The sequence below is a fragment of the Chiloscyllium plagiosum genome, unplaced genomic scaffold, assembly GCF_037043375.1.
Source record: "Chiloscyllium plagiosum isolate Xiang-an unplaced genomic scaffold, Cpla_swu_hap1 HiC_scaffold_5, whole genome shotgun sequence".
Lineage (NCBI taxonomy): Eukaryota > Metazoa > Chordata > Chondrichthyes > Orectolobiformes > Hemiscylliidae > Chiloscyllium > Chiloscyllium plagiosum.
The window spans coordinates 40,604,529-40,892,886 of NW_028270143.1; the positions used below are offsets into that span (position 1 = coordinate 40,604,529).

A 288,358-nucleotide genomic window follows, 5' to 3' on the forward strand; every position below is an offset into this window, starting at 1 on the left:
CCTCCTGGTTGTCTTTCCTTTATAATGTTCAGCAATCTTGGTGCTGTGCGATGGTGGGGATTTAGATTTAATAGATCGGGAATTAATTAGAAACCTGCGAGTACAGTGTACGCAGGAAATAGATTTCAACAACTTTGAAGAAAACTCAAAGTTGGAGACGAGCAGTAATTTGTGAGGATCACGCTGGAAATTAAAGAGTCTCATGATAATAAAATGAGAGTGGGTGTTTGGAAGTTAAATCAACGACTGCATATACGGCTGAGGAAATCGCTTTTTTTTTTATTTCACAGAGTGGATAAAACCGATGAGAATCGGGACGGAGATTGACCAAGTTAAAAATCACACCACACCGGGTTATAGTCCAATAGGTTTATTTCGAATCGCGAGCTTTCGAAGCGCTGCTTCTCCATCAGGTGGTTGTCCACCTCAGTCCAATAACCAGTACCTCCAAATCGAGGTTGGGGAAAACTGTCTGTGTGTGAAGACGGTTTGGAAGTGAGAACGTAGACAAAGACAGGGCAGAAAGCAAAGAGGAGATTGATGAACTCAATATCGAAAGCGGATCCCATGAGCTCCTCCCACCCAAAATACAGTGAGGCTAAAGCTCGGTTACAAATCTGCAGTGTATCATTTTTAGTTTTTTTTTATCTCCCCGAACGAGATACATCAAAACAGATCACATTTTACGAACTAAAACTGTGGTGTTTGAGTGAAAGTGGCTCGGGTCACACCGCGTGGTACATAATAAAGACAATTTGAAAGTATTTGCTTCTGGCTAGTGAGAACAGAGCAATCGCCTCCTCCAGATGAGTAACACTTAGCGATTCTGAACTTAAACAGACTACCTTCCAGCCAGAAACCACCTCCGTATGTATCCAATCGATCCCTGTTCCTGGTGTCCAAACTGTGGCGCTATGGTCTTTACTGGGAGATGGTACTTTTGCAGAAAATGAAATCGTTTTTATTGTCAAATTGGACCTGATTATAACAGAGAAAAGCCGACCACAGGGAGACAGGAAGAAAAAAATCTCTCGACAAATCAAGTTGGCTAGTACTGAATCTGAAAAGCAGGAAAACCAATGCTCGTTTTTTCAAAAAAAAAGAATTTAAAAAGCCACATAGTTCCTCATCAGATGTAAGCGAGCCCAGCTCTCCGGAAGCAACACAGAAGGTGAAAGTTGTCACCCACGGTATCCTTTGGATGGGGAGGGCGGTGAGGTAGGAGCGGAATCCGAGCTCGATCGCGCGCTCACCTGTGCGGGAGCGCGCCTGGCTCCCATTTGAGCCCTGTGCATGTGCGCGCGCGTGCAGCCTCGCTGGCGCGCACAGCCCCGGAGTTTGGAAGGGAACAGGAGCGGGAGCGGGAGCGGGAGTGGGAGTAGCGGCGCTTGGCCAAGTGACCGCTCCGCCCTCAGCTCCAGCTGTGAGTCCTCGCGCCACTGCAGCGCCTGTCAGAGCGTCGGGGCCAGCTGCAAACTCTGTAACAGGCGCTCGCTCATGTCAGTCCCACCGCTCAGCGTCCCTTTGACTAACCACCCCCTCCCTGAAACCCAAAAGAGAAATTATCCCCATTCCGAAGAGGGGGAACAAAAACTTTGTCTGGTTCCTCGTCCCGCAGAAAACAACATCATTTTTTATTGGCGATGGCACTGAAAGCACTCGCGGGGTATTGCATTTTCTGGACTCTGCTGTTATCCCTTCGCGATGTCTCCTGTCAGCTAGGTAAGAGATTTTTAAATGGCATTAAAATGACAATCAGTAATGAATGTGTTGACAGTATTTAAATTGTTTGGATGTAATACTTTGTTGATTTGTTTTGAGGAAAATATGAGGCCATCTGTCCTTTGTCACTTTTATTCAAGTTAACCAGGCTCTGATTATTGTGCCTTTTTTTTGGTGGTAGTGGGGGCGGGTGGAGTGTGGTTCGGGGGAGAATAATAAAAAAAAACCAAATATTTGGGGAATTGCAACCGGTTTGAGATCCACCAAGCAGCTTACATCCCAATGTCTCCCTTACGATCCGTTCAATCTTCGAAATCTTGTTATTCTCAATGAGACACGTGCATGCTGTGTTTTCTCGGGTAATTGAAATATTTCCCAAATTCTGTCTGCTCGGTGTTAGTTGTAGTTTCAAAGATAGTCATCCTGATAATAAAATCGGTTTTAATAAAGGCCGTTTACACCGAGCAAAACATTTAAATTTAATTCGAAACATGAGAATGTGGCATTGGAAACAAATTATTTGTGTGTAAGCGTTTTGTTTTCCTTTAAAATTCCCTTGGCTTGCACTAGCACTTTAAACAAGTTATTCTTTTCTGAATCGTTCTGTTCCATCCGATCTTTGGGTCTCATGTTTGAATGTAAAAAAATGCATTTTTATTTAAATAATTATCTTCGTTGTATCGAAGAATATCTTCACTTTTTAAAGTTTTAAATATTGCAGCTTTTAATCGTGTAGAAATTAGTGTCAATTCAAAATGATGATATGATCAGACAATAATCCAGTCAAAAGCGAGATATTTAAGATTTTCTTTTAGAATGTTGGTAAGTTACGTAAATGTTATTTATCTCTATGGTCCTGTCGATCAAGAAGAATTGATAATACAAAGTGCAGAAAATGAGCAACGATGTTTCTCCATGTACGGTGTTACTAACTTCTAGAGCGTTGTTGTCTGCATTTTTTTTATATATGTTTCACGCCATCGTTTTGGGTTCAGCGGTGATGTAGGTTGTAGAGATCTTACTGCTGTGAAGCTTCAGTGTTGTGCTCTGAGCAGTTTTCTTTTGCATTCTGCATTGAAACAGTTCATTGTTGTTAAAAGGAGTTCACTTCTGGTTTGTAAAATGGACAAGTCTTGAGTGGTCAGAGCAGGTCTGAGGAGTTTTGGAACTGAGAATTTCTTGGTCATTTATCATCACCCCATCTGGTTTATGTGTAAGCATTCCAGGGCTAAACAGAATTCCCCAGCTTTCACTTACAACTGAAAACAATCCAGGAAAGTTTTGTATCATTCAAGAGAGGCTTACATTTGTCACATTGCTTTCATTTGATAGGCACAGTCAAAGCTTACCTTTTTTAAAAAACACTTTAAAACAGCTTTACATATAATGAGGAAGGAAATAATGTTGACGTAGTACAAATCGGTGTAATAACTGCAAATGATAGGCGGTAGCAATGAAAATGGCGAAAGCCTTAATGTGTGTCAGTTATATTGATGGTCTATCTTCTACAACTGCAGTAATTTCAGATATCAACACATATTGGATTGCCTTTCCTCGCCAGAGGGCATTGCTTAAGTCAACTTACTTTGAACACAGCGAAGTGTCTCTTGAGCTCCCTTAGGGTTAGTATTGCAGGGTAGTATCAGTAGCACATTGGATATTCTTTCAGATGTGCTCTAACAATTTGGCAGTAATACAGATTTCTTATGTCTCATTTCATTGTGTTTTTTTTGCTTTTGTTCTGATTTTCATTTTCCATTATGGTCAACATTATAATTATATAGGATTTAGTTTCCTTTTATCCATATTGTACGATACACATTTAAGCTGGGGTTCATTTTGTCTGTGTTTTCTATCGGACTTTGGTAATCCTATGCAACAGATCAGCCATTGCCTTTGCAGTTGAAAATAGTAACCTTGCAGTAGTTCCCAGAAACAGGGAGTTGTATTATTTTCTCTTAAACAAAACTGATAGTGCTTACTATTAGCTGAAAAAGAGGCACATTTTATTTGAAGAAATTGCATTTCCTCAACACACTTCAGCATATTAGTTACTATTAAAGGATTGATTGACCAATACCTTGATTGAAAAAAATCTCAATGGTAAATTCTGCAGTGTTTCGACAGGTATTTTAATGGGAACATTAACAAATGGACTGTAATAGATATAAATTGTGATGGTGATTTACTCCTATTGAATTGGTATATTTTCCCTGTTTGTGTGTCAAATTTCCACATTTTGGGTCTCGCCTGTTGGAATTTATATTTTTGATTTTTTTTGCCAGTGAGAATAAATGACTTTTCAAATCTATTCATCTCCAATTAGCCTACTTTGATACATTGTTAGTGTTATACTTACTTTGACAACTAATGTCTTAAAAATAAAGTCTTGAATTTCCATTATAACTTTTTTATTTCAATGAAGCCATATATATATTATATATGTCGTCATTGTGGCGTCTTCACATACAGTGTAATGTATTCTCAGTTGTTAAAAAAGTGCAAGAATTTGTTATAAGTGACCTTATCAGGTTGCTTTCACGTTCCTAGATATATTAATACATGAAAACATCTTTTGTAGTACATCTAGAGGTGTAATCCTTTCATTTTTCATATGCTATATATAATGCATATTTAAAATTGTTATTGAATTCCTTTGCTACCAAATATGTACAGTGTGTATGATTGTGTGGAAAAAACATAACTATAATTTATTTATTTTGGCCAGACTTTGGCTGAAAGTATTTAAAAGCTGGACTGATAAAGGCAAATCGAGGTTTGAGTATACAGCTGATACATATCACCTCAGAGATGAATAGGATTGGGTGGAGGAAGTAAGAGTTAACATACTTTAATACATTCAGAAAACATTACGCTATTTCAGCTTAATGCTTAAGTGACAAATGTCCAAAGAGAGAGAACAAAGTTTTCTTAGCAATAAAAAAACTGTCCAGTGTACTTTAAGACAAGTTGTTCAGTACTTCACTGTGAAAAGCTGACTTTTTATAGATTTCACAGCCACTTAACAGTTCCTGTGTTAAAAGAGATTTCCTGGAAAGATGATGGGAGGGCCAAAGTTAGTTTCACAGCTTAAAATGAATGAGAATTTTAGTATTTTAGAACATGGGGGATGAAGAATTGAATTTTTACCGAGTTGCATAAGCACATTTTGTTGAATGAATGATAAGTTTGTTTTTCTGGAGGAAATTTGATTTACCTTGACATTCCTGACCCCATGTCTTTTCCCCAGTCCTTTCCGAGGGTTGGAAATTACTATTATGAAACAAAAATGCAGGCCTACCCAATTGAGATGAGATTCCTCATTTTAACTGGAGATTTCTTTCCACACACCACTTTTAACTGATGGTGTGATGTTTTGGAAATGCTGCTGTCTGGATTTCAGAGTTTGTGTGAAAATGGAAAGCTTGCTGAGGAGTCATGAGCATTTTGAGAAGTAAGTTAATTTATTATAACGTGTTTAAATGTCAGGAATTGGTACAGTATTATAATGTAGATGTCTTTTTAACACAATAAATCATTATAGGGAATTTTCCTGCAAAGATAATGTGAACCTTACCTTGACCAGTATTGATTGTATAATCATTCACAGGTATTGCAGTATTTTTCCACTGGAGCAAAAAAAGACATTGAACCATGTAGAAAAATACAATCTCTGCTGTTGGGTTTCATTGAATTGGCAGATCTGGCTTTTTATAAGGAGATCCTACTGTTGAAAATGGAAGAAATGGTTTAAATTTGATTCTGTTCAATTAATTGTTCGCTTTGTTATCAATATTAACAATAAATCATTGCACACATGAAATAACAATAAAATAAACCAAGTCATAGAGATATCCAGCATGGAAACAGACCCTATGGTCCAACCTGTCCATGTCGACCACATATCCTATATAAATCTAGTCCTGTTTGCCAACATTTGGCCCATATCCCTCTAAACCATTCCTATCCATGAACTCATCAGATGCCTTTTAAATGTTGTAATTGTACCAGCATAAACCACTTCCTCTGGCAATTCATCCCATACATGTAACATGCTCTGTGTAAAAATGTTGACCCTTAGGCTTCTCTAAAATCTTTCCCCCTCACCTTAAACCTATGCCCTCTAGTTTTGGACTCACCCACCCTGGGGAAAAGACCTTGTCTATCAACTTACCCATGCCTGTCATGATTTTAACAACCTCTCTAAGTTCTCCCTCAGACTCTGATGCTCCAGGGAAAATAGCCTCTCCCTATAACTCAAACCTCCAACCCTGGCAACATGCTTGTAAATCTTTTCTGAACCTTTTCAAGTTTCACTGCATCCTTCCTATAGCAGGGAGACCAGAATTGCAAGCAGTACTTGAATAGTGGCCTTACCAATGTCCTGTGCAGCTGTAACATGACCTCCAAACTCCTATACTCAATGCACTAACCAATAAAGGCAAGCATACCAAACATCGTCATCACTATCCTACCTACCTGTGATTCAATCTTCAATGAACTATAAACCTGCACTACAAGGTCTTATTGTTCAGCAACGCTCCCACGACCTTACCATTAAGTATGTAAATCCTGCTCTGATTTCCCTTTCCAAACTATAGCACGTCCCATTGATCTAAATTAAACTCCATCTGCTGCTAATCAGTCAATTGGCCCATCTGATCAAGATCCCATTGTACTCAGAGGTAACCTCCTTTGCTATCCACTGCACCTCCAATTTTGGTGTCATCTGCAAACTTACTAACTATACCTCCTATATTCACATCCAAATCATTTACATAAATGACAAAAAGCGGTGGACTCATCAACGATCCTTGTGGCACACCACTGATCATAGGCCTCTCGACTGAGAAGCAGCCCCCCACCCCCACCCTCTGTCTTCTATGTATGAGGCAGTCTTGTATCCAAATAGCTAGTTCTCCCTGTATTTCCTGTGATCTAACCTTGCTAACTCAGTCTTGCATGAGGAATCTTGTTGAATGTCTTACCGAAGTCCCTATAGATCACATCCACTACTCCGCCCTCATCAATCATCTGTGTTACTTCTTCAAAAGAACTCAATCAACTTAGTGAGACATGATATCCCATGCACAAAGCCATGTTAACTATCCCTAATCAATCCTTGTCTTTCCAATTGCTTGTAAATCCTGTTGGCCCTCCGGTCCCTCTTAAATCTTTCCCCTCTCATCTTTTCCTCGGGATTCCCTCCAACAACTTGCACACCACTGATGTCAGGCTTACTGGTCTATAGTTCCCTGGCTTCTCCTTACCAGCTTTCTTAAATAATGGCACCTGTAAGTCAACCTCCAGTCTTCCAGTGCCTCACCTGTAGCTATTGATGATAGAAATATCTCAGCAAGAGGCCCAGCAATCTCTTCCCTGGCTTCCTACAGAGTTCTAGGGTACACCTGATCAATTCCTGGGAATTTATCCATCTTTATACATTTTAAGGCATACAGCACCTCCTCCTCTGGTGTAATATGGACACTTTTCAAGATGTTGCTATTTATTTCCCCACATTCTCTAACTTTCATACCCTTCTCCACAGTAAACACTGCAAAGTACTCATTTAATATCTCCCCCATCTCCTGTAGTTCCAAACATAGGCCGTCTTGCTGATCTTTAGGAGACCTGTGATGTGTGGAGTGCCACAAGGATCGGTGCTGGGTCCTCTACTTTTTGTCATTTTCATAAATGATTTGGATGCGAGCATAAGAGGTACAGTTAGTAAGTTTGCAGATGACACCAAAATTGGAAGTTTAGTGGTCAGCGAAGAGGGTCATCTCGGATTACAACAGGATCTTGACCAGATGGGCCAATGGGGTGAGAAGTGGCAGATGGAGTTTAATTCAGATAAATGTGAGGTGCTGCATTTTGGGAAAGCAAATCTTAGCAGGACTTGTACACTTCATGGTAAGGTCCTAGAGAGTATCGCTGAACAAAGATACCTTGGAGTGCAGGTTCATAGCTTCTTGAAAGTGGAGTCGCAGGTAGATAGTATAGTGAAGAAGGCATTTGGTATGCTTTCTTTTATTGGTCAGAGTATTGAGTGCAGGAGTGGGAGGTCATGTTGCGGCTGTACAGGACATTGGTTAGGCCACTGTTGAAATATTGTGTGCAATTCTAGTCTCCTTCCTATCGGAAAGATGTTGTGAAAATTGAAAGGGTTCAGAAAAGATTTACTAGGATGTTGCCAGGGTTGGAGGATCTGAGATTATAGGGAGAGGCTGAACAGGCTGAGGCTGTTTTCCTTGGAGCATAGGAGGCTGAGGGGCGACCTTAGAGATTTACAAAATCATGAGGGGCATGGATGGGGTAAATAGACAGTCTTTTCCCTGGGGTGAGCGAGTCCAGAACTAGAGGGCATAGGTTTAGGGTGAGAGAGGAAAGATATAAAAGAGACCTACGGGGCAACATTTTCACGCAGAGGGTGGTACATGTATGGAATGAGCTGCCAAAGGAAGTGGTGGAGGCTGGTTCAATTGCAACATTTAAGAGGCATTTGGATGGGTATATGAATAGGAAGAGTTTGGAGGGATATGGGCCGGGTGCTGGCAGGTGGGACTAGATTGGGTTGAGATATTTGGTCGGCATGGACGGGTTCGACCGAAGGATCTGTTTCCATGCTGTACATCTCTACGACTCTCCCTACTTGCCCTATTGTCCTCAATGTATTTGTAGATTGGGCATAGTATGGATTCACAAATGGGAAAACACGTTTTGACAAACCTCGTAAGAGATTTTACGAGAATGTGTCGTGGCGTAATTGGATTTCCAAAGACTTTTGATGAGGTCCCCATTAGGAGGTTGGCTCGCACAAATAAAGCATTGGGGGATGGAATAACAGGCAGAAAACAGTAGGAATAAATTAGGTTATTCTCATGTTAGGACACAATGCCTAGTTGGGTACTGCAAGGAGTAGTACTTGCGTGCCTCATCTGTTTGCAGTCTAATGTTCACAATGATTTGGATGTGGGGAGTCATATGCAATAATATTTTCAAATTTGTAGATAATACAAATTTAAGCAAGTGTTTTGAAGAAGTGTGAAGTAGCTTTAGGAGGATTTGGACAGGCTTACTGAGTGGGCATGAACATGATAGATGGCATATGATGTGGAACAATGTGAGGTTATCCAGTCCAGTCGGAGGAACAGTTGTGCTGAGCACCTCTTAAATGGTAAGAAGTTGGAAAATGTAGATGTACAAAGGGACATAGGTGTCCACATCAATAAGTCACTGAAGGCCAACAAGCAAGTGCAGGAAGCAATGAGGAAGCCTAATGCAATGTTGGCCTTTTATTGTGAAAGGATTTCAGTACAGGAGTAATGCTTGAATTATTTTGAAGCTTGGTTAGATTGCATTTGGAATATTGTGTGCGGTTTTGGTCTCTTTTCTCTAAAAAGGATATTATTCTCATATTCTCATCCAGGGAGTACAATGAGGGTTCACCAGACTTGTTTCCAGGATGGCAAAATTGTCTTGTGAAGAGGGATTGGCCAAACCAAGCCTGTATTCTCTAGAATTTTGAAGAATGAGAGGTGATCTCATTCAAAACTGCAGAGTATTTAAAGGATAGATGGAGGTAAGGTGTCTGCCATGGCTGGAGAATTGAGAACCAGGGCTACAGTTTTAAAATAAGGCTTGCCATTGACGATGGGGATTTTTCTTTTTAACTAAGTGTTCGAAATCTGGAATTATTTTTCACAGAATGCTCAGTCCTTAAGTAAGTTTAAAGTATAGATTGATAAATTTCTGATTGCAAATTGCAGAAAGAGTTATGGGGATAGTGTGGCTCAAAGCCATTGAACTGTTCAATCAGCCATGATCATATTAAATGGCAGATTAGTATAAATGGAATTAATGGCCAAGTCCTGTTCCTAAGTTATATAAATACAATACCATTTAGTCAATTTCAAAATGCACATCAAGACAAAATTCTATTTACTGCGCAACACCATTGCTTTGCAGTTAACAGAAAAGAGAATTTTTTCTTTGCTATCCAGTCATTAGATTTGACTTAACTGATTCTTCCCGTTCATGTCCTTTGAATTATTAAGTTGTTTATCTTGAATATTAACAAAACTAATAGCTTAGATTTTCTTAGCTTCTGCAGGTTTCTGACTAAATAGTCCTGTTCTGTAAGTTATACAAACTACATTCTTTCACTGTCGTAACTTATTACCATAACTGCTCTGAACAATCATCTTTTCTGGGAGCAATAGATTTGCTTCCAACCTCTGTCATGCCTTATTTGAACTGAACCAAAAGCTTCTAACTTAAATGAAAAATTTGAAAACACTTACTAACCTAGATTCTACCAAATGTGATGGTTTAATATTTTCTCTTTCTGATCGTAAATGTCCAAAATGACTGACCTAATTTGGGGGTGGCACGGTGGTACAGTGGTTAGCACTGCTGCCTCACAGCGCCAGAGACCCGGGTTCAATTCCCGACTCAGGCGACTGACTGACTGTGTGGAGTTTGCACATTCTCCCCGTGTCTGCGTTGGTTTCCTCCGGGTGCTCCGGTTTCCTCCCACAGTCTAAAGATGTGCAGGGTAGGTGAATTGGCCATGCTAAATTGTCCGTAGTGTTAGGTGAAGGGATAAAAGTAGGGGTATGGGTGGGTTGTGCTTCGGTGAGTTGGTGTGGACTTGTTGGGCCGTACGGCGTGTTTCCACACTGTAAGTAATCTAATCTAATCTAATCTAAAGTAATCTAATCTAATCTAATTAATTTTTAAATGCTTTCTCAAAAATAAACCAAAACCTATCTGCTACTAGTTTGAAATCCAAACTATTAACAAAAAAATGTATATGAATTATACTTCTTTCATCATACCTGGCTATTTGATTGAAATCATGCCTCGTGGTCAGGTGTAATAGCAAGGTTGTTAATAGTCTGATTCAACATTGAATAGATGTTAGAAGGGATGGAATTAGTAGTTAGGGAATAGAGTTTGTGTATTTGTTTCGAGAAAATTTTTGTTTTGTCAAACAATTTGTCAGATAATCTAGTGACCATGGAGGAGTGTGAGAGGTGGTCAAAATAAGTTGGTTGTCAGTTTACACATAAAATTCTGTACTTTGTTTGCAGATGATAATGCTGCTGGACAATATATGGATGAGATGTAGGAGATGCCCAGGATAGATCCTTACGAGAAACCACAGGTTTTGGGGCAGGAGTGTAAAGAAAAGGCATTGTGAGTGCTGCTCATTGACCATTAAGTAATAATGGAGTCCGATGAGCACCGTCCAACCCAACTGGTTGGAAATGGAGAGGTGTTGGAGGAGGATGGTATGGTAAACCATACCAATGGCAGCAGACAGAACAAGAATGATAAGGAGGGAAATTGTGCCTTTCTCACATGTACATAGACCATCATTTATAATCCTGACAATTTATTGACCCGTATTGGAGCATGAAAATTGCATATTGAGGGGGATACAGTTTAGAAAGGTTAGGTAAGAAGGTGAAAATTTGGCAAATTATGCATAATATGGGAAAATGTGAAGCTGTTGGGAACCAAAGAACAATGCTATTTAAATGGAGGAAAAACTGCAGACAGCTGCATGTAAAGGGACTTGGAGGTGCTTGTGAAAGAAACACAGGAAACTAGCACGTGGTGCAATAGGTGATCAGGAAATCTAATGAAACGGCCCTTATTTTAAGATAATTGGAGTATAAGAGTAAGCATGTCTGGCTGTAACTGTACAAGGTGCTGGTGGGACCACATCTAGAGAGTAGTGAGAGAACTTTGGTCATCTTACTTAAAGAAAGATATCATTTTCGTTAGAGACATTTTAGAAAAAGTTCATGAGGATGCCCCCTGGTATGGAAGGGATTGTCTTGTGAACAAAGGCAAAACAGGTTGGGCCTCTACTCATTAGAATTTAGAAGAATGTGAGGCAAACTCATTGAAACATATCCGATTTTCAAGGGTCTTGACAGGGTAAATGCTGAGAGTGTGTTCTTCATCATGGGGAGTCTGGGACCAGAGAGCATAGTCTCAGAGCAATGACGAATCCAATTTAAGACTGACATGAGGAGGAACTCCTCCTCTGGGGGTTGAGAGCCTTTGGAACTCTTTTCACCACAGAGAACTGTGGGCCAGAATCCTTGCATATATTTAAGGATGAAATTTTTGATCAGTACAGAAATCAAGGGTTATGGAGAAAGAGAGCAGGAAAGTGAATGTGAGGAGTGTCAGATCAACCATGATTCTGTTTAATGATGGAGCAGGATCAAACTGCTGAGTGGCCTACTCCTGTTCCATTTAAATTTAAATCTTGGAAAAATTAGCACTACCTTGAGAGGTGGAAACACATTCTAGTACTTTAGAAAACAAAAGGAGGTTGTTAGTAGGGGTGAGAGTGGGTGTGTAGTTTTCAAGGACGATGGGGATGAAAGATTTTTGTTTGAGGAGCTGGACCATGATGACCGATTTGTTGGAGGTAGATAGACATTGCCTGAAGAAAGCAAACTATTCATTATAATGAATGAACATGGTGAGCAGTGAGGAAAGTTGGGTGATCCATTGTTTATCGGGAATATGGTGTCATGAGCAGGTGTTTGGTCTCCAAGAAAGAGAACCAAGAACAAAGAAAATTTACAGCCCAGGAACAGGCCCTTTGGCCCTCCAAGCCTGAGCCGATCCAAATCCACTATCTAAACCTATCGCCCAACTCCTAAGCATCTGTATCCCTTTGCTCCCCAACTACTCATGAATCTGCCCAGATGCATCTTAAATAAATCTACCAAGCCTGTCTCTACTACCTCTGCTGGCAACACGTTCCTGGCACCTACCACCCTCTGTGTAAAGTACTTCCCCCGTGTATCCCCTTAAACTTTTCACCTCTCATCTTGAATGCATGATCTCTCATTATTTAATCCCTCACCCTGGGAAAAAGCTTATTTCTATCTACCCTGTCTATACCCTTAATGATTTTGTAGACCTCAATCAGGTCCCCCCTCAATCTCCTTTTTTGTAATGAAAACAATCTTAACCCACGCAACCTGTCTTCATAGCTAGCACCTTCCATACCAGGCAACATCCTCGTAAACCTTCGCTACACCCTCTCCAAGGGGTCCACAGCCCTTTGGGAATGTGGCGACCAGAACTGTACACAGTATTCTAAATGCTGCCGAACCAAAGTCTTGTACAATTTTAACATGAACTGTCAGCTCTTATACTCAATACCCCATCCGATGAAGGCAAGCATACCATATGCCGCCTTGACCACTTTATCCACCTGTGCAGCCACCTTTAGGGTACAATCGACCTGAACTCCCAGATCTCTCTGCTCATCAACTTTTCCCAATGCTGTTCCATTAACAGTATAGTTGGCTCTAGAATTAGACTTCCCAAAATGCATCACCTCACATTTGCCTGGATTGAACTCCATCTGCCACTTCTCTGCCCAACTCTCCAGCCTATCTATATTCTCCTGTATTCTTTGACAGTTCCAATGTTTTCTGCTACTCTATCAATCTTCATGTCATCTTCAAACTTACTGATCAGACCAACAATGGCCTCTTCCAGATCATTTATGTATATTACAAACAATAGTGGCCCCAGCGCTGATCCGTGTGAAACGCCACTAGTCACTTTTCTTCGTTTCGAGAAACTCCCTTTAACTACTACTCTCCATTTCCTGTTGCTCAACCAATTCTTTATCCATCCAGCTAGAACACCCTGCACACCCTCTGATTTCACTTTCTTCATTAATTTACCATGGGGAACCTTATCAAAGGTCTTACTAAAGTCCATGTATAAGACATCTACAGCTCTTCCTTCATCTATCAACTTAGTCACTTCCTCAAAGAACTCTTAAGTTGATAAGGCATGATTTACCCTGCACAAAACTATGTTACCTATCACTGATAATCCCATTCTTTTCCAGATATAAATAGAATTTATCCCTCAGTACCTTCTCCAGCAACTTTCCCACTACTGACGTCAGGCTCACTGGTCTATAATTACCTGGAATATCCCTACTACCCTTCTTGTACAGGGGGAACAACATGAGCAAACCTCCAGTCTTCTGGCACCTCACCTGTATTTAAGGATGCCACAAAGATATCTGTCAGAGCCCAAGCTATTTCCTCTCTCGCCTCCCTCAGCAACCTGGGATAGATCCAATCTGATCCTAGGGATTTGTCCACCTTAATATCCTTTAATCTCCCCAACACATCTTCCCTCCTTATGTCAACGTGATCCAGAGTAAACAAAGTTCTACCTCTAATCTCAGCAATCTTCACCTCCCGTTCCTCAGTGGACACTGATGCAAAGTAATCATTGAGAATCTCACCCATTTTCTCAGGTTCGACACACGACCTTCCTTCCCTATCTTCTAGTGGATGAACCCTTTCTCTAGTTACCCTCTCGCTTCTTATATAAGAATAAAAGGCCTTGGGATTCTCCTTAATTTTGCTCGCTAAATTTATTTCATGACTCCTTTTAACCCGCTTGATTCTTCCTCTAAGATTGGTCCTACTCTCCCGATGTTCCTCCAAGGCCCATTCTGTTCTTAGCTGCCTGGACTTTATGTACCCTTCCCTTTTCCTCTTGGCTAATCCCGCAATTTCTCCTATCATCCACAGTTCATGAATCTTGCCTTTCCTATCCCTTGTTTTCAAAGTGACATGCCTATTCTGCATGATCTTCAACCTATCTTTGAAAGCTTCCCATATATCAAATGTGGACTTCCCTTCAAATAGCTGTATCCAATCCATATTTCCGAGCTCCTGCCTAATTTTGATACAATTGGTCTTGGCCCAGTTTAATACTCATCCCTTAGGACCACCCTCATCTTTGTCTACAAGTATTCTAAAACTTACAGCATTGTGGTCACTATTCCTAAAGAAATCCCCCACTGCAACTTCTACCACCTTGTCTAGCTCATTCCCTAACATCAGGTCCAATATAATCCCTTCCCTTATCGGACTATTGACATACTGCTCGAGAAAACTTTCCTGGATGCTCCTTCCAAATTCCATCCAGACCTCTGACACTGTGTATCCCAGTCAATGTTGGGAAAATTAAGATCTTCCATCACCACCACCCTGTTGCCTCTACATCTTTCCATAATCTGTTTACCTATTTGTTCTTCTACATCACGCTCACTGTTGGGAGGCCTGTAATACAGCCCCAACAATGTAACTGCACCCTTCTTATTTCTCAGCTCCACCCATAATGCCTCATTGCTCAAGTATTCCATAGTGTCCTCCTTTAGCACAGTTATGATATCATCCCTGACCAGCAATGCAAATCCTCACCCCCTCCTTTACTTCCCTCCCTGTCCTGTCTGAAGCATCTATATCCTGGAACATTTAGTTGCCAATCATGCCCTTCTTTGAATCAAGTCTTTGTGAGGTCAATCATGTTATACTCCCAGGCACCAATCCAAGCCCTAAGTTCATCTGCATTACACACTATACTCCTTGCATTAAAATACATACACTTCAGGCTGTCAGTTCTTTTGCGTTCATCTGCTCTCTGCCTACTCTTCCCTTGGTAATGCTAACTTCATGATCCTTACTGTCTCCAGTTTCCATCTCACTGTCTAGTAGTCTTCTCTTCTGGTTTCCAGCCCCCTGCCCCATTAGGTTAAAACCTCCCCAACAGGGGTAGCAAAAACTCTCCCAAGGACACTTGTTCCAGTCTGGTTCAGGTGTAGACCATCCAATTTGTAATAGTCCCACCTTCCTCAGAAACGGTCCCAATGTCCCACAAATCTGAACCCCTCCCTCCTACACCATCCCTCAAGCCGTGTGTTCATCCTGCCTATTCTTTAATTTCTACCCTAGCTAACACGTGGCACTGATAGCAATCCCGAGATCACTGCCTTTGAGGTCCTCCTCTTTAACTTCTCTCCTCACTCCCTGAATTCTGCTTTCAGGACCTCATCTCATGGACAAAATAAGCTTGGACAGAGGATAGCAGGGAGAAAGGAGATAAACTAGATAATACCTTTCAGGGCCAAGGCAATCAGGATCTATACAAAAATGTCTGGCTTGGTGCCCAAATGGTAGAGATGTTGGCAGAGTTAGTTAACTAGATTATCTCAATCTCCATGACGCAATAGTTCATGAGCTCCTTTTCCACATTATTGGAGGATAGAGTGGAGAGAAAAAAGAGAGAAGGCTTTAAGAAGATGGTTTGCAATAGAAAAAGAACCTGGGAATTATTGTTGTGTTCTGTGTTCATGCAGATGAGAACAAGACCTGACAGTGCTTTATGTGATTCAGCCAGATCTGGCAGCCAATGACTAAACCATTTTGTGGTCATATCCACTCAGGTCTGTTGGACTTGAGGAAGTGGAGAAGAGGACTTTGAGGTAATAGACAGAATGAGAGAGAGTACTGATTTCAGTCAAATCTTTAATATATGGAAGTGACCTGTTTAGCAAATCAGTAGCTTAGAAATATCATGGAGAACAGAGGACCAAAGTCTGGACAGTTGTAAGTTTGAAAGTGCATGCCAATAGCTGGACACAGAACAAAGTAGCATTAGGATGTGGAAGGGGGCTTCAGATAGAAATTGATAAAGGAAGTGACCAAAGATGGTCCCATATTTGATAAATACATTTGGAGTTACATTCAACTTTAACTTAGATTTGGCCATAATGCAATAAACAATCACTGAGTTCTGAAATTTCGCAATTAAGTCTACTACCTCATCTTGGGGCGCTGTTATGATTGACTATGTTGGGACTCTCAATTTTCTAACCTTCAGTGGTACCCGATTGAGGATACAAGTCAAGCGTATCTAACTTGATCATTTATTACATTTTTTACAACGTTCTGTTACTCCTGAACTGATACTCCACCACTGAACCCTCTAACATTCATGAAAGCTTAAAATATACAATAGACTTTCCCTTATTAGAAGGTGTTTATTCCCATATTTCTGACTCTATGACACATTCAGCAAATTTATAAAATTACTTTGTGCATCTGGTTCTTTGTATGTCTTTATGATTAAAGAAACTTTTTCTTAGTTATTTCAATGTAACTAAAAATGCGAGGCATTGCAGTGATATTCATCCTTGTGGAAACTTGTTATTCAATTATCGTTTTCTTTGCTGTGGCCAACTGTTGTGTGTGTAAAGGCAAGTCTTGATCTTTGCCTAATTCATTAGAACAGAATGATGCAAGAGTTCTTTTGTGAGCTGCAAGGTGCATTTAATGAAACTCGCAGACAACATATAAAGTCTAAATCAATACTTCTGTTAATTTGTATAGGTCCCAAGCAGCTGACATTAATAGATCTTGGTGTTCTGATTTGTTTTTATGTACCTATGAGATAACAGTGCTCATAGCCTTTCAGGCCCAAGAAGTTTAAACAGAATGAAAAAGTGATATAACCTGAGAGAACTACCTAAACATATGGAGATAACTATGAGATGATTTGGAAGGCTTGTGGAATGAATGTGCCTTCTGCCCTGCATTAGAGCACAGAACAACTAAATATCTGAACAGATATATCACGTTATACAAGTATGTAACAAATGAGCAAATAATGATAAAGTTCTTATTAATCCAAATCACACATAAAATTTATGTTTTGGACATGAGTTAAAATAGAAGATCACCCATGACTTCAATGAATAATTTATCAGGTTCAAGAAACCAAATAGCCTATTCTTCTATTTCTAAATTGGAAGATCAAAATAAAGTGTGCTCTTGCTCATTATTCTTTGATTTTGAAGTGTGTGCCTATGACTGATGGAAAATATTTTCACACTTGTGTAAGATTCTTTCAAAGGAAAAACATTTTTGTGATCAAGTATTTAACATCTACTCCTGTCCCTTTTCTGTTATCATTAATTTATCCTTAAATATCCCGTGAATATCGTTAAAAAAATCCAAATTTAAGTGAGCGAGCAATCAACAAAACAATTCTGTCATAAGGAAACGCTAACCTGCAATATGATGAAATTCTTTATTGCATAACGTTATTTTTCATACATTCTATCCTGAGATTTTGTCCAATGATAATATTGGCAGTCAGACTGTAATTGACACAAAACCCATGAACCACTTCTGGTCCCAAATTCTAAAGGATAACATTACAAGACATCTAAACCAGATGTACTATCATGAATAAAAACAGAAAAAAAATATTGAGTCCAGTGACTCCTCTTCAGAAAGATTCTGAACTGTTAACTCTGCTTTCTGTCTACAGATGGTGAAAGATCTGCATTTCGCCCACAGTTTGTTTTTGGTACAGATTTCTAGCACCCACCATTCTTTCTTTTATCATAGTGTGGTGAGTGCTAAGGTCCACCAATTGGTATTTCTGTGTAATAAATCCATTGCTGCCAAAATGCCACACGATGAGAAAAAGCCTTTATTTGATCACTAAAATGTTTCAATTGACTGCTAAGCATGAAGACTGTGCTTCACTTATGTCACTGGTTAAATATATGGGAGCAGGCACTCCAATCTTCCTTTGCCATTTTATAGGCTTTCACAACTCCCAATTCACCCATCAAGGACTGGTAGATTTCAGCCCAGTGTTGCAATGGCCATATTGTCATGTTCAATTATTTTAATGAAGGGTTGAATGTTGACCAGGGCATGGACAGAATTGAAATCTTTTTTTCAGTCAGAGCTTTTAAGAGAAACCTTAGTAAATTAGAGTTTATAGACGAGGTGCATGAAAGTTTTTCGTTGTTTGAAGAACATAATTGAACCATTTTGAGTGGTCTAGATTTCAATTTCATATATTTCAATATTTCAAAATCTGAAAACATCGTAGAAACAGTTGTAAATACAAGAGCTGCACAAGAGGCATGGGTTGAGCTTGAATTGGAGGGGCACCAATATCCTGGCAGGGAGATTTTGCTAGTGCTATTTGGGAGGCTTTAAACTAGTCGAGCAGGGGAAAGGCACCTGAAGCAATAGGGGGGATGAGAGATCGAAGCTGATGCAGAAGCTGAAGAGAGCAAATTAAATAGACATGGCAAAGAACGAGGGAAGACTGATGAATTAAAATGGATTTATTTCAATACAAGAGGCTTAACATGTAAGGTGGATGAAGTCAGAGCATGGCTGGGAGCATGGGACTGTGATAGCATAGCTGTTACAGAAGTCTAGATCAGAGTGGTGCTGGAAAAGCACAGCAAGTCAGGCAACATCCGACAAGCAGGGAAATCAATGTTTCGGGCAAAAGCCCTTCTTCATGAAGAGCTTTTGCACGAAACGTCCATTTCCCTGCTCCTCGAATGCTGCCTGACCTGCGCTTTTCCAGCAACACATTTCCATCTCTGATCTCCAGCATTGCTGCCTGACCTGCTGTGCTTTTCCAGCAACACATTTCCATATTCTGATCTAAACTCTGGTTTCCAGCATCTGCATTCCTCACCTTTGCCTAGCTATTACAAAGACAAGTCTGAAGCTGGGACAGGACTAGTAGTTGAATGTTCCCGGATATACAGGATGGAAGGGGGCGCAGAAGAGAATGGCAAATGGTGTTTTTGATTGGGGAAAACATCACGGCAGTACTTAGGATATTCCTGGGGGATCATACAGTGAACTGTATGGATAGAACTGAGAAAGTAGCCCCCCCTCCAATATACAGGAGGAAATGGAGGAGCAAATATGTAGGAATATCACAGATAGCTATAAGAATAATAGGGTTGCAATAATCAGGGAGTTTACCTTTCCAAACAGACTGGGACTGCCACTGTATTAAGGACTTGGATGGAGAGGAATTTAAGTGTATTGAAGAAAACTTTCACAGTCAATATGTAGATAGCCCTACAAGAAAGAGTGCAAAACTCAACCTCCTCTTAGGAATTAAGGCAGGACAAGTGACTGAAGTGTTAGTAGGGGAACACTTTGGGACCAGAAACCATAATTCTATTAATTTTAAAATAGTTATGGAAAAGGATAGGTCTGATCCATAAGTTAAAATTTTAAATTGGGACAAGGCCAATTTTGATGGTGTTGGTAGGAACTTTCAAAAGTTAGTTGGGGAGGCTGTTTGCAGGTAAATAGACCCGTGTCAAATGAGAGGCTTTCAAAGTTGAGATAACAAGAGTTCAGAGACAGCATGTTCCTGCTAGTGTGAAGGGCAAGGCTGGCAGGCGTAGGGGACACTGGATTACTAGAGATAACCTTATCTCCCAAAAGTGAACTAGAATGGCAAGTGATCCTATAAGTATATTAAAGGCAAAAAAGTAACTCAGGAGAAAATAGGACTCCTTAAAGATTGCTGAGGCCACCTGTGTATAAAAGTTGGGTAAGATCCTAAGTGAATATTTTTCATCAATATTTGTTGTGGAGAAAGACGTAGAAGCTAGGGAACCCAGGAAAATAAATATTGATGTCTTGGAAAGAGTCCATTTTACAGAAGAGATGGTGCTGGAGGTATTAAAATGGATAAAGTGTATCTCAGGACCTGATGAAGTGTATCTCAGAACTTTGTGGAAGCTCGGGAAGAAATTGCGGGGACCCTTGCAGAGATATGTGTTTCAACTATAGCCATTGGTGAGGTGCTAGAAGACTGGAGGGTGGCTAATGTGTCATTACTTAAGAAAGGCTGCAACGAAAGGCAGGAAACTATGGACTGGAGAGGCTGATGTCAGTGGTGGGTAAATTGTTAGAAGGGATTCTGAGAGACCAGTTGTACATGCATTTGGAAAGGCAAGGACTGATTAGGGATAGTCACCATGGCTTTGTGCGTGGGAAATTGTGTCTGTCAAACTTGATTATGTTTTTTTTTTAAGGATGTAACCAAGTAGATTGGTGAAGGCAGAGCACTCGATGTCTATGTGGAGTTTAGTAAGCCCTTTAATAAGGTTCTACATGGTTTACTGGTTAGAAAGGTTAGGTCACAGGGGATCCAGGGAGAGCTAGCCAATTGGATATAAAATTGGCCTGATGGTTGGAAACAGGGTGGAGGTGGAGAGTTGTTTTTCAGACTGGAGACCATTGACCAGCAGTGTGCTACAGAGATCAGTGCTGGGTCCATTGTTGTTTGTTATTTATCTGATGTCTTTGGATGAGAATAAGAGGCATGGTTAGTAAATTTGCAAATGTCACCAAAATTGGTGGTATAATGAACACCGAAGAAGGTAATCTAAGAGTTCAATGAGATCTGAGGGCTGTGGAATGGCAAATAGAGTTTAATTTAGATAAATGTGATGTGTTGAATTTTGGTAAGTCAAACCAGGGCAGGACTTACACAATTAATGGTGGGGCTTTGGGGAGTGTTGTCAAATAGAGAGATTGAGGAGTGCAGGTACATAATTCCTTGAAAGTGGTGTTACAAATAGTCAAGTTAATGAAGAAGGCATTTTCGCATGCTTGCTTTCATCAGTCAAAGCATTAAATACAGGAATTGGGATGTCATGTTATGGCTGAACAAGACATTGGTGAGGCCACGTTTGGAGGACTGAAAGTTCTTGGTGCCCTGCTGTAGGAAGGAAGCTATTAAACTGGAAAGAATGCAAAAAAAACATTTTGTGACTTGGTTTGAGTTATAAGGAGAGGCAGGATAGGCTTCATTCCCTGAAGCGTAGAAATCTGAGGGGTGACCTTCTAGAGGTTTATAAAATTATGAGGGGTATGGCTAAGGTGAATAGCCAAGGTCTTTTCTCCAGGATAGGGGAATCCAAAACTAGAGGGCATAAGTTTAAGGAGAGGGGAAAAATTTAAAAGGGATTTGGGCAACTCTTATCATACAGAGAGCAACGCATGTATGGAACGAACTGCCAGAGGAAGTGGTAGAGGTGAGTACAGTTACAATGTTTAAAAGACTTTTGGCCAGGTACATGGGTAGGAACGGTTCAAGGGGATATGGGCTAAATGCAGGCAAATAGAATTAGTTGACTTTTGAAACCTGATTGGCATGGACATGTTAGCCAAATGGTATGTTTCTGTGCTGTATGACCATAACCTTATCTTTTTTTCATCTGTTGAGCCTCCATTTAATCATTGAGAATAACATAACGAAAGCTGTTTGTTTGAGTTCTAAAATATGAACTGATCGTGATTGGAGATAAATCAAGTTTATCAAAGTCTTATTGACAACTTGAGCTCATTGACATTTAAAAAAAAGTAATCTGCTCTGTATTCCCCTGTTAGGACTTCTTAAGAATCATGTCTAAGTCTGTTGCCATTATCATGTAGTGAATGAAATAAGATGACAGTAAGCTTAAAACAATTCCCTGTACGAAGTTAAAAATCACACAACACCAGGTTATCAGACTATAACCTGGTGTTGTGTGATTTTTAACTTTGTACACCCCAGTCCAACACCAGCATCTCCAAATCATCCCCTGTACAATGAACATTGATCAACTAGCTATTATATTTCATAATTTCTAAACCGAGGTTGGTTGTTATTAAATCCTGAAATGTTCACAACAGGAAGACCGCTCTCTAAGATCTCTGTGAAAAGATTTGCTATTCCGATAATATTGATTGAATTTTGTGATTCTTACAAATGTCTCTATTACTCTGTTGCTGCTGGGGAGAGAGGAACCATGGAGAAGGAAAATAACAAGCTCATTCATAAGCTAAGCAAAGCAACATTAACCTGAGTAATACACTTTGATATCCTGGCTGAATTTTACCAATAAAAGCACCAGCAGGGATCTAACATATATCATTTGCTAAAACTGTCAACTTTCTCAGTGGTAGAGGATGGCAAAACATGTGGAAATTGATATTTCAGGCTTTGTTTAAAAATCTCTGTGAAAGCACAAAGCAAAACACGTTCCACCTTACTGAAGTACCATCAAAAAGAATCCTGCTTTACTGTTAAATTGATCACAGAGAAATAAGAATTTTACCATTCAGTTAGTTTGTGACTGATCTATATCTCAGTTCCATTTACTTGCTGTAGTGATTGGAATGAGGTTGACCAGGTGTATCTGTTTGAGTACGATTGGGGCTGATTACCTGGGACAATCAGGGAGTCCTGGCTGACTGATATAAACAGATATCAGACGCACTGTGTGACATAGTGGTGGTGCCGCTATCCCTGTATCAGGAGGCCTGGGTTCAAGTCTCATCTGCTCTTCAGATGTGTGATAGTAGTTCTGAACAGATGGAACAGAAGTTCTAGGAATTTTCCTCACTTTAGGGACTGGCTCTGAGGTAGCTGGTCAGAGTCCATGTATTCTACATGTGCAAATAAAGGGTGACTTTGTGACAGGATGCTGGTCTGTGTGGAGTTATTTCACTTGTTTATATTCTTTGCCTCATAAATAACAAAAAGCTCTGCATCTCAGTCTTGATAATCTGAAGTGACTCAGCATCCAGAGTCTTTTTCAGCTTTTGACAATATTTTATGTAAAAGAAACTGTGCTTCTATTTTCATTCTTACCATCCTGACACTTGTGTCCCCTTGAATTGAATTTCCCTTCAGAATAAATAGTTGCTCTGGGTGACATTAGTTTTGCTTGCTGTCTGTACACACTGTATTCAACACCCACAAATGAAGCTGCATTAGAGCATTATTTCAATGAGTCACCACACACTGCAGTACAGAGGAACTATTCAGAGCAGAGGAAAATCACCTATACAGTGTATTCAAAAAGAATGGGTACCCAATGAACACAGTCTATTGAGTTCTCAGCAACAAACCACAAAAAAGCAGACAAAACAAGTCCAGAAACCTTAGCCATTCTCCCCTACATCAAAGACAAGTTGGAAATGACTGCCAGAGTACTCAGACCTCTTGGAATCATGGGAGCTCACAAACCCACCAGCACACTAAAACAAAGGCTAATGAACTTGAAAGACCCTATACCAGACAGCAAGTAAAACTAATATCATTTACAAAATACCTTGTTAGAACTGTAACAACCACTAAAATGGACAAATAGGCAGAAAACTAGTCACCAGGATACATGAACATCACCTAGCCACAAAAAGACATGACCCACTCTCACTAGTATCGTTACATAGAGATGAGGAAGGATACCACTTCGACTGGGACAATACATCCATCCTAATACAAGCCACACAGACACACACACACTAATTCCTAGAAGCATGGCATTCCAACTGGAACTCTATCAACAAACACATTGACTTGGATCCCATTTAACAACCCTGAGAAAAGAACAGGAAATGATGTAACCACAGGAAATGACACCACGAACCCAAGGAAACCTATAAATAGAAAGTGGGCCATGCCTCCAGTGCTACATCTGGAGGCTCTCTCGTCATGTTACCTAGTATGGTGATGAAGCATCTGAAAACAAACCTTCCAGCTCAGTGAGCAAACCTACACCTAGAACCTCAACCTGAGCTACAAATCTTCTCAAAAACTCACAAATAGTTGCTCTGTATTTGATTTGATTCATTATTGTCACATGTACTAAGATACAGTGAAAAGTATTGTTTCTTGTGCTATTCAGGCAAATTGTACCTTCCACAAGTACATCAGGGTACAAGAACAGAATGCAAAAAAGTGTTGCAGCTACAGAGATAGAATTGATATTTCTCAGCACTAATATGAAAGGGCTGTTCAAAAGCGTTATAACAGCAGGGAAGAAACTGTTCTTGAATCTGTGGTATGTGTTTTCAAACATTGATATCTTCAGCCTGATGGAAGAGGGTAGAAGAGAGTATAACCAGAGTGGAGGGGTCCTTGATTATCTTGGCTGCCTTTCTGAGGCAGCGGGAAGTATCGATGGAGTTAATGGATGGAAGGCTGGTTTGTCTGCTAGACTGGGCCGTCTTATCCGTTGAATAGTTTTTATAAATGTAAACCATTTAGTAGAAATATTTAAAAATTAAGAAACAGGGTTTTGTTCAAGGCCTCAAAAATTAAGCTGATTGTGTATTACACCACATTTGATTTTTCTGTCCATTTGGTTCGAGCTGTGAAATCCAGGATTTCCATATTTAGCAAATCACACTTAAAGAGGGAGACAGTAAAGACTATGGTATTACTAGAAATATTATATTAAAGTGTGGGCATGGAATGGTCACAGAACATGATCTGACTTGACAGCCTAATTGGCTTAAGTGAAATTTACAAGGGGCCTAATACCTCTCACCTTTTCATCATTTCAGCTCAAATTGGAATGTAAAAGGTGATTGGTAGCATGCTCAGTTCTAGGTGGAATAAACAAATAAATAAATCTAAAATTCATACATCAGAAGGTGTAGAATCTATATGAGTAAAAAGGGGAAGAAGAGATTGGTAGGACTAGTTATGTGCCCCATGCCAGCAGCTATAAAGTGGGGCAGAGAATCAATCAGGAGATAATGAGAACATTCTAAAAAGGCAGTGCACCAATCATGGGTGGCTCTAGCCTTCATGTAGATTTGGATAGTCAGATTGACAGAGGTCGTCAAGAGGAAGAGTTCATTAGTGTCATTGGGTTAGTTTCCTAGAACAATCCAACTGGCAATCAGGCTATTTTGGATCTGGTGGTGCGTAATGAGGCAGCTTTAACAAATTATCAAAGTGAAGATCCCAAAGGAAACAGTGACCATAAAGTAGTAGAATTTAGCACTTACTTTGTGAGGGAGGAATTTGAGTCAGCAACAAATGTGCTAAATTTAAATAGGGAAATTACAAGGAAATGAAGGCAGAGGTGGCTGGAGAGGAGTGGGAAAGGAGTTTAGCAGCAAAGGTGATGAGGAAATTGGCATTCCAGTGAGAAAGAGCTTCGTATAAAGGGAATAAGCCAACTATGATTAATCAGGGAAGTTAAGGATAGCAGTACATTGAAAAAAATATATACCACTATTCTTTGCCAAATTGTAAGATAGAGGATTGGAAAGACCTTTTTTTTAAGAAAAGGGAAGAAAAAAACTTTGAGGGTAACCTGCAAGTAATATCAATGTGGATAACAAGAGCAGCTTTAAACAAGCAAAAATGAAGAGAGAGGCTAAAGTTAACATCGGGCCTCTTTAGAGAATGAGACTGGGGATTAATAATGGGAAACCAGGAAATGACAGAAATTGAACAAATACTTTGCATCAGTCTTCACAGCAGGAGATACTAATAGCATTCCACAATTACTAAATAATCCCTGGGCCAAAGTGAGAGGAAACAATTAATATAACTATCACTAAAGAAAAAGTGCCAGAGAAATAAATTCTGTTGAAGATAATTCCCTTGGACCTGATGCACCCTAGGATATTGAAAGTAGATCTGCAGAGCTAGTGGAAGCACTGGTAGAAAACTTTGAAGAATCCTGAGATTCTGGAAATTTTTAGAAAATTGAAAACTTGCCAATGTATCACATTATTTTATAAAGGGAAGGAGAGGAGAACAGATTACTCCAGGCCAGTTAACTTAATGTCTGTTGTCAGAACATGCTAGAGTCTATGGTAAAGGATGTGAGAGCAGAGCATTTAGATGAAGATGCTATGATCAAGCTGAGTTAGTTTGGCTGCACAAAAGGGAAGTCATATCTGACAAATTTGAGTGTTTTAAGGAGGTAGCAAGCAGGCAGATAAAGGAAAAGCAGTTGATCTACGTTATGCTTAGATCAAAGCCTATGGTGTTGGAAATAGTGCATTACTATGGATAGAGAATTGCCTACTTTATAGAAGAAAATACTCTTTTGAGGGAGGCATTTTCAGGAAGACAACCTGGAATTAGTGGGGTATAGTGCGATGCCTTTACAGTATAGTAATGACTTGTTTAAGGAAAGTGTATATGCTCCAACCAAGTTTGCAGATAATACAAAAGCAGATGAGAAGGCAAGTGGTGAAAATAACAGAGGGATATGGGCAGATTAAGCAAATGGAACAAAACATGGCAAATGAAATATAATGTGGGAAGATGAGAGGTTAGGTACTTTTAACAGGAGGAATAGAGGAGCTGAATATTATTTAATTGAAGAAAAGCTATAGCACAGAAGGATAGGAGAATCCTCATGCATAAATCACAAAAACACGCGCATACAAGTTCAGCAGGTAATAGGGAAGGTAAATGTAATGTTGGCCTTTATGTAAGAGGGAATGGTGTATAAAAATAGGGAGGTCTTGCTAAAACACTATAAGGCACTAGTCAGACCACAGCTGGAATACTGTGAACAGTTTTGGGTCCTCTACCTAAGGAATGATTTACTGGCGGTGGAGGCAGTCCAGAGAAAGTTCATTAGGCTGGTCCTGGGTATGGGAGTCGAAAGGTGTGGTGCTGGAAAAGCACAGTAGGTCAGGCAGCATCTGAGGAGCAAGAGAATCTACATTTCAGGCATAAGCCCTTCATGAGGATAGTGGGGGAGGAGGGGGGCTGAGAGATAAATAGGAGAGTGGGTGGAGGTGATCGAGGTAAGTAAGAGGGAAGGGTGGAGCAGATAAGTGGGAAGGAAGATGTACAGGTAGGACAGTGCCTAGTTGGAGGATTGGATCTGGGATGAGGTGGGGGGAGGAGAGATTAGGAAGCTAGTGAAGTTGATGTTGAAGTGTCCCGAAGTGAAAGATGAGACGATCTTCCTCCAGTCATTAGGTGGCTTGGATTTGGCAGTGGAGGAGGCCCAGGACTTGCATGTCCTTGGTGGACTGGGCGGGGAGTTGAAATGGTCGGCCACAGGGTGGTGGGGTTGTTTGGTGCATGTGACCCCATCACACTAGTGTCCTCATCTCCTCTCTTTCCCCACCTCATCCCAGATTCAACCCTCTAACTTGATACCACCCTCTTGAACAGTCCTACCTGTCCATCTTCTTTCCCACCTATCTGCTTCACCCTCCCCTCCGACCTATCACTATCACACACACATCTACCTATCACCTTCCCAGCTATCTTCCCCACTCCCCCAACCCCACCCTCCTATTATTTCTAAGCCTCCTTCCACAACCCGCCCCCCCCCAACCTTCCTGATGAAGGGCTTATTCCCAAAACGTTGACTCCTGTTCCTCAGATGTTAACTGACCTGCTGTGCTTTTCCACCGCTGCACTTTTTGACTCTAATTTCCAGCTTCTGCAGTCCTCACGTTCTTCTGGATTGGGTGTGGTAGGGGGGTGGGGGAGGCGCATGTCTTACGAGGAGGGGTTGAGCAGGTGTTGGGCCAGTGCTCATTCAAGTTTTAAAGAATGAGAGGCAAACTTTATGAAACTTACAAAATTCACCGTGGACATGACAGGGTAGATACTGCTGTGGACTAGAATCACAAGCAACAATCCATCCCTCCCCAGTGAGCTCAATGAATTCTGTGCTCGTTTTGATCAGAAGGCCAGTTAAATGATGTGACCTGCCCTGAGAGCCTCGGGTACCCCTGTACCCACAGTCACCGCTGCAGACATCAGATTGACCTTTTTTGAGTGAACCCATGGGAAGTGACTGGATGGAGTCCCCAGCCATGCACTTAGATCCTGTGCAGACCAACTGGTGGGATACTCACAGATATCTTTAACCTCTGCTGATTCCTGATGTGAGTTTCCCACCTGTTCAAGAAGACCACAATCATCCCGGTGCAAAAGAAAAATCAGGCAACAGGTCTTAATGACTACAGCTTGCTGGCTCTGACATCCATCATTATTAAGTGTTTCAAGAGATTAGTAATGACACACATCAATTCCAGTCTCCTAGACTGCCTTGATCTGCTACAATTTGCCTATTATCGCAACAGGTTCATGGCAGGGGCCTCTCCCTGGCCCTACGCTCATCGCTGGAACATCTGGATAACAAGGACACTTACCTCAGACTCTCACTTATTGGCTCTAACTCTGCCTTTGACACCATTAATTCCAGCCAGTCCAAACTCCGGGACCCAGACCTCTGCTCCCCCACTCTGCAATTGGATCCTCCACTTCCTCATCCACAGACCACAATCAGTAAGGATTGGAGACAACACTTCCCCCACAATAATCCTCAAAACCAGTGCCTCACAGGACTGCATACTCAGCCCTTTATTATACATGTTCTGTACTCACAACTGTGCAGCCAAATTCTGTACTCACTCCATTTGCTGATAACACCACCATAGTGGGTCGGATCTTAAACCATGATAAGTCATAGTATAGGAAAGAGAGAGCTTGGTGGCATGATGTAAAGGTGACAATCTCTCCCTCCAATGTCAGCAAAATGAAAGAGCTGGTTATCGACTTCAGGAAGCAGAGTGGAATACACAACTCTCTGTATCAATGGTGCAGAGGTGAAGGTGGACAACAGCTTCAAGTTCCTAGGAGGAAATATCACCAACAATCTGTCCTGGTCAAACTACATTGATACAATGATCAAGAAAGCACTCCAATGCCTCTACTTCCTCCAGAAGGCTATGGAAATTTGGCATGTCCACAATGATTGTTAGCAATTTTTATAGGATGCTTTCTACGCTGGATCTATTGGAATGAATCACAACTTGGTCTGGCAACTTCAGTACCCAAGATCACAAGTAATTATTGAAAGTTGTGAATGCAGTCCAGTCCATCACACAAACCAGCCTTCCATCAATTGACTTTATCTACATATCCTACTGCCTTGGAAAATCAACCAATATGATCAAAGACTCCTCCCATCCTAGTTATACTCTCTTCCACCCTCTTCCATTGGGCAGAAGGTACAAATGTTTAAACCATGTACCAGCAGAACAGATTCAAGAACAGCTTCTTCCCTGTTGTTGTCAGACTTGTGAATGGACCTCTCACATTAGAGTGGCTCTTCCCCTGTACTTTTCTCTGTAGCTGTAACACTATATTCTGCATTCTGTTCTATTACCCTGATTACTTATGTATGATATGATTGCCTGTATAGCCTACAAAACAATACTTTTCACTGTATTGTCGTACATGTGACAATAATAAACCAAATCAAATAAAAATTCAGAAAGGTGGTTTTGGGGGAAGAGTTTGGGATCAAAATGCACAATCATAGAATAAGGGGTCAGCCATTTTAGATGGAAAAAGTGAGGAATTTCTTCTCTTAGAGGGTAATGAATCTGTGAAATTCTTTAGCATAGAGCTCTAGTGAGGGTAGGTGGTTAAATAATTTCAAGACCAAGATAGAAAGATTCTTAAGCAGTAAGAGAATTGAGGGCTACAGATAAAAGGGAAGTGGAGTTGTGGATAATCAGATCAAGTGTAATCTCATTAAATGGTATAGTAGACTGAATGGCTTGTATGGCCAATTTCTGCTTCCATGTCTTGTCTGACGGTCGATTTGCAGGTATCTTGCAATGCAACTCACATTGCAAAAAAACATATTTTTACTATTTTCCACATGAAAAATAACATAGAACAGTACAGGCCTTTCGGCCCTCTATGTTGCACTGACCTGTGGAACTAATCTGAAGGCTATGTATTATGGTAATACCTTCAAGGACGGTTAGGTTCCAGAGCACTCTGCCATGATCCTTTGTTGAAGTGGAGTCCATAGCTTGCTTAAACAGGGGATGTTGACGGGGTCAGTTTTAACACTAAAAAATGGTTGCACGTTGCCTATTCAGGAATGCTGCTCATTCAACTAGAAACCGACACAGACTGACAGCTGGGTGGGGAACCTGTTAAGGCAAATAAATCATATTGCATATAATTTATTTAGATAAATGGAAGTTTCACTTCACAGCGTGTGTGGAAATCCAGATTTTTGGCTTTTTCACTCAAATGTTTGTCGCCCACAACCCCCAATAAAATGGCTATGTCAGTATCGGGCTGTGGTTTCTTCAATGAGGGGCCTATTAAATGATCAGGGAACACAGCATAATAGAATAAGCCTCAGCCAAAAATACTTTTGTGGGAATAAATAAAATGTTTTTGTTTCATTCAGTTTTACAATTTTATTATAATTCAGAAGAAATTCAGTCCAGAGACTAAGTCTTTGGCCAATAGGGCAATGCAGTTTGGCAGTCTTCTTTTGTTTATTAAAACCAATTTTGTGTAATTGTTGCATAAGGAGAAGGAAAACAAACAAAAATAAAGAATTTAATATGATAACAGAAACAATCTTCCATTTAAAAAGAGGCCATTGAGAAAAAGCCTTGTCTGTGATCATAAGTGTAGGTGAAGGACCAAGAGGTTGCTGGCGTATGTTGGTGGTTGACCTTTTTTTCTAAGTAAATTGATTTGGAGAAAAGGCTTACCACCAAAGCATTAGAGCTGATGATTTGAAGTATTTCCGTAAACTAATTTAAAAAAAAATCAATCTGTGATGAATTTTGTATGGATTTTGAAGGAGTTACCCAAAACATTGGAAATTTAATGTAATAATCGTTTCAGGTGAAATGGCAGTATTTGCAGCTGAGTTTCTAGATGTGATAAAGGAGTTTAGCACTACAATGCCTTTCTAATTTACCATTTTTTTCCTGAAGGGCAAGGCAGAAGTCTGAATGAAAGATAATTGGTTAGATTAAAGGAACAATAGTTTGCTGTCAGAAGTTTCTTTCTTCCTCTTTTTTTTCTTTTACCTTTATTAGAAGAAAATTTTATGATGTGTATTCATTATATGCACGATACATATTACCCTCAAATTATTTTTCTTAAACAGAAATAGAAACCTCAAGTGAAAAGGTAATTATCTAAAATGACACCATCAATTCGCTCATCGTAGTTATCTTTCACAATATTCTGTATTAGATGACACATTGGCTGCACACTTGACTTTGTCTTTACTGCTAATAGCATTAAAAGATTCAAGGACCTTCTTAAATTTGGCTTCAATGTTTGGCTTCATTGTGTTCAGATCAAAAGTCCCAAACATCTGGTCAGAATCTGATGACTTAACCCTGGTGAATGGAGTGAGGTAATTGGTTGGGAGACTTGTGTGTTTCAACTGTATGCCATAATATCAATGTGAAGATAGCTCATTTGTGTTTTGTCAACCTTTTAAGTAATGCTAGTTTAACCATTTGACATCTACAAAATCTAGTAGTCTTAAAATATTTATCTCTCCAGTTATGTCCAAGTGTTTTTTGTATAAAGTCATTGATCATTTGGGCATGGTTGTTTCTTTGCAGTATTCATTATCTTTCTCTAAGGCTTTTGCATCATGAAATACTTCACCTATATCACATCTTTATATTTTCTGCCTCTTTACCCTTCCACAAGTTTAATAACTCTTCTGTTTATATCTTTCATTAGTCCTGATTAAACATCAACATGCTGAAATGTTAACACTCTACAGATGCTGCCTGACCTGCTGGGTTTTCTCATAATTTCAGATTTCTAACATTTGAAATGAGGAACTGTAAAGAAATGTATGATGAGAGTTATAGAGTCCTAGAGGTGTACAGCACAGAAACAGACCCTTCAGTCCATATCGTCATTTATATCCTAACCTAATCTAGTCCCATTTGCCAGCACTTGGTCCAGATCCCTCTAAACTCTTCCTATCCACCGAGATACCTTTTAAGTGCTGTAATTATATCAGCCTCCACTTCCTCTGGCAGCTCATTCCATGCACTCACCACTCTGCATGAAAAAGTTGCCCCTTGGTTCCCTTTTATACCTTACCCCTCTCACCCTAACCCTACGCCCTCTAGTTTTGCAGGCCAGTTGAATTGGCCATGCTAAATTGCCCATAGTGTTAGATGCATTAGTCAGAGAGAAATGGGTCTGGGTGGGTTACACTTTGGAGGGTTGGTGTGGATTTGTTGGGCCAAAGAGCTTGTTTACACACTGTAGGGAATCTAATCTAATTGATCTAATCTAGTTCTGAACTCCCCACACTAGGGAAAAGACCTTGTCTATTTACCTTATCCATGCCCTTCATTTTATAACCTGCTAGAAGGTAAACCCCCAGCCCCCAATGCTCCAGGGAAAACAGCTCCAGCCTATTCAGCCTCTCCCTGCAGCTCAAATCCTTCAACCTTGGCAACATACTTGTAAATCTTTTCTGAACCCTTTCAAGTTTCGCAATATCCTTCTGGCAAAGAACTAAATATACTGGGGCTTGTAACAATAAACTTTTGAATTTCTACAAGTTTTTGACGTTAACTTTGAAAGAACCTGAGAAAAAGACAGCTCCAGCAGAAATTGAGAGAGGAGGTGGAAGGAGATGATGCTCCTGCTGTATGATTAGGTGGCCTCCCTCCTGCTACCCTTCTAAAAGTGGACATTTACCCACCCCCCCCAACCACCCCAAAAGTCTATAACATTAGATCAAGATCAGCATCGATGCTGGAAGTCAGAGTCCTGCCCCAGGGGAAAGCTTTCTAATGTTTCCTTTCTACTTTCCCATGATGCTGTGAAAGGTTTGACAACGGCAGCTAGTTCCCCTTTTGGGACATCCAGCAGCTGTGGGGTATCTACATGAATTGCACACACTCTGATCCATATGTATTCTTGTCATCATTTGGTTTTAAATGAACTGGAAGCCTCTCACCCTGCAATTAAGGGATTTTCCATGTGAAAGTCCTATTTTTAATCAGTTTTACACCAGAGGCGAGTTTCTGACCTGAAAATGAACTCTCCCTTATTCTTGTGGTGAAGGTTCAGCCAATTGTCTTTGCTTCCTGTCTCATTGCACTTCTTTTCTGGCCTTTTTCACATCTCTCATGTTAGTTACATCATTGTGGCGGCTGTGTCACTCAACTGCTGAAGCCCTAATTCTCTCTTTGAATGTTCCTGCTTCTCTACTTCTCTCTCCTATTATAAGATATTCCTGAAAACTAGTTTCTCCTGATCTCCTCACGTGCCAAAATGTTAAATGGTGTTTGATAATGGTCCTGTGTATTACCTTGGTATAGAAATGTGCTCTTTAAAATATCAAATACTTGTGGTTACAGAACAATTTTAATGTAGTAAAACATGCCAATGCAATACATAGAACCATTATCAAACATCATTTATTAATGAATCACATAATTTAAAAAAGCGCATATACTGAAAATTTTAAATAAAAAAATAATGAAGCCACCGGTAATTTATATGGTTATTACCCTAACATCCTACTGTTACTTAGGGCGGCACAGTGGTTAGCACTGCTGCCTCACGGTGCCAGAGACCCGGGTTTAATTCCCGCCTCAGGCGACTCTCTGTGTGGAGTTTGCACATTCTCCCCGTGTCTGCCTGGGTTTCCTCCGGGTGCTCCGGTTTCCTCCCACAATCCAAAAAAAAATGTGCAGGTTAAGTGAATTGGCCATGCTAAATTGCCCATAGTGTTAGGTGAAGGGGTAAATGTAGGGGAATGGGTCTGGATGGGTTGCGCTTTGGCAGGTCGGTGTGGACTTGTTGGGCCGATGGGCCTGTTTCCACACTGCAAGTAATCTAACCTAACTTTGGCAAAAGGTAAAGTTAACATCAGAGAGGGAATGGGAAAAACAGCCATTTCCCTGTAAGTTGTGGCAGGAAATTGACGATAAGTTCTATCTAAATCCACCCATCTAGAATAATACTGAATAGTCAAGTTAGGGGTATTAGGTGCATTCCATGTTTCAATCTTATTTGACAGAAATTGGCACAAACAAGACCACGTTCTCCTCTGAACTATCTTTGCTAATTGCAAAAGGTATTTATACAAAACAGCAGTAGTTGAGGTAAATTTTGAATTGTCTCCTTAAAACCCAATTTTAAGTGGGGAAAAAAGTAGTTATTATTAAATGTACAAGTGCTTATCTTGTGATTTTAGTTAGTTCCATTCTCCCTACAAAACCATACCCAAAGCTTTGTCACAATGTCATCTTTTCCCATACTTGTACTATCACTTCCGTTTTCATCAATGAACCAGCCAGGACTGCCGCCTCTTCCTGATCAGATTTTCTACTTGTTGGTTCTGTTAATAGATTAGTAAATCAGACACTTGGATTTATGATCTGGAAATATCAGTTGAAATCCTACCACATAGCTTGAGAATTTAAATTCTTTTTTTTTTAATAAAACCTGGAATAAAATGTAGTACCAATGACTACATTGGTACCAGATTGTGTAGAAATCCATTTGGTTCAATAATAACCTTTCAGGAAAAACATCTGCTGTCGTTCTGTGACCAGGCCTACTCAGAGAAACTTTCCATTCATAAACAGATTGAGCTCCAGAGGGCGCTGTATTGAATTGTTTTGCAAAAGAAGCAAAATGTGAGTTGGGAAAACAAACATTCATTCACACATGGAGCAGTCAATGAATGGAATACACTTCCTGGAAGTATGGTAGAGACAGATTCAATTGTAGCATTCAAATGATGATAATTTAAGTAGAACCAATATGCAGGTTTACAAAAAAGAGGCAGGAGATTGGAGTTAAGTTAAAATGCTCAGGGAACCAATGCAGATAAGTTGGACTGATTGGCCTCCTTTTGCACTGTAACAATTATGATTCTGAGATCTGTAGCAATGTGATTGATTCTTAAATTCTCTTCAAAATACCTTCTGTTCAAAATATCTAGTAAGCTAGTTTTATCAAAAAGAAGCTACCTGTTATAGACTTAGGCATTGGACATGGCATAGTTAACCCTGCGAACTCCACCACAGTACAATGTGTGGACTCTTAGTAAAGTTGGAAGTGCCATTAAGCAGCAGCTTTACAGCAATGCTTTCAAGAAAATGTCTGTAGCTAATGTTTCACACTCTGCAAAAACATAGGTGGGATCGACCAATGTAATTGGAAACACAGTAGTATACGGATGCTTGTTGTTTCTCATCTCTATTAATGAAATCTAAGCTGGCTGAATTTTCTGATTACTTAATGGTGATTGCTCGTGTTTGCAAAATATCTTAATCACAAATTTATTTTTCAGATAGAAATCTGGAGAGTTTCATTAACCTTAATTTGTCCAATAAATGAACTGGAGTCTTTTCCCTTTTGTTAGCCTAATCTGTCTCAAATTCTTCACAGATCTGGACTGTGGTCAGCGATGAGGTGATACATGCACTGCGAACTACAAAGAAAGCTGTCCATAAGGATCTCTGAGACTCTGGTGTGAATGACCCCTTTCCTCACATTAATTCAAATCTGGTGCTGAATAAAGGGACCTTGAGGCACCAGCAAGAGTGATGTCATTAAGCAGCCAATCACACTGAAGGATTGTCACTTCCAGGAAACCTAACAAAAAGTTTTTTTTTAAATATAAATTTCACAGAGAAGGAGATAATAGTTCAGTGTATAGATGTTAGAAGATGAAATAACATGAACGGTTTTCATCATTTTAAAGTCTCTGAAATTTGCATTTATTACTCATTAGGAAAGTTGTATTAGATACTTTTTTCAGGGCATCAGATTGTTCAATAGCAGTTTGGTTTAGAATACTGGTAGAAAAACCCAGGTATGCCTTTTTAACAAGGATTATCATTTTCCAAAGTTTTTAACATTTAACATTATTCTGTAAAAGGAAACAGTGTCCATTTAGCAGTCCTGAAGGTTCCTCTTTGAGATGACTTCAACTGTTCACCATCTGGTGGAGCAGGATACCATAGACAGCGCCTTCTAGATTTCTGCGTTTAAATCTGCATATGCACATGCCACAAATACAGGAAAGTTTCACAGGTGGAATAACAGCAAAACGTTACTTGTGTTGGCAATCACAAAATCTGGGTCATTATTTTATATTTCCATAATAACATCCTGTAAGTCCCAATTGCTCTGGTTGCTGTGGAACATTTTGAGAATGTCACTTCAGCAGCTCTTGTAATAAAAATAATACAGGTTTGATCACTGGGTCATTGACAGTAGAGATTGAAGCATGTTTTCATTAACTTTTCATAATTAATTAAACACCATTGCTTGAATATGCCTTCTGGTACTACATAACCTATAGATAGGTGTGTTAACATTCTGTCTGACATTTCAGGAGGATATGAACCCAGTGGTTTAATTTGTTCTGAAAAATTAAATCAGATGACATAATTCATTCATTCAGGCAAGTGAGACTGGTACAGTCTAGTTTTTAAGAAAGTGTACATTGAGCTTGCTGTGCTACCAGCTCATGCTATTATTTTGGAAAGATTTCTGAATAAGAATCACAAATGTAAATGCTTAAAACTGCTTGATAAAACAATGCTTGTCAGACTTGTCCATGTCCAAGTTTCTTGTGAACAAAAGGAAAAAGTTCTGTTCGAATGTATCCAATGTCATTTTCCAATTAACACTTTTTGTGGTTTCAAAGATTTTTTAATGTACTTATGCACATTTAATGTCTAGTACAGTATCTTGCAAGTTTTTTCAAAATGTTAGAATGTTTAGGGAAAAAACATTCTGACAGAATTCTTGAAAAGGAGGGTGGAGAAGAAACTCTGCCCATTGGTCCTTATTTGCTCAGGTTGAAGGCAGAGACTTCTAAATATTCTTGCATGAGTAACTGTATACTTGAAGCTAATTTCCCAAATTGATATGCTTCTGCAGTTTTTATTTAACAATGTTGGTGAATTTCTTATTTAATGTTTGCATTAGGGAGATAAATGTACTGACTAAACCAGTTTCAGCTCCGTGGAGTTAGTTTATGGACAACTAATAAACGATTGTCTTAAATTATCAAAGAGAGACTTGAGGATCAGGAAGAGATCAGGAAGATTATGGCCTGAATTTTCCGAGATTGGAGGATTCTGTTGCTTAGCCAAACTGGCACTGCAGTCCTGAATTCGGATGTCCCACCCTGTGTCTGGCACTGACTGCTTCTGCTGCTGGAGATTGAAGGCAGTTGGTGTTAGTGTTGGTCTTTGCACAGAGAGGGGGAAGATTTAAAAGAGACCTGAGGGGCAGCTTTTTCTGCAGAGGGTGGTGGGTGTATGGAATAACCTGCCAGAGGAGGTGGTGAAGGCTGGTACAATTATGCCATTTAAAAGGCATCTGGATGGGTACATGGATAGGAAGGGTTTAGAGAGATTTGGACTAAATGTTTGCAAATGGGGTTAGATTAATTTCCGATATCTGGTTAGCGTGGGCAAGTTAGAGCAAAGGGCTTGTTTCTGTGCTGTACATCTCTATGACTCTATGTATGATTCTTTGAGGCAATGGCATGATTAAAAGTGGTGCTACTTCCACTTGGAAGTGTTTTTTTTTAATTATCCAGGTAGCCAAAACAGAATCTGTGGGCTTTATGGATTTGAGAAAAAGGTTTAAACCTACCAGAGTTCTTTTTTGAAGAGGTCAGGAGCTAATTTAGTGAGATTTACAAATTTCCAACAAAGGATTGGAGCAATTTAAACGGAGTTTAAGAGCGGGCCTGTGGTCTTGTTATGGACATGACTGTCTTGACCCCTCGTGTCAGGTGGGGGGTGGGAGTGAGTGTGCTAGGTAATATGAAGAATGGACTATGTGACAAACAAAGTGCTGGGATGGCAGATCTGTGTCATACAGATCTGAGAGCAGAAGCAATGTATGGCCAGAGCAGGGGAACATATAAAGGAATTAGAGGGTGGTACAACATAAAACAGGAGAACATAACCAACCAAGCCTTACATTGATATAGGAGTGTATTGATTGTGCGGGCTATATTTGGACATGACAGAGAACCGAGGAACCAGTGCAGAAGACAGCAAAATTTGATACCACTGCCTGTCAATCCCCATGTCCTACAAGTAAAGTGGCTCTGAACATTTTTGCTACCAGCTTTCTAGGACTTATCCAGAGAATTCTGCAAAAATTCATAATCAGCCACGCACAGCAGTATCAAAACAGTGACAGATGCCCTCTGCTAGAGACAGGGAGCACATTAACTTCCTGAAGCATTGCAGGTGAAGAGGGCCAGGATTTTATCAAATTAGTGTGTTTTCTTCAAGTATACAGGGCTATTGACTGCATCCACATCACCATAAGGACTCCGAGTCATCACCCTGATACCTCCGTAAACAGACACTCCTTAAATTCCCTGAATGTGCAGACATTGTGTAACCTCACTAAGGCATTTCTGATCCATGTGCATGATACCTTGGAAGCTGACTGATCTATCCTGAGGGATTTACAACTCTTTCAGCTTTTTCAGACACCAACAGAGGACCATGGTTGTCCTCTGTGGATGAAGAGTGCCCCTTAAGGAGGTGTTTAATAACCCCTTTATGGCACTGCATAGAAAGTCCAAATGGTGCTATGACACAGGCACATGCTGATCTACAAGAAAATAGAACAGGCTGTTGGCATCTTAAAGGTGTATTTTAGGAGCTTTGTCTGTTCAGGAGCTCCAGAATAGTTGTCTTACACTACTGTATGGTGCAGTGGAGGGCACTAAAGCCAGACAGGGTAGAAGCCAGAGTTGTACATCTGAGGAGGAAGATAACAATGAGGAAGATGGGAAACTGAAGGTGGAGGCCCAGCTCCTGCTGATGGATTTGACATGGAGGAGGAAGAAGACAGTGGCAGTAGGCGAGCAGTTGAGGACCATCAATTACATCACAAACAGTTCCACATAATAAACTTTGAACATGAAAGCTGCCCATGGAAAATGCCCTTCCCCACTAAGTGAGGAAACAATAGCATGTATAGAAAGCTGGTGCCATCCACATGGCTGGAAGTATGAGGATCATAATCCTTGACATCAACAGTCTGCACAAATACACTGTGAGAAGTTCTTCACTGGCTGAGCCATTCAGATATGTTGGAAGCTGTCAATGAGCCAGTGAAAATTGCACTGTGCATAAGTGCTAGTAGGAAACTGGAGCTTACACACATGGTCTTCTGAGATTATTTGTATATGCTAGCAGTCTTGCAGCTACTAATGATGTTTAAGGTAATGTCACGTATGTTAGAGCCACACCTTCAACTATCTTCTATTTTATCTGTCCAGTAGCAGGAATATGTGACATGCTCAACACAATACTGCCAAACACCACTGTTCCTGTTGAAATCACAACTTATGCCTTCTGCAAGACAAAGGTTTTAAACGTAATGAGGAAACCACACAATTGTGCTTTCCTTCATTTTACAAGGTGTCTTGATATGTGGCTAACCCATAAGTGGATGATACATGTGCCCCTGACAAATTGGATTTGATCTCCCCTTAAGGCCAATCATTGGTTAAGAAATATTGCAAGGAGCATATCTTTATTCCCAATCCTTTGTCTACTTGAAGGTTGAGAAAATGAAATAGCTATCCACCACCGGATGTGCATGGGCAGAGCTTGCTCTTATTTTTTTTTCTAAATTGGACGTCAGTATGACTCTACAAATACATTAAGGACACAAGAGTAACAAGAGAGAGAATGGGGCCCATTGGAGATCAGCAAGGCTGCCTATGTGTGGAACTGCAGGAGATGGGGTAGATATTAAATGAGTATTTTACATCAGTGTTTACTGTGGAAAAGGATATGAAAAATTGAGAACAAGGATAAATAAATAGCGACATCTTGAAAAATATCCATATTGCAGAGGAGGTGGCAGTGGATGTCTTAAAATGGATAAAGATGAATAAATCCCCAGGACCTGATCAGGTGTATCCTAGAGCTCTGTGCGATGCTAAGGAAATGATTGCTGCACCCCTTGCTGAGATATTTGTATCATTGATAGCCACACGTGAGTTGTCGAAAGGTTGGCTAACATGGTGCCAATATTTAAGAAAGATGGTAAGGACAAGCCAGGGAACTATAGACCAGTGTGGCTGACATCAGTAGTGGGGAGGTTGTTGGATGGAATACTGCGGTACAGGATTTACATGTATTTAGAAAGGCATGGACTAATTAGGGGTAGTCAACATAGCTTTGTGCATGTGAGGTCATGTCTCACTAACTTGATTGAGTTTTTTGAGGAACTAGCATAGAGGAGTGATGAGGACAGAGTGGTGGACACCACCTATATGGACTCCAGCAAGGCGCTCAATAAGGTTCCTCATGGTAGACTAGTTAACAAGGTTAGGTCTCATGGAATACAGGGAGAATCAGCCATTTAGATACAGAACTGGCTGAAAGATAGAAGACAGAGGGTGGTGGTGGAGTGCCACAAGGATCGGTGCTGGGTCCACTACTTTTCATTATTTATATAAATGATTTGGATGTGAGCATAAGAGGTATAGTTAGTAAGTTTGCAGATGACATCAAAATTGGAGCTGTAGTGGACAAGGAAGAATGTTACCTCAGACTTCAACAGGATCTTGATCAGATGGGCCAATGGGCTGAGAAGTGGCAGATGGAGTTTAATTTAAATGCAAGGTGCTGCATTTTGGGAAAGCAAATCTTAGCAGGACTTATACACTTAATGGTAAGGTCCTAGAGTGTGTTGCTGAACAAAGAGACCTTGGAGTGCAGGTTCATAACACCTTGAAAGTGGAGTCGCATGTAGGTAGGATAGTGAAGAAGGCTTTCCTTTATTGGTCAGAATATTGAGTACAGGAGTTTGGAGGTCATGTTGCGGCTGTACAGGACATTGGTTAGGCCACTGTTGGAATACTGCGTGCAATTCTGGTCTCCCTCCAATCGGAAGGATGTTGTGAAACCCGAAAGGGTTCAGAAAAGATTTACAAGGATGTTGCCAGGGTTGGAGGATTTGAGCTATAGGGAGAGGCTGAACAGGCTGAGACTGTTTTCCCTGGAGTTAGAGACTGAGGGGTGACCTTTATAGGGGTTTATAAAATCATGAGGGATATGGATAGGATAAATAGACAAAATCTTTTCCCTGGGATAGGGGAGTCCAGAACTAGAGGGCATAGGTTTAGGGTGAGAGGGGAAAGATATATAAGAGACTTAAGGAGCAATGTTTTCACGCAGAAGGTGGTACATGTATGGAATGAGCTGCCAGAGGAAGTGGTGGAGGCTGGTATAATTGCAACATTTAAAAGGCATCTGGATGGGTATATGAATAGGAAAGGTTTGGAGGGATATGGGCCGGGTGCTGGCAAGTCGGACTAGATTGGGTTGGGAAATCTGGCTGGCATTGAGGAGTTGGACCGAAGGGTCTGTTTCCGTGCTGTACATCTCTATGACTCTAAGTGAAACCGCGGTAAACCCATCAATGTTCAAAGTTCCCCATGCTCTAGAATGCTCCTACGAACTGCCCTCGTCTCACTTCAGAGGTGATGGAAGGAGGTTTATCTGCTGCATGCTCCATAGCATTGAGGACCATCTGTCATGCAGGGGTCTGTCAGACTGCGGCTTTGCATTTCTGCAGATGCATTCATTGTCACTGGGACAAGTAGAGCAGGCAAAGTTTCTGGCAGAAGGGCTAGAAAGTTAGACAAAGATGGAGGTGCTGAGATGGTCTCAAGACTTTTAAACTCCTTAATAACCTCCACAGATAGAGATTAGCCATCAGGTGGGTTTGCTGGCACTGGAAAAGACAATATGTACAAGTTGTCCTGCAGTATGTTGCTATCTGAATTCGATTATTTGTTATCATTTCCTACTCTTGTGTTGTCCAAAGCTTCTTGCTTTAACTCATAAAATGTTCCAGTTTACCTCATTTTAAGATGTCTGAAACATTTGAACACTGCTACGAGTGGTAGTCTCCATTAATTGTGAGCAATTTTGGGCCCCATACCTCAGGAAGGATGTACTGGCCCTGGGTCCAGAGGAGGTTCACGAAGATGATCCCAGGAATGAAAGGCTTAACACATGAGGAATGTTTAAGGACTCTGAGACCATAGTCTATGGACTTTAGAAGGATGAGGGAGGATCTAATTGAAACTTTCAGAATACTGAATGGCCTGGACAGAGTGGACATTGGGAAGGTGCTTCCATTGGCAGGGATGATGAGGACCTAAGGGTACAGCCTTAGAGTAAGGGGTAGACCCTTCAGAATGGAGATAAGGGGAAATGTCTTCAGCCAGAGAGTGGTGAATCTTTGGAATTCATTGCCACAGAAGGCTGTGGAGGCCAGGTCCTTGAATGTGTTTAAAACAGAAGTAGATAAATTCTTGATTGCCAAGGGGATCAAAAGTTATGGGGAAAAAATGGGAACACTGGGTTGAGAAACATATCAGCCACGATTGAATGGCAGAGCAGACTCAATGAGCCAAATAGCCTAATTTCTGCTCCTATGTCTTATGGTCTTATAATGCTGCCAAGCTATAAAATGCTGTCTGTAGGACACATTAATGATGTGGCATATATATTTTAGTGCCATTGTAATGCATAGTATCTCAGCCTTACATCTTAAGGACTGCTGGATTGTATCAAACTGCACACTCCCTGACTGTTCATAACAAGTACAAATGAACATATGAAACTACTTGTGCTTGCAAAACTCAAGACACAGAATCACTTCGAATGCTGGATACTGCGGTTGGATGTCACTTACTGAACAATCCTGAGTGGGCTAATAAAATAAAAACTTAAACTAACACTCCAGCATGCTTACAATCAGGCTTCCAGTGCTTGCTACGCACAGGGTCCTATTAGAAATACAAAACCTGTCTAGGCAATGTGCTTCTTTCAATTACATATCAGTTCAGAGGATGCCTTTGATTCATTCCATATGAAAGTGGCTCAAAGAATCAGAGCCCACTTGCCAAAAAAGTGGCATTTTTTTCTGGTGGATATAAATTGTTTCTTCAGAAATTTAATGTTTTCATGTCTGTGCTGCTGATTGCAAAGTAACAAGTCTTGTTTCAGCTTTACAAAATAATATTTTAGTTACAAAATACATCCATTAAATATCTGGTCAAAATGATGAGTTTCTTTTGGCTGGTTTGTAATAAAGAATCCAATAACAATGAGTGTGTTAGGAAGAATTAATCACTTTAAATCTGAAATTTGTGTGAATATGTGTCAAATTAAAAGAGGAAACTTCCAATTATTTGAAATGATTAATCTGAAATTTTCAGCCATGATAAACTGCATTTTTATATTGTTATTGACCATGACTTTTTGTGTAGCTATTTCCCACAAAAGAACAAGTTGATTAAGTTACCTCACACTGTAGACCGAATATTGAAGATGAAAGTTAATATAAATTTATTTACTGGATAGTGAGCTAGAATTGTCTTTTTCATTTTTTGAAACCTTAACTGTTAGCATAAAAATCTCTTTTCTCATTTCTGTAGAGATGTTGAATGAAACAGGTTTTGTAGTCCTAGTAATATTTGTCGTCTGGGTCCACAGTGTAAAAATGTTAATAAATCTTCACATTTGGCGCTCCCATTCAAAGGCCACAAGGATGGCAGATGTAGGAAATGAAAATGTCACACTGGCACAGCAGGGATTGCTTTTCTAATGCTGGAGTTAAAGCACATTATAAGGATAGAACAGATGGAGGTTTACAAGGTATCTGGGCCATATATATCCATGAGTACTTGATAAAGATGCTGACTGCAAAAATGAAAGCATGTTCCAATTATCATGCTGATATTCTTCAAAAATGTAGTTTTGTAGTTTGTTCAAAAAACAGTAAAGTAACTCTTGTGTATTTTATAGCGAAGATCAATCAATTGATTTCCAATATATTTATACTTTTTAAAAAGTTAACAGCAAAAACTTTATTGAAAAGGTTCGATGAATGAATGGCAATTACTTCACGACCTCAATCAAACTTGGATGGAACGTCATAGCATCTGTTAATTTTAATGAAGTAATTATAAAATTTAGATGAGCAATTTAATTATGAGCAGTTCATTAATACTTTATATTTTAATACCACAAATATTAGTATCTAAAATATAGAGAATGAACTTTGTGAAACAGTTTTGCTTTCATCTTTTGCTTATTTCATCAACAACAATTTGTATTTATATAGCACCTATAATGTAATAAAACATCAAAAACCATTCAGAAGAGTACTATAAAATAAAGCATGACGGGAACTGAGATATTTCTATGAACAAGAGCTTTGGCAATGCCGAGAGATTAAGGACCATCTTAAAGAAGAAAGTGAGATGAAGAGGCAGAAAGGTGTACAAAGGTTATTCCACAGTAAAGGCCCAGCTTCCAGCAGTGGAGTGATTAAAGTAGGGCATGCAGAAGATGCCAGAATTAGGGTAGATCTTTTGGCCTTGGTGTAACTTGAAGACGGAAATTTACAACTTTGTCAGCAAGCTCATCAAAAACAGTCACCTCTAGCAAAGGGAGCAGGTGAAGGAACAGGTGAGGGCATCTGTTGAGGACCCACATCTACAGGGATCGCTGTTGTTTTTATAAAGACAGTGGAGCCACCGAGTAAGATCATTGGAATCTCTCCTGGGGTACAGTGACCTAAATAAGATGGATGATTAAACTTAAATTGAAGGGGACTAATATACTGGCAGGGAGATTTGCTAAAGCTGCTCAGGAGGATTCAAACTAATAAGGGGGATGAGGTGGGCGGGGTACAGTGGGGAAAGACAGGGTGAGGAATGAGAGCAGCCTGAGACTGATATAATTGAGAAAAGGAGTAAGTCAAACAGTCAAGACAAGCAGGAACAATGCAGAGAATGAGGTAGGACTGATAAATTTAAACTGCATTTATTTCAGTGCAAGAGGCCTAATAGGCAAGGCATATGAACTCGGCATGGTTAGTCACATGGGACTGGGATATCAGAGCAATTACAGAGATGTGGCTCAGGGTATAGATGCTATTGGAATGTTAGAAAGGGGAGCAAGAGAGGAGGTGGAGTAGCGCTGTTGATTTTGGATATCATCACTGCTGTACTCTGTGAGAATATTCCTGTTATTTGCGTGGAACTGAGAAATAAGAAAGTAATCATCACCTTTTTGGGATTGTACTATAGACCCCCCCCCTCCCCCCAACAATCAGCAGGAAATTGAGAAACAAAGTTGTAAGGAGATCTCAGTTAACTGACAATAATATGGTGGTTATAAACAAAGAACAAAGAAAATTTACAGCCCAGGAACACGCCCTTCAGCCCTTCAAGCCTGAGCCGATCCAAATTTACTGTCTATCTAAACCTGTCAGTCAATTCCTAAGCATTTGTATCCCTCTGCTCCCCACCTACTCCTGCATCTGTCCAGCCGCATCTTAAATTAATCTACCATGTCTGCCTCTACAACCCCTGCTGGCAACGCGTTCCAAACGCCCACCACCCTCTGTGTGAAGTACTTGCCCCGTGCATCCCCCTTAAACTTTCCACTTCTCACCTTGGAAGCATGACCTCTCGTTATTGAATCCTTCACCCTGGGAAAAAGCTTGTCTATACCCTTCATGATTTTGTAAACCTCAATCAGATCCCCCCTCAATCTCCTTTTTTCTAGTGAAAATAAACCTAATCTACTCAACCTCTCTTCATAGCTAGCACCTTCTATACCAAGCAACATCCTCATAAACCTTCTCTGCACTCTCTCTAATGCGTCCACATCCTTTTGGGAATGTGGCGGCCAGAACTGTATACAGTATTCTAAATGCAGCCGAACCAATGTCTTGTACAATTTTAACATGACTTGCCAGCTCTTATACTCAATACCCTTCCAATGAAGGCAAGCATACTATATGCCTTCTTGACCACTCTATCCACCTGTGCAGCAACCTTCAGGGTACAATGGACCTGCACTCCCAGACCTCTCTGCCCATCAACTTTTCCCAAGGCTCTTCCATTCATTGTATAATTCGCTCTAGAATTAGACTTGCCTTAAATGCATCGCCTCACATTTGTCTGGATTGAAAGCCATCTGCCACTTTTCCGCCCAACTCTTCAGTCTGTCTATATCCTCCTGTATTCTTTGACAGTCCCTTACGCTTTCTGCTACTCCATCAATCTTTGTGTCATCTGCAATGGCTGGGGATTTTAATTTTCCAAATTTTGACTGGGACTGCCACAGTGTGTTAGGGCTTGGATGAAGAGGAATTTAAGTGTGCACAAGAAAATGTTTTGATTCAGTATGTGGATTACCGACTAGAGAAGGTGCAAAACTTAACTTACTCTTGGGAAATAAGGCAGGGCAGGTGACTGAGGTGTCAGTGGGGGAGCCATGTTAGTTGGAAAATAGTGATAGAAAAGGATAAACTGGATCTAAAGGTTGAAGCTCTAAATTGGAGGAAGGCCAATTTTGATAGTATTAGGCAAGAACTTTCAAGAGCTGATTGGGGGCGGATGTTTGCAGGTAAAGGGACGGCTGGAAAATGGGAAGCCTTCAAAAATGAGATTAAAAGAGTCCAGAGACAGTATGTTCCTGTTAGGATGAAAGGCAAGGCTGGTAGGTGTAGGGAATGCTGGATGACTAGAAAAGTTGGTTCAGAAAAAGAAGAAATCATATGTGAGGTATAGATAGCAGAGATAGAGTAAATCCCTAGAAGAGCATAAAGGCAGTAGAAGCATAGTTCAGAGGGAAATCAGGAGGGCAAACGGGAGACGTGAGATAGATTTGGCAAATAGGGATAAGGAGAATCCAAAGTGCTTTAAGAATAAGGTAACTAGGGAGAAAATAGGGCCCATAAAGTATCAACAAGACTGCCTACGTTTCGAACCACAGGAAAAGGGGAGATAATAAATGATTATTTTGCATCAGTGTTTACTGTGAAGAAGGATATGAAAGATATGGAATGTGGAGGACAAATAATGACATCTTGAAAATGTCCATATTACAGAGGAGGTGGTTCTGGATGTCTTAAAACGCAAAAAGGTGGAAAAATCCCTGGGACCTGATCAGGTATACCCTAGAACTCTGTGGGAAGCTAAGTAAGTGATTTCTGGGCCCCTTGCTGAGATATTTCTATCAGCAAATTTTGAGAAGATTTGTAGCTCAGGTTGAGGTTTTGGATGTAGGTTTGCTCGTTGAGCTGAAAGGTTCATTTCCAGACGTTTTGTTACCTTACTAGGTAACATCTTCAGTGGACATCACATGAATCAATGCTGAAACTTCCTGCTTTCTATTTATATGTTTGGGTTTCTTTGGGTTGGTGATGTCATTTCCTGTGGTGATGTTTTTTTCTGTGGTGAAGTCACTTCCTGTTCCTTTTCTCAGGGGGTGGTAGATGGGGGTCTAACTCAATGTGTTTGTTGATAGAGTTTCAGTTGGAATGCCATGCTTCTAGGAATTATCGTGTGTGCAAATGAGAACTCTATCAACAAACACATCGAGTTTGACCCCATCTACCACCTTTTGAGAAAAGGAACAGGAAGTAACTTCACCACAGGAAATGACATCACCAACCCAAAGAAACCCAAACATGTAAATAGAAAGTAGGCATTTTCAGCATTGTTTTGTATGAGGTCCACTGAAGATGTTACCTAGTAAGGTAACAAAACATCTGGAAATGAACCTTTCAGCTCAACGAGCAAACCTACACCCAAAAGAGATATTTGTATGACTGATAGCCACAGATGAGGTGCTGGAAGACTGGAGGTTGGCTAACGCACCACTATTTAAGGAAGGTGGTAAGGAAAAGCTAGAGAACTATAGACTGGTAAGCGTGACACTGGTGGTGGGCAAGTTGTTGGACGGAGTCCTGAGGGACACGATTTAAATGTATCTGGAAAAACAATGACTGATTATGAATAGTCAACATAGCTTTGTGCATGGGAAATCATGTCTCACTAACTTGATTGAGGTTTTGAAGAAGTATCTAAGAGGATTGATGAGGGCAAAGCAATTGATGTGATCTATTTGGACTTAAGTAAGTTGTTCGACAAGGTTCCTCATGGTAGACTGGTTAGCAAGGTTAGATCCCATATAATACAGTGAGCACCAGCAATTTGGGTACAGAACTGACTTGAAGGTAGAAGACAGAGGGTAGTGGCAGAGGGTTGTTTTTCAGACAGGAGGCCTGAGACCAGCAGTGTGCCACAAGGATCAGTGCTGGATCCACTGCTTTTTGTCATTTATGTAAACAATTTGGATGTGAACATAGGAGGTATGGTTAGTAGATTTGCAGATGACACCAAAATTGGAGGTATAGTGGGCAGCAAAGAAGGTTACCTTTGAGTATGATGGGATTTTGATAAGATGTGCCGATGGGCCAAGGAGTGGCAGATGGAGTTTAATTTATATAAATATGAGGTGCTACATTTTGGAAAGGTAAATTGGAGCAGGATTTATACACTTAATGGTAAGGTCCTGCAGACTGTTGCTGAACAAAGAGACTTTGGAGTACAAGTTCATAATTCCTTGAATGTGGACTTACTGGTAGATAGGTGAGAGAAGAAGGTGTTTGGTATGTTTGCCTTTATTGATTGGTGCATTGAGTATAGGAGTTGGGAGATCATGTTGCAGCTGTACAGGACATTACTTTGACCACATTTAGAGTATTGTGTGCAATTCTGGTCTCCCTCCTATCGGAAGAACGTTGTGAAACCTGAAAGGGTTCAGAAAAGATTTACAAGGATATTGCTAGTGTTGGAAGGCTTGAGCTATCGGGAGAGTCCAAGTATGCTGGGGCTAGTTTCCCTGGTGCGTCAGATGCTGAGGAGTGACCTTATAGAGTTTTATAAAATCATGAGGGGCATAGATAGGGTAAATAGGCAAGGTCTTTTTCCCAGGGTGTGGAAGTCTGAAACTAGAAAACATAGAGTTAAGGTGAGAGGGGAAGAATATGAAAAGGACCTAAGAGGCAACATTTTCACGCAGAAGATGTCATTTGTATGGAATGAGCTGCCAGATGAAGAATTGGGGAGGTACAGTTACAACAATTTAAAAGGCATCTGGATGGGTATATGAATGGGAAGGGTTTAGAGGGATATGGGTCAAATGCTGGCAAATGGGACTAGATTTATGTAGGCTATCTGCTTGGCATGGAGTTGGACTAAAGGGTCTGTTTCTGTGCTATGTATTTCTTTGACTCTAACACCAAATAATGTCACCCACTGAAGGACAACCTGGCCTCAGAAGGACTGGGTGGCAGTACGATCCCAGTGGACATCAAGGTCACAGTTGTCCTGGATTTCTATGGCAGTGGTTTAATTGAAAGAACAATTGAGGACCTGTGATAATTCCCAATCCTCAATCTGTTAACGCAAGCAGGGTGTAATTGAAGCCATTTTCTCCAGGCCACAGGTCTTCATGTCCTTCCCCGGTGATGAGAGTCAAGCAGTCCGTGCAGTGGGATCCTCTATGGTTGTTGGCTTCTCACAGGTGCAGGCACTGTTGACTGTACCTAGATTGTTTTGAGTGCTCTCTATTTGCCAACCTCTAGAGTTTGCCAATGGAAAAGGTTTCCATGCTGTCACTATTCAAATTACGTGAGAACATTGCCAAATTCTGGAGGTCTACACTGGAACCCTGGAAAGTGCTATAATTCTTATATGGGAATACTCTGGTTTCTGCTGTATTCCAAGGTTCTCGGGGCCACATAGGAATTGTTGCTGGGAGACTAGCGTACCTCTTCGAAATATGGTTGATGACACTTTTAAAAAATCCTCCAGTCTTGTACAGAATGAAGATACAGCACTGGTCACACTTGCACCTGGGTTCCAGGGCTGGAGGGTAGCAGATCTCCTCAAGAGGCCTCCTCAAGTGGAGGTTTCAACGTCTGACCAATCTTGGTGGGTCATTGCAACACAGAACAGAAAATGTGTCCAAATTATTGTCATGCAGTGTCCTTCACGCCTTGAACTGATAAAGGGAGGATATTATGAATACAGATGAAGTGTGGGAATGGCAACAGTCTTCTGAGGATGAAGACCAGGCACGGAATTAGTGCTGACTAGGATCCGAATCAGGACTAGGAGGACCACCCAAGATAGTACAATAGAGCAATGCATTATCAAACACAAGAAACCAGAGAGAATTTCATTGAAACCCACTTTCAGGATGAATGACCTGAATTTGAATTTTTTAAAATTGTTTAACCCTGTTGCTAATACAGCAAATAACCCCTGCTTAATGCAAAGGATATTTGGACCTTATTGTTTTTGTAGTCCTAGACCTACTGTACTGCTGAATAAGGGTCTCAATATCTTTGTAACGATGATAGCCAGCATGTTAAGAGGAACCCTGAGGAGTTTTCTTTTGCCCCTTTCATCGTTGACAAGTTCCCAATATTTCAGAGTGTGCATAGACTGCTAGATTTCCCTGAAATAAAATTATAGAGTCATACATTAAGGAAACATACTTCGGTCCAACTTGTCCGTGCTGACCAGATATCCTAAATTGATCCCGTCCCATTCACCAGCATTTGACCTAGATCCATCTAAACTCTTCCTAATCGTGTACCCATCCAGATGCCTTTTTATGTGTTGTAATTCTACCTGCCTCCAGCATCTGCTTTTGGCAGCTCATTTCATACACACTCATGAAAAGTGTTGCCCCTTAGCTCTCTCATTAAATCTTTCCCCCTCACCTTCTACTTATGATTTGGAGATGCCGGTATTGGACTGGGGTGTACAAAGTTAAAAATCATACAACACCAGGTTATAGTCCAACAGGTTTAATTGGAAGCACGCTAGCTTTCGGAGCGACGGAGTGATAGTGGAGGGCTCAATCATAACACTGAATTTATAGCAAAAATTTACAGTGTGATGTAACTGAAATTATACATTGAAAATTTGATTGTCTGTTAAGCCTTTCATCTGTTAGAATACAGTGATAGTTTCACTTCTTTCATGTGTAAATCACAAAACTTTTTTTTTAAAGTTGCATTCTCGGATTAGCTGTTAACAATGGTGATAGCTAGACAATATGTTGAAGGTATTGGCCCCCTGTGTTCTCTGTCTATGCCATGATGCTTAGAATGATTCTCATGTAGGCAACTTCTACTGCCTTCCAAAGGTACACAAAACCAACACAGCGGGACGTCCCATCGTGTCGGGCAATGGGACCCTATGTGAGAATCTCTCAGGCTATGTGGAATGCATCTTGAAACCTATTGTACAGGGGATCTCCAGCTTCTGTCGCGACACTACGGATTTCTTACAGAAACTCAGCACCCACAGACCAGTCGAACTGGGAACATTCCTCATCACAATGGACATTCCGCACTCTACACCAGCATCCCCCACAATGATGGCATCGCGGCAACGGCCTCAGTACTCAACACCAACAACTGCCAATCTCCTAGCACCATCCTACAACTCATCCACTTCATCCTTGACCACAACATTGTCACCTTTAACAACCAGTTCTTCATCCAGACACACGGAACAGCCATAGGGACTAAATTTGCACCCCAATATGCCAACATTTTTATGCACAAGATCAAACAAGACTTCTTCTCTATGCAGGATCTCCAACCAACATTGTACACCAGATACATTGACGACAGTTTCTTCCTCTGGACCCATGGCGAGGAGTCACTGATAAAACTACACAGTGACATCAACAAGTTTCATCCCACCATCAAACTCACCATGGACTTCTCTCGACTATCTGTCTCATTCTTGGACACATGCGTCTCTATCAAGGATGGACACCTCAGCACCCCACTCTACCGCAAACCCACAGACAACCTCACAATGCTACACTTCTCCAGCTTCCACCCAAAACATATTAAAACAGCTAACCCCTATGGACAAGCCCTACGCATACACCGGATCTGCTCAGATGAGGAGGAATGTGACGGACACCTGGAAGTACTCAAGGATGCCCTCACAAGAACTGGGTACGATGCTCAACTCATCAACCGCCACTTCCGACGTGCCACAGCAAGGAACCGTAATTACCTCCTCAGGAGACCGACACGTGCTGCAACTGACGGTACCCTTCGTTGTTCAGTACTTCCCAGGAGCTGAAAAATTACACCATGTTCTTCATGACCTGCAACACATAATCAATGAGGATGAGCACCTCACCAAGACCTTCCCCACACCTCGACTACTTGCCTTTAAACAACCGCCAAACCTCAAACAGATCATTGTTCGTAGCAAGCTGCCCGGCTGTCACGACAACTCCATACAACCCTGTAATGGTAGATGCTGCAAGACATGTCAGAGTGTGGACATAGATACCACCATTACGTGTGGGGACACCTCCCACCTTGTACATGGCAGGTACTCATGTGACTCAGCCAACGTTGTCTATCTTATACGTTGCAGGCAAGGATGCCCGGGGAGATGGTACATTGGGGAAACTGAGCAAAGGCTATGACAACGGATGAATGGGCACCACACAACAATCAACAGACAGGAGGGTTCCCTCCCAGTTGGGGAACACTTCAGTGGTCCAGGACATTCAGTCTCAGACTTTCAGGTGACCATCCTCCAAGGTGGATTTTGGGACAGGCAGCAGAGAAAAGTGGCCGAGCAGAGGCTGATAGCTAAGTTCGGTACCCATAGGGAGGGCCTCAACCGGTTCATGTCACATTACAGGTGACCACCATTGCACTATACACAGACACACACACACACGGACACACACACACGGACACACACACACGGACACCTATACACGGACACACACACACGGACACCTATACACGGACACACACTCGCACACACGGACACCTATACACGGACACACACGCGCACACACGGACACCTATACACGGACACACACGCTCCCACACTCACAAATGCACCCCCTCACAGGCTTAAGACACTCTACACTCACTACACACACACACATGCACTTTCTCACACTCACAACCCCCAACCCAGATAGACACACACACACACAAAGACCCACATGCAAACAGCTAACCCGAGAATGCAACTTTTAAAAAAAAAAGGTTTTGTGATTTACACATAAAAGAAGTGAAACTATCACTGTATTCTAACAGATGAAAGGCTTAACAGACAATCAATTTTTCAATGTATAATTTCAGTTACATCACACTGTAAATTTTTGCTATAAATTCTATGTGCTAGGATTGAGCCCTCCACTATCACCTGATGGAGTGTCGCTCTGAAAGCTAGTGTGCTTCCAATTAAACCTGCTGGACTATAACCTGGTGTTGTGTGATTTTTAACTTTGTACACCTTATACTTATACCTTCTAGTTTTGTACTTCCTACCAAGGGCAAAAGACCATATCTTTCACTCTATCCATGCCTCAATGATCTTTAAGGTCACCTCTCAACTTCGGACTCTCCAGAGAAAAAAGCCACAGTCTATTCAGCATCTCCTTATCACTCAAACATTCCAATCCCAGCAATGTCATTGTAAGTCTTCTCTGAACCCTTTCAAGTTTAACAGCATCTTTTCTATAACAGGGAGACCAGAATTGTGGATCCTCCAAGACAGCATTGAACCTGTGAGTGGCAGTGCTCTGTGCAGCTTTTCTCTTCAAATCAATATGTTAGAAGGGAGAGTGGATACATAAGCTACCCATTCTATATCTCGCAGCCTTGAATGATAGTGAACTGTCTTGAAAAGGTGATGCATGCGATGAACCTTTCCCTGCAGAAATGTGTAGAATCATCATTGATTTCATTCTCTGTCTCATGAATGGATGTAAGTGTGCAGTAATCTGTGCAGTCTAGGCTCTACCATGTTCCCTGTACATTGTATTTAGCTTCAGTGTTGTTCACATTAAAGTGCAATGCCTTTGCTGCAGTCCTCAACGTTACAGTTCAAGGATGCCTGATATCTAAGGCTAATTACATTCATGGAATCAGTTTCTTGGAAGAGGTGAGCAATTCTTTTATCCTTCAGATGTCTGAAGAGGCTGCTCATCTCTCACTTGAGTGTGACTTAACCAGGTCTGACAGCAAAAAGTTATTAATTAGCTGTTTCTGATTAGGTGATACCAAATCTAAGACAGTCTGATCCCAGCTGGTTTGGAAATGTGCTACTCTTGGAATTCATTTCTCCAGGAATTAGTACTCCTTTGGTTTCTCCAGTCGGTCTGAAAATTGAATGGATCCATTGTTACTGCATAATGTTACGTGCATCTCTAATTTCTTGATTTATACCATGCCCAACATTGCCACTATGGTTTGTAGCCTATAAGCAATTCCTACCACTGTTTGCTGACCCTTGCTGTTTCTTAGCTTTAAACTTTTTTCCATGTTTTGATCTTTTGAACTAATAATTACCTCAATCACTGATCTAATTCCTCAGTAAGAGAGCTATCACATCACCCTATCCTTTTTGCTGGTATCTCTACATCCACATCTCCACAATGGCAATTAAATCATAGCCATGTACTGCAATTTGTACATTCAAATCATATCGTGAATGCTCTGCAGTCAGAGTGTCTTTAATTCTGCTTTTTAACATTATTCTTTAATCTGATTCTACTTGATGCTTGGCTGTGCCTGTCTATCTAGCATTTTGGCTTTCTTTTCTACTTCCTTCTATCAGTTTTATTTCCTTCAAATTTGAGCTCCCTGTCAGGTAGCTGTACCCTACCAATGTAGTCTAGACCCTTCCCAACACCATCGGAGTCTTCCTGTAGGAGTGCTGACCCAGAATGCCAAGATGCAGCTTGTAAATCTTGTACAAGTTCTACAAGTCCTAACACGTCAGAAATCTGACATCATCCCTTCTACATCAGTTCTCCAGCCATATTTCAATTGCTTGATTCTCCTATTTTTCTTCTCACTGGGGTGGGGGTTTAGTGCCATAGTGGTAATGGCACTGAGCCAGCTATCCCTAACCTCGGGCTAATGTTCTGGGGGTCATGAATTTGAATTCAACCAGATGGTGAAATTTGAATTCAGAAAAATCTGAAATAAAAACTAATCTAACACTGACCTCTTTCGATTGTTATAAACACCCATCTGGTTCACTGATGTCTTTAGGGATGAAAATTAGCCAACCTTACCTGGTCTGACCTACACATGATTCCAAACCAACAGCAATGTGATTGACACTTGACTCTTGATATGTTGGGATGGACAATAGATGCTGACCTGGCCAGTGACACCCTACCTCCATTCAACAAATAAAATGAAACTTTGGGGTATATGGGACCAAAAGTAATCTCTAGGTTATTGCTTTCAAGGTCCTGTTTTCAATCAAATTCCTAACTCTGTGAAATCTGCTGTTGGGACTTCATCCCCGTTGCTACCCAACTCATTGGTACTGATGTGAGCCCCAATCTCTGGCTGTTTACCCTCCCTCAGTTCTGCACCTCCTTTGTGACATCCTTAACACTGGCAGCAGAGAATATTATTTCAATGGAGAGAGACTGCAGAAAGCTATAGAACAGAAGGACTTTGGAATCTTTATGCATGAATCATAAAAAGCTAATATCCAAGATCAGCAGGTGATAAGAAAAGCAAATGGAATGTTTGCCTTTGAAATAAAGGCCATGGAGCATAACATGAGGGAGGATTTGTTAAAAGTATACAAGGCGTTTGTTGGATCACAGCTGAAATACTGTGAACCATTTTGGGCCCCCTAGCCAAAAGAAAATATAACAAAGAAAAGGTCGTTTGAGGTGATTCACTGTTCCCAACTGCAGTTTGTCTTTCCTTCGCGTAGTGCCTGTTTAGTGGTTAGTAGTAGAGGATATATCAATGTACAGAAACTACACAAAAGAGACTGTTCTGAGATAACAAGATTATTGCATGATAGCAATAAATACAACTACATTTGGTCAGAAATGTTTACTGGGAATTTAGGAAGCTGGAACAGAGACATCTGCTCCCTCAGAAAGCTAGAGGTTAAATCTTCATCTCCACTGACAGACTGTGTGTCAGTTGAAGGGTGGAATCAATGTAACATGAACATTCAGCCATATCAAACCATTGTCTTGTACAACAGTTTAATAGCAATCTTGAAGAATTTTTTTCTCAAGTTTTGTATTACTACTTTAAATTAAATAGTAATTCCTCTTTTCAACTTAATTGAACTCAAATAAGAAAAAAATAAGAATCCATACAAGATTCACTGGAAATGTCTTCATGATTTTATAGTTAAATATTCTTTTTAGATGTATACTGTAAGAATTTTGTGAATAAGTATTCAGGTTTCTTGTTTGTGTTTCAATGTACTGTTGGAATCACAATAGCCTTTATAGCCTATTTTTTTCATTAGCTGCCTTTATCTCACATTAAATATTAAAAACCCTCCTGTCAGACTCCATGAGTTCGTCCATTATTCACACAGATTACTCTTGAACTGGAACCATTATAAATCAGTGTGTCTGATACTCTGTGCATAGTTACAGTGCTGTAACATGAACTAATTATCAGAGAGATGGAATTTCACTTAAACTGTATTTTGGAAAAATGTGGTGAAACTAGAATATACATATTATTTCCATTATAATGTTCCAATACTTCAGAATGGTACATGTAGTTTTCTTCATTTCATTGTTACTTCTAAATAGTTTTATGAATCTCTAAATATGAACGACAGCCAACCAAATAACCAGATTATTTACAGTGAATATTATTTTAAAAGTACATATTACTGCATAAGTATTTCAAGATTGAAATTGAATCCTGCATCAGTTTTATTCTATTGTTCAACAAATAACCAACAAAATCTATAGATGAATGAAGTAGATAAAGCCTGTCAAAAGAACCAGTTGTAAAAGCTTACCTTAATAATTTAGGGTAGTATTACTATAAAACTTTAAAAAGCATCACATGGAAACCATGACAAAAGCCAATAAGCATCACAATGAATACGCTGAAAATGCAAGCCATAGATCTACAATGTGTGTGATGTGCATGACATTATTCTAATACTAGTGGATCTCCCATGGCAATGCTGAAGGTGAACCTGGGAATACACTATTCAATAACACGTTGCTCAGATTGGCGCACATATCAGTGCAGTTGAGCCACCTGAGAAAATCAAAAACGAACCTTAATTTTGAAACTTTTATTTGAAGAGTTGAGGTATAGACGAAGTGAAGAGTTGCAGATATGAAAACATCAGGGACACCACTTCAATCTAACACATCTAAAGGGATATTTCTTTTTGCTTGCTTTACATCTATATTTGATTTTACTTAATATTAAAGTCAAAATAACTCTCTGTTAGGCTGGCAATATCTATGTTGACGTAAAGTGTTCAACAAGCTTCCACATGGTAGATTGGTTAACAAGATTAGATCACATGGAGTAGAGAGAGAACGAGCCATTTGGATACAAAATTGGCTCAAAGGTTGAAGACAGAGGATGATAATGGAGGGTTGCTTTTCAGACTGGATGCCTGTGACCAGCAATGTGCCACAAGGATTGTTGCTGAGTCCACTGCTTGTTGTCATTTGTATAAATTATTTGGATGTGAATGTAGGAAGTATGGTGAGTAAGTTTGCAGATGGCACTAAAATTGGTGGTATAGTGGACACCGAAAGTTACCTCAGAGTTCAACAACACCTCAATCAGATGGGCTGACTGGCCGAGGGTGCCAGTTGGAGTTTAATCTAGATAAGTGTGAGGTGCTACATTTTGGTCGGGCAAACCAAAACAGGACTTAATGGTCAGGACCTGTAGAGTGTTGCCCGATCAAAGTGACCTTGGAGTGCAATTGCAGGTAGACAGTGTACTGAAGACGGCGTTTCATATGCTTGGCTTTTTTGGTCAGTGCAATGGGTATAGGGGTTGAGCAATCATGTTGCGACTGTATAAAACTTTGGTTAAGCAACGGTTGGAATTCTAATTCAATTCTGGTCTCCCTGCTGTGGGAAAGATGTTGCACTTGTAAATCTTTTCTGAACTCTTCCAAGGATGTTGCCAGAGATGGAGGGCTTGAGCTATAGGGAGAGGTTGAATAGGCTGGGGCTATTTTCCTTGGAGGGTTGGAAGCTGAGGGGTGACCTTATAGAAAATTTATAAAATCATGAGGGGCGTGGATGAGGTGAATAGTCAACATCTTTTCCCCAGGAAGTCCAAAATTAGAGAGCATAGGTTTAAGGTGAGAGGGGAAAGATTTAAAAGGGACCTGAGGGGCAACTTTTTCATACAGGTGGTGATATGTGTATGGAAGGAGCTGCCAGAGGAAGTGGTGGATGCTGGTATAATTACAACATTCAAAATGCATCTGGATGGGTATATGAATAGGAAGGGTTTAGAGGAATATGGGCCAAATGTTGGCAAATGGGACTGGATTAATTAATATCTAGTCAGCATGGACAAGTTGGTCCAAAGGGGCTGATTCCATGTTGTGCATCGCTATGACTCTTGCCCCACTGTGTTGATCAGTCATTACCTCACTAGTGTTTGTTTACATACCTAACAAGTTATCACACAGTTTATTGTTTCATTGTTGCATTATTACTTATACCATTAATATACAGAACACTTTGCAAACTCTCCTGAGTCCATTAGCCTTTGAACTAAGCAACCTTTTTCCTCCCCATAAGCAGCAAACTACTACTTACACCAAAAATGATGCCTGCAATTCACTGACACTGTCCTGCCATGTCAATTGCCATTGTCTCTTCTTGCTTAACTAAATCTATGCAACACTTGCTGGCCAGATTCGGGTGACAGTCAAGCTCGAGCCTTGCAGTCCATCGACCTCTGTGCTTACAAACCTGACCTGAAATGTGAGCTTTGATACAAAATGACTGGGAAACATTTTTTTTAAAGCATGTGTTACACCGATACTGTTTGAAGAGGTTGGAACTGCCTGAATAAGTGAATGGAGGTGGGAATGACAGATCGTGGGCTGTCCTGAACAGAATGACAACATCGTGGGCTGAAGGGCCTGTTCTGTACTGTACTGTTCTATGTTCTATGCCTCCCTAGAAAGAGAAAGAGGTAGAGACTGTTGTCAGTGACTCCCTGTGTCAGGTGCTGCTTGTTTCCTTCCCTCTCTCATCCTTCATTCTGACATAATGCCTCAGATATTGATAGGAAGGAGTGGTAACTTTTATTGGTTGTTGGTCAAGATGTGTCTGGTGAAACTGTGAAGTAATGCACTAAAGAATGATTAGTAACTATCATTTTTACTTTGACTCCATACACCTTGGTTAAATCGTTAATTATTCATTACTCCATTTTAATAATAATAATGTATATCTTCAACTTTTAATACCTTGAATTCTGATTTTATTTCAGATGTGTAATATTGCTCAAATCCTTTTGAAATAGTTATGTTAATATCAAAAAAACTTTCCAGTTTGTTTTTATTTAACATGCTGTTCCTGCAATTCAGTCTACGATGGCCAACAAAACAGGAACAGTTTCCCTACTTTTCATTGATTTGTCCAAGACAGTATGGGCAAGAGTGACCACTATGCAGGCTTCTTGGAGACAGATTTCACCTTCACATTGAGAATAATCTCCATTGTGTTGCATGTATGGCACTATTACCATGCTAAATGAGACAGACTTTGAACAGATCCATCAACTCAAGATTGGTCATCCATGACGTGCTTTGGGCCATCAATAGTAGTAGGATTGTATCATCTGTAACCTTAAGGCTGGCCAAATCCCCCACTCAGTCATTACCATCAAGCCAGGGGATCAACCCTGGTTCAATGGAGAGCTCAGGAGGGCATGGTAGGAGCAGCACCAGGCTTAACTTAAAATGAGGAGTTAACCTGGTGAAGCTATCAAACAGGACTTCTTGCATGCCAAACTGCAGAAGTAGCAAGTGATAGACAGAGCTCATTTATCCCATAACAAGTGAATCAGATCTAAGCACTGCAGTCCTGCCATATCTGCTCATGAATGGTGGTCTTCCTTCTCACCTACCAGCTCCACCCTCTCCACTGACCTACACAAATACCTCCCACCTGCACCCACCTATCACCTTCCCACTCCCACCCCTTATTTATCTCTGAGTCCCTTCCCCCTCTACATTCCTGATGAAGGGCTTATGCCCAAAAAGCTGACTGTCTTGCTCCTTAAATGCTGCCTAACTTTGTGCTTTTCCAGCGCCATGCTTTTTGACTCTGATTCTCCAGCACCTGTAGTCCTCACTTTCTCCAAGTGGCAAGTAACATTCATGCTCCACAAATTCCAGGTAATGACCATCTCCAATAAGAGACAATCTAACCACTTTCCATTCAGTGGTGTTACCATCACTGAATCCCCCACTATCAACATCTTTGGTGTTACCATTGACCAGAAACTGAACTGGATATGCCATATAAACACAGTGGCTCCAAGAGTTGGTCAGAGGTTAGGAAGACTGCAACGAGTAACTCATCACTTGATTCCCCAAAGCCTGTCCATCATCTGTGAGGCGCAAGTCAGGAGTGTGATAGGATACTCCCCACATGCCTCGATGGGTGCAGCTTCAACAACACTCAAAGATCTTGACACCATCCAGGACAAATCTGCCTACATGATTGGCACCACATCCACAAACATCCAGTCCTTTCACTACTGATGTTCAGTACATATTGCTGCTATTATTTACAAGATACACTGCAGAAATTCACCAAAAATCCTTAGACAACCATTTGCATCTCGAAGGACAAGGGCATTAGATAACCACCACCTGCAAGTTTCCCTGCAAACCACTAACCATCCGGACTTGGAAATACATCACCATTCCTTCACTGTCACTGGGTAAAATTCCTGGAATTCCCTCTCTAAGGACATCGTGGGTCAACTTGCAGCACGTATTATACAATGGTTCAAGAAGGCAGCTTACCTCCATCTTCGCAAGGCCAACTTTGGACAGACAATAAGTGTTGGCCAGCAGTGATGAATTTAAAAAATACATAAAATGCAAAAGGATAACCAAGGAATGATTAGGGCCTTTTCAAGATCAAGAAAATAACCAATGAATCACGGTTGTTATTAAATACTTAAGAATTGTTGGCCAGAGGCTGCTCTCACAAAGTAGCTATGAACTGTAGTTACCTGAGTCCTAACAGCTGGCTCGAGCCGGTTTGAGCCAGATCAGATCTGAAGGATGACAAGGGGAAAATCCTTATTTGGTGGAAGAGTAATGAGGCAGTCCTAATGGTGCCCTTGAAGTGAACCTATAATGGGAAGACACCAGTGTTTTGATGAGCTGAGGGCAAACAAGAACAAGACGAGCAAATTATGCAGATGATCAAGATGCCATAGTTTGGGAAGATAAGGAAAATGGATAAAAATAAAGGATTTCAGTATGCCATCAGTGAAAACTACAGAGAGCAATCTTTGCAAAGTGCAATCCCATATTTGGTTGTGAAGAGGACCCCTAAGGCCTGGAAGAAATGCCTGTCCAGCATGAACTTCTATTCCTGGGTATTAGCTTTTATTTTGCTGACTGTTCTGGGAATGTTAAACTTATTGGGTAATGATGCTTGCTTGCTATTAAATCTTTTCTAACCAAATGATGTGAATTGTATGTCTGCTCTAACTAAACCAGTAAAGGTAGCAGTTAGTTGCTATATACTTGAATCTTATCCTGTTTGTGCCAAGCCAATAACTGCTGTTGCCATAGGAATTAAAATGATTAAGGGCCATTTTGCTAAGATGAGAAATAATTTTCAAGAATGGGAGGAAACCCCTACTTGAAGATAAATCAGCGATACAGACTGAGGCATTCACAGAGGAGGTAAAGAAAGTTCCAAACAAATATGTCAAATGTAAAAATCAGGAAACTTAGAAAGCTTGGGAAATGCCAGGATGACATTAAAAATGGAAAATTAAGCGAGGTCATGAAAAATACCAGCGAGTAAAATGAAGGAAAACCTCAAGCTATTTTGTAAATATATCCAGATTGAGTGAATAACTGAAGAGTAGGGCAAGTTTAAATTAAAAAGCTAACTTGTGAATTCAGACACAAGATCTAGGTATTGGCTAGGAATAAATGTTGAGCAGCTGTTTTTTAAAACAGGAAGGCAAAATGGATGTTGCAGGCAAGGGTGAAGGATGGAAAATATTGAATGGGTTAAGCCTATTACAAAAGGAAATGTTAAAATGCTTAGTATCGTTGAAAGTGAACAGATTGCCAGGCTGTAAGAAATGTAGCCAGTCTGCTAAATGAATAAAGGAAGAAATATTAAATACCCTGACCATCACTTTCAAGTCCTCCCTAGGTACAGGTATGAAGTTGAAGTGCTGAAGGACTGATGATGTTTTACTATTGTTTAAAAACAAAGGAGAGAAGGATAACTTGAGAGATTAGGATGTTTGACGAAACTCAATTATGGACAAGTTATCAACAAAAATTCTAATATAGAATGTAAATCCTTATTTTCCAAAGGCATGGATTAATCAAGGACAATCAGCACAGATTTAATGAAAGGTTGTATTTGACTAACTTGATTGATTTATTATTGAGGAGATTACAAGATGGATTGATAAATTCCATATAAGATTATATCAGCATATTTGACAACGTTCCCTCGGTAGAATTGCCAGAGAGTTAAAACTTGTAGAATATCAGGCAAAGTGGCAAGTTAGATCCAAATTTAGTTCAATGGTGGGAAGTAAAAAAGTGATTGTAAGGTTTCCAGCATGGTTCTTCTGAGTTCAGTACTGACTCCCTTGCTGTTTGCATACATGTTATTATTTTAGACTTAAATGTAAGAAGTAAGGTTAACAGTGTTGTAGATGAAATGAAAAATGTCCATGTGTTCAAACACTAAGAAGAAAGCTGTAAACTACTCAGCTAGTCAGAAAATAACAAATGAAATTCCAGGCCAGATTAGTGAAAGATAAACCATTTGGGGAAAGTTAAATAATCATGGCATCTCTGCAGTGTGGAAACAGGCCACTTGGTCCAACAAGTCTGCACCAACTCTCCGAAGAGTATCCGACCCAGGCCCGTTTCCCTACTCTATTACTGTACATTTCCACTGACTAATGCACCTAACCTACACATCCCTGAACACTATGGGCAATTTAGCATGGCTAATTCACCTAATGTATACATCTTTGGACTATGGGAGGAAACCCACACAGACACAGGGAGAATGTGCAAACTCCACACAGACAGTCACCCGAGGCCGGAATTGAGCCCAGGTCCCTGGCACTGTCATAGAGTCATAGAGATGTACAGCATGGAAATAGACCCTTCGGTCCAACCCGTCCATGCCAACCAGATATCCCAACCCAATCTAGTCCCACTTGCCAGCACCCGGCCCATATCTCTCCAAACACTTCCTATTCATATACTCATCCAAATGCCTCTTAAATGTTGCAATTGTACCAGCCTCCACAACATCCTCTGGCAGCTCATTCCATATACTACCACCCTCTGCGTGAAAACGTTGCCCCATAGGTCTCTTTTATATCTTTCCCCTCTCACCCTAAACCTATGCCCTCTAGTTCTGGACTCCCCGACCCCAGGGAAAAGACTTTGTCTATTTATCCTATCCATGTCCCTCATAATTTTGTAAACCTCTGAGGTCACCCCTCAGCCTCCGATGCTCCAGGGAAAACAACCCCAGCCTGTTCAGCCTCTCCCTGTAGCTTAGATCCTCCAACCCTGGCAATATCCTTATAAATCTTTTCTGAACCCTTTCAAGTTTCACAACATCTTTCCGATAGGAAGAAGACCAGAATTGCATGCAATATTCCAACAGTGGTCTAACCAATGTCCTGTACAGCTGCAACATGACCTCCCAACTCCTGTACTCAATGCTCTGACCAGTAAAGGAAAGCATACCAAAAGCCGCCTTCATTATCCTACCTACCTGCGATTGCACTTTCAAGGCGTTATGAACCTGCACTCCAAGGTCTGTTTATTCAGCAACACACTCTAGGACCTTACCATTAAGTGTGTAAGTCCTGCTAAGATTTGCTTTCCCAAAATGCAGCACCTCGCATTTATCTGAATTAAACACCATCTGCCCATTGGCCCATCTGGTCCAGATCCTGTTGTAATCTGAGATAACCCTCTTCGCTGTCCACTACACCTCCAATTTTGGTATCATCTGCAAACTTACTAACTGTACCTCTTATGCTCACATCCAAATCATTTATGTAAATGACAAAAAGTAGAGGGCCCAGCACCGATCCTTGTGGCACTCCACACGTCACAGGCCTCCAGTCTGAAAAACAACCCTCCACCACCATCCTCTGTCTTCTACCTTTGAGTCAGTTCTGTATCCAAATGGCTAGTTCTCCCTGTATTTCATGAGATCTAACCTTGCTAATCAGTCTCCCATGGGGAACCTTGTCAAGCGCCTTATTGAAGTCCATATAGATCACATCTACAGCTCTGACCTCATTAATCTTCTTTGTTACTTCAAAAAACTCAATCAAGTTTGTGAGACATGATTTCCCACACACAAAGCCATGTTTACTATCCCGAATCAGTCCTTGCCTTTCCAAATACATGTACATCCTGTCCCTCAGGATTCCCTCCAACAACTTGCCCACCTGTTAGACTGCAATTAGAGTGCTGCATACGTTTCTAGTTATTGTGTTAAAGGAAGAGTGTAACAGAGGTATGGAGGTGTTTTAGATTAGATTACAGTGTGGAAACAGGCCCTTCGGCCCACCAAGTCCACACCGACCCGCCGAAGCGAAACCCACCCATACCCCTACATTTACCCCTTCACCTAACACTACGGGCAATTTAGCATGGCCAATTCACCTGACCTGCACATCTTTGGACTGTGGGAGGAAACCGGAGCACCTGGAGGAAACCCACGCAGACACAGGGAGAACGTGCAAACTCCACACAGTCAGTCGCCTGAGGCGGGAATTGAACCCGGGTCTCTGGCGCTGTGAGACAGCAGTGCAAACCACTGTGCCACCATGAGGATCTTGTCAAGAATGGCGAATCTTAGCTATGTGTAGAAATGTATTTGATTGGGATCTTTTCTTTGGAATAGTAAAGGATGAGGGGACATTTAATTGAAGTCTATGAACTGTTGTTTGACCGAGAAAGAATGTACAAGACGGATATGTTTTTGTTCGTGGAGAGGGCAATAAACAAGAGGCATAGATTTAGAACTAGAGGGGATATGTTGAGTAAATTTTCATCCAGGACATGGTGTATGAGATGGTGATAGAGACAGGAATGATGAAGGGCTTATGCCCGAAAAGTTTATTCCTCTGCTTGGATACTGCCTGACCTTCTGTGCTTTTCCAGCGTCACACTTCTGACTAACTCTCCAGAATCTGCAGTCTTCACTTTCTCCCTGTTCAGAATTGAGCTAACTGTGTCTTATCAATATATATGTTTACAAATAAATACTGTTGCCTAGGTAATCAACAAATGAAACATGGTTAATTGTTGGAATTAATGTGATATAATAATTACTCAGTTATAGTGAATCTTTAATTCCTTTTCTGTTGTCTTACAGCCCCTGAGTGCTACCCTGGTGGTCACCAACTTCTTCAGAATCCCTACAGAAGTGTGGATTTTGATTCACTCCGACTGCAACAGTCAGCAATTCAGGAGCTAATATGTGATCATTCTTTAACACCAGGATGGTATCGTTTTCAGATCTTTGATAAACCTGCAGAAATGCCAACAAAGTGTGTGGAGGTATACATTGTTTCCTTGTCATCGAATGCATTCCTGACTTATCTCTTATTTATAGTGTGTCATGGTATAACAGATTTGAAACAATGAGCAGAATCGTATAGCGGTCTGCGTTATGTAGGCTATGGCCAGCTTTGTGATAGTATTGGATGGGGAGGCTGATCTTTGCATCAGGAACATTTTGCTCAACCTTTGATTTTTGTAAGCTGCATTAGGCAGTGATGAATCCCCACTAAAAGGGGAATATTGTATGTTGAATACTGTTTTCGCTCAACTTGGCTTTATTATTATTCTGCTTTGTATCTTACTCAACATTTTTAAGTATACTAGATGTTGAGAAAATTTCAGCATGAAAGCCAGAGTACGTTTCTTGCTAATTCAGCTCACCACTTGCTCTGAGTGACCACCATCAAGATTAGAGTGGTGCTGGAAAAGCACAGCAGGTCAGGCAGCATCTGAGGAGCAAGAAAATCGACATTTCGGGCAGGAGCCCTTCATCAGAAATGAGCTTTTCCAGCACCACTCTAATCTTTACTCTGATCTCCAGCATCTGCGATCCTCACTTTTACCTGAATGGCCACCATGTTGAATACTAGGCACCTTCATGGACATGTATCAGCCTCTTAAAAAACCCTCGTGGCACATCTCTGATTATGTCACAGGATGTTTGTGCACTTCAGTGCTATACCTCAGTCTGTACTGGCAGTCAAAGGAGATAGCTTTTGCTCACTGGGTCCCTGCACAATTAGTTAAAAGTAGCCTCTGGCATTAATCCAGTCAGTCAGCTGCTCAAAATGGTCAGAGACCAAGTACTCACCACATAAAGGGTGGAGAGCTGAACGTTAGGAAACCCACAACTCATCATAGCTCTTCCTGCCCTATTGTGAGGTTGTTTACCTCCTGGAATGAGAGGCAGGTGTTAAGGGAGATGAAAGTGGGTGGCACAGCTATTGCTGTTTGGACGACTTCCCAGCTGCACTAAGTGAGCAAATCGGTGGCACAGAGCAGATGCAGAGTTAGTGCTATTGAGGTAGGTGAGATCAAATGAGAGAAGATAAGGCAGGCATTAGACAGAGTGATAAAGCATTAGCCTTAGTGGGGATTGGGTCCAATAGTACCATGTGAAGTATTGAAACGAATATGGAGGCATTTGCGCTATTGGAGGGGACAGAGTCATTTATCTTTTCTCTCCATTGCCATATGCCCCCCCCAAAATGACTGAGATGGCTTTCGCCGAGGGGCCATCTTGGGCAAGGCTGGCATGGCTTTGTGATGTGTGTTGGGGGAAGAGGGGATCCTGTGTCTGCACCATCTCATGCAGCAGGACCTCCAGGACCATGACCACACATTGGTGCAGCAACGTGCAGCTGTCTGCCATCTCTTGGCAAATGTCAGGGACTATGCAGAGCAGCTCTGGATTGACAGTGCCTGCCCAGATTTGCAATGGCCCTTTTCAAGGTAAAGTGGGAATAAAAAATACTAGTGAATTCTAGGATATTGGTGTTGAGTGACGAGTTCTTTTGGGAACTGCATGTAGTAAAATGGGTCCAGAATTGGACGTGAAGGCTGTCAGAACAGCATGTTAAGTAATTACTGAGGTGAACTTGGTAAGACACAGTGAAAAAGCTGGTTAAGCCTCATTAGAAAAAACTCAATGCAACTCAAATGTAGCCTAAAAACATCCGATTCTGTTCATTGTTCATTTTGAACAATACTGTTCTACTGGATGGAAAGGTACAATATGAAATATAAGAAACCATTTATTAGGAGAGAGGCGAAATATTGCTGAAAAGTGGGGCATGTTGCTGAAGCTTTTCCTACTCCATCCATAGGGACAAGCACAAGAATACTGTCTTTCAAATGCTCATAACAGTCTAAGCTACAGGAAAAACAAAATGCTGAGTAGTTGACATGTTGACTTTTACTTGCTAATGTTACCATGAAGAAAGATGTGAGGAAAACTAAACTCCTGATTAATACAAAAAAGACAGCATTTTTTTTTGTTGGGTTCCTGCTCATAAATCTTTAAGCAAATGTAGAGCAGCATCTTTATGAGCTTGACTGATCATCAGATTAAGCAAGCTGTTTACGCCACTAATATGCAGTAGTTATGAGAGTGGTACTTTCCAAATAGGATGTTGCTGTCAGTCCAAAACTATGTTCTGCCCATTACACAATTGAGCAATGTTGTTTATGAATTTGTGCTCTGGTAATGCCCATAAATAGAATGCATATCCCAATGAGTGGCTCATCAAATCAAGCATCAAACAACCTTTCATTGTTCATAATAATATTATGGACTAGGCCAGACCACTCAAAACATTCTTAAGCAGACAGCTCAGAGCATAACTTCGCAATTTGTTTTGGTAAGTGTCCAGTGAAAATTATCCGGATTAAGTTAGCTGGGCTGACTACTAGATTTTTGAACAGACAAAAATTTATCCACAAAATTACACAATGAAACACTAAGAACAGAATAAATAACTCCTACAGAATTCAGCCGAATCAACTAGATTTAATTTGTTGTACTGAATATACACAACAGTCCCAATAAGCAAACTCCCTTCAAAAACTAGTATAAATGGAATACACACTTACAGGTTGAAGTTGAAGGGCAGGAAAGAGACAGAGAGAGAGGGGGAGAGAGAGTTTCCACACAGCTCCCTGTTGAACTCCTTACCAGTTCAAGACTGAACTAAAACTGCTCAACTCAGCTAGAGAGCTGATCACCCCCCTTTCTTTATACAGGTCACTTCTAAAACATGACCACCTTCGCCTGAAGTCTCATCAGTTTACATATAAACAAAAGGTCTCTTAAAATCCTTTCCACCTCTGTACCAAATCAGACTGATTAGAGCCTGGCCTGGTTTATTACCCCTCAGGGAAAAACAAATCAAGGACAAAGTCTCTTTGAGTCAAGGAGCAGTTTTTAGGAAAACACAAGGGACTAGCTTTGTTATAATAAGTAAAATACAGACTGTACTCGACCAGCCCATATTTGCAAAACCTAAAACAAAATGTCTCCTGTTAGATGTGGTTCTCCAATTAGGCAGCACTTACTTACCAATCCTGAGTGCATGGATAGTCACAATAACAACCAACGTAAGAGAATTGGTCAATTTCAAAACTGACTAATTTTTACTTGCTGGAAATGACATGCATTCATATGCAAAGACCTGTTCTCTGTAAGCAAAACAATTATATTCAAGCCTAGTAACTGCTTTGAATTATCCGTGAGCCTATAGTCCCTCTTGCTTCCTCCATGATGGTGCTCTGCCAATCAGTGTCAAATTATTAACAACTCAACATCTTTTTATTCCATAGTATAAACTGCTGAGGTAGGTAAGATTAAAAGTTTTGGCAATGTGTCTGTCTTTTCAACAACATTCAATATTAAATATTTGAAATCTAATAGTATTAAATTTTAGAGAAGAAAACTTGATTTTAAAAAAGATCCGGAATTAAGATGATTCTCAATAACTTCTGACCCATAGGAAGGTCTCATCTTCAGTCATTCTATATTCCATGACCTAATGTTATTAGGTGTAACATATAAAGAGTGGTTTCAGTAACCATGGGCTCAGGAAATAAATGCTGGGCATTTTTAATGGTTAACTATTGACTCCTGTCGAAAGTTAGCAGTATTTAATAGGAGAAGGATGAATTGAGAGAAAAACCATTTTCTTATCTTTGGAACTGTACACAACGTGAGTCACAATTCTCAGTTCTTGAGATTTAATGAAAAGATAACTGTTTTGAAAAGTTCTTCTCAGCTAACACAAACTAGAGCACTTTTTTCAGAACCAAAGCACTTTTAGTGTGCTTTACTTCAAATGTAGTCAGTGTCGTTTCTTTTAGGCCAACTATTAAAAATATTATTTGTGATCAAAGCTTTTATAGTATCTTTATAATCATAGTCAATTGATCTTATCGATCTTTAAAATGTTTCACTGTCAGAAGATTTATTCTGAATTTTTGTTACTCAGTTTTGAAATTGTAAAGCATTGGTTCATTAAAGGTTTAATTTTGGCAAACCTATTAAAGCTATATGTAAGAACACAGTGCAAATATTCTACTAAGTTAAATTGTATGAATAACATAACTTACTGTGAAGCTGATAAATTGATAGTATGATGATAATGAATGTTGTATGATCTTTAGATACTTTAAATACACAATCGAGAACAAGATCATGAAGAGAAGCAACCAGAACAGCAAATGCTCATGACTAACACCAGACAGACAAGTTAATCTTTATGTTTAGAAATTTCTAGAAAGAATTTGGTGTAGAGTTAATTGTCAAATGGAAACCTGTGGGTTAATTGGGAATATTCAGCATGGATCTGTTAAGGGAAGTTGTAGCTAACTAACTTGCTGGAGTTATTTGAGAGGTACTAAAGTTTGCGAAGGGCAATGTTGGTGATCTGGTATATATAGACTCTCAAAGGCACTCAGTACAATGCCACTTAACCTTTGTGATGTTCATGGAATGTGATGGGTCTTGGAATAAAAGAGACAGCAGTAACATTATTGTAAAATTATGAGTGATAGAAATAGAGAGTAACGGTTGATGGGCTGAAGGAAGATTTATAGTGGAGTTCCTCAGGGCTCATGCATATATGTTTAAAGAAGGGGTAGTTTCAAATTTGCAGGCAACTCTAAAGTTGGGAGAATTGTAAACTGAGCTGTACAGTGTAGAAGAGCATGCTGTAGGCAGCACGTTGGCTCAGTAGTTAGCAGTGCTGCCTCACAACACCAGGAACCTGGGTTTGATTCCAGCCTCGGTCCACTGTCTTTGTGGAGCTTCCATGTTCTCCCCATATCTGTGTGAGTTTCCTTCCACAGATTAAAGATGTGCAGGTTAGATGTGTTGGCCGTGCTAAATTGCCCACAGTGTCCAAGGATGTGTAGGTTAGGAGAATTAGCCAAGGGGAATGCAGTGTTAAAGGGTTTGGGGTGGGTGTGGGTAGGATGCTCTTCTGGGGTCGGCGTGGACTCATTGAGCCAAATGTCCTGCTTCCACACTGTAAGGATTCTATGATTCTATGATAAAGACATTGACAGGCTGACGGAGGAAGTGGCAAATTAAGTCAGTGCAAAGAAGTGTAAGGTCAAACAACATGGAGACAGAGTATCAAATGCCGGTAATATTTTAAAGGGTGCACAGGAGCAGAGAGACCTGAGTGTATATGTGTATATGTGTATAAGTCTAGGAAATGTTAACAAAATTTTCAATTTTCTAGGGGCATCAAGTAAAAGAACAGAAAGATTACACCGTATCTATAAAGGACATTGGTTAGATTTAAGTTGGAGTACTGTATTTAGTTCTAGGTGTCTCATAATAGGGACTACATGAATGAATTGAAGAGAGTGCAGGACAGTGCATATGAGAGTGGTTCCCAGATTATGGAACTTCAGTTAGGAGGATAGATTGTAGAAATCGGAACTATTCTCCTTAAAGAGGAGAAGCTTAAAACTCAGTTTTCAAAATCTTTGGGGCCTGGACAGAGCAGAGAAGGAGTAACTGTTCATGCGTGTAAAAGGGCCAAGAAAAATGGACATTGTTTCTTTTGCAGCACATTTTAAAACCAATATAAGGTGAGGGAAAAAAAACCCATATAGTTTAACAAAGCAAGTAGTCTGGGTCAATAGTGCTTTACTTGGAAATGTGGTGAAGGTAGGTTCAGTGGAGACATTCAAGCAGGCATTGCATGATTGTTTATATAGACATAATGTAGGTTGTGGGGAAAAGGTAGGAGTTTGGCATAGAGTCAAAATGCTCAGAGAATAGTGAGACACAATGGGCTGAATCATTTCTTGCATTGTAACAATTCTGTGATTTAACTGCAAGAATGAACCAGTGTTCCACGTGTTAAATCCAATTCTAGTCCCATTTCATTTACAAAAAGCAGTATCAATTCTGCATTTCCTTTTTTTTTCTTTTAGTTTCTTGTCATTCTTTAATCTTTCATATTTCTTTCTCTAGATGAATCACTGTGGCACCCAAGCCCCTGTTTGGTTGTCTTTGCAAGAGACTGAATCCCTGCCACAAGTTGGAGAGGTTAAGCATTTGACTGCCTGTGCAACATGGCAGTTTTTCTTCAGTACAACAAAGGACTGCTGTCTTTTCCGAATTCCAGTCAGTGTGCGAAACTGTGGTGACTTTTTTCTGTACCTTCTCCAGCCCACACAAGGATGCATGGGATATTGTGCAGTAGGTAGGTTTGTAATGTAAAGTCATATCTCACTGATGTAAATATCTGGCCTGAAGAACATCTGGTAATTAAAGTTTCACTGATAGCATTAAAAATTTTCCAAGACACACATTGTCATATCTGTTTGTTTGTATTATGTTTTCTATTTAAAATTTTAATTTCTACTAAATTGAACTTGCCATATGTCCTTGGGTTGTGGTGTATTGCTTAATTGCATGTTTGTGCATTTGAGGATTTTGTACAATTGGAACATTTTTGTAGCACTAACCATTGAGCTGAGATAATTCCTTTCGCCAGACTGAGAAGCATGATATCGGAGCTTACTGGGTAGTACATTTAGTAGATTTCGATGGTGTATAATCTCTCTAGGTGCTTGATTGGTCAATGGGCTGTTATATCAACCTTGTTCTGATGGAAAATTGTGTTGTATTGTATTATAGTAGCTTGTTTAAATAAGAAGTTACATATTGCATGAGAGGTGATAAACTTATTGTATTCATTTAGCAAGTATACATATTCTGGGTAAAGGCTACAGCGGTGAAATGAGTCTGTTCCTGTAAAGCAAAATGGCATATAGCGAATTGGTAACTTTTAAATCTTTTCTAAATTTCTTTCTCATTGATTTATATCTTTCTGGAAGTTTCACATATTGAGATGAGAGACTGCCTTTCCTGGTGCGGTTTTTTTTCAAGCTGGCTAACTTGAACAATGCACAAGTATTTCAGGCAAACAGCTATTGCACAGACCAGAGAAAGAAAATCAAGTGATACTATCAAGGACTGAAAGATTCCATCTCTCCTTGTTTGCTTCTCATCATCTTGAAAGGCAGCAATGATAAAAATTGAATTGAAGAAATGCCCACCTACAAGAACTCGAGGGTTTGACAGGTTTTGCTACTGGTCAGCATTCCAGGCACGGGCTACATAGCCAGGGTCTCTGATTGAAGCAAAAAAGCCAACATCTATTTCAGAATTATATGTTATTTAGCTTCCCACTGTACCAAATACTTCACCTTTTTAAAAAATTTAGACTCACATATGTTTGGATGTTTGATGTCAAGTTTTTTTTCTTGTGACTCGTAGGTAATATAATTCCTCTTTATTTCATTCAAGAAAACAATATATTTGGCTTCTTAATTTTTACTTAATACTATGTTTTTAGTTGAAGTTTGTTATAGCTGTACATTAAAAATAGAAAATATTTATGATCTACCAAAGGGGTCAAAAAGAGGCCAATTTGCCCTTCCTCACTTAATTGCAACAATTGCTCATGTGACATATTCACAGTTTTTCTTCAGGGCAACTATTCATGATACCATCCTAGAATATGTTAAAATTTTACAAATTGCAAAATTCAAAATTTCCATTATTTAATCATAAAGCTGCTGATTCCCTGTAGATGTTGTTCCCTGCCCAGGACCATGTAGAAGAGTCGACTCTTAGGGCACTGTTTCTAACTCTTTCCTCATTTGGAATGAGTAGAGGTTATCCTCGGAAGACTGTCACAAATGCTGCTGTACCAGTACACCCCCAGCCATGGAGTGCAAGTCTGGCTTTTAGTAAGGTATACAATGAGCTGGGAGATTTCCTGACTGATATTGCCTGAAAATTTAGGTTTAACATTCTGTTTAGACACCTTTTTTGGTGCAGTTGAAATTCACAAAGAATAATGTTGGACTTTGAACATCATTAGCACAGAAATGTAATTGTTGCACTCATGTAATTGTTATATACCCAGATAAAAGTATAGTGTTCAGTTGAGGTATTATCAATTAACTTATAAACTCACCAGACAGATGGAATCTGATCAATTGTTATATAGTTTCTATATGTCATCAATTGCAGAACTCAGTGCCGTACAACATGGAAATATAATGTTATGGTCCAGACCAAAACCCCTCAAAATAGATTGAGGTTAGCTTAGATCCCAACATTATCTTATTTCAAATGCAGTTAATGGTCAAACTACCAGACTTGATGTAAAACATGCTTTATTCTTACATGCCAATTAAAATATGGACAAATAAGAATTAAAAATAAACTCAATTGTAATTCTGTCAAAATACTTAAGATAACGTATTAACTGCCACTGATTAGTTGTTTCATGGTAGTAACATCTCATAAATACACTCCGGCAAAGGCAAATTCAGTAAAATAAATTGTCTCATATGCAATGTTTCTCCAGTCCAGGAGTAAAGAACATCAAGAGAAAACTGAGAGCGAGAGAGAACTCCAGCATTTTCCTACAGTAGGGAGAGGTATATATAAGCTTCCAAGTCTCAACAACTACTGAAAGTTAAACCAGAAATCTTGGTTATGTGGGAGCTTGAGCTCATGCAGTTCTATTGTACCAACTTCTTAGAATAAAGAATCAAGGCCTCACAAGCTGTTTACTTCATTGGCTTTGAGCAGACTGTGTGGTACCTCTGCCTCAACTTCGCTTCAGAACAAAAAGCACAAAGTACACTTTTTAAAGGCATAGTATTGTCACAATTTACAAGATTCTACTTCAAATCCCACCTCTACAGAAGGGATGTTGACATATTGTTCACTTGATTATTTTGAAAGTATTAGTCAAACTGGCATTAGGAATCATTAAGATGGATTTACCACACTTTACCATGAAAAACCACTCAATAAGCTGTAAATAAGCAGTACACTTTCTCGATTTTGGAGATGCTGGTGTTGGATTGGGGCGTGCAAAGTTTAAAAAAAAAACACACAACACCAGGTTATACTCCAACAGGTTTAATTGGAAACACTAGCTTTCGGAGTACTGCTTCTTCATCAGGTGGTTGTGGAGTACACATTGTAAGACACAGAATTTATAGCAAAAATTTACAGAGTGATGTAACTGAAATTATACACTGAAAAATACCTTGATTGTTTGTTAAGTCTCTCATCTGTTAGAATAACCATGTTAGTTTCACTTCTTTCATATGTAAATCACAAAACTTTTTTAAAAAGTTATACATTCTCAGGTTAACTTTAACGATTGGTTTCAGCCCAGATAATGCACTGAAGGTGTTAGCCCCCTTTGTGCTGCTGTCTGTGCCATAATGTTTAGAGTGATTCTAATCTAAAAAATGAATTAACAGAACCTTACATGGATTCATGCAGTTTTGAGTGATGGTGAAACACTAATTTACTTTACAGTATGCTGGGATGCATGATAACTATCGGTTATAAAACTAAGTTAAAGTATGAACTTAAAGGAGATAATGATTCAACTAATTTATTAGAATTTGAGTGACAATGGTGTTTATTAAATTATGTCTCAGTTGTGTCTGAAATAAAAGAACAAAGTTGTGGTCCAGAGGAGACTGAAGATGGAAACATTTGCAAAGGTAATTGTCAACATAATTCATGATGTTCAATCAATAATATGCATTCTTTCATTACTATACTGTTTAACTGATCAGTTCATTTTACTCAACTAATATTGCTTTGAGATGGGGAGATCAATTGGCTAACTCCCAAAAAGGTCTGTGGGGGTCACAGTGTGTGATTAACCCACCTCCATCTATTGTGTTGCAGACAACAAAATTAAATTTGCATTGCAGATGGTTAAAATGTTTGCTGTGTGTAACTACTTCTAATGAATTTGTTAATTGGCTACGCTCAGCAGGGAACCCAATACTGTGAATTATTGCTCCTTAATGGCCTTTTAAAGGAGAAGGGCAGTATGGCAGTGCGAATTGGTTGGAGTTTTTGAAAGATTAATCTGTATTGCAAAAGTTTGAAAAATGATCAATGTACACCATGTTTATTTGACAAATGGCAGCAAAAGCTTTAGTGCAAAATGCATTGAGATTGAGAACAACACCCTGAGCAGAAGTAGTGAGGATGGGTTTTTCAGACAGGTGTTTAGGAGACAGTAGGAAGATTAATCACCCAGGACAGATTTTTAAAATATTTTCATTTAATGTTTTAATGAGCGGGATTCCTGGCCCCAGTCCATCGTGGCTTGGAGCAACTTCTCTCACAACTCTTCAGCTCATTAGTGATGCACTGGCTTCTTCAGGGCTTTTCTCAGGAATTTTACAGCTTGACTGATGAAAATCCTTGCCACTGCCAGTGTCCTGGCGTTCACATCTCTGGAGCCATATTTAAAGCCCAGCTATGCATCAGTTCAGACAGTGCAAGTCAGAAAGTGCCACTCACACTGTAGTGGTCGAACCTGTATGTTTAGGATGTGGTCCAGAGGAAAGGAAAGCTCACTTCATGTTTCCTAGACAGGAATCTGGAGGTCTTGGTAGCTGAGGTGCGGAGATCAGGGAGTTAATTTTCCAGCTGACTGACATAGGAGACCAGACCATGCCAGATGGATACAAATTGTTGTCCAGGTCAGTTCTGTGTTTTAGTTTAAAAAGGATGCTAAACACTGGAGGAAAAAGTCAGTGATCTTCTGTGCTGTCCTAGAGTAGGTTCGACCATCTTTGCTCTGTTAACCCATGCTCATAAAGCCACCACTCAATCTAACTACCATTACTCACTCAAGTCACCAACACTGATGGATCATAACACTCAGTATTGCATGCATCATATCCACTCAATAGTTTCACCCACCTCGTCTTTCAAAACTACTAACCTTTCCTGGCTTCTGTGCTTCCTGCTCACTCCATTGGGGATATTGTACTACCTCTCCTGTTCATGCATCACCACTAACAGCTCTTCCATCAACCTCAATCATATTCAATCCCTCCTTTCGTTTCATTGCAGAAAGCATTCAGCTCATACTTGTTGTCAGAGATGGGGTGGTGGAATTGCAGGCAGCGGATGAAGTCCATGTAAGAGAATAGTTGGGACTTTGGCATGTATTCCTGTTCACAGCCCTTCCCCTTCTTCCTCTTCTGGCAGCTTACCTTTTTCTGAGTGACCTCTCTTCATTGTCCAATTATTTTCCATGTCCTGAGTTGGCAACCCAAGAGAGCTGGTTTTAGATGACCAAAGCACCAGCCAGACTATGCTTTATAGATGATTCAAACTCCAGGGAAGTGTACAAAGTCTCAAATAAAGCACAATTTTCACCAGCAGCCAGACAAAATAATCAAGCAACTAATGCACAAATAGCTCCCAATTCCTTTAAATGATGCTGGTACGGTGGTATTTCATCCCTCATTCCCTATCATGTCTTGTTCAGCTCTAAGAGTTTAAGACTTGGGGTTAGCTTTAATTATGTTGTTTGAAAGGTCAGCATCAGTATCACTGATTTGTGTCATAATCCACATACTGCCAGGCATGGGGGGCATGTGTGCAAACTGTTTCACCAAAATACTAACCTAGACAATTTAAAACACAGTTCATTTACCTTTGCTCCCATTTTCACGTGCTCAGTACCACTTAACGTACTAATAAAAAGGTGTTAAGTATCAAACCAAATCAGATCGAATGAAATTAAATGATTTGTCTTTATGCATTTAATTTTACTGTCAGTGTTAAATTTATTGTCATTACTTAATTATTTTCGAGTTTATATATTTATTGTGCTTGTATGTTTTCATGAGCTGCCTTCTTATCTTCTCAGTGATTGATAATGAATAATAATTTTAATTACTATTGAGTGAAGCAGGAGGAAAAGAAAGACTTTGGAGTGCAGGTTCATAGTTCCTTGAAAGTAGAGTAACAGGTAGATAAGATAGTGAGGATGGCATTTGGTATGCTTTCCTTTATTGGTCAGTGCATTGATTATAGGAATTGGGAGGTTATGCCGTGGCTGTACAGGACATTGGTTCAGCTACTTTTGGAATATTGTATGCAATTCTTGTCGCTGTGCTATAAGAAAGGATGTTGTGAAACTAGAGAGGGTTCAGAAAAGGTCTACAAGGATCTTGCCAGTGTTGGACGTTTTGAGCAATAGGGAATGGCTGAAAAGGGTATTTTCCATGGAGCTTTGGAGGCTGAGGGATAACCTTATAGAGGTTTATAAAATGATAAGGGGCATGGGTATGGTAAATAGACAAGATCTTTTCCCTGGGGTGGGAGAGTCCAAAACTAGAGGGCATGTGTTGAAAGTGAGAAGAGAAAGATTTAAAATGGACCCAAGGGGCAACATTTTCAAGCAGAGAGTGGTGCGGTTATGGATGAAAATGGTGGAATTTGGTACAATTACAGCATTTAAAAGGCATCTGGATGGGTATATGAACAGTAAGGATTTAGAGGGATATGTGCCAAATGTCGGCAAATGGGACTAGATTTAGAGTCATAGAGATGTACAGCATGGAAACAGACCCTTCGGTCCAACCCGTCCATGCCAACCAGATATCCCAACCCAATCTAGTCCCACCTGCCAGCACCCGGCCCATATCCCTCCAAACCCTTCCTATTCATATACCCGTCCAAATGCCTCTTAAATGTTGCAACATCCTCTGGCAGCTCATTCCACACACGTACCACCCTCTCTGTGAAAAAGTTGACCCTGAGGTCTCTTTTATATCTTTCCCCTCTCACCCTAAACCTATGCCCTCTAGTTCTGGACTCCCCGACGCCAGGGAAAAGACTTTACCTATTTATCCAATCCATGCCCCTCATAATTTTGTAAACCTCTATAAGGTCTACCCCTCAGCCTCCGACTCTTCAGGGAAAACAGCCCCAGCCTGTTCAGCCTCTCCCTGTAGCTCAGATCCTCCAACCCTGGCAACATCCTTGTAAATCTTTTCTGAACCCTTTCAAGTTTCACAACATCTTTCCAATAGGAAGGAGACCAGAATTACATGCAATATTCCAACAGTGGCCAATATCCTGTACAGCTGCAGCATGACTTCCCAACTCCTGTACTCAATACTCTGACCAATAAAGGAAAGCATAACAAATGCAGCCTTCACTATCCTATCTACCTGCGACTTCACTTTTAAGGAGCTATGAACCTGCACTCCAAGGTCTCTTTGTTCAGCAACACACTCTAGGATCTTACCATTAAGTGTATAAGTCCTGCTAAGATTTGCTTTCCCAAAATGCAGCACCACGCATTTGAATTAAACTCCATCTGCCATTTCTCAGCCCATTGGCCCATCTGGTCCAGATCCTGTTGTAATCTGAGGTAACCCTCTTCGCTGTCCACTACACCTCCAATTTTGGTGTCATCTGCAAACTTATTAACTGTACCTCTAATGCTTGCATCCAAATCTTTTATGTAAATGACAAAAAGCAGAGGGCCCAGCACCGATCCTTGTGGCACTCCACACGTAACAGGCCTCCAGTCTGAAAAATAACCCTCCACCACCACCTTCTGTCTTCTACCTTTGAGCCAGTTCTGTATCCAAATGTCTAGTTCTCCCTGTATTCCATTAGATCTAACCTTGCTAATCTGCCTCCCATGAGGAACCTTGTCGAACGCCTTACTGAAGTCCATATAGATCACATCTATTGCTCTGCCCTCATCAATCTTCTTTGTTACTTCTTCATAAAACTCAATCAAGTTTGTGAGACATGATTTCCCACGCACAAAGCCATGTTGACTATCCCGAATCAGTCCTTGCCTTTCCAAATACATGTGCATCCTGTCCCTCAGGATTCCCTCCAACAACTTGTCCACCACCGAGGTCAGGCTCACTGGGCTATAGTTCTCTGGCTTGTCTTTACTGCCCTTCTTAATCAGTGGCACCACGTTTGCCAACTTCCAGTCTTCCGGCACCTCACCTGTAACTATCGATGACACAAATATCTCAGCAAGAGGCCCCAGCAATCACTTCTCTAGCTTCTCACAGAGTTCTCAGGTACACCTGATATGGTCCTGGGGATATATCCACCTTTAACCGTTTCAAGACATCCAGCACTTTCTCCTCTGTAATCTGGACATTTTGCAAGATGTCACCATCTATTTCCCTACAGTCTGTATCTTCCATATCCTTTTCCACAGTAAATACTGATGCAAAATATTCATTTAGTATCTCCCCCATTTTCTGAGGCTCCACACAAAGGCCACCTTGCTGATCTTTGAGGGGCCTTATTCTCTCCCTAGTTACCCTTTTGTCCTTAATATATTTGTAAAAACCCTTTGGATTCTCCTTAATTCTATTTGCAAAGCTATCTCATGTCCCCATTTTGCCCTCCTGATTTCCCTCTTAAATATACTCCTACTTCCTTTATACTCTTCAAAGAATTCACTCGATCTCTCCTGATATATGCTTCCTTCTTTTTCTTAACCAAACCCTCAATTTCTTTAGCCATCTGGCATTCCCTATACCTATCAGCCTTTCCTTTCACCCTGACTGGAATATACTTCCTCTGGATTCTTGTTATCTCATTTCTGAAGGCTTCCCATTTTCCAGCCGTCCCTTTACCTGCAAACATCTGCCCCAAATCAGTTTTTGAAAGTTCTTGCCTAATACTATCAAAATTGGCCTTTCTCCAGTTTAGAACTTCAACTTTTAGATCTGGTCTATCCTTTTCCATCACTATTTTAAAACGAATAAAATTCTGGTCGCTGGCCCCAAAGTGCTTCCCCACTGACACCTCAGATACCTGCCCTGCCTTAATTCCCAAGAGTAGGTCAAGTTTTGTAACTTCTCTAGTAGGTACATCCACATACTGAATCATAAAATTGTCTTGTACACACTTAAGAAATTCCTCTCCAACTTTGTGCATTTACTGGAAAGGATAAGGCAGGACCTCCAGCGATGGGGAGACCTTCCAATTTCCTGGCTGGGTAGACTAGCACTAATTAAAATGAATGTCCTGCCCCGTCTCCTATACCCTATGAGAATGCTTCCGGTGATGCTGCCGAGGCTGGCACTACGTAAATTATATGGCTGGTTGGGTTCCTTTATCTGGAATCATAGACGGCCCCTCATTAAGCTGAAGAAGCTACAGCTTCCACAGGCAAGGGGAGGATTGGACTTCCCAGATTTTAGGAAATATCAGTTAAGTTCCTTATTAAGTTACATAGCTGATTGGGTCTTGTTTGATCCACAATCAATCTGGCTGGACATCGAAGCTTCTCAAGTAAAATGCCCACTTATTAACCTTTTATTTTCAGACAAGAGGAAAATCATTACAGATCACTGTAAAAACCCTATAATACTAAATACAATTAAAGCTTGGAATATAATGCAGCAAAATGAGGGCAACTCACATAAAACATCCCTCTATGCGCCGATAGTGGGAGCATGGGGATTCCAACCAGGGTTTACAGATGCCACTTTTAAACTCTGGAGATTCAGGGGTGTATCATGTCTAGGGGACCTATTTGAAGATGGGGTCCTGATGTCTTTTGAACAGCTGCGTCAGAAATTCGGATTACCTAATGGAGACCTCTATCGATACTTCCAAATTCGAGACTATATACAGAAGAATACTGCGTTATTAGATAGTCTTTATAAATCAGATAGAGAATGTAGAGTACTACGACCAATGGGGGTATCCTCCATCAGTACTATTTATCATTTACTACACGATGAAGTATCGGGAGATATGGACAATCTGCTTAAAACATGGGATCAGGAATTGGGACTAGAAATCTCTATAGAAATGTGGAATGACATTTGGGAAAACGCCAGAAGAATCACCATCTGTAACAGAACTCAGGCTATCCAGCTGAAGATACTTCATAGGGCCCATATAGCACCGGATCGATTGGCAAAGTTTAAGGCAGGGGCATCCCCAATGTGTCCCAAATGTAAAATAGAGGTGGGCACTCTTGTACATTGTCTATGGACCTGTCATAAGATCCATAGATACTGGACTAAAGTAGCAAGTGCCCTGACAGAAATTTTAGGAATGGAAATTAAAGTGGACCCCGTATCTCTCCTTTTGGGCTTTACGAACTTATCCTCCCTGGACATGCATGGGAAGAGACTATTTTGTATTCTTTCTTTCTGTGCAAGGAAAAATATTTTGGTAAACTGGGTGGCTGAGGGCCCCCCTGGACTTTCAAATTGGCACAGATTAATTATAGAATGTATTCCCCTTGACTTCCTTCCAAATATGGTGTACCGAAAGACCGAATTATTTTATCAAATATGGCAGCCCTTCTTGAATTATATGAATACAGATTTTTCGGCTATCCTAAAAACGGCTTTTATTTAATTGAGATTACGGACCTAGCTGATCCGGGGCCCCTTGGAAGAGGAATCCCGCACGAATACGGGTTTGTTACATTTGATGTTAACACATTCCGAGCATGTATCTCACGACCCAATTTCTGTGTTATCCGTTGTTTTTTTTTTCTCTTTCTCTTATTTGAATAATGTAAGAAACTTAAATATACACTCTGGTTAGTTGTAGGTTAGATTAGTAGTTAGTTGAGTTTTGGTTTTTTTTTCTCGGTATTTTTCTTTTGTTAAATTTTGGTTAATTTAGATTTAAGATTTAATTGTATATCAATGTTTGTACTTGAGAGTTTTTTGTTTATTTTTGTAAACTTGTAAAAATGTTAAATTTCTAATAAAAATATCTATATAAAAAAAAGAAAGAAATTCCTCTCCATCTAAACCTTTAACACTATGGCAGTCCCAGTCGATGTTTGGAAAGTTAAAATCCCCTACCATAACTATCCTATTACTCTTATAGATAGCTGAGATCTCCTTACAAGTTTGTTTCTCAATTTCCTTCTGACTATTGGGGGTCTATAATACAATCCCAATGAGGTGATCATCCCTTTCTTATTTCTCAGTTCCACCCAAAACTTCCCTGGATGTATTTCTGGGAATATCCTCCCTCAGCACAGCTGTAATGCTATCCCTTATCAAAAATGCCACTCCCCCTCCTCTCTTGCCTCCCTTTCTATCCTTCCTGTAGCATTCGTATCTTTATTTAGGATATCTAGTCAGCAGAGGTCTGTTTCCATTCTGTACATCTCTATGACTCTAGAAGAGATGTAAATTCAATAGCTGATTTGCTATCACCTAATGCTCCCCTGAGATAAAAGTTATAATTAACTTTTCAGATCCTTTGTAATTCTTCAATATTTATTATCACTGTTTGCTTTTAACTAGTTGTCTCCTTTTCTCTGTACTCCTAATCCTTTTTGACTGCTTATGATTCCACAGAGAGCAGCTACCAAGCATACTTGCTCACAAACCTCTTTTTTCATGAATGTCTTGGAGCAGTCAGTGTTATGAGCTGTTGGATCATGATTGGTACAATATCCATATCTATAGATTTCCAGTATACAGCCTTACCTGTGTCCCTTACCAGAGACATTGAGGCTAATTGTAAAGCAAACCATAGGTAGCTCAACAAACCGAGCATAGATTGGGGATTGAGAAGGTACATGACTGATTTCTGAAGTTCAGATGCTTATTGCTGCCATTGACACCAAAATTAAATCTAACATTTCTGGGTTACAGATGGGGAGAATCATACTGTGTTCCCATGTCTGATATTTGTGAGGTCACTCTTGCTGAATGTGAATGTATGTAATTACAAGTGGGATGATACTTGATCACAATGCCATCATGATATTTATGGCCCTCTTACTTGAATGCAGCTGATGCACATAGAACCATACTTAAAAGCAGAGTCAAAGCTATGAGAACAGTAGAAAAGAGGACATTTTAGAAAAACAATTAGTTATACAAAAAAAACCCTTAATGCATATGTCCTATATTTGACTTTTAGAATGATCATGCAATGAAAAGACCTGAGAAGTTGGAATAGTATCTCCATATTGTGTATTAATTGAAAGTTACTCAGTTAATCTAAGAATATTAAGTTTTATGACAATGTTTTATGCTTTACTTAGCAGCTAAATATCCTCCACCTCCAGTTGATCTTGAAGTTGTGGCTGAATTAGATAATGGCAGTATTTATCTGAAGTGTTCCTTTGAGAATCCAGTAACAAACAGCTCTCTGGGATTTATTATCACGTGGTTCCGACTGTCACCTGATGGAACCAAAGAAGAACTGCGTCAGGAGACAACAGTCCAGATGTTTTCTTTTATTGAACTGGATGGAGTAAATCTCAGACTTGGAGACCGGGTATGTTACCTCTTTTTAAATATATTTACATCAATGCATGCATTCACAAAAATCATAGTTTGAAGCCATTGCTGTTTTTGTTTGTGTGAAATTGAAGCCCTGAAAAGGCACAGTAGTTCGATCAGGATCATGCTGACATCCTGCTGGAATTTGCTGGGTCACTGGGAAGCCTTCTCAATTTCGAGGGTCTAGCAGGTATCCATCTCACTGTTCGTACATCCGAAGTAAATGTATCCTGCCTCACACTATTTGATAGATTGGAATTCCATAAGACCAAAGACATAGGAGCAAATAATTAGGTCATTCAGGCCATCGAGTCTGGTCCACCATTCAATCATAGCTGATAGGTTTTTCAACCCCATTTTCCAGCTTTCTCCCTGTAACCTTTAATCCCCTTTGCAATCAAGAATTTATCTATTTCTGTTTTAAATATACTCAGTCACCTGGCCTCCACAGCCTTCTGTGGCAATGAATTCCACAAATTCGCCACTCTCTGGCGAAAGGAATTTGCCCTTTATCTCCATTCTAAAGAGTCTTCCCTTTACTCTAAGGCTGTGCTCTCGGGTCCTCGTTTCTCCTGCCAGCGGAAACATCTCAACATCCACTCTGTTCAGGCCATTCAGTATTCTGTATGTTTCAATTAGATTCCCCCTTGTCCTTCTGAACTCCATCGAGCATAGTCCCAGAGTCCTCAACATTACTGATATGTTAAGCCTTTCATTCCTGTGATCATTCTCATGAACCTACTCTGGACCCACTCCAGGCCAATACATCCTTCCTGAGGATTGCTCACAATACTCTAACAGGGGTCTGACCACAGCCTTTTAATGCCTCAGAAGTACATTCCTGCTTTTATATTCTCGTCCTTTCGAGATGAATACCAACATTGTATTTGCCTTCACAACTACTGACTCAACCTGCAGGTTTGCATTGAGAAATCTGGACTAGAACTCCCAAGTCCCTTTGCATTTCAGATTTCTGAATTTTCTCCCCATTTAGAAAATAGTCCATGCCTCTACTCTTCCTACTAAAGTGCATGACCTCACACTTTCCCACATTATATTTCATCTTTGCCCAGTATCCTAACCTGTCTAGATCTTTCTGCAGCCTCGTGCCTCCTCAATACTACCTGCTGCTCCACCTATCTTTGTATCATCTGCAAACTTAGTCAGAATACCCTTAGATCATTAATGCCTGACACCACCATTCAATACATATCCTTCTTAGAATCATTCATTTTTTGGGCCTGGACTACATCCCTCACAACCAGTGGGTGAAGCCCATCTTTCTCATTCTTGACAGTATTTCATTGTATCTTCAACCTTTGGTTTCACACACAGTTCTTTACCCCTCTGCCCTTCCACTGGTTTTAGTTAACATTTGTGGCCTTTTAAGAGACAGGAAATAGCTGCATCAGAAGACTCAGCAGGAATTCGCAACTAAACAAAAAACTTAAAAACTACCAATGCTGAAATTATAAACAGAAATTGCTGGAAAAAAACTCAGCAGTTCTGACAGTGTCTGTGGAGAGAAAGCAGAATTAATATTTCAGGTCCATTGACCATTCAGAACTGTTCAAAATGTTAACCCTGCTTTCTCTCCACAGATGCTGCCAACTCACGAAGGTTGGGAGCCAGGCCTTGGCTGTTTTCCAAGCTGTTTGCCAAGTTCTTAATGCATTTACAATAGGAGTCTGTTGGAATAGTCAAGGGAATCCAGCCTTGTGGCATTTATCAAAACTGCTGGTCTACTTTAATAGCTTTATTTATTTGAGATCAGCTCACCTTGCTAATCAAATCTGTTTGAGGATTTACATTTAGGTTTGTTTGCTGATGTTCCAAATTACTGAGATTTAATGGTGTATTGATCAGGGAAATGTGCACACCATTGGAGGCTTAGGAAAGGAAAACAAAAGTAGCTTTTAGAGGGTAAAGGAAGAATCATACAGTAATGAATTTGCCAGTAAGTGGTTCCAACTGGAAAGGTTTTTTTTGCCAACAGTCATGAATTAATTGAACAATTCAATTGCATTTGATCTGCACTTACAGATTGAGGACTCAACACGTACTCTCAGGTTGCATTATTCAGAGCAAGTTTTAAATAAAAATATCAGGTTAGCACATTGAGGCACTGAGATAATCTTTTCATCAGCAAACGTTTTTATTTTGTGTTGCATGCTTGTGTATCAGTAAAAAAAAAACCCACCTTGTTGAAGAAGAATGATCTATCAAATCCAGATTTCTGTTTGGAATCTGACTCGTCCAGTTATAACAGCATCATAGCAGCATCCACTCCTACAAGTGTCTAAGAATGGGAAACAAATGTATTGAGCTCTATACACCAAGGGAGGAAATCGAAGAGAAATTGACCCAGATTTTCTGACCGGGATTAGAAATTCTATATTGTTAACCAGTCCTGCACAAAAGTAGTAGGGTTTCTGCATAAATTCTCCAAAATAGAATTTCTAACCTTGAGCAGACAAAAGAAATCTATTTACCTTCTTTGAAACTCTTATCAGTGATATCTTGATGGAGAATCTTTCAAATATAACTTCATGAGGAAATCACACTTCTTTTTGCAACATGAGCCACCGTATTCCGGATATTAGAACTTAAATGTCCCACTTAAGGCCATGTTATTCAACTGTATGAATCGCTGAGAGTTAGTATGTAGTTAAAGCAAGAAATCAGAAAGTGAATAACATGTTAAGTTTAATTGTGAGGGAATTAAATTCAAGGGAGATTTATGCTTTAGTTATACGGGGCACACAGTGAAAATGTGTACAGTACTGGTCACTGTGCCTACAGAAAGATTGGAAGATGTTCAGAGAAGGTTTACTAGATGAATACCAGTAATGAGCACACTGCTTTATGAAGAAACATACTAGATAGGCTAGGCCTGTATTTCCTGGAGTTTGAGTCAGAGGTGGCTTAGAATATCCTGAAGGGACTTGCGCAGATTAATGTTGAAAGGATGTTTCCTTTTCTGAGAGAATCTAGAACAAGGCATCATGGTTAAAAATTAAGGGCTCGCTCATTTATGACAAAGATGAGGAAACTTTTTTTCAGAGGATTGAGAGTCTTTGGAGTTCCCTTTTCAAAAGGAAGTGGATGTAAAAGCTGTAAATATTTTTACATGGAGGTAGCAAGATTCCTGATTACCAAGGGGATGAAAAATTAATGGGGATATGCAGGATGTAGAGTTGAAGTTAAAATCTAATCAGCCACGATCTTATTGAATGGTGGAGAAGGGTCAAAGGACTAAGAGTCTACACTCATTCCTTGTTCATATATTGATGTTTCATGAGTAACTTTCCAGTAAGTAACTTGGAATTTTGAAATCTAGTTTCATATCACAATTGAATTGTGATTGGAAGAAGAAATATTAAACAAAAACAGAAGATTGGGGAAAAAAAGACTTGCTAAATATATTCAGAAAATATGGGGATTTACAAAACAGATATCTCCCATCCAAAGTCTTCAATATGCAGAATTTGGTGCTCATATACGCAAGCAAATTTACAGTAGTCTGTTTTGCAGACTGGCAAAGTTCCTGTTTTGTAACTGTCTCCAGATTCTTAGTACAATAAAGTAAGAAGTATGACAGTGGAAATTGCCAAGGTTTAATGGTACTTCAGTAAACCAATATGTTCTCTCATAAGATAACAGAAATTAGACTTTAGTGATAATGCGAAGAGTACAAAAGTTAATCAGTGACCCATTTTATACCCTGTCCAAATTCTTTCTCGTTAAGTCCCTAGAAAATAAAATTGCATAGGGTGAAAAATAAATTGCTAATTTACTGTTGCTTGATTTATATTGTAACCTAAAAAATTCAACTTCAGTCTTCCCTCTCTTTTTATTTGGGATGTGTGGGTCAGTTGGTTGTGTGTGAACACATTCAATTCTTTTGCACAATCCAGATGCATGGTAATTTAGGGTGACTGGAGTTTGGGTTGCTGTGAGGCTTGAAAGGAAACAGAGCATCCAATTGTTTCTGTTATATGTTTTAGGCATTAATATGTTATGTTCAACCCAGATCTAGTTTATTTTTGAAAAAAAAAGTGTTTCTGGACTGTGAACATCATGAGTGAGGTGACCATCTATTTGTTCTTTCTCGTTGCTTTGAGAATGTATATTTCGTACAGACATGAATTGTGCTTTGTGGATCTTAGAAAATCTGTGGAAGTAAGGACATAAGTTACTTTTGGCAGAATATCCAGCCTCTGATCAATTTTTGAAGGTGTAATATTTATATTGCTATATTACGTTGGTTTATTGGCCAGTACGGAAAATAGTTTCATGTAGACGAATGGTTGCTGAGGCATTGGAAGGGTTGCTACAGAACTGCTTAGAGTCAGTGGGCTGGTCCATTTTCAAGAATTCAGCGGCCAACCTAAATGAGTATGCTACTACATTAGTAAGTGTATAGAAGACTGCATACCGAAGAAGTTAATCTGAATGTTCTCCAACTGGAAACCAGGGATGAATCAGGAGATCCATTCTCTGCCGTTGTAACACTGTATTCTGCACTCTGTCCTGCTACCCTGAAGCACTTTGCATGGTACAATCTGGCTGTACAGCACACAAAACAATAGGCCATAGCAAACAGAATCTCCCTGGCCCTATACTCCTCCCTGGAACATCTGAATAGCAAGGACTCCAATGTCAGGCTCCTACTTATTAACTATAGTTCCACCTTCAACATGATAATTCCAAAAAAAATCATCTTTCAACTCTGTGACCTAGGTCTCTACTTCCCCTTCTGTAACTGGATCCTCAACTTCCTGACTGATAGACAGCAATCAGTAAGCATAGACAACAACACTACCTCCACCACAATCCTCAATATTGGTGCCCCGTAAGGCTGCATACTCAGCCCTGTACTATACTCCTTATACATTCAAGATTGTATGGCCAAATTCTGCCGCACCTCCATTTACAGGTTTATTGACAATATCACTGTTGTAGGTTGGATCTCAAACAACAATGGGGCAGAATACAGGAAAGAGATTGTGTGCTGAGTAGTATGGTATAAAGACACCAATCCCTCTCTCAACATCAGCAAAATGAAGGAAGCTGATCATTGATTTCAGGAAGCAGAGTGGAGGACATGCCCCTGTATGTATCAATGGTGCTGAGGTGGAGATGTCGAGAGCATCAGGTTACTGGGAGTGATCATCATCAACATTCTGTCCTGGCCCACTCATGTCATGATGGACAAGAAAACACAACAACATCGCTACTTCATCAGGAAGCTAAGGAAATTCGACATATCCAGAAGGACTCTTAACAATTTTTCACAGATACACCATAGAAAGCATCCAATTTGGATGCATCAGAACATACTATGGCAACGACTCTTCCCAAGATCACAACAGAGAGTTGTGAACACAGTCCAGTCCTTCACGCAAACAAGACTTTGATCCATTGACTCCACCTGTACTTCCCACTGTCTTGGGAAAGCAACCAACATAATTCAAACCCCTCCCACCCAGTTACACATTCTTCTTTCGCGCAGAAGATATAAAAGTTTGAAAACACATATGAACAGATTAAAGACCAATTTCTTTCCTGCAGTTATCAGATTTTTGAATGTACCTCTGAAATGTTAATTCTGATCTTTCTCTGCACTGTCTATGCCATTGTAACTCTCTATTCTGGACTCTGTTCTGCTACCCGGAAGCAATCTGCCTGTGTAGCATGCAAAACAATACTTTTTTCACAGTATTTCGGTACATGTGACAACAATAAATCAATCTATCAATCAATTTTGATAGGAAATTCAGCAATGGTGTTGCATTGACTGTCAAGGGAAGGTGATTAGAATCACTCCTGTCAGAAATAGTGATTACCTGGCCCTTGTGTGGCATTAATATTAATTTCTGTTATTAGCCCAAGCCTGAATATTATCCATATCTTGCTGCAGTTATTATCAACTTCATTATCTGAGGTACTACAAATGGAACTAAACAGTATGCAACCATCAGTAAACATTCCACATCCGACCTTATGATATTCGAAAATTTTTGATGAAGAGTTGAAAATTATTACATCTAGGACATTGTCCTGAGAAATTGTTCTCTTGTGATATAGTGGTAGTGCCCCCACCTCTGAGTTAGTAGACCTGAGTTAAAGTCCCACCTGCTTCAAAGATGTGTGATAATATCTCTAATTAGGTTGATTAAAAAGCATCAGCCCTGAGATTGTGATTGAGCTACCATAATAATCATTCATTGTATTTAATATATCACGACCTCAAGGATAGAATTCTTCCATATCCCCCTGACTTTGATTTTATTTGGATTTCTTTATGTTCAAATCCGTCAACTGATGCAAAGTGTAATCACTCTAACCTACCCTTTTGGAATGTCTGACGTGTGAACTATAAGATAAAGAGCCACATGTTTTGTTTTGGTGGGCAGAAGGTTATTGAAGATTGACCAATACTTGATAGTACTGGTGACATCACTTTGATGATTGAGAGTGGAATGATGGAGGAATAATTGTCTAGATTGGATGTGTCCTACAGTTTGTAGGTGGGACATAGCTGGGAAGTTTTTCATGTTGATACCAGTATTATGCTGTACTGGAATAGCATGGCCAGTTCTGTGGCTGGGATGTTGTCCAAAAGATTTTGCTGTAGCCAGGACGTTAAGCTGCTCTGTGATGTTACGTGGAGTGAATCATACTAACTAAAGAATGTCTTCTGTGATGATGTGACCTCAGGAGGTAGCTGAGATAATTGTTGCACTTCTGACTGTAGATGATTGCAAATGTTTCAATCTTGTCATTACGCTTAGGTAGTGTTGGGTTCTATGATTATTGAAGTTGGAGAAGTTTGTTAAGCTTGCTTCTTTTGTTACACATTTATTAGTTCATTAGTGTGGATGTGGCAAAGGATCGCAGAACTTTGATCTGTGGAGTTAGTTGTGGGATTATTTCGCTTTGTAGCATGCAGCTTCCACAGTTTAATGTACATGTAGCCCTGTGCTGTGGCTTCACCAGGCTGATGCCTCACTTTTCGGTCTGCCTGAAAGGACATTGATGAGTTTAACACACTTTACAACAATCCAATAGTTTTCTAGTCAGCGTCATTGATATTAGCTTTTTATTCAGTTTTATTAACTGAGCAATTTATCATTTTAATTGAATTTAAATTTCTGAGTTGATATGGTCAAATTTGAATGCATGTCTCTTGGATCAATCAGTCAGATCTCAGGTTTTTTTATTAGTATCATAACTATAATGCCACAATACCTGTTTTACAATATTTCTCAACTGAACATCAGCCTCACAGAGGCATCTACTTGGACATTATTTCAAAGGTCTGGAATTTAATAGTTTTCCTCTATTAAACACTAGGGGTATAATTTCTGCTTATTTTTACGAATAATAGCGGCACTTACTGAGTGGATTTGGCAAAACAAAGTATAAAGATTGGGGAATTTTAAATATTTTATAAGTTGTGGCCCAAGCAACTTTTATGAGAGTTTATGGCGAGCTTTTCCACTGATTTATTTTCCAGTTTGCTGGTCAATCTCCCAGATTGGAATTGAGACATTTGACTGCTTGTACTGTTGTAGCAATGTTACAATATGCCTGTTTTTGAATACATAGACATTGGAAGGTTTCGAATACAAACAAGTATTTAACTTACTAAGAACTGTCTAGTGTATGTCAGTGAAACTATTAAATGATTCCTCTTTTTAGTGATTTTCAGTGGTTTTAATTAAGGTTAAATACAAGTGGAGGACTGAACATCTTTTTGAAAATAAATTAATAACCTATTTCAATAAAATGGCCCCAGATTACCACTTACAAATACATGAAGGAATACTTCTAATGCAAAGGTTACAAAGGACACTATTACATTCTGGTACTTCCCATCCAATTGGTGAATTGTGATTATGCAAATGAGTGTCTGCAGAAATTTGAGCCACAAATTAATCTTTTCTGATTTGTACGTTAAAAGTGAAAACTCTTGCCCCAGTTGTTTGATGGAATTGTCAGTTTTCTTCAGTTGCTTAGATATTCATAAAATAATGAAAAAAGATATTTTCCTCCCATTTTTAATTTTAGTTTACCCGTGTATTCTATTATCATGTGATATCTGTTCTTAAATTTGCAGATTTACTGCAGGTGTTTAAGTTTCTACTTGGATAGTCCAGATATTCAAGGACCTTCTGCTGAAAGCAAAGAATTTTTTGCTGGTGTTAAGGTATGAAGAAATTATATTAATGTCCAGTAATAATAAGCCTTCAGTTAACTCAGCTCTTTTTCGACAAGTATTGTCAGACATTATGAATTTGATATGAAAGAAACATGCTGTGGCGTGGCAATAGATTATTCAAATATTTTTGGCAGTATACAAATGCAATGAAAACTGCCAAGATATAAAACAAATAAAGCTACCCCATTGTGTGGATTTCAAAACATATTAAAGAATTTGGATGGATTAAAGTGCAATTTCAAGGTGCGGACGGAATAAATTTTCTGGAGATTAAAAAATCGAGACTAAATCTTGAATATCCTGAGGGTCTGTGAAACCATGACGATTGTGAATTTTATGGATTAGTTGCATCACTCTCAAGTATTTTTGCTGAAATCCCATTTGGAAAAGATTTTAAATTTCTACGCCCCTGTGCATAGATGATCTAGTGGTCTCAGGATCTAATTTCTGTGACACACAAATTGGGGAGTGTTACTTAAAGGCATGATAGTGGATAAGCAATGACAAACATTTAAAGTGTGCACAGATGAACTGCAACAATTTTTTTATTCCTGTTTGGTACAAACATACAGTGGGAAAGGTGGTCCAGTATGGCTAACAAGGGAAATTAGGGATGGTGTTAGATCAAAGGAAAGGGCACACACCTGGTTTAAAAAAGGCAGTGGAACTGACAATTGGGAGCAGTTTTGTATTTCTTTACTGAAATCTCAGGAATTGATTAAAGAGAGGGGGGAAGTAGAGCACAAGAGTAAGCTTGCTGAGAACATGCAAACTTATTCGAAAAACCTCTGTGAAGAGAAGTATGTGAAGAGAAAAATGTTAATGAACAGAAATGTAGCTCCCTTGAATGTTGAACTCTCCTGCCACGTGAATTCAGTAGATGGGTGGCAGAGAGGTCAGTTGAATAATTAACATGATGGAGAATGGAAGCTTATGTGAAAAACATCAACATGGACTGTGTTGAATTACCCACCATGACTGGCGCCAAAAAAATACATTGCCAAAAAGTAGGAAAACTTAGCACATTGTCTTCAATAAATATACATGCCTCTGAGATGCCAAATTTCAATAGGAAAGATGAATGAAAATTGGCTAACAGAAGTTTATGGTTGAATCAAATCAAAGTAAATGGCTGATAAGGTTGAAACAGGAAACAATTTAGAATTTAGCAAAGAATGACCAAAAAAAATTGATAAAGAAGAAAAAGAATATGAATGCAAAATGGTGACAAGCATAAAGATGGACTATAAGCTCTTCTATAGGTTTGTGAGAAGGAAGATTAGTAATAACAAATATGGGTACATTACAATTAATGATAGGGAAATTTGTAATGGAGAATCAGGAAATGACAAAAATTAAACAATTACTTTGTGTCTGTCTTCACGGAAGAACCTACCCAAAAAATGCAAATATGATGGAACCGAAAAACTTCATAGAATCTCTATAGAGTGGAAGCAGGCTATTAAGTCCATCAAATCCTCACCGCCTCAAGAAGAGCATCCACCCAGACCTCCCCGCCCACTCATCCGTCCCTGTAACCCTGCATTTCCCATGGCTAATCCACCTAGCATGCACATCCCTGGACAATATGGGCAGTATAACATGGTCATGGGTTCAGGGTAATCCAAGATGGAGGATGGGAAAAATTTATGGCTGTAACAGCTGCTCCTTTTTTGAGGTATTTTAGGTTATTTCCTCAAATTCCAGGAGCAGCAATTGCTGTTGCATTGTTTTGGAACTTTGGAGAAAGAAAAAGTCAAAACAATGGCCCTTTTAAAAGGGAGAAGGACAGACAATAGGCAGCAAATAGTCAGTGAAGGAGAGAGAGAGAGAGAAAGAAACTCACACTGTTAACTGACACAGCAGTTACTGCCTTTGCTGTTTGAATTCATGTATTGCTGGACATCAGAGTGCATCTAGGGAAACTTAACAAACAGCAAAATTCACAATTGACCTTAGAGGAGCCTGTTTGGGAAAGGTCACAGCACAGAAACAGGTAAGTGAATAATTTTAAGTACAGCCATGCTGTAAATCCCCAATGGTGAGTAGAATGGGTTCTTTCTTGATTATGTGTTTTATTGAGATATGTATCTTTAATTAATCTTTAAAAATATAAGCCATTAGTATTAAATTAGCTTGGAGAGTGTTTTGTAGATCAATAAGATGGTGCTATTCTGAGTCTGAATTGGAAGGAGCAAAAATGGCCCTTAGTAGAGTGATATGCTCCTCTTGTTGGATGTGAGAGTTTCAAAAGGATTATATTTGCAATAAATGTCATTGGTTGCGAATCCCATCAGATCAAATGGATCGGTTGGAGCGACAGTTAGAGATAATGAGGAATTTACAAGAACAAGAGGGATGAATGGCAGTTATAAGAAGGGAGAAAAGTCACAGATATCGTCACATAGATGAGTTAACTCCAGGAAAGGTAAGAGAGGTAGGCAGGTAGTGCAGGAGTCTTCTGTGGCTAGGCCCATTTCAAACAATTATGCTGTTTTGGAAATTGTAGGCGGTGATGGATTCTCAGGGGAATGTAGCATGAACAGTCAAGTTTCTGGTATCAAGACAGGCTCTAATGTAATGAGGGGTATGTCGGCTTCCAAGAGATCGATTATGTTAGGGGACTCTAGTCAGAGGCACAGACAGACGGTTCTGTGGCCAGCAGCGAAAAATCAGAATAGTGTGTTGCCTCCATGGTGCCAGCATCAAGGATGCCTCAGAGAGAGTGCAGAATGTCCTCAAGGGGGAGAGGGACTAGCAGGAAGTCATTGTACACATTGGAGCCAATGACACAGGAAGGGAAAAGGATAAGATTCTGAAGGGAGATTATAGAGAGTTAGACAAGAATTTAAAAAGGAGGTCTTCGATGGTAGTGATATCTGGTTAACCCCCGGTGCCTCAAGCTCGTAAGGGTAGGAATAGGAGGATAGAGCAGATGAATGCATGGCTGAGGAGCTGGTGTATGGGAGAAGGATTCACATTTTTAGATCATTGGAATCTCTTCTAGGGTCGACATGACCTGTTCAAGAAGGATGGACTGCACCTGAATTGGAAGGGGACTAATATACTGGCAGAGTATAAGAGGCCTAACAGGGAAGGCAAAAGTGAGGACTGCAGATGCTGGAGATCAGAGTCAAGATTAGAGTGGTACTGGAAAAGCACAGCAGGTTAGGCAGCATCTAAGGAGCAGGAATCCCTCGGTGACTACCTGGTCAGGTCCACGCCCCCGAACAACCCACCCTCCCTTCCTGGTGCCTTCCCCTGCCACTGCAGGAATTGCAAAACTTGTGCCCACACCTCCCCTCTTACCTCCATCCAAGGCCACAAAGGAGCCTTCCACATCATCAACTTTTCACCTGCATATCCACCAATGTCATTTATTGTATCCATTGCTCCCGATGCAGTCTCCTTTACATTGGGGAGACTAGACGCCTTCTTGCAGAGTGCTTTAGGGAACATCTCTGGGACACCCCACGGCCCAGTGGCTGGACATTTCAACTCCCACTCCCACTCTCCTCCACCGCTACTCCCTTACCCGACGCTTGGAGGAAGAACGCCTCATCTTCCTCCTCGGAACCCTTCAACCCCAGGGCAACAATGTAGACTTCACTAATTTTCTCATTTCCCCTCCCCCACCTTACCCCAGTCCCAACCTTCCAGCTCAGCACCATCCTCATGACCTGTCCTATCTGCCAACCTTCCTTCTCTCCTATCCACTCCACCCTCCTCTCCGACCTTTCACCTTTACCCTTTCCTCCATCCACCTATTGCAATCTCAACTACCTTCGTCCCAGCCCCAACCCCTCCCATTTATCTCTGAGGCTTCCAGCCATATTCCTGATGAAAGGCTCCTGCCCGAAACGTCAATTTTCCTGCTCCTCGGATGTTGCCTGACCTGCGTGCTTTTCCAGCACCATTCTAATCTTAACAGAGAAGGCAGATGAACTCCCGGCATGGTTAAAAACATGGAACTAGGATATCATAGCAATCACAGAAACATGGCTCAGGCATGGACAGGACTCACAGCTTAATGTTCCAGGATACAAATGTTACAGGAAGAACAGAAAGGGAGGCAAGAGAGGAGGGGAAGCGGCCTTTTTGATAAGGGATAGCATTACAGCTGTATATAAGGAAGCTATTCCCAGAAATGCAGCCAGGGAAGTTATTTGGGTGGAACTGAGAAATAAGAAAGGGATTATCACATTATTGGGATTGTATTATAGACCCCCTAATTGTCAACAGAAAATTGAGAAAGAAATTTGTAAGCAGATTTCAGTTATCTGTAAGAATAATAGGGTGGTTATGGTAAGGGATTTTCTAAACGTATGCTGGGACTGCCATAGTGTTAATGCTTTAGATGGAGAGAAACTTGTTAAGTGTGTACAAGAAAAATTTCTGATTCAGTTTGTAGATGTACCTATTAGAGAAGGTGCAAAACGTGGCCTACTCTTGGGAAATAAGGCAGGGCAGGTGACTGAGTTGTCAGTGGGGGAGCACTTTGGGGCCAGCGAACACAATTCTATTAGTTTTAAAATAGTGATGGAAAAGGATAGACCAGACCTCAAAGTTGAAGTTCTAAATTGGAGGAAGGCTAATTTTAATGGTATGACACAAGAACTTTCAAAAATTGATTGGATTCATTGGAGTTTAGAAGGTTAAGGGGAGATCTAATAGAAACTTACAAGATAATACATGGCTTGGAAAGGGTGGACGCTAAGAAATTGTTTCTGTTAGGCGAGGAGACTAGGACCCGTGGGCACAGCCTTAGAATTAGAGGGGGTCAATTCAGAACAGAAATATGGAGACATTTCTTCAGCCAGAGAGTGGTGGGCCTGTGGAATTCATTGCCGCGGAGTGTAGTGGAGGCTGCGACGCTAAATGGCTTCAAGGCCGAGATTGATAAATTCTTGATGTCACAAGGAATTAAGGGCTACAGGGAGAATGCTGGTGGTAAGTGGAGTTGAAATGCCCATCAGCCATGATTAAATGGCGGAGTGGACTTGATGGCCTTACTGAATGGCCTTACTTCCACTCCTATGTCTTATGGTCTTATGGAAGCAGATGTTTGCAGATAAAGGGAGGGCTGGAAGATGGGAGACACTATTCCTGTCTCATTCAGAAATGAGACACTATATTCCTGTTAGGGTGAAAGGAAAGGCTGGTAGGTGTCAGGAATGCTGGATGACTGGAGAAATTAAGATTTTGGTTGGAAAGAAGGAAGCATATGTCAGGTATGGAAAGGAGAAATGGAGTGAATCCTAAGAGGAGTATAAAGGCAGTAGGAGTTTACTTAAGAGGAAAATCAGGAGGGCAAAAAGGGGACATGAGATAACTCTATTTGCCAAAGCTAAGGAGAACCCAAAAGGTTTTTACAAATACATTAAGGACAAAAGGGTAACTAGGGAGAGAATAGGGCCCCTCAAAGATCAGCAAGGTGGCCTTTTATGGAGTCGCAGGAGATGGGGTGAGACTTAATGAGTATTTTGCATCAAGAGAAGGAAATGCAAGATATAGAATGTGAGGAAATAGAAGGTGACATCTTGAAGAAAAAATGTCCATCTTACAGAGGAGAAGGTGCTGGATGTCTTGAAATGCATAAAGTGGATAAATCCCTAGGACCTGATCAGGTGTACCCTAGAACTCTGTGGGAAGCTAGGGAAGTGATTGCTGCGCCCCTTGCTGAGATATTTATATTATTGATAGTCACAGGTGAGCCGCCAGAAGACTGGAAGTTGGCTAACATGGTACCACTATTTAATGAAGGTGGTAGGGACAAGCCAGGGAGCTATGGACCAGTGAGCCTGACGTTAGTGTTGGGCAAGTTGTTGGAGGGAATCCTGAGGGACAGGATGTACATGTATTTTGAAGGGCAAGGATTGATTAGGGATAGTCAACATGGCTTTGTGTGTGGGCAATCATGTCTCATGAACTTAAGTTTTTTTGAATAATTAATAAAGAGGATTGATGATGACAGAACGGTGACATGATCTATAGAGACTTCAGTAAGGCATTTGACAAGGTTCCCCATGGGACACTGGTTGGCAAGGTCAGATCTCATGGAATACAAGGAGAACTAGCCATTTGGATACAGAACTGGCACAAAGGTAGAAGGCAGGTGATGGAGGGTTGTTTTTCAGACTGGGGGCTTGTGACCAGTATAGTGCCACGAGGATCAGTGCTGGGTCCACTACTTTTCATCATTTATATAAATGATTTGGATGTGAACATTGGAGATATAGTTAGTAAGTTTGCAGATGACACCAAAATTGGAGGTGTTGTGGACAGTGAAGAAGGTTTTCTCAGACTACAACAGGATCTTGATGAGATGGGCCAATGGGCTGAGGAGTGACAGATAGAATTTAATTTAGATAAAAGCGAGGTGCTGTATTTTGGTAAAGCAAATCTAGCAGGATGTATACACTTAATGTTAAGGTCCAAAGGAGCGTTGCTGAACAAAGAGATCTTGGAGTGCAGATTCATTACTGCTTGAAAGTAGAGTCACAGGTAGATAGGATCGTGAAGAAGATGTTTGGTATGCTTTCCTTTATTGGTCAGAGTATTAAGTATAGGAATTGGGAGGTCATGTTGTAGTTGTACAGAATGTTGGTTAGGCCACTTTTGGAATATTGTGTGCAGTTCTGGAAGGATGTTGTGAAACTTGCAAGGGTTCAGAAAAGGTTTACAAGGATGTTGCATCCACCCTACGAGTTGAACAAAATGGTACAGATCAAGTGACTTACCTGCAGAGAGATCTGTGGTGTAGTGTAAAGCATAGAGACTTTACTTCAAGCGCCTATTTTTTACTCTGTGCACCAAATTCCCATTCTGAACCAAGTCCCAGATATACTCACTTGGCCCCTGTCTCACTCAGGAGAAGTCTCACTCTCATAAAAATCGCATATAAAAGAGGTTATTGTGTAAAATTAAAGCACATGAAATTGGTGGTAATGTTTTGGTGTAATGATTGAAAATTGGTAAGCAGACAGGAAACAAACAATTGGAATAAATAAGTGATTTTTGGTGTGGATGGCGGTGACAGAGTACTGTAAGCATCAGTGCTTGGGCCACAGCTATTCACAATATGTATCCATGATTTGAACGAGGGAGTCAAATGTAATACTTACAAGTTTGCAAATGAGACAGAACTAGATGGTATTGAGGAAGATGCAAACAGCTTTTAAGGCAATTTAGACAAGTTGAGTGAGTGGACAAATTCCTGATGAAGAACTTATGCCCAAAACATCGACTCTCCTGCTTCTCAGCTGCTGCTTGACTTGCTGTGCCTTCCCAGCACCACACCTTTTGACTCTGACTCTCCAACATCTGCAGTCCTTACTTTCTCTTAGTCACTGCACAGGACAAAGCAAATTGTTTGATCAGTACCACATCCACCACTTAGAACATTCACTCTCTTCACCACCAAAAGTTAGTGGCAACAATTTTGTACCATCTACAAGAGCCAGTTCTCATCAAGACTGTTTTTAACAGAGCCTTCTAAACTTGTAACTTCTGCCACCTAAAAGGACAAAGATAGCAGAAACATGGCAACATCAACATCTGCAAGTTCTACTTCAAGCCACACAATCCTGATTGCAGATGTATTGTCATTCCTTCTGTCACTGGGTCATATTCTGGAACTCCCTTCCGAATAGCACCTCTTCCCAAAGACTGCAGCAATTTAAGGAAGATGCTCGTAACCATCGTTTTCTGGACAATTAGGGATATGCAATAAATGCTGGTCAGCAGGGCACACCAAAATCCCGCCAGAGTTTCTTTTTTTTAAATGCTGAAGACAGTGTTTCATGTATTTCTGATTTCCAATGACATTTAAGGGAAGTGGGTATCATGCAGGAATATGGCATTGAGGTAATTAATTGGCTATGAACTAAGATGGTGGAGCAATCACCAGGGTCTATATGGGCCTATTTCTCCTAGACTTCTGTGAACCCCGACTCAGTATTGATTCCCCACCCCATCCCTAAGAAAACCCACTTCCCCCACAACTTCTTCCACTTCCTTGATTTCAAGTTTTTAATCTGCATGCTTCCCATCCCTACCCTAACCCTATGATCTGACCAAGCTCAATTTCAACCTTGGCCCGAACGCTTACATGCACTCCTCCTCCTCCAATGCTGGACCTGACACCTGGCCTGACATTCTTCTGCGTACAACACTCTGGTATGGCATTGGCAATCAATGGCAGGTGTCAAGCCTGGATAAAATGCTGCAAGATATTTAATGGCCTCGCAGAAGTGGTCAAGTCAGTTAATTCAACTTCAAATTTTTAATCTTCACAACAGCATCACTCACCACACACTTCTCTCATACCTTTCATTCAGCTCCCAGCAATCCTTGTTGGTCACAACTCGTAACTCATTTAGCGTTTCATCTCATCTTCTCACGGTTGACTTTGGAGGAATGCTTCACATCCACATCTCCCTCTTTGCACATACCACCGACTGTATACTTTTCACAAGCAGATCATATTATACTACTTTCGCTGATACAATGCTCACTCTTTTACAGCACGTAATGTTTGGGACAGGCATAGCTATGTGTCCTTCACCTAGAGGAGATCATCTTCATTGAAATTAGAAGAGCCATGACTGAAGCTATGGTCAGCAGATGAGCTACAACCATGGAAGATGATGGCATACTCATTACTTTGACTCTCATGCCACAACTAACGAATAAAATAAACAACACATTACAGAACTTTAAAAAAAAATAACTGATTAATAACCAGGATTGATCTGCAAAGGATGAAACCAGAAAGCAACAACACTACAAGATTTTACGAATACCCAAACCAGACGACCACTCAGATCAATTGTGACACTGCCGGGAACACCATCGCATAAACTGGCAAAAGAAATCCAACAAAAACTAAAACATCTTATCAGCAGATCCAAGCACTCCATATAATCATCACGGAATTCCCAGACAACATCAAGAATTTAAACATAGACAAGGATGAAGCAATGGTCTCATGTGATGTTACAGCACTATTCACTTCAATTGATGAAGCTCTAGCCAGAGAGATAATAGCCAAACTCCTGGATAAGCAGAACAGGCAACACAACGGAGAACCAATCAACAAGGACTGCCTACTCAAAACTACTAGACCTGTGCTTGTTGACGCACTTCACTTTTAACAACCAAATATATGAACATATCTATGGAATACCCATCTCTGGGCTCATAGCAATAGCAGTGATGCAAAGATTGGAACAAACTCTGGATCAGATATGTCGACGACACTTTTGGTATCATTAAGAGAATAGAAATCATGAACACACTGGATTATCAACACCATGCTTATAGGGATCAGATTTACGAAAGAGGAGGTAACCAACAATCAACTCCCATTCCTGGATGTGATGGTACAAAGAACACAACAGTGAATGCACCACAAAAGTGTACAGGAAAGCCACACTTACTGACCAAATCCTGAGTTACAACAGCACCACCCAAATACACAAGAGAGGCTGCATTAGGACCCTGTTCATGAGGGCTACAACACACTGCATCACTCCCGACCTATGAAGGGAAGAAGAAAACCTCTACAGAGTATTCGTTTAAAACGGATATCCCTGCAACTTCATCCGCAGTTGTCTAAACAGACAAATAATCTGATGAGGACATGCCCCAACCTAACTCACTAGTCACGCTACCTTACATAAAAAATGACTGGAACTGACGGCCAGAGTTCTCTGACCACTCGGATTCATGACAGGCAATAAACTGGCAGCCACGCTCAGACAACAACTCACCAGCACAAAAGATCCGATACCCATCATGTGCAAGATTAATGTAATTTGCAAGATCCTACGCAAAGACTGCACGAAACACTACATAAGACAAACAGGCAGACAACTAACAATCTGCATCCGTGAACACCAACTAGCCACTAAAAGGCATGACCAGTTGTCCATAGTAGCCATGTACACAGGTGACAGGGACCACAAATTCAACTGAGATGACACAGCAATCCTAGGACAAGCTAAACTGAGCAGAGCCAGAGAATTTCTAGAAGCATGGCACTCATCCACAAACTCTACCAACAAACACATTAACCTGAACCCAATATACCGGTCACAATAATGAACAACCGGAAGCAGCAGAAACGGAACCAAATAAATTCCTGAAGAGACAGTACAGCAGCACTTCACAGGCAAGCTCCAAATTACTGAAGAATTCATCTCAACAGGGGACAAAACGTCTGCAAATCAACTTCCCAGCTTGGCAAACATACTCACAACTATGACACCCAGCACCCAAGCTACAAATCTTTTCACAAACCTTGCTCACCATTACTAATTCTGCTCCAATTTGATTTTTGCCCAATCCCACAAATATTTATGATTTACAAACTGCATCAGCTTTTCCTCTCATCCCATGACTATTCTTGTCCCTTTCTCTTTTCAGATATACAAAAGCTGTAAACTGGCTGACAGTGAGGGAATTTCAAAAGTTGGAAGTGCAGGAAGACAGTGATTAAGAAGAAGCATTAGTATACTGAGTTTTCATACTCAGTAACCATTTCAAGTATTGATACTCCATGAACCTTAGATTACAGTTTAGACATGAGCCTCAACATGGAATGAAACGCCAGGCTTATGTGACCTGGAGCTGTGCTAGGAGCTGTAGGAGTAAGTGGCAGTTTGCCAGTACATGAGATCACATACAGATTGTGCAGTAAATGACGCAAATGGTTGTTGGGAATCACAACCGGAAAAGACTGGGTATACCCAATTAAACTCTTGGTGCATTGGTAAATCTGCCAAAACATTTGCCGTCACCTTCAAGAAGCTTGGAGGAGTCTGACACTAATTTGATCCTGGGTTTTGCAGGAGCTTGAGACCCCTACATTTCTAAAGTGGAGGTGGAGGCCAACATCATGAGAACATTTTTATATTCAATCATAATGCAGTATGAATGTCACAGGTAACATTGCAGCTCAAACAGAAATCCACCAGTGTCTGATTAGACCATAAAACATAGGAGTGGAAGTAAGGCTGTTCAGCCCATCGAATCCACTCCCCCATTCAATCATGGCTGATGGGCATTTCAACTCCATTTACCTGAAATCTCCCATAGCACTTAATTCCTTGCACGATTAAGAATTTATCAATCACTGCCTTGAAGACATTTCACGTCCCGACCTCCACTGTGCTCCATGGCAATGAACTCCACAGGCCCACCACTCTCTGGCTGAAGAAATGTCTCCTCATTTCCATTCTAAATTGACCTCCTCTAATTCTAAGATTGTGCCAATGGGTCCTAGTATCCTCGCCTAACGTCAACAAATTTCCAGCGTCCCCCCCTTTCTAAGCCATGTATTATCTTGTAAGTTTCTATTAGATTTCCCCTCAACCTTCTAAACACTAATGAATACAATCCCAGAATCCTCAGCCATTCATCGTATGTTAGTCCTGGAATAGATAATCCATTCCAGGGATTATCAATGCAAATCTCTGCTGGACACGCTCCAGTGCCAGTATGTCCTTCCTGAGGTGTGGGGCCCAAAATTGGACACAGTATTCTAAATGGTGCCTAACTAGAGCTTGATAAATTCTCAGTGCCACATCGCTGCTTTTATATTCCAACCCTCTTGAAATAAATGACAAAATTACATTTGTGTTCTTAACCATGGACTCAACCTACAAGTCAACCTTTAGAGAATCCTGTACTAGCACTTCCAGATCCCTTTGTACTTTGGCCTTATGAATTTTCTCATTGTTTAGAAAATAGTCCATGCCTGTGTTCATTTTTCCAAAGTGCAAGACCTCGCATTTGCTCATGTTGAATTTCATCAGCCGTTTTCTGGACCACTCTCCTAAACTGTCTATATCTTTCTGCAGCCTCCACCATCTCAGTACTGCCTGCCTGTCCACCTAACTTCATATCATCAGCGAACTTTGCCAGAATGCCCCCAGTCCTTTCATCCAGATCATTAATATATAAAGTGAACAGCTGCGGCCCCAGCACCGAACACTGCGGGACACCACTTGCCGCTAGCTGCCATTCTGAAAAAGAACCTTTTATCCCAACTCTCTGCCTTCTATCAGACAGCCAATCCTCAATCCATGCCAGTAGCTCACCTCGAACACAATGGGCCCTCACCTGACTCAGCAGCCTCCCGTGAGGCCCCTTATCAAATGCCTTTTGGAAGTCTAGGTAGATAACTGTAGGGAATCCAATCTAATCTAAACATCCACTGGGTTTCGCTGGTCTAACCTACTTGTTATCTTTTCCAAGAATTCTAACAGGCCTCACCTGAGCAAATGTGAGAGTCTGTTTTGGAGGCAGAGGAGTGCCAGCTGATTGCTGCAGTTGAAGCTCAGATGGAAGTCATACAAGGTCAACTTCCAGTTATGGAAGCTCATACTGCTGCTATCCGTATTCAACAGTCTTCAAAGGGGCTTGCAGGATACCATAGCAGACCAACAATCTGACTTCCAACAAATTACTTGGATTGTTGAGACAAAGCCAGGGAGTGGCAATGGTAGACATGAGCATGGAATGCTTTCACCTTTAAGGATGACAGCATTTATCCTCCCACCACTGTCCACTCTGCCAGTGACCTTGATGTTGCTCATCAATCATCCACCTAAGACCAGTCTCCTTGTCTGTCTATGGCCTCAGAATCACATAATTGTAACAGTGCAATGTCAGAAATTTCACCATTATCTATACTGAATGAGCGTCATGACTTCATGCTAAATACTTGCCCTTTCCCCATAACCCTGCACATTATTTCTATTTAAATACTCATCATGTGTCCTGTCTCGTGATGTCACCTCAAAGCTTTTCTCTAAGATATGTGGAGCATCAATGTACCAGCTGATGCAGTCTGAGCTTGGCTGCTCTGAGGTGAAAGCTGCTTGAAATCCTTCCTGTAGGGCCATCTGCACTCACTGCACTGAAAGTGAGCAGCTATTTACCAGCCTGGCAGCTGTAGTGCCATTCAGGAGAACCAGGATAGGCAAAGACACATGGAGGACAAACACTGAGAGAAAACACAAGAATGGTTGATATTATTTAGAATATTGCATACTTTCAGTTTGGAAGTTGGTTTTGTGGTGGCTTTTTTCAGCATTGTGACCAAATCATGATGGTCAGGAAATGTTGTGAAATTGTTAATGAAGAAAAAACTGGGATTACTTCTTTTCAGCCTGAACAGAAAGAAGATATGTTGATTGTCTCCTTGCTTTACTTTTCTGAGCTGCTTTCTATATACCAGATGGAAAGGGCCATGCCTTTGTAAAGCAAAGATTTGCAGCTTACAGCACACCATGCCAAATCTTGGCATGCACTCTGGCAAATATTGCAGAGCTCTCAAAGATTATGCAGAAACAGTCATAACATTTGTGCACTTTGATAGTCTACTTTACCACATTTAATATACTAATATGGTTCCCATTACAGGCATGCTGCTTATGTATATGTGGATTACATACCAGGATCATGAGCCATTTGGTTGGTGATTGTCTTTGTAGTCCAGTAGCTAGCCTCTGGCCTTTCATTGTGGCTCAAAGATAAATGTTACAGTGGATTGCCAAAGAAGGCATCATGACTGATGCCATGATACAGACATTGATCTTCTTAAGTTGCAGAGTTTGGTTGCATATCAGTGGGACTTTAAGGGTCCGGTCTCTTCTCTGGTTGCAACACAGCTCAGAATTTACATGTGGCTCCTGGGTGAGTAAATGGCACCCCTCCCTTACCGAACAGGAAAATTTGCAAACTTGGCAAAACCACTCTGCAGCCAAACCTGTTAAATATTGCTACCAAGTTCTATTTTCAAATTTCCAGGATTTTGCTTTTCAATTATTACCATGGGTTAATGTTTATATAGCAAATTCCACTTAAAATTTGATCTTAATTTTCGAGCAAGATGGTGGTCCCATGCACTGATTAAAAATTCAGGTTCACCTAGTTACCCCAATACAGATTTATGAACATTGGGCCTCAGGCAAAGACTTTTGTCCTAATTGAAAAATGGTCATGCCTCCAAGAGGTGCCAACTATCCAGTGATTGAAACTGTCAAGTTGTGCTAATGGAAGTGGTAGCCACTGCTAGGGCTACAGGCAATCTGCAGTGACAATTGTCTGTTGGGTAGGGTGAGTTTAGATCTCCCATTGGTGCTAGTCTGGCAGGCCCCAGAGTACAGGATTGGATTTGCGGACAAGGAGGAAACAAGTGATCAGGGCTAGAGTACCATGACGAGTAGGCTTCCAAAGTTCAGAATACCTGAACAGCATGGATCCCTGCTCAGCTTACAAAGATCCATGACGCCACTGCCTCCATCTTCTGGTAATTGTATTTGATGCACCATCTATCCCCCCCCCACCTCACCCCCACAAATTCTAGCCTGCATCTGGATAGCCATAAAACTTCACCCAAGTTCTTCATGGTGTCCATTCTTCACATCTCAACTGTAGTCAAAAGAGAAACTCAACACAAAAATGCCACTGCAAAATGTGATGCATTGCACCTCAATGCAGATCTTTTAGAATTGGAGCACCAAGAATGCAAGAAATCTGCCTGCTGACAACTATGCACTTGGAAGCTGTGGCTTTTGCGACATTAATGTTTTTACAGTACATATATTAATAATATTGACTTTCGTTCGTTTAAGTAACTCTACCCAAAAGATGCAATTCCTGGTCTTCACACCTCTAACATTGTTCTTTTAATTGGAGTATTTCTTATTGTGTATAACTGTCTGCTTTAAATGAACACTTTCATGTTAACAACCCATGCATTACATTTATAGAACCTGCGGTGTGCACATTGAATTTTAATTTCAACACAAAAGATTAGTTTCAAAATCTGGTGACACAAAGATGTTGCTTTTCAGGCATGTATTTGCTGTGTAATTATTCTGACCTGTCTTTAATACTAAAGTGGTATGAATTGGCAGATTCACCCAGAGGCTTTGACAATAGCAGAGGATGGAAAACAACACAAACTGGTGATTGAGAGTACAGTACCAATCCCTTGCTCTGAATCCAGCCAGACTGAGGATGAATGTAAACTCACAGTTATGCTAAACACAGTTAATCAAGGTAAGCAGCTTTAGTTCACTCTTTATTTCCCACTTTAAGAACTTGCACAAAGTTGGTGTTAGACTGCTGCCAAATTTCACGTTTTGACCTATTATACCCAAATTATGCTGAATACCTTTTTGGGCTACTTGACCAGCTTGAGAGGAGGATCAAATGCATGTATAAAAAGTATGATCCAATACCTGGTTAAAATGTTTTTTGTCATGTTACTAAGCCAAATGTGATACAAACTATTATATCAATATCTTGAAGCAAGTGATCTGAGCAGATGGATTGTTATGTTCACTAATCCTAAAACTCACCAGCAAATTCTTGGTAGCAGGAAGGACACCTGCACAAATTTTACTTGAAAAGATCCTCAGCTGCATTCAGCTTTATCTCTGATTGGTCATTTTGGATTACTAGGGAGTTTCTAAATACAATACATTGACTGCTCTGCATAAGTTCAAAGGTAGGAACTGTATCTTGATTTCTACCAATGGTGCACAAATGTCTGTAAGCAGTGCAGATGTGTTGCCCCATGTACTATTGGAAGATGAGGTGGAAGAGGAGGAAATAGTGGGCAGAGACTTACAGCTGCCAGAGGAAGATGACATGGAAAAGAGGCACTGAAGGCCTGAAGCTTACACAAGAACAAAACGTTGTTCCTTCAGTTAATTGTGGAGCAATGTCGAGAAATGGTGTGCTGGAAAAGCACAGCGGAGCAGGAGAATCGACGTTTCAGGCAACAGCCCTGATGAAGGGCTCGACTCTGATCTCCAGCATCTGCAGTCTTCACTTTCTCCCCCTGAAAGAACAATGTGTCTTGCCAGCTCTGGTTTATGAAGGAATCTGTGCCAGAGCTGTAGCACCAGCTATAACTCAGGAATAGGTTGTACCTTTTATAGTTTGTAGCACTGAAAATGTCCATGGTTCTGAATTGCTACTAAACTGGGGTCATTACAGGTGGTATTAATCAATGCCAGTCAAGCCACTCTTTATTTTGGCATTAAACAGATACCAGATGCAGGCTTCAGTAATGTTACTTAATGCAGCATTCTCCCATGGAGGCAGAAAAGTAGGAACACAGAGATTTGGACTTCATCAGCAAAACAAGTTTCCCCATGGTGTAGGAAATAATTCACTCCATTCATAAACGTGTAGTTATATTAAACACTATGTATTTAAAAAAGGGGTTTCCAAGCATGCGAAGAATCCAGATTTCCTTTTCTTCAAGCAGATTAATGAGCTGCATGGATATTTGCTACAGTCAAAGATAGTTTCATTGCTGAGAGCTCCTTTCAATTCCCGATTTAACTAAATTTAAATTCCACCTCAAGCAACAGTGAACATGAGCTTGTGCCTTTGGAGCCCTAATCCAATCACATGACCACTATGGCACCATCTTCCTTTCTAGATTGATACTTCATCCAAACATCATACGTAGTCTTTATACACTTTGAATACCAGTATGCGGACCAGTATCACTTCAGTGGGTATTGTCACATACACATCAGTGAAAGAATTTGGGCAAGTATCAAGTCTCACCCAGTTCAGTTTTTCAGTTGTGTAAAACAAGTTGTAAAAATAAATGTCACCCTTTTCCAAACCTCCAGAGACTGATTTACATCTGTATTTCCATTTTGCTGAATCAACTTGGTCTCCTTCTTTCTACACTTAGCTTACACTTACAGTATTGTTGCATTGTAGTGTAGTATACACAACAGACTTTATTCCTAAATAAGATGGGGAATCACATTTACATCATATGACAGTTGCTTCAGGTTCTTCTCACTTTCTAGTTCTCTAGTCAACATGACCATCCTCTGTGCACTTCAGTTTGCATAGTTAAATGTACAGTGCACAGATAAGACCATAAAATCCATTCCCAGATCATTTCAAGAATATTTTATTGTCAACTAGCTAACTTAGAATCCATCTAGCCTTTGTCACCACGAGTGTGTTATGTTATTCACTTGTTCTCATCACCCATTTCCTTACACGATCATCTCATAGTTTTCCTGTTCACCTTCACATCCTATTGCAGCATGACTGGTTATGGTTATATAGGTCTGTTCATTTGTTAATCCTTAATTCTCCACGATGTCCAACAATTAATGCTACTACAAAGCATTTCTCCAGTGGCTCCAATTGGGATGCCAAAGCCTGCTTGACATAATGTCAGAGTGCTTGAGATGATTAACCTTGAAAAGCTTTTGCCGTAGGGGTTGCTGTCTGTTGATTGGATCATAGCTGTTGTATGTTTCTGTTGTTGCTTAGTTTCAACGTGGCACTGCTTGAGAGGCTGATGGGGGAATGGGCATGTTGCCATTCTGAAAAAAGATGTTTTGTAGATTTCCAATGATGCACCTTGATTTGGTTTGTTTTTGAATTCCATTTCTCTGTGTAATAGTTGTTTCCAAACAGAACATGACAGATGGTAAGTCCCTAAGTTTATTTTCTATCATTCTTGCAAGCTGGAGGAAAGATTGAAATCCAAGATGGAGTGCCAGTAGTTGTCATGCAAGCTGTCAGAACTGCCGCCAAAGGCTGCATGATGAAGAGTTATCATAATCTGCTGCAATGAGAGTGGCTAGTCACCACATACACTGTGGTTGACTGCTTTAATTCTGAGCCCTTCGAAATGACCCCACACACATTGGAGCTGGTACCCTCTACAGTGTCCAGCAGACATCAGATGCACCAAGAAAAGGAAATGGACAGCCTTCAATCTCCTATTGGCTGGCAAACACAAATAGAGTGCAGACTCTTATTGTAGAGTAAAGTTTCTGGGCTGCTAAATCTCTTTGCTCTTGCTCCTGTGCAATTTTATTTGGTGAAATATCCCAAAGCAGATCTCTCTAACTTAGTTTGTAAATTATATGGGCTGCCAATTTCTACCCACCTGCCTGCTCAGTTCTCACCTGGAGATAAAAAAATCAATGTTGTAATCTGATATTTTCTTAGGATATCGGGTGCCCATCTACACATTTTTATCTGGTGAAGTAAATGGTTAAGAGTTTTGAGGCCAAAATGTTCTTAATCTATTCTCAAACTGATTAATAATGTCCATCCTTCCACTGCAGCAAGTTCACATCTTCACCAATACAAGACCATCTTCACCAAACAGAGAATTCTCGGCATGTTTTATTTTTAATGCAAAAAAACCTGGAAAACCCATCTCATAAAATGTTTAATTCTCATTCTACCCAGATGTACAAAAGATAGGATATTCAGGATCAAATCTTGTCCTTTCTTCATGTCATGTGGACCTACTCCAAGCACCTTGCAATCGAGGTGTATGTTCCCGATCATCCGTTTACTATACAGCGGTGACTGATTTTGCACATGATGGTGACAGCGTGACTGAAATTACATCATGGCCCATTGCCACTGACAACTTCTTATGGAACAGTTACATCCCAGAACCAGTTCAGGTTGTAAAATATTTGTTTGCTAATGGTATATTAAGAATGTGAACTATGTAAGGATGAATTTCTACAGGAGAGGGAATTTGATTGGTCTCTAGTTACATTGTGAAGTGCTAACTGCTCTGGTGAATCCCTGCAGAAATTCACCTCCATGTATGTATTAAGACATATGCTTTGTTCTTTTGTAATTATATTTATAATTCTATTCATTTATCTTGTTGAGCCACTAAAGGACTAATGCTCTTCATATCAAAGGGTATGCAAGCAAATGTTGTTAGAGGGCCGACTGAGATTTAAAATATAAATTAGAAAAAGATTACTTTCATTAATAAAAACTGAGAATCATTCTTCCAAAATATACTGAAGCTAATATGGGGATAATATGAAAGTTGACTCTTCAGTAAATTGGTACATACAATCACAGTGGTTTAGAAATGCCAGGCAGAATAAGTGCACTACCATTTTGTTTTATCATAAGATCAATTCTGTACTCTTATATAAATGCTCATGATTGTCAGTTGTCAGTGAGGCAACCAGATTGAATATAGTCATGAGTTTTATTTACAAAAGGGATGTCAACACCATGGGCAACTAGACTAGGTGGGATTGAGGTTCACAAGGAAGAGGTATTAGAAATCCTGCAGAGTGTGAAAATAGATAAGTCCCCTGGGCCGGATGGGATTTATCCTAGGATCCTCTGGGAAGCTAGGGTGGAGATTGCTGAGCCTTTGGCATGGATCTTTAAATCATCATTGTCTACAGGAATAGTGCCAGAAGACTGGAGGATAGCAAATGTGGTTCCCCTGTTCAAGAAGGGGAGTAGAGACAATCCAGGTAATTATAGACCAGTGACCCTTACTTCAGATGTTGGTAAAGTGTTGGAAAAGGTTATAAGAGATAGGATTTATAATCATCTAGAAAAGAATAATTTGATTAGGGATAGTCAGCATGGTTTTGTGAAGGGTAGGTCGTGCCTCACAAACTTTATTGAGTTCTTTGAGAAGGTGACCAAACAGGGAGATGAGAGTAAACCGGTTGATGTGGTGTATATGGATTTCAGCAAGGCGTTCGATACGGTTCCCCACAGTAGGCTATTGTACAAAATGCGGAGGAATGGGATTGTGGGAGATATAGCAGTTTGGATCAGTAATTGGCTTGCTGAAAGAAGACAGAGGGTGGTGGTTGATGGGAAATGTTCATCCTGGAGTCCAGTTACCAGTGGTGTACCGTAAGGGTCGGTGTTGGGTCCACTGCTGTTTGTCATTTTTATGAACGACCTGGATGAGGGCGTAGAAGGGTGGGTTAGTAAATTTGCAGACAACATGAAGAGGAAGAATGTTATAGGTTACAGAGAGACATAGATAAGCTGCAGAGCTGGGCTGAGATGTGGCAAATGGATAAAAATAATGACTGCAGTAGTAAGGGTATGGAATGCTTTGCCTGCAATGGTAGTAGATTCACCAACTTTAAATACATTTAAGTCATCATTGGACAAGCATATGGACATACATGGAATAGTGTAGGTTAGATGGGCTTCAAATTGGTATGACAGGTCGGCGCAACATCGAGGGCCAAAGGGCCTGCACTGAACTGTGATGTTCTATGTTCTATGTTAAACCTCAAAAATAGGAGAAGAGGTGAAGTTCAAAAAAATAGTTTTGTCTGCATTAGTGTCACATTGTTATGCAGAAAATACAGTCAGGAGTGTTTTCTTGAAAAATTTGCTGTTGTCTCTTAGGATAATTTCAGACCTTTTCAATGATTTTTCAAAGAAAGATGTAGCACTTTTCACTGGTCAGAATGAAACCAGGCCAAGCAGGAAATAACTCTTCCACTGAGCTGAAGTTGATTTAAGTGTTGATTTCAAACTTTGAAGTTTATACATTATTAAGATATTTATTCAATGCCATACATCGAAATATTAGTGTTTCAAATTATAAAATGTTACATTATTGGACTGGACTGCCTGAGTACATTCTGCAAAGCTAAATGTGTTAAGGCAGCACTTCCTTACTTAATTGTCTAATTTGTTTGTTGGGAAGCACAGAATGAGTTTGTGCAGGGGCATTTTAATTGGCCTGGTTTCTCCTGGTGAGGCTGACAAAATTTTACACAGAAATTTTCCCAATAAGAAGTGAAAGTAATTGGCATTTCCGATGTTGGCAATGAACTAAGCCAACTAAATATGGTGAGATCAACACTCTGGTTTTTAAAGGCAAAAGTAATCATAAAGTTGTTTTCTGTTAAGTATAGTATGAATTACAAAGGATCAAGTTTGAAAAATCTCTCGATGCATAACCTGGGTGTTCAGATGCTGCCTTTTGTTTTGTAGAAAATGCTTACAATATGGGTGGATATATGTAACCTGGGCATTTACTTAAAAATCTACCACCATGCAGTAGTCAATAAATTAAATTATTCACAACAATCAAAAATCCCTTGTAATCTTTAGTTTTTAATCTTACAATTTTTTTCAAACAGTACCAAAAAACATTATTGTACACATCTATACAGAATACTGGTATGGTGTCTGTTAAATCTTAACTTATGAATCAGAAATGCAATTAAGCAAATCTGTATTCCCAATAAACTGTATTTGCTTGATGTTATTAGCAATCAATGTATTGAATATCCCAAATGAAATTGTAACACAGATGTTAACTAAATTATTTTGGCAAATAAATTTGTTAAAGTAGTCAATAAGCAGGTTACGTAGGAGCAGGTTGATATGCTCATTGTTACTGCTGCATGGTGGAAATTTGAACAAGGCTTTAATACTACTTTTACACAACAAAGTATTTTTTAAAATAAATTACAGTCTGGTGGGCATTGTGAATATAATCAGTTTTTAACATGTGAACAGGTAATAGAAGATGTCGACATAAAAATGCTATGCCTTCAGATCACTGCCACTCTAATATCTTTTTAAAAACTGAATTCTGGAAATTAATTGTGCACTGTATATTCAATGAAAATAATGAATATCCAGTGGTGATTGTAAGGTAATAATCTTAGTGAGAAAATCAGCTGACTTTCTTGACCAGAATATTATAAATCAAGCAGTTTGCAATGATTACCTAGCCCTGAAATGAGATTACACAGCTTTCGAATTACATGCATGTATCAGTTATTTTTATGAATCATGATTTGCAGTTTGAGGAGATTCTTTTACCTTGCTAGCAGGCATATGAGTGAGCACTAATGGTGTGTGGACTCTATGATAGATGCATGTTCACATTGACACAGAAGAAATTGTAACTAACATAATTATTTACAAATATTGCCAGAGCTGCTTTCCAGAATGTACAATTCAGCAAGTCAGTTCTACAGATGCTGACTGATCCAAGTGTTGGCAGCACTTTCTATTATTATTTATTGCAGATTTATAACATTGGCCCAATATAGTGTTCAGCCCAAAAATAATTTTAGAAGATCTATCTGTGATATTTTTAACACCTCAGTATAATTTAACTTCCAGTCTTGCCATCAGGCTTGCAGTAGATGATGATGTGCAGGTTTACCAATGCAAAATAAACCTGCTCAAAATACCAGAACTCCCTTCCCAATAGCACTGTTGGTGTACTGACATCACAAGGGTGAGGCTGTTTGATAAGGTGGCTCACTTCCCTTAGGGCAGTTTGCAATTGACAAAATAAGTGCTAGCTTACCCAACGATGCACACATTCTAGGATATACAAAGCTAAAAATCACACAACACCAGGTTATAGTCCAACAGGTTTAATTGGAAGCACTAGCTTTCGGAGTGCTGCTCCTTCATCAGGTGGTTCCAATTAAACCTGATGGACTATAATCCGGTGTTGTGTGATTTTTAACTTTGTACACCCCAGTCCAACACCGGCATCTCCAAGTCATTCTAGGAAATAGCATTCCTAGAATGCTTTGGGACATTGGTTGAATTTTCACAAGAATCAACAGTTTAGTTTGAAACAAGGAACTCTTTATCTCCTAGCAGACAACTTAGGTGCTCAGCTTTACACTGCTTCAGGGCTAAAGAGGTCAGATAGTTTGGACTGATGTGGGATGAAGGTATAAAGTCTGTTTCCCAAGAATCCACCTTACTTTGTGATATCTCTGTGGACGTTGAGAGAGAAGCAGCCCTGAATGTTGATGTGAAACACTCGTAGTTGATCAGAGATGTAAGGATTGCCACAAATCAGTGTTTAGCAATGCCTGCAATCATGGGAAGTGCTATGGAGATCTATCCCCCCAAACACTAAGTTTTACTCGCATCATCACAGATATGACAAAGATGGTATCAGTGACCTACTTTATGCTTTTGTGTACACCCAGCTGTAAATTCCTGAATGTTTCTCCCAAGTGTCAGAGGAGGATCAAGGTGGAAAGTAATTGACATAATGGTCACTTTCATAGTCACAGTGTTGGCCACAAAGTTCAGCTGAGATGGGTCTTCTAGGAAACCGTAAATATCTGTTAACATTTGATGGAACAACCTCAACATCCAGGAGAACTGCACCTCTGACAGGTCTGGGAAAATGAACCACTGCACTTGCATGCAGCTGGATAACACGTAAGGCAAGCTCTTCTCTCTGCTCGCCACCTGCAGGTTTCTCCACTACAGACTGTAGTTAATGCTGTTGGTGATTTTAATCCCTTTGTAAGATCCAAACTGAGATCCATTTTGATCAGGTTCTCAAGATGTCTGAAATGCAGAATCTAACCTTTCACTATAAGTGCCATCTTTCCTAGTAGCAAGTTTAGAAAAGTAATTAGGAGAGCTGAGTGTGAAATGCTAATTTACTTCAATTTTGCATGCATTCTTATTTCTGTTTTCTATAGGGTGCTGAATTAAATCTACTTCTATGAACTCATCTGTATTTGTATATTGTTTTGTGATGTCTTCATGTCAAATTTGGTGTGCAAGAGCTCTATCTTGGGATGTTTTACTATTGTGGATGCTACACACAAGTGGTTGTTTGTTATAATGGAGAGTTTTATATGAAGCTCAGAAAATCTGCCAATGTACCACTATATGTGACAAAGGAATGAATTATCCCAGAGACATGAACAGAAGTCACAGACCTAATTCGGCTCCTGATTCAGTAACATCTTGATTTTAAAATTTGCACCCTTTTTTTCAAATCCCTAATCTTCATCCCTCCCTATTTTTGTAGTCCTCTCCAATCCCACAGCCGCAAAGATATCTCTGCTTATCTAACAGGTTCTTGCACATTTCTGGTTCATATTGTACCATTCCTGATGAGGAGCTAATACCCGACTCTCCTCTTTGGGTGCTGCCTGATCAGCTGTGCTTTTCCAGCACCACACTCTTTGACTTGTACCATTGTTGTTGAACTTTTTGTCAGTTGCTTAGTATCTAAGCTCCAGAATTCCCCCTTTACACCTTTCTACCTCACTTTCCTCCTTTAAAAACACTCCTTTAAAAACTTCCTCTCTGATCAAACCTTTAATCATTGACCCTAATGTCTCCTTATGAGGACCAGTGTCCTACTTAGTTTCAGTAATGCTCCTGTGAAGTGCTTTGCGAGATTAATGCTAAAGGTGCTATATAAGTATAAAACGTTGATGATGTTGTCAACTGTAGTTTAGTTGATATTGTTGTCACATTCCTAAGTATGATGGTTGTGGGTTCAAGTCAAATCCCCTAAGACATGAGGATAAAAACAGTTTAGATTAACATTCCATTGAAGTACCAAGTATATGCTACAGTGTTGGAGGTGATGACTTTTCAGATGAAATGTTGAACAGAATCCTACTCTCCTCTCCTGGACTCAAGGAGTCCCATTGGATTATTCTGAAGAATACAGTACGGTGACATGGCCAATACTTAATGCTCGATTAACTCCAATAAAATGAAACTCATTTCTTGGTCAGTAGCATATTTCTCCTTCCCCTGGAATTACGTTTTGCGTGGATTTAAAAGTAAGGGAAAGTGGCTAATGGAAGCAAATAGATGAGAGGTCCTGGAAGCTGAGTATATCCATCTGTTTTGAACATTGTGTGCTCAGGAGGCAGGTCACCAAGTGAGGATGAGTAGCTGAGAGAGAGAGCATGATCTGCAACTGCAAAGATTTGGATAGCAATGCACCCTTCCAGAGAGAGAATCTGGCAGAGAGGTATGGGAGAGTGGGAGAAGAGTCTGAAAGACATCAGAAGCTCCCACCTGCACACACATGAAGAAATCCAGTAGTGCAGTTCCACAGACAGCAGTACATTCAAGGGTCAATCTGTTAATTCATCCATGACTATAAGGCTCATTCAACAGCACCTTCCAAGCCTAAAGCCTCCTCCACCATCTGAAAGGATAAAGGCAGCACTACCTGCAAGTTCTCCTCCAAGCCACATACCATCCTGATTTGGAGATGAATCATCACTGCTTTGTAACTGTCATAAAATCAAACTTTGGAACTCCCCTCTGAAAAACCTGTATCTACACAACTACTTTGGCTCCAACCTTGTCCCAGTTCTTTGAAAGCAATTAGGGGAGGATTACAAATTCTGGCCTTGGCAATGCTGCCCACGTCCCATGAATGTGTCAAAGATATTGCACTAACCTAGGTAGTGTTAGAGTGTACAAGTGTAGCCATCAAAGCATACACATGGCCATCATCAATAGAAAATGACTGTTTTTCCAGTGCACTTCTGGCTCTGAGAGCAATCATTACTTGGGTACCATGAGCTGTTCTGTCTAACTGCATGCCTTCAAGTTTTGGATTCTTGGTGACAAAGGGTATGGTCTCTGGTGTGTGAGAAATCCAATGACAGATTTAAAGATGAGATGAAAAGCTTGGATAGAGCAACCTGAGCAGGCTATAAATTACACGAAGATATAATTCAGTTGCCTGGATCAATCTGTTGTCCCCCTCAATTTGCCTCAGTAAGTGTTTTGTCGATGGTGGTATCTGCTGTGCTTTAAAAAAGCTTGATATTGCAAACGGGGAAGGCATTGAGCAATGATTGAGTTAGTTGTGAGAGCTCCTCGATGTGTGAAGAATGTGGGAGAAGCTGATGATGAGCCAATGCAGCAGACAAGGAGCAATCTCATGGGGCTTGGGAGGCTCGCTCAAGTGACCCATACTACCTCCCAAAAGTTCGCTATCTTGTTGTAGGTAACTTTCCTTTATTTAAAAGTTGCTGGTCATGTGTCCAGCATAAGCAATAAAAGCAGAAGGAGGCTGTTTGTCATTGAATAAATTCATGGCTGAATTTGTTTGTGTTCTTAACTCCATTTTGCTGTCTCCCCTCTTAATCTGTGAATTCCTCGTCGGGCGAACTCTGTCCACTCTGTCTCAAAAGTCTGTCTGGAATATTTTCAGTGATCTAACTGCCTCTGTTTGCTGTGGATGAGAAATTCAAAGATTGATGACCTACTGAAAGAAGACATTTCATTTTCATATTAACTAAGGGCTCTTTTAATTTAAACTCTGCCTGCTAATTCTAGATAACCCTCAAAGAGAAACATCATCTCAGCATCTATTCTGTCGAGACAGATTGGGATCTTATGTTTCAAGATCACCCCTCATTTTTCTAAATGAAACAAGCTGTTCATTCTTTCCTCAAATGACATCAGGAATTCCTGATGAAGGACTTTTTTCCCAAAGCGTTGATTCTCCTGCTCATGGGATGCTGCCTGACCTGCTGTGCTTTTCCAGTACCGCAGTCTTGACTCTAATTTCCAGCATCTGCAGTCCTCATTTTTGCCCATCCCTGGAATCAGTCCACTGAACCTGCCCTGAACTGCTTCCAACTCAAATATATCCCTTGTTAAGGAAGGAGATTGAAACTGTCCACAGTACTGCAGGTGCAGTCTCACCAATGACCAATGACTTACCTGCTATTTTGCTCCATCTGCTTGCATTAAAAATATGGGCAATTCAGCAATCAGATGTGTGATTATTCGTCCCAACCAGCACTTGAGGTGAGCCAAGTACTACTGAAGTCACAAGGAGCTGTCAGTAATGGGAGAGAGAGGCAGTGAGCACTAGAAAGTTGAACAGGTCCCTAGCAAAACTGGAATAAATGGGTATCGGGCAAACTCTCCGGTGGTTGGAGTCATGCGTAACATAGGAAGATGGTTGTGGTTGTTGGAGGTCCATCATCTCAGCTCCAGGAGTTTCTAAGGGTGGTGTCCTCGACTGTAGTTTAGTTGATATTGTTGTCACATTCCTAAGTATGATGGTTGTGGATTCAAGTCAAACCATCTTCAACTAATTTATCAATGACCTTCCCTCCATCATAAGGTCAGAAGTGGAGAGGTTCACTGCGCAATGTTCAGCACCAATGGCAACTCCACAGATACTGAAGCAGTCCATGTTCGAATGCAACAATATCTGGACAATATCCAGGCTTGGGCTGACAAGTGACAAGTAACATCTGTGCCACACAAATGCCAGGCTATGACCATCACCAATAAGAGACAATTTAACCATGGCCCCTTGGCATTCAATGGTGTTACCATCACTGAATCCCCCACTATCAACATCCTGAGGGTTATCATTGACCAGAAACTCAACGTGGCTCGCAATATAAACACAGTGGCTACAAAAGCAGGTCAGAGGTTAGGAATATTGTAGCAAGTAACTCGCCACCTGACTCCCCAAAACCTGTCCATCATCTATAAGGCACAAGTCAGGTTTGTGATGGAATATTCTCCAGTTGCCTGGATGAGGGCAGACCCAACAATACTCCCAGAAGCTTGACACCATCCAGGACATAGCAGCCTGCTTGATTGGCTCTACATCCATAAGCATTCACTCCTTCACCACCGGTGCTCAGTAGCAGCAGTGTGTACTATATACAATAGCACTGCAGAAATTCACCAAAGATCCTCAGACAACACCTTCCAAACACACGACCTCTTCCATCTTGAAGGACAAGGGCAGCAGACACATGGGAACACCACCACCTTCAATTTCCCCTCCAAGTCACTCATCATCCTGTCTTGGAAATACATCACGTTCACTGTTACTGGGTCAAAATCCTGGAATTCCTTCCCTAATGGCATTTTGTGTCAACCCACAGCAGGTGGACTGCAGCGATCCAAGAAGGCAGCTCATCCCTGCCTTCTCAAGGGCAACCAAGGATTGGCAATAAATGCTGACCACCCAGTGCTGCTCACATCCTGCAAAATGAATTTTAAAATTACAAGCAGTAATTCCTTAACAATGTGTCAGTCATGAAGCCCAAGTGTAGCTAGTTGGTTTTCTTAATGGTCTTTCCCGTTCTCCATTGTGATGCTTCTCCTGCATTGCTTGCTGCTATGGGCGATACGCTGCAGACCTTACTGCCCTGTCTGTTTACGTGACCTTACTGACCAAGCCTCTCTAATGTGAATTGCAAGCCCCTCAGTAAAGTGTCGACTACATATATTGGTAATATGAGCAAGGATATTTATGCACTTGCAGCACAGCAGTCAGTGTCTCTGGATGAACCCACAGATAGTGACCTCCTCTGCGATCCTCATTTCATCTTGCTTGGTCAGTCAGTCCTTCTTCACCTGTCCCTGTTAAAGAGAACTGTCCGCTTTGCCTGGGGAATCTGCAGAGAAACTACATCCAGTTATCTGTGAACCACCCGCATTGTTAATCTTAAGAACTCTCTACCCCAAAGGTTTTTATATACTCTAATGTATCTTTTTAAGGCTGACATGATGGGTTTCTTGGCTCTCAGGGAATCGAGAGTTTGGAAGAGCATTGGAGTTGAATCCCAATATCAGCCATGATCATATTAAATAGCGGTGCAGACTTGACGAACTGTATAGTCTACTCCAGCTCCTATATCCTGTCATTGCTGGCACATGTCACCGAATACCATAGTCATTTATAATTAATTGCAACAATTGAAGGACAGCTTGTCGTTGAACCCCTCCTGGGTATCCTGCCCTGGCCTCATCACCCTTGCACACATTTCTGGCAATTGATTGAGCAATTGACATGAGATTAGATTAGATTAGATTAGATTAGATTAGATTACTTAGTGTGGAAACAGGCTCTTCGGCCCAACAAGTTCACACCGACCTGCCGAAGCGCAACCCACCCAGACCCATTCCCCTACATTTACCCCTTCACCTAACACTATGGGCAATTTAGCATGGCCAATCCGCCTAACCTGCACATTTTTGGATTATGGGAGGAAACCGGAGCACCCGGAGGAAACCCACGCAGTCACGGGGAGAATGTCAATCGCCTGAGGTGGGAATTGAACCGGGGTCTCTGGTGCTGTGAGGCCGCAGTGCTAGCCACCGTGCCGCCCATGATTGTTTACTATCAGTGAATCATCTTGTGAGGAGAAGCAATGGCAACTGTTCCAAGTCTCAGCAGTGGGACCCTAGACTATCCGGAAAATCCATTTCAGGACAAAGCCCTTTCATCAAAAGAAAGCAGTAATGTTGGGTATAAGGCTAAGGAGAGAAAGTGAGGACTGCAGGTGCTGGAGATCAGAGCTGAAAATGTGTTGCTGGAAAAGCACAGCAGGTCAGGCAGCATCCAAGGAAGGATCCAAGAAGGGCTCATGCCCGAAACGTCGATTCTCCTGTTCCTTGGATGCTGCCTGACCTGCTGTGCTTTTCCAGCAACACATTTTCAGCTATAAGGCTAAGGCTATGCTGCACTGCAATATGCTACTTTATAAGTGCCTGTTTCAATCTTGATGTATTTTTAGATATTGTCAAAAAAGTAAATGGCCAAGCATTTCCACTTTGAATATATTTGTTGACTTTTCTTACGAATATTTGTTTGCATAAGTTTGTTTATGACCCATTTGTGCACAAACTCATTGGCGTATAGTTGAAAGTGAAATCTGGCATACATCAAGAGTTGTTTTTTATAAATTGTATTAAAACATTCCTCCTTATATTCAAAAGGCATCATTTGAGGGAGTTTACTTATAAAACAGAAAATGATGTTGATCTCAAAAATGTGTAAGCAAATTTGTTTAAATATAACAATTTTTAAAATCTGAACAAAACTATTTATTTGCGACATCCGCCTAAAAGAGTCACATTCTTGATAATTTTTAAATTAAATATTATGTTTAAATATTTTATTATATATTTTATTAAGTCAAACACTAGATCTTTCATTGTTACTCCTTAGAATTTAATTTTTGGTATATTCTCAACATGAAGAATCTCCTTGAAGGTTCTGAGTAGCTTCAATTAGTGTAAATTCACCAGAGTGGTTAGTTTGATCTGAGGCTAACTTCATATGCAACATTCCTCCATTAAATTAAGGCCAAAGATCATGGGGACCTGTACTGGAGGTTCCTTGATCTTTTGTACTAGCTTGGCCAAATTTGAACAAATTATGTCTAAAATAGGTTTGTCCAAACTTCCAGTCATCTTATTTTGTTTTACAAATTTCCTGTGTAAATGTTTGTATACATCAATTTGATGCACCCAGCAATTAACTGAAACCACAGGGAGTAGATGTGGGAAATTTTGTTCTCTTGTTGTATGTGGCCTTTAATCCGTGTTACTATTTAATACAGCTGCTCGCTGGGTGAGCAAGATTGAACCATTAGTGGTTCTTTTCTACGAAATGATGCAGATGGTTAATTTTTTTTTTCTTCCTTGAAATTTAGATAATTGTGAAAGATGTTCCCACTGCCTATTGTTACTCATTTACAGATCCGCATCTGATCACATTTGATGGCAGGTAATTTGCAATTACATTTAATTTGTTTTCTTGTCTATTCTTAACTAGTCTTGCTCAATCTTCAAGTTGACTGAGAGCACATATCTTATCATTTCAGAGATTGGGTGGTTACCCTGTGGTCTTGTGCAAATGATACTCAATAGGAGAGCAGAAGGGGTACACGTACTGGGTAATTTTTAACTCCTCAACTGATAAATCTTACTCAGATGGGAGATTGAGTAGTTAACATGTGACACATGAAACTAGCCAGCCTTGATCACTCACTCACATTTCCAGTTTTAATGAAGGCAGGATGAAGCACAGGCAATCAGTCCACACTCGGGGACAGGCTAGCTTTTTTTAATAAGGTCGTGTCCGTCTATTTTAATAGCAATTCTGTTTTTTAACCTTGGTCAACTTGAATTCCAAAAGCCTTGGGTAGCTCAACATTAAATGGAGGCAATAGAAGCTGATCCATCAGGTAAATAGCTTTGCAGCATGGTTGTGTGCCTGGAGGAACAGGAAGCTTCCCTCCAGGCTCAACAAAGTTGTCTCTGTATACTCCAGTACGCCCTACTCTGCAATTTGCCTGCAGTGTCCACGCATACTACCAACAATCAGTTTGAACTTCCTCAACCATTCTTGATTCAGTCACTGTTTTCCTCTTTGCCCAGATTGTACATGCAGTTGTTTCTCCCAACCCACATACATTACCTTCTCCCTGATCCCTGAATTAATTTTTCTCTCCCTGTTGCTCCACCACAGTCATCTTTTCTGCCTTGCATGGTTTAAAACTGTCACTCAGATTGGTGTTTGTGTAGGAAAACAAAAATACCATCAGGTGTCGTAGCATAAGTAGGCTATTCGGCTTGTTGTGTTTACTCTGCCATTCACAGTATTATGGTTGATCTGATAATCTGCAACTCCACTTTCCTGGGTTTTCCGATAGCCATTGATTCTATTACTGGTTAAAATATCTATCCATCTCAGGTTTGTCTGTACTTAATGACCCAGTCTCAATAGCCCTCTGTGGTAAAGAATTCACAGATTCAGTACCCTTTAAGAGAGGAGGTTCCTCCTCATCTCTGTCTTAAATAGGTGACCCCATAGGCTTGTCTTATTATGCATTTTGGTCCCAGATTCTCCCACAAGGAGAAACAACATTTATGCATCTATCCTGTTGAGTCCCCCATGAATCTTGCATATTACAATAAAGACACCTCTCATTCTTCTAAACTCCAACAAGTACAGGCCATTCTGCTGTACCTCCCCTAATGAGAAAATGCTTCTAACCTGAGTTAAAATCAGTGAACCTTGTCTGGCTACCTCCAATGCCACTATGACTTTTCTTAGGTCAGGGGCCCAAAACTGCTCACTGTATTCCAGGTGTCATTTGCCTGATATTTAGTTTCATTTTTCATACTTCCAGGTTTTGAAATAAAGGCTCACATTTCTCTTACTTTCCTTATCATCTGTTGAACTTGTATGCGAGCTTTTGGTGATTTATACACAAAGACCCACTCTACCTCACCCCACCAAAAAAAACCTTCTCTGCTATAGCTTTCTGCAATCGTTCTCCATTTAACTAATATTCAGTTCCTTCATTCCACTGGCCCAAGTGCATTACTGTATATTTTCCCACATTGTATTCGATGTATCAAGCTTTTGCCCACTCACTTAACCTGTCTATATCTCTCTGTCTGCTCTTCGTGTTATCGTCAATACTTCCTTCTTTAACTCTTTGAGTTATCCACAAACCTACTATAGTTCATTCACATCCCTCAGCTGGATGTCAAATTATGCTATTGGTGACATGAATGGGGGCTACCGACTTGAGCATTTACAACATTTTGTGGGGGGACGGGGTAGGATAAAATATGCATGAGGATGGGGAAGCCCATATTTTCTGGTTGCTTATCAATAACCCCTACTCCTGCACCCTCTTTTTGGCACAGTGATAGTATCTCTACCCCTGTTCTAGGAGGTCTGAGTTTAAGTCGTACCTGCTCCAGAGGTAACATCGCTGGACAGGTTGATTAGAAAAATGGGTATAGCTCTTATAATAGATGATGGTTATTAGAACAGATAATACTGGCCTCTAATTTTACTTCTATTTTGATTTTCCACCTCACTCTTTCCTCCAAATAAATAAAGGCCTACTCCATGCCATTCTCCATTAAACAACAAAGAAGCCAACCAAAAAAAAAGAACACTTTAGTACCATAACATTTAGTGATAGTAAAGGCAAAATGTGCAAATTACTTTAAGTATGTGAGTCATCACTAAAATATGATGTTTTACCCCTATTTGACTGCTCATTCGTCATACTGAACTTCTACTAGCTGCGACAGTCATAGAGATGTACAGCGCAGGAACAGACCCTTCAGTCCAACTCGACAGTGCCAACCAGATATCCTAAATTTAATTTAGTCCCATTTGCCAGCATGTGGTCCATATCCTGCTAAACCCTTCCTATTCATATACTCATCCAGATGCCTTTTAAATTGTACCAGCTCATTCCATACACACACCACACTCTGCGTGAAAAACTTTCCCCTTCAATCCCTTTTTAAATCTTTCCCCTCGTACTCTTGCAATTTTCAAATATTGTAACAGATTTTGTGGAGCCACTGAAATTGTTTATCTCTTCAACGAAAACAAATTAATAAATAATTCTAGCAGTAATGGAGTACTGATGTTGTGCTGTGTTGGGTGTGCTATCTATGAATGCAAAATTAAACTCTGCTGACTTTGCAGGTTGCAATAAATGATCCCATTGCACTATTTGAAGAAAATCATTGCCATTTTTTGATGTCATAAAAAAATTATAAACCATTAACATTTCAAGATTTTATTGTAAACTTTTTCAAGTTCTATAAAGCATTTTTAAATGAATATTTTAATTGTGACAAGTTCTCTGACTGTGAAACCATACTGCAAGAGAGTATGCGTTGTAAAATGTGACCTTTGATTAAATTAATTTTGTAACAGTACTAAATATACTATACAATATGCATACAACTTCATTTATGGTATGTTGAATACTGTCAAAATATTCCTATAACTATAAGATATTGCTATGACTATAATTTTCATTTAGTTAATCTTATTTAGTAAAGTTTGCATTATGCCAAATTCTATTGCTGTTGCTTCTAGTCACTGCAGCATAATTTCTTTACAACCATAGACGTTATGATAATTACAAAACTGGGACCTTTATGCTGTATAAGAGTACTGCTCGAGACTTTGAGGTGCATGTCCGTCAATGGGAATGTGGAAGTTCCTCTTACCCAGCTTCCTGCAACTGTGGATTTGTAGCTAAGGAAGGAGGAGACATTATTTCTTTAGACATGTGTAATGGTCAACTGCATGAAACTAGACCACATTTATCTGTGAAAAGTCAAGATATTACTGGTAACAACGTTAAAATCACTAAATCATACCAAGGAAAGAAAATAACAGTAAGTATATTTCCTTATACTTTTTACAGTTGTACTTATGTTAAATTAAGTCACAATCAAGAAAAGTTCTAAAGAAGGGTCACTGGGCCCGAAACATTAATTTTTGCTTTTTCTCTGCAGAAACTGCCAGACCTGAGTTTTTCCAGCAATTTCTGTTTTTGTTTCTGATTTCCACCATCCTCACAGTTCTTTGGATTTAGTCAATAACATGACTGTTGATTATGTCAGTGGACAAATACTTATTACCTGCATGACGACATTTTGTTTTGTGCATATGTTGAATGAATTATTTTAGGCTGCAATAAATTTGGAAGAATGAGCTCTCTAATTCAATGTATAACTTGAATTTCTAAAAATATAAGTTTTCTATTTATTTCTATTCCAAGCTTACTATAAGATAAACATTAGTACATGACATACCAAAACAACCAGTGTAACTTAGCCATACAGCAAGAATACTATTCGTTAATTATATTATTTCACTATAAGTTACTTTGGTTAACACATAGAGAGAGAGTATAAAATGAAAAGAACTACTTCTGAGTGTGTTGGAGCAGAAAGAATCTGGTGTATATATGCGTAAGTTATTAAATGTGACAAGATAGATGGAGATAGAGTGTGATAGTGGAGGGTTGTTTTACAGACTGGAGGGCTGTGACCTGTGGTGTTTCACAAGGATTGTTACTAGGTCCACGTTTTTGTTTGTCATTTATATAAACAATATGGGTGAGAATGTAGGAGGCATTGTTACTAAGTTTGCAGATGACACCAAAATTGGTGGTCTAGTGGACAATGAAGAAGATAATCTAATATTACAAAGAGATATTGATCAATTAGGTCAGTGGGCTGAGGTGTGGTAGATTAAGTTTAATTTGGATAAATGTGAGGTTTTGTATTTTGGTAATACAAGCAAGGCCAGGATTTATAGAATTAATGGTAGGGTGATGTTGTAGAAAAGAGACACTACGGGTTCAGGTCCACAATTCCTTGAAATTTGCATCACAGGTAGACAGGGTGGTTTGAGATATAATAATAGACTTTAAGGGGTGACTTTATTGAGGTTTATAAAATTATTAGGGGCATAGATAAGGAGAATGACGAGGGTCTTTTCCCTAGGATGGGGAGTTCAAAAGGAGGAGGTATGTTTTTAAGGTGAGAGGAGAAAGATTTAAAAAGGACATGGAGGTAACATTTTGCATGCACACTGGTTCATGTGTCAAGTGAACTACTAGAGAAAATGGTGGGTGCAGGGACAGTTACAATGTTTAAAGGACATTTTGGATAAGTTCCCAAATGGGAAAGGTTTGAAGGGATGTGGCCAAGTGCAGACAGGTAGAACCAACTTAGTTTGGAGACATGGTTTTTGTACACTAGTCGGACCCAAGTGTCTTTTTCCATGCTGTATAACTCTGCCCGTTGACTATGTAATATACAGCATCCAAGACTTTAGTAGGAGTATTGAGTTATAAAACAGAGATTATGCTCGGTATCACCCTTATGAAGTGGTAAGAGGTTTACAAGAATTGTTTCAGGAATAAGAAATCTCAGGTATGAAGATAAGTTGCATATACAAATGAGGAACAATAGTAGTTTACGTAGCTCTTCAAGATTGCTCTGCCATTCAATACAATCATTGCTGATCTGGTTTTGATCTCAACTCTACATTCCTGCATATCCCTGATAATCTTTCATCCCCTTAGTAATTATGAATCTGTCAACCTCTGCATGGTTTTAAATTCTTCCATAAGAGGAAACATCCTTTCAAAATACATCTAGTCAAAATTTATCTGGTCAAATCCCTTCAGAATCTTATAGGTATCAATTAAATCACCCCTGACTCTTTAACTGCAAAACCTAGCTTTTCCTCATAACTTTCCCTGACTTGCTTCCAAAGCATTAACATCCTCCTCTAAGAACGGTGACCAAGTACTGTACATAGTACTCCAGACGCAGTCTCACTAATGCCCTTTTTTCTTAAGCTATCAACTCTCTTCTCGCGGATTCAATTCCGCTCACAATGAATCATAGCATTCTTTTAGTTTTCATGATTTCTTGCTGTACCTGCATACTAACCTTCTGCAATTCATGCACTGGGACACCCAGGTCTCTGTACGTCTCAGCAGAAGTTGGGATTGCTTTCCTTGGAGAGAAGCTAAGATGAGATTTAATTAACACTTTCAATATCATGACTGTTCTCGACAAAGTCAACAGCGATAAATACAATAGTTTAAAATGTTGGCAACATCCAGTCATATATTTCTCCAGTCAGAGTTTTATTTTAGTTCACGTGTACATCAATTGTACTCTTTCCTTGCTTGCTTTATTTATACACACAGTTCACACCCAGTCAATCCTTAATAGATCTCTATCATCTATTTCCAAATTTAGTAGTCTCAGTCATCCCCTTCAGATCATACTGATATTAACAGATAGGATGAAACTATTGACATTCCTAAAAACAGTAAGAATAAGAGGACACATTTAAAGTGATTTTCAAAAGAAGTACATAAAATATGAGAAAATAAAACATTTTCATGCAGCATTATGTTCAGGTCTAGAATGCTTTTCATGGACATGTAGTGAAAACCAGTTCAATTAAGGCATTCAAAGGGCATTAGATGATTATTTAAAGAGAAATAATTTCCAGAGTTGTGGAGAAAGGGCAGGAGGCTAATACAAAAGGCATGCTGCATGCTGTCAGGCCAGTGAAAGCAGGTCTCATGATAATGGAGCCAGTGGCTACTGATAGGGATGGGAACAGACGCTAACAAAGCTGGCATCAATGAGTGCTTGGCATTTCTCTGGTTCAGAGAGCTGTACTAATCCATGAGTCCTGTTTCAAGCCATGCATTTGAGTCTCCAATTGTAGAGGAAGAATGTAACACAGGTAATCAAAATGTATGCAATTTCATTTTCATCTCATAAATAAAAATAAAACCACTTTTCTGCCATATTTCAGCCAAAAGATTAGCTGCCCATTGCTATTTGCCCTCCTTCACTGATGGAGCACAAGATGCATCATGTTTTAGGTACTCACTGCATCCAATTAAATCAGCTGGTCCTTCCCCTAGATATTGTAGTGGGGTCAAGAATGGTAGCCATCAACATTCCATATGTGAGAGAGCATGACTGAAAACAATTGCCCCAATTTGATATAAGCCCAGAATTTAGCCTTGACAAGACTCCAAAGTCAGACTTTGCTTTGCTCCAGCACTTGATTAGAGTCTGACTCTAGATTGGATCAAAGTTTCCAACTGATATACCTTCATGGAATAAAACTGTTGGTTGCCAAGGTTACAGTTATTTTTGTAAAGTTAAAGAGAGACTACATTAGACTCTATTTACCACAATTAAGATATATTTTTTGTTGATAATGATCATGTAATCAGAACAAAAATATCAATTAATGCACAAAAAAAAAGACATTTGTTGCAATTTTGTTTCTCCATATAGATCACATTTTCCTCCGGAGCATTCATCCGTGCTGATGTGAGTGAATGGGGCATGAGTTTAACACTTAGAGCACCAGGTGCAGACTTCCAAAGTACCAGAGGTCTTTGTGGCACATTTGATGGAGATATGAATAATGATTTTCATAATTCAGATGAGCTCTTAGTTCAAGAAAAGATTGATAACCTTGATGGTTTCATTGAAGATTGGAGGTATGCATAAGTTTTAACTCAAGATGATGTATCAGTATGGTGTTAATCTCACGGAGTGTAATATTATAGTACCCCAATTTTCATTCTAATACCTTCAATGGAATTATAATTAGATAATTCCACAATTATGATTTTGCAATGTAAATTATTCTTATTGTCAAAAGGTATTTTAACTGAAATGATGGATTGTTATAAAACTGAGTTTTATATGTATTTGACATATACCAATCGTCATTGAACTTGCAAAAGCAGTTATGACTAAGCTTTTTATTCGGTTGTTTCAGTATTTTATACAACTGTATAATCAAAAATGGGCATTTTAAGAAAAATGTGTATGAGAACAGAATACATAAATAAAAGTAATATATCTTTGAACATATCCTTCAGTTAACTAAAATGTGAACCAATAGAACTAGCCAGTCAATGTGCCAGATCTGTGAACAATGTATAATGTTCTTTCTGATTGTATTTTTACAGAATACTGCCTGGAAAGAGTCTATTTGATAAAACATCACCACCCTTACCTGTCAATGCCAAAAGAAGACGTTATTGTAGTTGCAATATTGATTCAGTTGTGCTGCAACAGTCTGCAAATAAACTTGACTTTTTTCCTCAATCTGGAGTTCCTTCAGCCTGCCCAAGCAGTGAAAATGTGAGATTTTCCAATTTGATACCAGTACTCGATGTCACAGCAGAGTACATCAGCACTGTTGAACTGGTTCGAGGAATCAGCAGACGCAATGTTCGAAAAAAACCTACAATTGCTGCTTTAAAAGATGTACATTACGCAAGTCTGAGTAAATTAAATCAAACCATTCATTTTGCAAGGGTGTCATATGTACGTCCCAGAGGGAACATCATGCTGAGAAAACAAGCGCTACCAAGGGAACACGCTAGAAGGAACAAACGTAAAGACATTAGCCACTATCAAAAAAGGCATCTTAATAATAGGAGATGGAAGCGGCAGCATTATTATGAATACTTGCCAACAGTCCCTTTTCAAAGTCTTACTCAGACAGACTTGGAGGGATTTAGTTACTTCTTTCCTGAGGATCATGCTTCTGAACTTCATCAAGAGGTCTTGCCTACTTGGCCTACACCTTCAGGACTGACAGAAGCTATGGCTTTTGATTTATGCCAGCAGACTGTAACGAACTCCAGTATAGGCCGAGCCTGTGGAGAGTTACTGGGACAACGATTAATGGATGTAATAGATATCTGTATCTTGGATCTTCACCTTAAAGGTGACCTCAGTTGGGCAAGCAGAGGTCTAAGTTTGTTAGAGAATGAATGTGAGAGGAAACTTCTGGAAGATGGTATCCATCGTGGAAGTGGTCATGGTGACTTCTCCAGTGTACCTCAAGATATTTTGTCAGCACTAAAGTGTCCCAATTCTTGCAGTGCCAATGGTGAATGTACTGAGTGGGGTTGTGCCTGTTTTTCAGGTTTCAGCAGCTATGATTGCAGTGTTTTAGTTGGTAAGTATTGTGAAAAAAAATCTAAATTTATCAAAGTTTTCAATTGCATTTGCAATCTATAGCAAATCTGTTGAGGTTTTGTGGAATTGTTAACAAATCGAGTAAATCCTTGAGGTTGCAGGTTCTGTTGTTGGTGCTCAGAATAGAACAGTACAGTATGGGGAGATACTGAGCAAAGAGGAGGTATCTGGCCAAGTGGGGAGAGCAAACCAGTTATAAATTGCATATTGTCATGACACCCATTCCTTTCTCTCTGTTTCCCACCTCTCACTTTGCTAATAATGAAAAATAGGAATAAAATATGTGTGTACTTGAAGAAAAACATTCAGTACGTTCGCAGTTTGGAAATGGCTTACATCCAACAAAATGTTTGGTTTTGCAAGTTTCAAATTTTGCATAGAGTACAATTTGATTTGCATTTTATGATATTAACATCGAAGATCAGCTTCCTGAAATCACAGAGTTGGAGAATTCTGGATTGTGTGATGTTCGGCAGTTTGACTGTACCTCTGTGAGGGTTTTTGGCCAGTGGTTCACGGAGTCTGCAAGTTTAACGTGTGAAATCATCAAGCTGCAAGTAAGTAAAGTTACGGGATTAAGTCTCTACTCAGTCGTAAGAAGTACACTGGGCTGCTTTGTTAAACATCTTCTAACATAAAGTTTTGCAGGCAGTTCTAAGTTGAATGTGAGATGTTTCTAAGATATTTAAAAAGTAGAATGCCTGGAATAACATGAGCATGCTATTTGTTTAAAAAACAGCAACTTGCCAAATTTGGCTCAATCTTTGAATATTGTACATTATATTGTAGCCATTGAAACAGAACAATTCCCATGTTTTATCCCAGTTTAAACTTTCATTGTAGATGTCTGTTTTGCTATGTATTTAACTCTATATAGTGGAATGATAGTATTCTGACATCACAGTTTCAGTTAACCAAGGCAAAATTCTGTAGTTGTGAAATCTGAAATAAACAGAAATTGCTGGAGAAACTCAGCAGGTCTGACAGCATCTGTGGAAAGAGGAACAAAGCTAACATTTCTAGTCAGGTATGACTTCTTCAGATATGAAGATTTTGAAATGTTATCTCTGTTTCTATCTGACAAATGCTGCAAGACCTGCTAGGGTTTTTTCACTCATTCAGCTGTCTTAGTTGTCTTTAAGTAACTAGAAATTTTGGCGGATCAAAAAGCTGAAGTTTTCACGCCTTAACTGAGCAACACTGCTGAACGTTAGAGTTCAGGACATGACAGCCACAAACAGATACTTATTGTTGTCTTGGATTTGATCCAACGCATTGACCTCAGCAAACCTCAACAAGCTGCAAAACCCATTGCCATTCTTGATATAAACTTTGTCTAAAATCCTTCAAGTCAACACAAGTCAGAGGGTATTACTGTATGTCTCTGCCTTCTTGACCTTGAAACCCAGTGCAAAGAATTGTAGAGTTACACCTCCTTGAACTAATGTAGTTATAGATAACAAAGAAAGTTAACTTTGAAAGAATTGACTTTCTCAAGGATCCATTAACTCTGCTCTGTTCCCAGTTCACTTGCTCACAGGCAAACAAGTTGCCAGTGGTATCCTTTACCCCCATAAGTCAACTTATGGCTGAGTTCTGTCATTTTCATGAGAATAACAACACTAGAGAGCCACAAGCTTGCTGTTCACCCAGCTCTGAGACAATGACTTTTTACTTTTACGTGTATATTTGTGTGTCTGTGTAATGCAGAAAGTCAATTCTTTTAAAGGTCACTTGACGGTATATTGGTGAACATATAAAATTTCAAGATTTCATGAACCTCAAGTGCTTATTGAAGTTGTTTGATTTTACTTCATAACACCAGAGCCATATCATACATGTAGATACATAACAAGATAGAATGTATGGCAATTTTGTATATATTTTATTACTTTTGTCTATCAAATCAAATAAAATTAATTTATCATTATTAATTGATTTTTCAAGTGCATAAATTAACTCCGATAACAAGTATCTTTATTTCAGAATTAAAATTAATATACAAATTAGCTAAAGTTAATTTTAATTTCCAAAGTAGCACCAGATGCAATTACAATTTTTTGATCAAAGCACTTAAAGAGACAATGACTGTTACAAGAGACAAATCTAATTGGGAAGATAATGCTTCATAATTCCCAAAGAAGGCCTTTTCGTCTATGGTTTGCGTGTGATATTGCCGTAATACTGTCACCTTCTTTAAAGTTGGTACTAATCAGAATCTGTTCACATTGTTGAGTCTAAGCCTTCAGTTACTGAAATACAGACAGTTATAAGACCTCAAATATGGAACATGGACACTTTCCAATCTTAATTAGCCTACCACCACTTTAAAGCAAAATGAAATGATCTACAAAAGTAGGTCAAAGTGAAGAAAATGAAATTGGGACTCTGTATATAGAAACTTAAAGAGCTAGCTGGCATGAGCTGTGTTCTGATTTTTAAAATTATGTCAGAATTAATGATCCATATTTTGATTTCTTTTATCTAATCGAGCATAGTACGTCAATGATGAATGGGTTCCAACTGTTTCGCAGTCGACAAAGGCGACATTTTTGAGTAATCAAGCTGTGGACTGCCAGATTCCAGCTGAGATTGGCCAATCATTTGAAAATATAGACCTCATTGATGACCAACCAATAGCAAGATGGCAAATCAAGGTGTGACACTTTAAACTTACAAATGCTGTGTGCAAAACAGTGTGATGAAGCTGAGTCCTCTCAATTTCAAAACATTGTCTGCAGTAATCAACTTGCATGAGATTGGAGCTTACATAACAACGGTTTTAGTTTGAACACATTTGTATGTGAGATGCAGAAACTCTTTTTTCTTCAATCTTTAATTTTGACTTAAGTTAAAAAGAAAAGTTGTAAATATTAACTTTAACTTGACTAATTTTTCTTTGTCCTTCAAATTTGAGGATTTTCATCTTCTGTTGTGATATGAAGATAGAAACAAGCACAGGTGCCCAAAAATGTTACTCTCAGAACAGTAATAGTTTAGTTCTGTTGACAATATTCATTATTACTTTGTATGTACCCTTATTTTTATGTCAAACAGATCAGGCGACTCTGTGTGGAATTTGCACATTCTCCCTATGTCTGCATGGGTTTCCTCTGGGTGCTCCGGTCTCCTCCCACAATCAAAAACGTGCAGGTTAGGTGAATTGGCCATGCTAAATTGCCTGTAGTGTTAGGTGAAGCGGTAAATATAGGAGAATGGATCTGGGTGGGTTGCGCCTTGGCGGGTCGGTGTGGACTTGTTGGGCCAAAGGGCCTGTTTCCACATTGTAAGTAATCTAATCTAAAAAAAAAACTCAGATTTAAGCTCAATACTTTTCTTTGCATTTGAAATATGAATGACTAAATTTTGTACTACACTTGCCATCTCATTAGGGACAATGACTGGGCTCTTTGAAACTGTAGGGCCAATAGGAAGGCCTCCAATTCAAGAGGAACTATAGATTGTCTTTTCAGATATGGGAGAAAGAGGGTGCCTCCATCTCTAGTTCCCTTCTGTTACACCTTTAAAACATTATTTTTTTAAGAATTTGTCTAAGCTGCCATGCCAGGGAGTAAAAGTCCTCCACAGTGACCTGTGGCTGCAGATATTTGTAACCTTATTTTGGCAGTCCCTCGGGATTTCGAATGATTTGCTTCCTGATTGGGCTCTGAGATGGCTAATATGTCCAATTCATACTCTGCCAACTCTGCCGTATCAGGACAGATGGAGCTTGAAAGAACAGGTAGACTTGTGCGCAGTCTATGAAGCCTTAATGTCACCTCTGCATGAATTTTTCAATGTATTTGATGCCTTCCTGCTTGAAACTTCACCATTTATTTTCTCACAACCAGGTGCATCGAGAGGTGGCAGACATGTTTGACACCTCTTCAGGATGCTTTAGGGACATCCTAATGCATTTCTAATGTACTCCAGGGGCATTATCCTGCCATAGCCAATTTCTAAATAGAGCAGATACTTTGGGAGTCTGGAATGTTGGCCTACAAATAAATGTCCTGCCCAAATGAGCTGCTTTTGAGGAAGTACCCTTCAGTCCTAAACATGTTGGTTTGGGAGCAGATGCTGAAGTGGAACTGCTTTTCTTGTCCCTGGATTTGGAAGATCTTGAAAAGGTGCAGTGAGTGTTATTTCTCTAGTGCTTTGTGGTGTCTTCAGTATGTTTTTTCACACTTCTGAAGCACATAGGAGCTGTTTACTGCCTAGTAAACCATAACATCATTCGTGTGTTTGTTTGAAATTTTGGTCTTCAAATACCCTCTTCTTCAGTCAGCCAAAGGTTGAGCTGCCACACTGGAGGTGAGGATAAATGTTATTGACTGTTCCCATCTCCACTGTGAGGAAGGTCCCAAGGAATGAAAAATAGTCTTCCTTTTCCAGTATACCTCAGTTGTTGGTCATCATGGGAAGAGATGTGCTAGAAGAGGACCTCAACAGCAGGTTAATGACAAACCCACTTTCTTACTCTTTGAAGGAGTTGACAATGACCTTCAGCCTGGTTTCGGTGTAAAAACACAGACAGGTCAAGGATATATATAAGCTCAATGGCTGGAGTTGCAGTGAATTTGATTTTTGATAGCTGATGACATAAATGCGACAGTTTCCTATCTGTTCTATTAATAGATCTCCATACTGATGGGAAATCTAATAGGTGGGGTGCAGTATTGGAGTGAGTAAGATAGAGAAAAAGGATAGTGTGGTGACAGAGCCTTGTTTGCCTTGAGTTTTCAGAGATAGGGTCTGTGGTAGGTCTGTTTGCGAAAGTTATGTCTTGCATGATAACATGAAGTAACTGGTTTGGTGACAGATTTGAGAGCAGCCAAATTTGAGAAGGATTATTCCCTAAACTTCCATGGTTGAGAAAGACCATGACACTGGTGCTGCTTGTTGAATTTTCTTTGATTTGCAATGCAGTGGAGCTCATTGCTGCTTCTCAAGGGGAGATAGATGTATTGTAACTTGAAGGAGCTGATTGACCACCGGGAGATGATGATTTTGGCGCTTCCTTGCAAAGATCCTCCATTTTGCAGACATCTCAGAAACTCCCCTGTCTTTACCACTGTTGAACTTGTCTCCTTTTCTCAAAATCATTATGATCACAGAATCCCTGAGATTGCCAGGGACTATCCATTGTCCAGTTGAGAGATATGAAGTTCTATTGATGTGTTTAAGAATTTTACAAAGGATTCCATCTGCTCCAGTGCTTTTTTGCTTTTCGGTTTTTCAATCCCTGAACCAGTATGTTCCCAACACTATATCAGATCACCACAGCTCCTTGTGATGGTGGATTACACTCAACACATCATGTAGGTCTGGAGCATAGAGATCTTCAATCCCTCAAGTCTGTTCTGTCATTCAATGAGATCATGGCTGCTCTGTTGTTTAACTTCATTTACCTTCCTTTAGGACAAATCCTTTAAAACCTTTGCTCAAGTGCATCTATCTCAGATTTAAAATTAATAACGAATCGAGAATCAATTGCCCTTTGTGGAAGAGAGTTCAGTGATAACTCCATTGTCGCCCAAGGAGAATCACTAATTAACCTCCCTATGGAGCTTGTTGAGCATGATTTTCCTTGGTAACAGACAATGGCCTGTTGGAACTCATCACCTGCATCCTTGATAGAGCAGACCTGACAATGGCTGCAGGGGTGATTAACAGGTAGTGGTTAGCAGTTTCAAAAAAAGTGGAAAAAAAATTGTGGTGATTTGGTGGTCTGAAAGTTGTTCCATTGTGTGTGAGAGCACTTCTGAGTATGAAAAAATAAAATAAAATAAAGCAGATCTGGGAGGATCATGGTGATATGTCATTGGACCAGTAACCCAGCATCCCACGTTAATATTGTGGAGACCTGGGATTGAATCCCATCAGGGCAGATCATGACATTTGTATTCATTTAAAAAAAATCCTGCCTTTAAGTTTGGTCCAATAGTAACTATGTTGTCACTTTAAGGGGAAAAAAAAGTAAAGCAGACCTGAGGGTTCTTGTGGCACTGTGGTAGTGTCTCAGAGGTGTGCAATCATATCTCTGAATAGGGCAATTAGAAAAATGGGTTAAATAAAAAATTTTTAAAACAAAATATTATAAAGCAAACCTGCCCCTTCCTGCTCTCCCTACACCTCCCTCATGTTTGATGGTTTACACAGTCTGTAATGGGTTTTGCATGTAAATAATTAGTTAGCTGTACAAGTGATAGTTAGTAAATGGAAAAATCAGCATAATGATTTGGTTGTGGAAAACCATTCAGCCGTGTGTAGGAGCATGTCCAGGTACTTAAACAAAAGAATAAAGCAGACCAAGCACGTGGAATCCACCAATGTCCTTAGGGAGAGCTGGGCACCATGGGGGATAGTGTTTTTATTTCTCCCTCCAACTCCATTTTCACTTAGACTCTTCCCACTTTCCCTACCTGACCCTCACTTTTTTTTGATGGTTTGTATTGCTGGGGCTTTGCACGCAAATACCCAGTTAGCTACAAGGGTGGTTTACTGATGCTGGGTAACAGTCAAAAGCAAACAAAAAGTCATGGTGATTTGGTAATTGGGAAAAAAAAGTGTTCAATTGTGTGTAAGACTGCTTTTAGACATATGAAAATAAAAATCAGACTTAGCTCTTTCCACTCTCCCTCACCTTTGATGGTTTGCATCGCCTGTAAAGAGTTTCACTTGTACACACCTAACTGCAACACAGGTGATTTACTGGTGATGGTTAGTGGTTAAAAACAAATAAAAGGTTTTGGTGATAAGAAGAACAACCATTTGATTGTGTGTGATAGCCCTTCCATATATCTGTTTTTAAAAAGTACCTAAAGGCCTCTTGTGATGTAGTGGTAGTGTCCCCACCTCTGACCTAGGGGGTCTGGATTTAAGTCCCACCTGGGGACTGAGTAGATTGATTAGAAAATATACTTATAAGTAAAGCAGACTGAGGAATGCGACTCTAGAGCTGTTTACCCCAGTCTGGGACTAGTCGTTGTACGCCACGAGTAGTAGCTCTATTTTGGTGTTCAACACGAAATGATATTCCTTTTCAGTCAGGCTTCCTGAGTTATTAGAAATTCCAAACCCTCACCCTTTGTATGTAGATATACTTCCTACCCTCTCTCCTAAATGGTTTGGTCCTAATTCTTAGCCTATGGCTCAAGTACTAGAATCACCAGTCAGTGGAAACAGTTTATATATTCAATATTTTCCTGTTATGATCTTGACTACTTTGTACAGATTACCACTTAACCTTCTAAATTCTAAAGAAAGCAGGCCTAATTCAGGCAAATAACTTAATTCCTTCAGTCCAGGTATCATTCTTGTTAACCTATGTTGTACTCTCTCGCCAAGGCTAGTATATCCTTCCAAAGGTGTAGTGCCCATATCTGCTCTCGGTACTCCAAGTGGGTAACCAGGATTTTATATAGCTGCAGCATAACCTATGCATCTTTATACTCCAGTCCCTCAGGTCTAAAATCCAATATTCCTCGAGCATTCTTGATTATTTATCTCTGGTCAGCATGGACAAGTTGGACCGAAGGGTGTGTTTCCATGCTGTAAATCTCTGTGATTCTATGACACTATTTCATGCATCTGTTTGTGGCATTTTAAAGATCTATGCACCTGAACCCCCAAGTCTCTGCATTTGACTTAAACATTTACGCTCTCCACTGACAATGTACAATGGTAAGAGCATGTACCATCTGCAAGATGCACTGCAGTATCTCACCAAGGCTTTTTCAACAGAACCTTTAAATCTCTGGCCTCTACTACTTAGAAAGTCAAGGGCAACAGATGCATGAGAACATCAACATTCGCAATCTTCCTCCAAGCCCCACTTCATCCTGACTTGGAACTCTAACACATTCCTTCACAGTGGCTGGGTCAAAATAAGTGCTCCTTTCCTGGCAGCGCTAATGTGTGTCTGCCAATACAGGCTGAAGTTATTTAAGAAGATGACTGACCACCTTTCTGAGGGCAATTGGGAATGGGCATAAATGTTAGCTTTGCCAGCAATGCCTTCATCCTATGAACAAATAAAAGTTAGTTCCATAAATTTGTGATCACAGCATATGGGCACGGATGATATATAGAAATGACAACAATGTCAAATTATAAAATTATTCATAAATAAAATAATGTGTCTATTTGTATTCCACAGAAGTATAATTTCTTTTTCTCTGACAGATTTCAAATGATGGTTACATGTATAGCAACACTCGGGTTTTAACAGTCTTTAATGGAGCTTGTCAAACATGTGTGCCAATCTCTGGACTCTGCACTTTAAAGGTAAGATCAGAAACTGTGCTACTGACCTGAAAACATTATTTTACACAGCAACAGCAAGAGGTTGAAGAGTCTGTTTTCTGCTGATGCATGATTGATTAAAACACAAGCTGGTAGTGATCAGTCTTTGCATTAACTGTTGTCAGTCTTTTGAGCACAGCTGGGTAGTTTTTATACTACTGGGTAGGAGGCCCTGATATTTGAGAGTTCAAATACCACCAAGAAACATTGTGAAGTTGAATTTAATGTATCTAGCAATTTCTGAGTTGGCACCAGGAGAGGGAAAAGTCAATTGTTTGGATTTTGCTTTGATAATAACGCCATCAGTGTTATTGACTATGAGCAGATCTAAGGCTCCCTCCCCAAGTTATCATCAGAAGTCAGCCAGTGCCCCCAATTTCACACTGAGAACACTTCTGCACATAATATTTATTCCTTTGAGGTCAGTGCAACATTATAATGTTCAGCAAAACCACAACCTTCCAACAAACAATTCGACACAGAACTCCTGAGTAAAATGTACCTTTCCCTTTCTGCCTGTTGGATTATTCCAAGTACTCTTAAGTGTTTCACAGTATTTGGTGAAGTTATAAAATTGTAAACCATGGCTATAAAGAAAATACAAAGATGAAGGACTCTTAGTTATAAAGACAGGATCTAAAAAATAGCAATATTATTCGAGGCTGATAAGAAAACGACATGGCACCAGATTTTTCTGAAGAAAAAGGGAATCATAGAATCATTCAGTGCAAAAGAGGCCCTACGGCCCATCACGTCCATACTGCCAAAGCTACCTGAATCAATACTAGTCCCACTTTCCAGCATGAGCCCCCCCAGGCTTGAATGTTATGATATTCATACAAGTATTTTGTTTTTAATTGACGTTTCTTGCCTTAACTACCTTCCCAGGCAGTTTATTTCAGACCCCATCATCATCTGAGTGAAAACAGTTTTCTTCAAATCTCCTCTGAACCTCCTGACTTTCACCTTAAAATTAGGCCCCCTCATTATTGACTCTTCAACTAAAGGGAATAATTGATTTTTATTCACCCGATACATGCCTGTCATAATTTTATACACCTCAATCAAGTCCCCCTTAACCTTCTCTGCTTCAAATAAAACAGCCTCCGCTTATCCAGCCTTTCTTCATCACTAAAATGCTCCATCCTAGTCATGTCCTAATGAATCTCCTCTACACCTTCTCCAGTGTAATCATATCCTTCTTGTAGTGTGACCAGAACTGAACTGTGGCCTTATAAAAAAAAAGGCATGTATATCTTCAAATAGCACCTCTGCTCTTTATAATCAATGCCATAATTGATTGAGAGAAGTGTCCGATATGCCGCCTGAAGTACCTTATTTACCTGTCCTTCCACCTTCGAGGATTTGTGGACAAGTATCCAAAGATAGAGAGTTTCCACTCTGAAAATCTCTCATGTTAAGAATGCCTCTGTCCACCCTACTTGAGTTTCAGACAGAAATGGGCAGATTGCAAGAATAGCAGTCTCGAAGATCCACCTATTTACTGCACATTGGCATATTTACAGTCTTGATTGTTAGAGTCTCAGTCACTCAACTCTGATATTTCCTCCATCCCCACTGCCTTTATTTCTGCTGAGCGTCTCATGCTCCCTAGAATTTGTAAGTCCTCTTCCCTCTTTCCCCAGTGCAGCCATAACTATCTTTGGGCTCAGCCAAGTGTTTGTAATGAGGCTGAAAGTATATCTGGCCATCTGTCCTGTAGATATACTTGCTTGATGGTCCTTATGCTTTGCTGAACAACAAATGGCTAATGCATTTTGCTCCCCTCAAGCAATCTTTACACAGCCTGTATAGGGAGGTATAAACTTTGTGATTAACATAAATATTATCGTGTAATAACCTGAAGTGGGAATAGGGGATGATTTGCTGCTTATCTTTCAAGATTCATCCTCTGGACGATTCCTACAGGTTGGAGGGTTATGGTTAGGGTTCACTCATATAATCTCTCTATTTAAGAAGGGAAGCAAAATGATTGGGAATTAGAGAAAAATGCTAGAGTCCATTACAAATGAATTAATGGATGAATTTTTGGCAAATAGTGGCAAGATTAGACAGAGTCAAAATGGAATTACGAAAGGGAAATTGAGAACATAACAAATAGAGTAGATAAGATGGAATCAATGGATGTGGTTTATTTGGATCTTCAGAACGCTTTTGATAAGTTCGCACATAAGAAAGTAGCATGTAAATTTAAAGCGCAAGGGATTTGGACTTTAATGCCTCTTAGCATATTGACATGGATGCAGAATTGTTGGCAGACAGAAAGCAAAAAGAGGTGGTGTTGGCTTAGTGGTATTATCACAGTATTTTTTAAACGCACAGACTCAAGTAACATTATGGTGTCCCAGGTTCAAATCCTACCATGGCAGATAGTAAATATTGAATTCAATAAAAAAAAACTGGAATTAAGAGTCTAATGATGACCATGAATCCATTGTCGATTGTCAGAAAAACCCACCTGGTTAACTCATGTCCTTGAGGAAGGAAAACTGTTTTCCTTACCTGGTGTGGTCTATAGCAATGTGGTTGACTCTTTCCTGCCCTCTGGGCAATAAACGCTGACCCAGCCAGTGATGCACACATCCCGTGAACGAATTTTTATTTAAAAAGTTTTTTATTCCTGAATGGTGGGCAATGATGAGTGGGTACCATGGGGATCAGTGCTACATCCCAAGCTGTTCACAATATAAATTAAAATTTGCAGATGACCCAAAGCTGAGAGGGAGGTTGAGCCGTGAGGATGATGCAGAGATTCTTCAATGTGATTTGGACAATCTGACTGAGTGCACAAACGAATGGTAAACACAGAATAATGTGAGATTATCCACTTTGGGAGCAAAAATAGGAAAGCAGATGATTATTTGAATAGCTATAGCCTGAAAGAGGGGAATGTGCAATGAGACCTGGCTGTCCTTGAACACTGTTTGCTAAAGGTAAGCATGCAGGTACATCAGGCAGTCATTAAGGCAAAGGATATGTTGGTCTTCACAGAGAGAAGATTCAACTACAAGAGTAGGGATGTCTTCCCTCTTTGTGCATGGGCCTAAGTGAGACAACACCTAAAGTACTGCATGTAGTTTTAGTCTCCTTATAGAGTCATAGAGTCATTTCTGAGGCGTCATGTTCCAGAAGCTGAGGTCACAGTGTAAGAACGTGGAGTGTCTGGCCTCCTCTTGCTCCTATTTTCTGTTTCCTTTGAAAAGCATTACCTGTCTGTTTACTTATAGAATCATAGAGATGTACAGCATTGAAACAGACCCTTCGGTCCAAACTGTCCATGCTGACCAGATATCCCAACCCAATCTAGTCCCACCTGCCAGCACACGGCCCATATCCCTTCAAACCCTTCCTATTCATATACCCATCCAAATGCCTCTTAAATGTTGCAATTGTACTAGCCCCCACCACTTTCTCTGGCAGCTCATTCCATACATGTACCTCTCTCTGTGTAAAACGTTGCCCCTTAGGTCTCTTTTACATCTTTCCCCTCTCTACCTAAACCTATGCCCTCTAGTTCTGGACTCCCCACTCCAGGGAAAAGACTTTGTCTATTTACCCTATCCATGCCCCTCATGATTTTGTAAACCTCTATAAGGTCACCCCTCAGCCTCTGATGCTCCAGGAAAAACAGCCCCAACCTGTTCAACCTCTCCCTAGAGCTCAAATCCTCCGATCCTGGCAATATCCTTGTAAATCCTTTCTGAACCCTTTCAAATTTCACAACATCTTTCTGATAGGAAGGAGACCAGAATTGCAAGCAATATTCCAACTGCGGTCTAACCAATGTCCTGTACAGCCGCAACATGACCTCCCAACTCCGTTACTCAATACTCTGACCAATAAAGGAAAGCATACCAAACGCCTCCTTTACTATCCTATCTACCTGCAACTCCACTTTCAAGGATTGCACAAGATGGAGAGGCATAAAGTGAATGTATTTGTTTGATTTCCAGCTTATGAGAAAGTAGGAGATGCAATATATTTCGAGAGGAAAATTGCTGTTTTTCTTTCTTCTTGAGTCACGACTAGTATTTCCTTTGGATTCACAATGTCTCTAAATAAGTGTAAACTGATCTATTAATAGCACAGTCTTAGCTCCATCAGAATTGGTGGGGTAAGAGATGTTGGAGGGTGGTTGAAATAGTCACCCCCTCCTGCAATTAAACCAAGAAGGGCAGGAGAGCAGTATGCGAGTTCACCAACCAACCATAACCTTATATTAGAGTGGCAAAATTGCTGAAAATAGCAGTAAGCAATTGAATCCCAGAAACAGATCATACTCATCATTCTAAAGGCCTCTTGGTTTGATATGATATGACTGTTCAAAAAAGAAAATTGGGCTGTGACTTAAAGTTTTTAGGCGTATGGGCAAGTCAAAGTGGATAGATATGTAACAGAGATAGTGGGACTAACTGACATACATGTTATGATCCCAGCTGATGGTTCTACTGGGAGAAAGTGAGGACTGCAGATGCTGGAGATCAGAGCTGAAAATGTGTTGCTGGAAAAGCGCAGCAGGTCAGGCAGCATCCAAGGAGCAGGAGAATCGACGTTTTGGGCATGAGCCCTTCTTCAGGAATGAAGAAAGTGTGCCAAGCAGGCTAAGATAAAAGGTAGGGAGGAGGGACTTGGAGGCGCGTTGGAAATGCGATAGGGGGAAGGAGGTTAAGGTGAGGGTGATAGGCCGGAGTGGGGGTGGGGGCAGAGAGGTCAGGAAGAAGATTGCAGGTTAGGAAGGTGGTGCTGCGTTCGAGGGTTGGGACTGAGGCAATGTGGGGGGAGGGGAAATGAGGAAACTGGATAAATCTGAGGACATGCAGGTCCTTGGACTCCTCCATCGCCAGACCATAGCAACACAATGGCTGGAGGAAGAGCGCCTCACCTTCCGCCTGGAACCCGCCAACCACAAAGGATGAACTCAGATTTCTCCAGTTTCCTAATTTCCCCTCCCCCCACCTTGTCTCAGTCCCAACCCTCGAACTCAGCATCACCTTCCTAACCTGCAAACTTCTTCCTGACCTCTCTGCCCCCACCACCACTCCAGCCTATCACCCTCACCTTAACCTTCTTCCACCTATCGCATTTCCAACGTCCCTCCCCCAAATCCCTCCTCCCTACCTTATTTCTTAGCCTGCTTGGCACACTTTCCTCATTCCTGAAGAAGGGCTCATGCCCGAAACGTCGATTCTCCTGCTCCTTGGATGCTGCCTGACCTGCTGCGCTTTTCCAGCAACACATTTTCAGCTATGATGGTTCTACTGGACAAGTCAGAACCCTGGCTTGATAGATCATATTTTATTTTTGGTAAACATGATGATTAAAACATAAAACATATTCACTTGATTCTGTAGATTTTTTAAAGAGCAAAATGTAAGTTTACTATAAAAAAGGAAGAAATCAAACCAAGCTTTACAAAAATTAAAATAATCCTAACACAGATATCAAAACAGAGTTCTACCCTGTTTCCCCACACAATCTGTTACAAAACTCCAAGTCCAGGAAAATTGCAGTCCTAACTGAACACTTCAATTTACTCTTAACTTTCTTCTTCTGTGTTCTTTCCTGTAGATTTGGAGACAGTTGAGTCTACCAATATGAACTCTTCATAAGTCTGAGAGCCTAAATTTTATCGATTCTATTCCAACTCTCTTAGCCTGGGCTATTCACAAAATAGACTTCTGCTGGGGCAACTGGCATCCATTGAGCTGAACTGAAAAAGTCTTATGAGGAGAGAAATTTACTTCTGAACTCAACAGGGATATTTACTGATCTGAACTGAAAACAAAACTAATGGCCTTTAAATATGGTTACTCTACCTGTCATAATTTCAATAGAATAAATATCTTTACATGAACACAACATGGATTTGCATCACAATGCATTGAGTTATGCTGCATTTAGTTCACTGTTCCATCATAATTTGATGGCCTTTTGGAAATTACTTCTCACAGCAGTAACATACATCCATCTGCCTCTCTTTTTGAAACCATCCAACTTCCAGAAATGATGTCATCACAAAGTATCAGGTTAAATATAAGGATGTACATTTTCACAATACCCCATTTAGAATAAAAATCCTGAATATATGGTGATATAAATTCACTGTAGTCCATAACAAGTTGACTGGTTGTCAAGCGAAGGGGGCATTACAAGCTATGGGGTAAATTATGTTTAGGTGGTGATGTGATGAAGCTCTTGTAGTCTTTTGACACTTTGTTTACATTTGCAGAGCTTTTCTTAGATTGTTGTCAGTTTTTTTTTAAAAAGTGTCTCCCCAGGAGATTATTAGGGCAAGGGACAATAATATGCATGTTACACCACATGTGGTTAGAGTGAGTTCTGACATATTCTTTTATAATCTGGTTCACCACTTAATCATGAATACAAATTGGAATGGACTAATCTGAAAATTAAATTGATATATCTTAAATTTCAACAAAGACATTAATCTTGGTAATGCTTCTGAATAATTCAAATAACCAAATTAGATCACCACCCAGAGGGAGACTGTGGGAATTGCAGAGTTGTGATGTTATATCCTCCCAATAATAAAGCAGGCAATAAAATTTAATTGTTACAGCAGAATTAACGCCAGCACTTCATTTTTTTTTAAAACTTGTTTTTACCTATTCTCGGTAGTGTTTTTAGGAGTGAAAAACATGGTCATTTCTGAACATAGTTAATGCCCATCATACCCTCAGTATAATTATGGAGACAAGGTAAGCTTTATAGTCCTCAGTGTTAATTGCATTTTAATTGGTTGTCAAATTGCTCATAGAAGGCACTAATTGGGATCCACTGTAACCATATGTAGGAAATGTCTGAAACTAGCTGTTGAAATTGGAGGAATGTCAGAACTGCCTGAAGGGCCTACTTCTGTACCTATTTATATGTAGTAGGTGATAGATAATATGTCTCTGCAAGTTGAAAAAAAAATAAAAACAAGGTTCCAGTTATATGCTTCATCACCTGGCTATCTGAATTGAATCAGGGTATAGAGCAATAATTTATCAGTGTCAGAGTAATGTGGGCAATAGTGAGACATACAACAAAATTGGACAAGATGTTCCACGAGGCTCATCTCAATGTTGAGATCATCGGACTGCATCTTGTAGATATCTTCTAATTAACCTGCTCAAATATGTTTTTGCACACTTCTCGAGCAGGTAGGACTTGAATCTGTGTCTCCAAACCTAGAGGTCTGAACATTGCCACTACATTGTATATGCTTTTCATAATGTGTTGCTTGAAAAGCGCAGCAGGTCAGGCAGCATCCAAGGAGCAGGAGAATCGACGTTTCGGGCCTGAGCCCTTCTTCAGGCTCTGGCCCGAAACGTCGATTCTCCTGCTCCTTGGATGCTGCCTGACCTGCTGCGCTTTTGCAGCAACATATTTTCAGCTCTGATCTCCAGCATCTGCAGTCCTCACTTTCTCCTGTGCTTTCCATAAGCAGAGTTAAAAGATTCTTGCTAGGCAGCAGTATCCACAATTGAGTCTCATTATTGCTTGTTAAGTGCCTTGATATCTGTTCACTTCCCCACAGGTTGCAATCTTGCCAAACCAATCATGCCAATTAAATGTTAGAAAAAATTCAACATGGCAACCAGAGTGAGTTCTGGGCAGGTTCAACTGGCTCCAAAATACCTCTGAGTTGGACACCAGACATTTTGGGGATGCTTCATGGGCACCAGTCACATGTGACACACATCCAAAGATGTTGGTAACCAACATGTGCCAGCCTCTCTGAACCCTCATGACACATCTCCAACCCACCTTATACTGCTGCATTGGAAGTTATCTTTATAATGTTGCAGCAAGGATATTGCATGTTCAGAGACAGTTACCTAGCTCTAGATTGATCCAGATTACATCTGTAGGCTCTTCACTGACTGTCTTAGAGTTCACTCACTCTGAGACTATTTGAATGCTCACAACATCCCTGCCTTGCCTTTGCTTTGTTTAATTGAGCATTTCCCTGCAACCAGAGATACCAGGCTCATATCACATTCTCTAGCTGAGTCATTTAGGGCAGACACAAAGCCAAGAAGCTTTTACAGTCATTAGCAGGCCTCGGTCCAGACAAGTGGGACAGGCTTTGTTCAGGGGTATGAAGTGCAGGCACTGATATCAGTCCTGGGCCTACTCCAGACAGTCAGAGTCAGGAATCTCTGCTCATAAGAGATGAGGAACCAAATGACTGGCAGCATACCACCTGTCTTGACTCTTTCTGCTCTATTGTAGATTAGTTTCTTCATGCAATAAGAGAAGCAGGTTTTACAAAAGACGAAAGTAGATGACATAGCTACTACTAAGGGTGCAAGTCGGGGGTGTCTCAAGCGAGTGAGTGTCTGTTGTATATGGTGGTACATATACCCAATGTCATGGTACATTTTTAGCTATGGGTTATTCAGATTACTGCAACCATGTTTTTTGACATATGTCTTTGAAATTCTGCTAAAGCTTGTTTTCAATTATACAATTTTGTTTCCAGGAGAAAACGTGCAACATTGATGGGCTTTGTTATGGTGCAGGGGATCCAAATCCAACTAGTCCTTGCCTTTTATGCAGACCAGAAAAATCAAAATTTGACTGGTTTGTTAATGAAAGTAAGTTCATTCATATTGCATAATTTACAGCTGTTTATAAAATTCTGCAATAGTTAATGATGCCAGAGATTACCAAGTCTAAATGGCTACTCTTGATTCATATGTTCGTATGTATTTTTATTATAGCAATTACACTATACATGAATTTTACTCCTCATAAGGTGGAGCCCAGCAGCAGGAGTAAGCACTAACAGATCCTGTGAATTTTGGTAAAATGAATAAACATAAGCTAGGAATGCTTAACTCTGCGTACAGTAGCAGAAAATCACACTTTGATCATTTACATGTGACGAAAACTCAAAGGTTTTGGACCAGATTTTGTTGTAAAAATTAATGGCCCTGCGTCTGCTCTGAGAAAAAGTGCATATCAATAAATATTATTCAAATCACTAATTCTACTGTACTGAGATTACCTTAGTCCACTCTTCCCAATTTTATCTCTTTCTGCTGGCTTTCACACCAAACCTTGTTGAATGTGGTGTCAGCCAAGAGTCAGCCAGCTGCTGTAGGTAGCTGTTGGAGACATGTAGTTTGTGTGGAGATACTGTGACCAGGTCCTGCAAATAAATCGGCCTCACAGTGCAATGATCTGGAAACTGGTCTGTCCAATCTATCACTTGAAAATTCAAATATATCCTGTATCAATTATTTATTGTTCTGTTGTTTGTTTTTGTAAGAAGTAACATGATCATTATTTTTCAGATAACCAACCTCCAATATTTCAACATTCACAAGAAAGACTTCAAACTTTTACTGGTGAAAATTTTGTGTACCAGTTCTTGGCTTCTGACCCAGAAGGATCTGCTGTTGTTTTTAACATTGATGCTGGACCAAAGGGTGCTAATCTTTCTCCTGCAGGACTTCTTATATGGAAGGTTTCTTCACAGGAATCCCAGATGTTCTCTTTTTCTGTGACAGATGACTGTAATGCTGAGACCAAAGTGTCAGTAGAGGTAATGGACATTACATAGAACAAGTGTGATTGTTTCTGTAATACTGTTTCCATAAGGCAGAAATGAACACTTGCGATTGTGAACTTTTCTGAAGACGAGTGAATTTCTGTCACAATAAGGAATATTAGTGTTGAGGACTGAGATATTTTCCAAATTCTGGCTCTCTACCAGCCCCAGGGTCCAATCTAACATGAGAAAATGTCAATAAAGTCTACTTTCGGAAGCAAAAGTAAACATTGCCATTGTATTATACAATACGTTATGTGTTGATTTTAAAGTATTACAACTCATTTGCTGAAGAAAAATCTCTCACTCCACTTGAAAATTTTCAGCAGGAATCAGTAACTTGATGAATATTTTGACAGAAATCCACAAACTATGTTCCTTGAGTAAAATAATTACTGCACAATCTATATTTTAAATATGGGACTTGGATTCGGTCAATACTTACACGAATATGTATACATATAATGTACGTTTTAGAGGTAAGTAATCCAGTGTTTTAACAAATTTCAATCAACTGTGAAACCATAGAAATTTCCATGTTCAATAAAAGTTTGGGTAAGTAGCTATTCAGATTTGAGGAAACAGTGAGATTGGTTCACCTTGCCACTATACCAGTTACTAATTTTAGACATTCTTTAATGTCTAAAGTGTTAATCCAGTGCAGTCATTAAACAGAACAAGGTGCCCAAATTGTTAAAGCAGGAGGACTAGTGTAAGGATTAATGATGGTAAAAATAGTAATTTATGTCGGTGTTCTGTCACTACCAATTCCCACACTTGAGAATTATTCATTTTAACCACATGAACATTGTCTGGTGTTGAGCTTAACAAAAATCAGTGGAATCCTGAACAGCTTTTGAGAATGGAAAAACCTGGCAGAGTTAGTTGCTTGTCTTTCTGACTACAATTGTTAGGTGGTTCAAGGACATCAAAGAATGGAAACAAAAAAAAAGTTTTCATTTGCACTTAGAAAAAATTAATAAAGAGAAAACTAAAGGGTTCACAAATTCTGCTTATTTTAATTTACAAGAGATATTTTTATATGAATTAACATATGCTGTGTGTGTCCAGTGGGTGCATTGTTGCCTTACAGCCTTATTGCCTTGCCACTTTATTGCCAAATAAAACTCATTTTCTTATGGGTCATTTGCAGCATCTTCATTTGCTCATTTGAAATTTCTTTGCTTTCTTAACAAAGGTATTAACTCATTTGTTCTTCTACAGTTAGTTTCTCTATTACTGTTCATGTATTTCTCAGGCAGCCTAATTTCAATCCACAAACCACTTATTTCTACCGTGATGTATATAATATTTGAAGGTAGTATGCACTCAGCATTTTAAAAGTTTGATTCCAAGAATATTGAATTGCTGACAATAAAATATTAGCACAACAAAAGATTTAAATCTACTTTACTAGGTGTTGATAATGTAATCATATTTAATAATGGCATTTTCATTTTACAGAAATTATCAGATTATCATCAATAACAATTGCCTTACAAAGATTTTCTCATTCTTTAATATAAAACATGTTCTGAAAATGTTATAATCCTGCAGGTGGTTGATTTATGATGAATATTTATTGTCACGTTTATCTTGAAAATACATTGAAAAATGTTTTATGGCATTATCCGGTGACATTTTGGGGTACGATAAGGATAAAAAGAAATTACTTAAATAAGAGTAATTTATTAAAGCTGTAAGGTTGTTGCAGAGGTTGTGGAGGAAATGACAGGATAGGCTTAATTTCTACACAAACACAAACCATAATGACCTACCAACAAGTTGCTATTGAAACAAAGGAAGGAAATGGGCTTAATGCTTGTGGAACACGTTCCAAGTCCAAACCTGGTCCTAATTTGTGATGAAATCCAAACTTCTTTTTCACCAGATTTATTCCTACATCAATGTGATTTGAATTCTTAACTATTTTAGGAAAAGTACTTTCCACTATTCCCAATGTCTAAATATTCAGAAGTTGTAAGTCTGTACTGAAGACAGGTGACATTTTCAGTATTCCTGTGACCAGCTAGCTTTTTTTTTGATAACAGTTACTTGGTCAAGAAAACAAAGAAATTTGATCTTGCATGACAAATGAATTTTCTCTCTCTATATTTGCACAGCTGGTAGTTTCTCTAGTAAAATAGCCTTGGAATTTAAATGTTCTTCAAATAAGCAGAAGGTTCAGGTTAAAATAAGTGTAAAAAACTCAGCTTTTGTTAACAACTGCTAGTCAGTATGTTAAATCACCTCAAAGCTATCACAAGCAAGATTTATTTTGAGGAAAAACATTAGAACACTTCCTTCTCTCTTGTTAGTCTTTCACTTCATCACTGCTTTTGAAATGCGATAGGAAATTGATGAAAAGATATTAGATACTTACACTTCCATGCATTTGCAGTCAACTTTCTAAACTGTAAATTCCTGATTTTCTGGTTAAGGATTGAACAAAGAATGCTCCAGTGACATGTTACAGGAGAGAATAATTACAATTGTGTACAGTTTCCATTAAAATATGAATATAGACATTTTATGACAATAAAAGGAGGACAAAATGTCATCTACATACCCGAGTTCTTCTATACCTACCCTCTAACCTACTTAACAAGAATTATGTTGTCTTTATCTCTGACATGCACAGCGACATAGATATTTCTATCTTCTATCAACATGTAATATAGAATGCTATATCTGTTTTTTGACTAGGTCACTGTAAAGCCATGCAACTGCTTGAATGGAGGTACCTGTGTTACAAACATAAATTTTCCTCCAGGAAGTGGAGAGTATCTCTGTGTGTGCTCTCTTGGTTTTGAAGGAAGTTACTGCGAAGTCAATATTGATGATTGCAAATCCAATCCATGTGGCATTGGCAACTGTGTAGATGAAATAAATAGTTATTCATGCAAATGTCAAGAAGGCTTTCAAGGTAAATACTTCATATAAGCTGTTACAACACTGAGTATTTATTCAACATTTGTCTTTCCTATTTTCACTTAATATACTGCATTGATTTAACAAATTTAAATCAACTGTGTAACAATAGAAATTTCCATGTTCAATAAAATTTTGGGTAAGTAGCTATTTAGAGTTGAAGAAACAGTGAGATTGGTTCACCTTGCCACTGCACCAGCTACTAATTTTAGACATTATTTAGTTGGTTCCATAGTTAATCAAGCTATTGGCCAAACATTTGCAAATTAATAATGTTTGTGTAAGGAGAGAAAAGAGCTGACATTTCGAGTCTAACTGACCCTTTGTTGTGCCTTGACAAAGGGTCAGTTAGACTTGAAACATCAGCTCTTTTCTCTCCTTACAGATGCTGCCAGACCTGCTAAGATTTTCCAGCATTTTCTCTTTTGGTTTCAGATTCCAACATCCGCAGTAATTTGCTTTTATTAAATAATGTTTGTGTTATCCATATAGAACATAGAAAAATACAGCGCAGTACAGGCCCTTTGGCCCTCGATGTTGCGCCGATCCAAGCCTACCTAACCTACACTAGCCCATTATCCTCCATATGCCTATCCAATGCCCGTTTAAATGCCCATAAAGAGGGAGAGTCCACCACTGCTACTGGCAGGACTCGCTGAGTAAAGAATCTACCCATAACATCTGCCCTATACCTACCACTCCTTAATTTAAAGCTATACCCCCTCATAATAGCTGACTCCATACGTGGAAAAAGGTTCTCATGGTCAACCCTATCTAAACCCCTAATCATCTTGTATTTTTTTCTATGGGTGACTTTATAGAGGTGTACAAGATGATGATAGAGGTGTACAAGATGATCCACTGATATCCTTTAAAAGTCCTATGAGCATCAATTGAATATATGACATTTTTCCAGTGGCTAACTTTAAAGTAAGTCAGGTCAGTGACGTACTGTCAGGTAACTGAAAAAAAAAATTAAGTGGCTATGCAATGAATGGACTGTTTTAAATGTTAAAAAACTGTAATTAAACAGCCTTCACTACAGTAAAACATCCCAAGATTGTTCTTTGGAGCATTATCAAACAAAATTCCTTATTATAATACTTCCTTTCCTGTAGCTTGATGTCCTTATGGCATCTTTAATTGAAACTAATTTCTTGATTGTGGATAGCTAACTTCTGCACTTGTTAAGAAATTAGTTGCAACATGACAACTAAGAAAGGAAGGTGTAAATTGGCTAATGTCACTACACCTGATTATTTTGCACTGCTTCTGTTCAAATTGTGCCTGGACTTTGAGTATAGGATCCAGTTCAACAGCCATGCCTCTCCTGGTATAATACACAATGAAATATCAGTGTTACACTCATAGTAGAGCGAGATCCTAAAAGGTGCCCAGCATCAATGAACTAAGTTCAATCAGGATGCCTTCTGGAGAGAAAAGATGCTGAAAAATAAGAAAGGATCTTGTGGTATACACCATTGCTGATTTTTAAGTATTCCATATGCTGTATTTCAGGAGTCAGTCTACCATTGCAATGTGTAAGTTAGTTTCTTAACTTCTTTCCTCAGGTGCTGACTGTCACGAGGATATTAATGAATGTGAAAATAATCCATGCACTCCAACAATCTCTTGCTTTAATACATTTGGTTCCTACAGATGTGGTTTATGTCCACCTGAAATGGAAGGAAATGGGAAAGAGTGTGAAGTGAAATGTATGTATCTTATTTTGCATGTCATGTTTTTCATTCTTTATAATACTGTCTGATTAAGGATAAACCCAGTCTTTGGGTATTTTAATCGAATTTCAGCTACAGTTTTGAAGTTTTTTTTCTGTTTTTGTGAGTGACAAGCATAAAAGTAAATATCACTCATAACTTACAAACCAAGCAGTGTTGCAAAGCTTCTTTAACAAAAGCTATTGTATCCCACCATGATTTTCATCATTTAATCTTCATGCATTGGTGAAAAATGATTTATTTAATAGTTGACTGATCTTTGGATTTAGATGAAAGTCGTACTGCTGATTGGCCTCCAACAACTAATGCAGCAACTGAGGTATTTGATGAAACCTATACGCCTGAGGATGATGAAGATGATGATAAGAAAATACAAGAGGAACATGGTGAATATTACATAGCTGATGTAAATGAGATCAGAGACCCAGTAAAACAAAGAAATGAGGATCAACGGAGCTTTTTCATCACTAGCTCTGGCCCTGGCAAGTAATAATCCAAATAATATTATTGTATGTTGCCCAAAGTGAGCATGAGAATTATTTACCGTTGCTATGATTCCAGACCAGCCCAGAAACTTTGTATTGTAGTCTTGGATGAGATCACCAAATTATTTTTACAATCTGTTAGGAGCCAGTAACATGTGTTTTTAAAGTTGACAAAGTGAGATTCGGAGAACTTACTGAGAGAATAAATCCAACAGATTCTACAGCTTTGAATAAAAAATAAGACTGCACCATTCACGTGAGAACAATGATACAATCTGCAACATATTTAAAACTTATTTCTAACACACATATTTAAGATCTAATCAAGGATATGGTAATATGATTGGAGACCCCACAGCACACATCAAACAGCAAGTGCAATCAAGTCAGATCCTACACCACAAGCAATTTTTCAACAATTCCCTCTATATTTTAATGGCACATGGTGTCATCCAATTTCATTTAACTTCACAAAAGATTACAATTCTTCAGTTTTGCCAATGCAGCCTTGAAATCCCTCTGAACTACCTGAATAATTGGTTCTATTGTCATTTTCCGTGTCTCAAGTTCACACTTCCCTGGACTCCAAAAGCCACATTCCATTACTTATTCAGATGCACAATTCCAGCTTTTCACCCACTTCACCTGTTCCTAGACTTTCCTTAAAGCAGGAAAGTTGAGTTGATAATTATCAGATCAGCCATGATCTCATTGGTGGAGCTAACCCAATGGGTGGAATACTTTGGCTCCAATGTCTATGCTCTCTAATCTTGCTTAGTTACATGAAGCAAATTTTTTTTTTAATATCCACTGTCATTTCCAGGATAACTTCCAGAATATTTTCAAAGCCCTGACTGCCACACCCAGCTTTTTAATAATTCCTAAAACCTGCCCTGAAATCCAGCAGCACAGAGATAGCCAACTGCTAACAACATTAAATACAGTTCCTTACACAGAACCCATGTTGCTCATTTGGATTAAATCTCACCCCTCATCCTTCTTAGCTCCATCAAGTATAGACCTAGAGTCCTCAAATGTTCCTCATAAGATAAGCCTTTCGTTCCTGGGATCATCTTCGTGAACCTCCTCTGGACCCTCTCCAGGGCCAGTACATCCTTCCTGAGGTATGGGGCCCAAAATTGCTCACAGTACCCCAAGTGTGATCTAACCAGAGCTTTATGAAACCTGTGAAGCACATCCCTGCTTTTATATTCTAGTCCTCTCAAAATCAATACCAATGTTGTATTTGCCTTCCTACTGACTCAACCTGCAAGTTTACCTTGAGAGAATCCTGAACTAGGACTCCCACATCCCTTTGCACTCCAATACTGAATGGCCTGGACAGAGTGGACATTGGGAAGATGTTTCCATTGGCAGGAGAGACTAGGACCCAAGGGCACAGCCTTAGACTAAAGGTAAGATCTTTAGAACAGTGATAAGGAGAAACATCTTCAGCCAGAGAATGGTGAATCTATGGCCTTCATTGCCACAGAAGGCTGTAGAGACCAGGTTATTGAGTATATTTAAGACAAAGATAGATAGCTTCTTGATTGTCAAGGGGATCAAGGGTTATGGGGAAAAAGCAGGAGAATGGGTTTGAGAAACTTATCGGCCATGATTGAATGGTGGAGCAGACTTGGTGGGCCGAATGGCCTAATTTTCTGCTACTATGTCGTATGATCTTATGGATTCCCTCAATACTCCTTCACGTACATATTGTTAATCAATCCCTGTTTATAATAATTTCAACTATTCTTCAGCAAAGTTAGAACTATCCTGAGAGACTTACTGCAAAGCTTACAGCAGACCCCATCCCTATCAATGAGCACATTTGAATATTGCCACCTCGCAACAATGGGAATAGAGAGTGCTGTAAATGTTACATTCTCATAGAATGCTGTGTTCTCTGGTATTATTGGACATGGACTGAAAATGGATTTTTATAACAACTATACGATTGAGATTAAGCAAAGTACTTAGAGAAGTCCTTAAGAATTAACCAAATAAGAATGAATATTAGAAGTTTTAGGCCTTTCCAAATGGATAACATTTATGGTCTAGATTTTTCATGAAAAATAAGTGAATCTAATTGTGCTCAACTATCATTAAGGCAGTATCTTCTAATGACTGCATATGCTCAGAAATAAGAAAGTTGCTGTCAGTTTTGCCTATTTTTCCATAGATTCATATGGTGTAGAAAAGGTCCTTTCACACGTCAAGTCCAGAAGCTATGTCAGCTGAGCGGCACGGTGGCACAGTGGTTAGCACTGCTGCCTCACAGCACCAGAGACCCAGGTTCAATTCCTGCCTCAGGCGACTGACTGTGTGGAGTTTGCAAATTCTCCCCGTGTCTGTGTGGGTTTCCTCCGGGTGCTCCGGTTTCCTCCCACAATCCACAAATGTGCAGGTTAGGTGAATTGGCCATGCTAAATTGCCTGTAGTGTTAGGTGAAAGGGTAAACAGGGAATGGGTCTGGGTGAGTTGCGCTTTGGCGGGTCGGTGTGGACTTGTTGGGCCGAAGAGCCTGTTTCCACACTGTAAGTAATCTTAAAAAAAATAACAATCTCACCCAGAGAGGCAACATTGAAACTCATGGGATGGTATGAAGTTCCAATACTTTACGATAGCTACTTAGTCACTATCCTCACTTGGAAATATCTCTCCATTCCTTCATGTTGCTGCATCAGACTTATCCTTAAAAGTGATGTGAGGGAACCCAAATGCAGTGGTTCAAGAAGGCAACACCTCACTAGCACCACCTCCAGGGCAATTAGGGATGATCAGTAAATGTTAGTCCCACCAGCGACAATCCATGAATTAATAAAGGAAAACTCACTGAACTTGCCGGAAAGTTGACGCTTATCTATTACAGTTTAAGATAATATTTAGTTTGATAATAGGTCTTAGAGAGAAATGGTGGCATTGTAGTAATAATACCAGTAAACCTGTAATCCATTAACATAGGCTAATGCTTTGGGGGCATGGGTTCAAATCCCATGAAGGCAATTGCCAGAGTCAAAGAGATGACAGCACAGAAATAGATCCTTCAGTCCAACTCAGCCATGCTGACCAGATCGCCTAAATTAATTTAGTCCTGTTTGCTAGTATTTGGCCATATCCTTCTAAACCTTTCCCATTCATATACCCATCTGGATGTCTTTTGAATGTTGTAATTGTACTAGTCTCCACCACTTCCTCAGGCAATTCATTCCATTCACTGTGAAAAAGTTGCCCCTTAGGTCCCTTCTAAATCTTTCCCCTCTCACCATAAACCTTTGCCCTCTAGTTCTGGACTCCCTCACCCTAAACAAAAGACCTTGTCTATTTACCATAACTACACCCCTCATAATGTTATAATTTCTACAAGGTCACCCCTGCAACTCTGGCAACGTCCTGGGATTTAAAAATATATTATCATTGTTTTTTTTTAAGATGATCCATCATAGAAAACTAGTATCAGTATGTGAGCCAGAAACCATCATAAATTGTTACAAAAATCACCGAACTCACTAATGTCCTTATGTGGTCTTGCCTGCATGTAACTCTCCAGACCATTTGCAAATGTGAAGTTTCGTGCCTTCCAATTTTACTTACTATTGGTGTTGCAAAAGAAACAATAGGTGCAATTTTCTGATTTTCAGTTAGTGTCTTGATGAGTGAGGTTCATGGTGTCTGGTCAGCAGCAACTCTGAGCAACGTTTTGTCTTCAATCTTCCATAATTCACCTCATCAATGATGCAGCCAGGTTCTCAGGCATCCTCCTGTGGAATTGCTTAGCTGGAGAATGGAGGAGCTGGCTAATGCGGTGACTTTCCAAAGTACACACATCTTGTACCACATTTAAAGACCAGCTGCTCACCACATCAGATGTTGAAAACAAAGAAGGACTTCTCTTAGGCTTGAACATTTTTCGGAAATGTTCCAGATGAAAGGAAAGCTCACTTCCTGCTTTGTGTGCAGAAAATTAGGAAATCTTAGTGGAGATTAAGGCAACACTCTGTCTGGCTGATCATCACAAGAAACCAAGCTATCCTGGACATAAGTTACAGTTCAGGATGTAGGTTTGCTCGCTGAGCTGGAAGGTTCATTTTCAGACGTTATTCTCCCCGTGTCTGCGTGGGTTTCCTCCGGGTGCTCCGGTTTCCTCCCACAGTCCAAAGATGTGCGGGTCAGGTGAATTGGCCATGCTAAATTGCCCGTAGTGATAGGTTAAAGGGGTAAAGGTAGGGGTATGGGTGGGTTGCGCTTCGGCGGGTCGGTGTGGACTTGTTGGGCCGAAGGGCCTGTTTCCACACTGTAAGTAATCTAATCTAATCTAATCTAATCTAATCTAATCACCATACTAGGTAACATCTTGAGTGAGCCTCCGAATGAAGCAATGCTGATGAGTCTTGCTTTCTATTTATATATTTTGGGCTTCTTTGGGTTGATTATGTCATTTCCTGTTCTTTTTCTCAATGGGTGGTAAATGGGGTCCAATTAAATGTGTTTGTTGATTGAGTTCTGGTTGGAATGCCATGCTTCAAGTAATCCTTGTGCGTGTCTCTGTTTGGCTTGTCCTAGGGTGGACGTGTTGTCCCATTCAAAGTGGTGTCCTTCCTTATCTGTATGTAAGAATACTAGTGAGAGAGGGTCATGTCGTTTTGTGGCAAGTTTTCTGCCTGTTTGTTCAATGTAGTGTTTGCTCAGTTCTTGCATGGTATTTTGTAAATGACATTGTTTTGCTTGTTGTCTGTATAGGGTCTTTCAAGTTCATTAGCTGCCCCTGTTTTTGACAAACTAGAAAACTAGCCACCAGCATTCTGTCTGTCAGGGATGAGCAAGAGTATGCACCTTATTGCTGTAACTATAGGTGAACAGCATTGATGGCAAGCCGAGTAGGAGACATGGAATTTTGACCATACACTTTCCTTTTGGAGAGATGTGATGGTGCTGGCAGGTACCCACAGAGGACCTCCAGAATCATCACCTCAGGGCATTCAAAAGTGTTTGGCCCTCCCTTTCCTTCCTGATTATCATCCAAAATCTTCAGCAATTCATGTCGAGGGTGAGTTGTGTTTGAGCAAGAGACTCTTACCAGGCCTGTACCCTCTAAATCCAAAGGCATTAGGGATGACTGCCCTGATCTTTCAAACAAACAATGCCAACTGGAGTGCAAACTTCCACTGTAATTCACTCCTGGTACAGAAATTAAGACTGTACATCAATGTAGTGGGAGACAGAGAAAGAAGGAAACTTACTGAGGACACTTGGATGAAACTTCATCGTTGTAAATAGTGTTATAAAGCAGAGGTTTACCTCACCTCTGAGAACTAAAATTGAATCACCCAAAGGGGAGCACCTTGTCTATAATTTGTTAAAAGGAATGTGAGAAGGCGTGTAATCCTTTATTTTAAGTGACTTCTAGTGGTTAAGTAAAATAAATCCCTGATGCTCACTTTACAATCAACAAGTAACAATTTATTTACCCAACTCTAACAGTGAACAAATTAACAATGCCCCTCTAACTACCAACTATTCCTGAATACTCCATGATTCTAATAGTATGCTGTTCTAATAAAAGTACCACTCATAAAACAAAACAATAGAATTTAGTCTCTTGAGATTACAACTAGGTTATGTGTCTTCTGGAACTTGCAGTGTCTTCTCTACTGATTTTTCTGTCAGGAATGTTTTCTCTGTAGATCCTTCTGTCAGGAATTTAGATGGTGTGCCACAGTATCGTGGTAAGTAGATGGTGCTTTCTCTAAGAGCTGAGAGCTGTTATCTCTTGGCAGATGGCAATTGGCTCTCAACCGATATTCCAGATGCCTCTTTTGTACAAATAGTGATAGGTCATCAAGGATTGATCCTAGGTTGTCAAAACCATCAGATTTAAATTTAATAGGTTTTTTAGCTAAAGGCCTGGCTTAAATTGATTGGCTAAATCCAACCTATTGTCTTAATGATGGCTTTTTGATACAAAATGTTTCAGTGCAGGCTCCCTCTGTTCCTGTAAACTTTAAAGCAGCTCACAGGCATCCATTTTAATTATAAGCACTGAGAAAACCATTCCCCATTTTACAATGGAGACCACCCATCTTCCTTGAGATTACCAGATGCCCAAGCCAGAGCCAACATGATACAAATGGCATTGCTGGAATCCTCCCATCTTTTGATATAATTTACTGAGTAACTCTGACAAACCTGCCAAGGTAATTTTATGCGTTTTGACAATGATCGACACTATGAGGTGATCTGCTACCTGCTACATCTTCTTCCACAGAGGTAGAGGAAGAGTTGATGTCCATATGTATTCATGCTCTCAGAGCATGGGTTATGCAATACAGGTGGAAGCTTGAGTATGTTAAGAATTTACTCGGAGTGATAATAATGGGGAGAGCAGCACAACACTTGGCAGTGGGAATCTTATTTGGTTGCCATCATGGTCCTCTCCAGCTAAGAGAAGGAATCTCTTGTAAGAGGTGAACAGACTAATGTTGAGCACCTCACTATCTATCTTGGCTCTCTTTTCCCTCTTATGAGTAGTTTTGTCTTGGAATTTCTCCTAATGCACCATTAGTTCTCAGGTATGGTGCTAGCGGTAGGAAATCAAGAAGGTCCCAGAATCAGCAAGCACTTCTCAAGATAATGCAAGACTGAGAGATGGAAGCACGGTACAGGTGAGATGAGTGCCTAGAAATTGCATAAGAAAACTCACTAGAGATCACCAAGAGAAAAACTCCACGACACTCTGAAATTGAAACAGCATTTCTTTTGATTGGCTATGACCGTGCCATGCCAACCTGGTCCAAGGTTGTTCCCTGGGTCAGAAAGGCACAACAATGCAGGAAGGTTAATGATCTTCTCCGCTCCGTCAACATTAATGTCACTATCTTCACCCTGATACTTCATACACATTATCTCTGCTACTTTACCCACCTCACACCAAGGCTCATGCTCTGTCACTATCTCAGTTGCCTGCAAAATCTTCCCTCAATGTGCTATCACCCACCTCAATCCTCAAAATCACTATCATGGCCTCTGCCTATTCACTCACTTGGAACACAAGGCAAAAACTGATCAAGGTCATTTAAAGATGGCTGTGCCTAGGACACTATCCTGACAAACACCTGTAGAGATGTCCTGGAGCTGAGATGACTGACCTCCAATCATCTTCCTTCCTGCCAGTAGAGTTTTCCCCCCCGATTCCAGGTGACTCCATTGTTGTTTGGGATTTTTAGTATCACACTCAGTTAAATGTGGCCTTTTCTTTAAGGGCAGTCACACTCTCCTGACCTCTGGAGGTCAGCTGTTTTGTCCATGTTTGCATCAAGGCTTTAATGAGGTCAGCAGCTGAATGGTCCTGATAGAACCCAATCGAAGTTACAGTGAGTGTGTTATTGTCATGTAAGTGCTTCTGATAATGCTGTTGATAATAGCTTCCATCACTTTACTGAAAATAGCCTGATGGGATGGTAATTGGCCAGGTTGAATCCATCCTGCTTTTTGTGTACAGGATATAGCTGGACAATTTTCCGCATTGTCAGGTAAATATCAGTGTTGTAGCTGCACTGAAGCAGCTTGGTTAGGGGTTTGGTAAATTCTGGAGCCAAGTCTTTAGCACCACTGTGGAATGTTGTCAGGCCCATCACCTGCCATAGTCCAAGGCAAGTAGCGATGTTATTTTGGTCTCAACCAGGTTAGAGCTGAAAATGTGTTGCTGGAAAAGCGCAGCAGGTCAGGCAGCATCCAAAGAACAGGAGAATCGACGTTTCGGGCATAAGCACTTCTTCAGGCTTATGCCCGAAACGTCGATTCTCCTGTTCCTTGGATACTGCCTGACCAGCTGCGCTTTTCCAGCAACACATTTTCAGCTCTGATCTCCAGCATCTGCAGACCTCACTTTCTCCTCAACCAGGTTAGTCAAGAGTGGTGCCCAGGTGCAATAAAGACAGCCTAGAGTATGTTCTGTGACCTATATACAGCGCTTCTTCCAAGTGTTGCTTAACATGAATTGATTCATTAGCTGGACTGGGATTTTGGTTCTTGATGACCAGCAGGAAGTTTCCTTATCCTTGTCGGACTTGATGCCTTGATGCCCTGTAAAGTCAATGTTAAGGATTACCAGGGTGATTTACTTTGGACTGCATACCACTGTGCTGCCATGTCTACTGGGTCTGACATGTCAGTGGGACAGGACACGTCCAGGAGAAGTGATGGTGGTGTCTGGGACATTGTCTGTAAGGTATAATTCTGTCACTATGACTGTGTTAGACTATCACTTGATTCGTCTATGAGACAGTTCTCCCAATTTTAGCACCAGCCTGAAGGAGGACTTTGCAATGCTGACAAAGCCTTTGTAATGCTGACAATGCCTTTGTCAATATCAGGTGGTCTATTTGGTCTCATTTCATTTTTCTTTTGAGACTTAAGGTTTTTTTGGAACTTTCTAGTGGTTGATACAACTGAGTTGTGTACTAAGCCAGCTCAGAGTCAACTACATTACCCTGGGACTGGAATCAATAGGTAGGCCAGACCAAGTAATGACAGCAGTTTTCCTTCTGTAAAAGACATTGTAAACCATTTTTACAACAATTGACCACCGTTTCATGGTCTTAACTAAACTTTTAATTCCAGATCTTTGTTGAATTCACATTCCTCCATCTGCTGTGGCAGACTTCAAACACAACATTACCTGGGTCTTTGGATTATAGGATTAGTAGATATATCACTCTGCTATCATCTCGCCAAATTACAGCAGTTAACATTCAGGTATAGCCGGCAATTTTAAAAATCAAGTGGTGTGCAGGTTTTATCTCCATGGTGTTAGATTACAAAGTCAGAGAGTCTTACTGTGTTTGTATCGGCCCTTAATGAGTTCAAACCTGAAGCATTCTGTATTGATTGGTCCCTTATGTAAGGAAACATTGTACTCACCTTCGAGGGAATGCAATCACATTTACCAGACTGATTCCCGGGATGAGGAAATTACCCTCATTTTGAATAGACAAATCTATATTCTCTAGCTCTGAGAAGAACATGAGGTGATCTCATTGAAATGCATAACATTCTGAAGAAATTTGACAAGATAGATGCTGCCCCTGTCTGGGGAATCTTCAAAATAGCACCACAGGCTCTGTATAAGGGCTCAATCATTTCAATCTGAGATGATGAACACACAAAGGGGTATAAACCTTTAGACTCCTCTACCCTACAGAGCTGTAAATGTTCAATTACACTTGATGACTGAAGTGTATTGAAGTCCGTGATTGATAGTTATATGAATACGAAGGAATATTGTGGCGAGTTGCAGCTGTTGAAAAAGATCAGACACAATCCATTTGAATAGCAGTGCAGACTTGAAGGGCTGCATGGGTTGTTATTTTTTATATTCCTAAATTATAGGCATCTGATTTTCTAGGATTTTCATGGTCATCACCTTTGGTGTGAATTTCCTTTATCACCAGAAAAAGGATAGGACCATGTTTCCAAAATGTTTTATTGCATTGCCTGCAGTTTTTATTTCTCTGTCTATTTTGACAATCTGTAAAAGCCTTGCATCAGTCTTAAGTTTCTTTTTGCCATTGTCCATCGCCCTAAATTTGGCACATTTAGATTGTATCTAGCCTGCCAAGGAGCAAGTGCATGTTGTCAAGCTAATATATTTTCATTTCTTTTTTTAAAAAAATGATCTTATAACTGATGGAATAGGCCATTGTTGAGTCAGTGATAGCACTTCAGGCATCAGTTATAAATTTATCTTCATATGGAACCAAATATGAGATATTGAATGCAATGAGCATCTAAGTCGCAAAGTACCAGCTATGATTAATTTCGGCCCAACTGGTAATTTGAGGTCACTATTCACTGATGTTTCTGATTTTAAAAGTAATACCATCCGAACTGAAGCATTGCTTGATATGTCTTTACACAATATCAATAACTGAAGAAAAAACAAACCCAGATTTATATTCTTTCAGTTGTTAATGTTTTGACACTCTCTGACTTCAACCAATATGTAATAACTAAACTCATCCAGTATTCTGAAATTGTTGGGTAATTAGCCCATTGTGTGTCAAGGAAGTGTGTCAGTGAAAGGACACCATCATAGGGATTCACAATCACAGGTGCGCAAAGTGTGTAGTTTTAAGCTTAAAAAAAACTTACTTCAGTTTGCCTTCAGGTGGTAGGTTCCTTAACTGGTCACAGACTCAAGTCTCATCTATGTATTGTATTCATACCAGCTACATGCACATATCATTTAGTACACTTTAAATATTTGTCCCCAAGGTGTTTTTGTAATTGCTAATTGCAATGTTCTGGTTCTTCTCTTTAGTTCATATTCTTAGCTTCAGTAATGGTTCTGCCAGCAAGCCTTGTTTTGCCAGAGTGTAGTGCTTTGACCACAGGCTACCAAATGTTAGCTACAGATGTGGCCGCTGCCCAGCAGGATTCACTGGAACGGCCACACATGCACAAAACCTGATTTGTTTGGTGAGATGATTTACTAATGAGAGTGGTTGCTGTGAGTTGAGGTATTTGAAGTTATCTGTTTCCCATTTACTAGTAATCTTTTCCTGTAACTTGTAATGCTGACAGAGGGAAGCAACATTTCACTTACAGGATTTTCAAAGTAATTAAAACTGCTGATCTGTTTTTTTTTAAACACTCTGCAATGCTCCATTTTCATTCAATTTTTACAACACGCTCAAGATAAATTTACATACAAATATCTTGTATACTAGTTACACAACATTTTGTGAAGGTCATCCAATTTATACAACAGAAATTCATGATCCTTAGCATATTAGCGATGTTGAGCTAATTGGTACAGTCCACATGGATGAATGTTGTAGAGACCACTTAGATAAACGGCATGTTCCTCCTCATAGGTGTAGCTCACACTTGGTACTTTTCCCTCAAAAGTATCAGCCCTTTGAACTTGTCAGAAGAGTGATGTTACAAATAATGTTTTCATGTCTTGAGATTTCTCACCATAAACCACTTCACCCAGACCCCAGTAAAATTCAATCCATAGATATGTTGACAACAGGAGATCCTTCAAACTCTTGGATTCATGCCAGCTGAAAAAGAGCCTAATGCCACTTTCCTGTTTGTTTGTGTAGTCCTATAGGTTATGACATCTCAAGTGCACATATCTAATTTTTTAATTGCAGTGAATGAGTATCTTTATCACCTGTTCAGGCTGTGTGTTCTGGTCCCCCATCATTCTTTAAAAAAACATACTTTGCAGCTTCCCTATAATTCTTCTACCAATTCCTTTAAATAATACCACCTGGTTAACAATCAATGCATTTGGGCAAATAGGTCCTCCTTATCTGGTCTCTCAGCTTCCTTCTCATATTTTTCTCAGAAAACAATCCAACTTATTCAAACTTAAAATTATCCATTCTTGGAAATTTCATTGTAAATCTTCTCTGTACCCTTTCCAATGCAATCACAATGTCCTTGTAATATGGTCCAGTACTTTAGCTGAAGTCTAAAATTTAAGGATGATCTCCCTACCCTTTTACTCTATGCCTTGATCAATTACAAAATGTATCCTGTATGCTTTCTTGGCCATAGTTTCACATGTCCTGCTACCTTAAGAGTTCTGTGAACAGAAACCCAAAGGCTTGTTGTTCTTCTACACATACAAATATATGAATTAGGGCCTGGAGTAAGGTATTTGGTGCCATAAGCCTGCTCCATCATTTGACAAGATCGTGACTGATGTGGTTGTTGGTAGCCATCACTTTTGTAGGAACAATTAACTTGACTAACCTTCTCAGAATCTTCCACTTTCCTTCTGTTGATCACCTTGCTTTGAGTACCCAATCCATATCTATTGGCTCACACTCACCCAGACTGAATTTTATTTGCCACTTTCCTGCCTACCCTTCTACCTTCCTGCTTTTTTATGGCTTCTTTCCTCACTATCAAACAACATGGCCAATTTTTAAATCATTTACAAATGCCTTAATCAAACCCCTACAAATAAGAGGACATAGATGTACTACAAACAGCAAGGGAACTTGTACTGAGGCCTACTGATTCCCACTAGACACAGCTTTCCATTGATTAAAAAAAAATGCGAATTACCCTTTATTTCCTCCAACTGACTCAGTTTTGGATATAATTTTCCACTTGCCCTCCGATCCCATAAGTTTAATTTTTTTGATGAGTCTCTCACATGGATTTCTGTATTGCAAAGCTTTGCTAAATCTATGTACATTATGTCCAACATGCTATCGTCATCAATCCTGCTCGTTACCATCTAAAATCAAGTTAGTCCTACTCCTTCTCAAAATACAAGAAGCCCCCGCTATCCAAAAGTACAGCATTCCCAAGAAACCTTTCATAAGCCGAAAATGGCGTAAAGCAAAGGTGCATGATTTATATGGGAAAAAGTATCGCTGTTCTTCGTAAAAGCAAAACTCCTCTTCGGATTCATGAAAACGTGTACTAATGTAGGCCTTTCGTAAAAGTGAAATTGCATAAAGCGAACATTCAAAACGTGGGGAATACCTGTAACATATCAGACATTGCACTGCAATCCTTACATCATTTCCATCAGCTGGAGCTGAGGACTTCCTTCGTAAGGTGGAATCCTGACTGGAGCCTACCCTGTATCATCAATGAGCTGTAACTAAACAAAACAAGCTCAGGATCAAGGCAGGATTAATGTGGCACATAAAAATATTCCATCGTGTGGCTATTCTTGACCTATACATGCCATCCTCAGGCATACCAGTTTTCTCTGCCTGTTGAGATATGGGTTCCAGACAAAGATATGGCCTCAAAGAACTAGGTTAATCACAGGGAATTGAATATGTCTATGATTACATGTCTACAAAAATATTGCCCTTGTTAAGGAGTTTCCATTCAAATCACAGAATTCAGCATGTTCCAATGAAGTTAGCAAAATAGTCTAACTTTTCTTTAGTAACTATCAAATACACAGTCTAACTTCACAATAACTATCTAACTTCTGAATAACTTTTCAACTGATCCGATACTTATTTCAAACACACTCCATCTATACTTCCTAAATCACTTACATCACCTGCCCCAACCCTGATACTATTTGATACCCAGTGTGGACCTGAACCCTTCCCTTCTCCCACTACAGAACCAATCCTCCTCCTCCTCCCAATGCAGACCCGATCCTCCTCCTCGCACTACAAACCCGATCCTCCTTCACCCATTACAGACCCAATCCTCCTTCACCCACTCCAGAGTCGACTCCTTTCTCCTTGCCCTCTATTTCCCTGCTTTGGATTTGTCATGCTCCCTCACCCTTTTGCCAGACCCCATCCCTCCTGTCAACCCAACACTCAACTTCTCTGGCCCCTGCCAGACCCAATTTCTCCCATCCTCCTTGACCTACCCAATACACCTTTTAACTAGGCTGTCCAGTTGGCACCCAGCCCCCTACCTACCTGGCACCCTATCCTCCTATTTACCTTTATACTTACAGTTTGAAAGCCTCCATCAAAGTGACTGAGGTCATGGACCTTATAATTCAGAACTCCTCAGAAAATTGACCTACAAATATAACAGGGAGAAGTGAGGACTGCAGATGCTGGAGATCAGAGCTGAAAATGTGTTGCTGGAAAAGCGTAGCAGATCAGGCAGCATCCAAGGAGCAGGAGAATCGACGTTTCAGGCATGAGCCCTTCTTCCTGAAGAAGGGCTCATGCTTGAAACGTCGATTCTCCTGCTCCTTGGATGCTGCCTGACCTGCTGCGCATTTTCAGCAACAAATATAACAGCAGGCCCATACGTTCTACATTGCTGTTTTGTTAGCCATGATGTCTGGATTTTTGTAACCCATGAATATTGTAGTTTTGAAATTTTGTTACAAAATTATTTAGAAATATACACTAGTAATTAGAATGAATGTAAGTGCTAACATGGCAGTTTTAGGTTAGAAAAGATGGAGAAATATGAAAAAGCATCGATATTAGTAAAATTGGTGATGAATCTATTGGAGTGTCATATAAAATCCAGCATGTTCTCTCATATCTTTTAGTGAAGAAAATCTTGTATTTATACCCTATCTGATCTATATACAATGACAGTTTCAAGCTCTGCTATTTCAGAATTACCTGCTCTCGCTTGCAACTCGTTTGTATCAATCCCTGGAACCTAAGAATTTGGATTAAATACCAATCTTTCCTATGAAGCATACTTCATAAGAATTTTAAAAATTACTCCATCCTTCCATATCTCACATCAGTCTTGCTTATTAATATCTGCTACCATTCTTAATCCCCATCTTGATTTTGTAGTACAACACAGTTCTATATTAAACGTTGCAGATCACAGAACACGCCATAACCATTTGCAAGAAGAATTTTGCCCTGAAAATGATGTTTTAAATTATACTGTTTTAAGATCTTCTATATGTTTTACACCTGAAATTACAATGTTGAAATTTAGATAATCTTTTTTTCATTTTACATGAATAAAGTTCTTGTCTCAGATGCAATCATAATTAATGTATCTTTTAAGTAGATACATTTTAGCTAGATATCATAAACATTGAAAGGATTTCAAACTGTAGTTTAACCTTGTGGCCAGGACCATATGCTTTTTAAATATAGAAATAGTTCAGGAGAGCTCAAAAATAATCACGCTGATTTCCATTATGTTTAAATCCGAATTTAGATCATACTTTGTTTGAAAAACAGTTTCACATTCCCATTAGAATATGAAACTAATTGCACTACTTAGCTCAGGAATTGCATGTGGTTGGATTTAAAATGGCAGGGATTTATTTTTCAAATGAAAATGTGTAAACTTGAGGATCAAGAAAAACAGGCACTTTCATTGATGTAGCAAATCTTCTATAAACTGTTAAAAGACTCGGGGTGAAATTGATTTTCAGCAGTATCATCATAATGATTCTAATAACTTAATTTTAAGTCTGTTCAATATTCTTTTGAATGAAGTTAAAGCATATTTTTCAAAATTATGACAAGTTAAGTATTTATTTTACTCAGAATTGTAAAAGCAGCGGAGTTGAATGTGTCTTTCTTACAAGTTACATCAGCACAATCCATGTGGAATTGCCTGAATTAGTTCAACCAATCAGAGTTTTGGAAGAGAGCTCTGCCCCAAACGATTAATGCTCATGTTTTTATGGGGTCTTTTAGGATTCATTATTGCCAAATCAATTCCCTCATATAACTAGTCAGTCCCCCAGGAAGAATTGCACGATGCTAGAAATTGTGCTGCTTACGAAAGTGTCTTTAAGTTGTATTCATGTTTTAAAGAATTTTTCATGTCAAAATGTTTTACTTACTTAGCAATTAAAGGGGGGTTCATGTATTAACTTACTAAGTGAATCAACACTTGGGCTGTATTTCATAGATTTTTTTTAAAAAAATGCGTGAGTGGCTTTTGGATGCAGATATCCTGCCCCTTATTTTCAAATTTTTTTCTAGCATGAAGATGGGGGCAAGTGATGACTCTCACAGGCAGAGAACACAGTTTCTGCAGGGCCATTTGAGTGGAGTTCAAACAGATCTTAGAAGTTATTCTTACCTTTTTCCACTTAGTTCCTATGCAATCACCAGTTGGTGACGGTCGACGTGTAATGGAGGGTGCAGTGTAAATGGACATGGAGGTTGATGGTACGCATTGACATGGAGAGGGCATAAGATTGAGGGTTGTGGAGTAGAACAGGATGCATGGAGGGAGGGGAGATGAGAGCATCGACAGATGAGTGGTAAAAACCTATCCAAAGGGAAAAATCACCACAGTCAGGACCTAAAATCTAAATAAAGCCCAAGGGGCACTGCCAAAAAGGGAAGAATCTGAAGGCACATCCAGGCCTCAGAGATTTTTAAAGGTGCAGCTGAATAAAAAGTGAGAACACTTTGAAGAGAAGACAAGACATCAGAAGACTTTGAGAGGAGGAGGAGGAGGAGCAAGACAAAGACAAGACTCCTAAGGCAGGAGAAACTTAAGTTACATGGTGGACATTCTCTGAAGGGCAGGAAAACACCTTGGAAGACTTTGAAGGCTATCTATGAGCTGGCATTATTCTGAAGAGTAAAAGCACAGAATTAGAACACTACAACAATAAAAGAAAAATGCCAAATATTCACCCAGATTAATCGGACACCATAATCATTAGGTAAGGCAGCTCTGGCAGAGACCTTACCATGACCTTATCCATTTGATAATATTAGAGGCTGGCTGACAGGCCATGTGAGGGATTACTAGAAATGTCAGTTTCAGTGCAATAGAACAACTTCAGGCTTATAGACTAAGGAGCTGGCAATTTAGTCAGAACATTTGTATATGTGTCGGTCGAATATCCCAAGATCTCCTGCCAGTAGAGCAATGGCTGAAAGACTGAGGATGGAATTGAGTTGATGAGGCTTCCAGATGAAGCATGTTCCAGCTCGCGTTGCAATTATCCCCACTCCCAGCAGGACAAATAAGAGGTAGCCGACATGACTGATAAAGCAGAGTGTGTCACAGCTCAGTTTGCAGATTCTCCCGTGATCTACGTTTGTTCCTGCATGATCGTAGGACTGTATGTAGGGCACGGGGTGAACAATGAAACCCCTCCCCTTTCCTTTCTTCCTGTGACCCTGATTCCAGTATGCATGCCCCACCTCACCCCCATGAAGCATTTATTTATCACTTTATGATCTTTGTGATTTTTGGATGTCCTTCAGCGAGCAGCCACGGCTCTTTTTGCCACTTTTGAGTTTGACAGTTACTAATCTCTGGCCACGAGCTTTTGCTGGAATCTGTTTTCAGGGGGCAGCTGCCCTCTTAACTGCCTGATTGGAATAATAACAGAAGTCAAATCTGGTGTCTCACTATCTTTTGAGCAAGTGAGGAAGACTCTGATGAAAATGGAAGTCTCAAAGAGCCAAAGCCAATCTTCTAAACAGTCATAGTACTTGTCCATCCCTTGGTCAACCACAATCAGTTTCTGAGGTCAGCAGGCGGGATTCACTCCTGCCGCAGTTTTCCTGGGAAACTATTTGGATTTAACAGGGCACTTAACTGAGGTAGATCTGTCAAGAAATTTCCTGACAAAGCTACACAGCTCCACAGCAAAGTTCTGGTCCTGTCACTCAGGTTACTCACAGGAGGAGGATTGGGTTCCATGAGTAATGTTTATTATTGTATTGTATTGGATTAGGTTTCTCCTTTGGCCACACAGTAGGATCATTTAGGTGTTGACTTGTGCTGTGATACCACATTCTCTTTTGATTGCCAGTTGCTAACCTCAGATCAGGCTTAATGGCTGATGCAATTACAGCAATGTAAAACCTGGAAACAAAATTTCTGGTAATATAGCACAAATGTTTACTTCAAGGAAAGTTTACATTGTATCAAATATGTCAGTAAGAATTTCCTCAACTGAAGTATTTCAGAAAGTATTTCATTTTAAAATATTTGATGCAAATCCTGAGTTGCAAGTTCCTAGTCTCCGAAATTGATACCAGCAAAATTCCTGTGGTCAGGGATAAGTCCTTTCATTTGCCTTTGATTGACATAGGCCTGTGTCATCTGCATATCCAGAAAGTCTGGCTGTGATGGTTGATCAGAGAGGAGAGGTGATTAATCCATCCTGGAAAAAAAATCCTTTCCTGCTTCCTGCTGGCATGTACCTCCGTGTGATTTACACGTCCATCCCTACTCAAAGACCATTGCATTTTAGGCCAATTTTAACAAATTCAGAGGTTCCACTTCCAAGAAACAAATCTGGAAACTTTGGCATGTTTCTGGAGCCCATATGGTCCTCGCAAATAATCCAGCTATTGCTACATATTTCTGTCAAAGTTGTGACAGGGATAAGTTGGAACAGCTTTGCATTTGCTTTGTACTGATTCTGGTTCAGACTTGACACATCACGTTTTCCTCCATTTCCATAATAACCACACATCAAGCATCCTTCGTTGTTTACAAAGCACAGACACGTGTCAAGGATGTATTCACTGTTATGAAAAGTGAATACTTTAGACAAAGACAATACACTATACAGTAGCGCCTTGATTTACGAACTTAATCTGTTCCGGGACCCGGTTCACGAACTGAATCAATTTTTCCCATTGTTCAGATAGCATAAGAATGCTTGGATGTAGCAACGAACACTGTTCACAGCTCACGCGCCAAAGACGAACTGAATGAGATCACATGGGGCCCGAGAGATTTTGCCTTCAAGCGTGTAGCAAAGCAGAACAATGAAACCACGTGGTTGCACACGGGCCTTTTGCGTTCGTACCTTCATTCGTACCTTTAATTTTGTACGTACGGTGAAGCAAAGTTTTGCGTACAATCCTGTTCGTAAACCGATTTGTTCGTGAACGGGGTCTTTCGTATATCGAGGCACTACTGTATATTGTGGAGCTATACAAGATTCACATTATCCAACAACACACACTGCCTGAAACTTTTACTCAATTGGTAAAAATCTTGACAAATGTGTTTGTCAGCAATGGGGTTTCTGACATTAGAACTAAGACAAAATATAGTTAATTTAGATTACTGGAAATGCTGTTTAAATTCTTGCAGCTATTAATAGTTCAAATCAGTCTGAATAGGATTAAAATTACCATTTAGCCACCATGCAGAAACTCACATGAGAATGAAGGCACCCAAAGTATCCTTTCCATTCCCTCACCCACAGCAAATCAGGATGTAATAAATAGGCCTTATAATTTGTTTTTCATTCGGCAAAATATAGTTTGAGAAATAGATGTGGTATTGTGGTAAAAGATGGAGCATCATAGATTCATATAGTAGAGAAATTTACCATCACGCAAATCAGTTTATGGACTAGAAACCATTTTCAACAGCAGTTGGGGCTCAGTGCAGTGTTAAAACACCCAATTATGCCTTACTCAACAAGGTGTAACCTTTACAGTAAGTCAGACGGCCCAAAAAAAGTTCATGTAAATTCAGTGATTTTTTTCAATTCATTTCCACATGCAAGAATTTCAACAGTGTGCCTATTGGAGAAATCGCTGACAATCACTGGATTTCCAAATTGAATTGTGTGTGTGCAGTTGGTGGATGTTATCGTCAATGATTTCCTTCCCGTCACAGGTTGGGCAATTGAAATTTTTGCAAATGGAAATTAAATCTAAATTACTGGATTGATGTTTACATTTATGCTCGCCTAAAGGTATTGTAATGACAAGAAATGCTGACAGTTGTACCATAATTACAATTGCAAAATCTAGTAAAACCAGTGATAGTGTTTTTTATGGGTTCAGCTTAGGAATGGCACGACTGTGATAAAACTGTCAAACATGTTACTTAAATTATCTGACCATTGTAGCACACAAGTTCTAACATTAAATGTTGTTACATTTATAGCTTGGTAGCGCTGCTAGCACTTTCAGAGAATCAATCCAGCTCCTCCTATGATCCTGCCTTTCTGATTCAGGTGACCAATTGAATCGCAGTTATCCATGTGTAGCAGTGCTGCTTCTTAGACAGCAAATGAGTTGAGAAGTTGCTTTTTCTCAGCCATATGAAAAACCTTGTGCACAAATACAGTGTAGCATACTCAGCTACAGAAAGATCTAACGTAATATTGCCACTCTCAGAAGTGTACTGGAGAGTCGATACAAATCGTCATTCATGAAAGCATCCCTTCAGAAACACTGGACATTTGAGGTATGGAAAGATGAAACTGAGGCAATCGACATTGTTGCATGTGGAAAGAACTGGGAAGAATACATCAGTCTTGATAATGGGGTAATTCATAATTCTTGATATATGAGTGATTTACACTGGTGCAGATACGGACATCAAAAGTAAGTATAGGACAAACAAAAAAAAAGATATTTAAGCACTGGCCTTTGCCTTTTGTGACCTGGGCTTAAATTCGGTTCAGACTGTTCAGATTCACATTTTTCTGCTTTGAGTGTCAATCCAATTCCTGGTGAAAATGATCTAGCATATTAATTGACAAAGTATTCAGCAGCTCAAAAATTGAGTATCAATAGTAATTTGCACAGCATAACATTGACAGCTTAATCTGCAATCGTTTGAATTATTGGATTGATGAGTTTATCATGCTCGTCTTGGCTCTTGCTGTGGAAGTTGTCAAGTGCTTGTTTTTTAGCTGTTGACCAGAGGAGGGCAGCTTCATACAATAAACAAATTCATCATCAAGTGACTTCAGCTTATAAGTAGATATATGGGTGGAATCTTTCCACTCCCTGGTTTGACCATTAAAGAAAAATCAGCAGTTAGTGGGAGAGTGTACAAAGATGTTTTTGTGTGTGAGAGTTATGCTGCAACTTCTCAGACTTCCATGAAGTTATCATATCTGAATATTGTCATGAGGTCTTCTAGAAACCCCAGGAGTTGAGAAGAATCTTGAGGAGTCTCCTTTTTACCCTTCTATCATCAGAAACCTTCACTTTTTCAGAATGCACTGAGTTGCCCAGTGTGACAGCGTTGACCCTGCAAGATTCTGCAGTTTGTGCAATCTTTCCTGGATATAATGCAGACAATAGGGATAGAATCTCAAAAGTAATGATGTCTGGATTACTACCTGTGTCATGAGTGTTGGTGGGTTCCATGTACAGTAGCAGGGTTAGTTTGAATGCTATGAATGTGAGGAATGCAGACGATCATAGATTCTTTCTGCACTGCTGAGTGCCCTGCTTTTTCTGGGCACAGCACTGACCTGGGCTGCAATTTGTATCTGGGCTGGCTTGATATGGTGCCATAGCCTTCTGTGACAGACTGCTGGACAAAGGACTGGCCTCCTCACAACCTCATTGACCAGTATTTCCAGGTCAATATACATGAAGAGATTAAAGAGATTCTCTCTCCTCTGGCCTATGTCCTAAATGGTGTGACTTGAGCACCGCAGTGTGTGGGATTGTTGCTGAAATGCAGCTTCTGAAATAATGTTCATCTGGGCTTTAAATATGATGCCAATGCCATGTCTAGGTTAGTGGTGAGCACATTCATCTCTCTGGCCATGCAATTCCCTGAGAAATATGTCATAAAGCCTGGCTGCATGGCTAATGTATGGAAGATCAAAAGAATGTGTGCAAAAATTCACTTTTGAGCCAGTTGGAATCTGGCACCATGTTTCTTTTATTTGCTCACAGGAAGTGAGCATCACTGGCTGGGCTAGCATTTATTGCCCATCCCTAATTGCCCACAGGAGAGTGAAAAGTCAACCATATTGCTTGGATCTGTGATCATATCTAGACAAGATCAGGAAAAGATGGCACATTTCCTTCCCGAAAGGACTTCTGTGCTTCAGATCAAGAGTATTTACTCTCCCCTGTTTGGCTAGCTTTTCTTTCCAGATTTTTATTGAATTAAATTTTTGCCATTTGCCATAGAGGGATTCAAACCCATCCACATTCCCTGAACATTAACCTGCGGCTCTAGATTATTAGTCTAATGAGTGATTTTACCACCACACCACCATTTCCCCATTAAAATACTTCAACTGAAAATGAGAGAATCTCAAAAGTAATGATGTCTGGATTACTACCTGTGTCATGAGTAAACTGATATCGAGTAAATAAGATCAACAGCCTGAAAGCAAACCTCATGGGTTGGTATGGGAGAAATTAAGTTCTTGCTGAAATGAATTCTGCACTGGCAACAGTATTTGGCTGATTGCTTGGAGCAGTCTTCACCTGAACCATGCTAGGATCAGTATGTTATTGTGTTGTTTGACTGGGGCTTCAAACTAGTGAGGATTGATTCACGTGAGGGAGATTTGGAAAGTTAAAGAAAAAGGAGTACATCAGCAGTGGAGGATAGTAGCAACAATCATAACAGGAAAGAACTGAACATAGAACAATAAAAATGTATCAACAGATATTTAAGACTGAGGCAGGTAGGTTCTTGATTTTAAAGGGGATTAAGGGTTATGGGGAGAAAGCGGGTGAATGGGATGAGAATCTTATCAGCCATGATTGAATGGTGGAGCAGAAGCTATGGGCTGAACGGCCTAATTTCTGCTCCGATGTCTTATGGTTTTAAGGTCTAACATGATCAGTGCAGGTGAAAAATGGTTTTATATGTAACCAGGGGAGATGAGTTTCAGATCAAGAAAGATTTATAAATTCAAAAATATAAGTTCAGGCAATATAAAGTGGATAATGTGGATAAACACAAGCTAAGTGGGACAGGAGCGGGGAGGCAGTTTATCTCTAATAGTACAGCAGAGAGTTATGTCAATGTAGGCATTTGTAGTAAAAAAAACATGAAATTTGTCTGAAAGTGTGCTGCTTCCACAAGAAGATAAGGGACTATGTATTGTTCCTGCTGCGATACCAAGAGATATTTGCAACTTAGATAAAATCAGGTGGTGCACATTTTCAGCTGTGCAAGACGATGTTGCTTTTTGAAGCAGTGAACGAGATACTTTGAGTTGAGTGGCATCAAGTGGCATTGAGTTAAAGAAAGACTGATGACCAGTATTCCCTCTAAACCTTTTCCCTCTGCATCGACCTTTTGAGGTCTGTGCACAGCAAATAACTTCCAGAGCTCGCAGTCAATGCTGTGATCTGTGCTGGCAGACTGATCAGCACGTGCAGAACATTGGAGCGACTGCACACGTGCACAGCTGCAGAGCTTAGAGGTTGACAACAGCCCTCAAACTGACCGAAGTGCAGTTTGCTACAAATCTTTCAGAACAGTACAGTCTGAGACATCCAGAGCCTGTGAAATGAACATACCTCTCCCTTGCCCTGTCCCTTCCTGTCCACGTGGAAAAAGAGTTTATAGAAAACAAGAAAGCTTCAAAGAGAATTCTAACAAGGAAAGGTTCAGGTCCACCTGATTGATAATTGAAGTGAGGAATAACCATTGGTTTACAGGTGTCAGTGTCATCAGTTTGGAATCAATTCGTAATTCTTAACAATACATTGCAAAAATCATAGAACAAGTCACTATGGTTTTATGAAAGAGAATTTTATTTGACAAATGTGAGGTTTTGAAGATTTAGCCAATAGTGTACACCAAAGGAGAACCAGTAGATATAGCATACGAGGATTTCCAAGAGGATTTGATGAGGTGAAATGCAAAAGGTTAAAATGCAGCATAAGAACTCTTCTTTTAGTTTATTCACTCACAGGACATGGGCATCACTAGTTTGCTAGCATTTTTGCCCATTCCTAGTGGGCCATGAGAAGGTGGGCTGATATGTAGTATGGATAAAAGATTGATTAAGGGACTGGAAGCAAAGAGTAGAGGTAAATGGATTATTTTTAAGTTGGCAGATTGTGACTACTGGAATGCCACAATGATCAACACCGGGACCCGTGTTATTTACAATCTGTCGGGAAGGTACGTGGGCACTGCCGGGAAGGTAAATTTTCCTCTTAAAGACTTACCTCGTGGATCAGCTGCCTCCATTTGCAGCAGCAGTGGGAGCAGTGAGAGCGAGAACCAGGGAGCTGCCGGGAAGGTAAATATTTCTCTTGAAAGACTTACCTTGTAAAAGGCGGAGCGAAAGCTCAACAGGAGTGGAAGCGGACACACAAGGATTGCTGGACACTTCTGATATATTTGGACTGTGGCTAAACCTGAGATGCTACACGTTTAATGTTTCCCACCTGTCATCCTCTTCTAACCAAAAGAAAAGACTGTGTTTAGAGACTTAGTAAGGTGAGGCTTTTTTGTTTTTTTTCCATTTATTCAATCTTTTGTGATAATTTAGAGCATAGGGGTTGCAGGCTAGGGCAGTTGCATGCTCCTCTTGCAGGATATGGGAGGTAAGGGTCACCACTGGTGTCCCTGCTGACCTGACCTGCGAGAAGTGCACCCAACTCCAGCTCCTCACAGACTGTGTTAGGGAACTGGAACTGGAGCTGGATGAACTTCAGATTATTTGGGAGGCTGAAGGGGTGGCAGAGATGAGTTACAGAGAAGTAGTCACACCTAAGTTACAGGACAAAGGTAGCTGGGTGACCATCAGGAGAGGGAAAGGGAATAGGCAGACAGTGCAGGGACCCTCTGTGGTTGTTCCCCTCAATAGTAAGTAGACAATTTTGGATACTGTTGAGGGGATGACCTACCAGGGGAAAGCCACTGCGGCACTGGCCACAGTCTCTGGCACTGAGCCTGGCTCAGAAGGGATGAGGGAAAATTTGCTAGAGCTCTTCGGGAGGGTTTAAAATTGATTAGTGGAGGGATGGGAACCTGAACTTATAGATCAGATGATGGAGTAGGTAGTGAATAGTCAGAGTGCAGAGAGTCTGTGAGGAGGGATAGACATTTGATAGGGCAAAGATGCAGTCAGTGTGATGGGTTGAAGTGTGTCTATTTTAATGTAAGAAGTATCAGGAATAGGGGTAACGAACTCAAAGCATGGATCAGTATATGAAATTGTGATGTTGTGGCTATTACGGAGACTTGGATATCATAGGGGTAGGAATGGTTGTTGAATGTTACAGCATTTAGATATTTCAGAAGAAATAGGGAGAGGTAAAAGAAGTGGAGGAGTGGCATTGAATCAGGGGTAGCATCACAGCTGCATGGAAGGGAGATCATCGCAGAGGGATTGTTTACAGAGTCAATATGTGTGGATGTCGGAAACAGGAAAGGAGCAGTCACTTTATTGGGAGCTTTCTACAGGGCCCCCAATAGCAACAGAGACACTGAGGAGCAGATTGGGAGGCAGACTTTGGAAATGTGCAGAAGTAATCGGGTTATTATCGTGGGTGACTTTAACTTCCCTAGTATTGATTGGAACCTACTTAGTTCAAATAGTTTGTATGGAGCAGTTTTTGTCAGGTGTGTCCAGGAAGTGTTCATGACTCAATATGCAGGTAGGCTGACTAGAGGGGGGGGGGGAGGGGGCATATTGGATTTGGTGCTAGGCAACGTGCCATGCCAGGTGTCAGATCTCTTGGTGGGAGAGCATTTTGATGATAGTGATCACAACTCCATGATCTTTACTATACTCATAGGGAGGGATAGGAGCAGGCGGTGTGGAAAAGTATTTAATTGAGGAAGGGAGAACTACAGTCCTATTTGGCAGGAATGTGGGGGCCTAAATTGGGAACAGATTGTTCTCAGGGAAATGCATTTCAGAAATGTGGAGATTGTTTAGGAAGTACCTGCTTATGATGCTGGACAGGTTTGTCCCACTGATGCAAGGAAGGGATGGTAGATTTAAAGAACCTTTGGTGATGAGAGATGTGGAACATCTAGTCAAGAGAAAGAAGGAAGCTTACTTAAGATTTAGGAGGCAAGTATTAGACAGGACTTTAGAGGGTTAGAAGGTAGCCAGGAAGGAACTGAAGAATGCATTTAGAGCTAGAAGGGGGCATGAAAAAGCAATAGTGGTAGGATTAAGGAAAACCCTAAGGCATTCTACACTTATATGAGGAACAAGGGGATGGTCAGGGTGAGGATAGGGCGGATCAGGGAACTTGGTCCCACTCCAGGCACAAGTAGGGGAGGTCCTTAATGAATACTTTGCTTCAGTATTCAATATTGAGAGGGACCTTGACCTTTGAGGACAGCATGAAGCAGACTGATATGCAAGAACCAGTTGTTAGGAAGGAGGATGTGCTGCAAACTTTGAAAAACATAAGGATAGATAAATCCCCTGAGCCAGATGGGATATACTCTTGGTTACTAGAGGAAGTGAGAGAAGAGATTGCTGTATCTTTGGTGATGATCTTTGCATCCTCACTGTCGACTGGAGTAGTGCCAGATGATTGGAGGGTGGCAAATGTTATTCCCTTTTCAAGAAAGGGAGTAGGAGTAATCCTGCAAATTACAGACCAGTTAATCTTATGTCAGTGGTGGGCAATTTATTGGAAAGGATTCTGAAAGACAGAATTCATGATTACTTGGAAAACAATATTTTGATTAGCAACAGTCAACATAGCTTTGTTGGGGGGTGGGGGGGGGGGGGTGAAGCAGGTCATGCCTCACAAATCTTACTGAATTCTTTGAGGATGTGACAAAACACATTGATGAAGGAAGAGCAGTGGATGAGATGTACATGGATTTTAGCAAGGCATTTGATAAGGTTCCCCATGGTAGGCTCATTCAGAAAATAAGAGGAACCCTGTTTGTCTGTATACAGAATTGGCAGGCCATAGAAGACAGAGGATGGTGGTAGATTGAAAGCATGCAATCTGGAGCTTGGTGACCAGCGATGTTCGGCAGGGATCAGTTCTGGGACCTCTGCTCTTTATGATTTTTATCAATGACTTGGATGAGGAAGTGGAAGGATAGATTTGTAATTTTGCCGATGACACAAAGGTTGGTGGAGTTGTGGATTGTGTGGAGGGTTGTTGTTAGTTGCAATGGGACAGTGACAGGATGTAGAACTGGGCTGATAAGTAGCAGATGGAGTTCAACCTGGAAAAGTGTGAAGTTATTCACTTTAGAAGGTCGAATTTGAATGCAGAATACAGGGTTAAAGGCAGGATTCTTGGCAGTGTCCATAGATCCCTCAAAGTTGCCACCCAAGTTGATAGGATTGTTAAGAAGGCATATGATGTGTTGGCTTTCATTAACAGGGGATTGAATTAAAGAGCTGCAAGGTTATGATGCAGCTGTATAGAGTCTGGTTAGAACACACTTGGAACATTGTGTTCAGTCCTGGTCACCTCATTATAGGAAAGATGTGTAAGCTTTAGAGAAGGTGCAGAGGAGATTTACCAGGATGCTGCCTGGATTGGAGGATATGTCTTCTGAAGAAAGGTTGAGAGAGCTAGGGCTTTTCTCAGTGGAGCAAAGAAGGATGAGAGGTGACTTGATAGAGGTGTACAAGATGTTGAGAGGCATAGATAGAGTGGATAGCCAGAGACTTATTTCCATGGCAGAAATGTCTATCATAAGAGGGCATCATTTTAAGATAATTGGAAGAAGGCTTAGGGTAAATGTCAGAGATAGGTTCTTTACTCAGAGAGTGGTGTGTGCCTGGAATGCATTGGTAGCAGTGGTAGTAGAGTCAGATAGTATATAAGCAACACTTGGTTAGGCATATTCCTGATGAAGGGCTTTTGCCCAAAACGTCGATTTTGCCTGTCCTCGGATGTTGCCTGAATTGCTGTGCTCTCCCAGCACCACTAATCCAGAATATGGAGGTTAGTACAATGAAGGGTATATAAGTTTGTTTGATCTTAGTGTAGGATGAAAAGGCCAACACAATGAAGGGCCTGCACAGTGCTGTACTGCTCTATGTTCTAAAAGAGGAGTAATATATCTCATTTTTCTGATTATACAAAGCTTGGCAGGAATGCAAACTGTGAGGAGAACATTAAGCAGCTGCAAATAGATATAGTCAGGCTATGTCCTAGGCCCAACCATCTTCAGCTACTTCATCAATGACTTTCCCTTCATCAAAAGTCAGCAGGGGGAATGTTCACTGATAACTGGACAATGTTCAGTACCATTCACATTTAAATACCAACTCCACAGATATTAAAAAAAGCCTGTGTCCATTTGTAGCAAGACATCAAGGATTAGAGCTGATTTGTGGCAATTAACGTGCAGCATGTACATGCCAGACAAATGCTATTCCAAGAAGAGATAATATGAACAATTACCCCTTGATTATCAGTGGCATTACCATTACTGAATTCCCCATTATCAACTTACTGAAAGATACCATTCACTGGAAACTGACATGGATTGGTCGCGTACATTCTGTGCCTAAGGGACCGCTAAGAGGCTAGGAATTCAGCAGCAAGTAACTCACTCCCTGTCTCCCTAACATGTGTGTCCATCATTTACATGACACAAGTCAGGAGTGTGATGGAATATTCTCCACTCCCCTGGATGAGTGTTTATAAAATCATGAGGGGCATAGATAAGGTGAAAGCAAAGGTTTTTTCCCTGGTGTGGAAAAATTCAAAACCAAGGAGCATATTTTTAAGGTGAGAGGAGAAAGATTTTAAAGGGACCTGAGGGGCAACATTTTCACACACGGTGCTTCGTATGTGGAACAAACTGCTAGACAAAGTGGTAAATGCAGATACAGTTACAATATTTAAAAGACATTTGTCTGGGTTCAGGAATGAGATAGAGGGATATGGGCCACCAACAAGCAGGACTACTTTAGCTTGGGAAGCTTGGTCAACACAGACAAGTTGGACCAAAGAATCTGTTTCTGTGCTGTCTGACTCTGAGTACACTTTCAACAACACTTGAAGCTTGACACCGTACAAAACAAAGCATCCCATGATTGGCACCACATTGAATATTCATACCCTTCACTACTGACACAAAATGGCAGCAACATGTGCAGTAGCTCACTGAGGCTTCTTTGATACTACTATCCAAACCCACAGTCTCTACCCACTTCAAAGGATGGTTGCAGCAGATGCATAGGAACATCACCAGCTGTAAGTTCTACCAACTCATAGCTTGCCTGGGGTTAGGGGGCCTAAAATAGTCAGACCAGCCCTGCACCCATCAGCAGCTGCAACCCCCTGCCCCACATTCAATGACAAGCAGCAGGCATGTTTTCCAGTTTTATTGGATGTGCACCCTACTGCTGCAGGTGGCCTCCGTCCTCTACTTTCCTGCTATCTCTCAAACTTCAGTGAAGTACTTGTGGGCATAAATTTGACATAATTAGAGATTATAATGTGTGGATTTATGGGCTGCAACATATTTTCAAATGATGTGCAACAACAGTCATTTCTGGAAAATTTTGACATAACTAACGAACTTTGATACTCTGTAGATTATCAGAAACCCGGAATTATCAGATCAATGTCCAGATTCACTCCAACTACGGCCCCTGTTGTGATGACAACAGCTGTGAAGAAGCCACACGCCCATCACTGGACTACAGTATATCAGACAATTGACAATAAATCTACAGGCGGGCTTCCCTCCATCATGTCCAGACAACCTTTACCAAGAGGAACTCCACCTTTGAAGAATAGAGATGCCCCTGTACTGATTTCCAAAGATGCTGCTAGAGGAGGCAATAAAGAAGAAGGAATTGATCCAAGGAGACGCCACATGAAAGGAGAAAGATATGTTCCAAAAATCCTTGGCTCATCATCAACTCAGCAAAGGCCTGTAATAAAATCACAACCTTCTGGTGAAATTGTAATTACAGAAGACCTTTACATAGATGATAAATTAACACCTGAACCAAAGATGGTCACATGTACAGACTCACCGTGTTTCTCTGGGGTTCCTTGTGAATCAACCCCTTCTGGAAGCTTCAAGTGTGGACGGTGCCCTTTTGGCTATTTTGGTGATGGAGTCACATGCAAAGGTATTGTATTATTATTGGTGCTACTCTAATTATGGCCAAGTAAATATTCAATTGTTACATATTTGGAAGCAAAATGAAGAAGAAACCCAAAGGGAACCTGTCATAAAATGTGCAGAACAATATACATTTATACAATGTTAGAAAAGTCTGCTTTGGGAACTAAAATATTTATTATTTATTGATAGTTTTACATGTTTTTAGCACAAGCTACTTTTGAGGTCTTGTGGTGCAATGAGTAGTCTTCCTGCCTGCTGAGATTGAGACCCACCCCAGATATTGATGGCCATTGATGGTGCATTTATAACGTGACCAAACAGTTTGAGAATCAACCTGCAAATCCAACACAAACCACAGGAGAGATTCCTGGTCAGCATGTGAAAGAAAAAAAAAATAATTGGAGCCTCAACCATTACTATCCATAGCCCAGACAACAATATACTTCTAAAAATATGTGCTGCCCCAGTAACTTGGATGTGCCACTGAACAGTGAAATACCATAACACATTGTTTGTAAAGACTTGTACGTTGAGTAGCACAGTGGCTCAGTGGTTAGCACTGCTGCCTCACATTGCCAGGGACCCTTGTTCAATTCCAGCCTTGGATAACTGTCTGGGTGGAGTTTGCAAATTTATCCATGTTTGTGTGGGTTTCCTCTGGGTGCTCCAATTTCCTCCAACAGTCCAAAGATTTGCAGGTTAGGTAGATTGGTTGTGTAAAAGAGGGGTTATGGGAAGAGTGGTGTGCAATTCGGAGGGTCAGTGCAGACTCAATGGACTAATGGACCTCCTTTTGCACTGGAGGGAATCTTGGATTCTTGTATGAGTGAAAATAGGTTCTCTCTTAAAAGAAAGACTTTCATTGATATAGCACCTTCCACAACCTGAAGACTGCCCAATGTGAATTGCCTTAATTAATTAAGTACTTTTTAAATGTAGTCACTGTCAGGATATGAAAACGAAAATCAGCAGCCAACTTGCACACAACAATCCTTCTACAAGCAGTGACTTGAAAATGAGCAGATAATCTATTTTGAGATTTTATTTGAGTGATAAATCATGGCTAGGGCCTAAGATATAATTGCCCTTCTCTTCAAAATAATGCCTTTTTATTAAACCAACGTCTTAGAGAACAGGTGGAGGCTTTGGTTTGATAACTTATCCAGAATATAACACCAATAACACTGCAGCACCTTTTCATTATTTTTAGCGTTGTACTGTCTGGAATGGGGTTGGAACTTTATGGCAATAAATATAAGTTGTTGTTATGATACTGCTACCAATTGTGTCACTGCCAATAGAAAAGGAGATCAGGGTTGGATTCTGAGGTGAAAATGTGATTTCTCCCTGCTGAGAAATAGAGAGCTAGAAAGGGACTATGCACAATAAATCCATGTTAGGGAAAATAAAGAGGGAACAGGCAAGAGGATAATTAAGCACGCTTTCTGTGTGAATGATTTCAGTGTAGGTCTTGCATGCAAATATAACTTTTTTTTCTTTGTGTGATAACCTTGTTTCTTGTGTTAAAAGAAATTTTGCGAATCTGTTCAGTGACTGACCATTAGGTTAACAAAACTGTGAAATTAGAACTTGCAATCTATCAAGCCAGGTTTCACTCTGGGATCTGACTTGTCCAGTATTACCATAAACTGGGATTATAACATTGCTTGGATGACAAAGATTGTGACATTTCCAATAATGACTTCTTCAGCCAGTCTTTATAAATAGCATCAGAGAGAAGTAGAGGATAGGTGCCTGCAAACATCCAATTTTTATTCTACCAGCCACTTTGTAAACTCATCACTAAACCTGTCTGTTTTGATTCAGCATATGCCACAATCCCGACCTCTGAAAAGCACCAGTAAACTTCTACGTTTTCCACAGCAGCAGTATTTATGGTTTTCCGAAGAGTTGCTGAATTAATACCATACTTGACAAACGCTCCCTTATTGAAACTACAACTTCACTCCATTCAAACCTGTAAAATTGAAAAAGAAAGCTCAGTGTTGAAACCAGTCAGAAGGCTCTGAATTCAACCATGTCATTCCAATTTGAAAGTGTCAAATCAGTTTTAAAACAACTAGTGTCAATAAAAAGTTTTAGATTGCTTTATAAACCCAGGTGGTTCTCGGAGTGCCTTATGGAAGGTAGCCAATTGTTCTAATCTAATCTGGCCTTTCCAATAACCCTTGTACCTTTGAGACAAATTTCCAACATTTCAAAAAATATAACCCTGCTTTATTTTCTAAGCGTTCTTTTCGGTGAAAAGGTGAATATGGTGTCTTGATGTGCCACTGAGTATCTCATTTTCTGCTTCTCTAACTATGTAGTCACATTATTCAATACTGAATGTTATGAAATTATTTTCTGCTTTGACAGCAATGTGTAGATATCCTTGTGGCAAGAATATGGAATGTTCTGCACCAAATACTTGTCGCTGTAAGCCTGGTTACACTGGATACAGCTGCCAAACTGGTAAGTATAGAGTTAATCCATGAATATTGAGAAGAGTTCGCTTAAGCTTTTGTTACTACTTGACTATATGGATTGAATCCCTAATTGTCAAAAAGAATGTCATGAATAGAGGGAAAATGTTAACCTTGCATGTTAGCGCTGAACTGTTCGTGAAAATAATCAACAGGAGGAATTTCACTCCATAGATGAAAATGTATGTGCAACTGTGTGTTCCTAGTACAGTGTATTGTAGGCAGATTAAAAATTAAGGAGAAAGTGAGGTCTGCAGATGCTGGAGATCAGAGCTGAAAATGTGTTGCTGGAAAAGCGCAGCAGGTCAGGCAGCATCCAGGGAACAGGAGAATCGACGTTTCGGGCATAAGCCCTTCTTCAGGAATTCCTGAAGAAGGGCTTATGCCCGAAACGTCGATTCTCCTGTTCCCTGGATGCTGCCTGACCTGCTGCGCTTTTCCAGCAACACATTTTCAGATTAAAAATTAAAACTTCATAAAGGAAGTGGAGGATAAAAATAATTGGACTATGCTGGAACTGCACTCCTGAGGGTAGAACTCTCTTTGCAAGTTCATCCAAAAAGAGTTAAAAGCAGAAAAGGGTGTAAAATAGCACAACAGAATAGGGTCCTGTCACAATGTCCTTAATTTGGACAATGGGGGCTGGGCAATGTAGAGGTTTGATTATTTTGCTGGATCTCAGCCACTGTGGTGCTGATAATATTTTATGCAACTAAAAGGATATAATACTGTAAGACATCAGGGCAGAAGTAGGCGATTTAACTCACCAAGTCTATTCTGCTATTCAATTCCAGTTTCTGTCTTATCCATAACCCATAACTATTATACAGATTGTACTATCAAAGCATTTAGAAATACATAACATATTCAAACAAAGTCAGCATGACTTCATGATATGTTTGTGTCCCACTCCCCTACCAAAACCACCTCCACAAACCAGCATAGCCCCTCAGCATTTACCTGTTATTTTACTTTTGCTGCATAACTTTGTTGATGATTTGGCAAATATAATGCTCTCTTATTTTTATTTAATCAAAGCTATATGTCGCCCTGACTGTAAAAATCGTGGGAAATGCCTCCAACCGAATGTTTGTGATTGCCCACCTGGATATGGAGGATCAACCTGTGAAGAAGGTAATTTGAATACCACACTGATGTAAGAGGAATGCAATCACATTTCACTCTTGCAAATCTTGCAGAGGTAAAATTTGCTTGTTCTAGTTTTACATTGCATGTCATTGATATAGTTTGAAGCAAAGGCCCAAAATCAAACTGAGTTACTGAGCCCTGAATTTCTGCTGAGCTTTCTCAATCCAGCTTCATTGCTGCAGTGGAACTTTAAGGAAATGGCGCTAACACCTGCTTTAAGACATCATGATATATCAGTGATTACTTATAATGGTCAGGTCTCATTCACAGCTGAGACCACTAGGTGTAGAAGGAGATGGAATTGATGACAAGACTCCTAGTTTACAGCAGAGTTGAAGATAATAACTTTGTCTTTCTCATATTTAGCCAGAGGGAATTGCAGCTCAGCTAAGACTGGTTGTCTGACAACCAATCTGACAGCACTGAAGCAGTGGAATGTTCAAGAGCGGTGGTAAAGATTTGTTGTCATCAGCAGACATGTGGATGCTGACTGCATGGCTGAGGATGATATTGCCAAGGGACAGAAGGTCCATTAATTATGGTAAAAGAGTCAATAATGTTACAAACTGTGAAGTCTATTAAAATTACTGGAGCATCGAGACCTCTTCTGTTTTGAAATATTTTCACAGAATTAGTTCAAAAAAAACAATTAAGCACCATTTCATTACACTGAAAACTACATAACTATTCTTCCTTCTGTTTAACATTGTCTTAATGAACCCAAATTAATAGCTTTTATCCTATGGATGTGGTGTTATTTTCTGACAGTTTTAAAGATTTGGGGAGTTACATTAAAAATTACAACTTGCAATGTACTTACAGGTGGAGAAAGTGGTTTCTGTTTGCCCTAAAATAAGCAACAAAATAAGTAAGGTCATTGATCACAGTGCGAATAGAGTCACCGCTGGAAGTTGTTTTCGGCTTTAAGCATGCATAAAGTGTGTCAAGTAAGACGGCTTGAATTGTATTGATGGATGGAATTTGAATCCTGTCCCAGTGGTGAATGCCAAGTACCACGAGGCCCCTCCAAGCTGGTCGAGAGGGTGTGGAGTTGACTGCATGCTACTGCCCTTCCGCCATCCCCACTCAACTAAGTTCAAGGTGGGAAGGCATACAAGTGACCTGTTCACCCAGATGCCAACTGAGGTCATTAATGCCCAATTAAGAACATCCTGTGTATTAAAAGAGCTCATGCAGAGGATTCGCTAAGCAAAGAGACCAAGAAGCAAATCTTGTCAGGTTTCCTTCCAGCAGAATAGGAGGTTTGCCTTGTTCAAAGGCACTCTGTGCCTCTTCAAACAATTCAGCTTCAGGAAGAGGGTCCCACTGTAAGACTGACTCTCATTCATTTATCTAAACCTTGCCTTCTCTCACAAGTGCTCCTGTCCCTGTGATCTCTCTAGTTACTTATCATTGTCCAGTTCAGTGGAAGTCCAAGTATAAAACTGGTCGCAGACACGTCTTCCAGTGGTGATGCCATGAACTGAGTGTGGCCAGCCTCTGATTGGTAACTCTTGTATGCAGGGTTTACATCCTCCTGGTGAAGGTTTACAAGTAAATCTGCCTTGGGGAGCCAGGAGTAATGGCAGAGTTGTGATGACAATTAGGGACTTAAATCTCTGGGGTTCTGAGTCATATCAGCTTTGGTGGTAGATCTCACCTTTCCCCATCTGCTCTGATAAAATTCCTCCAAATCTGTTTTATGAGATAATTAGAGCATTTTAAATTAAGGTGGTGAACAGTTTGATGCAATATATCCTCTGTCGGTAATAGATGAGCAGTATCAATTAAGATATACACAAGCAAAATACTTTAATAATCAGAATGAATCAGTGCAGGCTCCTTGGTTGACCTTATGGGTGAAAGCATTTTGATCATGTGCTGCAATAAGTGGTTTTGTGTTACAAGATGAAGGATGGAAAAATCAGTCCAAGTTCATGTTTGTTGTGTATCACCTCTGACTGGAAAATGTGTTAAACATCTGGTAAGTTTCCAAGTCTTCAACTGATTGGTCTTTGGAGATACTGAACAGATGTTTGCTATTCATAGTGTAACACGGCAGTCAGTGATGAGGAGGAGAGATTTCCCTTTTAATCGCAAATTTATCTCATAATTTTTTCCTTGATCTCTTATGGCTGAAGTAAGCACTTCTATTCCATGCCTTAGGAAGTAGAACATAAAAGTAAAGTTGTTTGGATGCAGTTTATACTGCAATGGGAATTTGCCATCATTGAGGAAAGAGGTAAAAGACTAAGTGCTCTTGATGCTGCTTAAAGCACATCCCAAATGAAGTTCTCATATTGAGCGATGATGTTTGATTGCAGCTTACTGTGACCCGGCATGTCAACATGGAGGAACCTGTTTGGCTCGAAATCTCTGCACCTGTCCCTATGGTTTTGTTGGACCACGTTGTGAAACAAGTAAGGGAATTTTACTACAATTCCAAAGTATTCTGGCTTTTAGTTTTTTGCCACTCCAATCTAGATTTTTATTGCTAACAAAGAGAATGGAAAGATAAGTTTATTGACACATCAATAAGTCAGTGGACTCAATGTGCCAAATGACTTCCTCTTGTGCTGTAACCATTCAATATTTCTTTATTTCCATTGAGTCCAACATAGCAAATAAAAACTGAAAGAACAGCAGATGTTGTAAACCAGAGGCAAAAGCAGAAATTGCTAGAAAAGCTCAGCAGGTCTGGCAGCATCTGTGGTGAGAAGTTAGAGTTAATGTTTAGGTCAAGTGACCCTTCCTTGTAACTGTTCTGAGAAAGGGTCACTTAACCCAAAATGTTAACTCTGGTTTCTCTGCGCAGCTACTGCCAGAGCTATTGAGCTTTTCCAGCAATTTCTATTTTTGCATCCAGCGTAGGAGGTGGTCCAGAATGTAGAAAGGAATAAAATAGGTTGGTAGTTATTGAAGTTAATCGGTAACTGGCTACATTGAAAGGATTTGCTTGGGGTGATGGAACTGTCTAGTTAAAGGTATTGATGAACCAGATTGGGAACTGTGTTATTCTGTATAATAATGTGTTGTTAATGTAAAACTTAGCTGGTGATATTAATAAGGTTTATCATTGTAAACAATTGTAATCTGATCAAACGAAGAGAGATCAGATAGATTGGGAAGTTGAGCTAAGAAAGGGCAAATGAAATATAATGCAAATATTGAAGAATAGATATTGTGACTAAATGTTATTAGACCATATGACATAGCACATAGAAAGGGTCTGAATTTGTTGGCAAACAGATCATTGAAGGAACCCACACTATGTGTGGTATTAGTGAAGAAAGCAAATTAAATCTTGCGTAAGCTGTGCAAGGAATAGATCACAAATCACTGGACATGACACTGAGCATATAATGTGCATTGGTCCATCCCTATTTGGATTATTTTATTAATTTCTAGCTGGCATCGTAACATTAGCAACCGTGCCAGAAGGGCTGTGTCTGGCTTCAAATACTTTGATCAGGAAAAGAAAGTACAAAGCTGAAGTTGTTTAATACCAGATGAGGAGGTTGACAATGAATATTTTTTTTCTGACAACTTGCAAAAGCTTTTAAATATTTAGAGATGTTCAGTTTACCAAGAAACTGACAAGTATATACCAATAAAACTAACAAATAGTTCTGTTTAGTATTTTTAAACATAATTTTCAGTTACTTAAAATCAGATTACTCGCAGGACATTTTCTTATTTAAAATGTTTTTATGTGATTCAACCCATTTTCCACTTTATTGGTAAAACATAACCAGATTACACCTCTTAAATATATCAAAGAATTTTTTTTGAATACAAAGCTTTAAAAAATAGGTTCAAAAAGCTGCCAAGTTCTCGTTAATGGCAAATGTTATGCTTGTAATTACATTTGCATGAGTGGAAACCTAAATCATCACTTCACTTTGAAAACCATCACAATTTGGTGCTTAGCTTATCAATCACATCTGAAGTGGAAGTTCTACTCATTTGTACTTTCCATTAGAAGTAAGGCACACTGATTCAGTATTAGAGATGGAAAATGCATGTCGAATCAACATAAGTCATACTGTAATGTTAAAAAAAAACCAAACTGCTGTGACTAACCCAAGCCATCGCATGGCAATTAGAATAAATTGAGGGTAGTTGTGAGTGTGGAATATTGTGTAATTTGATGTTTGTGTTGAGTTTGTAGCAAATAATCTAAAGCTGTAAACCAGTAAGAATTTAATCATTATTTAATAATTATATCATCTGAAACTCATCTGATGTGTTATATAAATGATTGTAAAAATCGTTCCCTTCTTTAAAGACTCAATTTAAATTATACCTTTTGGAAAAACTATTATCCTTTTTTCTATTATGTCTATACCCATAGTGGTTTGTAATAGACACTGTGAAAATGGAGGTGAATGTGTCTCTCCGGATGTTTGCCTCTGCACATCTGGCTGGAATGGTCCCACATGTAAAGCAGGTAAGGAACATAATCAACTATGTCATTAATTTTTCTTCATTTCCTTTTCCTTTATATTGTATAGTACACAAACTTGATTTCATCTTACATTGATTTCATCTTTCAAACTTGCAGTCAGTTAAATATTTTAGTTGCAGATATAGTCTGAATTTATTAGTGGAATACTGTATTTCTTAATAAGTACTGTATGTAGCATTAATTGATTCAGATTGCAAGCTCCATGACAACAATGATGGCTTACAGCATTGAATCCCTACTGACTTGTTTATTTTGCATAATCACCTACAGTGGAGTGACATGGATGTTTATTTTGCTGGAGGGTCATTTTTTAAAAGTCTTTCAAGTGTTCAACTTTCACCTTCAATTTCTTGTAAAGTGGAATGAAGTCCACAGCAATACTTTCATTTAAATACTTTCTGGAATTTAAAATAACAGAATTATTTCATAAAGTGATCTAAAGCCACACAAACATGCAGAAATGATCTTAACTAAACATATGGGGCAAACTATTGAGTATTTGTGAGCTTTGCTGGATGGGCTTTATTTGGAGGTTCAATATCTGTATAATAGACAATCTGTTATGAAATCTTGAGGAAAATTTATCTTCCCTGCTACTAAATGCTTTAAATTGCTTCTCATGATTCCTCTTATTCTTCTTAACGTGTTGAATTTTCTCTCAGCTGTATGCAATCCTGTATGTCTAAACGGTGGGAGGTGTATCAGACCCAGCATCTGCATGTGTCCGAATGGATTTTTTGGATCACAGTGCCAAAACGGTAATATTTTAGAAACTACAACCACTCTAGCAATATTTTGGATGTAAAACATAAGTAGATGAAGTTGAGTGAAAGCATAATAAACAATTTGACTTTTTTTGTGTAAAGTAGCAAGTTTCACCAGCTATAAAACAAGAACTAGAATAGAAACAATTTACTGGATTATATACAAGCCATTTTAGATGGTAAAATAATGCAGAAAATTAGATGGTAACATTGGTATTAAACAGAAGACTAAAATGTATTTAATGCAGACTAAAATAATTTTGATTGAGACTGCAGAGCTATGGCATCGCAGTTTAGATTTCCAAAACTAAATAAAACAAGGTCAAAATAATAATTTGCCAATATTCCAGTTCTCAAGCAAATGTTTGACAAGTATGTTTTACACTTTCTCTTGTGCATGGGAACACTGGAGGTAAACTATTTCCTGAAGCCTGAGAGGAAAATACTTAAAAAGCAAAGGATTATAAATGAAATAATGAGATTCACAGAGAAGATGGTGCTAATTATTGGTGTTTAGAGGAAGTTAAAAGAACTTGAGAAATACAGCACAATGTGGAGGGAAAACTAGTAGATATATTAAGTATATTAGTGATAAAGGAATTATTATGAATTTTAAAAAATGCAAATAAAAGCAAAATACCCCAGATGCTGGAAATTTCATCTGTGGGGAGGAAACACAGTTAACCTGTTCTGAAGAAAAGTCATATTGGACGTGCAACATTAACTCTGTTTTGCTCTCCACAAATGCTGCCAGACCTATTCAATTTCCCTAGCACTTTGTTTTTGTAGTTTTGGAAGAAAATTTCAGGAATTGTACAAAAGAATTGGAAGGTTGTACATGTTGTACTTCAGGAATAAAAAATAAGCTGCAATTTTTACGTCTCACTTCCAACCTCTTCCATAATTTTGTTTGAGATTATTTGACCATGACAGTGTAAAACACAACAATGCTAAGCATTACAAAAGAAATTGGTCACTTCTTTAAAGACTCATTTTAAATTATACCTTTTAGTTAAATTCTTACACATTTCTCTATTATGTCAATACCTATAGTTCTCAGCATTACTAAAAATCTAAGAGCAATAATTTGGATAAGAAGAGCATTATAGCCCTGACAGAAACTTGACCTCTACTCACCAGGGCAATGGGACGTAACTAGACACAGCAATTTTCAAAGATTTTTCTTTATTAATAATGGACATGATTTACACCATAGAGGGGAACAATTTTACTGATGGGTATGGCCAAACCAAACCTTTCTGGATATAGTTAAAAATTATAGTGTATTTTTGGGAGTATGTTGAAAATTAAGCAAAAATGAGGTTATAAGCAGTTCAGAAAAGTTTGCAGCAGTTGTAATTAGGGGGATCTTTAACTACCTTAAAGTGCGTCGGGAAAAAGTACAAAAAGGAGAGACCTGGTCAGTACGTATTCAGGATTTTTGTTTGAGTTTGCATGTAAGGATCTGGTGCTAAATCTCTTTCTAAGAAAGAAACAGGATAACTAGATTATGAGTAAGCGCGAGAAAAGGTGGGAAATAATGGCTATAGTTAGGGACATCTTAAAAAGAAAAGAGCAGTAGAATTGCTCTATAATGCTGTAGTATTGGACTGGAAAAGGACCAAATCCAGATTAATTTATTCAAGGAAATGGTAGGTAAAACGACCAAAAAATAGTAGGTGTTAGTTTAAAAGAGACGTGTAGGTTCGGCTCAAATAATTTCATACTAGGAATAAAAGAAGAATATCAAAGGCTAAGGCTGTACAAGAAGTAGAAAATTTAGAGCAAATTTTATTTTTAAAAAGTGTATACAACTTTTTTTAAGAGAAAGAGGATTATACCAAGAAAGAGAGTTTGAAAAAGGTTTAGCAAGACTAATTATGAAGTAATCAATTCAGACAAAAAAGAGAGATTTTAATGAACATTAAGTGAATTGACTAGCATGAAGAAAAGGATAGTTAAACAAGGGTTAGAATACAATGATAAAATGGACTATCTTGTGCTTGAAGGTTTATGAATGATAATGATTATTGTTTGGAGGACCAGTTTTTATTGGCGTAGGCAGTGCTGAAGGAACAGTAGAAACTGTTCAAGGAGCACTTGAAAGTGCATGACTGGAGTTATAAATTCCAAAAACAAAACTGTCCTAAAATATGAATAGAATAAAAAGCAAATGTTACCAGGTCTGATGATATCCATCCCAGAATGGGAAAAGAGTAAATAAAATGCTCACTGAGTTACTAATCATAGTTTTCCAGTGATTATTGCAAATAAAGGATTCCCAATTGGCAAATGTTGCACATCTAATCAAAAAGAAGAAATGAGTAAGCCAGAAAATTATAGACCAGTTAGTCTTGTCTACGTTGTAGTTAAATCTCTTGGGTTTGTTTCATGGGTCTGTTTACCATTGAGGAACTCCACCCCTTGGAAAGGACAAAGCACTAAATTGTAATGAGTAATAATTCAAAATAAAAGACTAGCACTGAGACAAAAATGAATATATTTCCTATGCTATAATTTCCAAACAAAATTAGAGTTCATAGTTATGGTGAGAGAGCTAGCATTATTTATAAAGCATTAAGCTAAATTTCATCCTTTCATGCTAATATTTCCAAAGTTCTGTAAATTTATGTTGGAATACATGGTCACGTTTTATAGAACTGAAAGAAAATGTCAGTAAAATCCAAAGCTAATCAATTTTTGTCAGCAGTGGAATTCCTTAAAGCACAGATGGGATAACCCATTAAAGGACATTCCAGGGTAGTAATATCACAGACACTCTGAACAAGTGAAAATAGGGTGATTATGTCTGCAGCAGGGAAAAGCCAGAAATCTGTTTGCGCCATTCTTTATTAATGCTTTACTCTTATTTGGTGGCATTGAATGTTTCAGATGATTACAAGGCTTCATTGTATTACCAAATAAAATTGTTTCAAATATTTTACTTTCATTAGCAATTTGCAATCCTCCTTGCAAGAATGGTGGACATTGTATGAGAAATAACGTCTGCTCCTGTCCAGATGGCTACACAGGAAAAAGATGTCAGAAAAGTAAGAGCCATCTTTAAAATATAAATCCATTCAAGTAATCCAATATAATCTCTGATTCCATTTATTTAAACAATACCATAACACCTCCGGAGGACAATACAAACACTTCCATGTATTTAAAATAAATTGGCATGAAGTTTTAAAAACAAATCTGGAATGGGGGAAATTGTAAAGATTTCTCAAATAAAAAACACTGAATTTGGAATCATTTCAGATTTATAGAAACTGAATTACATTTATATAGCTGCACTATTTTACACATTTCCAAACAAATCTTTTCCACCTTGGTTTTACTTAGAATGTATTTTATCTGGATGTTTTTACATCTTCATCCTTCATCATGTTTGTTATCTTGCTGGACTCACTTGACCACACCTACTTATACGAGCAATATCAGGAGTTGACCACCATTATACCTGATTGTTGTGAAGTTCTAATAAAGTTGCTGCCTTGCAGACAAGAAGGGAAGGAGAAAGAGAACTTGGTATCCAATAATTGTCCCTTCATGCTTTGACACCAGAAGTATTTATTTTATTCATTCATAACATGTAGGCATAACCAGAAAGGCCAACATCTGGTGCTTATCTCTAATTGCCCTTGAACTGGGTGGCTCAAGGCAGTTAAGAGTCAGTCACATTGTTGTCAGTCTGGAATCTCATGTAACTCATAGTGTCTTCTTACTCCATTACTCCACACTGAGGCATATTCACTGAGGCACCTTCAGGTTAAACACACACTGTCTGATGAAAGAGCAGACTATAGTCCACAGGAATTATGGTGACTTTCACTTCACTTCACTTTACCCAACCTGATTGCAGCTTTCCTTCTCTGAATGAACTAAATAGATTTTTAGAATATTCCATGATAGTTTCAAGATCACCATTACCAAGACAAGCTTTCAATCTTAGATTGTCCAATTGAGTCTAAATTACTCCAGCTGCTGTAGTGTGATTTGAAACTATATCCCTGTCAGTAGGACTCGGGATTAATAATGATGTTACCCATCACACCACCATCTCTCCTACTCTTACATTCTTTTGCCAGTATCCTATTTTCTAATCTAACAAACTGGGATTTGATTCTGTTTTAAAGCAGCACTCTGGGCCTCTGACATACTCATCCAGTAACATTACCATTCAACCATCATCTCTCCTAATCACAGCCAGAGCCTCACCTGACACCATTCACTCAGCTAGTCACATAGCACAGATTCCAGTTATGTTGGGCTGAACACTGCAATGAAACATTTTTGATTAAGCGCAGTGATTAATGTAATTGCAAGCATTATTGTAATATGTATGTGATGTTTTTGTACAACTCCCTTGGGTGGAAACTTAGTTGAGCCTATAGGCTGAATAAGTTAATCATTTGTTAAGAACCAAGTATTTTTCATAGACCAAAACAAAAAGGATGAAAAATGAGGTTGACTATAAAAGTAAAATTGTTCATAAAAAATTTTACCAAGACACCTTTGTTGATTCATTTCTATAGTACATTTTTAGCCTGAATGTGTATCAGGAAGCATCTGGCTGGAAAGGTATGTGTATGTTAAAGAGAATAAATTACTATATGTTTGCATATTTCATGCAACAAATGTGTTTTAAGCTCTATTGTACTACTTGTGATTGCTACATGTAAGTTAACAAGAGTTATGCTGTCATTGGGGGGGTGTGGGGGGAGGGAGGGAGGGAGGGAGGGAGGGAGGTTATTGGTGAATTCATTAACCATCCCAATCAGGGCAGCTGACAAAAGATCATAAGAAATAAGCGTAGAATTATAAACTAGGTTGTTCAGATAGATAGGAGAAAGTGAGGCTTGCAGATGCTGGAGATCAGAGTCAAGAGAGTGTGGTGCTGGAAAGACACAGTAGGTCCTGCAGCATCCGAGGGGCAGGAGAATCGACGTTTCAGGCAGGAGCCCTTCATCAGGAATGGTGAAGTGCTCCTGCCTGAAATGTCAATTCTTCTGCTTATTGGATGCTGCAAGACGTCTATCTGTTCAGATAGATATGCTGGTGAATATGAAGGCAATCACACACTGGCTCTGGAAGGCCCTCATCAAGATATAACTGCTGGGCTCAGGGAACCTGACTACCTGCAGTTAAAGTTGGACAGCACAATTGGTCAGCACTAAGGACCTGGGTTTGACTTCAGCCTTTGGCGTCTGTGTGGAGTTTGCATGTTCTCCCTGTGTCTGTCTGGATTTGTGCCGAGTACTCCAGTTTCCTCCCATAGTCCAACGATGTGCAGGTTAAGTGGTTTGATCATGCTAAATTACCCTTAGCATCCATCCGGAGGTGCGCAGGCTAGATGAATTAACCATGGTAAATGTGGGGTTATGGCAGGAGGGTGGGGGTAGTTGGGTCTGGGTGGAATGCTCTTCAGTGGGTTAGTGCAGACCTGATGAGCAGAATGGTCTTCATCCACACTGTAGGGGTTTTCTGATTCTGTGGATTCACACTTGCAGCTTTCTCATACTTAAAATGCCTAACTGTCTTTTAGTGCAGGTTGCTGGTCCACTAATCTTTGTCTCAATTGAAGTTCACACAGTGCATTAGAAGGAGAATTTGGGTCAGAATTGTAAATTTTGAGACCTTCCCCCACTCCCCTCACTGGCATAAACCCTTTTTCAGGTAAAAATTGGCCCAAAGTTTGCCACATGGTATCTTCAATCACCCCTTTCCTTTCACTCCCCCGCGCCCACCCCCACCGTTATAACTCCCCCTGCCTCTACCTGTAAGGGATCCAAGTTTACCCCTACTCGTTTTTTTATTGCACACAGGAGTTCTGACAATATGTTTTCACATCTCTAATTAGATTGCTGTCTTGTTTTTTTCCTTTTCTTTATAAATTGCTTCACTATCCCTTGCTCAAAAACCTTCCTAATCCTCAGACTTATTATGATTTTTGGCAATTTTTTTTTTAATTGTGTGTTTGTGTGTTTGTGTGTGTGTGTGTGTGTTAACCATGGTTGCACTAAATTTCCTATGGAATGTGTTATTCCTTGAACTTAGTTTCATAATTGGTAATGAACATATTTATTGGATTTTGCTATTGTTTATCTGTCATCATTTTTTTGTATTTAATGTCCCAATTTGCCTTGTACTAATTTAAAACCCTGGATTTATACTTAACTAAATCACTTTAAATTTATTATCAAATATTATGATTGTTCTTTTACAGAGGCAAGGGTATTAATAAACTGGATCTAAAATTGCATTTTTCCTCATTAGTCTCCTTGATCAAAATCTCAAAGAACTATCTTGAATGCACTACCCTTAATAGACTGCTTAGTAGCATCAATTGACTATATGGTGTTTTTCTGAATATTCACATCTTTTCCCGCTTATCTAATCCGACCCAATTTGTATAATTTTCTTTGAGTGTCCACACTCTCTGTACCACTGACACCGGATTACTTCTGTTTCTCACTCTCCTCACTATCAGATATTGATATTTTAGCTCGATATGCTGAATTTTATGACATGGTTTGGTAGCCTGGTATTATGATATAAGTTGGTTCCCAAGACCAAAATTGCTGGCCGAGAAACCTGCTCAGCAAATGTATCACAGGCGACATCCTAATAGATAATCTGTGGACTAGCTGCCAATTAAGAATAACAGCCCTGCTGTGGAAACTGCTAACACAATCAAGGCTAGCATCACTACAGCCCCATTGAGCTGACACCCTTCCGACTCAGCAAGGGAATTGTTCCACCATTGGTTACATGCCAATGACAACTAAAATTGGCCCCTCATTGGCATTTATCTGCAAATTTGGCTTCACCATTCATAAAATGCCCAATATTCTGAGAAGGCTGGTAAAATCCTGGCAACTGCTTCTGCCCATTAAAACTTACTTGCTTCACCTTGCTACTTCTCTCAAATGCTCAATTCTCATCTCCACCTTCAAATTCATGTACGTTTTCACAGTGCCCTCGTTCACCCTTTATGAATTACATAGGCCGTAAGCATATGTTGTAACATATGACATAATTCTTTCTTTTAAAGGTATCTGTGAGCCAATGTGCATGAATGGAGGGAAGTGTGTGGGTCCTAATGTCTGCTCTTGTGTATCAGGATGGAAGGGGAAAAGATGCAACATACGTAAGTCAGAATTCTAATACAATTTCTTATGTGCATTCATGCTAATGCTATTGATAAAGGCAATATCAAGTCTTCTACTGTTCAAACATTGCAAAACACTATTTTGTGCTTTTGAGAAAGTTTGTTTTGAATTATGAGCACGATATCCTTCAATGTTCTTATCTCTGCTACTTGTAGCTATGAAAATTTAAATAAATTGAAGCATACAATAATCAAAATCTTTTCACAATGCCTATTTTAGCTGTCTGTATACAGAAGTGCAAGAATGGAGGAGAGTGTATAGGTCCCAGTACTTGCCATTGTGTGCCTGGATGGGAAGGACTACAATGTCAAACACGTAAGCACTTTTCAAGATAGTTGTTTGCATCTTTCTAGAGTTCTCTTTAATTCTGAGGCTGCTCTGAACATTAGTCAAATGCATTTGATAGCAGCAGGAAATTTAATGACGAACAAATCTAGTTACCTTAGCTCTTTCTTCTTCGTTCTGTCCTTCAGCAATTAAATTTAACACCGGTGCAAGAGTCCCAAAGTCAACATACCACATTGTGTAAGAATTGCACTAGATCGGAATCTGCTAAAATTGCATCAGTCAGCTAATTTTTCATGTGCATTATGAAATTCCCAACACAAATCACTGAACTGTTTTGAGGATGCTTGGAAGGTCTATGAGTGCATTCCTTAAAATGCCTAGTTTAGATGCATATTGCATCAATGTCATGGGGATCAGGTGGGAAGTAGAAAAATATTTTGGCTCAATTAGTTCAGTGTCAGATAGCTATATCATTTTCAATATTGTCTGCCAATGGAGGATCTGCCACAGATGATTGAACAAAGGTGTTACAAAGAGAAACAAAAGAGTAGTTCAGAATTTTGACGAGACTGACCTCAAAACCAGAAGTATAGTCTGTCACAAATTTCCATTGGAGGAATCAAAAAGAATTAAGATTATGTCATTTGGGAAGGCATCAATCAGTATTGCGGGCTAATTCTGTATCACCAAACATACAACAACAAAGAAAGTAACAGATCATTTATCACTTTACTTTCTTGGATAACCTGAACATCAGGAGACTATTAAACCCCTATTTCAAGAATATTCCACATTGCAATCTGATTGTAGAGTGCACAAATATAATTTTACAATGTGTGCTGACATCTCCTCTAAGAGTGTTTATTTGAAAGCGAGAGCTTAAAAGCTTTGCCAAATTCGTTCAGTTATATTGCAGAAGAATAATATATACAGTATCCATGAGAGGCAAGTAACCTGAGGTGGCATTCCTATCTTTAAAGAGTTAAACTCCTATGAGAAGAAAATTATGGAGCTCTTGGAAGATAGCAGGATTAGTGATACATTGACAGCATCAGGTTAATGGATTCATGTCTATACAGCTGCCATGACATTGCAGTGAAACAGTGTGCAATACAAGCGACCATGAACTTTCCTGTCTCCTTTGTTGAGAGGTGTTATCCTCAACCTTCTTTTCTGTTAATCCATCAAAGCAATGAGCACTAGAATAAGGAAGATGATGAGCAATGGAAAAGTGGAGAAAAAGAACAAAAGTGGAGATTGTTCACTAAATTTGTCATTTTCACAATGGGCAATAGGATACTAATGAAAATGAAGAAAATGTGAAAGTCAAGCTTATTCTATATCACTGGAACAAGATCATACCACAAGTTCTTCCGCCATAATCCTCTTGATCTCACTTCCTGTAATACGTGTTTTATCTCTCTCATATACAGTTTCAGTACCTGTTGAGAATAATACCAAACTGCTAAAACACCACAAATGCCAACAACAGAGGCTTTACCTCAGGAGCAAACTGGTCTAACCATTGCATACCATATGAACAACCTGTCAGCACAATGCTAAAGTTCATGTGATGTATAGGAGAACCACAATATAAAGCGAACGAGTTGCATTTTTAATAATTCAGGGCTGCATCCTGTGAAGGCAGGATAGTTAAGTATCTCTTTACTTCAGAGCTTGTTGTATTAAAAGACGAAATGTTACGGTAGTTGCCTTGTTAGTCACAATGATTAGTCATGGCTTCATACAGCACCGAAACAGACCCTTCAATCCAACCAGTCCATGCTGACGGTAATCCCAAACTAAATTAGTCCCATCTGCTTGCACTTAGCCTTTATCTCTTCAAGAATTTCAAGAACCTATCCAAATGTCTTTTCAACATTACAACTGTAGTCCACCATTTCCTCTGGAAGTTCATTATTGGAGAAAAGATGCAATCATTTCAAACAAACTGATTTGTCATTGAAATGGTCTTAGAGTGAAAAGATGTCTAATATGCTGTTTCAGTGTAGATATTGAATTGAAAGATCAATGATCAGTTCTGACCTATTGCCAATCCTACCAAATGCTTCTTTACACAAACTCACCAATCACGTGCATAAGAAATTAGGTTTGATTTCAGAATCTGCCACCCTTTCTTCTCTGAGCATAGAAGTGCCTTTATGATGGTTTCACTAGATTGGTATTCCGCTAGAGTTGCATATCTGTAATACAATGCTGTTCTGCTCATACAAACTCTGATGGACTCTCATTATCCATGGGATCAAGAATTACTCACAGGCCTTTCATAGAAATAAATTCCTTCCTTGAAGAGTGTGCAGAATGTCATAGGACAAACCTATCATAATAATTTCTCATCTCTTTAAAATGCAGGATTCCTTGCAGATTATCTCACAATCCATATATTTGTGGTGTAGAACTGTTTCGTGCTGAGGCAGGTGAATTGGATTAAAACTCACAAAGGAACATATGTATCATGTCTTGGACCTTGAACTTTGAAAAATGTACAAATCTAATAAAACTGATTAGCTCACTGCTGATTTGCAATAAGGTCAGATTTGCTTAATTAAACAGATTGAAAAATGTGTGAATAAATTGATAAATATGTGCTCATTTCCACATGACTGCCCAAAACAACTCCGCACCATAAAAGTGGGCTATGGCTCTGATCTTCATAATCACAGGGCATATTTGTGTGACTACAAGTCATTACCATTTCTCTAGCCTCCACAAAAAAACATTCTGTGCATCACCGTTATCCAGAAACTCCATGAGTGCAGCTATATCACCGTTATCCAGAAACTCCATGAGAGCAGCTATATACTGTAAATGCCTTGTGCTAGGATAGATTAAAATAGTTCAACTCTGACTTTATGAGGCCTCACCACCATGCAAAAGGCATGCATTATTAAACTTGATGGATTAGCCTCCAGTTTTCTGGCTGGGAGCAGCTGCAACATCACACATGAAGCTTAACAGCATCCTCGACAACAGAGTGCATTACAATGTTAATTCACTTGCAGGTTCAAAATATCCACCACCACCTTCAATAATTTGGATGAATTCTTCTGTCTTCTGTTTGGTGGATTCTTCTGTCAGTGGTGAGCTTAGATGGATAGTTTCTGTGGAATAATAGCCCAACATAAAGCAATCCATTTAGGATGAAGGAAGAAATTGGTGACTTAATAGTTAAAATCCAACCATTTCTGTAAAACAAATACAGTTTATATGTTTTTTTGTTGTATAAATGAGAACTTCCTTTTGTGTTCCAAAGCTGTATGCCGGCAAAAATGCCTTTTTGGAGGCAAATGTATTCTTCCAAATGTATGCTCCTGTCGCCCAGGATATTCTGGATTCATTTGTGGCAAGAAGGTGAGAGGATCTTTTTGGAATACAACTATTATGAAAGTATACATAGCTTCCTATGTATATATGTCACAATTTGGCCTCTTTCCTAAAACTCTGTGTTTGTAGCTGAATACAATGTCTACTTTCTCTGATGCAACTGTACTGGTTACAGCCAAAGTATACCATTTGGCTGCAAACTGAGATTCTGAACTCATCTTCTCCATTACAAAGGCTACATACTTCCACCATTTTAGCACCACTTATGTGCGCCTCAGCCTCACTCCATCCACTGCTGCAATCCTCATCCAAACGCTTGTCACTTCCAGACTCATCAATTGGAATACAGTTTGGGCTGACCTGCCATTGCATCATTCAAAGCTCAGCACATGCTAAACTCCACTGCCCATATAATGTTCATCCATTACTTAAGTGCTATCAGACATACATTGGCTTCCAGCCCCCAAACTCTTCCAAGTTTAGCATTTTCATCCTTCATTTCTCCAACTTATGTTCTTTCTGCATGTCCCATACAATTTTCCCCATCACAACCAGCCATGCCATAAGCTGTTTTATTACTAAATACTTGAATTGTGTTTTCATTCTTCCTCTGCTTCTCCACATCACGTCTAAGGACATCCTTAAAACCTCCAGACCTTACGGGGCGCCAAAATACTTAATGCTTTGACAGAAAAGTGTCCCAAAACGATCTAAGTAACAGCCATAGCACATCTGTTTATCCCAATGAGTCCAATTTTTTAAAAAAAATTCAGTTTGGTTCTCAAGTATGTCTGCTAATTTGTCATGAGAATTGCAATTCACTTAGGAAGTCAAAAAACAATTAGACTTTTGACTCAACACTTCTTCTGGCCAATAAAGCATCTATTTAAGACCTCAGAATGTTAATCTACATTAAAGCTAGTATATAAATGCAAGTTTATTCTTTGTCTCCTGTGTGTCCCAAATTGTTAGGGAGATACAGAGGACACCAGAATTGGAGATTGTAGGTGCTAGTTGGGGAAATACAGAGGAGCAAGACAATGAAGAGAATTAAATACATATATGAAAATGTTAAATTCAAAGAGTTGGAGAGCTAGAAGCCAAAGTAGTTCTGATAACATAGAGATAACAGGTGCTCAGGACGTAGTGTGAAATAAGAAATTGGCAGCAGAGTTCAAAACTCATTGAATGCTAAAGAGAGTGAAAAATGGGAGGGCAGTCAAAAACATATTGTAATAATCAAGTTTCAAAGTGACAAAGCACAGATTAAGGAGAAAGCAGCACATAAAGTGAAGCCAAGGTGGTGTCAGGTGATGTTACAATTATAGAAGTAGTATAGAAATGAAATTTGGAGTCTCTGGTTTCCACAACCCTTTAAAAAAAAGCATGGACTGCTGTTAAAGTAGTACTACTTTGGACTTCTTTACTGAATACAAAGTTGTATATGTAGCACATAAAACACTTAAGTTGAAACAGAAGTTTCCAATTAGTGCCAGTGGAAATAAATCTTTGTCATGATTATGACTGACCAAAGTCTGATTATTTCTAATAGTGTTCATCTGTAATATTTTTGTTTTATTGCAGATACCAATAAGACTGGGTTAGCTTGGCATCAGTGTCTAATATCCCTCTCAGCAATAATAGACATAATGCTGGAGTCACTTGTAAGAACCTGAAGTGATTTTGCTCAATTATAAGGACTGCACACATCAAAGACTTGACCGTGTTAAATCAAAAGATTAAACCAAAGGTTTGATCCAAACCATGCACAGACTTACAACTCGGTATTAAAGAAATAGTGCTCTTCAAGTGTTCTTGAGTAAAGTGGTGTGTTTACAGTTTGAACAACGTGAGGTACTGTAAGCAAAAGATAATTACTGCCCATACCATTTATTGTATTTTCACTACCTCATAATAGAATGCCGGGGTTTATTTTATTGTCACTAATGGTTGCAAGACATGAGGGAAATCGGCTGAATATTTGTGAAACATTCACATAATGTCCACTGACCATGGAAGTTTTGACTTGAATCCTGATTTGTCAACTGCATTGTAACATTTTTATTGCATTGTTTCTAATGGAAGACCCTGACCCTTCTTGGAAACAGCACAATCTGCAACCATATCAATCTTAAATGTGGCACAATAAATCTGTTCATGTACATATGTTTCCCTTGTCTCTACATTAGAAGACAAACATGTCAGGTTGTTTGCACCTCCTCCACAGTTAAGTGAGTAAATGTGCCATGTTGAGCAAACCTGTACAGGTGGGTTTCTGATTCTATCCCTTCTGTGTTGAGTTTTAAGATCTCAGCTACATTGCACAATTTCCATCAGCATCCCTAAAAAGTGGAAGGAATCTGATTGTGTAGGTTTACAAATATGTTCGATTAGAACATAATCACCCTTGACGAAATGTGACTTTGTATATTGGATCAGAATCATAAAATTAAATTAAGGCGTAGAATTCATTTAATATTAGTGGATGAATATCTGAAACATCATTCAACATTTCTCTGTCCAGTCTTGTAACACAGTCAGAACTAATTAAAGTCAGTTAATGTCACCATTAAGATTGTAAACAGAGCAACTTTGCACACATATTAAAGGTTCATCCTCCAATATCCCCAAATGTAATTTCTGATCATTTAATGTAATATCCTTAAAATCATACATTCTTCTGTGTAAAGGTGAAGGGTAGTAGATATCAGCATACACAGAAGGTTAGGAAACCTGTCAGAAACACAGCAAGCATGAACAATTATTGAATCTCACATCTGCCTACTGTAAATCAATATGATTTCCCAGTCATTCCCTTTCATGGACCTTCCATTTCCATATCATGAGGACTTTTGATTATTGTAGAAATTTACAGACCTGATCTCCATGTCATAAAGGGTTGCACAGATGATGCATAAATATTTTTTATATATACATAATTCCAAAAAATCTGAAGTACTGGAAGAATAGACAATTCTCTTAGAAATGAACATTTATATATGGCATGTCCATACAAATTGCAAAAAAAGTTTTTTTTCTGTGGTAGAATGTATCATAATACATGATTTAAAAGAAAAGATGATATGGGAAATAATCTTTATCCAAATGCTTTTACATTAAATTTTAGGACAAGCCTCAGTGAGAATAATTACAGTATTTACATAGTCACAAGATTCATGTACATCAAGTTAAACTGGTTGCTACGCTTTAGTCAGTTGCATGTTACTGCTATTTTCCCATATGATATTAACATTTTCCCATGTATATTAAGTTGAAACCGTTGTTTGTAAACTTTGTTCAAGATTTTGTTTAATAGATGAATATTTTATATAAGGTTAATAACCCAAATTAGTTAATTTAGGAAAATTTAGTGTTTTAACCTACTTCAATAGGTAAAATAGTTATAGCATTAATTTACAATGTGCCATATCTTCTAAATTCTTGACATTTCAGATTTTTGTGCCAATTAAATTATTGAAACCAACATAAAAATATTGATAAAGCTGTTGCAAAATATATTTGTGTATATAAAACACATAGACTGTATTGCCTTATTAATGCCTCTACTTTTCATTTTTTTCTTTGCAATATTAAACATTGTACATATGATGATGACTTGTGTGAACATTAAGATTTTCATGTAATAAAGGTATTTGGAATGTGTTTTAAGTATGGAGTTGTGAATCCTGCACATTAGCAATAAACACATGAACTCCTATGCACTGATATTGTGCTATTAAAATAGCAATCTGATGCTACAGATCTTTCGAATTGAAGTACATTCTGACAATTTTTAAACAAAAATATTCACTTAGTATTTATCGTATTTGGTATTGTTATTACCCCATAAGAACAGTACTCGGGAGTATGACTAGGTGAGAAAGAGTAAAGAATTTATTGGAGACATTGGGCCAGAATTGAATCTCCAAGATGGTGAATGGAAGTTGGGAATATTCCCAGCATCACATGCTGGCCTACCAACTCCAACGGTGAGATCTTCTTTGGTGGGAGGTGGATGTGGCTGAAATCAGCCCAGTTTAACCCTGTGCCCACCCCCCCACCAACCCCCCACCAAAAGAAATTTGGAGGCAACTGTGGAGTTTCAGCTGCAGCGGCAGCATGTTTAAAAGGCCCAATTTGTTGGTATAGGAAGTTTGTCCCATCTGTAAAACAAAAGGTCTGTTGCATACCCCACATATTTCTATTCCCAATCCAGCACCTCCTTGCCTGGCAAGCACCTGCCATGGTGCATCATACTTACCCTGCCAAAGTATTCCTCCCCTCACCCCCATGGTCCATCGTGTCAAGGTGTAACACTTAGATGTCCATTCACGCACTGTACACAGTATAAAAGCAATGAACGCCATAGTGTCTTGTATTCTTGGTTGAGATCCCAACCATTAGAGAGTCGAAACATCCTTTCTCCTACTAAGTTGACAGCTGTGAGTGTTTGATCTCTGTACAAGAACTATGGAAAGGTTATAGCACATAAAGAAGAATGTAAAATCTAACCTTCCATTTTAATGTCTCCTTCCTGCACCAGATCTATAGTTTTGCAGGTTACAGCACTTCAGGTGTAGATCCAAATTCCTTTCAAATGAGTTGTTTCTGTCCCATCTACCAAACTAGGCAGTGAACACCAGACATCCACAGACTTTGGGGGAAAAATAAACAGAAATTGCTGGGATTCTGGGTAATCCAAGATGGAGGATGGGAAAGATTTATGACTGTAACAGCTGCTCCTTTTTTTGAGGTATTTTAGGTGTTGGAGGTGATTTCCTTGAATTCCAGGAGCAGCAATTACTGTTTTATATGCTATTGCATTATTTTGGAACATTGGGGGAAAAAAAGTCAAAACAACAGGTTTAAAAGGGAGAATAACAGACAAAGGAAGCACATGGTGAAGACAGTGCAGGAGAGAGAGAGAGAGAGAGAACCTGCACAGTTACTGCCTTTGCTGTTTTTGAATTCATGTATCGCTGGACATCAGACTGCATCTGGGAAAATTAACAAACAGCAAATTTCACAACTAATCTTGGAGGAACCTGTTTGGGCAAAGTTCACAGCACAGAATCAGATAAGTTAATCATTGTTTTAAGTGTGTCCAATAGAAGGGCTGCAGTAGTGAGTACAGTGGGTTCTTTCTAGATTATATGTTTTCGGAGATATGTCTCTTGAGTAAACTTAAAATATAAGCCATAACTATTAACTTAACCTGGTTCAGTGTTTTGTAAAGGAATAAGACGGTGTTATTTTCTGGGTCTGTAGATTGTGAAGGAGCAAAAACGGCCTTTGCAGTGATATGTATTACTTGTCAGATGTGGGAGTTTAAAGAGAGTTTAAGGGTTACTGCGGATTATATCTGCCATAAATGCTGCTGGATGCAAATCTTATCAGATCGAATAGATCAGTTGGAGAGACAGTTAGAAGCGATGAGGAATTTGCAACAGCAACAGTATGTGATGGATGGCAGTTATAGGAAGGGGGGAAAGTCTCAGATACAGTCACATAGATGGGTTAACTCCAGGAAGGGTAAGAGACATAGGCACCTAGGGCAGGAGTCTTTTGTGGATATACCCATTTCAAACAGGTATGCTGCTTTGGAAAATGTAGGGGGTGATGGATTCTCAGGGGAACATAGCACGAACAGCCAAGTTTCTGATATTGAGACTGGCTCTAATGCAACAAGGGGTACGTCGGCTTCCAAGAGAACAATTGTGTTAGGGGGTTCTGTAGTCTGAGGTACAGACAGATGTTTCTGTGGCCAGCAGAGAAAAAGCAGAATGGTGTGTTGTTTCCCTGGTGCCAGGATCAAGGATGTCTCAGAGAGGGTGCAGAATGTTCTCACGGGGGAGAAGGGCCAACAAGAGGTCATTGTCCACATTGGAACCAACGATATAGGAAGGAAAAAGGTTGAGATTCTGAAGGGAGATTACAGAGAGTTAGGCAGAAATTTAAAAAGGAGGTCCTCAAGGGTAGTAATATCTGGATTACTCTCGGTGCTACGAGCTAGTGAGGGCAGGAATAGGAGGATAGAGCAGATGAATGCATGGCTCAGGAGCTGGTGTATGGGTAGTTATGGTAGGGGATTTTAACTTTCCAAACATCGACTGGGACTGCCATAGGGTTAAAGGTTTAGATGGAGAGGAATTTGTTAAGTGTGTACAAGACAATTTTCTGATTCAGTATGTGGATGTACCTACACTTGGGAAATAAGGCAGGGCAGGTGACTGAGATGTCATTTGGGGAGCACTTTGGGGCCAGCGACCAGAATTCTATTTGTTTTAAAATAGTGATGGAAAAGGATAGAGCAGATCTAAAAGTTGAAGTTCTAAACTGGAGAAGGGCCAATTTTGACGGTATTAGGCAAGAATTTTCGAAAGCTGATTGGAGGCAGATGTTCGCAGGTAAAGGGACAGCTGGAAAATTGGAAGCCTTCAAAATAACAAGAATCCAGAGAAAGTATATTCCTGTCAGGGTGAAAGGGAAGACTGGTAGGTATAGGGAATCCTGGATGACTAAAGAAATTGAGGATTTGGTAAAGAAAAAGAAGGAAGCATATGTCAGGTATAGACAGGATATATCGAGTGAATCCTTAAAAGAGTATAAAGAAAGTAGGAGTATACTTAAGAGGGAAATCAGTAGGGTAAAAAGGGGAACTGAGATAGCTTTGGCAAATAGAATTAAGGAGAAACCAAAAGGTTTTTACAAATATATTACGGACAAAAGGGTAACTAGGGAGAGAATAGGGCCCCTCAAAGATCAGCAAGGCGGCCTTTGTGTGCAGCCGCAGAAAATGGGGGAGATACTAAATGAATATTTTGCATCAGTATTTACTGTGGAAAAGGATATGGAAGATATAGACTGTAGGGAAATAGATGGTGACATCTTGTAAAATGTCCAGATTACAGAGGAGGAAGTGCTGGATGTCTTGAAATAGGTAAAGGTGGATAAAGCCCCAGGACCTGATCAGCAGTACCCAAGAACTCTGTGAAAAGCTAGGGAAGTGATTGCTGGGTTCCTTGCTGAGATATTTGTATCATTGATAGTCACAGGTGATGTGCTGGAAGACTGGAGGTTGGCAAATGTGGTGCCACTGTTTAAGAAGGGCAGGGAACAAACCAGGGAACTATAGACCGGTGAGCCTGACCTCGGTGATGGGCACGTTGTTGGAGGGAATCCTGAGGGACAGGATGTACATGTATTTGGAAAGGCAAGGACTGATTCGGGATAGTCAACATGGCTTTGTGCGTGGGAAATCATGTCTCACAAACTTGATTGAATTTTTTGAAGAAGTAACAAAGAGGATTGATGAGGGCAGAGCAGTAGATGTGATCTATATGGACTTCAGAAAGGCGTTCGACAAGGGTCCCCCATGGGAGACTGATTAGCAAGGGTAGATCTAATGGAATACAACCGGAACTAGCCATTTGGATACAGAACTGGCTCAAAGGTAGAAGACAGAGGGTGGTGGTGGAGGATTGTTTTTCAGACTGGAGGCCTGTGACCAGTGGAGTGCCACAAGGATCGGTGTTGGGTCTGCTACTTGTCATTTGCATAAATGATTTGGATGCGAGCATAAGAGGTACAGTTAGTAAGTTTGCAGATGACACCAAAATTAGAGGTGTAGTGGACAACAAAGAGGGTTACCTCAGATTACAACAGGATCTGGACCAGATGGGCCAATGGGCTGAGAAGTGGCAGATGGAGTTTAATTCAGATAAATGTGAGGTGCTGCATTTTGGAAAAGCAAATCTTAGCAAGACTTATACACTTAATGGTAAGGTTCTAGTGAGTGTTGCTGAACAAAGAGACTTTGGAGTGCAGGTTCATAGCTCCTTGAAAGTGGAGTTGCAGGTAAATAGGACAGTGAAAAAGGCGTTTAGTCTGCTTTCCTTTATTGGTCAGAGTACTGAGTACAGGAATTGGGAGGTCATGTTGCGGCTGTACAGGACATTGGTTAGGTCACCGTTGGAATATTGCGTGCATTTCTGGTCTCCTTCCTATCGGAAAGATGTTGTGAAACTTGAAAGGGTTCAGAAAAGATTTACAAGGATGTTGCCAGGGTTGGAGGATTTGAGCTATAGGGAGAGGCTGAACAGGCTGGGGCTGCTTTCCCTGGAGCATCGGAGACTGAGGGGTGACCTTATAGAGGTTTACAAAATTATGAGGGGCATGGATAGGGTAAATAGACAAAGTCTTTTCCCTGGGGTCGGGCAGTCCAGACCTAGAGGGCATAGGTTTAGGGTGAGAGGGGAAAGATATAAAAGAGACCTATGGGGCAACTTTTTCATGCAGAGGGTGGTACGTAAAGTGGTGGAAGCTGGTACAATTGCAACATTTAAGAAGCATTTGGATGGGTATATGAATAGGAAGGGTTTGGAGGGATATGGGCCAGGTGCTGGCAGGTGAGACGAGATTGAATTGGGATATCTGGTCGGCATAGGCGGGTTGGACCGAAGGGTCTGTTTCCGTGCTGCACATCTCTATGACCTCAGCAGGTCTGGCAGCATCATTGAAAAGAAACCAGTTAACATTTCAGGCCCAGGGATCCTTTTGCAGAGAGTAGCTCAGCCAAAGGATTTTATGCAGAAGATAGGGTAGGGGAGGGAAGTAAAGACTGAGAGAAAGGGAAAAAAACATTTGAACAGAAAAAGTGGTATATAACAGTCAGCCCAGACTTTGATACATTGGGCAGGAAAGGTCTACTCCTGATAGTCAATTATTCGAGGATAGATTAAGTTGATCAGTAGAAGAATTTGGGGGAACATGAAGAAAAATCTTTTCACACAAGGTGGTGAGTATCAAGTTTTGTTATTGGGGCAGAAATGTGAACTTATTTAAAATATGCATCTGATACTTTATGACTTGCAGGGCTACAGGCCAGTTACTGGGAAGTGAGATCATAATGGACAGGCAGTTCATGGTCTGTTTGTGTGCTGTAACCTTTCTGTGGATAAACTGAGAATGCTGTAGAGTTCTGCATTGAAGAGGAATCTGCTCTAGTGTATGAGTCACAAAATATCTGTGTGCAGATCGAACAGAATATCCTTTATTGTCACAAAATGACAATATGCAGAGATAGCATGTAACCAAGAAGGCTATTGGAAGCTAACCTTTAATGCGAAAGTAGTGATGTTGTGCTCCATTTATGTGGGGTTTTGGTGAGACCACATCTCGGATACTGTTAAGTTTTGGTCTCCTAATTTAAAAAAGAATGAAAATGGGAGGCAGTTCAGTGAAAGTTTACTGAATTGAATGGGTTGTATTATGAGGGTAGATTGGCGAAACTGGGCTTGTTTCCAACGGAGTTTAGAACAGTGAGGGGTGACAACTGAAAGTTGATATGACAAAGATATTTCTTTTTCAGGGTGAGTCCATAACTGGAAGACACTATTTTAAAAATAAGTTGCTCGTTCAAGATCGAGATTAGGAAAACTCTCTGCCTCAGAAGACTGTGGAAGCCAATTCAGTGAATATTTTAAAAATTGAGGTAGCCAGATTCTTGCTGGGCAAGAGAAGTAAAGGGATCAGTAGTAGATGGAAATGTGGAATTCAAAACAGACAGATCAATGTGATCTCATTAAATAGCACATCAGGTGCAAGAAACTAAATGGTCTACTTCTGATCCTATTTTGCATGTTATTTTTAGAAGTGCTGGGGAATACAAGAATGAAAATGGGAGGCAGTTCAGGGACTCCGCAAATGATTGTGGAATCTCTAGCTTAAGGCTGCTTATGTTGAGCTACTAATTGGGGAAAGTTCAGTGGAAACCATTCTAATGAATATTATGATAATTTAGTTTGAGATGCAGTGAAAGTGATAAAAACCACTTGGTTAAAGTCTGCCATTTTTAATTATTGAGGATGTTGCTGACTTATTCTAATTCAGCATGTATGCAAGTTCAGTTACCCCATATGAACATACAATTAAGGAAGGTAAAGTTATGAGCAAGAGTTGACCATTTGGCTCTTCAAGCCTGCTCCACTATTGAATCTTATCATAGATAATCTTCTCTATTTCAATGCTATATTCCTGTGTTCTCCCATAGCCCTTGATGCCTTTATCTTTTTTTTAAAAAACTACCTTTCTGTTGAATACGGAGGAATTTCGATTATCTGAATGAGATGGGTGGGCACTATTTTGTTCAGATAATTGATTATTCAGATAATTGATAAAATGCCTTTCTTCTGGGGCTTGGAGTTTTCTGTTAACTCTGCTCCCCATTCAGGAGACTAGGCAGCATCACATTATACGTGACCCCTGCCCCTCAACCCCGTCCAACACCAATTTTTGCGTGAACAATGTTTCATCATTTCAGTCTTAAATTATCTATTCTGGTTCTATACAACCTGACAGAGAAAACATTCTACCTGTACCTTGTGTATTCTACATTTGTTTGAATTTTATGTTTCAATCCGATCCCCTCTGATCTTTCAGAGTTTGACTGAATACAGATCCAGTCAAAGCAATCTCTTCTCATCGGACAGTCCTGCCATCCCTGGTACCCGCCTAGTGAACCTCCACTGCACTCCCTCAATGGCAAGTATATCCTTTCTTAAATAAAAACAGAAATTGCTGGCCAAACTCAGAAGCTTGGCAGCACCCATAGAGAGAAATCAGAGTTTACTTTTCAGGTCCAGTAACTGTTTTTCTTTTATGTTTCTGATTTCTGACATCTGCAGTTCTTTTGATATCTTTTCTTAGGTAGGGAGACCAAAGCTGCATGCAGTATTCCATGGGTGGTCTCGAACTGCAGTCAGACATCCATACTTTTGAAATCAAATGACTTACTGAGAATGAAGAAGCCCCTCACCATAAGCATTTTGTCTTCCCTCTCCTGCATCTGCAGTATTCTGCTTTCCTATTATTTGCTCTTTGCTGAGCATTTGTAACTGTGATTTGTTTTCAATTGAAAATGAGAAAATATTTGTCATTCAGTTGCAAAGGTTACTTCTTTCTGTTATCATAGCCCATTTGTCTAGCTAGAAATAGCACATTATTGCTGATGAATGGGTCAGTGCTAATTTAGTGGGAGGCTTTTGCCATTTTTTAAAAATGTGCAAATTATACCTGGAATCTCACGATATGATACTACACTGTAGTTCATTTGTATAAAGGATTTTTTATTTATGATGCTTGTTGTTAGGTTCAAGTCCGTTTGGATATTGCATATGATCAGGTTCAAAGGATTGGAGCTATTTGCATAATACAGCTGATCGAGCTGTGTGTAATTATCTGACAAAATCATGATTATAAAGGGTACCATACTGAAATTAATTTTTTGGGGGTTTTGTAAATAAATGTGAAGAGTATGGGAGATGGAAAGTTTTGCAAAACCTATATAAAACACTTCAGCCCTCATTGTTACATTTGTTCCCAAACCTGAACACCTGAAAAATAGGAAGAGGGTTCAAGTGTGTGTGTGTGTCTGTCTGTGTTTGTGTACAGAGGGATAAAGGGCCTGGAAATAAGACAAGCACTTAGACTCATGATTTCTCTTCCTGTCCCTGAGTGAAACCCAAACTGAGCATCAGAAAGCAAACGTTACACTCTTGACAATACTTTCCTTCATTTTGTTGATGATTGAAAGTAGATGCGTTGGTGGTAATTGGCCAGATTGGATTTCTCCTCCTCACTGTCAACATGATATACTGAGACAATTTGTCACATTATCAGGTGGATGCCAGTGTTGCAGCTGTAATGAAGCAACTTGGCTCAAAACACAGCCAGTTCTGAAGCACAAGTCATCAGTATTATTGCCAAGGCACTGTCAGGACCATTAGTCCTAAAGTGGCCACAGTTGTTTCCTGATATGAAGTGGAGTGAATCAAATTAGCTAAAGATTGGCATCAGTTGTGCTGGGACCTTAGGAGTGGGCAGGTGGATCATCCAGACGGCACTTCTGGCTGTCAGTGGTGGCAAATACTTCAAGTATTTCATACTGATGTGAAGAGCAACCCCAATGTAAAGGAATAGGGGTAATTTGTGGACGCTCCTAATGCAGTTAGTTGTTTAATTGTCCATTTACATTCTTGACTGGATTTGACAGAGCTGCAGTCCTTTAACTTGATCAGATTGTAGGATTGCTTAGCTGTCTATAATATGCTGTTCCACATATTGACTCATTTTTAGGTATGCTTAGTGCAGCACCTGGTAACGTCTCCTGCACTCCTCATTGATCCAGAGATGATCCCACCTTGAAGGTATTGGTAGATTTTGGGGTACACCAGACCATGTGCTTACAGATTGTTATTGAATAGAATCTTGCTGCTGATGATGGTCAACGTTCTCTCACGGATACCATATTAAAGTTGTTGGCTCTATTTGAAATCCATTCATTTAGCACAGAGAAAGTGCTGCACAACACAGTGGAGGGTATCCTCAACATGAAGGTTGGTCTTCATCTGTATGAGGACTATGCAGTAGTAATCCTAACAATAATGTCATGGACAGTTTCACCTATTAAAATCATTTTAAAATTTGTTCATGGGATGTGGGTGTCATTGATTAGTCCAGTATTTATTGTCTCCTCCTAATTGCCCAGAAGGCAGTTCAACATTAACCACATTGCAGTGGGTCTGGAGTCACACTTAGGCCAGACCAGGTAAGGACACCAGATTTTCTTCTCTGAAGGACACTAGTGAACCAGACATATTTTTGCAAACATGGTTTGACATGGCAGGTAGCTTGGTGAGAATGAAATTAAGTTTCTTCCTCTTGTTAGCTCCTCTACCACCTGCTCCAGTCCAATAGCAATGTCCTTTAGAGCTTGACCAGCTTTGTCATTAGTGATACTACATCACTTTTGGTAATGGAAATTGAAATGTCCTGCCTAGAATATATTTGTGGCAATGCCACCCTCCATGAAGTGCAACATACAGGAGTACTGTTGCATTCATGATTGAACAGCAATTGCTGAACAATCCCATGTGTGTTAAAGACTGTATGTAACCAAGTTCAGTTAATGAGTTAGCCTTGCAATATGATCAACTTATGTTTGCCAGAAGCTGCATACCTTTATATGTAGGGATCTATCCTCTGCAAACAAAAAGATAATGTCTAGTCATTGAGACTCTTCTTGAATTAACAAAAGCATTTGAAACAGCAGTTCCCTGGTAAATCTTTAAAGGCAATGGTTCAACCATTCAGAGTTGTATTGCCAACCACTGAGCACACATTTCTCATGCAGTATTAATGGTGCTCCCTTTAAAAAAAACTTATGTTTGTCCCAATAATGCAAGATGTAAAGCTTTGACATCCTTGTCAGCTGACTATTTAGAATTTTAAAAAATAATTAAGCCTCAAAATCATACTTTATTGTACTTGCACTTGGAACGTCAGTCATACAATTGTACAGAGCTTTTAGAACAATGTTAAATATTCTCGAATGATTATGGTTGATCAATGATTATGCTAAAACAGCCAACACTCCATTATGTTTTATAACAGAAATAGCACTACACCAAATATAACCACTGTGTTAAAAACCCAAGTAGACGCTACACATAGAGATTTTAAAAAGTGCTGCCAATTTAGCAGCTAGTAAAGAATATTAAAGGTAATGAACCATGTTATTTTTCCATCAATTTGTCAATTATTAACTCAATTATTCAGTCAGTACTGAGAAGTAATCTAATGGATGGTTTGGCCAAAGGAAACAGTGACAGAGGTCTCCACTTGATGAACATGCTGTTCATTTACTTTATTTTCTGTGTGCATTGAGGACCAGTGTAGGATCCACGACACTGACACAAATTAGGCGCAATGCATTTCCCTCCATGTACGCAAGGGTTGTCACAAACCGCTGCAAACAAATAGAAGATCAGTGTTTTTAATCCAAAATCATGTTTTGTATTTATACATGTCCAGCATTGGAACAGAGAAAATCACACATTGCGCTTATTTCTGGGTTCTCCATGTCCTGCCAAATCCCATACATAAAGAAGTTAGCTTTTCCCAAAAGCTTCCACATAATTATGACCATTTAGGCTGAGATAGGAGAAATTTCTTGTGTGTTTTTGGAATTCTCTAAATCAGAGAGCTGTGGATGCTCACTCATTGAGTACGTTCAAGACCAAGAACAAAGTATTTTTTGGGTATAGAACAAATGCAAGGGCATTTGGATACGGTGTGAAACCAGAGTTGATAACAATGTTCAACCGTGATCTTACTAGATCTCTCAGCGCCAGCGACCCAGATTCAATTCCCGCCTCAGGCGACTGTCTTTGTGGAGTTTGCACATTCTCCCCGTGTCTGCGTGGGTTTCCTCCGGGTGCTCCGGTTTCCTCCCACAGTCCAAAAATATGCAGGTAAGGTGAATTGGCCATGCTAAACTGCCAATTGTGTTAGGTAAGGGGTAAATGTAGGGGTATGGGTGGGTTGCGCTTCGGCGGGTCGGTGTGGACTTGTTGGGCCGAAGGGCCTGTTTCCATACTGTAAGTAATCTAATCTAGATGATGAAACCATGCTACTGTTTCTTTAGAAGTTATGGTCTTCAACGTATCTGTTTATTTACTAGAACATACTGTGCGTTGATTGTGTTGCAATATAGTTTTTAAGTGAAACAAGCAAAGGTGACTCTTCACATTTGACAGTTAGTTATGAAAAAATATTCTGAGTTGAAGGTGTTATCACAGCATTGCCTGCAATGGTGTGAAGGAGTCTCTAACCTATTTCCAGGATTTTGTGTTTTCACAAGCACTGCTTAAAGGTGCAGGCTGGATAGGGTCAGGAGCCCACACCATGCACTTCCATCTTCCTTGGTTCCATTGTGGGGATAGACATGTCATAGTTCTCTGCAATTTTGATGGAAGCAGCCCAACATTTAAAGGACCACTCATTCATGCCACCTCAGAGGTACTATGATGAAAGTCTGGATGAGGTACAACTTGAAGGATAAGTTTGAAAAGTCTTACCCAATCCCCTAAACCAAGTGATATTGCCCACTATGGGTCCTTGTACCCTCATATACAATTCTGACCAACCCTCCATGTCCCTTTGTATCCTCTATGCCACGCTATGTTGTCCATCCACCCCAATGACCCTTCACAACCTCTATAGCAAGCTATGCTAACCCAATGCCTTTTCATTTGCTGAACACTCTGTCATGTCCATCTGTTCAATACAATGTGTTGAAACAGCCTACACATTGATTTTACTTCAGATTAATGGAGATTAAACCAAAAGACAATATAGAGCTGCAGGCACTTGAAAGCTCTTTAACTTCTGAGCAAAATTGTCCAATAAATCAATGCTCCTGCTGAGGCACAGCTGCTTTTGTACTCAAATTGATATCTCATTTCTTGTCCAAGAATACGCAATAAGGCTCAGGTGGAGATGCACGGCCTCACATGGAAGGCGTGAAGGGTCATGTTGGTGGACATAAGGCAATGTGAATAGAGCAAGGGAAGTGTATGGGAAAATGAAAGACGAGGACTTGATTATAGTATAATTTGGATGAAGTCCCACAATACCAATGCAAGCACTTTAAACAATCAACCTCTGCATTCAGCATATCCAGGGACTACCTCTGGAACTCCTTCTGGAGCAGTGGGTTCCACTCCAGATCGCAGTCATCCTCGGACAAAAATCCGACTCTGGGTGCTTTTTCTCCTCAGGCAGATGGATGTACCATGCTAAACGATTTCCCAACTTGAGTTGTACGCCTCAAAGATGGAAATTCTTATTTTTTTGGACAGTTTTTTTTTTGTTTGAGGCAATAAGATCCAGACACAATATATTATGAAATATAACTGATAAACAAAAATCAAAATAACTCAAAATGATTTAAAAAAACATGCTTAAACACTTAACCATTAAGAAAAAGAAAAACTGACTGATTCAACAAGAACAGATTCACTTGGTTTCATAATTTATTGAAGAGTAATGTAACACCCATCTGCACACGTTGCAATACAAATTAAAATAAGCTCATTGTAAAAAAGAACTTTTCACCAAACTGTCCAGTGTAATACATTTAACCTGATATTAAAATAACCAAAACTAGTTTTAAAAATCTGTGTAGAAATATTTACTAGTTAAATAGGCATATTCAATTTTTAAGGAAATTCATTGTCTAATATTTAAAGGTTTCTACAAGCTGACTCATTGTGTTATACCACTAAAAGAGAGGGTTATTTTTAGTGAGCCCTTTCAAAGGCCAGAAAATGGATGCAAGTAGTCGGAACTCACTATGCGATCAATGCATAGTAAGACTATAAAATGTAGGAGCAGAAGCCATTTAGCCCATTGAGTCTGCTCCACCATTCAATGAAATTGTGGCTCATCTGATCATTCTCAACTGTACTATTCTGCCTTTTCCTGATGACCCTTGAATCCCTTACTGACTTAAAGTCTATTGCAGCCTTGGGACCTACTTCATAATTCAGCCTTGACAGCCACCTGCAGTAAAGTATTCCATAGATTCACTACCCTCGAAGAGAAGAAATTCCTCCTCATCTCTGTCATAAGTATGTATCCCCTTATTGTGTGGTTATGCCCTTTGGTCTTCCAATCTCTTAGAAAGAGAAACAACTTATTTTTGTATCTACCCTGTCAAATCCTCTAAAAATCTTGTTCGTTTAAATAAGATCACTCATTCTTCGCCTTTGAAATAAAAGCCAATATTCCATATGCCTCCCCTATTCCCCACTGAATTTCAATGCTAGATTTTGTGATTCATGACAAGGACTCCCAATTTTCCCTGCTCCATAGCTTTCTACAGTCTTTCACCATTTAAAGAATATTTAGCTCCTCTATTTTTCCTGCCAAAGCGTATAACCTCACATTTCCCAACATGATATTGCGTGCAAAATTCTGGTTTCCTTCCTATTGGAAAGATGTTGTGAAACTTGAAAGGGTTCAGAAAAGATCTACGAGGATGTTGCCAGGGTTGGAGGATTTGAGCTATTGTGAGATGCTGAACAGGCTGGGGCTGTTTTCCCTGGAGCGTCGGAGGCTGAGGGGTAGACCTTATAGAGGTTTACAAAATTATGAGGGGCATGGATAGGGTAAATAGGCAAAGTCTTTTCCCTGGGATCAGGGAGTCCAGAACTAGAGGGCACAGGTTTAGGGTGAGAGGAGAGAGATATAAAAGAGACCTAAGGGGCAACTTTTTCATGCAGAGGGTGGTACGTGCATGGAATGAGCTGCCAGAGGAAGTGGTGGAGGCTGGTACAATTGCAACATTTAAGAGGCACTTGGATGGGTATATGAATAGGAAGGGTTTGGAGGGATATGGGCCGGGTGCTGGCAGGTGGGAATAGGTTGGTTTGGGATATCTGGTCGGCGTGGACAGGTTGGACCGAAGGGTCTGTTTCCATGCTGTACATCTCTGACTCTATGATATTCTACCTGACAAGTTTATGCCCATGTAATCAGTCTGTATCTCTCTGAAAACTCTTTGAATCATCCTTGCCACTTAGCTTGCCAAATATTTTTGTATCATCCTCAAACTTCAATCCAGGATAATGGCCAGTTTTGCAGTTGGGACTGACTTCTAATATGTCTCCTTTTAATCTACCACAAATAATTGCAATTTTCTTTTGAACTTGATTTGACCAATTTCAAGCGAGTTTCACAGAAAAACCAACACAACATAGTGGAAGTCCCTGCCCAAATGGTTGCCCTTCTTCAATCACACAAAATAGACACAAATATATCAACAACTACTTTACCCTTGTAAAATGGTTTTGACAAAAGAAAAATAAATCGGCATTCGAACAATTCTAGACAACTCATTATGCCTGGTTTTACACAGCAGTGTGTAAAACAATATATCATAGTATGCCTTAAATGTAGCTTTAGTCTTACCTAAATGGCAGGCTCCACCAACCCATCCATCTAAGCAATTACAGATACCTGGTGCCAAACAGCTTCCCCCATTCCGACATCCCTGGGGACAGATTGCTGTTGGGTGGGTAGGGAGGGGATAGCAGGAGAGACAACAGGTAAACATTGTCAGGATTCCAAGTTTCAGTAATGTGTGGCCATTGACATTTTTAGGGAAAACGTACCCATTCACCAGATGACCAATGCAAGAATTTTAATTTACCTTTTCATTTTTCCAAAACAAAACTACAAACGTAAGATTTCCTTTACCTTCCTGACATCTTGATCCCTTCCAGCCAGAGGAACATAGGCACTTCACAGCACTGTTAACAGAGATGCACTCTCCACCATTGAGACAACCACCTTCACAAGTAGCTAAATAGAGGTAACATTAATGTAAAATAAATGTTTACAAATTTGCTGATTTTAATTTAAAACTTTACATGAATGTTCATGTTTCTAACATAATCCCATCTACCCCTCCATTTCAATATTTATGTGTTCCCTCTTCTTTCCTGATACCTACCTATCTGTTATTATGGACCAGAATGTGCAAAAATGAATCTGAGCAACGCATACCATTATGAATGCACAAAACGGTTGTCAAACTTTCATGAGAAGAAGATATCCCATGAATTGAGTATCACCAAAATGTTTTTGTTGTTTTCCACCACTTCCCATTAACTTTGTTCCATTGTGCTTGCTGCACTGCAGTTTACATTTGCAGCAATTGGTGGGCAACTTCTTTTCAAATCTAAATGTGCAATTGTACTTCAAAATGATTTGGCTATACTATAAGATGCCCTCGAAGAAATGACCAGATACAGTTACACAGTTCAGTTTCAATGTTTTCTTATCCAGACAGCCAGCATTTAGATACTTAGAATGACAGAAAGGTGGGGCACTTACCCATTATATACCACAAAATGCAACAGAATTATTTGGGGCTTCTGCATTCAATTACATTCCGCAGCCTTACAGACTTCTTTACCAGTGCTTCCTGCTTTCTAACATAAACTTCATCTTTAATTTTATTTCAATATTCTTCATTATAGAATCATAAAACACTGGACATTATTTATTTCCACTTATCTAATATATCAAATAGATGTAATATTCAAGTAAGTGTAGAACTGCACATTTAATCTTCTGTTCTGCTCTTCTGCATTTCTCAAATATTTAAATTTGGTCCCATATTATTTGATGTAATGTCTATAATGTTGATGCTACAGAGCATAATTATCCTTTAGATTATTTCAGAAATAATTTCTCTAAACCAGTAATTAGCAAATTATCAGTGAGAGTCTCCGGTGAAGCACTGGTGATAGGTCCCACCTCTCTATTTATAGGTCTTGGTTTCTTAAGGTGGGTGATGTCATTTCCGGTTCTTTTTTCAAGGGGATGTAGATAAGATCTAAATCAATGTGTTTATTAATGGAATTCTGGTTAGAATGCCATGCCTCTAAGAATTCTCGTGCGTGTCTTTGTTTCACCTGTCCTGGGATGTGTGTGTTGTCCCAGTCAGAGCGGTGTCCTCCTTTGTCTGTATGTATAGAAACTAGCGATAGTGGGTCATGTATTTTGGTGGCCAGTTCATGTTCATGTATCCTGGTGGCAAGTTTCCTGCTGGTTTGTCCGATGTAGTATTTTTTACAGTTCTTGCATGGTATCTTGTAAATGACGTTAATCATCCCAACACCCATAAACGGAGCTGCATAAAGTCATTATTTCAATGAGCTACATCACACTGCAGCACCCAAGAACTACAAAAAGCAGAAGAAAAATATCTATAGAATGTTTTCAATAAAAACGGGTACCCAATAAACACAATCCACCAATTCCTCAGAAATAAACCCAAAGAACCAGACACAACAAAACCAAAACCTGTAGCCACATTACCTTACATCAAAGACATCTCAGAAATGACTGTTAGACTACTCACACCCCTTGGCATCATGGTAGCCCACAAACCTACCAAGACACTTAAACAGCAACTATTTTAGATTAGATTACATTACAGTGTGGAAACAGGCCCTTCGGCCCAACAAGTCCTCACCGACCCGCCGAAGCGCAACCCACCCATACCCCTACATTGACCCCTTTAAACTAACACTACGGGCAATTTAGCATTGCCAATTCACCTGACCCGCACATCTTTGTGACTGTGGGAGGAAACCGGAGCACCCGGAGGAAACCCACGCAGACACGGGGAGAATGTGCAAACTCCACACAGTCAGTCGCCTGAGTCGGGAATTGAACCCGGGTCTCTGGCGGTGTGAGGCAGCAGTGCTAACCACTGTGCCACCGTGCCGCCCAACCTAAACGAACCTAAAGGATCCATTGGATACTACCAGCAAAACTAATGTCATTTACAAAATACCATGCAAGAATTGTAAAAAATACACTACATTGAACAAACTAGCAGGAAACTTACTACCAGGATACCTGAACACCAACTGGCCACCAAAATATATGACCCACCATCACTAGTTTCTATACATACAGACAAAGAAGGACACCACTTTGACTGGGACAGCATACACATCCTCGGACAGGCGAAACAAAGGCACGCATGAGAATTCTTAGAGGCACGGTATTCTAATCAATAAACACATTGTTTTAGATCCTATCTACCCGCGCCCCCTTGAAAAAAAGAACCAAAAATGACATCTGGATTAGTGGTGCTGGAAGAGCACAGCAGTTCAGGCAGCATCCAAGGAGCTTCGAAATTGACGTTTCGGGCAAACGCCCTTCATCAGGAAATGACATCACCCACCTTAAAAAACCAAGATCTATAAATAGAGAGGCGGGACAAACCACCAGCGCTTCACTGGCGACTCTGATGATGATGTTACCTAGTATTGTGATGAAAGTCAGCTTTATCATTGAGAAGTGTAAAGCTTACTGTCGGTAATAAAACACCTTCAAGCTTATAGATCATTGCAGCATCACACACTTCCCTCACAATCTATCTGCAGTTTACCACATTCTTTACAAGCATCATCAGTATTTCACCCAAAGTGGGTTCTATTTTGCTGATAGTACAGCTTCTACAGTGTTAGCCTACTTTCATATATCTGCAGTTCTCTATTGTTTTGTTAGCTTTTCTTATTATTGACAGTATGATTGAAGCTCAATCCATTAACTAACTTAATTCCTTCATTAGAAAGTAATTAGTAAAACAAAAACAAATACATTTCTAATGTGAAGAAGCATATTTTCATTTATTTATATTATGATTGTATTATATTTATATATTGTATTATGTTAAACTGAATAAGTACACCAGAGGTATATGCAAACAAAAGTTAGTGATGTATCTCTCTACTATCACACACATTTAAATGCATTTTGAATGCCTTTATTTTGTTTTGTTTAATCTTACAGAATTAAGTCAGCTTTGTTGTATATCAAGCACAAAAATCCAAAGATTAATTGCAAAAATAATTTGATAAATATGCTGTGGTACTGATAAAATATTTAAGAACTACAGTTAAAATATTCAGACATTAGAAAATCATTCAGAATGGAGCAATTCACTTACTTGACCATTCTGAGCTCAATATCTACCTGTTCCGTTATCTGTATAAACAGCTGCTGTAAGTGCTGTCTACTGGATACAGGAATCTTATTCAAACAGCACTTCATAACCCAGAAACCACTTGCACAGACAAAGACAAGAGCAGCAACATCATGGGAACTCCTGTGATAAATCTCCTTTCACTGGCTAAAGAAGCCCATTAACAGTCACAGTGGACATGGTCTTTACAGCAAAACACGTCCAAGAAAAGTTCAGAGAGTAGCAGCAACATCTTTATATAGACTTCTTTGATTGCACAAAGGCCTTCAACTCTGAAAACCAGCAGGGATTATGAAGGATTCTCCTCAAATTTAGCTACCTACAGAAATTCATCAGAGTCCTCTCTGCTTTCTGATGACACACAAGAAGTGGTCTCCATTAACAGAATTACCACTGACTCAATAAAAGTACAAACTGGGGTCAAGAGAGACTGTGTCATTACACCAATATTCCTCTCCGTTCTCTTTGCCACAACACTCCACCCCCATAAGCATAAAACTTCCTAATGGTTTGAAGCTAATCAACTGGATGAGCAGGAAACCAACTTGCATCACTTCCAATCTAGATCCAAAATATCGCCAAGTTCTGTTGTCAATCTGTGGAATGCTGACTACACTTGTTAGTATACAGACTCTGGGAATGAGCTCCAAATCATCACTAATGCACTCAGAGAACAGTATATGAGAGAATGTGTCTTAGACCAAATTTGTGGAAGACAAAGGTCCTCTGCCAGCTTGCTCCTGTTGAGTAACACTACCTTTTAACTGCTTAAGATCCACATTGAGCCAATGGATAATATGGAATAATTCTCATGCCTTGGGAGCCTCTTCACAATGAGGTCAGACATCGATTATGAAACTCAACATTGCCTCCAAACTATCAGAACATCTTTTGGTCATCTGAAGAAAACAGCATTTGATGACAAAGACGTCAAACCCATAGGCGACAGGGCCACAGCGGTGTTCTCTTGTGTGCATTGGAAATACCTCAAATACTGCAAGCAGTATCACCACCAACATCCTTGCAAAATCCTGCTAACTAATTGAAAGCATAGGTACTCCAAAACTAGTGTTCTCTCTTAGACCAACATGCCTAGCATCATGGTACTGGTTACAGCCAATCAACTAAATTGGGTGGATCACATTATCCACATGGAGATGACCTGGGGGTTGCAGTGAGAGAGACTCACTGAGATCTTTGTAGAGAGAAGAGGAGAACTTCTTCAAGGTAGGCATCCTTGCAAGAGGATTTGCAGTAAGGTTAAAATCAACTAGGCGAAAGTGAGGGCTGCAGATGCTAGAGATCAGAGTCAAGATTAGTGTAGTTTGGAAAAGCACTATGAAGGGCTGATGAAGGGCTTTTGCCTGATGAAGGGCTTTTGCCTGATGAAGGGCTTTTGCCTGAAACATCAATTTTCCTGCTCCTCGGATGCTGCCTGACCTGCTGTGCTTTTCCAACACTACACTAATCTTGACTCTGATCTCCAGGATCTGCAGCCCTCACTTTCGCCACATTATCCATATGCCCAACTCAAGATTCCTAAAACAAGCTCTGCACTCTATGCTTTAACACAGCCCATTAACAATACCGTATACAATTGGAAAATTAATAAGTTGTATATTTTCAGCAGTACAGTACTCTTCTCATTTTGAAAATATTTAATGAGGATGCCTGTGTCTTAGGCAATTATTTACCTGATAAAATGGATTAATGTTGGTATTTTAATAAGAACATTAATCTGACTTTTTACGTATTTAACAAGATTTTTCAGATGTTTTCACTGATTCAATGTGACATAATTGTTTAACTCTATTTCTTCGTGAACATTACATTCTGACTACATTCTGAGATTACCCTTGTCTGTTTGCAAACTTGGTATCACATTCCATAAGATTTTGACCTTATGTTCCCTTATTTCTAGTTTTCAACCTTTTTCCAATTTGACCCCTGTCTTGGCTTATCTGCTGCTGAAGCTCTCAGTAATTCCTTTGTTACTTCTAGACTCATAATGCCCTCACAGTGCTCAGGAAGGAGATGCTTTGATGGTTGTTGCAATCGCTGTTCTTGTATGGGATCACAATCTTTTCATCCTGAATATCCAAGAGTTCTGCTGGCTCCTTCCAGCTGAAACAAAGAAGCTTGTGTATATGTTGCAGAGGGCTAGTTTCCTATGTTTGGTGGATGCAGGTGATATAACGTCAACACTTGGAGCTTTGTCCATGGAAGCTGCAAGAGAATATTATGAACAAAACAGAACGCTATATATTGCCTTCATGAATTCAAGCCTTCAAGACTGTGAACAAAGGTGGTCTATTTAAGCCTCTGAAGAAACTCACTGTCTGATGAAGTTGCTCTATCTCTACTTTCTCTGACCCTGACTTTCCCTGACTTCTACCTTCCATAAACATGAAGTCACCTATAGTTCTGCTGCCCATGTTTTAAATCACAGGTAATCCTGTCTGCCTGTGTTCACTGACCTACAATGGTTCCCAGTCAAGCAAATTCCTGATTTTAAAATTCTCATCCTTGTTTTCAAATCCTTCCATGGTCCTGGCCTCCACTATCTCTATATCCTCTTTCAGTCCAACAACCCTCTGAAATATATGCAAACCTCCAATTCTGCCCTGATAAGCCTGCCCAATTTTAAAAGCTCCATCATTGATGATCAGACTTTCAGTTACATAGATTAGATTACTTTACATAGATTACTTTACATAGATTACATTACAGTGTGGAAACAGGCCCCTCGGCCCAACAAGTCCACACCGACCCGCCGAAGCGCAACCCACCCCTACCCCTACATTTACCCCTTACCTAACACTACGGACAATTTAGCATAGCCAATTCACCTGACCTGCACATCTTTGGACTGTGGGAGGAAACCGGAGCACCCGGAGGAAACCCACGCAGACACGGGGAGAACGTGCAAACTCCACACAGTCAGTCGCCTAAGGCGGGAATTGAACCCGGGTCTCTGGCGCTGCGAGGCAGCAGTGCTAACCACTGTGCCACCGTGCCGCCCACTAGACTCTAACTTCTGGAAGATCATTGTCTACAGTTCACCACCTTTCTTACACACCTTAAAACATATCTCTTCAAATAGACTTTTGGTCTTCTGTCCTAATATCTCTTTATGTGACTCAGTTTCATACTTTCTTTTGTGGATGTTACTGCAAACCAATTAGGGCTATCAAAGATGCTTTATAGTAATAAATTGTTATCAGGCATTCATTGATTTAATGTAAATTTACATAAATAACATATTTTGAAATGTTTATAAGTCTGTTTCTGATGTTCAAACCAAACTCATCACAAGTGTAAGAGGGTCTGTTTATTTCACACTGCAGGTCTTCCTCAATACTGACTTATTGCAACATTATTGGCATGAAATAATTTTTCATGAAGATTTGGTATACTTTTGCCTTGGATCTCAGACAAGTAAGGCTAAGCAGATTTGCATTTTCTTGAATGGAAAAAGACAACCTCTCAGCTGTCAGGTCACATACAAAGAGAAGAATATGCCAAAGAATATCATTGCCAGAGCATAGTTTTATTTGACCCCACTATGGATCTCAAATAATTTTCAGCCATTGTGTTCTCATAGCTGACCTTACCCATCATGAGGTCAGGGACAGTGGAGATCACATTAAGCAGCTTGAATAGGCATTTTTTTCCCAGAAGCTTAAACAGAGGAACTCTGCTCACAGCCTTGGTGAGATTCATGAGGGCAATGCATAACGATCTGTCTTTTTTTCATCATATTCTCTTGCAGCTTCAATGGACAAAGCTTCAAGTGCCGACGCTATATCATCTGCATCCATCAAACACAGGAAACCAGCCCTCCTGCAACACGTGCACAAGTTTCTCTGTTTCTGCTCGAGGGAGCTGGCAGTATCCCTGCTCCTTGAGGTTGCAAAAATTCCAGGTTCCAAACCTGGAAGATTTACAATTGACATGATTTCCTCAGTCCAGCAGTAGCAATTTACGTAACTTGTTCAAAATTCATTAAAAAAAGGATTCTGATCAAAACCATCATGTTTTAAAATGTTTACTTTTTAGTTATATAAAATGGTTTATATCAAAGAAATCTGACTTGGCAAGACAAAGACAGTTGTTTTAATGCTGTGTTATTGAGCAGGAAGTCATACACTCAACTGCCTGTGATTTTCACTCACACTGCAACATAACTGGACCTCAGTGACAAATGTCCCTCTCCAACTCTCAGGTTTCAGTACAGGCAGGTTTGTACTTTGGCTCAAGATCCACAATGAGCATCCTTGCTGCAGAGAACAAAATCCAGACCACAGTTTCAGTTCTCTCACCAGAACTGGCAATAGTTAAAAGATGTCAGCGAAGAAGGTTACCTCAGATTACAACAGGATCTTGATCAGATGGGCCAACGGGCTGAGAAATGGCAGATGGAGTTTAATTCAGATAAATACGAGGTGCTGCATTTTGGGAAAGCAAATCTTAGCAGGACTTATACACTTAATGGTAAGGTCCCAGGGAGTGTTGCTGAACAGAGAGATCTTGGAGTGCAGGTTCCTAGCTCCTTGAAAGTGGAGTCGCAGGTAGATAGGATAGTGAAGAAGGCGTTTGGTATGCTTTCCTTTATTGGTCAGACTATTGAGTACAGGAATTGGGAGGTCATGTTGCGGCTGTACGGGACATTGGTTAGGCCACGGTTGGAGTATTGCGTGCAATTCTGGTCTCCTCCTATCGGAAAGATGTTGTGAAACTTGAAAGGGTTCAGAAAAGGTTTACAGGGATGTTGCCAGGGTTTGAGGATCTGAGCTACAGAGAGAGGCTGAACAAGCTGGGGCTGTTTTCCCTGGAGCATCGGAGGCTGAGGGGTGATCTTATAGAGGTTTACAAAATTATGAGGGGCATGGATAGGATAAATAGGCAAGGTCTTTTCCCTGGCGTTGGGAAGTCCAGTACTAGAGGGCATAGGTTTAGGGTGAGAGGGGAAAGATATAAAAGAGACCTAACGGGCAACTTTTTCATGCAGAGGGTGCTACGTGTATGGAATGAGCTGCCAGAGGATGTGGTGGAGGCTGGTACAATTGCAACATTTAAGAGGCATTTGGATGGGTATATGAATAGGAAGGGTTTGGAGGGATATGAGCCGGGTGCTGGCAGGTGGGACTAGATTGGGTTGGGATATCTGGTTGGCATGGACGGGTTGGACTGAAGGGTCTGTTTCCATGCTGTACATTTCTATGACTCTATGTAACAGGTTCTATGCAAATATGGGGGAGGAGGAAAATCACAAGGGAAGATCAATGATGCAGTGGAAGGCAGTTTAATTAAAAACAAAGGGGATCGTGATGGAAATCCATGGGACAAGTAAAGAAACAAGAAATCACTCAAGGGAAGGTGTAAATAAGAATAACAAAATCAACATTAACAGATACAATCCAATGAAACGGGTGTTGGTTTGACATCAATGTTGAGTCCAGGTGACTGTTAAGTAACCTTAGAAAGATGAGGAACAGATCATTTAGATTCTGATGAACATCATTGCAACAGTGTAAGAGGCAGAACACAGCTGAGGCCCGAGTGAGGGAAGAGGAATTTAAAGAGGAGAAAGTGAGGTCTGCAGATGCTGGAGATCAAAGTTGAAACTTTATTGCTGGAACAGCACAGCAGGTCAGGCAGCATCCAGGGAACAGGAGATTCGACGTTTCGGGCACAGGCCCTTCTTCAGGATTCCTGAAGAAGGGCCTGTGCCCGAAACGTCGAATCTCCTGTTCCCTGGATGCTGCCTGACCTGCTGTGCTGTTCCAGCAATAAAGTTTCAACAAAGAGGAATTTAAATACTAGCCAACCAGACACTGCCTGACCTGCTGCGCTTTTCCAGCAACACATTTTCAGCTCTGATCTCCAGCATCTGCAGCCCTCACTTTCTCTCCATGGGAGACCAAACGCACATTGGGTGACATTTCCTTTCAGTCTGCATCCCTGAGCTATTGGTCGCTTGTCACTTTAATGCTCTGCCCCATTTACATGCTGCTCCACTGGAACTCAATCTAACCTCAATGAACAGCATCTCATCTTCCAAACGCTACTTAATATTCAACAACTTCAAATTCTCTGGTTCCATTTTTCAGATTTTTTCATGTGGCAACACAGCATAGTTCTGTTTTTCCCAGTAATGCCTTGTCTAGGTCGTTTTTTTCCCCCTTGTCCATTACCGTCTCTTTTGCTTTGTATTATCATGGCTATTGTCATTTAATCAAGCCTGCTTTCCAATTCTTTCCTTTTGTTTCCTCCCAGCTCCTCCTTCCCCCATCTATTTGTTTAAAATCAGTTTCATCTCCATTTGTGATGAAAGGGTACGGATCTGAAATGTTAACTCGGTTCCTCCGGATAAAAATCCGTTGGATAATCCTGGCGCCTGCTGTTTTTTTACTTGGAATTTCACAGCCGGGAGGTCCTGGGCAGATAAAACAGCAGCAAACACATTCCTAAGAGACGTCCTGATTTACAAAAAAGTGCTCCCCACGAATAATCTTTGCAAACAACCAAGGTTATTTATAAAGCGGACAGAGAGGTGTCTCCTGCAAACAAATTAAGAATTGGAATACAAAAGTAATCGGTTTGCAGTTTCACGTTGTGACAATGAGTTGATTTACTTTCCAGGTTTGCATGTACCTTTGTGACAGTATCGCCCTCCAACTCCAGGGGGACAGCGGCATTTCCCAGGACGGAGACACTCTCCGCCGTTCTTACACTTCGGATAACAAGTCACTGGAATCACAATGAATGAGGTGGACAGTAAATGATTCGCTCAAAGTACAAGTGATCACAATGTGACACTTAAAACAAAATCACGAGCCGGTATAAATGTTGTGCTTTAGATACACGAAACATTACGTTTAATATATAATACCAAACAATGAAGAACTTCTCGGTCATGGGAAAGGTGTCTGAGCAATTTCCTCCGACTCACTTTGTTTATTATCGACTCTTTGCGTCCCTTCGTTCGCTTTCACTCAAAATCAAATTGCCTGGCCCAACACAGCAAACTGTACCAGATAAACAGGGAAATCGGTCGTGCCAATCATACCAATGTATTTTTAACTTAAATTTTAATTTTGAATCACATTAATACTGAATCGAAACGTTTTGTTTGGCAGAGTATTACTTGATCTAATTTAACTTTCAAGTATAATATGATCTCAAGTATTAAAGCGAAAAGTAAGACAAACATTTTGTTACAGTATCTTCCTATATTGACGATTCTACGTTCAAAAAGGAATACCTGAGGTAAGTTTTTGAACCACATTGAAACGGATGGGAATTTGACCGGTGTAATTCTCAAGCAGAACACTGTGTAAATGTACTTACCGTACTGACACAGGTCACCCTCGTATCCTTTGGAACAGAAGCAAGTGTTATTCCTGATACATAGCCCCCCATGTTGACACGGAGGATCGCACTTCGCTTTGGGATCGAAAACAAAAGGAACCACCACTCCACGTGATGCCTTCGACCGAGCTTCGCAGGCGCCCGGCAGCAGAAAGACCAAACACTGCAAAACGCACAGAGTCACGGCGAAGCCTGTTGGCTGGACTTTCATGCTGCTTGTGGCCTCCGGGCGCCTCAAACTGAACTGAAAGTGCACCGAGTGCCTGTGACCTCTCCCGTGAAGTTTCAAGCGAACTTCTGGCAAACCTCCCCGGGGGGTCTCCAGCACACTCCAATTGGTGGTTTGCAGTTGGTTTAGGAGAACTGACGGGGAAGGGGAGCTCGATGAATAATGCAAAAAGCAGGTGCCAAAGGCTGTTCGATTCTAGAGCTTTGTGAGACTTCATAGGGCTGGGCCCAGAACGTTTAATGTAGGCTTAACCATTCAAACTTTCGAACGAACTCCCTCATTACAAAGCCAATGGTAATTTGTAGAAGCTGAAAGAAAATCTCTGAACGTTCAGCTTTGTTTGAGTTTCCACATTTATCTTGACAAAACAGCAAGGAATAAGTGGTGAATACTAAATGGCTAGATAAATGTAAAAATGAGGAAGTTAACAGAAAGCAAATGATATCATGTCTTGTCTGCTCAACATGATATTAATAATAGATCAATATGTAAAATATCGTATTAATGTAATTGGTCTAAGATCACAGGGGTTTGCGTTACCACATTGTGTTACCAGCTTTGACAAAAGGGTCAGTTAGACTGGAAACGTCAGCTCTTTTCTCTCCTTCCAGGTGCTGCCAGACCTGCTGAGATTTTCCAGCATTTTCTCTCTTGTGTTACCACATTTCCTTGAGTTAAATAACCTACACATTTTATCACAGCTTTAACACTGTAAGATGTGTTTTGTTATCGCTATTACTAATGTAGAAACCACATTTTTAAATTATTTGCTAATTGAGTTTTTTGTTTTTTTTTATTCTTTTCTCCATGTCGTGTGTGAGCAGGTGTAAGACACAGTGAAGAACAACAGGTGTACAAACCTTTATTTATATTACACCACCAGGAAGAAAGGAAACACCAGGTGCCCAGTGACAAGCAGTGCCCTTCTCATCAAAGGGCAATGCTGCGTCATCAAAAAGGTGAAGGGGAGGGCAGGGATTAAATCAAAATAGAGTTGAAGGGGAAAATAAAACACTCCACTCCCTGCGGTACCCACCTCTCCCTGAACAGTTCAAGGGTGTTGGTGAACACCGTGTGCTCCTTCTCCAGAGACACCTGGGCTCTAATGTAACCGCGGAAGAGGGGCAGACAATTGGCCCTAACGACCCCCTTCACGGCCCACTGCCTGGACCTGTTTATGGCCAGATTGGGCGGCCCCAGGGGCAGACCCATGAGGAGATCCTCTGGTCTTCCCTTCCCCCTCCACACCGGGTGCCCAGAGAATCAGGAGCGTGGGACTGAAGTGTAACCAAAAGCAGAAGAGAAGGTTCTCCAGAAAACTAAAAAGGGAGTGCAATGCCCACACCCCACATATACAATGTCCACGGACTCCACAGCACTGCAGAACAAGTAGTTTGGCTGAGAGTCCGTGAACCACCGCAATCTGCGGTTGCAGGGACTGCTGCGTGCAGCACCCTCCACCCCAGATCCCTAACAGAAAGGGGGAGGATTCCCGTGTAGAGAGCCAATAATTGAGTTTTATGGTGTTAATTAAGAGAGGGAGTGTACAGGAAGCTCATTATTCTGACTAATTGCTTAAAACTAGCATTACCTCATTCTGAGGCATTTCATATGGAGTTTAGAGAGAAAAACATTTACCTCTTTAAACTGCATATTTTTATCTGCAAAATATTAGAGAACTGTTAAAAATGGTAAATGCAGCAAGTCTTTCATTCTGCCAGCATGATTTGTTGTTCTTCCCATTGGTTGCAGAACAAATGCATGGCAATTACACATTGCTGTGAAACCAATAATATACAATTTAACTTTTTAATCATGTAAACCTACAGGGCTCTATGGGACGAAGAGTCATAATATTGCAGAAGAAAGTAATGATTTGATTGTTTCTGAGTCTCTGAAGAGTAGAGGTGCCTGAGATTCCTGACAAAAATCCCTGATTCCCACTGATACAAGTTTTGCTACGACACCTTGATGCCAAACTCAATTGAGTGTTGCCCTGGCATCAAAGGCAATCAGTCTCATCTCATCATGGAGTTTGTCCCTTTTGTTCAGGTGGATCTCCTCCTCCTGTTAGTTGTTTTGATTGTCCACCTCCATTCACAACTGGATGTGACAAAACTGCAATGCTTTGATCTGCTATGTTAGTTGTGGGATTTCTTCGTTCTGTCAAGTTAGAGACAAAAAAACCCTGCAGATGCTGGAATCCAAGGTAGACAAGCAGGAAGCTAGAAGAACCCAGCAAGTCAGAGAGCATCAGGAGCTACAGAAGCCAATTTCTCCACATCCTGATACCTGACTTGCTGTATTCTTCCAGCCTCCTGCTTGTCTACCATAGTTCTGTCAAGTGAAAACTCCTGCTACTATTTGGCATGCAAGTAGTCCTCTGTTGTAGCTTCCCTATATTGTCATTTAATGTTTAGGTATGCTTGGTAAAGTTCCAGTGAATGCCTTCAACATTTTTTTTTGAGCCATGGTTGATCCCCTGGCTGATGGTAAAGGTAGAGGGAGGTGTATGCTAAACTGTGGAGTTACAGTTATGATTGAATACAATTCTGCTACTGCTAGTCCACATTGCTGATCTGCTTTGATTCCATCCCATTTTCATGTGAATCAGTTTTTGAGGATTACTGTTGCATCTTAAGGAGGAGTTTGCCAAATAACTAAGTACATACATATTAAAATAAATGAATAATCATACTTGCTAATGTGTAACCACAATGGAAGTAAGCTGAAACTAACTTTCTTGAACAAGAAGGTTTGCACAACCCTTTGAGAACTGTAGCTATTATTTTAAGTGTGTAAAACCCTCACTGGATTCTGCACAGTACCATTGTGAGAGAAGTTTGTGTGAAATTTTCAACAAAACGTAAAAAGGAAAACTGCAGAAACTAATAATATACTTGCTGGTCTTTTAAGCTTTGAAAAACAGAACAGTAGGGAAGATTTATAAACATAGAAAATTGTGGTGTGGTTACATGCAATGTGACATGGATCAAGCTCACAGTTGAGGCTGTCCCCATGGGTACGGAACTTGTCTATCAGTTTCTGCTTGCGATTCTGTGTTATTGTGTATCTCGAAGGCCGCCTTGAGGACGTTTACCTGAAGATAGGAGGCTGAATGTCCCTGGCTGCTGAAGTGTTCCCCTATTGGGCTCCATAACAACTGGTCATGCAACATGGTAAAGGCAATTAGTTTTAGAAAGACAACAGATCTATACCTTACCCAGCCAGGACATTATTGTATCCACTTCGCAAAGCCTAATATGTTTTTGTCAGAATGTGAGCCAATTATTTATGGCATCAGGTGATAAGAATCCGAGGGTGGAAGCAAATTAGTTTCAAGCCACATAGATGATTTACTCATTCTACTTGTGGAACTCTGCTAAATATGCTAGTGTGATCTTAAGAGGTCATTGCTATGGATCTCATGAGTTGAGATAAGACGTTAATATTTTCATACTACATTTTCTAGACCTGTTGACCAGATTTAGCATTATTGTAAAAATGATGAGAGGAGAGAGATTTAAAAAAGACATCAGAGGCAAATTTTTTTACATAAAGGGTGGTTCACATGTGGAATGAACGTGCTGAGTAAGTGGTGGATGCGGGTACAATTACAGTGTTTAAAAGACATTTGGATAGAGACATGAATACGAAAGGTTTGAAGGGATATGGGCCAGGAACAAGTAGGTGGGACTAGTTTAGTTTGGGATTATGTTTGGCATGGACTGGTTTGAACGAGGGGTCTGTTTCTATGCTGTATCACTGTATGACCTGTATATTTAAGCAAAGTCAACTAAATGTTCATTTTTGATAATCAGACATTTATATAATGAGATAACATAATGAAATATTCAAATTATATAAAAAGATGCATCCAAACTCCATACATTAAGATACAGTTATTTTGAATTAGTAGTCCAGAATTTACCATGGAGAGTTTTGATACTAGGTTGTCTGAGTTCACTATAATTATCCCTCTGAATCTGACCAAAACTTTAACATTTAACGCAAATATGGAAATGTTGCAGTCTATCAGTTGCTGCTCCAGCACAGACTATGCTCTGAACACATCCCTCCAACCTCACAGCAGAGCTAAGAGTCAGTGAAATTAATTGATTTGGTGAGAACTTTTCCTTTCTTTTCCACATTTGTAGCCCACTAGAAATCCTATAAAAAAGTTAAACTTTTTTCACTAAGGTTTAATTGGGCTTTTAATAATGATTTGGCTAATTATTATTGCTAAATATCAGTTCTGGTCTTGTCAAAATGTTAGACTCTTGTTAAATATTTTCATTATGGGCAATTGCTTGATTTCTTTGAAACTCAATCTTCAAATTTTTTTGTAATAATTGTCAATGATATTTCAGCTTCTTCCTTAATCCCAAATGTCTGAATTTAAATGTCTCATTTTCAATAAAGTTTTTAGCAAGACCATATGAAGTAGGAACAGGAATAGGGCATTCAGCCCCTAAGCCTACTCTGCGATTCAAAAGGGATCATGGATGATCTGATATTCCTCATACCCACATTGCTGCATTTTCCCTGTAACTCTTGATTCTCCTGTGAATCAAGAATCAAAGAATCCCTACAGTACAGATAGAAACCATTCAGCCCACTGAGCCTACAAACTTCCAAAGAGCATCTCAACCAGACCCAGCACTCCTAACCCTGCATTAACAATGGCCAGTTCACCCAGTCTGCACATCCCTGGACACTATGGGGCAACTTAGCATAGCCAGTCCACCTCACCTGCACATTTTTGAACTTTTAGATTTAGATTAGATTCGATTCCCTACAGTGTGAAAACAGGCCTTTCAGCAGGAGAAAACCAGAGTGCCTGGAGGAAACCCATGCAGACACGGGGAGAACATGCTAATTCCACCAGACCCACTCAAGGCTCAAATCAAACCTAGGTTCCTGGCATTGTGAGGCAGCATTGCTAACCACTCTGCCAAAGCCAACTATTGATCTCAGCCTTAAATATACTTAAAGGGCTGTGCTCCCACAGGTCTCCACGGCAAGAGTTCCAAAGACTCACAACTCTCTAACCCCTCAGGCAGAATGATTATTTTCATTTACTAGTTTGCTGTCTGAATTTTTTTAAAATATAAATGGTTGCTTGGACAACCTGATGAGATTATTGCAGTTCCATGCTAGGTTTGCTGTGTTAAACAAAACTACTATTATTTCTACATCAAGAGATATAAAGTTTCCAAATAGAGATCTCTAGTTTCTCAGCCTGGCTTCCTTTGAGGTCAATGATGAGTGATTTTGTTTGACCACTGACTGCTAATCATGGGCCAATGGTAATAAATTAGCCTGAGAGGTTGGTCCATCATCCTAAGATTCTTCCAAGAACTTAGAACACATAAGCAACTTTAATTAGACTCACAAACAAAAATGGGTCACTGAACTCAAAACATTAACTCTGTTTTCTCACCACAGATGCTGAATTTCTGCCACAATTTATGCTTTTGTTTGTTTCAAATCACCAGCATCCACAATTCTTTTATCTTAAGTAGGCTCAGCCAATGGTGTTTGTGTTTATGGTTCTCATAAGCGGTAATGTAATGTAATTGCTCATGGTGTTTCTGGATTTTTAAATTACTTTTCTCTCAACAACCTGTGTGACTTATCCTTAATGTTGGCATGCGGCAATCACCAGATATATTAAAAAAAAGTTTTTTGTGCTCTCTGACCTCATCTCTAACATTTAACCTCATAATTAGACCTTATCATCTTAGACTTCTCAATCTCTAAAAAAACCTGTTTCTTTCCTCCATCTCTCCATAGTTTTAAATACTACATGATTTTTGTTCCTTAACTAACATCACTTTAACTGATTATCCTGTCATTGATCTCATCGCAGTTGGACCTCACTGTCTATATATTGGCTATGCTTTTTTTTCTCTAACAGCACAACAGTAGTACAATTTCCAAAGTACTTAAACAAACACAGAGAATTCTGGAGCAACTCAGCAGCTGGTCTGGCAACATCAGAGGAGAGAGAAACAGAATTAACTTTATTTCATTTCAAAAATATGCTGTATTCATAAAATATCTTTATATACATAATCATTAAAGCAGTTTGGTTCTGTACAGTAACATATGAAGAAACAAAATTGCAGTTTGACTGTATGTAGCAAACAAACCAAAGGCCTTTCTTACCTGTGCAAGACTATATTTACATTTATTAGTTTCATGTCCAGCATGACTCTTCTTCAGAACTGAAAAGTGCTAGAAACAGATTCCTCTTTATGCTTTTGACAGAGGCAAAGGAAGAGCAAGAGGATAGATGGTGTAGCAACCCAGTGCAAAAGACAAAGAGGTAGTTAGTGGTGGAGAAATAAAAAAAGGATGAGTAAATTAAGGTGAAATAGGGAGAGAATTATTCTTGTTACTAGGTGCAAAGCAAACAAACTTCAAACAGGACACAGCTTTGGGGGCGGCAGGAGGTGGTGGGCAAGATAATGCAAGAAAAATCAGGAACAGGCAAAGTGGTCAGCTTCTGAACTCTTTGAATTTAGTTTTTGAGACCTCAAAGCTGTAGACCACCTCAGTGGGAAATGAAACTGTTCTTTGAACTGGTGTTGTGCTTTCCAGATTTCCACCATCCACAGTATTTTGCCTTAATTATAAAGTACTTGAGTGGTTCTTTCTTCTCTCTTCCTCTCTTTGCTGCACCTTTCCTGTCTTTTTCTCGCTTTCTCTCTCTGTCTCTTCCTTTTTTCCCTTCATTTTTATATGTCCATCTTTCTTATCATTCTTTTGAAAGCTTACTGGCATTTTTAAAAAATTCATTTATAAAACGTATACATCGCTGGCTGGCCAGCATTTATTGCCAATCCCAAGTTGCCTTTGAAAAGGTGAAGGCAGGCTGCCCTCATGAACCACTGCTGACAACATGTTGTAAGTTGACCCACAATGCCTTTCACGTAGGAATTCCAGGATTTTGACCCAGTGACAGTGAAGGAATGGTGATATTTTCCAAGTCACCATGATGAGCAGTTTGGAGGGGAACCTGCATGTGATGGTGTTCCAAGGAATATGTTATCCTTCTCCTTCAAATGGAAGTGGTTGAGGGTTTGAAAGGTATTGCCCGAGGAGCTTTGGTGAAATTCTGCAGTGCATTTTGTAGATAGATAGTACACTCTGCTGCTATTGGGCATTAGTGGTGGAGGGAGTAGATTTTTGTCCTGGATTGTGTCAAGCTTTTTAAGAGTTGTTGGAGCTGCACTGATCTGGTCAAGTGGGGAATATTCCATCACACTCCTAACTTCATAGAATCATAGAATTCCTACAATGTGGAAACTGGCCATTTGGCCCAACAAGTTCTCTGCAGAGTAACCCATCCAGACCCATTCTCCTACCCTATTACTATACATTTACCCTGACTAATGCATCTAACTCACACATCCCTGAGCACAATGGGCAATTAAACATGGCCAATTTACCTAACCTACACATCTTTCGGTTGTGGGAGCACCCAGAGAAACCTACGCAGACACGGGGAAAACGTGCAAACTCTACTCAGTCGCCCGAGACTGGAATCGAACCCGGATCCCTGGGGCTGTGAGGCAGCATGCTGCCCTTCACAGCAGTACTTTTACCTTTCAGCCCTTCTCCAAAATTGCCAATCCCTCTGGATTTTCTGGCCCTTTTGTATTCAGGAAAAACTCTCTCAGAGTCTTCCTCAATCACTTCTCATTACTGCCCACTTGTGTCTTGTAGATGGCAGGCAGGCTTTGGGGAGTCAGGAGGTGAGTTATTCACCACAGTATTCCTAGCCTCTGACCTAATCTTGTAACCACTGAATTAATGGGGTGAATCCAGATTCCATCCATCAATACACATGGATCTTAGAGCTAGTGCCTAAGCTATAGAGAGAAGAGTTATAAGGATTCCCTCAAACAATGATTAAACAAAGGCTTTAATGTGTAAATATAAACAATTTCAAAGCCCACCACCCCACCCATTACATGTGTTGACTCAGGTAGCTGAATGCAGGTAGAATCAGAACAAAAACCTTTAACTGTTTGCACATTGCACAGCCAACACAGCAGGTTTGAATGGATCACGAGCTTTGTTATGGCCAATTTAGAAATTCTGCAACATTGGAGTGAGTGTGTGTGATGACTGGCTATTCACTCATGCATTCAGTTCCAACAAAACTTCATCAATTGAAGTTTTGTTGGAACTGAATGCACAAGTAAATAGACAATGGGCTATTTGTCTACTCAATACTACCTACACTAATGGTAAAATTGTGGTGGAGTCTGGAGTTGATAGGGATTGGGAACTCAACAAAGTTCCCCATCTTCCAATCTGCTGATAGGGGAGCATACATTTCAACTTGTATGTTTCAATTGTCATCAATTGAAGTTTTGTATTCCTGGTCATTAAACAAAGGAGAAAAATATTCTCATTTAACATGCTTTGTAATTTCAATTTCATAATGAGCATATCAATTATAATGAATAATAAATCAATGTTAAGATAATGACAAAATATACTGTCTATGTTGTCTGCGGGAGGTATTTTCTCCAAAATGCAATGGATGCTTTGTAAATTCAAACTTTTTTTTTTATAGATATTTTTATTAGAAATTTAACATTTTTACAAGTTTACAAAAATAAACAAAACTCTCAGATATAAACATTGATATACAATTAGCTCAAATATACAATAACCAAAATTTGACAAAAAAAAACAAAACAACAAAAAAAAAAGACACAAACAAACAAAACTCAACTATCTACTAATCTAACCTACAACTAACCAGAGTGTATATTTAAGTCTCTTACATGCTCGGGATGTGTTAACATCAGATATGATAAAACCCGTATTCGTGCGGGATTCCTCCCCCGAGGGGCCGCAGACCAGCCAGGTTTGTAATCTCAATTAAATAAAAGCCCTTGTTAGGATAGCCGAAATATCTGTATTTATGTAATTCAAAAAGGGCTGCCATATTTTATAAAATAATTCGGTCTTTCGGTGCACCATATTTGTAAGGAAGTCAAGGGGAATACATTCCATAATTAGTCTGTGCCAATTTGAAAGTCCAGGGGGGCCCTCCGCCACCCAGTTCATCAAAATATTTTTCCTTGCACAGAAAGAAAGAATAGAAAATAGTCTCTTCCCGTACGTGTCCAGGGAGGGAAAGTTCGAAAAGCCCAAGAGGAGAGATACGGGGTCCACTTTTATTTCCGTTCCTAAAATTTCTGTCAGGGTGCTTGCTACTTTAGTCCAATATCTACGGATCTTATGACAGGTCCATAAGCAATGTACAAGAGTGCCCACCTCTATTTTGCATTTAGGACACATTGGAGATGCTCCTGCCTTAAATTTTGCCAATCGAACCGGTGCTATATGGGCCCTATGAAGTATCTTCAGCTGGATAGCCTGGGTTCTGTTACAAATAGTAATTCTTCTAGCATTTTCCCAGATATCATTCCACGTTTCTGTGGAGATTTCTAGTCCCAGATCCTGATCCCATGTTTTAAGCAGATTATCCATATCTCCCGATACTTCATCATGTAGCAAATGATAAATATTACTGACGGAAGATACCCCCACTGGTCGTAGGACACTACATTCTCTATCGGATTTATAAAGACTATCTAATAACGTAGTCTTCTTCTGTATAAAATCTCGAATTTGGAAGTATCGAAAGAGGTCTCCATTGGGTAATCCGAATTTCTGACGCAGCTGTCCGAAAGACATCAGGACCCCATCTTTAAATAAATCCCCGAGACATGAGATACCCCTGGATCTCCAGAGTTTAAAAGTGGCATCTGTTAACCCCGGTTGGAATCCCCATGCTCCCACTATCGGTGCATAGGGGGATGTTTTATGTGAATTACCCTCATTTTGCCGCATTATATTCCAAGCCTTGATTGTATTCAGTATTATAGGGTTTTTACAGTGATCTGTAATGATTTTCCTCTTGTCTGAGAATAAAAGGTTAATAAGTGGGTATTTTACTTGAGAAGCCTCGATGTGTGATTGATTGTGGATCAGACAAGACCCAATCAGCTATATAACTTAATGGGGAACTTAATTGATATTTCCTAAAATCTGGGAAATCCAATCCACCCCTTGCCTGTGGAAGCTGTAGCTTCTTCAGCTTAATGAGGGGCCGCCTATGGTTCCAGATAAAGGAACTCAGCCAGACGTATAATTTACATAAAGCTGTCCTCGGCAGCATCACCGGAAGCATTCTCATAGGATATAGGAGACGGGGCAGGATATTCATTTTGATTAATGCTATTCTACCCAACCAGGAAATTGGCAGGTCTCCCCATCGCTGGAGGTCCTGCCTTATCCTTTCCAATAAATACACAAAATTAGCCTTATACAACTGACCAAATACTGGGGTAATAAAAATGCCTAAATATAAGAAACCCTCCAGGGACCAGCGAAAGGGAAAAAGGAAACCGTCCGCTAAGCGGGGTATCACAGCAAGGCCACCCATTGGCATAGCCTCCGATTTTGAAAAGTTAATTTTATAGCCTGAGAATGCACTAAATGTATTAATAACTTGGATTAAGCGAGGTATGGACATCAAAGGGTTACTGAGGAATAGAAGAACATCATCTGCATAAAGGGTAATTTTATGTTTACCTGTACCAATCCTTGGGGCCACTATATTAGGATCAGCTCGTATAGCTTCTGCTAGTGGTTCAATTATTAGCGTGAATAACAATGGCGAGAGGGGACATCCCTGACGGCAGCCCCTACCCACACTGAAGCTATCCGAGCCTAATCCATTGGTAACCACAACTGCTTTGGGATCACTATACAATGTTGAGATCCATTTGGTAAACACCTGTCCAACACCAAACCTCTCCAATGTGTAAAACAAATATGACCATTCGACCCTATCAAATGCCTTTTCCGCGTCTAATGAAACCACTACTCCTGGTATCTTTCCCTGATGACAAGCTTGAATCATATTCAGAGCCCTTCTAACATTATTGGATGATCTACGGCCCTTAATAAACCCCGTCTGATCCTCCTTTATAATATGTGGCAGTATCCTTTCTAATCTCAGTGCTAACGTTTTAGAGAGGATTTTAAAATCTACATTTAGCAAGGATATTGGTCTGTATGATGTACAATCTTCTGGGTCCTTTCCTTTTTTAAGGATAAGAGAGATATTTGCCTCTTTCAGCGAAGGCGGGAGACAGCCCTGACTATATGCATAGTTATACATATCCATAAGTGGACCAACCAGTATTTCTGTAAATTCTTTATAGAATTCAGCTTGAAAGCCATCTGGGCCCGGCGCCTTACCATTTTGAAGGTGCCTAATTGCATCAACTATTTCTTGGGGTGTAAGAGGAGCATTTAGGACCGATACTTGTTCCGGAGTTAGGTCTGGAAAAGTCAAATTTTTAAAAAATGACTGCATCCTCTTCGTCCTATCTTCACAATCCTGTGATTTATATAACTCAGAATAGAATTCTCTAAAGGTCGCATTAATCTTTTTATGATCATGAGTCAAAATACCCGTACTTTCCTTGATAGACATAATAGTCTGAGGGGCCTTTTTTTTCTTTGCAAGAAATGCAAAGAAGGGGTCCATACGCCAATGCCGAGGGGATGTCCCACTGTTCCTCGCCTTAGTTTCCATATATACAGCAGCGTGGTCAGAAATTGCTATATTACCTATTTTACAGGATGATATGGAATTTAAAAAAATTGAGGGGGCAAAAAACATATCAATTCTGGTATGACATTTATGTGGATTAGAGTAGAAAGAAAAATCTCTACCCTGTGGATGAAGACATCTCCATACATCTACTAATCCTAATTCTTTGTTCAGATCCATCAATTGTCTAGATCTGGGAGATACTCCTGCAGTACTCTTGGGAATCCTGTCTATTTCCGGATCCATAATACAATTAAAGTCTCCCCCTATAATTATATGACAGGCATCAAAAGCCATCAATTTTGAAAAGGCTTCCGTTATAAATTTAAAGGGGTGTGCCGGGGGGCAGTACAGATTTAAAATCCCATATTCCTCTCCATTTATGAGAGCTTTAATCAAGATATATCGTCCAGATTCGTCTTTTATCTGCTTTAGGATTTTGAAAGGGAAATTCTTCCGAACAAGAATAACAACTCCCCTGCTTTTTGAGCTAAAAGAAGAAAAAAAGGCCTGAACAATTCCGCCCTGTCGTAATTTCAAGTGTTCTTTATCTGACAGGTGTGTCTCCTGTAGGAGAGCTATATCAACTCTTTCCTTCTTAAGATTTGATAATATTTTCTTCCTTTTAAGTGGCGAATTACTCCCCTTGACATTCCAGGTGCACCACTTAACCGATTTATCAACCATAATCCTCTGGGCCAATCCGAGACCCCTCGGGAGGGGGAACCCTATCCAGAACATCCCGAGCATGGAACATGTAAAATTTACAAAAATAAACCCTCTTTAATACACCCACAACAATACAGTAAAAAACTATTTCTAAATAAAAAAGATATAAAACGTATCTAAGTGGAGACTTTCCCCCTTGTTCCCAGGGGGCATCACTTCCTCTCCAAAAATCCCTCATATCCTCTCCCAACCAATGCCCCACCCTTGACCCAGGCACTCCTCAATAAAATGAGGAAAATTCAAATATAATACAAAGCTAGAGTTAACAGTGAGCACCCCACCCCCACCCCTACCAACACCTGGGTATATTTGGTAATGTTAATACCATATATAAACATATAACTATAAAATTACCAGTTCAACAAATAATAATTAAATATGATAATACAAAATAACGAAGGGAAAAACAACCCCGCTCCTAAAGACAGAGGTAAAATCGAATAAGGTAACCACCTCCCCCCACCAACATTAACCAAATCCCCCAGCTTATATATACATATATATACATACACATACATATATATATATATATATACATACACACACACAGATACATACACCCCTCATATATACATAAAATAATAACAGAAAACAACTCCAAGGGGGGGGGGGGAGAAAATCAAATCCCTCTCCCCACCCCCCATAATAATATTAAGCAATAAGGTAAGAAAGAAAAAGGGAGGGGATATAAACCAAAACGGGGGGAGGGAAGGCAGACCAACATCCATTATGTCCTACAGTTTATCTAAGAGAGTCCAAGAATTCCTTAGCCTTTTCTGGTGATCCAAAGTTATATACAGATCCTTCATGGTTAAAGCGTAACATCGCTGGGTAGCGTAAGGAGTACTATACATTTAAGTCCCTTAAACGCTTCTTCGCCTCGTCGAATGCCTTCCTCTTTCGAACCAGAGCCGGGGAAAAGTCCTGAAATAGCATGATCTTGGATCCTTTGTAGATCATAGCTTGGGGATCTTTTCCGAGATTTCTAGAGGCTTCTAGGAGTATCTGCCTCTCCCTGTAGCTCTGCAGCCGGAACAGGGCGTGGGCGCTGGTTCGAGCCGGGCCCGCGTATTGCGACCCGGTAGGCCCATTCCACCCTTACCTGGCCTGATCAAGCTTGCAGATTTAAAAGTTGTGGCAGCCACTGCTCCAGGAATGCTGTAAGCTGGCCTTCCTCTTCCTGTTCGGGAAGGCCCAGCAAACGAATATTTTTTCGACGGCCTCGATTATCGAGGTCGTCAATATGATTTTCCAAGGTCCGGACTCGCTGCTCGAGAGTCCGGACCTGATCCACGGCCGATTGAGCGGTTGTCTCCGAGGTCGCGGCCTTTAGCTCCGCCCCTCCGACTCGGTGTTGAATTTCTTCAATTTCACGGTCGTGCTTCTGCAGCGCGGCCGAGAGCGACTCCCAACGATTCCTGGATTCGACGATAAAGGCATCAATCTTCGAGTCAAGCTTGGAAATCATTTCTGCAAGGCTTGCTACTGTAGGTAAGTCCCCCGGGGTGGCTGTGGACGCCTCTGCTGCAGCTGGAGAGTGTGGGGGAGGGGTTCCTGCTTGCTGAGAGCTGCGGGCTCCCTTCCCTTTAGTCATTTTAACTTAGGATAAAGTTGCTTAAATGTAATGTTACACAACTAATTGAGTTACTAAACTATTAAAAATGATTTATAAATGATTTGGTGAGCTTGGTAGGGGGTAGGTGACCCACTGTGCCCAAGTCTTGGGAGGAGCACTATAGACTCAGTCTTACTGGGTCGCCGCCATCTTGGATCCCCCGTAAATTCAAACTTTAAAGATTGAGACTGACAGACGTTTGTTAAGTAACGATTTGGAAATGCCAGTGCTGGACTGGATTATACAAAGTTAAAAATCACGCAACACCAGGTTATTGTCCAACAGGTTTATTTGGAAGCACTAGCTTTCAAAGGGCATTGTGGGTCAACCTACGACATGTCTGCAGTGGTTCATGAAGGCAGCTCACCATCACCTTCTTAAGGGCAACTCGAGATTGGCAATAAATGCTGGCCCAGCCAGTGATGCACACATTCTATAAGTAATTTTTTTTAAAAATGCCAGTAATCTTTAAAAAGAATTATAAGAAAGATGGACATAGAAAGAATGAAAGCAGAAAAGAAAGAGAGAGAGAGAAAAAAAACAAAGAGAAAAAAGACAGGACAGGTGAAGCAAAGAGAGGAAGAGAGAAAGAAACAACTTAAGTACTTTGTAATTAAGGTAAAATACTGTGGATGCTGGAAATCTGGAAAGCACCTGCTGAAAGCCAGTGCTTCCAAATAAATCTGTTGCATTATAACCTGGTGTTCTGTGATTTTTAACTTTGTTAAGGTGAGGACAGTGCAGGAGAGAGAGAGAGAGAAAGAGAGAACCTGCACAGTCACCACCTTTGCTGTTTGAATTCATGTATCGCTGGACATTGGAGTGCATCTGGGAAAATTAACAAACAGTGAAATTCACAACCAATCTTGGAGGAACTGTTGGGTGAAGTTCACAGCACAGAATCAGATAAGGTAATTGTTGTTTTAAGTCAGTCCAAGAGAAAGGCTGCAGTAGTGAGTATAGTAGATTCTTTCTTGATTATATGTTTTTGGAGATAAGTCTCTTGATTAAACTTAAAATATAAGCCATAGCTATTAGGTTAACCTGGGGCAGTGCTTGTAGAGGAATAAGATGGTGTTATTTTCTGGGTCAGTAGATTGTGAAGGAGCAAAAATGGCCTTTGCAGTGATATGTACTTCTTGTCAGATGTGGGAGTTTAAAGTGAGTTTAAGGGTTACTGCAGATTATATCTGCCAGAAATGCCGTTGGATGCAAATCTTATCAGATCGAGTGGTTCGGTTGGAGAGACAGATAGAAGCGATGTGGAATTTGCAACAGCAACAGTATGTGATGGATGGCAGTTATAGGAAGGGGGGAAAATCTCAGATACAGTCACACAGATGGGTTAACTCCAGGACGGGTGAGAGAGGTCGGCACCTTGGGCAGATATAGGGAATGCTGGATGACTAAAGAAATTGAGGGTTTGGTTAAGAAAAAGAAGGAAGCATATGTCAGGTATAGACAGGATAGATCGAGTGAAACCTTAGAAGAGTATAAAGAAAGTAGGAGTATACTTAAGAGGGAAATCAGGAGGGCAAATAGAATTAAGGAGAATCCAAAGGGTTTTTACTAATATATTAAGGACAAAAGGGTAACAAGGGAGAGAATAGGGCCCCTCAAAGATCAGCAAGGCAGCCTTTGTGTGGAGCCACAGAAAATAGGGGAGCTACTAAATGAATATTTTGCATCAATATTTACTGTGGAAAAGGATATGGAAGATATAGACTGTAGGGAAATAGATGGTGACATCTTGTAAAATGTCCAGATTACAGAGGAGGAAGTGCTGGATGTCTTGAAACAGTTAAAAGTGGATACATCCCCAGGACCTGATCAGGTGTACCCAAGAACTCTGTGGGAAGCTAGATAAGTGATTGCTGGGCCTCTTGCTGAGATATTTGTATCATCGATAGTCACAGGTGAGGTTCTGGAAGACTGGAGGTTGGCAAACATGGTGCCACTGTTTAAGAAGGGCGGTAAAGACTAGCCAGGGAACTATAGACCGGTGAGCCTGACCTCGGTGGTGGGCAAGTTGTTGGAGGGAATCCTGAGGGACAGGATGTACATGTATTTGGAAAGGCAAGGACTGATTCGGGATAGTCAACATGGCTTTGTGCGTGGGAAATCATGTCTCACAAACTTGATTGAGTTTTTTGAAGAAGTAACAAAGAAGATTAATGAGGTCAGAGCTGTAGATGTGATCTATATAGATTTCAGTAAGGGTTTCAGGGTATGAGGGACTTCAGTTATGAGGATAGATTAGAGAAATTGGTATTGCTCTCCATAGAGAAGGTGAAGGAAAGATTTGATTGAAGTATTCAAAATCATGTTCGGTCTATATAGAATAAATAGAAACTGTTCCCATTGTCAGAAGGCTGGGAACCACAGAGCACTGAGGTTACAGTGATTGATGAATGACGCAAAGACAACTTTAGAAAGCTTTTTTTATTGTCACGTATGGTTAAGATCTATAAGGTATTGCCTAAGAGGGTCAAGGCTTGTTCAATTGTGGATTTTAAAAGGAAATTGAACATGTGTTTCAAAAGAAAAAAAAAATGCAATGTTTTAGGAAGAAGGGAGGTCAGTGGGACAAGATGTAATACTTTTGTGGAAATAAGATGGGTTGAATGACCTTCTTCTGTATTGTAACTATTCCACAATTTTATCAAAAGACATTTGAAAAGTAAAAAAAAACAAAAATAGAAATTGCTGGAAAAGCTCAGCAGGTCTGGCAGCATCTGTGGAGAGAAATCAAAGTTAACACTTCGGGTTGAGTGAACCTTCTTCAGAACTCTGACAGATGAAACTTAAGTTGGAATCCACTTGGGGTAAGTCTGAGCTGGAGGCAGTCATTTAGATGTGATGAGCCTGTGCAAACGAGTTTTAGCAAATTCCTGGTCAAACACTAGGAGCAACAGTGAAATTAATGATAGCGGACAAGAAAAAAGATTGGAATGGAAATCCTGTTGGAGAGAGGAGCAGAACATCTTCAAGGTGGGTATGTCTAGAAGAGAAGTGGCTGTGAGTTAAATAATAAATAAAAATTGAAAGAACTGTGGAGGCTGTAAATCAGAAAGAAAAATAGAGATTACTGGAAAAGCTCAGCAGGTCTGGCAGCATCTGTGGTGAGAAATAGAGTTAATGTTTTGGGTTGAGTGACCCTTCCTCAGAACGTGGAATTTTTCAAGCATAATGTTCTTTTAGCTTGACCTCATTTACACAGCAATCATCTAATCTGTATTTTGTCTCCAGAGTGCAGTATGAATTAGTGTTGTGGAAGGTGAGGGCAAAGGGTACATTTGACAATTTTGCACTTCAATGTTGCATCTTGGGTTACATGAGCAATTATCATTGTAATGTTGCTGCAAGGACACTGTTTACTAAGGAACGTGCTCCCAGTTCATGGAGAGGACCAGGCTTCATCTCTGGGCTCTTCATTCACTGTTGTGTTATTCATTCATTCTGAGCCTACCTGGATGCTCTCAAAATCCTTTGCTTGCCATTATCTGTTTCATCCCCTCAGCCAGAGGTACCTGGATCATATTGCTACTATCTTGCAATGCATTTGTCCCCCACACACAAAGTTAGAAAACATGCATTGGCTGTCCTGCACATTGGTCCATCTGACAGCATCATCATGGGCGGTACTTATGGCTCTGCTCAGTATTAAATCTTCTAGAATGTTATATGTGCATAAATCATTGAAGGTTACAGAAGAAATTGAGAATGCCCTTAAAAAAGCATCCAGTATCTTAAGCTTTATTAATGGGCAGGAAGAATACAATACTAAAACAGTTATGTTAAACTTAAATAAAAACATTAGGTTCAGACTCAGGTGGAGTACTCAATCCAGTTCTGGATCCCACAGAGTAGAATTAGAGAGAGTACGGAAAAGATTCATGAGAATTCTTCTCTGGACGAGAACTTTTGGTTATATAAATACAATGGAGAAATTGAAACTGTTGCCCTTGAGAAGAGAAGGCTCAGATGAAATCTAATAGAAATATACAAATTCATGAGGAACCTGGACAGAGCAGGTAGGGAAACATTTGACACATTGGTGGAAAGGTCTGAAACAAGGGGACACAGATTTATAGTTATAGACAAAAGAAGCAATGCAACATGAGAAAATGATTTTTTGTGCAATGATCTCGAATTGGTTGCCTGAAAGTGTGCTGGAGGCAGAGTAAATTGAGGTTGTCAAGAGGGAATTGAATCATGATCTGGGCAGAAGGTCAGGGATTGGTATTAAATAAATTGATCCTTCAGAGACCTAGCACAGATACAAAGGGCTGTGCTATGATTCAGTATTTAGAGACATAGACATAGAGATGTACAGCATGGAAACAGACCCTTTGGTCCAACTCGTCCATGCCGACCAGATATCCTAATCTAATCTAGTCCCATTTGCCAGCATTTGGCCCATATCCCTCCAAACCTTCCTATTCATATACCCATCCAGGTGCCTTTTAAATGCTGCAATTGTACCAGCCTCCACCACTACCTCTGGCAGCTCATTCCATACACATACCACCCTCTGCATGAAAAGGTTGCCCCTTAGGTCCCTTTTATATCTTTCCCCTCTCACCCTAAACCTATGCTATCTAATTCTGGACACCCCATCCAAGTGAAAAGACTTTGTCTATTATCCTATCCATGCCCTTCATGGTTATATAAACCTCTGTAAGGTCACCCCTCATGGTCAGAATACTGCATCTGCATTCCTCCTTTAATAAGCTGCCACTGACAATGGCAGCTGCTTCCAACCAGATCTGTTTTACATTTGGTTGGTAGTCTCTTCCTACCATTCTCTGGAAAGATGACCTGTCCCTGTCCTTTACATTCCCAAGCAGCACTGCCTGGTTTCCAACTGAGACCCTGGCCGTTGCCAGGCCCAGAAGCCAGAACTTCAGCTTCCTCATCTATCTTCCCATGGTTCAGTTCAATGAAACATGTCCAGAGATTCATCTGCCACCTGCTAGCAGGTGTGAATAGTGGCCACAGCAGGGTTTATGTGGGGGTTTATCTGGCCTGCGTCCATTCCCTCCTTCCTGTCTTTTAATTGACTGCCAAACTTAATTATGGGAATGACCCCGCAAATAGTATAACATAAATTGGAACAGAATCATGACCCAGAACAAGCCCCCAACTTCTACCTCCTGCCATTATCATGAAAGTCCAGTCATAAATCTCTTCAAGGACCAGATCTAAGACCATATATAGAAAAGTACCTGATCATTTGAAAAGTAACTGATCTTTTCTTTCCACATAACAAAGATCAAATTTCTCTCTTTAGTTCTGAGCTACAAAAATAAAACCAATTTATCGTGGCTGCTCCAAATGCTAGAGACTAATAGAATGCCATGAACTGTAAGGTTGGTTTGTCACAAAGCAGGATGCTAGTGAGAGATTGTGATTGAACAATTGGATTCCTGTTGCAGGATTGTAAGTGTCTAGCTGAGCAACATCATCCTAAGTAGAAGTTCTTTTTATTGCTGATAAATACATACATGAATAAAATCTCAATTGTGCCGAAGAATGGACCTTTTGAGTAATGCACCACTCTGTGGGTGATTTGATGCAGATTTAAATCAATAATAATAATCCTGTGAGCATTGCTGTTTACAGTTCTTCTATGACATAAAGCTACTGTTGTGCAATCAACAATGACAATAGCAATTGCATGGAATGTAAAGTACAGAATAATGGTTGATGCAAGTAAATTATCATTTTGAAATACCATATTCACAGTATTCCAGAACTCTACCTAAGTACAAATGACTAATTAAATAGTATGTTGTGTTAGTGACATTGAAGTAACTTGACTCTAACTCATTTCTATCAGTGTTTAGTTGTGACTTGAGGCTTCCAATTGCAGTGCCCAGATCAGGATTGACAACATCTGATGCAAATTTCCTAGAACTTTGTTAAAAATCACACAACACTGGGTTATAGTCCAACAGGTTTAATTGGAAGCACACTAGCTTTCGGAGCGACGCTCCTTCATCAGGTGATAGTGTCGCTCCAAAAGCTAGTGTGCTTCCAATTAAACCTGTTGGACTATAACCTGGTGTTGTGTGATTTTTAACTTTTTACACCCCAGTCCAACACCGGCATCTCCAAATCACTCCTAGAACTTGTAATTTTCTCCCAACCCTTCTGTTACTGTATTTCGTATCTTCAAAATTGTGATGTAAAACATCTTTAGTGCCCAAGTTTCCAGTCTTCACAAGTTTAGCCAATTCAAAAGAAAACTGTGAGCAGAGTCTTATCAGAGTGATGTGGACTGTGGAGAACTGTGTGGTGGAATCGGGTGAGACGTTCAGCAAGGCTCATTTCCATGTTGATCTTCAACTCTTTTCTCAAGTCTGAAAATGTGTTGCTGGAAAAGCGCAGCAGGTGGCCTCAAGTAGCCTGGAGAGATTATCAGTAGCCTGAGGCGAGGTCCCAGTGACACTCGTTGATTGTTTATTAAATGGCTTGTTAATAGCCCAACACACCATGGGGTGTGATTTTATCGAACTTGACATACAAAGTAGTCATTGGGAAAGCCCAACATAGAAGCTCAACTCACCACCTGCTCCAAACTGCCTTCATGTTGGACACTCGGCACCAACATCTTGGGCATGATCTATGAGCACTGGCAATATCCATCTCACATTTACAAACAGTGACATTCTGATATATGCCAGCCTCTACGAAACATCCTGACACATGATCAATCCACTTAAGTGGCACTTCTGCACTTCAATACTACATCTCAGGCTACTCTGGTAACTATAGTTGTAATGCTCCAACAAGGACTGTCACGGACATGCACTCAGCATAGGAACTGGACCAAGCTGCATTTTCAAGCTTTTCTTGCTGGCTACCATAAAGTTTCCTCTCTCTGAGCCTAATTGGATGCTCACTGTGTCACTGCCTTGCAGTGCCTTGTTTTTTTGTGCATTGCCCTTGCAGCTAGTGATCTAGGGCTCATGTTACTATTGTCTTGCCGTGTTATTTAGCATAGACATTAAGCCAGGAGCTTGCCATAGCTGTCAGCAATCCTCAGTCCTGTAAAAGGGGATGGCTATCAATCACAAAATCCTTGCACATTAAGTCAAGGGCAGCCTCCAGTACCAGTCTAGGTCCTCCTCAAGGTGGTCAGAGTCAGGACCATCAGCTCATGAGGAGTCAGATAACAGGCAGCACACCAACTGTGTTGAGTTTTTAATGTCATTTTGTGAGCTGTTTTGGTCCTGGAATGAGAGTGTGGCAGGTATTACAGAAGATGAAAATGGGTGTCACAGCTTTGCTGTTGATGCAGATGGAGAGGTTTATGAAGTGACTGTGCCATGCAGTGGGCATGTAGAATGAGAGTATTGACATACATTGTGATGGGTGAGAGTGAGTGTGGGTGAGTAAGATGTTGCAGTCTTTAATGAGAGTAGTAGAGCATGAGCTATGGTGAGATGTGGGAGGAGAGATAGATTGAACAAGAAATAATGAGGAGAAGATGGTGACACTTGTACTACTGAGTAAAGAAGGACATTAACCTCTGCCTTATAATGCTGGGTATTTCTTCAGATGGCTGAGACAGCTTTGTAGATGACAATGTCAGAGCAGGTTAGCATGGTTGGTGTCAAGGTCTCCACTGCCTGAGCTGGGAGACGAGGAACTTCCAGCTGTGCACCGTCCCATACAGCACAAGTTCTGGGACTATGTTTATTAGACAAGGTGCCAACTTAGCCCCATTTGACATCCCTGGGGAAAATATCAGGAACAATGCAGAGTGGCTCTAGACAGTACCTGTTCAGGTTCACATTGAGATTTAAAAGATGACACCAGTGCCAGTGATGCCAGTGAATTCTGGAATCTCAGGTGAGTAGTATGTTGCTCTGGGAATGGCGTATGGTAAGATGAGGTGGAAGTCAGACACCAATCTCACCATTCAGGCTGAAACACCAATTAATGCAGTGAGCTTGGTAAGATAAGGTGAGAAAACCTACTCAACCAAGTGGTGAGAATCACTGTGCTAATTTCATGTGACTCTCAGCCAAAAGAACTGTAAGACTCAGGCCAGAAATCAAGATTTTTGCAGGGTTTAGTAGACAACATGGTTAACCCAAAATGGTACTGGGAGGATGGATCTAGAATTCCCAACCTGTTTCCAATAATAGATTTCTGTGAATAGGGAAACAGGTATGGAAGGAGCCTAACACATGGGCAGAAAGAGATCAGAGAAACAAAAGGAATATGACTCTGCAAAAATCCAAAGCTGAGAGAGTCATAGTGCCATTCGGCACAGAAACAATCCCTTTGGTCCAATTTGTCCACGCTGACCAAATTTCCAAAATTAAACTAGTTCTTTCTTTTTATTTAAAAACCTTAATTCCTGGTATTATTCTAGTAAATGACCTTTGCACTCTCTCTAGGGTTTTAATGTCATTCCTTAAATAGAGTACCCAGACTGAGCACATACTTCAAATGTGGTCTGACCAATGATTTGTAAACATGTAGCATCACTTCCTTGCTTTTATAGTCTTTACCTCTACTTATAAACCCAAGGATCCTACAATGATTTGGAGATGCCGGTGTTGGACTGGGGTATACAAAGTTAAAAATCACACTACACCAAGTTTATTTGGAAGCACTAGCTTTCGGAGCATTGCTCCTTCATCAGGTGAGAGTGGAGGGCTCAATCCTAACACACAGAATTTATAGCAAAGAATTACAGTGTGATGTAACTGAAATTATACATTGAAAAACTGATTGTCGGTTGAGTCTTTCATCTGTTCGAATATCATGATAGTTTCACTGCTTTCATGTGTAAATCACAAAACGTTTTCTTTTAAAAAGTTGCATTCTCAGGTTAGCTGTTAACAATGGGTGATAGCTAGACAATATGTTGAAGGTGTTAGTCCCCTGTGTTCTCTGTCTATGCCATGATGTTTAGATTGATTCTAATTTAAAAAGTGAGATAACGGAGTTTTACATGAATTCATGCAGTTTTTGAGCTCAGAGGTTTACATGAATGCATGCAGTTTTTCAGCAAAGTACATTGTAACCCTGCAAGTACAAATTCACCCCACAAAACATATGTGTGCATGTGGGTCTTTGTCTGTGTGTGTGTCTGTCTGGGTTGGGGGTTGTGAGTGTGAGAAAGTATGTATGTGTGTGTGTAGTGAGTGTAGAGTGTCTTAAGTCTGTGAGGGGGTGCATGTGTGAGTGTGGGAGTGTGTATGTCTGTAAGGGTGTGTGTGGGTGTCTGCGTGTGCGTCTGTGTATATGTGTGCCCGTGTGTGTGTGTAGGAGTGTGTGTGTGTATAGTGGTGGTCACTTGTAATGTGACATGAACCCAAGGTCCCGGTTGAGGCCCTCCCTATGGGTACCGAACTTAGCTATCAGCCTCTGCTTGGCCACTTTTTGCTGCTGCCTGTCCTGAAGTCTGCCTTGGAGGATGGTCACCCGAAGGTCCGAGGTCGAATGTCCTGGACCACTGAAGTGTTCCCCAACTGGGAGGGAACATTCCTGTCTGTTGATTGTTGTGTGGTGCCCATTCATCCGTTGTCGTAGCCTTTGCTCAGTTTCCCCAATGTACCATGCCTCAGGACATCCTTGCCTGCAACGTACAAGATAGATAACATTGGCTGAGTCACATGAGTACCTGCCATGTACAAGGTGGGAGGCGTCCCCACATGTAATGGTGGTATCTATGTCCACACTCTGACACGTCTTGCAGCGCTTACCGTGACAGGGTTATATGGAGTTGTGCTGAGAGCCAGGCAGCTTGCTATGAACAATGATCTGTTTGAGGTTTGGCAGTTGTTTAAAGGCAAGTAGTGGAGGTCTGGGGAAGGTCTTGGTAAGGTGCTCATCCTCATTGATTATGTGTTGCAGGTCACGAAGAACATGCGTAGTTTTTCAGCTCCTGGGAAATACTGAACAACGAAGGGTACCCTGTCGGTTGCGCTTTTCCAGCAACACATTTTCAGCTCAGTTGTGTGATTTTTAACTAGGTTCCTATAAGCCTTCTTAACAATTGTTTCAACTTGCCTGGCCACCTTCAAAGAATCATGGACATAAACGCCAAATTCCATCTGCTCCTGTACTCCCCTCAAAGTTATATCAATGAGCCTGTGTTGTCTCATGTTTCATCTAACAAAATGCATTACCTCTCATTTCTCTTCAATGAAATTCATCTGCCAGGTGTCTGCCCATTTGGGCAACTTGTCAATATTCTTCTGACGTTGCTCCGCATCCTCCTCACAAATCACTATTCTCCCTCGCTTAGTATCTTCTGCAAATTTAGAGATTTTGCCCACAACACCTATCTATCAATCATTTACATAAATCAAAAAAAGCAAGAATCCCAAGACCAATCCCACGTGGACAACACTTTCAATTCTTACCCAATCTAAGATATATCCATCTATACCGCTACCTACTGTCTGCCAATGCTCTCCAGGGACATCCAACATCTAGTCCCTTCCTGCAAATGTTCTTTCCTGAGGTGTTATCCAATTCCCTTTGAAAGCCCCAACTTTATCAGCCTCCACCACACAGAGAGGACACTGGAGATCCTAAATATACACTGAGTTGAACTGGTTTTCATGTCATTGCTGGTTCTTTTGTCAATTACCTTATGTCAGTGATCATCTTCTGCCAATGGGAACACTCTCTCTCCATCTATTCTGCCCAGACCCTTCTTTGTTTTGAACACCTGCATCAAAATCTCAATCTTCTTTCTCCAATCTACCTCTGTGGCTGAGATCCTTCATCCCTGGATCTGTTGCTGCACATATTTTCTGACACTCTTGCAAGAGCTTTGCACTCCCTTCCTAAAGCAGTGTCCATAATTGGACAAAATTTGGAGAAAATATTGAGAGACAAATAAAATTAACATTAGTAGGAAAAGACAAAATAATTATTTGCCAAGTATTTTGTTCACTCACTTAAAATATTCTAGCAGAAGTAAAGTAAGCAGTCACTGATATTCTAAAATTATGTGAAATAAGTACCTAAAATTATTAGGTATTGTAAGTTTAAGTATTATAAAGTTTACTGGCTGTGCTAAATTATAGAGAAGAAGTGGCAGACATTTAAGGGGTTACTTCAGAATACACAGAATACCGTACATACTCAAGTAATTGTCATGTAAAAGTCAACCCCTTATTTTTGGTCAAATAACCTGAAATTTTCCATACATCCCGTGTAAACGTCAACCCTAGTTCTTCACAGATAACAGATCAATGTTTATGAGCCAGTGTGCCAGCCGTTACGTCCCGCTCCAACTTCCAGTCTGCCAGTAGCTCCGCTCCGCTCCCTGTCTTCCAATCAGCTGGTGTTATATTCTGCCCCATGTTTTCAGAATTACCATAATTCATTATTTTCTCTCTTCATTGGTTTAGAGACCAGTTTGGCTTCTGTTATTGATACGGTATGAATTTCAGCGCCTTAAAATAGTATCCATGCAATAGTCGACCTCATAAATTTAACTTTAAAAAGTAGTCAAAAAATTTGACTATTACTCGAGTGTATATAGTATGTACGTGTTTACTGTAAAAATAATTCAAAGAGAAAATCCATATTGAATTATGGGAAGTATCAAGCATATGAAAAAGCTTATAATTGCACAAAGTGGGTGGCAGGTCAGAATATAATAAACGTCTGAGACTGAATAAAAGGTTAATCAAGAATTGTGAGAAAAAGCTGGCTTTTAATGTTAAAAATGCCTACGAGGTATATGTGCAGGTATTTAAAGGGGACAAGAGCAGGCAAAGTGATCATTGGCCCTTGAGGGAACATGAGAATGGAGAGTTAACAGTCGACAATACGGAAATGGCAGTTGAACTGAACTAATATTTTGCTTCTGTCTTCATTGTAGAAGATGCAAAAACCATTTCAGTAATACCTGTAAATCAGGAGGGAGAGGGGAACGGAACTGAAATTACAATCACCAGGGAAGCAGTATTGAGCAAAATGATGGAGTTGCAATATGTCAAATCCTGGATGCTCATGGACTTCATCCAAGTATCTCAAAAGAGGTGATTAATGAGGGGTAGATGTGTTGATGTTAATTTCCGAAACTTCTCGAAAGGTTCCATCAGACTGAGAAAGTAACAAATATAATCCCTCTATTCAAGAAGCAGAGGGGTGCTGTGGTGGGTGGAGTGAGGCAGGGGACAGAAACTATAGACAAGTTAGCTTGGTGTCTCTCATGTTATAACCAATAATTAAGTCATTATTATTTGAGGACTAACTAAAATTCAAGGCAATTGAAAGATGAATCATGTTTAACTTATTTATTCGAGTTCACTGAAGGGCTAACATGCATTATAGTTAAAGGGATGCCCATTGATGTGCAAACTTGAATTTTAAAAATTCATTCTTGGGCTGTAGGCATTCCTGACTGCACCAGCACTTAGTGGACATCCATAAGCCCCCTTGAGAACGTCATGGTGATCTGTTTTAGACCATAAGACCATAAGAAAGAGGAACAGGAGTGTGCCATTCAGCTTCTTGTAGCTGCTCCTCATTCAATAAGGTCATGGCTGACCTAATAACATTTCTCCGCTTCACTTGCCTATGTGAGCCTAATAACCCTTGATTCTCTGACTGATGAAGAATCTTTCTATCTCAACCTTAATAATCTCTGTGCTCTGCAACTCACTGTGACAAGGGGCTCCAAAGATTCACAGTAATCTATGAGAAGAGGTTCTTCCTCATCTCAGCCTTCAATTGGCACCATTTAATTCTGAGATTGTGCCCTCTTTTCTAGACTCTCCCATAGAGGAAACTCTCAAGAGTACAGCCGTGTAGGACTCCTGAGCTGGAGTTTGTACGGAAACATGGCTCAGGATGGGCAGGACTGGCAGCTTAATGTTCCAGGTTACAAATGCTACAGAAAAGATAGAAAGGGAGGCAAGAGAGGAGGGGGAGCGGCATTTTTGATAAGGGATAGCATTACAACTGTGCTGAGGGAGGATATTTCCGGAAATACATCCAGCGAAGTTATTTGGGTGGAACTGAGAAATAAGAAAGGGATGATCACCTTATTGGGATTGTATTATAGACCCCCCAATAGTCAGAGGAAAATTGAGAAACATACTTGTAAGGAGATCTCAGCTATCTATAAGAGTAATAGGATAGTTATGGTAGGGGATTTTAACTTTCCAAACATAGATTGGGACTACCACAGTGTTAAAGGTTTAGATGGAGAGGAATTTTTTAAGTGTGTACAAGACAATTTTCTGATTCAGTATGTGGATGTACCTCTTAGAGAAGGTGCAAAACTTAACCTACTCTTGGGAAATAAGGCAGGGCAGGTGACTGAGGTGTCAGTGGGTGAGCATGTTGTGGCCAGTGACCATAATTCTATTCGTTTTAAAATAGTGATGGAAAAGGATAGACCAGATCTAAAAGTTGAAGTTCTAAATTGGAGAAAGGCCAATTTGACCGTATTAGGCAAGAACTTTCGTACCTCTCCATCTCCATCAGTGACAACCGACTTCACACTGATATTTTTTACAAACCCACCGACTCCCACAGCTACCTGGATTACACCTCTTCCCACCCTATCTCTTGCAAAAATGCCATCCCGTATTCCAAATTCCTCCGCCTCCGCCGTATCTGCTCCCAGGAGGAGCAGTTCCATCATAGAACACACCAGATGGCCTCCTTCTTTAGAGACCGCAATTTCCCTTCCCACGTGGTTAAAGATGCCCTCCAACGCATCTCGTCCACATCCCGCACCTCCGCCCTCAGACCCAACCACTCCAACCGCAACAAGGACAGAACGCCCCTGGTGCTCACCTTCCACCCTACCAACCTTCGCATAAACCAAATCATCTGCCGACATTTCCGCCACCTCCAAACAGACCCCACCACCAGGGATATATTTCCCTCCCCACCCCTCTCCGCCTTCCGCAAAGACCGTTCCCTCCGTGACTACCTGGTCAGGTCCACGCCCCCCTACAACCCACCCTCCCATCTTGGCACTTTCCCCTGCCACCACAGGAACTGTAAAACCTGTGCCCACACCTCCTCCCTCACCTCCATCCAAGGCCCTAAAGGAGCCTTCCACATCCATCAAAGTTTTACCTGCACATCCACTAATATCATTTATTGTATCCGTTGCTCCCGATGCGGTCTCCTCTACATTGGGGAGACTGGGCGCCTCCTAGCAGAGCGCTTTAGGGAACATCTCCGAGACACCCGCACCAATCAACCAAACCGCCCCGTGGCTCAACATTTCAACTCCCCCTCCCACTCTGCCGAGGATATGGAGGTGCTGGGCCTCCTCCACCGCCGCTCCCTCACCACCAGACGCATGGAAGAAGAACGCCTCATCTTCCGCCTTGGAACACTTCAACCCCAGGGCATCAATGTGGATTTCAACAGCTTGCTCATTTCCCCTTCCCCCACCTCATCCTAGTTTCTAACCTCCAGCAAAACTGTCCTCTTGATTTGTCCGGACTTGTCCGACCTGCCCAACTCCTTTTCCACCTATCCACTCCACCCTCTCCTCCCTGACCTATCACCTTCATCTCCTCCCCCACTGACCTATTGTACTCTATGCTACTCTATCCCCACCCCCACCCTCCTCTAGCTTATCTCTCCACGCTTCAGGCTCTCTGCCTTTATTCCTGATGAAGGGCTTTTGCCCGAAACGTCGATTTCGAAGCTCCTCGGATGCTGCCTGAACTGCTGTGCTCTTCCAGCACCACTGATCCAGAATCTGGTTTCCAGCATCTGCAGTCATTGTTTTTACCTCAAGAACTTTCGAAAGCTGATTGGAGGCAGATGTTCGCAGGTAAAGGGACATCTGGAAAATGGGAAGCCTTCAGAAATGAGATATCAAGAATCCAGAGAAAGTATATTCCTGTCAGGGTGAAAGGGAAGGCTGGTATGTATAGGAAATACTGGATGACTAAAGACATTGAGGGTTTGGTTAAGAAAAAGAAGGAAGCATATGTCAGGTATAGACAGGATAGATCGAGTGAATTCTTAGAAGAGTATAAAGAAAGTAGGAGTATACTTAAGAGGGAAATCAGGAGGGTAAAAAGGGGACATGAGATAGCTTTAGCAAATAGAATTAAGGAGAATCCAAAGGGTTCTTACAAATATATTAAGGACAAAAGGGTAACAAGGGAGAGAATATAGCCCCTCAAAGGCAAGGTGGCCTTTGTGTGGAGCCACAGAAAATGGGGGAGATACTAAACGAATATTTTACATCAGTATTTACTGTGGAACAGGATATGGAAGATATAGACTGTAGGGAAATAGATGGTGACATCTTGTAAAATGTCCAGATTACAGAGGAGGAAGTGCTGGATGTCTTGAAATGGGTAAAGGTGGATAAAGCCCCAGGACCTGATCAGATGTACCCAAGGACTCTGTGAGAAGCTAGAGAAGTGATTGCTGGGTCTCTTGCTGAGATATTTGTATCATTGATAGTCACAGGTGAGGTGCCGGAAGACTGGAGGTTGGCAAATATGGTGCTACTGTTTAAGAAGGACGGTAATGACAAACCAGGGAACTATAGACCAGTGAGCCTGACCTCGGTGGTGGGCAAGGTGTTGGAGGGAATCCTGAGGGAGAGGATGTACATGTATTTGGAAAGGCAAGAATTGATACGGGATAGTCAACATGGCTTTGTGCGTGGGAAATCATGTCTCTCAAACTTGATTGAGTTTTTTGAAGAAGTAACAAAGAAGATTGATGAGGGCAGAGCAATAGATGTGATCTATATGGACTTCAGTAAGGCGCTCGACAATGTTCCCCATGGGAGACTGATTAGCAAGGTTAGATCTCATGCAATACAGCCATTTGGATACAGAGCTGGCTCAAAGGTAGAAGACAGAGAGTGGTGGTGGAGGGTTGTTTTTCAGACTGGAGGCCTGTGACCAGTGGAGTGCCACAAGGATCGGTGCTGGGCCCTCTACTTTTTGTCATTTACATAAATGATTTGGATGCGAGCATAAGAGGTACAATTAGTAAGTTTGCAGATGATACCAAAATTGGAGGTGAAGTCGACAGTGAACATGGTTACCTCAGATTACAACAGAATCTGGACCAGATGGGCCAATGGGCTGAGAAATGGCAGATGGAGTTTAATTCAGATAAATGTGAGGTGCTGCATTTTGGGAAAGCAAATCTTAGCAGGACTTATACACTTAATGGTAAGGTTCCAGGGAGTGTTGCTGAACAAAGAGACCTTGGAGTGCAGGTTCATAACTCCTTGAAAGTGGAGTTGCAGGTAGATAGGACAGTGAAGAAGGCGTTTGGTATGCTTTTCTTTGTTGGTCAAAGTATTGAGTACAGGAGTCGGGAGGTCATGTTGCGGCTGTACAGGACATTGGTTAGGCCACTGTTGGAATACTGCGTGCAATTCTGGTCTCCTTCCTATCGGAAAGATGTTGTGAAGCTTGAAAGGGTTCAGAAAAGATTTACAAGGATGTTGCCAGGGTTGGAGGATCTGAGCTACAGGGAGAGGCTGAACAAGCTGGGGCTGTTTTCCCTGGAGTGTCGGAGGCTGAGGGTTGACCCTATAGAGGTTTACAAAATTATGAGGGGCATGGATAGGATAAATAGGCAAAGTCTTTTCCCTGGGGTCGGGGAGTCCAGAACTAGAGGGCATAGGTTTAGGGTGAGAGGGGAAAGATATAAAAGAGACCTTTTTCACGCAGAGGGTGGTACGTGTATGGAATGAGCTGCCAGAGGATGTGGTGGAGGCTGGTACAATTGCAACATTTAAGAGGCATTTGGATGGGTATATGAATAGGAAGGGTTTGGAGGGATATGGGCCGGGTGCTGGCAGGTGGGACTAGGTTGGGTTGGGATATCTGGTCGGCATGGATGGAAGGGTCTGTTTCCATGCTGTACATCTCTATGACTCTATAACACTCTGTCCATTTCTTTTTTTTCTCTCTCTGTTTATGTTTTTTCCCTTCTTTCTTCTTACCTCCTGCCCTCCAGTGGAATCAATGATATCCAGGGTGAAGCCAGCAAGGACTCCCTGCCTTGAGTGAACCCAACGCCAACTCCTAGTCTCAAGAGCTTTGGGGTGAAGCCCAGCACAGCCTGGAGATGAGGTCCTGGCACAGGCTGGAAACAAGGCCTAGTAGGGTCCTGGTGCAGACTGGAGGCAAGGTCTTTGTGTATTCTGGATGGGAGGTCCAGCACAGACTGGTGGCAAGGCCTAGTGCAGACTGGAGGCCAGCACGGACTCATCTACTCCATCTTCTTTGCTTGGAAGGGCTATAATTCTGAACTTTTTATTTAGTTAATCTTCTCATTTATTCTTAAGATTTTATACCTAGATACCTTTTGTACCTAAAATGGCTTGAAATTCTGTAATGCAGAACTTCTTATTTCTTTATTTTTCTAATTTATTCCCAGATACTTTTATACCTAAGATGATGTTGTAAATGGCAAGTTTGTAAACTTTTCTTGTACTCATCTGAGTACATGTGACAATAAACCTAAACTTAATTCTTATTCTAATCCTTTCAGCATATATCTTATCAAGACTCTTAAGAATCCTATGCGTTTCAATGAGATCACCTCCCTTTCCTAAATTCCAGTGAGTAGAATCCAACCTGTTCAGCCTTTGCTTATAAGAAAGTCCCTGCATATCAGGTAGATTCCTCGTGAACCTTCTCTGATCTGCCTCCAATGAAATTATATCTTTTCTTAAATAAGATTATCAAAACTGTTCACAGTACTCCACAACACTCTCACCAGCACCTTGTACAATTGCAGTAAGACCTCCCTCCTCTTAAACTCCAACCCCCTTGAAATAATCTCTAGCATTCCATTAGCCTTCCAATTACCTGTTCCACCTATGTGCTAGCTTTCTGTGTTTCATGCACAAGTACCCCTAAGTTCCTTTGCTTGAAGCTTTCTGTAGTTTTTCTCAATTCAAGTAATATTCTCTTATTTTGTTTTTTCTTCCAATATGAACTTCACATTTTTTTAACTTTATACACCATTTGCCAAATTTGCCCACATACTTAACCTATCAATATCTATCTTAAACTGCTTGTATCCCTCTTGCAATCTTGTTTTTCCACCTGTTTTTGCATCATCTGTAAATTTGAATACAATAAATTTGCTTCCTTCCTCCAAGTCATTAATATATATTCTAAACAGTTGTAGTCCAAGCACTGATCCCTGTGGAAACACACTTTTCACAGGTTACCAACATGAAAAAGAACCTCTTATTCCCATATACTGTTTCCTGTGCATTAACCAATTCTCGATCTATGCCAAAATATTACCTCCAACTGCATGGGCTCTTATCTTATAACCTTTTGTAAACTGTCTTGTCAAATATCGTCTGGAAGTCCAATTTCAACACATTTATTGGTTCTCCTCTGTTCACTCTGTTTGAGACTGCCTTAAAAACTCATAAATTAATTGGACATGCTTTCCCTGTCATGAAGCAATGCTGACTTTGCTTGATTAGATTATGATTTTCCAAATGTTCTACTATCACTTTCTCAATAATTGATTCCAACATTATTCAAACAATAGAAGTTAGACTAATTGGTCTATAGTCACTTGCTTTTTGATTCCTTTCCCGTTTTGAATAGGGAGTGTCACATTGGCAGTTTTCTAATCCGCTGGTACTTCTAACCAATGATCTGTTATCTCCATAGTTACCACTTTAAGGATCCCTAGGATGAAAGACATTGGGACCAGGGAACCTATCTGCCTTTAGCCCTATAAGTTGGTCCAATGTTAGTTCTCTAGTGATGATCATGGTATTTAATTCCACCCCGGTATTCTTTGCTTTCTTAAACAATTACAGTTCTTTTCATATAGGTATACACTAATGCTATTAGGGAGGGAGTTCCCTTTGTCATCGCTTTGTGCTCAGAAAGCAATGCATTTACTCCTATTCTTTGTTTCCCGTCTGCTAATTTATTCTCAGTCTATACTTGTATATTACCACCAATCCATCTCTTGCTCCTGCCTTTATCAAAACTCTTCTGAAAATACAAATATACCATATCCAATGGCTCTCACTCATCTATTTACTGTTCAAAAAACTCCAGTATGATTTTCAAGCATGATTTTTCTTTCATTAGTCCATGTTGCGTTACTACTGTCCTGTTATCACTTTCTTTGTAATAGATTCTAATATTTTCTGTATGACTGACATTAGGTTAGCTGGTCTATAATTCCCAGAATTCTCCATTTTTTTTAACAATGGGGTTACATTTGCTATCCCCCAAACTGCTGGAATTGTTTCAGAATCTACAGAACTTTGAAAGATGACAACCACTGCTTCCAGTATTTCCATGGTCACCTCCGTTAATAATCTGAGATGTAGATCATCAGACCCTGGAAATTTATTAGCCGTCCCATTAATTTCTCGAACACAATGCTTTTTCTCCTTCAATTCCTTCTTTCCAATCAATTCTTTGTTCACTAGCATTTCTGAGAAATCCTTTCATAAAGACAGACCTAAAGTAATCCTTTAATTGCTCTGCATTTCTTTGTACTCCATTATCAATTCTCCCATTTCAGACCATAAGGGGTCTCTGTTGAAGAGGAGTTGGTTGTAAAAGTAGGGAACGCTTGCTGCAAAGGTGCAGAATATTTGTAAAGTGACATCTGGAATATTGTGCACAGTTTTGGTCACCTTACAAAAGAGAAACATGTGAACATTATATGTTTCAAGAAATTTCACTAGAGATGACGAGTTTGCCTAATGACAAAAGACCAAACAGGTTAGGCCTATCCTCACTGGACTTCAGAACAATGAGAAGGAGCTGTTGAAACATATAAGATCTTGAGGTGGTTTGACAGGTTGCTGAGTGGATATTTATCTTCATGGGAATATTCTAAACGATGGAATACAGTTTTTTAAAAAAAACAGACACAGGGAGGAATTTCTTGTCTCAGAGAAATTCCAAATTAGCATTTGGAATTCTCTTCCAGTGTGTGTTGTGCTGACTGGGTCATTGAATATATAATTAAACTGAGTTAGCTTTTTGGTCAACAATCAAGCCAATGGTAGTAGGGGCAGCTATGGGACTGGAATTCAGGCCACAATCAGTCTCGATATTATTGAAGTGCAGAGCAGGCTAGAGAGGGTAAATGGTCTACTTGTTCTGCTTTTTTTTGATGATCTTATGGTCATATACCAGAGAAGTGCAAGTTGACTTGATAATAAACTCACTCAAAGGGCACATAATATGAAATTATTCAGACCTGCTTGAACCAGTCACATCAAAATCTTCCAAGTATTTCAGAATCTGACCTGGTATATCAAACTTCAAATCACATGGAGTCTGGAGAGTACTTTTACTTGAAAATCCCTCAATGAGCAAACATTTCTGTATCCCTCTGCTGCATTTATATTTTCACTGAGGAAATGTACCCACTCATCAGCTTACAGTACTGTTTGACATAAAGATTTGTTCATTCATCATTGTCAGTGTGATGCATCTGTGGAGGTTCAGAAAAGCTATTTAAACATCCCTTCTACTGCCCCAGGCAGAATGCAGACACAGTTATTAAAGCCAGTAAATTATGCATTAACTCATTACTTTGTTGTCTCAGTGTGAAACATGGTTTCTTGCTGTTTCTCTTTTGACAACTTCATGTAAAGTTATAGGTTAAAATGTTGGATGTTCTGGTGTTTCAAAAAAGTGTAGTTTATTTTATGGAAAAATAATATTAAGTTGAATGTTCATATATTTGGTTCAGATTTGAATTCTTTTATATTCAATTTTACAACACAACTGATCAATTTACAGAAACACAGAATAGATTTTGCACTATTTCTAAAATAGTTATTGTATCCTCACTATACTCAGAACATTTTTGACAAAAGGATTTACCTTTATACAGGAACTTTAACACAAAATACAGTTCCAAGCATCTTCACAATTTGATATCAGATACAGATAAATGTAAAAAGTTAATTCGGAAAGGTAATTAAAATTGCGACCGACTTGACACCGACAGTTTTTACAAACCCACCGACTCCCACAGCAACCTGGATTACACCTCTTCCCACCCTACCTCCTGCAAAAATGCCATCCCGTATTCCCAATTCCTCTGCCCCCACCGTATCTGCTCCCAGGAGGACCAGTTCCACCACAGAACACACCAGATGGCCTCCTTCTTTAGAGACGGCAATTTCCCTTCCCACGTAGTTAAAGATGCCCTCCAGCGCATCTCGTCCACATCCCGCACCTCCACCCTCAGACCCCACCCCTCCAACCGTAACAAGGACAGAAAGCCCCTGGTGTTCACCTTCCATCCTACCAACCTTCGCATAAACCAAATCATCTGCCGACATTTTCGCCACCTTCAAACAGATCCTACCACCAGGGATATATTTCCCTCCCCACCCCTTTCCGCCTTCCGCAAAGACCATTCCCTCCGTGACTACCTGGTCAGGTCCACGTCCCCCTACAACCCACTCTCCCATCTTGGCACCTTCCCTTGCCACCACAGAAATTGCAAATCCTGTGCCCACACCTCCTCCCTCACCTCCATCCAAGGCCCTAAAGGAGCCTTCCACATCCATCAAAGTTTTACCTGCACATCCACCAATATCATTTATTGTATCCATTGCTCCCGATGCGGTCTCCTCTACATTGCGGAGACTGGATGCCTCCTAGCAGAACGCTTTAGGGAACATCTCCGGGACACCCGCACCAATCAACCACACCGCCCGTGGCCCAACATTTTAACTCCCCCTCCCACTCTGACAAGGACATGGAGGTCTTGGGCCTCCTTCACCGCCACTCCCTCACCACCAGACGCCTGGAGAAAGAACGCCTCATCTTCCGCCTCGGAACACTTCAACCCCAGGGCATCAATGTGGACTTCAACAGTTTCCTCATTTCCCCTTCCCCCACCTCACCCCAGTTCCAAACTTCCAGCTCAGCACTATCCCCATGACTTGTCCGGACTTGTCCTACCTGCCTATCTTCTTTTCCACCTATTCACTCCACCCTTCCCCCGCCCTGACCTATCGCCTTCATCCCCTCCCCCACTCACCTAGTGTACTCTATACTACTTTCTCCCCACCCACACCCTCCTCACACTTATCTCTCCACCCTTCAGGCTCTCTGCCTGTATTTCTGATGAAGGGCTTTTGCTCGAAACGTCGATTTTACTGCTCCTCGGATGCTGCCTGAACTGCTGTGCTTTTCCAGCACCACTCTAATCTCGACTCTGGTTTCCAGCATCTGCAGTCATTGTTTTTACCTAATTAAAAACTTAACCCAAGGAATAAGTTTGAGGGAAATGCAATATGAGGAGGGAGGTAGAAGGGAGAATCAACTCTCAGGGATGGATAAATTTTGAAAGTGGAAACATTGGAACAGTCAAGTGGTAGGAATTGAGAATTTTCAGTGAATCGGTGAAGTAAGGGTTAGGAATGCAAGTTGGATATAGAGTTGGAGTTGGAGGTAGGATGTAGGAAGAACATAGAGGAATTTGAAGATGCTACCATGGATTTTGAAGTCATTGTGCTGAGGAGCAGTGAGTCAATAAAAACGAGCAAATTCAGTGAATGATAGAAAGAGCGTTCAAATGAGATAGAGTTTATAAAGAACAGAACAGTTAGAAGATTGTTTCAACAGTAAGTCTGAAAGTAACGTAGGCTGAATGAAGGCTTCAGTGGTTTTATTGAGGTGGAGTTGGTGGATATTTCAGACGTGAGAAAAGACAATTCTTAGAATGGACATGTGGGATTTGCATAGGACCCAAATTTTGCATCCAGGGAATCCAGGGATTTCAAATGATAATCAAATGGCTTTATCAGTTTCTTTTCTGCAGAAGCATCATATTGGAACTCAAAATATTAACGCTGCTTTTCTCTGCATGGTTGCTGCCAGACCTCCTTAACTTCTCCAGAGTTTTCTGCTTTTTTTCAGCATCCATCGTATTTTGCTTTTATTCTCTTTCTGCTTGGTGTTTTGCAATATCTTTAAAAATCCTACTTTTCTGACCTTAATTGAATAGGTTTGTCTTGGAGAAAATGGTGGCAGTAATTATTAGTCTTCAATTTTATGCCAAAGTTGTGCATAATCGAGCATAAAGATCCAGTCTTTTGTGGCATCTGTCTAATTCTTGTGGGGATAAAACAACAGAGTAAATAATAAAGAAGAATATTTATTTAAAATTGATTACACCAGGAACATAAGAAAACATAGGATAAGAAAAGGCCAATCAGCTCATTAATGTTGTCCCTTGTCAAGATCACACTTTCTGTTGTGTAATGTTGTGTTGTGTGCGCGGCACGGTGGCACAGTGGCTAGCACTGCTGCCTCACAGCGCCAGAGACCCGGGTTCAATACCCGCCTCAGGCGACTGACTGTGTGGAGTTTGCACGTTCTCCCCGTGTCTGGGTGGGTTTCCTCCGGGTGCTCCGGTTTCCTCCCACTGTCCAAAGATGTGCAGGTCAGGTGAGTTGGCCATAATAAATTGCCCGTAGTGTTAGGTAAGGGGTAAATGTAGGGGTATGGGTGTGTTGCGCTTCAGCGGATCGGTGTGGACTTGTTGGGCCGAAGGGCCTGTTTCCACACTGTAATGTAATGTAATCTAATCGAAAGAATAAATCTCCAGTGTTTTATTTATGCCAGCTTGGCACAGTCTTTGGCAAGTCTTTTCTCAGGAATACAAAGGATTGAGTTCAAACTATGAATCCAAACTCATAATTCAATTCGGAATGATTGTTGCATTATTGAAATTGCTCTGGTTAGGGTGGTCTGTTAGCCTTATTTAATTCCCTCAGATAATATATAAAATATTGTTCTGCCCTCCAAAGGACTATCGAGCATTGCTGCATTTAATCTCTTCTTACTGGGAAGGCAGGAAAATGGCACGAGGTGAATTGCTCGTTACGAGAGTCAGCACAGACATGGCCTCCTTCTGTACTGCAAAAACTCTGTGATCTGTGAATTTTACTGAGTTACTTTCCAGTGGCAACATAATTGTATTAGAAAACAAACTATCAAAGGTTACATTTTACGATTTAATGCTGCTGGCAAAGACTTTCAAATGACTGGAACACCTAATGAGAATCCACCCATGCAATTCTCTTTTAGTTCATTTTAAAGGATGGAAAATGCTGACCTCTGGACTCAAATTTCTGATGTGTGTTCTTGTTGCACAAAGTTACAAACCAGAAGCAATAAATCATAAAATGCTGCAGCACTGCTAATGTGAACATTCACATGGTGAGAGAACATAACAGGAATCTGTCAATGGAGGTCAATGTTCACAATTTGCCACAGGAGCACATTATGGGAATTTGCAACTGCAATTTTTCAGTCACTAATTTCAATGGTAGAAAATGCATGCAAGCTGTTCATCTGCTCACTGATCTCTGTTCATGTGTTATCCAAAACTTTTCAGCACTGTGAATCATAAAACATATTCCTCATTGTATGTATTCTTTTATTTCTGCCTTGTTTTATATTTCTTTTACAGTTGTTTAATTTATGTTTTTCTAAACAAGAAAGTGAAATATTTGCTATTGTAACAGAAATTATGAGCAAAAGTCTACTTTAGCACTGACTAAAATAATCTCACAGCTTAAACTCTGAAAGAACGCACGACATCATTTTATTGTTGCATTTTCATGTAGAACAAAGAAGTTTTCTTGTAAGAAGGAGAACAGCAGTTTGCAATTGAGTAAGACAATCCAAATGCATTAAATTAAAGTGGAGAGATCAGAGATTTTTCCACCACTCAGTGTGTCTTATTAGTAAAGTGAGGAAGTATATGTCTGGAATTTATCTTTCACTATCTTCACCTATTTTAAAGTTTGGTGAACAAGAGTTCACTGACATTCGTATTTGAGAAATTTGTTGCATTCAACAATACTTGAAAGTTCTGTTTCAAAATTACTACAGTTCACCTTCAGCTTATTATAGGTTCTACCAATGTATTGAAACACTGCAGTTGAAATGTGAATCTTCAGTACAATGATGTTTTAGAGTGCTTATTATATTTTATATCTTTGTTCACCTACATTGCTGTCAATGCATTGTATTGAAAATGATCATCTACAAATCATTTAAAGTCCTCAATCTATCCTTTCTTTGCAGATTCCTCAGTACTATAACTGTTCTCGTACACTTGTGTATTGCACACGCTTTTAAAGACCCTTCCAAACCTAATTCTGGTGAAAGTTCTCTGTGTATAACTTTATTAATTCCAACTGCTAGCTTTTTAAACTGACTTGATTATTTCAAACCAAAAGCTATCTTTTCCACAATAAAAATCAACTCTTTTCTCTCGGACTGGAGACTATCAATCCGCAGCTTAATTGGAAGTGATCAGAACCAATCAGACTAATCATTGATTTTCATAGAGTGATGGTATTCAATGTGAATTGTAGGCAGAGGAATGGCATACTAATATTAGAAGCACTGTGTTTATTGGTAACTGTAATTTCTGTCCTTTTTAAAAAATGTTAACAACAGGAAGTTTGATTGGCCCTTTGTTTACCAACAAACAAGAAAAGAAAGGAAAATGCTAGGTTCATCAGGATGTAGTTCTGAAAGTTTGTTTCAATGATGTTGACTCAAACTGTCGAGGCCAGCTGGTGATTGTCACCATTGATGACAATCGCCCAGTAAACTATGTCCTCCAAAATGTTGTCATCTCCCCCTTTATTTGTTGCCTTTCTCCCATCACAATTGTTGACCCCTCTGCATTATGGTGTGCTGCCTTCAGTTGCTAGAATTTATTTCCCCAACTTCCCTAACACAGCTGTGGCCCCTGATTACCTCTCTTGAATGTCATTGTGCTGAACCCCACCACTGAACATAGCCCATTGACTGACTTAGACAGACAGCCCCAACTGATAACTGACCAGACTCCTGACTGATATGTACCGGGCTCCCTGAATGACATCTACGCAGCTCCCTGACTGATTTGCAGTGACTTCCTGGACAGATTGCACTGGCAATGCAGCACTGATAGTTGCCCACTCCCAGAACCATACTGAAATGGATATCCTGATCCTGACCACTCAAAGCAGTCAACTAACAGTCCTAGCTCTTGAACTAATATTGGATAAAGTCCCTGACTTATGGTTTGGGGACTTCCTGACTGAAAGTTGTTTTCCTCAACCTGGGGATTTCTTCCCTTATAATTTTAGATATGGTTGTTTAGTTGTTGCACATGCAGTGTGTTTGCTGCATCTGCTGCTGGCACATGGTGCAGGTATGACATTGATGTAGCACAGTGCTGTACAGAAACATGATTACTTCAACAACATGACAAGCTGCCTTTCCTAAACAGCAAGGTAAGATATGAACTGTGAACCTTTAAGTTCTGACAATGGGAGCAAAGTGCAAAAAGGCTAAGCAAAGCAGGGATGCTGTGAGCATCAAAGTAGGCACAAATTGAGTGAGAACTAAGTGAGCAAGCAAGGAAGTCTGAAGTGCATCCTGGTCAAATCTATGAGAAGGGGTCGTTGATGTTGTGTGCAAAGTATCCTAGCTGCAGCATTCCAATCAAAAGGTGCCAGTGCTAGAGGAGGGTGGGGGTGGGGTTAGAGTAGTATAGAGTACTCTATACTACTCTATCCCTACCCCCACCCTCTTCTAGCTTATCTCTCCACGCTTCAGGCTCTCTGCCTTTATTCCTGATGAAGGGCTTTTGCCCGAAACGTCGATTTTGCCTGTCCTCGGATGCTGCCTGAATTGCTGTGCTCTTCCAGCACCACTGATCCAGAATCTGGTTTCCAGCATCTGCAGTCATTGTTTTTACCACCAAGATGCCAGAGGTCACTACCCATGGAGAGTGCCTTGAGATATTGGGGACTGGTGTCCAAAGTGAGGCCAGGAACAGTGACCAGTGAGCTGGAGTCACCAGATACCCGGTCTGACTTTCATGTCAGGAATTGTCTCTGCCTGGTTTCTATCCAACGGGTGGAGAATAGGAAGCTGCATTTCATTGAGGTAAGATTAAGTTCTTACAACATGCTGGTGCATACAAAAATGCCTCTGAATGCTCAATATTGAAGTTTTCATCTAACCAATCAAAACTCAGTTAGACAACCAGGCATTATATTTTCAGTATCAATAATCCAATTTCTGCTGATCTCACCCTAGTTTCCCAACTGATTCACCAAGGCCCATGTAATTCTGGAGTTGGGAAGGTTCTGCCCATTGTGTCTGATTGGTTCCCCAAATGAGCACCATGTCTCAGTACCATTTTTCTGTCCTTTCTCAACATGAACAAAGAACAGATCTATTAGTCATTGTTGCTGTTGTGGTGCTCTTGATATATGTATGATACGTTGTGTTTTCTTCTCTTATAGTGATGATTGTAATGTGCTTTGAGACATCTTGGCATTGTGAATGCTACTCCATAGATAGAAGCTTTCAATTCTTGATAATTTTCCATTGACATTTTGAAGTTTCTGTAGACAATGGTGGAAGTGAAATATTGCGCAGATTTTTTACAATGTCGTAAATTTGGGAAGTATAATTTTGAAATCCCTATATGATAATTTGAGTATCACGGATTTCTCTTTTTATTTCCATTATCTTTTACTCAAGAGCTCTCTACAAGTTACTATTCTTAACAGTTCTAAACTTAAAAAAAACAACTTAGTCACTCATAACTAACCTATCATGATATGTCCTTAACATAAAAGGAGTAATTTTAACACCTTTGACCCACTGAGAAGGGAAGAAAGTGTGATTAGGGAGTCCTAGTTGCATGCAAGAAGCCTGAAAGTCTGTGTTTCCTCAAACATTCTGCAAAGTAATCCCACAGCTTGCCTCCTTCTTCCTTGACAGGATCCCTGTTCAGAGGTCAGCCTGACTAACAGGCCTTGGCTTCCTCATGGATGGAGAACATTCTGGATGAAGCAGCAAGTGGACGGATTTCCAGATCTCAACCTGGAAGCATTAATGGCTCTGACCTCCTAATCCCTAATGCCAAGGAAAGTAGAAGCCTGAAGTGAGGCTTAAGGAAGGTGATGCTAGTCACCTACCCTGGCGGGATTCCCATTGAGATGATTGCTGCGGTATGGTGGGGAGCTTCTGATGATGTGACAGCTTGGGCTACACTGAAGCAAATCTTCTATTTCTTCTCGGTCACAAGGAGAGATGAGAATGCAATTGCTACCTTTGCCACTCCGCAGCTGTTGTGTTTTCTGAACCTGTTTCATGAAACCAGAAGTCTAAAGGCTGCAGCCAATTTCTCAACTTGAATTCATTTTTACCCATTTACTCCTTGATCTTCACACATTAGAATTACCCAACTGTGTCTGAAATTCCATCTAATTGCATACTGAAATAGACAGTGTTCACTAATAGTTTGCTGCTTTTGACAGTAAAAAGTTACTAAGTAGGTGTAAGAATATTGAACACATGAGCAGATTTTCTTAATAAGAAGTGTAATACGATGTTATAATGCCTACTAAATATGTGAAGTCCCATGAGTTTCAATGAGCTTGAGAAACAGGCTACTTAGTCTTAACTCACATCACTCTATTAAATATGGTTGACACCGTATTGCTGAGCACAGCAGTTTCCAATGACTGGTTTTTGAGATATGTTGACATCTGTATCATCAACGCCAATTTCACAGCCTTTAAACAGAGCAACGTTTAACAGTATCATCCCTCAGGAGGGAATGCAGAATGGTTTACTAGAGGCTTTTCCATCATTTTTAGGAATTACCCACGAGCTGTCAGAAATGTATTCACACCACAGCTGACCTATTTAGTTGTTCCATTTCCAATAGCTATTATATTTATTGAAAATGGCCAAAGGGGCTACATTAAATGCCAATTCCAATAAAATTGAGCCACTAAAATTGTTTTCTGAACTGTTGAATGAGGCTCTCAGTACCTGTTGATCATTGCTAATTCCAATGGCAATTAATAAATCCTGTAGGAGACTTGCATTACAATTCCTTAAACTTCTAACATTAATGATAGAATACAATAACCTTAAATAGGTGTAGCTTATGATGCCACTGCTACCTCTAGGGGTTTGGATAAGCTATCACCACTTTGCTATTATTGACCGAGGATATGTGGCATTGCAAGAAGTGTGAAGTCAACCTGCTTTAAAGGCTGTGAAAGAATTAAGTAACAATTTGACCAACTTGAATGAAATTGCCAACAAAATGGCTACAAGTTATTTCCTTATGGTTTCATCTTCTAATGATTATTATCCAGCAGTTACAATAATCTCCACAGTTTCCATCCTCCTGTTTCTGACATACCATCTGGAACATGTTTACATGGGATATGGGAACCTTGATTTTGAAGATTAGTGAGAAAATTGATTATTTGTGAAATAGTCAGACACATCAGCCCAGTTCTGCATGCCAGCTGGGGAACTAATTGTTGTTTTCTACTGTAGCACAAATATAATAGATACCAGGTGTAAAACAGAGAAAGCATAGCTTCTAGCAAAAAAAAACTTCAATACTCAATCAGTAAATCTTATGCACAGGGTGGAAAGTGAACATCGCACAAGATTTGCTGGTCAAAGAATAAAAACCAAACTGAGAATAACTTAGGTCTTTGCAAATCAAATGTTTCCAAATTCTAGCATATTTTAATCAACCCCTTTTAACTTGCTTTCACTGGTGTAATGCACTGAGGGAGGAAGTCAATGGCTTGGAATGCACACAACTCTGAGAGGTGGTACTATCAAGCAGATCAATTCTGGTATTTACTATTTCCTCACACCATTTTTCACTGTTGCACAAAATCAGAATTATCCCCACAATGTGTAAACTCAAATCATACAAATTAAACAGTGAAATAGTCTGTTTCATTTGCTATAGATCCATTGTGAGATTCCTTTGTGGTCTTATTTCTGTGGTTTTCTTTTGCCCACAGGAACAGTGAGCACAAGGGGCACTGTAACAGCCTGCTGCTTCTGTCTCAGACCTCAGCAGGCCTTCAGCTTCCAGTGCCTGGTTTCTCTTGGCATCCCTGAGGAAGTAAGTATGATATGGTAACAAAAGGAAAATGATGTGGGAGGCTAGAAATACCCTTCGCAACTTATTTCTTGCTGTTTTTTCTGATGTTTAGTGCCCTGAAGCAGATACTCCTTTAGAGTAAGAATGAAGACAATCATGCTCATTGATCTGAATGAGTAATGTGGCAAATATGTTTTTTGCTTCTACTGTGTCTGTGCTATTTGCCAAGCATAACTTGCATTAGCAGCTGAGCTGTAATAGTGTGTGCTTTCAACAAGTTTTAAAGGTTTAAGCATTACTATGGCAGTGGATTTCCTCAAGTGTTGGGCCTACATTAAAGGGAGTCAGTAGAATTCAACTTTTATAATAATAATTATGCCTTTCACTCAAGATATTGTAACATTTATGTATAAAGTCTATTTAATAATTTCTACAAGCAGTGTACCAGCCAACAGTTGGTTTCCATCTGATTTGACTGATTCTGTGGATTGTGAGTAGTATTAGATCATAGCATGCTGACAGAGCTGTAATCACTGGTCCAGCAGTCTCTACAACACAGTACCTCTGCAGCTGATTGATGGTACTTACACTCCAGCACTATTGATCCTGCACATGGAAGTGGTGTACTGTTGTCTGCTAAAAGTAATACATTTGTAGTTTTTTTCTTGGCTTTTCATGTCAATGAGTACATGTTTTTAGAATTTGCAGAGGTGGTAGATTGGCGTTTACCCCTGTGTTAATGTTAACCCATAACAGTTGTCAGCTTTCTGAAGACAGATCATTTGAATTTTTGCAAGGACTTCAAATGTTGCGATGACAGTGATGTTTTCATGTGATTGACGGTGTCAAATATGTGTTCAACACTCTTTGTCTCTTCAGGTGCATCATCAGGTTCTGTTTTGTCCATCATTTCATGTATACACCCCTGGTGGGGTATGTTCTGTGTGATGTTTGAGCATGGCTTTTTTTGTAGCCACATCAGCTTTTGCTCTATTGCATTGCCTCTGCCAATGGCCTTTCCTTCTCCATTAAGTACAAAATTGACTGGAAGCTGAGCATTTTCTGGTGCCTGTAGAAGGCCTCACTTTCCACTTGTCTTGCTATGTTTGGGTGTTCTGTTGATTGTGTCACCATTAAGTTCGTACTTAGTTCCTATAAGCACTGAGATGATGACTTAGTGGTGAGAACATTGGTTTTACAATACTGTAGATATGATTTTAGCTTGTGTGCAGGGAATTCAATTCCAGCATTAGCCAATCTCAATTTGAATGGAGGTTGATGGGGAAGTGATGGTACTATGATTGGATTAATACTCCAGAACTCCATTCTCTGAGTTGCTTGCCCATTGTGGGAGAATCTATGACTAGGGAGCATAACATCAGAATAAGGGGCTGCTCATGTAAGACAGAGATGCAGAGGAATTTCTTTAGTCAGATGGCCATGAGTATTTGAAATTCTTTACAAAACAGATGTATTGAGGCTGAATTATTAAGCATACTCAAGCTGAGATAGAAACATTTGTAATCAGTCAGGAGGAAATCAAGGGTTATTGGAAAAAGACAGGAAAGTGGAGTTGAGAGCTATCAGATCAGCCATGACCTCATTAAGTGGCAAAGCAGACTCAATGTGCTGAAGGGTCTATTTCTGCCCTTACATATTATGGACCTGAGACAATTACTTTGTACTTCAGTAGCTCTTTGATACTGTAATTGTTTGCCTTATCTTGCAAGCCTTTCTGGAGTCACCAACACAACAATTCTATTTGCTCATTCCCCACTTGACAAATCAACTGACCCATGGAGTCTGTAGTCTTCTATCCACATTTCATGAATTCTGGTCAAGCAATACAGAAGTTTACTCTGACTCTGAATTAGACATCTAATGTTGTCCAGACCTTCTAGGGATCTTTTAGCCATTTGAGTTGCTAAGTAAAATCTTCATCACTTGCTTTTTCTTCACACACACTCAAGTCCAATATCAAATAAATTCTGTGATGAGGTCTACTTTGTCCAGGTTTAAATGAGGGAACTTTATGAACATTTGGGCATATTGAATTTGATGTTACCTTTCTTGCTATGAATCATTTGCCTTTTTCGAGTGAATTAAATTGGCTTTTCAATCAAGATTTATCAAGTTACCAACACACTGTGTTTCCAACACTCTTCAGCACTTTAGCTTGAATTGGAACTGTTGACCATTTGTTCCATCTGTACATTAGCTTCCTTGCTGACTATTGAAACATGATAGCTTACATCAGCATGATGTTGCCCAACATTTTTCACCACATCATGTAACTGATAATTTTTCATAATCAAACACATATCAGGAATCATCAATTATGAGGTGAATTTATTTAAAACAGTAAAGCACAGTCCAGGTGAAATATAGGGATCTTAGTGGTATGGTCTATTTGTTGATTGAGAAGTCTGGTGAGGCCCATCTCATTGTGGAAGTGTTTCCTCTCCATCTTTTACATATTTTTCTAATCAACCTGTTCAAGGATGATCTGGAGTAGGCAGGAATTGAACCTTGGCCTCCTGGTTCAGAAGTAAGTACGCTACCACTGCACCACAAAAGCCACTTTCTCTCCATCCTTTATTCTTTTCACAACAGGATGTCGAGTTTCTTGCTAGGTAGTAGTGTGTTGCCAGGTGGGGATGAATCTTCCTTGTTAAGCCCCTTTTGACAATCCAACTCACTTCATTGTATGCAATTTTCTAACTTCACAAATTCGCCATACAGGCTCAATGTCACATGGAAAGCAGAGTGGACAATTGTGAATGCAGCTCTTAATTGCTCCAAAGGATCTCCATGTTGGATGCCAGATCCCAAATTGTCAGGACGTATTGCCCAGGTACTGGCCACACACAGCCCATAGCTACGGTCATTCGTATCCAATATATGCCCATCTCTAAGAATGCTAAGGCAAATCTCTGATCCACGTACAGGGCATTTCTGCAATTCATTGCTACACCTTTGGTTGCATCAGAAACTATCATTGTATGTAGCAAGGACATTGTACATTCAGGGACACGCACTCAGCTCAAGGACTAGCCTGCATCTCCAGCCTGTTCACTCACTGTCATAATGCACATTCGCTTTGAGTCTACTTGGATGCTCACAGCACCCCTGCTTTGTGTTACTTTTATGCACTTTACCTCCTCAGTTATTTCTGTCTTGCCTTGACGTATAACACAGACACAAAGATCATGGTGGTCAGCAGACCTTAGTTGATTCAGCTGTTATAACCTTCAGGATCAGGCTGTTCTAGCACAGGAAGTTAAAGTAGTTTCTGATTCCAGTCCACATGCTTGAAAACTGTCAGTCACCATATGCGGCAGTCAGAGTAAGGATGCTTTCTCAATAAGGAGTGAGGAGCTGAATGTCAGGCAGCCCAAAATCCATCTTGGGTTTTTTTATGCCCTGTTAGGGGCAACTTTACTTCTGGAGAGAAAGATAGAGATATGAAGGGAGATGAGAGTTGATAGAACAGTTGTCACTTTTGATGCAGATGGAATGTGTCCTGAGTGAGTGAGTAGGCATCTCAGAGGACATGCAGGGCTAGCGGCACATAGGATTGGGATGGGTGACAGTGAGTAAGGGAAGATTCAGGCCGAAGTGAGAATGATAAATCATGAACCTTGGCTGGAAATGGCTCCAGTAACAGAGTTGAATGAGTGTGAGGTGGTGGCGACAAGATGGTGCACTTACACAGAAGAAGTGTGAAGAAGACCGTTGACTGCTTTAACCCAAGTGGCAACTTTGGACTAAGTTGGCATGGTCTGGTGTCATGGACTCCACTTCTAGTCCGGATAAAAGAGGATGTCTTACCCCATCAGCAGAACCTCCAGGCCCCTGCTACCAAAGCAGGGCACCAATTTCCTCCTGTCTATCATGTACGAGACAAAAGAATATCAAGAGTCATGCAGGACAGCTCTGTACTGACACATTGCTGATGAATGCTGGGAAATTTGCCGAATGATGAGTAATTCTGGGATTGACATGTAGTGAGATGTTGCCAGAAGTGGGATTAGTAGTTAATTAGGCGAGTTTGGCAAGATTTAGCCTTTATTAGTTTTTCAGAAGCAGAAATTACAGCAACCAACTGATTTCTATTGATCAGCATTTAAATTTAAACAGACCAACCATCAGGCACAGTCACAACAATGTATTTATGCAATGCTTATTCCAAACTCTTTCAAAGGCAAGATACATTTACAACAATCAATCTCAACATGCATGTGAAAGCACATATTCCCACAGCAACTTAGACTTCCTGTGTGTTCTTTTTCATTCATTCATGGGATGAGGATGTTGCAGGCCAGGTCAGCTATTATTCCTTTTCCCAGAGGGCAGTTAAGAGTCAATCATATATTGCTGTGGGAGTCATATGTAGGTCAGACCAGATACAGATGGCAATTTCCTTCCCTAAAGGACATTAATGATTCAGATGGGTTTTTCTGACAATCAACAATGGATTTGTAGTCATTATTCAAATGCTTAATTCCAGATATTTGTTAAATCCCTTGGAATTCTTCTTACCCATTAGAAAGTATCTATTCTATGTATTTGCAAATATCGCTGTAAATGTCTGCCATCGTGAATGATTATGATGTGATTATGATGTGGTAGACATCACAGAGATGTGGTTACAGGGGGGTCAGGACTGGCAGTTAAACATCCAAGGGTTTTCAACTTATCGAAAAGACAGGGAGGTGGGCAGAGGGGGCGGGGTTGCCTTGTTAGTTAAGAACAAAATTAAATCTATGGTGCTGAATGACATAGCGTCGGATGATGTGGAGTCTGTGTGGGTCGAATTGAGGAACCACAAAGGCAAAAAAACCATAGTGGGAATTATGTACAGACCTCCTAACAGTGGTCAGGACCAGGGGCGCAACATGTACCGGGAAATAGAGAAGGCATGTCAGAAAGGCAAGGTCACAGTGATCATGGGAGACTTCAATATGCAGGTGGACTGGGTAAATAATGTTGCCAGTGGATCCAAAGAAAGGGAATTCATGGAATGCTTACAGGATGGCTTTTTGGAACAGTTTGTCATGGAGCCCACAAGGGAGCAGGCTATTCTGGACCTAGTGCTATGTAATGAACCAGACTTTATAAAAAATCTTAAAGTAAGGGAACACTTAGGAAGCAGCGATCATAATATGGTAGAGTTCAGTCTGCAGTTTGAAAGAGAGAAGGCAAAATTGGATGTAATGGTGTTACAGTTAAATAAAGGTAACTATGAGGGCATGAGAGAGGAACTGACGAAAATAGACTGGAAGCAGAGCCTAGTAGGGAAGACAGTAGAGCAAAAATGGCGGGAGTTTGTGGGTAAAATTGAGGACACTGTACAGAGGTTCATCCCCAAGAAGAGAAAGATTATCTGGGGAGGGCTTAGACAGCCATGGCTAACAAAGGAAGTCAGGAAATCTATCAAAGAAAAAGAGAGAGCCTATAAAGTGACCAAGAGCACTGGGAAATCAGAAGATTGGGAAGGCTACAAAAACAAACAGAGGATAACAAAGAGAGAAATAAGGAAGGAGACGATCAAATATGAAGGTAGGCTAGCCAGTAATATTAGAAATGATAGTAAAAGTTTCTTTCAATACATAAGAAACAAACGACAGGCAAGAGTAGACATTGGGCCACTTCAAACTGATGCTGGAAGCCTAGTAATGGGAGATAAGGAAATAGCAGGAGAACTTAATAAGTACTTTGCGTCAGTCTTCACAGTGGAAGACATGAGTAATATCCCAACAATTAAAGGGAGTCAGGGGGCTGAGTTGAGTATGGTTGCCATTACAAAAGAGAAAGTGCTAGAAAAGCTAAAAGGTCTTAAAATTGATAAATCTCCTGGCCCTGATGGGTTACATCTTAGAGTTCTGAGGGAGGTGGCTGAGGAAATAGCGGAGGCGTTGGTTGAGATCTTTCAAAAGTCACTGGAGTCCAGGAAAGTCCCAGATGATTGGAAGATTGCTGTTGTAACCCCCTTGTTCAAGAAAGGATCAAGGCAAAAGTTCGAAAATTATAGGCCAATTAGCCTAACCTCGGTTGTTGGTAAAATTCTAGAATCCATCATTAAGGATGAGGTTTCTAAATTCTTGGAAGAGCAGGGTCGGATTAGAACAAGTCAACATGGATTTAGTAAGGGGAGGTCGTGCCTGACAAACCTGTTGGAGTTCTTTGAAGAGGTGACAAGTAGGTTAGACTGGGGAAACCCAGTGGATGTGGTCTACCTAGACTTCCAAAAGGCCTTTGATAAGGTGCCACATGGGAGGCTGCTGAGCAAGGTGAGGGCCCATGGTGTTCAAGATGAGCTACTGGTATGGATAGAGGATTGGCTGTCTGACAGGAGGCAGAGAGTTGGGATAAGAGGTTCTTTTTCGGAATGGCAGCGGTGTCCCGCAGGGTTCAGTGTTGGGGCCGCAGCTGTTCACATTATATATTAATGATCTGGATGAAGGGACTGGGGGCATTCTAGCGAAGTTTGCCGACGATACAAAGTTAGGTGGACAGGCAGGTAGTACTGAGGAAGTGGGGAGGCTGCAGAAGGATCTAGACAGTTTGGAGGAGTAGTCCAGGAAATGGTTGATGGAATTCAATGTGAGCAAATGCGAGGTCTTGCACTTTGGGAAAAAGAATAGAAGCATGGATTGCTTTCTAAACGGTGAGAAAATTTGAAAAGCCAAAGTACAGAGGGATCTGGGAGTGCGAGTTGAGGATTCTCTAAAGGTAAACATGCAGGTTGAGTCCGTGATTAAGAAAGCGAATGCAATGTTGTCAATTATCTCAAGGGGGTTGGAATATAAAAGCACTGTTGTGCTACTGAGACTTTATAAAGCTCTGGTTAGGCCCCATTTGGCGTACTGTGTCCAGTTTTGGTCCCCACACCTCAGGAAGGACATACTGGCACTGGAGCGTGTCCAGCGGAGATTCACACGGATGATCCCTGGAATGGTAGGTCTAACATACAAGGAACGGCTGAGGATCCTGGGATTGTATTCATTGGAGTTTAGAAGATTAAGGGGAGATCTAATAGAAACTTACAAGATAATACATGGCTTGGAAAGGGTGGATGCTAGGAAATTGTTTCCGTTAGGTGAGGAGACTAGGACCCGTGGACACAGCCTTAGAATTAGAGGGGGTAAATTCAGAACAGAAATGCGGAGACATTTCTTCAGCCAGAGAGTGGTGGGCCTGTGGAATTCATTGCCACAGAGTGCAGTGGAGGCTGGGACGCTAAATGTCTTCAAAGCAGAAATTGATAAATTCTTGATGTCACAAGGAATTCAGGGCTACGGGGAGAATGCGAGTAAGTGGAGTTGAAATGCCCATCAGCCATGATTGAATGGCGGAGTGGACTCGATGGGCTGAATGGCCTTACTTCCGCTCCTATGTCTTATGGTCTTATAGCTGATTCACTTTGTGAACTCTGCTTTCATACTTTCATAATTGCCCTTAATAATGTTTTTTAAAAAAAAATTCAGCCCCTTTCCTCCCTCCCTCAAACTAATTGTAAAATTCAATCATATTAGGATCATTGCTGCCTAGGGGCACCCTCACCATGAAATCATTAATTAATTCTATCTCACTGCTCAATACCAGGTTTAGTGTAGCCTCCTCTCTGGTTGGCTCCAGAACTTGCATGCTGTTCTGTGAGAAACAAAAGCTCACTCACTTTAATAATTTCAGTCCGAGACAAATATCTGAATAACAGCTTCTTTTTTATTTATACACCTATAGGTGGGTGCCTTGTCTAATTACCAGGTAAGGTAATTACAGAATGCACACTATATCCAAAAAACCCTCGCAATTTATACCATATTTTTTTCCTTATTCCATTGTCTGTTCCCTGCTTCGCTTACGTCACTCATTTCCTTAAGACTTATCCCACAACTTCTGTTTATCCTGTTTTGTCCGTGACAAACTCTTATCTCTGACTCCCATAAGGGTGTTTGACGTCAGTCTATTATAGATTATTGATTAGGCATATCTTTTCTTCTATCAGCATCTATTTCCATCCAGAGGCCACTTTGACCTCTTTGATTAGGGTTAGTTCCTGTGTCTTCAGGAAGGGAAACAGATGCTTTCCTGTTTGCCCATATATCCACCATTGTTCTGTATTCATGTCTCATGCTCACATATCCTTTGTTTTTGCTGAATATGTATTTTCTCATTCCTATTCTGTATCAGAATTTATACTTGCAGAAATAACATTAATTCATTTATATCCCACAATTTCCCCTTTTTCTTTTCATTACTATCTGTTATCTTCTGCATTTTTGTCTCCCTCTTTTTTTTTAAACATTGTTCCCAAAATTCGCAAGCATCATTTCAGAGATTTCATCCATCTTAGTCTCACTCATCTCCTTATTATTTAGTTGATAAAGTCCCTCTGTCAAATTTCCCCTCAGGGGCATTCGTTTCATCAAGGCTGTTTCAATCAGCCTCTGGGTGAGCCCAGAGTATGATACAACAGCCAATGGCCACCAATACCCCGACTACTACTATCAGGGAAGTAAGGATAGAAACCACCACCCCCTTCCATTTTCCAAACCAGGATTCAAGCCACCCTGTGAGAGATGTGTCTACTCCTGAATTCTCAGCCAGTTCCTCTGCTAAGGTAGTCAATCCCCTTAAGGCCCGAGTAATTGAACCATCAGGCACAGTGTTATTAGGAATAAAGGTACAACAGCTTCCTCCTAACATCACACATACACCCCCTTTCTCTGCTAAAATCATATCAAGGGCTATTCTATTTTCCCATGCCATCCTACTCGTCGCATCAAGCTGTTCTGATATTCCTTTAACCGCCTCTCTTGTATAATTTATAAATCGCTGTTGATTATAGAAAATGTAATTTATCCAATCTACATTTTTATTAATTGTTACCCACCAAAAGAGAGCTGACTCAAAGCCTGCTGCAATCTGGTTACGAGCCTTGAATTCATCAGGTACTCCCCTAGGAACTCCTACCGAATCAAGATAAATCCTGTCATCAAAAGAAGTATCTAACAGTAATCTCTTACCCCTTCCCCTTTTTCTTACTATCTTCTCCTTCTCAAATGCCAAGGTAAATGGAATTGCCAATTGTACAATTGCGCATATCCCTTTCCAATCCGGAGGTAGTGTGGGTCTCAATATTTTTCCTCCACAGTACCACCACAGATCCGCTCGGGGAACCTTTAATGCCGAGTAGTTCCCTCCCTTCTCCGTTTCGGTAACATTCTTAATCTCTGTACACAATTTCAGCTCCCCCAAATCTCTCGACCGGCTTGTACCTCGCCTGTGCACACATGACGTGTGATTTCCAACTGCGGCGGAAAATGTGGGGGGAACTTTTGCATCTTTCTCCTCCAAGGGAGGGAACATCAGAGATAGGGAGGTACAATTCCTATCATTCCATGCAGTCTCATCCTGATACAGGGCTATCATACATTTCATGCCCTTCCTGTCTCGCTTCCACCCGAGCGGAAAGGGAACCACCTGGGCCACTGGCCTACCGGAGGCACATGCATAGCAATTGCTTTTGTTCAGACTTTTTACAGTATACTTTACCCATTCAACCCAGGCATTTGTATCCCCGTACCCAGTCTCTATCTCGATGGTCTGTTTCAAATCCTTTACCTCTATAATTTTTACTACTTTAGGATCATCGGGAGGGGTGAAAGGTTGTATCTCATTACCCAGTAATTCTACCCGTTTACCCTGTCCTACGCTAATTCGAAAACAACAGCCCACAAATTCCTTCCCATTTGCTTTCATTTCAATCCCAAATGTTTCATTTAATTGTATCTCATAAGTGCCACCTCCCAAAACTGCTTCGTGCCATGTGGTTTTCCTTATCGTTAAATATATGGGGTTACACTTTTTATTGGGACAATCGCGTGCTGGTCGGAAGGGGGCCCGGTGTATTGTGACAAGACCATTATACCAGGTACCATCCCCGAGGCCATCCCCATAGGACTTAAGATGTATCTCTGAGTTGCGGTATTGTCTCTGATTAGCTACATTCCCACAATTTACTAAGCTACATACATCAGTGTCTATTACTTGTGGATTATCAGATTCAGGAACCATTAATAATACATATGAAAATGATATTTGACAAAATCCTAATACCAAGAGGGCTAGCATCATAACTCTAAGCATTCCCAGTATTCTAATCGCTATGCTAAAACACAAAAAGGCTTAATATACAATCTTACAGAAATAATCCCGCGCCCGCGTCGCCACTGTATAGTCAATTACTCAAAGTCTCTTTAGTCTGAGTTTCAGCGGGTCTTGCGTTGATTCGGCTGTCCAGACTTCTTCCTCAACTGGAGGGTCCACTGGCCCTTTGATCCGAGTGTAATGAGTCCAGCCTTTTTCCGCCGTCCTTATTGCCGTTTCGGTAGTCAAAAGAGCCTGGTACGGCCCTTCCCAGTCTGGCTGCAGCTTAGTCTCTGTCCATGATTTTATTAAGACCCAATGTCCTGGCCGGATGGGATGAACAGCAAATTCAAGGGGCGGAGTCTGTGCCAATAGACCCTGTTTTCTGAGGAAAGATAAAGAGGAGGACAAGCCCAGTATATACTTCTTTAAAAACAAATCTTTAGTTTCAGGAATTGGCAATTCTCCCTGCGTTCCCAAATAAGGTAATCCAAATAAAATTTCATAGGGGGATAGTCCCAAATCTTTCCTCGGGGCTGTTCGTACTCGCAAGAGAGCTATAGGTAAACATTTGGTCCAAGGGAGTCTGGTTTCTATGATCAATTTAGAGAGCTGTCGTTTGAGTGTTTGGTTCATTCTCTCGACTCTTCCTGATGATGGTGGATGCCATGGAGTATGGAATTCCCAGGAAATCCCCAACCCCTTCATTACCCCCTGTAACACTTTAGAGGTAAAATGAGTTCCTTGGTCGGAATCTATACGGTTCACTAACCCATATCGGGGAATTATGTGCTCTAATATTGTTTTAGACACCCCATTTGCAGTGGCGGTAGCCAGGGGGTATGCTTCAACCCAACCAGATAGATGATCTACTATGACCAACATATATTTTAATCTTCCTACTCTAGGTAGTTCAGTATAATCTACTTGTATACTCTGAAAGGGTCTCAATCCTGGGTCTCTTCCTCCCTGAGCCTGTTTTCTCAGAACTTTTTTATTTACCTTTCTGCATATTATGCATCCCTCACATATTTGTTTAGCAATGGTATATATCCCTTTACATCCATATTCCCTGAGAACTAAATCACACATTGCTTGTACTCCCCAGTGACTGCCTTGGTGTAGGATAGCCATAATCTCTCGCATCATCATTTTGTTTAACATTTCCCTTCCATCAGATAACTTCCAATGCCCGTCAGCTGTCTTTGTAGCCCCTAAATCTCTCAATTCTCTTTCTTCCTTTTCAGTAAATATAGGAGCTTCCCTAGGACCTGGAACAGTAGGTATTAGGGAATGAATCACCACTTCTTGTGGGTTCAGGGCGGCTTCCCTAGCCACTTCATCAGCTAATCTATTTCCCCTAACCTCTGGTTCATTTCCTTTCTGATGACCATTTATGTGCACTACGGCTATCTCTTGGGGGAGTAATAAAGATTCCAAGACCCGTTTAATCAATTCTTCATGAACTAATTCCTTCCCCCGGCTATTGATCAATCCTCTTTCCTGCCATATCTTTCCGAACGTATGCACAACACCAAATGCATATTTAGAATCAGTGTATACTGTTCCCTCTTTATTTTCTAATGTCCTAAGGGCTCTCTCCAATGCATAGAGTTCGCAGGTCTGAGCTGACCACCCATTTGGCAACCTTCCTGCCTCCACCACACGACTTTCTGTCCCGTCTATGACTGCATACCCATTATGCCTTTTCCCTTCAATCACCCGGGATGACCCGTCTATAAAAAGTCTAGCCCCTGCATGAAGTGGAATATCTCTCAGGTCCACACGGACCTTAGTTTGGTATTCAATAATGTCAAGGCAGTCGTGCCCTGGATTCTGAGGAGAGTCTCCTTCCCCTTTCCAAAGAAAAGCAGCTGGATTTAAACAATTGTCGGTGACCAACACTAAATCATCCTTTTCTATCAGTATCGCCTCATATTTCAAAATCCGCGAGTCTGTCAACCATCGCCCAGCTTTTTGGTTTAGGATTGTTCTCACTTGATGTGGAGTGCTTACTATTAGGGCTCCCCCAAATGTAAGCTTTCTGCTTTCCTCCACCAACAGTGCAGTGGCAGCCACAGCCTGCACACACTCAGGCCACCCTAGGGATACTGGATCCAATAGCTTTGAAAGATATGCTACTGGCTGTTTCATCCCTCCCCACCTCTGGGTTAATACTCCTAAAGCCGCCCCCTTATCTACGGTGACAAAGAGGTGGAAGGGTTTATCTAGGGAGGGTAAGGCTAATACGGGGGCATAAATCAAATCTCTTTTGAGTTTCTCGACTAGTTCTTTTTCCTCATCATTCCAATTTAGATGTTCTGGCTCCCCCTCTATTAGTTTGAGATATAATTTCCTAGTGTTCTGAGCATAGGAATCTATCCACAATCTGCAATATCCCGTTAGACCCAAAAATTTGCGTAACTCTCGTTTAGTGCTGGGCAGTGGCATCCCCACTATTCCCTCTATCCGTTCCGGGCTTATCTTTCGCTTACCCTCACTCACTAAATGTCCCAAGTATTTTACTTCTTGCTCCACATATTGTAATTTGTTTTTAGATACTCGCAGGCCCTGCTGGCCCAGAAAATTCAATAATTTGTTAGTGGCTTCTACTACTCTGTCTCTTCTTATTCCTGATACTAAGAGGTCGTCTACATACTGCAACAGGGTAGTCCCCTTGGGGCTGCTAAATTTCTCCAAT

At 40.1% G+C, this 288,358-nt stretch overlaps 2 protein-coding genes across 7 annotated transcripts; one reads left to right on the forward strand and one right to left on the reverse strand.

Annotated features, from left to right (window-relative positions):
- The first annotated feature begins 890 nt into the window (after positions 1–890).
- Positions 891–206,228, forward strand: vwde (von Willebrand factor D and EGF domains). Of its 5 annotated transcripts, XM_043689848.2 has the most exons (32): positions 891–1,171; positions 1,619–1,722; positions 65,349–65,533; positions 71,517–71,748; positions 75,026–75,091; positions 83,428–83,663; positions 91,794–91,883; positions 106,826–106,970; positions 110,163–110,386; positions 121,961–122,034; positions 125,201–125,474; positions 128,928–129,136; positions 129,614–130,614; positions 131,055–131,191; positions 133,133–133,291; positions 138,822–138,923; positions 147,454–147,568; positions 148,271–148,521; positions 151,234–151,453; positions 153,030–153,173; positions 153,467–153,679; positions 182,346–182,891; positions 185,267–185,362; positions 186,412–186,507; positions 188,847–188,942; positions 190,877–190,972; positions 191,653–191,748; positions 194,709–194,804; positions 198,815–198,910; positions 199,152–199,247; positions 202,495–202,592; positions 204,150–206,228. In XM_043689848.2, the coding sequence occupies exons 2-32, from the start codon at positions 1,644–1,646 to the stop codon at positions 204,168–204,170; spliced, it is 5,589 nt and encodes a 1,862-aa protein (XP_043545783.2). In that variant the 5' UTR covers positions 891–1,171; positions 1,619–1,643; the 3' UTR covers positions 204,171–206,228. The 5 variants fall into 5 exon arrangements, with proteins under 5 accessions (XP_043545783.2, XP_087843246.1, XP_043545784.2 ...); XM_043689849.2 differs by lacking the exon at positions 891–1,171 and having other exon boundaries at positions 1,188–1,722; positions 83,431–83,663; XM_087987120.1 differs by lacking the exons at positions 891–1,171; positions 182,346–182,891 and having other exon boundaries at positions 1,187–1,722.
- Positions 206,229–215,868: 9,640 nt separating this feature from the next.
- seraf (Schwann cell-specific EGF-like repeat autocrine factor) lies at positions 215,869–231,691 on the reverse strand. Of its 2 annotated transcripts, XM_043691030.2 has the most exons (5): positions 231,331–231,687; positions 230,635–230,730; positions 220,668–220,772; positions 220,380–220,475; positions 215,869–216,372 (listed from the first exon to the last, which is right to left on the reverse strand). In XM_043691030.2, the coding sequence occupies exons 1-5, from the start codon at positions 231,560–231,562 to the stop codon at positions 216,266–216,268; spliced, it is 636 nt and encodes a 211-aa protein (XP_043546965.1). In that variant the 5' UTR covers positions 231,563–231,687; the 3' UTR covers positions 215,869–216,265. The 2 variants fall into 2 exon arrangements, with proteins under 2 accessions (XP_043546965.1, XP_087842964.1); XM_087986838.1 differs by lacking the exon at positions 220,380–220,475 and having other exon boundaries at positions 231,331–231,691.
- Between the last annotated feature and the right edge of the window lie 56,667 nt (positions 231,692–288,358).

Coding starts and splice junctions, on each gene's coding strand:
- seraf (XM_043691030.2), bottom strand. CDS start 231,562: ATGAAAGTCCAGCCAACAGGCTTCGCCGTGACTCTGTGCGTTTTGCAG. Junction 220,773..230,634: donor AGGGCGATACTGTCACAAAG/GTACATGCAAAC, acceptor ACCTCTATTTAG/CTACTTGTGAAGGTGGTTGT. Junction 220,476..220,667: donor GGGATCAAGATGTCAGGAAG/GTAAAGGAAATC, acceptor CCCACCCAACAG/CAATCTGTCCCCAGGGATGT.
- vwde (XM_043689848.2), top strand. CDS start 1,644: ATGGCACTGAAAGCACTCGCGGGGTATTGCATTTTCTGGACTCTGCTG. Junction 148,522..151,233: donor AGACCAAAGTGTCAGTAGAG/GTAATGGACATT, acceptor TTTTTTGACTAG/GTCACTGTAAAGCCATGCAA. Junction 151,454..153,029: donor ATGTCAAGAAGGCTTTCAAG/GTAAATACTTCA, acceptor TTCTTTCCTCAG/GTGCTGACTGTCACGAGGAT.